At 39.7% G+C, this 288,358-nt stretch overlaps 1 protein-coding gene and 3 long non-coding RNA genes across 30 annotated transcripts; 1 reads left to right on the top strand and 3 right to left on the bottom strand.

Moving 5' to 3' along the window:
* Positions 1 to 8,753: 8,753 nt before the first annotated feature.
* Positions 8,754 to 59,856, bottom strand: LOC306654368. Of its 4 annotated transcripts, none has more exons than XR_013761947.1 (4): positions 58,532 to 59,856; positions 22,055 to 22,460; positions 15,383 to 15,540; positions 8,754 to 14,328 (listed from the first exon to the last, which is right to left on the bottom strand). It is a non-coding gene; the product is annotated as an uncharacterized lncRNA (long non-coding RNA). The 4 variants fall into 4 exon arrangements; XR_013761948.1 differs by having other exon boundaries at positions 8,754 to 11,490; positions 13,635 to 15,540; XR_013761949.1 differs by having other exon boundaries at positions 8,754 to 10,949; positions 11,359 to 15,540.
* A 15,182-nt stretch (positions 59,857 to 75,038) lies between these two features.
* NR2F2 (nuclear receptor subfamily 2 group F member 2) lies at positions 75,039 to 87,510 on the bottom strand. 5 transcript variants are annotated; one of them, XM_079128814.1, is made up of 4 exons: positions 87,308 to 87,510; positions 86,556 to 86,754; positions 78,283 to 78,810; positions 75,039 to 75,547 (listed from the first exon to the last, which is right to left on the bottom strand). In XM_079128814.1, the coding sequence occupies exons 2-4, from the start codon at positions 86,596 to 86,598 to the stop codon at positions 75,273 to 75,275; spliced, it is 846 nt and encodes a 281-aa protein (XP_078984940.1). In that variant the 5' UTR covers positions 86,599 to 86,754; positions 87,308 to 87,510; the 3' UTR covers positions 75,039 to 75,272. The 5 variants fall into 5 exon arrangements, with proteins under 5 accessions (XP_078984940.1, XP_078984939.1, XP_078984937.1 ...); XM_079128813.1 differs by lacking the exon at positions 87,308 to 87,510 and having other exon boundaries at positions 86,556 to 87,281; XM_079128811.1 differs by lacking the exons at positions 86,556 to 86,754; positions 87,308 to 87,510 and adding an exon at positions 80,359 to 81,181.
* LOC306654856 lies at positions 85,703 to 201,806 on the top strand. Of its 20 annotated transcripts, XR_013762079.1 has the most exons (17): positions 85,703 to 85,949; positions 95,539 to 95,619; positions 107,105 to 107,256; positions 109,526 to 109,590; positions 136,804 to 136,908; positions 137,027 to 137,117; positions 139,372 to 139,497; positions 141,424 to 141,537; positions 141,832 to 142,497; positions 142,895 to 142,991; positions 145,590 to 145,698; positions 147,577 to 147,708; positions 187,098 to 187,195; positions 187,543 to 195,028; positions 195,380 to 195,568; positions 197,942 to 198,162; positions 201,095 to 201,806. It is a non-coding gene; the product is annotated as an uncharacterized lncRNA (long non-coding RNA). The 20 variants fall into 20 exon arrangements; XR_013762080.1 differs by lacking the exons at positions 197,942 to 198,162; positions 201,095 to 201,806 and adding an exon at positions 197,606 to 197,913 and having other exon boundaries at positions 195,380 to 197,178; XR_013762081.1 differs by lacking the exons at positions 197,942 to 198,162; positions 201,095 to 201,806 and adding an exon at positions 197,032 to 197,912.
* A 139-nt stretch (positions 201,807 to 201,945) lies between these two features.
* On the bottom strand, positions 201,946 to 233,608 carry LOC306654859. The gene is made up of 3 exons (XR_013762106.1): positions 233,010 to 233,608; positions 227,664 to 227,757; positions 201,946 to 203,047 (listed from the first exon to the last, which is right to left on the bottom strand). It is a non-coding gene; the product is annotated as an uncharacterized lncRNA (long non-coding RNA).
* Between the last annotated feature and the right edge of the window lie 54,750 nt (positions 233,609 to 288,358).

Here is a 288,358-nt window from a genome sequence, read left to right on the forward strand (position 1 = left end):
ACATGGTTTCTCAGAACTTCTTTAGCTTGTGTGGTTAAAATGTGCAGAATTTGTTTCCCATGAACAAATTGTTCTATCTTTCACCTTGTTTGGTCTGTCTTTATGCCCCTGGCTGCCATGAGGTCATGGGTAAATATGTCCTTTGCCAGCCTGCCCTTTCTCTTTTTCTCTGGACACTGTGTCTGTACTTACTTCCTTTAATAGCTGGTTTTTCAGCAAAAAGATGCATCTCCTGGAGTTTTGAAATATTCTTCTTTTTCTCATTGAACATCATCTAAAGATAAATAGCAACATCTAGGGATAAAAAGAGTTGCTGAACATGATATTATCAGCAAAGAAGGAATGCCATTGGGATCTCCCATACCTGCCCCAAATATAAGACAATAAAAGAAAGACTTCAGTACTTTTGCAAATAAGGGACATTTAATAAGAACTATACTAAGTGGAATGAGGAAAGTGTATCACACTTGACTGATATCTTTATCATCATTTAAAGGTACATAATCAAATCAAAAGTAACACTTTGGGGAATAATACACAGAATGAGAAAGAAAATTTTAATGTTCAATGTTGCCATTATCTGCCATCACTAGGTATATTAAAAAAAAAAAAAGTGACTTTTCCCCCAATATTAACCCAAGAATTGAAGGAGGAAAACTGTTTTAGACAAATTGACTCAGGTGGGCAATTACGCACTAAACCTTTTTTAATGCTATGAAGTCTCACCCTTGACTGCAGCATTTTATACCCATGCAAGTAACCAATTTGGTATGATCTCCTTATCTGACTTAAAACAACAGAATAAAACTTTGATGGGCAAAGAGATTTATACTGGTGCTAAGATGGCCTTTTCAGGTTTCAGGGATCTCTAAAAGCAAAAGCAAAAACACCAAGCACAATAAACAGCATTTCTTTCCAAGGAAATCAGCATATGTTTAGAATTTGCTTTTGTACACATGTCATACACACACACACACACACACACACACACATACACACAATTACCAGCCAGAATAAGAGTAATCCAAGAAAATGCACAGAAAAATGTGTCCCGCTTTTATCATGACAAAACAATCATTGAATAAATGCACATTAGTTAGTATATACATACACATGCACACACACACCCATGCACACACATACATATGTTCTATTGGTGTTAGGAAAAAAATTGTCAAAAAAACCTCCTTCTGAGCTGGAGCTATAGCCCAGTGGTAGACTCATTGCCTCTCATGCCTGAAGCTCCATGTATGATCCTAGCACCATCAAAAAAAAAAAAAAAAAAGGAAAGACGGAAGGAAGAGAGAGGTGGGGTGGGGAGAAAAGAGAAACTTTTTTAAGAAATATAATATAAAATAATTATTGACTGGCAAGGTACTAGGTAATGCTATTTTCAGGTCACAACTTTTACAATCACTGAAGTGTGCCCAGACCGTTGAGATTATTTACTTGAAAATACATAAATATTGTGAATGTTTACTCTGCACACTAAACAGTTTGTCACCTGTAAAAATAAAAATCATTCTTCACCCTTGAAGGTAAGTAGTGGAAATAAAAATTCAGTTTGCTACCTAAAGACTTTTTGAACTAAGTCCACAAAACACACTCAGAAGAATATCACAAAAGAGTAGCATTTTGTCTGCCTTTCTACTGCTTCCACACCTCAAGCCTGTTACTGAGAGTGGAAGATAGAAGCCCACATTTTTTGACATTGTCGTCAACATTTCTCCACCTCCATGCCACCCCCCAACTAAGAAAATGTTGATCCAGTCACAGATTAAAAATGAATCATCTAATCACTTTGCTGGAAATTAAGGTGAATAAAGTTTTACATGCCCTGTAATCATTAATTATAAAAACTGAACACTTTCCAGAGGCATTTAAACTATTTGGGGGTTGCAGGTAGAGAAACGTTTGTTGGCGCTAGTTGTTCATTGAAATCTCTTACAGGATTTTTTTTTTTTTTTTTTAACCTAGTCTGTGATGCAGAACCCGCTGTGCTAAATTATGAACCAAAGGCTTTGGGGTGGGAACAATCAATCAAAATACCTGGGGTAGTGTGTAATGTGCATGCTCTTGTCAGCATGAACAGGCTGCCCCTGAACACAGTCCCCCAGCAGGTTAAATAAATATGATACTATAGACAAACCGACAGGATCACAGGGCTGCATCAATCAGTTGTTGATAAAATACAATCTTCCTTTAATACACGCTGAGAAAGTTATTTAACACTTACAAAACCTATATCCATTTCTTGTCCTCCCCCCCCCCCCCCCTTAGTCTTCTAGGAAAGTGTAACTCTTTTAAAGGGCAAGGTGAAGAAGTTGCAACATCCTGGGGGGAAAGAAGTGGATTTAATGGCGCCAAAGAAACAGTGAGGCACAACTATTAAACTGGTGGGTGTACAAATGAAAGCCGTTAGGGGTGAAGGAACTGGCCAGACCATCGGAGAGAATGCAAATCACACCTAAACATTTCAACGGATCTGGAAAACGTGAATACCTTGTTGAAACAATTCCTGCCGCGAAACCCCTGGTGCATTTCAATTCCGTTTTTATTTCAGTTTATTTCGGCTCTGCTGTTTGCGTGCAGTGTAGCAAATGAGGGAACTACTGTACTCTGGATTAATTTGGAGGAAAAAAATAACTGGGCAGGAAATAATTTAAAGGGGAGCTCCCTGTGATTTAAGAGAAAAGTGACCCGGTGGAGTTAGTGGTTAAATGAAAATGGTAGATGACTTCACACCAGTGAAACTTGGGTAGAGACTTGCCCTGATGTTAGCGTCTGTGTGCCCTGTGACTTAAGGAAAGCTCTTCTCCATGATTAAAAACTCCACTCTTCCCACTTGCAAACAGGCAAAAAAAATGAAAGGGGTTGGTGCCAAGATCACCTTGAGTGCGGGCCCAGGCTGAGAACTTATTTAAGTCGATTTTGACTTTAACCTCCGTTCGCGACAGGCGTCTCCAACTCGCTCACCTTGCTCACCCAGGGCTCCCCGCCTCTGCCACACGCGGACCTGCGACACCCAGCGCCCTGACCAGGTGGGGAGCGGCCGAGCGCCAGGGAGGACCTGAGACGTCCAGAGTGGGAAAGCCCCCAAATGTTGACAGCCTATCTCTTAACAAGTGAAAATTAACGTCCCATCTAAAACTAAGTTCTCATAAGTGCCGTCAGTACAACATAAATACTGGGAGTGAGGAAAGGCGTCGCCTGCCACTCAAATACCGATCTTTCCCAGCCTGTTAAAATAACTCATCAGGGCAGCTCGAAGTGTTGACGGCCACGTTTGTCAGCGCGTCTTGCCTCCCAGGACCTTCCTTGGCGGCGACCTAGGCTCAGAACTCACCCAGTCTGGGCGCCCGGGCCCCAGGTAGCCCTGCTCCTCCCAGAGTCTACTGCACACCCTCCCCTCGGGGTCCCAGAAGATTCATTCCAGGGAAGAGGCTGAGTTGGCGGTCCCAGGGCCTAGGTTCCGAATGTCTACAGATCACTACAAATAAGCTGTCCCCGCGTCTCAAGCTTTCCCGGGAGGCCGGTGCCTGCGGGAGCAGTTTGCAACCCAGCACAGCACCGGGGCGGGGGGAAGGAAGGTGGTGGCAGATGGCGCCAAATCTCTGTCCAGACTGCCCGCAGCTCCCCTCCACATGCCCTACCCAACCCTACGCCCAATTCCGAGGCGGATCCTTTGGGCAGAAGGTGGGGAGGGATCGAGGTGAGGGTGGGAGGTTAGAATCTGACTTTCCTAATAACGCTTTCAAGCCCAGAAATTCGCCTAGGGTTGATTGACACACGCGTTTAGGGTTCTTCCCTCCTCCACCCCGGTACGACCCACCCCTCTCCTACTGTAGCGGGGGTCCAGGCTGCGGAGACTTGGGGGAGGCACTTGGAACCCTTGGAACCTTTATGGAGACTTTGCCCTTTCAAGAGCTCTTTACCTGAAACTGACACCCGCAAGCACTCTCCGGGGGCCTGTTGGGCAGATGGAGTGGCAGGGCCAGGCGGGGCCTGTTGGCGAGACACGGGGACATTTGTCATGGGTGACCCGGCGCCTCGGCTTCAGAGCCCACGCCGGTGCGGGGAGGCCCGTGCTAATGTAATAAAGCAAGAGCGACAAGAGGAAAGGCCTCTCTCGCCCCGGGGCCGCCACATGCTCACTCCGTTTTACTGTCAGGGCTGGTCGAGGCTGTGGCTTCATTTCATATTCCATTAATATTTACAGCAGCTATTGAATTTCCCATTACAAAGTTCACCATACACACTGCTAATATGAAATTTTAATAGTATTGTGCACATTATGAAAAGTCCCACCATTAAAATGGGAGGAGGGAGGATCCTAGGGAGAAGTTGCCCTGGGAAGTTACTTGCCACTGAACATTTGAAAGGCCCCTAAGTCGAAAAATGTATTCATTTGCAACTATTATCATAAAGATGTGGAACGGTGGGCATTTTATCAATATCGAAATCAAAACAGAGGGAAGAAATGGAGTGGTTAAAAGGAGGCTTTCTAAATGAGTTTTTCAAGTTGTGTATGCGATGCCTTCCCCTCACAGAAATGTTTCTATTCCTCTACTTTGCTGATGTGAGGAATAAGGATCCAGAAGGGGAAAAAAAAAAAAAAAAAAAAAAAAAAAAATCCAGGTTATATTGGGTTCTGGCTGCCAACAGTTATGGGTGGAGGCTTCTGGAGCTACAAGAGGGCAGGCAGGTTTGTGGCAAAGGAGAAAGCCCCTTCTTTCTGGCCAGTGGTTCCCTCCAACCAGCTCTCCACTCACTTCCAGCATCATACCCCAAAAGTTCCCTAAGCTGAAAACGTAAAGGCAAGGGAATGAACTTGATCAAGAACTATGAAAATCACCTATTTTCTCTCTCCTCTCCTCTCTCTCTCTCTCTCTCTCTCTCTCCTCTCTCTCTCTCTCTCTCTCTCTCGTTCAAATTTTCAGAATTGGCACATTATGGGTCAAGAGGTTTGCCTAGGGGAAAGGTTATCCTGGGGAATGTGGTTCCTATTTTGTGTGATGTACAACCCAGTAGAGAAGTACAAATGCTAACCTGGAGTGAAAAGGGAAAGGAGAGAGAGAGAAAGAATTTGGCCAGGACATTTGGAAGTACTCCTGCCCAAAGCCCGGCCCCAAAAGTGCTCCAGAAGGTGACAAGCTCAGTAGCATGGGGTAGGGTCATTCTGAGAGATTGGATCTGGTTTCTCTCATCAAATCTCTCAAGGCTACTTTGTGGAGCCCAGGGGTTAGGTGTATGGCACGTCCAGCTCCAGTTCCAAGCTCACCTTCCAACATTAATGCACAGCCTAGGGCCTGTAGGCAAAATGTAACTTCATTTCATATTGAAATGCACACCCATCTTCTTGTCTTGTCTGAGGCTGATCAGAGACCCTTCCACAGCAGGTGCCCAAGTGCCACTAGTTCAACCAAGTGTGTTTGGCCTTCCCATTTTAACTATGAGACATTCAGTTTCATGGGAGAACCAGTGTTCCCAGGCTTCTCTGTTTTTGCACTTAACCTTGTCCTACAGTGGGTAGAGAAGATACTTTATTTCGTTTGGGGAACAGGATATACTGTGATTTGTGTAGTCTGTACCAAGCTTCCTCACCCCTTCCCACCCGCCCTCACACCATCCCCTCCTCACACTCTTCAGGGTGTAAATTAATGACCATACTTTGAGCACCACTGCGGTATCTTAATAAGCTTCTACTTCCGCAATGAGAGGGCAATTTCTGAATCTTTAGGTTACTTTTCAGCTAAAGGAAAATGACAGTGCCAGAAGGTAAAGATGGGTGACATTTCCACAGGAAGATCTGGTGTTGATTTTTTCCCCTGAGTTTTAAAAATTATTACTATTATTACTACCCCCCCCCCATTTTCTTTGTGTGGTATTTTTTTTTTTTCGTTAAAGCTCCTAAATGTGTCATGCTTTGTCACATCCTCTGTGTGTGTTTTTAGAGAACATTTGAATAAAAGGCTCGATGCCAGGTATTGGTGACACAGGGGGTGGAATTTTCAGCCGTTCCACAAAGAGTTGGCCGCCTCTATTTGCATAAGGTCAGAGTAGTGCTTCTGATAGAACTTTACCAGCATCTCTGTCTCTTAGCAACACTCTTGCACTCTTGGTCTCTGCATTAAATTGACTGGTCCCTTCCTTTTCTTCCTTTCATTGGGAGGCTTACAATAAAATGTCACCCTTCCAACCTGTGCCTGTCACCCAGTAGGTCATCTGTATCTCCCCCTCCTCCCTCCCCTTCCTCTCTCCACCTCCTCCCCTTTCTCTCCAGCTCCAATTAGACGATGAGATTATTCACTTGGTGGATTCCCAAAACTGTTTCATTTTATGGTGTTAATTAATATTAATACCATTTCTCCCTTTGTTATTAATAAAAAGCCCTCGTAAACAGAGGCAAGATAAGGAGCAAATTGCCAGCACCTGCCAAACAATGGGCCTGGAGAGGGGAAATAAGGCGAGTGGAGATAGAGGGGGCAGGGTTTAGGTCAGTCTCTCCACCCATTTAGTTGCTGTGGGGTTGAGCACAGCATGGAAGCCCTCGAAGTGCTTAGAATATGCCAGGCAGCCCTCTTGGCTCTGGGATGGGAACTGGTGACAGGATCCAGATGCTGATAGGTAGTGTTAATGGAGGGTCACGTTTGGACAATAGTATCCATCACTTGCCTCCTGGCTCTTCTGTCAGATGGAGTCATTTCTGACTACTCCATCACTCAGATTAAGGATAGATTCAATTATTACCTTCACCTTGGCAACAGGATATACAAATCTGCACCCAAGGGACTAAACAATAATAATAGTTCTTACTATTATTTTATTGTGCCTTTCTTTCTTGTTCATTTTAAAAGAAGAAACCCCTAAGCTTTCAATGCATTCCTTCCTATTTTATTCTATCAACAGCTGCCCAGTTACTCAACCCCATCAAACCCACTGGATAATGGCTGCTTAATTAGCACCAAAAAACTTTTGTCTAAATGTCTGAATGATTATTGCTGATTTTCATAATCTCATCAGTTGTGCAAATTAAATCATCTTTGGATATTCTCTAAAGTTTTGCAAAAGTCTAACTTAAGAAGTGTCTGTGAACTTGCTTTCAGAGTATACATAGAATGTTTCTGCCCTTTTGAGAAGTGTTTGCAACTGAGCAAAAGCAGGAGTTGTATCAAAAAGGAAAGGGGGTAGGAGAAGAATCCTTTATATGATTCTTGTTAATAGAGTTAAGAAATAATTTAAGTCATAATAAAGAAATTTAAAGTCTAACCAGTTCTGCCTGAAAGAAGTGGGAATAAGGGGTAGTGATGAATGTGCTTTTAATCTGTTTCTTCTTTCTTCTTGGACAGAGAAACTGACTCCCTTCTTGAAGGAGTGGTTTGTTAAACATATTACTCAGTCCCTAGAGTGTCACAGACTGTAAGGTAAAGCACCCTGATTTTCCCTGATATTTTTCACGAACTCCTAACTCTGTGTTCTCCTCTTTTCTTCCTAGCTTACACACCCTGTAATTCTTGCAATGTATTGTCAGATGAATTTGCAGGTAATGGGGTCTGAGAAAAGCAACCAGGGTTAAAAGTCAACTAGCTCCTCTTTAATAATTCACGTGTCATATTTCTTCCACTATGTCAAGTTTGCTAAAGAAGATGGACAGGGGCTGACAGGCAGCCACTTGAGTTTATTATTCCAAGCTTCAGAGTGGAGGAAAACCGTAAAAAGGGATGCCCCCTACTCTTCTCTCAAAGGGGCTACAGCAGCCCATACCTTCCTCAGAATGCCTAGTTCCCCCTGTCTTACATTGTCTTCTAGCCCATCTCCAAGCTGTCTAGAAAATTTGCAGATTGGGGAGCAAAAAAGAAAAATTTCTAGGGACTTTGCCTATTTTCATTTGCCCCTCCTTACAAATTTGTCTACTTTCCCCTCTACTCATTATCTTTCTTCTTATACACTTCCAAGTGGCGATTCTGTTCATTTTTTTGTCACAATACAGAACACTTCAGCCAGAGCAATTTCACTCAGAGGAGATTGTTCTTATTTTAACTTTCTTGTAGATGACCTTTCTTCTTTGTGCAACTGTTTTTCAATGGCACAGCTGTTGACAGTTTCGCATATCTTCAACATAAATCTGGTCTTTCTTTTTTGGAAGGGTGTGGGGGAATGTTTGAGATGTGTGATTTTATTTTAATTTTTTTCAATAATTTGCTGTTTCTGGAAAGAGATAGAGACACTGTGTAGACAGGATAAAACCTTTTAAAAAATCAAGGAAATTTTAAGCATATTTGAGTTTGATTCTCGAGTATAAATTGATATATTGCCAGATTCCAAAGAGGTAGAGAAAAGAAAAAGAAAAATAGAGTTTTACCTGTTAAGACTTTGTGCAAATGCAGAAATGAGTATTATTCTTTAACTGGTTAACATTTTTCTATTGCTTGTGTCACCACTCAGATTTTTAAGGCTCCCAGTTTACATGGACCAAGCCCAGGGAGTAATTTCGTTTACAAATTCATTCTCCAACTCTTTCCAAGAGCAAATTGTTAAAGGATGGTTTTCTGTCGTGAAGGTTAATTTTTCCATGTGCTACTTACTTAATGAAAAATAATCTATAGTTTAGCAAACTTTTTTCTTAATTAGTGGCAAGTGGAGAGTTGTTTGAAGAACATCTACTTTGCATTTTTTAAATTCTGGAATAGTTTAAGCAAAAAACACACACATACAAATAAGTTGATCTTTTAAGAAACTGTTTTTATCTTCAAGGTACAGTTCTCACTAGTAGCACATCACGACAGATAAAAAAAGCATCTCCCATCCCATTCATTTTGTAACTTCAATGCTATAGATTTCTTTTTTTCTCTTTTCTGGGGATCTTTTCCACTCACTTAGTTTTAAGGCTTTTTAATTTTAAGTTTTTGAAGCAGTTGCTCTGCATACAACGAGTACTCGGCATGTTTTTCAGACTAAGTTGTTGTAATACGAACTTTCTTCAACTTCCGTCACAAATTTGAGATGGAGGTCTGTTTATAGTTCTGACTTAAACTGTTGTGAGAAGATGTAACTGAGATTTCCAGAAAGGAGAACAAATGATTTTGGTTTATAAAGATCAGGCACACTGACAGGAGAAGAACAAATACTTGAGAAAAATTATAATTAAAAATTAGGTCAGGTTGAGAAAACAAAGTAGTGGCAACAGTTGGTTAAGATGATGAGGGGAGGGCATATAGTGTGTCCAAGATTCTCACTTCAAGAAATAGCCTATTTGAAACCAGTGTTTTAAATGTTTTTAAGTTGTTGAATTTAACTCATTTTGACCAGCACATAGAGCTTGAGCAACTTTTTAAATACCTGTGTGAACTCAGCCCTCCCTCAGTGAATGAGAAACCAGTTATAGACAACAACACTGCTCACATGTTATTTGCATCGATTTTTTTAAGGGAACCGGGAGAAGAATCTGGAGTTTATTTTTCAGCATTTGCAAAGTGCTGGCAGAAAAGTTTACAGTGTCTGGCTTGGATTGAGCTAAAAACTTTCAAGAAAACGAAGTTTGTAGGGAGGCCTGCTTGGGCAGCTGTTTTCTCATGTTTGGTGTTATGGGAATGGTCAATAAACATATCCCACCTTTTACAATAAAAAGTTGCTCCACATTCTTTCCACTAGCATTTCTCCAGATGACTGCCCTCTCCAACTAAGCTGGCCAACCCAATCAAAGAAGTTCCACTTCTGGTTGGGATGCTGATTTTGTGTCCTGTACAGTATCCTCCACCCCACTCTGTTAAGGGCAGGACAAGGTTCTGCAGATCTGGGCATTCCGGTACCCAGAGCTGTTCTGCACTCGTGATAGGTGATGAAAAGCATTTGAAAAATGACCAGAGGAAAAGGAGGACATATTCCCCACCTAAAATCAGCTGGTCAGTGCCACAGCTAAGACTGTAGTGCTAACTTAGCAGACCATGCAAAAAGAACCTTACTAAAATATGTTTCCGGAGTAATTTCATTTTCTCCTGTCTTAAGTAGATGAGAGGGAACCCCAGAGGAAAAGAAGCAAAACTATTCGTCTATTGGAAGTCTGTATGGGGCAGGACGTTGAGCGCAGTACACTATGTACGCTGAAATTCTTACAGAGGACCTCAAAGAAACAGAGCCTGGGAGATACAAGTGTAGATTTCCTGCCGATTTATAACCTAGAACACAATGTAGCAAATTTGAGCAGACGCGTAGGCCAGAATTTTCTGGGATGATCAGTTGCAGTAGTGGCTTCTGAAGAGGCGGAGGGGTCCTCCAGAGTTAGCTGCAGGCCGCGCTTGGATGATGGGCACAGCTCCCCGCCCCGCGGCCCTCTCCCTCCGGCCGCGCGCGACGCCGCGCGGCTCCCACCCGGCCCTAGCCCGCAGATTGTATCTCGAGTCCTGCTAACACCTATCATTTGAAGCCATCTTCGGTCTGTCTTCCAAACATCTCGAGCATTTTTTATTCCACTCGCCGCTCCTTCTTATTGAGTTCTCCGTGTCTCTCTGCAACTTGTCATAACCTGTAATAAAATGCCCTTTCTGTCGGGAGTTAAAGTCCAGAGGGCAGCGGTTCTATTTTCAACTGACAGCGGAGAAAAGGAGCCACAGCGGCCTCTCTTTTGTCTGCCTCGGGTTTAACTCCTGCGGGGCCGACTGGGGAGATCGTGTCCTGCGCGGGTCACCTCAATCCGCACGCTCCGAAGTCGCAGGTGCCGGGAGCCCACCACCCCAAAATCACCCGCAGCGGAGCCGCAATCGCTGCTCCCAGGGCCCCGCCGAGATCGCTGCCAGGGGAGCTGAGGCTGTAGGAGAAAGTTCTGGGTCTCTGAAGCTGCAAACACACGTGCTGCTAAAGCGCGGTCCTCAAAATGAGAGAAGCCCTTTCCAAATTTACTTTTGGCGGCGAGTGTGCGGGCGGGGTGGGGTGGAGGCTGAGCAGGGGAAGGTCTTGACCAAGAACAGAACCGGGTGGGGAAAAGGGTCACTTCGGTCAACACCCGGGAGCATTTTGCAGGGTTAGTTATTAAACTGTTTCAAACTGTTTCCTTAATTAGTCAAACCCATCCTGTAATTCTTTCCATAAGCCTGGAATCACACCAGGAAGATTTATTTGCTATTTTCTGTCCAACACATTTACTACTGATGCTAATGATGCTCTCATCTCACCTAGGTGGGGAGGGAGAAACTGTTGGGTTAGGTATCCCCAGAAAGGAGCCATGAGTTGGGGTGTCCCGCAAGTCTTCTGGACCAGGTGTCCTCCTAAGCTTGACCTCTGGCTTCACATCCCCCTCCCCCGTTAATATTATGTATTTAGAAGAAGGACCCCCCCCCACACACACCTCCACTTTCTTCTTACCTGATCACCCCCACTCAGACAAGTCACTTTAGAATGCCCTAAGTTTGTAGGTGGGTGACAGCGAATCTCCCATTTTTTCACGTGTTTTTCACGTGTTGTGACAGAAAGGAAAAGTCATGGTTGTGATGTCACCTGATGGAGAAGAAGAATTAGGAAGACAGGTTAGGGAGGGCAGGAGCAGGGAAAGGAGAAACACTGCCCTTGCCTTCCAGCATCCTTTTATGTCCTGCGAGGTTTGTTTTAGAAAGGAGGTGGGGCAGCCCTTTGTGGAGTAGCTGTCAAGATGTCTGCTCCCTGACCCCTAAGTCTCCAAATCTAAACCCAGAACTCTTCTTCCTGGTTCCCAAAATGCAAAAGGGGGCTATGAGATTGTTCTCATCTGGATATGGAAACAGAAGCAGCCTTTCCTTACTCCCTGACCTGCCTCTCTGCCTTCTCAGGAGTGGACCCAGGAGATGCATATTGTCCTTGGACAGAGTTCCTGATTCCTTCCTCCTGAGCCTTCACCCATTCACCCACCATTGCTCGGTTCTCTCAATTCACACACTCTGCTAATTTCTTTCTGCGCTGAGAAGCTAGTGAAAACTTAATACTTTCAAAACCTAAGCCATGTTCTATTCTCTAAAGGAAACCTGAAGAAATTGCCCAGATGAACTCTGCAGATGATTTCCTTCTGCGTGGTGGGAAAACACTGTCATAAACTGTGATAAGAAAGGGAAAGTAGAAAGAGGCAATTTGAGAATAGGGCTTATTTGATATTCTTCTGCACAGAAGGATGCTGTGTTCAGGTATTTTTTAAAGGCATTTGTGTCTTCTGCATAAAAAAAAAAACTCTAGTGGGATGCTGTTGGGAAATATTTAATATCTAGGAAAACTTATGGAACAGAGACTTTTTTATCCCCCAAAGGGGGGGAAAAAAAACAAGGAGGAAATTAGAAGATATATAGACAAATAAACTTGCATTGTTCATTGCTGCCCTATTTCTCTTTTTACTTTATTTTTCAAGGTTGATCAGTGGGTCTGAAGCAAGGTTGTTGATGTGAAAAAAAGGTGTTTGCCATCAGTTCTTTGGGTACTGCTGACTTTATGAAGGTGATTATTTCTGTTCCCTTTAATCTCTGAAAAAGGCCAGAGTCTTTTTCCCCTGTGAGTCCTACTTTCGTAGAAACCATGTTCATTTAAAAAACTGGTCAGAAATAGTCAGGACATATTTGAGGATACTGATGATGATAGTCTCATTCTCCCCAGTTGGCTCACAGATTCTATTCAAAATGAAGCTATTTGGAGACATGTAAAAGCCAGTAAATTTCCTGGTGCACAAAAGAAAATGGTGCATTATGCCCACTGCCTATTTCCACTCAAAAGTGAATAATGCCCCAGTTACCACCAGGCCTGACTTGATTTATCTTGGTTAATAGGATTAACATGTCAGCCTCTCTCAAGAATTTCCAAATGCATATCCGGAGTGTCACTGACTCTCTGGTGTCTTTTTTCCTCTCTGATGGGCATAATGACGCACCTACAAGCAGAGGGCCTTTGTCCAGTGGGAGCAGGCAGATTATCTGTCTCCAGTGAAATAAGGCGTGTTGCAGCCACCTTTGCCAAGATTCAAAGCCAGAACCCAGTCACTATAAAATAATCGTGTCACTACCTCACCAGTACACTGTCCATGTTTCATTTATATTTTGACTGTAATTGAATGGTTGAAAAGCAAAAATGTAGACAAATTCCAGCTGTATTGAGATCTGTTTCTTCCTCCACTACCTCGGCCCATCATTAGATACTTTCCCTCTCTGTGCAGGAGGTCAGAGTGTATAAATATAAATTGCATTTTGCATTACTTCTAGATGAGTGAAGCTGTCAAAGCAATAATATGAGCTTTCAGTTCCACATTCTACCACTTCTTTCCCATTTTTTGGCCAGGAGGTCATGTGCAAATTGAACATGACAACCCAGAAGACATGTCCAACAGACTCGTATTGTTACTCAGCTCAGCTGCCTGGCTCATAACAACATTAAACCCACATTAGTCCCCAGCCTCCGCCAGGCAGGAGCTCCTAAACACAGACCCAGGCTTCTCAGAAAGTTCACTTCAATGATAGCATTTCATCTGGAAGTAGTAGGCAGCACTGACCTAGAATATTTTTCACCCAAGATTCATGAGGATATCATATCATAAAGACCAGGGCAGTATGTGAAAAGACAAAAAACAAGGAACAAGACAAGGTGTCAAAGAGTCTTCTAAAACACATACATGCTAGGTAGGGTGTACTTACTTCTGTGTGAAATTGTGCACATTTTCCAGAATCTAACAGTGATATGGTTGGAAATAATTTTCATTGTTATTCCAACAATGAAGATGTCATTCAGGAAGACACCTGAAAATATGGGTTGACCTTCTTCTCTTACTAGCATGTTCTTCATAGCATTGTTTTGGAATTCCAATTACATAACAAAAACAAAGTTTATTATCACCATAATTGAATTGTGACCTTCATCAAACTACATTGTGGTGAAAAGATCAGAAACTTTCATCAATTTTAAGGAAGCCGAATGACTTGGAGGAGTGGTAATTGTCCGTGTGACCATTCATGTCTTGCCCAGATTGCAGTTAACAGAGACCTGTTGTTTGCTGACAGGGTGTTTGATGGTTTCTAGGAATTGAGAGGCTGTTTTCATTCCTGTTCCAAATGGACAGGTGTCTACATCAGAATTGGCAACCTGGTTGGCAGACTCAGAGTAGCCAACCAGCAAATTGTTTATGGAGAGTAAACTTGCCTCCCTCCCCTGATGACTGTGCACAAGTGTGAGGGCTGGCAGTGGGGAGGGAGGAGGAATGAAGATGCTGGAGGCACAGAGATTGAAACAGGTCCATGAAGCATAAAGGGGCTGGAGCCCTTTGGTTCCAAATGGCGCCATATGCAACTCTGCCTCTCCTGGAGCTCATCTTGTGTTTAACTACCTTGTGTTCTAAGTGCACAAATAAAAGTCCATGAAAGTTACTTAATCTTTGTTAAGATGTCCATACCAATCTTAACAAATAAAATGAATTGAGTCAAAAGCTTTTACATTTTGTTAAATTAGCAATATTTCCATACATCTTTACTTTCTCAAAAAATGTGTCCTAATTTTCATCCCCTTGAGTGATCTGAATGAGCTTAAATAGTGGATGTGAAGAAATGGCAACTGCAGGAATCACACCTAGGAATACCTAATTCAAAGTAGGAAGTACACCTCTTGTCCTCAGTGGCTAATGTCACATTTTAACACATAACACCTAAAAGTAACCATCAGATATATAAAAGTTTTGATGTCTCCTTTCACTTTTATATATAATCTTTGCAATTCAATTATTCATGCTGATTTTTACTTCCTGGATGTCATTATGAATGAATGTATATACATATGCTTAAGAAAAAAATAACTGTTTTAAAAGGATCTGATGTCCTTTTATTGTCTAACCTTTGCTTTTCATAAGGATTAAAGATGTTTTAAGTTTTGAAAAAATGATAATAATGACAATGAGATTTAAGCAGTCACTGCTATGAACATTGGAACAGCTTACACTTAATTTTAGACAAATTTATTTGGATGTCTGTAGTTGTTAAGAATTTTTAGGTGATGTGCATGTTTGAACATATCACAATGAATTCCACCTTTATGTTTAGCTATAATGCCCCAATTTAAATAAATAAATACATTTTTTAAAATAGTCAAAAAGGGTAAAGAATGTTTAGTCTTCCAAAGTTTTAAATTTTCAAGCTTCCAGTCACAGGAAATTTTTTCTTTTCTTTGTCTTTCTTGTCTCATCTTAATAAAATAATTTGTGCACACCTGACACTTTTTAGTTTACTTTTACTCCACTCCATTGCTCCATTACAAGAAATTGTAACAATGAAGATCAGAGGCTTTAGAGCCAAACTAACTGTTACACCTCTGCATGATGCATTTAGACCTTGGAGAGATAATTTAACTCTAGGCCTCAGTTTCTTCATCTGTGGGATGGAATATTAATAGACCTTACTTTAAAGACTTGTTTAAGGATTCTTGAAATAGTGTAGTCTCCATGTTCCAGGAACTGGGTACCTTCTCAATCAGAGTTAAGAACCATTAATGCTGTTGCTGTTGATGATGACAATGATGATGATGGTGTATCTTCTGTGTTACTGTCTTCATCTTCATCTGTTAAACAGAAAAACAATACCCAATGGGTTGTAGAAAATGTTGAAGTTAGGAAAAGTGTATAAAGCATTTGGCATAGTAGCTGAACCAGGAAAGCCTTCAGTAAATGGGAAGTGGTTTTGTGGAAAGGAGTGTGGTATTCACTTTGGGAAGGAAATTTATTCTTCAAAGTGTCCAATGTGGTAGTTCTTCATGTTTGGATCTAGAGGTCTGGTTGATAGAGGATGGCATGATTGAAGCCAAAGTTGAAAATGATGCCCAGTTAGCTTCCTTAGAACTGAGATCACAACTCATTCCTCACCTGATCATGAATTCACACCACTGCGTGTTGGTGAGAAATCTTAAGAAAAGCGAGTGGGGGTGAGTAGATCAAATTCACCACTACCCTTGAAGAAAATATATGAAATAGAATTCAATATTTGCATTACACTGGTTAAAAGATGTGCCATGGAATCCTAAGAAGATACTTGGAAGTATACTGTATCAGAATTAGGGAGTTGGAGTATATTGTTTATTCCTGACATTATTAATTTTCTTCTAGAAATGGGATCAAAACTTTCTGGAGCCTACATTTAAGGGTATACCATGGCACAATTTAAAGATTCATCCTGAAGGATTCCTGAAACCAGGAGTCTCCCACCTGCAGAGAGATCTATACAGCTATGAAAGCTTACTCTGCCTGGGAAGGGACCAACAGTCAAGTTTCCCTGGGAACTTTATATTGAGCCAATAAGTCAATTTTACTGAGGTCTTTAGGGGTTATCCACATATTCTAAATACAATTTTAAGTTGAGAATTGAGTGGTAAATTGCCTTGTGTATCAGAATTCATAGTTATAATCTTCTATAGTTTAGATAAGTGTACTTCAAAGGCCTATATGCTAAAGACTTGCTTACTAATCTGTGGTGCTCTAAGAATGTGGTGGAACCTTTAAAAGTGGAACCTAATGGAAGGAAATAATGTCACTGGGACACATCCTTGAAGACTGTATTACGATCTCAGTCCCCTTCCTGCCCCCTCCTTCCTGGCTATCATGAGGTGTATCGGACTCCTCCACGACACTCTCACCATGATATGCTGCCTCTTCACAGCCCCTAAGTAACAGGGCAAAGTGACCATGAACTGAAATCTCTGAAACCATGAGCCAAAATAAATCTTTCCTCTTTTTAAGTTGATTTTCTTGGGTATTCATTTTAGCAGCAGAAAGCTAACTAATATATAAACTCCATCTTGGGAAAGAAAAAAGACCTTGGGTAACAAACTAAGATTCTTGCCCTGGCTGATTCTTTGATTCTGTATTTTAAAAATCAAACATTTGGGCTGGGGATATAGCTCAGTTGGTAGAGTGCCTGCCTCGCATGCACAAGGCCCTGGGTTCAATCCCCAGCACCAAAAAAAAAAAAAAAAAAAAAAAAAAATCATTAACTGATTAAATAGGAAAACAAGTTGATTAGATAGCTCCCTATTACTTCAAATTTAGTGCATGTGTGTTTCAACTGAATCAACACTGCCCAGTAATATTTAAAATCTCTAATGTCTTCCATTCTGCTAGAAAGCCAAAAGGAATTGAGTTTGCTCCATTCTTTCTAAACCTAACTATCTCATTCTGTAAGAGTAAATTGAATTATGTGAAAATTAAAATGTAGGCAAAGAGAAGAAACTCCTCTACCCAGTCACCATTGAAGAGCCACACAGCCAAGTGCTTGGCATTTGCCTGTCATCTGCTTTTCTGACCATAGGGAGCAACCCAAATGACAGGCACACAGATGGACGCCTTGTATGATTAATGGTGTCTACCAGCCCTGGTGGTGAGGATGCAGGAAGTGGTGACAGATATGGGCTAGACACTTTTTGGCTTAGTGTTCCTTCCAAGGTTTGAAGTGGAAAAGAATCAGAGAAAAATCCAGTCCCATTCTTTGCTAGAAAATCTGAACTTATCCTTTTTTCTTTTTTGAGACTTCCTTGCCAAGACCAAGCCTTTAACAGGAAGCCATACAAGCCTCCTAAGTGGCCCATCAAAATTACATTTGCTCTCTCTCCCTCCCTCCTCCTCTTCCTTTCTTTCTTTGTTCTTTCCTCTCTCCCTTTCTTTGTAATTTTATGGGTCCTTATCTTCTTTATTCCTCTTCTCCCAACACTGTCTTTCCTTGATGACCTCAGAATACAAACTGGACCACCAGAACGAGCACTCTGCAGAGTCTCTGAGCACAGCAAATTAAAGTACATGATGCTGAGAAGGGCAGAGCAGGCAGCAGGGAGACCTGTAAGAAACCCAACTCTTTGAGTATGTCTGGCCTCTTCCTAACCAAGGGAGTCATTCTCGAGCATGGTGCTCTTAGTGTGTCAAGGACATGGGAGAACAAGATTTCATCATTAAAAATGGGTCAAACATGAGATCATAGCCTCAGAATCATATCCAAAGTTGACCTTTCTTTCTTTTTTGACTTCTTGTTTTGTTTTGGTGCTGGGAATGGAACCCAATGTCTCACAACAACTGAACAAGTGTTCCACTATTGAGCTACAACCCCACACTGATGGCTTCTAAATTTTTAATCAATTTTGCTATGTAATATAGATATTCAAATGTGTTTTTAAGTTAATTTGTTTCTAATAGGTAGTAGAAACATGTAAAACAGAAAGAAGTAAAAAGCATTTTTCTCAGACTAACTCCTAGGAGCCCTTCCCACCTAAGTTCACCCTTTTTAGAAAATTTGTTAGGGCTGGGGATACAGCTTAGTGGTAGAACATATATTTAGCATGTGTAAAGTATAAGAGTTCAATCCTCAGTACAGTAATAAATAATTTTAAAATTAATTAATATTCTCTGAGCAGTTTCAGGTTGATAGAAGTTGATAGAAAATTTGAGTGGAAATTACAAGGTTCCTATCTAGTCCCTCAATAGTTTTTCCTACTATGAACATTTTACACTACCTATGATATACTTGTTACAATATTGATACATTATTATTAATGAAAGTGTATAGTTCACATTAACATTTTGACGATGGTATAATGATATATATCCACCACTACACATAGAGAATACTTTTACCTTGCTAAAAATTCTCTGTGCTCTCCCATTTATTTATTCTTGTCTCCTTCAAAACAATGGAAAATATTGTCTTTTTGCCATCCCTATAGTTTTGCCTTTTTGAAAATGTCATCACTGGAATACAGTAAGTAGTATTTTTAGAGTAACTTCTTTCACTTAGCAGTATGTGTTTAAAACTCTTTTTATTTGTGAATAATACTGTATTGTCTCAACATCCTACAATTTGTTTATCAATTCACCCACTGAAGAATGTCTTGATTACTTCCAAATTTGGGAAGTTCAGAATAAAATTACTAAAAACATTCACATACAGGTTTTTTGTGGACATAAGTTTTCACCTCATTCAACCAAAGAGCATAATTGCTGGATCATACAGCTAGAGTATGTTTAGTTTTATTTTTGAAACTGCCAAACTGTCTTCCTACCCCCTTTTTTGTGGTTTTAATGAATGTATTAGCACAATAGGTACTTAACAAAGTTGGAGACCCAAGCCTGCCAATGGCTCCTGGTGAACAACAAGACAATAGCAACATCCATTTGGAATACCACGAAGTCACTTAAGAGGTTTAGACCTGATCAGGCTGCACGGGTTCTTTCCTAGCCTTGCAGTTGACTTGCTTTGTGACCTCTGGCAAATTACTCAACCTCTCTATGCTTCAGTTTCCTTAACTACAATTAAGTTTGGTAATATCCAGACATGAGAGTTCCAAGAATTAACTGATGTATCCCACACACATCTTGACAGAACTCTTGGTACAAGTAAGTCCTCAACAAATGTTAGCCATTTTTTATATCTTATTGCACAAACTAGCATCTTTTTCCACAAATAGCCAATACATTCTTTAAGAATGAATTGGTATTACAGTGCATTCAGAAGCACCAAAGACAATAATAATTTTATACACTGTGAAATCCGTTGAGAAAAAAAATGCCTATCAGCTAAGATAAGAGTAAAGGAGAACTAGGAAAGAAACCTTAAAAAATAGAATTGCTTCCTTCTCTGAGGTCTTGGTCCATGAAATAAAGTTCCTCCCTCTACTTTCAGCCCTGGCCCTGGGTTCTTATTAATGCCTTGCTGGCTCAGAATCTTCTGGAGTAAGTCCTGAATTATGAAATACCCTCTCTCTGGTGGCCTGCCAAAGCCTGCTCCGCAAGCACCCAGGCTAACTGGCATTCTCACATGTGAGTAGACTCCTCACCCGAGGCCTGACTAATGCTTATGTTTTGTCCTTTTCTCAGACAACTCCACAGGCAGGTGGGAGGAGGGTCATGTTGAGCAATCCATGTAGTAATATTTTTTAAATTTCCTTGGGCAGTTCTTACATGATGACATAATGATATGTGCTAACAATGAAAAAGAAATGCACTGTAGCTAAACCTTCTTTGTTTTGGGTTTATTTTGGAAATGAATAAACAACAACAAAATTCTCTCCTGTGAATTCTTAATTAATGATCTATGGCTCCTCACAACAACAACATACCAGTGGGGATGGAAACACTTGAGTATTTCTAACAGCTGATTTGCCTTCGTGATATCGGATAACGAGTTTTCCTGTTTTAACTACATGAGCAGGGTTTAAGTGTCATGAGGTCAGAGCATATGGAATTTTTTTTAAACTAAGAGTAAACAATGAAACCCAATAAGTTATGCAGGGCAAATGGCTGCAAGGCAGGCACTCACTAATATGAGTTGTACCCACATTAATAAAGCATGACACTAAAGGCATATTTAGATATAAAATATTTCTGAATAATTGGAAATCTAAGATAGGCAGGTTGGGGATGTAGCTCAGTGGTAGAATGTTTGCCTAGCATTTGTAAGATCCTGGTTTGATGCCTAGCACCACAAAAATATTTAAAAATTTAAAAAATAGCTGGGTATTGTAGTGCATGTCTGTATTCCCAGCAATTTGGGAGATTGAGGCAGAAGGTTTGCAAGTTTGAGCAAACTAGTGAGACTCTATCTTAAATAAAAAATAAAAAGAACTTGGGATATAGTTCAGTCATAAAGTATCCCTGCGTTTGATCCCCAGCACCAAAATAATAATAATAATTTTAAAATATTGCTGCAGAGATTGGAATCCTGCCTGGGAATTACAGACAAGGTAGGTTTAAAATTTTGAACCAGAGGGAATGTGTTTCTGCTGGATTCGCCCAAATGGATAGCTAAAGCCAAGTTTTAGGCAGAGGGCAGGGGATCAGAGTGAGCAGTCTGTCTTATGTATCCCCTTCACAATATCCACAGTAGTTCCTGATACAGCTTAGTAGAGAGTTATGTGGGAAAATAATAGGAAGAACAAAGAAGACAAGGAAAGAATGGATCCGAGTATCTTCCACTCTAAATTTGCTTTGCATGCTATAGGGCCCAGGGAAGTCTCCCTGCTTTTTTATAACTTTTTGTGCTATACTGTCCAGCCTCGTGAATGTAATGATTAAAAGCACAGATCCAAAAATCAGATATTTAATTTGGAGTCCTGGCTCTATAACTCTGAGCAGTTCTTTCCTAAACTTCAGTTTCTTAAGTTTAAAATAGAAATAATGATAAAAACATATCTCCTTGACCTACTATAAAGTTTACATAAAATAATAGTGCTTAGCACAGTCCCTGATACACAGTGGCTTCTCAGTCTAGTTCTTTATTGCATTATTCTTGTCATCATTGCTATTCTGAGTGGACTACTCCCATAATGGAATATTTTTCTATCTGAAATGGGAAAGGGTTAATAGCAGGGTTCAGGCATAGACACTGGAGGTGGGTATTTCAGCATCCTTTGATGACACCAGCTGTGCTGGGTCAGCCATTTAATTCAGTTCTGAGGAACTTCTCTGCAGGAGACTCAGTGGTGAGTTCTGGGGAGTGTGTAAGAATAGAGGGGAGCACGATGTTACCCCTGCCTGACAAGCACCTTCCCTGCACAGGAAGATTTCACAAACTGTCCAGTTAGAATTGCTATCACATAAAGTGCCTTCAAATTAAATATCACCTCAAAATAAAAATTGGCCTTTTTAATCTGAATGAACACACATATTATTTGAACCTTTGACCTCTTCAATACATAGTAGTTTAATAAAAATAATTTCAGTTTAAAATTTTAAAAAATATTATCTGAAAGCTACTTTAAAATATGCCTAAGTGGAAGTGTTTTTGTCCTACATACACCTTGAAGAAGACTACTCCAAATATGTAAGCCTCAAGGATGAGACATGAGAGTTTGTCCCTCTCCATCCAAAATATTTGCGAACCACCACATAGACATGATTGACATGACTATTTAATAACTTGGCATACATCCGCTTCAATATTTTTCTTTCTTTCATTTCTTCCTTCCTTCCTTCCTACATTCATTCATTCATTCATTCATTCATTCATTCATTCCTTCCCTCCTTCCTTCCTTTCTTTCTTTTTTGTTAATAAAAAGGTGTTGAAGGTTTAGGGATATAACCCAGAGGTAGAATACTTACCTAACATATGTGAGGACCTGGAATTGATGCACAGCACCACAAAACAAATTAAAAAGCATTAAGGTAAAAAATTGGGGGATAGTCTGTGACTACAGTGACTTCCCCAACCAAGCTTCAGAATATATTCTTGCATTTACAAAAGAGAATCCATATCTTCAATGTCTCTATTATAGAGGCTCAGCAGAGAGGCCAAATTAAATTAGACAAATCTATAAATAGTTAAATGTTCTAAATCAGAAAGTTGAATGAATTCAACAAGACTTAGACAGATTTGAGAGATGGGTGTGGGCCCAAACTGCTTTCTTGGACAGTCAGGCACAGCTATGCCCAGTTCTGCAGAGTCCTTTTCCAGCAAATTTTCTTTTTTCCTTCTTGAAGTCAAATGTCCTGTGGTCTGCTTTCAGCCCTGGAAATATAGTGAAGGATGAGTGGGAGCATCAAAGCTTTTATTTCCAGGTACAATATGAGCCATACAATTATCTTTCTGCACCAATGGGATATGTACAGAAGGAATATAACCCCAACCTTTAATTTCCTCTCATTGTTAACAGTGACTGTTCCCCTGGGTGGGAAATCCAAAACTGCCTGATTTTTATGATTTTTATGGATTTAACTACAAAAGAAAACAGAAAGAAAAAAAGAAAGAAAGAAAGCTAGTTTAATTTGACAGCTAGTACTAAAGGAATTAAGTATCTGAAAAGGTATTTTCAGTGGTATCTCTAAGTTAATATTCAATGCTGAGAGAAGGACCCTTAAAGAGAAATCTCTGTGCACCTATGGTAAGACTTTTTGCCAATTTACAAACACACTAGCCTCCATGGCACCCAGCTAACCTTCCTGAAATGACTATGTCATGAATTCAGATCCCTGATTAGGAAAGAGGAGATAGGGATGCCCATATTTCATATATTCTTTTTTGTTGTTGTTTGTGTGTTTTGTTTTTTGGTTTTTTTTTTTTTTTTTTTTTTTTTTTTGCTGGTGGAAAATGATGAACAATTATCTGTTTTAAAGAAACTTATTTTAAATACACAAAGCATTCCTTTTTAAAAATTATTTACTATTTTTTTATTTTTTACAGACTGCATTTTGACTCATTGTACACAAGTGGGGTACATCATTTTGTTTCTATGGTTGTGCACGATGTAGATTCATACCATTCGTGTAATCAAAATGTACCTTGTACATGCTAGACAAGTACTGAACCACTGAGCTACACCCCCAGCCCACCCAAACTGCAAACTATTCCCATTGGTTTTATTTTTAAAGGAAAAAAATTGAATATTCCAAGTCATGGTGGCCTTGCAAGAGGGATTTCTACCTAGATCAATGCCTCCAGCACTAGTGGACTTCTTTCAGCTCCTCCTCTATGAGATCCTAATTTCCCTGGCCCACTTACAAACATCCTTTTTGTATGAGTTTCAATATCATCTGTCCCCCTCAACTAAGATGAGTGCTCCCTATCTGTGCTCCCAGGTTCCTCTAGGATGACTCCTGGTACAATTGCTTTTCATCTGCCTGACCCTGCAGTGTGAGTTTAAGACAAGATCTGCCTTTGTCATTGCATTTGGTGCCTTGTGTGAGACATACATATGGTAGGTGCTTAGTAATATTTGATGAAAATAGAAGAGAAGGCAGAGAGGAAAGGAGATAAGAAGGCAGAAGGCAGAAAGTGAAGAGAAAAGGAAGGGAAGGAAGAAGGTAGTGAGTAAGGGCAGAAAGAGAGATCACTGTGGAGCCACGGCCTGTTTGTCTCAACCCTGCTCATGGTCTCACCCTTGATCTTCTTCCTCCTTCCCCATTTTTCACAGAAACTTCAAAATTAAAATGAAATTAAAACCATCCCTACTTCAGTATATACTTTCAATTTCATCTGCCTTTCTTTAAATTTTGGTTTGTTGTTTGGTGTGTGCGTGTAGGTGTGTGTTGTGTGTGTGTGATTCTTCACCCTCACTCCACAAATTCAAATATATTTCAAACCCCAATTTACTCAACAAACATGAAATACCAGGTCTCTCTCATACATATCTCAATAAATAAATGGCAAAATGTTTTACTAAAGTACAATTTTTTATTTGTTTTGAAAATCTTACAAAAGTTTTTGTAAGTCATCAGATAAGTTAATCTAAACACTGACATTGTAAAACTAACAAAAAGAAGACACTAGAAATGAGATTATCTGGGTGTAAAACAAGAAGAGGCACATTTGGGGAAAATCTAAGGAAAATGTGATCTCTGGATGACTATTATTTTTATTTTTGTTTAATTAACAACTAATGCTTGATTTAATAAAATGAATATATATTCTGCTTACTTTTTAAAAAAGAGCTTTATTCCCCTCCCCACAGAATGTAGAAATCAGAGCAAAGACATGCCAAAGCTCCTTTAGGGCTTTTGTTATTAAATGAAAACTATCCTAAGTAGGGGTGGAGGGTGAGAGCATGACCACTAGGCATGTACAAAGTCCTGGGTTTGATCCCCAGCAGCAGCAGCAGCAACAACAACAACACACACACACACACACACACACACACACACACACACACATATGCATACATACACAAAAATAAAATCCTAAGGTATGTAATACTGTAAAAGGGTAATATTGTACCGTATATGAGGAAGAACTAGATTAAAAATCTTTCAAAGGAAATTTTTATCATATTAAATGAATTTCCCATTTTGGTACAGAGAAATCAAAAAGATAAAAAAGTAAGAGAAACCTTAATACAATATAGCATTATGGGTAGATATAAGGTCATTTAGATTATTATATTCATCATTCACTTCCTCACCTTAAGAAATTTAGTGCAGGGATGGCTGAGTTCCAGAGTATGGAAAAAAGTGAGTCCCATCTAGATTTGTTCATGATGGGACATTTCAAAAGTTAGAATTACTAACTCTAGGCTGCAAAATAAGAGAGATTTACTTAGACATTAAAGATAGGTACTAGGCAGTAAAACTGATAGATCCTTATTCCATTGTCCATAAGAGGCTGGGCCACTCAGAGAAGTTAATGCTAAGGAAATTTAAAGCAAGTTATAGAAAATACTTCTTCACCTGCTAGAATTCATGCTGAGGAATTTGCTGCCACAGGCAGTCATAAAATCAATCACTGAGTTGGATTTTTCCAAGGGGCAGGATAATGTATGACCCACTCTTCTGACTAGTTGGGGAGGAGAGAGGCAATCAATTCGAATGCGTCTAGGAGATCACAATTGATTACAAGTGGGGTCAGCAAAAGGATGTCCCCCACACTTGATCAGGATAATTAAAAAGTGTTTGGCAGTGCTCACAGGTCCAAGAAGGACAGTGAAAATAGGCTATGAAGATAAAATGACTTGATCCAATGTAACAAATTTTCATTTGATAGGAACAAAAAATTAAACAACACAAAAAGTCAATACAAGGAACAAACATATGATGCACCTTAAATACTTTTATAGGGAGAAATTCTCCTTTTCAATATGAATACAACACAATGTTTTTCATTTTTAATCTAATTCTCTGATCAGTATTCTTGGAGTTTGTCTGACAATTCTGAAAACAGTTAACATGCATGGCAGCTTTTTTCCTAAAGGAGAGTAGAGTTAGTTGAAAAGGTGTGAGTACATTGCAAACATTAATAAAGCAGTGTTAAGTTTGAGGTTGTCGTGTTGAATGTCAGTAATAAAGTCCTTTGATACAGTCATCACAGTTTAAATTATTTTAAAGCTATTATCTCCCCCTGCCTCTTTAATTTTTCTTTCTTTCTTGAAAATGTGATGTAGTTTCCAAGACTTCACTTTATGCTACTTCAGATACATCAAAAGCAATATTACATCTTTGGCACTCTAACTTATGAACTTCTGAAACAGAGACCAAAAAATAAAAAATAAAAAAGGGGGAAAGTCAGACACAGTTGCAGCATGCATTTTTATTTGGAAACAGAAGAATGTCACATGATTTACTAAAAACAGAAGTTTTACTTTAAAAACTTATGGGACAAAACTAAATCCCAAGTAAGTCATGATAAAACCTTGTCTTTGAATTAAAAAAAAAAAAAAACTACATCTTACAAAAAAGGTAAAGAAAATGCACTGTTGTCACCTCTGAAGAAAAAGAAATATTACTAACTTTAAGAGACAATAACCTAATTTCATTATCCATGTTAAGAGAAAGTAAAAGTAAAAATATAAATTGTCTGAATGCTCCTTTGTGGCTAATCACCAAAACTTGCAACAGTCATTGTAACTTTGGAGCTAAACAACGTCTTTATTTTAATATGCATGTTTTATTTAAACATCACCCTGACCTTCCCCTAAAAAATAAATAAGCTGATGCCTTAAGTCTAATGTCAAGGGGTCTTCTAGAGTTGATGCTGACAGCTCTGTAAGGCTTTGCACAATCAGCTCATACCTGCTACAAACTGAGGTGGACATGCAACCTCTGGAGCCAGTCCTGGCTCTGCCCCTCATCAGCCGGGTTTCCTGGTGAACTCATCTCACTTCTTGTAAAGAAAGTTGTGAGTGTATTGCAAATATCAATATAGCAGTGTTAATTTTTGAGGTTGTCTCATTGAGTATCAGTAATAAAGTCCTTTGATAAAGTTGTCATGATTTAAATTCAGACATTTTAAAGCTATTTTCTTATTGCCCATACGATGTGATGGGTTCAAGTTTAAATCAACATAAAATAAGTTTAAAAACAACAACACTGTGCCTGGAACATCATTAGTGCTCAGTCATTGCTTTTTTTTTTTTTTTTTACCTTCAGTCTCCAAAAAGCCTTGGTGTTAGTGAGTACACTTATCCCCCAGAAGGAGATCACTTCTGCTTTCACGGATTTGAGGGCAGGACTGGGGAAAGTTTTCATTGTTACACCTTCTCCTTATTCTGGCCCCTACCCTTTCTTCAGTCTCTTTCTTACAGGATTTCTCTCTGACCTCTGCACTCCACTAAGTCAGCTAACCATGCTTCCCGAAGCAGAATTTTGATTTCCTCTTCCTTAGACCTCAAATAATTGCCTCTTCCCTTTTCCCACCAAACCCTCACTTAACTAAACTCACACTGATGGGTTGGTCCTTGGCTTAGATGTGACCATCTCTTAGAAGAACTACCAAAGTCTGAGTTAGGTGCTCCTTGTACGGAGCCCCACTGTACTTTCATCACCCTCTTTCATTGTTGACTTGCCTGTATCCACCAGTAGACTGCAAGCTGTGCATGGCAAAAATTTGGTCTTGCTCTTTCAAAGAGCACAATTCCTGATTCACTCACTTTTCAATGTCATGAATAGATTAAAAAACAACCATCACCACCAAAATCACCAAGAAAGTCTGCTCCTGCTCAAAACAGGCCTTTTGTTTTCATTCACCCTTACTCTACAAAACCACCTCCTAATCAGGGTCCGCCCAACTGAAAGTGATGTTTCCCTATTATATTCAAAGCCAGTGTTACAGAAGAACTTGTTTTGGAATTGTGGGAAAGCAACTAGTTAATCTTTCATGAAGCTAATACTGGGAAAAGCTATAATATGTTATAAATTGGGGAAAGTTGAAAAAAAAAAAGAGGGGGGGAATAATTTCCTTGGGCTTATTTAGCTTACAATGGAAGATTCAGATGAATTATGTGGTTTTTTTTTACATAAGTCTAAATTTAATTGTTTAACCAAATTGCAGAATTTACACATATCTCGGAATATGCAAAATGGTCTTAATCTTACAATCATGTCAGTACACATAGCGTGTACTTGGTTTGGTGGTGGATCGTCAGAACGGGGGTAAAAAGTAATTGGGAAGCCAGCATAGTGAGTTAAACAGCCGGCTGAGGCAATTTGCCCTCCTCCCATTTTACTCAAGCTCAAAAGATACAGTTCGTAGAGGCAGAAACATGTTATGATCCATATGAATGATTCGCCTCTTCATTTCTCTTTGGAAATGCAGGTTGAATTGGCGTTTGGAGATATCTGATGACAACAATAACAATAACTGGCATATTTAAGCAAGAGCAAGATTCAGAGCCCCTGCTAAGGGCTGTCCAGGCATTATTTCATTAAATCATTACAAGAACCCTATGAGGTGTGGAATTATTTAACAAGACAGAAGAGTAATACTTGAGGCTAAGTGATTAAGAAATTTGCTCAGGGTCACACAACTAACAATCAGCAGAGCTAGGCTTCAAGCCCTTGGTCATTCGATTCCAGAGTTTTTCCTGTTAGCTTCTAGCTAACACTGCTGCCCTCACCCAAACTCAGATAATGAGATGTAGTGAGAAAAACCTGAGGTCTAGATCTGAAGCTTGGCATTAATTACTGCTCATATCAGCTTGAGCAGGTCACCCCCATCTCTCCAGTTCTCTATTTCATCATCTATGCTATGAGAATAATAATATTATTTTATGCCCTTCCTGCCTTCCAAAGCTCCCGTGATAATCAAGTGAGATAGTTGACATGTAAGAAGTTAGGAAACAGGAATGTGCTACACAAATATCAGCTGATAAAGTTTATTTAAAAACAGTACCTTTGTGAAATTATATGAATTTGGTTGTTATTTAGGGAGCATTTTATGTGTGACAGTTGTAAATTAGTTCTATCCAAGCCAGATAACATACATAGTTTTAAATGACATTTTGCCCACATATTCAAATGGGTGTGGTTGGAGGAGGAAATGACTGTTCCTTAACCATGCATTCCAGGCTTGAGGAAACAATAATTGACACCTACAGAAAAAGAGGACATGAAGATAAGGCTTTCATTCTGAACATACTTGTCTTATAACCATCACTGCTTGCAGATTAGGCAAAGATGAGTAATAAGGATTTCCTGGGAATTAAAAAGTGGCTTTCTTGAAAGGTGCAGTGAGGCATGCCTCTAATCCCAGTAGCTTTGGAGGCTGAGGCAAGAAGATCACGAGTTCAAAGTCAGCCTTAGCAACTTAATAAGACCCTGTCTCAAAATAAAACAAGGGAAAAAAAGGGTAGGGATGTGACTCAGTGGTTAAGTGCCCCTGAGTTCAATCCCCAGTATCAAAAAAAATTAATACATAAAAAATAAAAGATTGGTTTTCTCCAAAGAGTAGGCCAGAATCTTCATATTTACTTATTTAGAGAGGATTGATCACTTACGAGATTATAAAATTTTGTTTTAGCTGGATGCACACCTGTAATCCCAGTGGCTCTGAAGGCTGAGGCAGGAGGATCACAAGTTCAAAGCCAGTCTTAGCAACAGTGAGGCACTAAGCAAATCAGTGAGACCCTGTCTCTAAATAAGATACAAAATAGGGCTTGGGATGTAACTCAGTGGTTGAGTACCCCTGAGTTCAATCCCCAGTACCCACAAAAATAAATAAATAAATAAAATAAAATTTTGTTTTATAGCCTACATATCTCCTCCTAAACTACTTTTCTATTAAGAATAAAATATGTAAAAGATATTATCTACTTCTATTATATGTGCAAGTCTCTGGGAAAATGTAATATTAAACAGAAGGTAAGTTGAACAAATTAGAACTATTAGATTTTTCTACCTGTCCTTGCTTTTAGTAAAAAATAACATTGTTGACTAAAATACTTTCTTTTTTCTCCTGCATTTGTTTTGTTCCTAAGCATATAGTTGAATACTAGAATACATACATGAAATGGAATACATCCATTACCCCTTTGAATAGTGCCTTAATTTTCTTTGAAGAACCATTCTCTTTTTTTTTAACTCGGTCTTTAAGAATTAAATGGGGCTAATTCTATTCATTGCCTGCAGTAGTTTGCAGGTGACATAAGTCTGGCCTCAAAATGACAAATGGTTTTCTCAGGTTTAGGCATGTCACCCAAACAACAACTGTGGGAGATCATCCTGGCCTGTTTGGTGCATTATAGAGAAAGAAACTAAACAAGTAAGATATGTGTTATGGTTTGGATGTGAGATTTCCCTCAAAAGTTCACATGTGAGACAATGCAGGAATGTTCAGAGAAGAAATGATTGGGTTGTAAGAGTCTTAACCCAATCAGTGAATTAATCCCTGTTGGGATTAATTAAAGTGGTAGGGTGTAGCTGGAGGAGATTGGAATTGGGGTGTGGCTTTGGGTTATATATTTTTTATTTGGAGACTGGAGTCTCTCTCTTTCTGCTTCCTGATGGTGTAAGCTGCTTCCCTCTGCCAAGCTTTTCCCTCATGATGTTCTGCCTCACCTTGAGCCCCAAGGAATGGAGCCGACCTTCTATGAACAAAGATCTCTGAAACTGTGAGCCTTCAAATAAATCTTTCTTCCTCTATAATTGTGCTGGTTGACAACGTTAAACAGTAAAACAATAGTTTCCTAATGGCTTCATTTGAACACTTATCTCTTCCTCTGGTTATGTTAGCTAATACAACCTCTTTTTAATTTTTTTATTATTTTTTTATTCATTATACACAAATGGGGTGCAATTTTCATTTCTCTGATTGTACATGAAGTAGAGTCACACTGTTTGTGTAATCATACATGTACATAGGATAATGATATTTGTCTCATTCTATTATCTTTCCTTCCCTCCACCCCCACCCCACCCCTCATTTCCCTTGACACAATCCATCCTTCCTCCATTCTTCCCTTACCCCTTCCCCCCATTATGTATCATCATCCACTTATCATAGAAATCATTTGACATTTGGTGTTTTGGGATTGGCTTATTTCACTTAGCATGATATTCTCTAACTCCATTCATTTAACTGCAAATGCCGTAATTTTATTCTTCTTTGTGGTTCAATAATATTCCATTATACCAATCTCTAGTGAGCTTCTGTCAAGTTTAAACTGAAGTCAAGTTTAGCAATCCAAGGAGATTTGGTTGTTGTGCAAAGTTTCTATGGATTACATATGTTATCAGTCAGGGGCTACTGCAGCTTTTGGAGAATAGGAAATAGATAGAAAATCTAAAGAGCTGAATTTATTCCTTTTCATTTTCCTTTTCTGTTCATTATTCAAGAAATGTTAAGTACTAGTAACAGCAAATATACATAGAGTGGCTGTAATCTTATAGTTACTCTTCTAATCCCACATTTTTGGTAAAAATTATTAATACCAGGTAAGGACATCAATAGGACAGAATTTTTTGTAGTGTTTCAGAAGATATCCCAACACAGGAGATAAAAGTCGAGCCTCAATGTAATGCCTTCCAGATGTCAACATGTATTGTTATCAACATAAGAATCTATAAAAATCTGGGTACTGTGACTCATACCTTTAATCCCAGCAATTCAGGAAGATTGCAAGTTCTAGGCCAGTCTCAGCAATATAGCAAGACTCTCAGCAACTTAGCAAGACTCTGTCTTAAAATATAAAATAAAAAGAGCTTGGGATGAATCCCCAATTAAAAAAAAAATCTAGAAAACAAGTATCTTAGATTAGGACTCAAATTATGTTCCTTATCCTTCCACTAAAAACCTGTTGAAGTTTGAAGAAAGCCATAAATTATTCCTTTCCCATAGAAAATCTGCAATCCCAGGAAAGAGGGAAGAACAAATTATTGGTTTGTGCTCTAACATTGTTGTTCAAAATCAAGCTTGAATTTTAATTCCAATGTCATCCTTAACTGACTTTGTGAGCATGGGTATTTCATAACATTGCCCTGTGTGTCCATAAAATTGTCAGTGACAATAAATCTGCTTATTTTACCTAACTTATGTATGGAGCAAATGAGAAAATATATTTGGAAAAGTCTTGAGAAGTTCAAGGTTGTAGGTATATGCAAGATATTGTTATTACTAGTAGTAGTAGAAGTGTCAAATATTCACATTTGTCTGATTAAGAGAGAAGACTTCCCTTTTCATTATATCAGAGGAAATCACATGACCTGAAAATCACAGGTCATAATTCCCAATTTATGCTTAATGCTTTATGCCACATATTCTATAGCTATGCAACATTTTTGTGTCATCAACTCCCATGTAGGAAAGAGCAACAGAAATAATAATTGGCATCAAAAAAGCTGAGTCCCAGACCTAACTCGGGCCACTAGCTTACTTTATGACCTAGGACACCACTTCCTTTAGCCCTCAGTTTTCTTCTCTGCAAAATGAAGGGATTAAATTATGTAATGTGGTGGCCATCCCTGGCACTCAGGTATACCTAGCTCTCCTCTCCCTTCTAGGCACACAGAAGACTATATATTTCAAATCACTCATATTTATTCTTGACCAGGTAACTAATTCCAGACATAAGGATATAAACAGAAAAGACATGTATCACTTCTGGATATTTCTTTGCCCAAAGGAGATTCTCAGTGTTCTTTTTCACAGTTGGAACCACAGAGGACACTGCTAATATAAGATGGTCCATATTCTTACTAATAATGGAGGGAGTTACTACAGTGGATGAAAGTAGAAGAATATGGCAGTGAGGAAGGTAAATTTAAAGAAGGAAAGAAAGAAAGAAGTCCAGTTTGACTCATGCAGCTTCAAATATGGTTAAGGTCCCTGTTGAAGCAGCTCAGTAATGAACAAGAAAATCACTTCTTCATTTGACCATTTCTCTAGAAAGCTCTCCAGTGTTTTGGCTGAATTATTTCTGCAATGGCCCATGTAGCTCAAACCTTAGAAGTACAGCTGAGAGATACATAGAGATACTTAGGTTCTTTCAAGGCAAGAGGAGTCTGAAATGGTATCTCAAGAGAGAGCAATCAATAAACAGAGGCACAGATGGAAAGACCAGTGAATCATGAACATTCAGCATCTTCTCAGGAGAACAGCCCTAATGAGTGTCATTGTTTACATGTTACACTTATTACCCATCACTGTTCTTTTCATGGGGAAGATGGGAAGTCTAAGAACATTCTAATCATCTTCTTGTCTCTAGATTTGCAGAAAATCCCACCATCCTGCACATGATTAAAGGAGAAGTGCGTGTGAGCAGGAGAGAGGTCTAACTGTGGTATGCATGAAAGCTCATCATAAAAAAGGAGCTAATATGGAGATTCTTCACAAAACTTGGAATGGAACCACCATTTGACCCAGTTATCCCACTCTTTGGTTTATGCCTAAAGGACTTTCTAAAATCAGCATACTACAGTGACGTGGCCATATCAATGTTTATAGCAGCTTAATTCACAATAGTTAAACCATGGAACCAACCTAGGTACCCTTCAACAGATGAATAGATAAAGAAAATGTGGTACATATACACAATGGAATATTACTCAGTCTTAAAGAAGGATGAAATTATGGCATTTGCCAGTAAATGGATGGAGTTGGAGAATATCATGCTAGGCAAAATAAGCAAATCCCCAAAACCAAAGGCCAAATGCTTTCTCTGATATGTGGATGCTAATTCAAAGTAGTGGCAGGGTGGGGGGTGTGAGTAGGGAAGAATAAAGTTACTTTAGATTACATAGAGGAGAGTGATAGGAGGGGTGGGGACATGGGGATAGGAAGGATAATAGAATGAAACAGATATTATTACCTTATGTATGTATATGACTGCATGAATGATGTGATTCTACAACATGTACAATCAGAAAAAGGAGAAATTTTACCCCATTTATGTATGATATATCAAAGTATATAAATGCACTCTACTGTCATGTGTAACTAAAACAAAAAAGATTTTTAAAAAATGAGTTAACAACTGTTAAAGTGTTTACTGCATGCCAACCAATAACCTGAACCTTTTACATACCTGTCCTTATTTAAAATCTCTAGATTTATATTTATTTGCTTAATGTACAGATGGAGAAAATGAGACTCAAAAGGATTAATCGAATGTTTTAAGGTCCACAGTTGGTAAATGGAAGAGGTTGGACTTTAACACAGATTCACCTGACCCCAAAATCCAACTTCAAACACATTGCACATCACAGAAAGTATGCATGAGCTACGCTTGTCCCAAATTGTTCCTGTGACTATTGAATACCTTGAGTTATTTATACACCTTAGGTCAATGGTTGGTCTCATTCTCACCTTTGAATATCTTCAGTATGTCAATAATAATAGTGACTTTTCTCTTCTCATTTATACTTTATCTTTCTTGGTCATCTGCATCTATCTAACCCAATATATAGATTTTCCCCATTATGGGCATAGAGTTCTGCAGTGATTCAATAGATATTTTGTAAAACCTTGGCGGATGCTCAACTGAAGAGAATGAGAGGTACACTGACAAGTAGCAGCAACAATAAGTGTTTGTTGAATGATTGAACTTTTAATAATTAAAGAGATCTATCCCATAAAACTCTTATACTTTAAAAGAGGCTACATGAATAGAGAAAGGTATGGAAGGACATAAATCAAACTTTTCATTTGCGCATCTTAATTCATGAATTCAACAAATATTTATTAAGTGCCTTTTGTAGTCAATACTGGACACTGTATTAGTTCATCCAAAGTGTTGTACTGGTAATCTATTGCTGTATAAAAAAAGTAACCAAAAAATGGCACATTAAAACAAGGGACATTTATTATGTCACAGTTTCTGAAAGTCAGAAATGTGAAAACAACTATCCTGGGTGGTTTCAGATATGGTCTGTCATGAAGTTGCAGAAAGATGTTGGGTGGAGCTGAAATCGTCTTAAGACTTGAACAGGGCTAAGGGTTCCAGCACCCAGGTCACTGTTACAGTTGGTAGGCCTCCCTCATCTCCTCACTGGACTTCAGGTTCTGGCCATATGGACCTTCCTATAAAACTTCCCAGAGTCCATGATTCAAGTGAGAGAGGCCCAAAAACACGCCCCAAGTCAGAGGACATAAGTATCATGTGTCCTTTTACTCCAAAGTATCACAGTGTCACCTCCAAGAATTTGACTTCACTTCTTGAGGAGAGGACTATTAAAGAATTCTTGAATATTGTTTAAAAAGCATGAAAGGGGATGATTAGAAAGAATAATTGTTAAGTTTCCTTCATCTACATTTTTATATTCTGACTTATTACTATTGACACATGTTATTCTGTCATTTAATTTTCTATTAATAGACTATATATATATATATATATATATATATATATATGTAGTCATATGTTGGGAATAAGAAGACAGACAGATGAACTGGAATCAGAGGTAATCCTCTTCCTTTCTCAGCCTTCTCATGAGACAGTAAGAAGACATTAATCTTCCATGAAGATATTTGGTATCTTTAGATAATAACAAATATTTCCAGTCACATGCCAAGGTATTGCATAAACAAAAAGTTCTAGTCAGACTGGGTACCTTGTAGCTCAGAGAGAGTGGAAGAAACTTGAGATGACACAGAAACTTAAGGTCATCAGGGAACTTAGGAACTGACACACAAATGTGTTTCCCAATGAATTGTAATGTTCCAATTTATTTGACTTTTAATGGTCTGACTGTATTTTGACCTGTCGAACTGTTTAGCAGATTCAAATTTTCACCATTGTGCTTCACATCATATAATGAATTCTGAAGCAGAATTTCCATCTGTCAGTTTAGAGAATGCAGCATCTCATCTCTGCATTGAAATCAAGTTCCCCTCACCTTTCAACAGCCCAAGTACCACTTCATCATCAGCAATGTGGAAAGCCACAAATCAATTAAACTTACCTTGCATTTATGAGTACCCATGAATTGCACTTACAATGGTTTTACAAAAAGGGATGGCAGTGCAGGGTTCTCAACAAAGACATGCAAGTCAGGTAATAGCACATTTGGGGTTGTGACACTTTTCCTCTGTGTCCTGTCTATGACTTATGCAGAGTTCTTCATTTCCCACCCCCCTCAGGCTCACTGCCACATCAACATCACTATATTCCTTGTTGCTTTATTTAAATCTAAGAAGAAAACCACATGCAGGTTTCTGAAGAGCTGCATGTGACTAAGACAGCCTCAGGTTGGAATGCAGCCCTGTAATCCCCTCACAGGGGTGGAGAGGGAACAACTCCAGAGAGGTTCCAAATGCACACCAATGCCCCTTCAAGCTAAATTTTGCATTTCGTTTTCTACTTTAAAATCTCTATTGGCTGCACATCTGAGAAGGCTTAAGAACATAATTTATTCCACATAAGGTTTCCAGTAATTTATGCTCACTAAATTGGCAACATAGGAAGAATTTTTTCATTGACTACCATAGAAGATTATTAAAGGCCATCTTGCACCAGTAAAGACTACTCAAGAAGTCCCACTATATACAGGAGGAAATTTCCTAGCATCCTGGGTTTAAAAAAAAAGTTCCTCTTTCGAATTTGTACATTTATAAAATCAGTTTTTAGATAATTGTCCCTGCACACAAAATCCTTCTCTAGATAGTCTAACTCAGAGATAGACTTCATCTTTTTCAGTCCCTCTCTCCCAAACTAAGTAAATACAAGGAAATCTTATTTCTATAACTCACATTACTTCTGTATTTTTCCCCAATTTCAGATTTATGCCAAGATAATACCTGACTGCCCTGCAATGCTTGCTTTCTTGACAGGTAAATATTAACTATTTGTTTTCAGCTTTAGCTTTCTCACCAAGAGACAGAATTAGAACCAGTCCCTCCAGTGTTTTGTCTTTGGCTGTAAAAGACAGGATATATGCACAAGGCCAAAACTATGGTTACAAAGTAGAAACTGTGTTCCATTATTTAGATAGAAAGTCTGAAACATCTAGATATTTATAGTTTCTACTCAATTATTAATCAATTTTTCATTTTCTTCCCAGTTTGTTTTTGCATCCAGTAAATGTAATCATGGGTTCAAGCATATTGTTTGTAATTATTCCATAATGAAATCATAGATCTTCCTTCCTTATTATTTTTTAAGAATGTTTGTACTGAAAATATTAATCTTAAACATTTGTTATGATAACTATTTATATATTTCTAGGTTTAACCATTTGTGAATGAACATAATTCCCTGAGGTGGTAGAGGGAATTATATTGGTTTCTGTATTCAGTCACTTTTTGTCACTACAACAAATACCTGAGATAAAAGGGAAGTTTTATGTTAGCTGGCAATTTTGGAGGCTCCAGTTCATGATCAGTTGACCCTGTTGCTTTGAGCCTGGATGGAGGCAGCAAGCACATCAAGGCAGGAGTGCATGGGAGAGCAAAACCTCAAGATAGGGAAGCAAAAGGGAGCCAGAAGGGGCTGAGGGTTGACACTCCACTTCAAGGGCACACCCTGAATGACCTAAAGACTAGGCCCTACCTCTTAAAGGGGTCAGCCCAAGAGAGAGTAGCTAAAACATTAAGGTATAATTCTGAAGGAGCTTATCATGTTTTAATTTCATTTAGTCCCATAACATGTGGGTGTTTGGGGGACATTCAAGATACAAACTATAGAAGGGTCACATCAGAATCACTAAGGTCAGTCTACATTTTATAGTCTACACAGTACTAGCAAAATGCCAAAAAGTGGGGAGTTGACCTAACGCTGGATTTTCTTTTTCATTTGTGTCATCCAGTCCCATTTGAATCTCTTGTAAATGGGCTCTCTGGAATCACATTATAATATTGATAACAATAATTTGATTCTGTCCTTATCAATGGAGGCCCACAGTCTTCAAAAATTTGCCTGTCTTTGAGTCTTGTGTTGGTGGTTAGATATTTAACCAATAATTCAACTGCCTGGATTCCAAGACACAGGCTGGTGTTTCCAACATGATTATCAGGGCTAACATGGCCTTTTCAACTCAAAGCAAACAAAAGCTATACACTTCTTTACTGAAAATGCTGAATGCTCCCTAAAGCTGTGAACACCAGTAAACATGTTCAAAAAATGTATTCTATTTCACCTTTGAAGTCCTTTGCAATATGAATTCTTAAAAGAGAATACACAAGAGAGTTAAGGTGGTAGGAGGAATTTTTTTAAAGGAAGAATATATTTAGAAAAGAAGAATGAGAAGATGTCTTGCTACTAAGCCAGTGGGAATTTGAAATTTCTCCAAGCCAGAGAGCCAGTAGAGTAGCTAAAACATAAGGTATAATTCAGGGGGAGCTGATCATGTTTTGATTTCATTTAATGCTTTTCTTCATGCTTGTTTCCAAGATCTAATTGGTGCCTATGTTGGAAAATGTTAACACAAAGCAGCATTATAACAAGGGCATCACAACATCTGAGGTGAACCCCTCCTCCTGTATGAATCTCACCCTCTCCCTGGGAAAATGATTGTTAAGACCCTAGCTTTTAAGAATCCAGGTTATTACTATTACCCAAGATATTCAACAATTGTATAAAGCTATGGGCCAAAGAAGATATTATCTTCATAATGCACCCTTTAGTCCAACTAAGAAAGTATCTTGGCAAATGCTCAGGCTGTACCTAAATGACTAATATACAAAACAACAAAAAATTGCTGGGCATGGTGGTACATGCCTGTAATGCTAGCAGCTCAGGGGGCTGAGACAGGAGGATCACAAGTTCAATGCCAGTCTCAGCAATTAAGCAAGGCCATAAGCAACATGATGAGACCCTGTCTCAAAATAAAATATAAAAAGGGGCTGGGAATGTGACTCAGTGGTTAAGCATCCCTGGGTTCATTCCCTGGTACAAAAAACAAATGTAGGCACAAAGTTAAGTTTTAGCCCTGTGAGATTTTATCATGGCTCTGAATGGTTGAAAAGCCAATATAAAGAATTTGTTGAGCCATGCTGAGGAGACAAGAAGTGACTAAGCAAAAAAACTAGCAGTATTGACTTGAAGCCTATTAGACAGTGTTTTTCACAGTTGGCACTTTTGAATTTCTTGGAAGTGACTGTCTAAAGTCTGCGATGAGCCCACAGTTTAATAACTTGTGTTTGGGTCTTTGTTTGTACCAGGTAGGTCCCAACATAAATAAGGACTATTTGACAATGACTACACAATCATAATTAAAAACCCCAAATGATATTTAGATGCTCTAACAATCATTAATACAAATTTAAAAATCTGTATCTTTTATTATAACTATTAACACATATTAATTATATAAATTAATGGGTTTCACTGTGGTGTTTTCATTATATGCATAAAACCTGTATTCTTAAACTTGCATCATTCATTCATTCATTCGAAATGCACTGAGCTTTAATTATGAGCCTGGCACAGGGCCAGAGGCTGGGAACATAAGTGAATCTGTCAGAGTCCCAGCCTCTGAGGATCTTCCAGCCCTGAGGGAGAGACAGACCCATAGAGAACTAACCAAAACAGTGTGTTTCATCTGTTCTGGTAGAGGCACAAGCACTGAAGAGGAAGCCAAAGGTACAGATACTTTTTGGCATACGTGCATAGTTAACAATTCATTCTGGCATGAGTACTTTTTGGCCACTGTTCTCCATGTACTAATCTCTTCTGATAGTTCCACAATCTTCTCTACTTTTCTGTGTTTGTCTCTACCTCAAACCTTCAGGTAAATTCCCAGAACATGATGAGCTGAATTTATCCACCTTAGAAGGAAGTGTAAATATGACTAAAAAAAATACCAACTCTATCTTCTTGGAAACCATTACAAAACCACTTTTCTCCCCAACCTCCAACCCCTGAAAATGAAAGGGAAGAAGAGACACACTCTAATGAAGAACTGTGTGGGGCTCTACAACTTCTATACACAAATCCCAGCAATCCAGTGAAAAATGACCTTGATTGTCTCCCAGAGGAAAAAAGGACATAGTCTGACCTCCTCTACCTTTGCTCTGTGCTTCCCACCAAATTCTTCTTCTCTCTCTCTCTCTCTCTCTCTCTCTCTCTCTCTCTATATATATATATATATATATATATATATATATATATCTCCTACACCCTTGTTCCTGACCTTTTTCTGCCTACCTCTATTCCACAACTTCTGAGTCCCAAAACAGAATCACCTCTTCTATGAAGTTTTTCCCAGCAGTTTTTCATGGCAGAAGGAACCATTCTCTCTTTCAAGTTTCCAAAGCTCTTGGTATCAGGGATCAGAGAGTATTATATTGCCATGTTTTCTTACCTCTCCCTTACTAACCTAAAAACCTTTCAAGGGCAGAGACTATGACATTAATCTTTGTATTCACAGGTGCCTTGTACTATGCTGGACACCTCCTACCTATTCAATAAGTACATGTGAAATAAATGCACAAATGAGAATTTTCCATGGGAAACAAGAAAGTAATTGTTCTTACTCTCCTATAAGATTTCTGCATTCTCCTTGTTACACACTCAGACCCACAATTCCAATCACATTCCCACTCCTCCAAATACCCATGACTCGTTTACCAGGTGGAGAAACTCTAAATTTAGAATAGGCCTAAAGTATAGTCAGGTAGGCACACTTGACCTTGACTTTTAATATTCCTGTAGGACAGGCTGGTCTAGGCTGACCATATTCAGAAAAACGTGTAATACACATGGGTGGCTCCACCCCACAAGTTAAAGATTTAAATACTATCTCTCATTTTGTTGTTTTGAATCAAATAAAATAATGACGAGGTACACTGATTTTTCTCTCACAATGGCCTTAGAAATGCTAGCTTAGCTTCATGGAGAGATAACTTTAGCTTGTATTCAGTCAAAAAATTTAATCCTGAATCACAGTTTACTTTGCTGTAGATTCTCCATTGTGTTTAGTTGAACATGTACTTTCAGTTTGCTGACAGTGATCCCACTGACCAGCTAAAGAGCACAAGCAGAGATAGGTGGAGCTGTCCTAATGTGGTGAACCAAGATGCAAAATCTTGGTCTGAATTCATGGGCCCTGGTAGAACCAGCCTGAGCTGGATTCTCAGAGGTTGACGTCCTGGCATGTGTTTATCAAGGATTCTTTCCCAGCATGGTCTGTATGTGCAATTGCACCCTGCCCACGAAGAATAGTCAAAGACCTCTCTCACAGAAGAGAAAATGAGCCCAAGCAGGTGGCAAAAACAGGAAATAATCCCAGGCACCCTGAGACTGGGGACACACACCTGTAATCCCAGAGGCTCCAGAGGCTGAAGCAGGAGAATTGTGTGTTCACAGCCAGTCTCAGCAACAGTGAAGCACTAAGCAATTCAGACCTTGTCTCTAAATAAAATATAAAATAGGGCTGGGGATGTAGCTCAGTGGTTGAGTGCCCCTGAGTTCAATCGCTGTTACCTCCCCCCCAAAAAAAATAATTAAATAAACTCAGGCGCCCTTCCAAATATTTGTGCAGACTCACACTGTGGTTGTGGTTATAGCCAAGGTAAGAAAAACATTTGAATCTCCTAAGAAAGTGGCAATTTTGGAGACAAATTTACAAAAATGGGAAATCGATATAATTGACTGGGAGTGGAAGTACAGCTATCTTTACATTCCTCACCCTTCCAGTCACGTATCTACACACACACACACACACTATATATATATATATATATGTATAATATATATATGTATATTTTAAACAAGAAATGTCTTTGTATATAGTCTTCCAAAAGTCTAACAAAAATGGCACATTTTGTGATAGTGATTTTATGATTCGTGTGGTCAGATGACATTGGTTTAAACCTTGCCTCTGACACAGACCAGCTGTATTTGACCTCAGGCTTCAGTGCCTGCATCAATAAAATGGGAATAATACTATTAATTATGCCATGTACTATTGCAAGAGTTAAGTTAAAATGACAATTACATGAAGTAGGAACATGCCTGAATCACATAGCTAAGAGGTTGTTCAGATAAAAGATAATGAGTTATAGTATGTTATAGTTATAGTATCTTAATCTTAGAAATGATGAGATAAAGACAAAATTATTCTAGTCTCCACTTTCTTCCTATTGCTTTTCCTGGGTGTACACAACCCCCACAGGCTATCTATGTTCATTATTTGATTTATATCTATTGAAGGAGGTTTTTTTTTTTTTTTAAGTTCATGAGCATGGACCTGCATAGGTTAAGAAACCATGAAAAAGTTGAAAAAATATAAACAAAAGAAAGGGAAAGAAAAAATTTAGGTGAAACATTCCTCACACCAATTTGGTGGAAAAATTAATGGTTTTCTATCATTGCTACTTACGTATTCTGCATATTCTGTTGCAGCTACCTTCAACTTATTATCTGCTTTCATAGCTTAAAAAAAAAGTCAGTTTAAAATTCTTTAACTCCTCCTTGAAACGACTGTGAAAAGAAAGTGAATGTAGATTAAAAGGGAAAATTGGGAAGATGCCCCCTGTGTCATTTGTCCCTCCATTAATATTTGCAGAGAAACCCCTCTGATAACATAAATGAACAGCTCTGTGTCCCAACCTGAGAACATTTTTCTGGGGGCCCCATGCAGAGATTGGGATTATTAGGACAAGGGAAATTCAAGTGTCTCTCTCCATAACTGGGAGCATGTTGGGGTGCTTGAAATGTGACCATTTGTTTTGATGTTACGAATTGAACTGTTTACTGTCCCCTAATCTGCATCCATCTCCCAGGAATAATACACCCCAGAGTTGCCCTATATTGTAAGTGCTTTCCTTTCTTTTTCCTTCTTCTCCTCTTACAAATACAAGGGCTCTCTTACTAGGTTCTCAAAACAAAAAGGAATAATTATCTTGCCTTTTTTTTTTTTTTTTTAGCAAAGATACAGAGCACAATAAACACCCCTAGTTCATCTCTAAAATATGGAAAGAACAGGTTCACACTGACCCAGCTCTGAAAGCAGCAGGCTGTGCCACGGAAGGGGATTCCTTGCCCTCCTGCCCGCTGCCTCTGAGCGGAGCAGTCAAGACGCTGGAGACAGCCAGGAATCCCCTGGCTGGCTCCCTACAGGCTAGGAAAGCTCCCGAGGGTTTGAAAAGCTAACCGATTTCTCTCCTGAGTCTAGTCTGGGACGGGAGCTGGCTGCCAAAGGAGGCAGCCTGATTTCTTCTAGGCCTGGCTCGGTCCTAGGTGTTAGGCTTGGGGGAGATCTCTTCGCCTCCCTGAGCTGTTTACCCAGCAGCAAAAAGGAGACAAGAGTAGTACTTATGTTGTCCGGTGTTGTGAGGCTGTAAAGAGATAACGCAGGTATGAGGCCTGGCTGCGTGCAGGTCTCTTGGCGCATGTCTGTTTTCCTTGTTTCTGTTTTTCTCTTATTTCTTCTTCAAAAGAATGTTTGTACATTGGCAATCGACTTTGTTAACGCAGGTTAATACGTGGCGAAAATCGCCGCAGAGCCGAATCTAGAAATGAAAAAGTCACAAATGCAAGGGCACAGATTCCGTTTGGAATCCTGGGGGCCGGGGAGGGTAGCAAAAACAGAGCGGCTCAGTGAGGCGAGACCAGAGCTGGGAAACTCAAGTCCAGCCTTGGCTGCGGTTTCGGGTGCGGGAGATGTGGGGGAGGGGGTCGTGTGACAGATTAACAAGACTCGCCACTGTCTTGCTGTTGACCCCGGACGCAGAGAATGAGGCTTTGCACTGGACTCCATCACTAACTCTGAATCCCATTCTACCTCGGGTGCCTCCTTGCACTCGCTAAAATATCAAGAGAGGCAAGCACGGGCCTGTCCCGTCTGGGGATACCGAGGTGCAAATAGAAGTTTCTGGGGTTCCCCGCAGAGAAAATTGGGTCCAGATGCTTTCGAGAGGGACCTACTTTTCTCCGGTCCTCAGCAGAACCTTGAAGCAATCTACGCCCACCACCGCTTTTTGTCAAGACTGACCGGTTTTCCCAGTACTGCAGTTATTGTGGTCTTCTCCAACTCCACCTCCAATTGGTTCTCTGCCACAGGAAGCTTCTGGGGGACTAGGAGGGAATCCTTCCTCACTCCATTTCCCGCGCACTTAAGAAAGAAATCAAACTTTATTTCGCAAAAATCCTGCGGGAGGATGCAGCAGGACTCACTCGCGTCGTCAGATGTCTCCAAGATAAACGGGCTTTTCGTTTCTAAGACTTTACACCTAGTAAGCACCTAAGGAAGCTGAAGTTCTCCCAGGAAAAGAGAAGTTCAAATGGAGTCACGTTGGAGTGTTGTGGGTGCCAAAAACCACCTCCCTGCCTAAATTCCTATTCTTCTTTTCATCCGCTCCCGTGGGGATACACACACACACACACACACACACACACACACACACACACACACACACACGTTTGGTGAACTCCAAGTGACAGTCATAAAGTTTCCGGACCTGACAGCGAAAGACCAAACCTCACACTGGTTTCTTCTCCCCAAAACGTCTTGCTTCTCCCCTGTTCTCCCCTTGAATATCAGTCCCAAAAACTTAGGGGACTACTTTCCAGCCACCTTTATTCCTGCCGCACCTCTGGGGGTCGTTAGTGAGGTGAAAGTCTCAAGTTCTCTCGTTAACCTCCGGGAGCAACTGAAAATGCCCAAGACAGTGTGTATCCACCAAGATCAGACAGCTCTTCACAGCCAGGGGTAGTGAAGCGCACTCGAGCCTCAACTAATTACTTTTCCTTGGAGTCTCTTTAAATTAGCTAAAGGAACCCGATTTGGGGAACTGAGGTGGAGAGATCACCCCTTCCTTTTGACACCCGGACACTTCTTTTAATGTACTGAGCTTCTGGTGACTGTGCCAGAGACAGCGCTGACAGGCGGGAGACCGTGACTGCCCTGAAGATCATCTGAGTCTACGGTTTGCTCTCTACGTCTAGAAAACTCTGGAAACTTCACAAGAGGGACCAATAAGGAATAAGAAAAGGCATAGAAAAGGCAAGGCGTCAAACTATGGGGACCTCTGGGGGATAACAGAGACCCAAGGAAGGCTGCAAAAGTTGAGCAAGTATTGGAGAGGCCCCTAATGGAGACCAGAAGTTGTGACTGGGAAACTGAGGCGGTATATCCTATTGGCTTCCATGTTCTTCCTCCGCCGGCAAAATGAAAACCCCAGTCTAGGGAGGTGGATAGGAGTAGTGTGGGGAGCGAGAGCGCGCGCGTGAAGTCATCTCAGCAGTGCGCCCCAACCTCTGGTTCCTAAAGTTTTAGGGCAGGAAATTTTCTCACTTCCTCAGGTGAATACATTTCCTAAGGGGCGCCAAGGCGGGTGAAAGGAGGCGGATAGGGTGGTGCTGTACAACCACGATGGCAGGAGCAACTCCAGAAATAAAATGGAAAAGCGAAGGCAAAGGCACTGGTGGCCGGGATTTACTTCCTGGCAAAATGTTGATTTACCCTATCTCTGCAATTCCGGGCCCTACCCCCATCTCTCATTCAGGTTCATTCACTTGGTGTTCTGACTCCTATGAGGTTCCCAGCATCCCCAGAGTATCAGCAAAACCAGAGACATTCACTTCCCAACATGAATTCACCTGGGACCAGGTTTCTCGGGCTCCACCCGGGGCCTACCGAGCCGTGTGCTTATCCCCTTGGGGCAGCTCTGCCTGGCGGAGGCCGGTGACGCCAGGAGGAGCACAAGCATGCACAACTTTTTTGAAACGAACGCATTGCTGTCCCCCTGAAAGGTGTTATAACAGCAATTCAATTACAGTAAATGGCTCGCAACGTCTTCGCAGCTGGAAAGTCGGTAACTAGCTGTGACGAACCGATGTAAAGGAATCCGGCTAGACTCGCATTAATTTTATTTTCCTCTCTCCATCTGATTCCTTTTCTGTTTTTTCTTCTCTCTGTATTAATTGTAGATGGACTACGGGTTAATTAACTACAAAGAGCTTAGTCTATCTAGACAGAAACACACTGAGAAATTGGCAAGAGATCCTAAAAATTGGACATGGCGTCAAAAAGATCGCCCGAAGTTTCTCACATTCCCTTCCTTGCCTCCAAGGAACAGAGGCAAAGTTGTGCTAGGTGGTCATCTGGCTGTGCTCATGGCCAACTGCCCATTTCTGCACTTAAGATTTTGGAGCCTCGTATCAGGAGATGGTGCCCACTAGATCCCACGTGGCCTGGTCTGCAGGCATCCAGGGAAAGATCATATGGTTCTGACATTCTTCCACTCCGAGGTCATTGGAGGTACCTGACACATTTGACGCTTGAGTCCTGACTCCTACATGTCATGCTAAACTTTAAATAGCTTCCACAAAATTAACATCAACAAAAAACTAAGCAGTAGGAGGAGAGGAGCTGCTTACTTTTCAGAGCACTTGATAGGTTAAAATCGACAGGGAGGGCTGAAGAAGTGGAGATCCGCTCCCGCTTTGGTAATCATTTAAATAAAGGTAAAATTAACATTCGTTCCTTTGAAGTTAAAGTGATGATGGCTTGAAAGGGGATTTTATTTAGTGGGTGTCATATCAAAAGAAGTAGAAGAAAGGCGTTGCCTCGCCTGGAGTTTTTCATTTCATGATATTTTTTAATACATAATTTTAGAAAAGGCCAAATGGCCAGACGGTGTCCTAGCATGTTTTCGCCTCTCTGCAGGACAGACCACTTTCTAAGGTGGCAGGAGGTTTCCAAACGCTGGAAATGTTCAATTTTCTGCTATGGGGGTAATGGAGCTGGAAGATGCTTTGGGAGTTTCCTTTCTTATCCGGCATTCAACTAGGCCCCTGGATGTTTTTGGTGGTTGACCCCGGCAGAGGGCAGCGGTTGGGATGGGGCCTGGCCCAGGCTGCCCAGCCTCCAGCCGGGCTAGTTCCCCACCTGAGCTCAAAGTAATCCCGGCTACCGGTTGTGCCCTGCCCCCGCAGCCAGCTTGTGAGGGGCGGTGAGCAGATACTACAGGAGTGTTCTCCGGGTTTCCTGATTTCCGACCACCATACAAAAGAGTGAGGAAGCCAGGTTGGAATTTGGCCCCTGATAGGAAGGGAGCATGCTGCTTTGTTAAGCGCGCTCTCTGCCTCAAACGCACGGAGGGAGCTCTAGCTCTTGCCCGACCAGAGGCGTTTGGGTTCTTTTCAGCTTTGTTTGCTTTAAAATCTAGAAATTTAGAAGTGCCCGTTTCATCTCAAGCTCTGAGAAAACCCTGACCTCCTGTTTGCAATCCTTCGCTGAATCCTGACCGCCCCCGCCCCCCGCGCGCCTGCCCTTAGAAAGGAGACACGAGAGAAATGTAACTCGTATGTCTTCCTAAGGCTGACCACGGTTAGGAGAGGAAAACCTGTAACTATCACCGGAGGTCTCCTGCAGCCTGAGATGTAGGGTTGCTGCCCTTTTCCCCGCCCCTGGAGTTCCTTAAGAATTTGAGCGGACATCCTTCCAAGTTGCGTAGGTCTCACCTCCCTGGCCCGAGAAAACTCCTGTTTTATGGACAAAGTATGCAACCCTCAAAACCGTTTCATGAGGTGGGTTTTGTTGTTGTTGTTTGTTTGTTTTAATTAAGGCTCCTGCCAGCTCTGCATTCTGCAAAGGGAATTATCCTTAGACCTCCTTCATTTCATCAGAGGATACTTGACTCTCTCTGGCCTGAGATCTGGTGCACTCGGCCAGCCCACTGTAAAGTGGATCTCAGCGCAAAGCAAGCTGGCTGTTCAGTCTCCCCGCTGGGGTTAGGTCGCTTCTCGGTCTCAGAGGCGACACAGTTCCCATTCGGCCAAAGAGCCTCACTATCTTTACCCACTCACTTGCTTTTACGCGCCAGTGCTTTTTCTCTCCCAGCGCTTGTCCTGGATGCCAGGTCCAGCCCCATCATATTCACTGCATAAAACCTCGCTTTTAAAGCGCAGTTGGGGGTCTCCTCCTTCTTAGACTACTAAGAAAGAGCAAGATTGAGAACCCTGTAGGTGGCCCTTCTACAAAGTCTCCATTTGTTTCTCTACTCGAGTATTTTAAAGTTATACCGTGGATTGCTCTCTATTCCTTTACTGTGGATATGGAAAAAAAAATGGAGAAGCTCAATCAAAGGGCAGCTACAGCCCTGAAACCATCTAAACCCTGAAACCATCAAAACTTCCAGGGGGAGATGTTCCCTGGCTAGAATTGGTAACTTGGTTGTCCAAGAAGGTTCTGGATGTGGGAATTGAGGGGCACTCACACTCTACTTCTCTCCTCCTTTACTATTCATCAAAACCAGGGCGCCAGGGGCTCAGTTCTCTTCTGCCTAGCAGCAGTATCTGGGGCCTGTCCAGCCTGCCAGGTTGCCTATGGTTTGCCTCTGCACCCCAAGCTGGGGTGGTCCCAGAGCCTGCCCAGGGAAGGAGAAACCACAGTCAATAAAGATTTGGACTTAGAAAATTAGTCCAACCAATTCTTATACTTTTTTATTTCTGCCCACCTGTGAAGCAATGCACATTAATAATGAGTTAAGTCAATTAAAAAGGAGAAAATTTTTGTACAGGTCTTCTCTTTGTCCTCTGTGAGGTTCCTCTTAGAGATCTCTGAATATATCCACTTAAGGGAAGTCCTTAGGAATTCTACTTCTGCTCATTTTGGCTTTAGAGCTAATGAAACTAAATTATAATTCAGATTATTTCCAAATATATCTTATTCCTTTGTTTAAAGTAGCAAAAATATAAAACTGGAAGAGTGATGCTAAATTAGTTCTTTCCTCCTGCTCTTCCTAAAGTTTCTTGAACCAAATGCAATTAATTTTAAATGAGTATTGATTTAGCATATTTGCCATTACTTCTGGGTGTTCCCAAGATTGTCTGTTTTATCCCTCTGGCTGTCAAGCCAGCTTCTTTGCATCTTCTCAGTCTGGCCCCATTTCAGAGTTCCTTAGTTTGATCTATTCTCACAGAAACCCTCTCCTAAGGTCCTTTAATTCTCCCCCATGGTTCAATCAAAGAACTTATTTTTCTGTCTTTTGTTTGAACCAGAAAGTGGCGACTTGTTGGACGAGGGAATCAAAATTTAAGTGAGAATTTACGCCCACGGAATGAGTCAGTTTTAGGGATTAAAGAGGTCATGTGCACAGCATATACATGTTCATGTAACCATTTTTATACATCTAAATATGCATACAATTGACAGTAGCAAGAAATTGGGATGAATTTTCAATGTAATACTAAATTATAAGCTGAATGAAAAATCATCTTAAGCTGCATAAATGAAGAAGAGAGCCAAACCTAACTGTCTAGGAGTAGATTATTAACTATGAAATCCAAAAACTCTTTGAGCTTCCTATACTTGCTAGAAATGAATTGTCTCCTCCCCTCCCCCTGCCTTTTTTTTTGGGGGGGGGGGATAAGATCCTAAATTCCTTTTGGCTGAAAGGAAGTTATAAGACAAGATGCAATTTTCTCTTTCTTTTCTGAAAACTCTGTCATCCAAAGGATCACAGCCATGTCAGGGTATCCGTCTTAGAGAGAGAGAGAGAGAGAGGGAGAGAGAGAGAGAGAGAGAGAGAGAGAGAGAGAGAGAGGGAGAGAAGAGACAGAGAACATTAGTGAGAGAAGCCCTGCAGCCTGTGGCCATCTTTGCATCAAAATTTTCCAGACCTCTATTTTTGATTGTGATCCCACTGATCTGAGTTTGAAATGCGAGCGCAGTGAAGCCCCTAAGCCTTCAATCGTGTGAAATTTTCAAAAGATCTCTAGAAGCAATCTCAGGCTGCCTGACCCCTGACAGGCACCGATCTCTTTATTCCTCTCTCTGCCAGCACTTCATTTGTTGGAATATCTTTCAGATTTGCACCTCCGGATGACAAACCCGAGTGTTTATTATGTGTACATGAATCGGAAATCTTCAAGTCCGCACAAAAGCACCATCTTAAACATAATATTTAATTTCCCAGCCTAAGTGCCTGCTTCTTTATTTGCTTTTCATTAGCTTAAATATTTTTTCCAGGTCTCCCCTGTGTCACTTTGATATTTAGATGATTCTCTCTTTTAATCATCATTTCCCCCTTGAAAAATCCCCTGTTGCCATCGTCTGCGGGGCTCGCACAGCAACGTCACTGCGCTGCGGTCAGTGAGGACTCATAACCCAACACATAGCAGCTCAGTCTGTGGGGGGCATGTCTCCGGGAGTGGTGGGGACCAGTGGGGTGCCAGAAAACACTCGCTTTCTAGCTAGCGGCCAGTGCTGAGTGCGGACCAGTGACGACCCTCCTATCTCATTCCACCTTTTTCCTCCAGGCATTTTTAATTCTTTTTATTATTTGTTAAAAACAAAACCAAATCTCAGGTGTCTTGCGAAGGTGCTTCTGTAGCTTTGGCTGCTTGGAGTATGCTCCTCCCACCGCTGTCGTCTCTGAGCGTGAGCGTCGGGTTTAGCCTTTCCACTCAAATCAGTTCCTTACTCCTCCCTGTCCCAGGATTCCTGGGAACTTGAGGGCACTAGAGGGAAAGGGAATGGGGGCATTTCTTGAGAGAGGGCCCCTTCATTAAAATTCCCTCTACTAAGTAATTCTTTCAAGAATTAAAGCATTGCCCAAGTCCTTCCAAACTCACCCCCTCACAGGAGACTTTAGCGCTCAATGGGACACCCAGGTGGACTGAGTTGAGACAGAGACACCCTACTCCTCCCCTGAAAATCCCAGAGGTGAATTGTTATTCTCAGGCACAGTCCCAGGTCGGGAGGTGGTACACTGAAGCCTGAACCCCACCCCCACAGTGTTTGGTAGGGCTGTGTTGCTATGATTAACTTATTAAACCCCCTCGTAATTATTTTAATTTGACTGGAAAAATACTTTGGGTGGCGTTGGGATGTGTTTGTATTTATCCCCCCCCCCCCATAAAACCTGTGTTAAAACAAATGTTACTTTTCTCTCTCTGTACATAGACCCTCCCTTTTTGAAATAGACCGCAGGGACTGCCATTAGATCGAATGGCAAGTCTTTATGGAAAGTGTTTTGCATAATTACATACCAAAGCCAGAACAGTCACCTCCACATTTTATGGGTCACAAACCATCAACAATTGCCACATTATTGTCCACGAAACCTTAGTCCCTTCATTGATGGAGCGGACTCCACTGCCTAGTCTAGAACGGGAGAGGATGGAAATTTCTTCTAATAAGAACCCGAGAAGATTATGTCCCCACTGACAACGTGTTTACATATAGTTATAAAGTTCAGAGGACCGACAGCGAGAGGAAAGGAAATCGGACTAGGCCTGATTAAGCGCGTTCATCGGTCTAATATAGATAGTGCATCAAAAGGAGCTGGCTGAATACCTCTCCCCTTTTCAGATTCGACCCCTTTTCTACCTTTGTGATGCAGTAATTAAGATATTCTTATTTAGACAGACAGCTCCTCTGGTAACTGAATAATATTAGCTCCTTTGATGTCAAACTTTTGACAGTTATCACACCAGCACTGGGCAATTTAGCACAAATTCCTTAAAAGAGAGAGAGAGAGAGAGAGAGAGAGAGAGAGAGAGAGAGAGAGAGAGAGAGAGAGAGAGAGAGAACCCCATCGGCTTTGAAGAAATCTAATAAGTGTGATCCTTATCACCAAATGATCTAAATTGCCGCGGACAGGCCGCCCAGCTATAAATTACATTCCGTTGTACATAATGAAGCCAAATTTGGGTTTTAGTTCATTGAGGCAATACTGGTGGAAAATAGGGTGGAAACCCCAGAATTGTAGTTTCCCCATTCTGGACCCCAGCGTAGCTACACAGAGCGGGAGAAAATCTGCGTGGTCAGGGCAGGGATCTGGCAGAGGTGGGGGCAGTGAGGGCAGAATCCATCGCCTTTGCCCTAGCTCGGGGGAATAGAGCAGGACCGGCCACCTATTCCCGGGATGAGATGTCGTCGCTGTTGCTTTCCGAGCTTGGTCGCCAAATTTGGGATTTGCCAGATGGCAGGATTATCTTCGCGTCTGTTATATTATGTGTTTGTGATGGGTGGGGTGGGAGAATAGAGAGCAAAGACAAGGAAGTCCAGAGAGCTCTAGTTCCTTTAAAATGCACGCATGTTCACTCTTTGCCCACTGCCGGGCTGTCGCCGCCTGGACCCTCACCAGAGCCTTTGGCATCTCGGAGCGCCTTCGCGGCAGGCAGTAGACGGAGTCCCAGCCACCCCTGCCCCTTGGTGCCAGCCCCCTGTCAGTATCTTTAGACCTGAGGCCCAGTGCCCAGATGCGTGAAGCTACAACGGGGATAGGGGGAAGGGTGAGAGAGCTTCTCCCAGGGGTAGGAGAGTTGGAACGGAAGGGGGCCAAGAGGGCGAGTTAGGAGGGATGGGACTGTGACGGTGACACCTGGAAGGCATTGTGCTTGCGAGCGACACCTGTCAATCTTAGCTGAGATCCAGGGGCCAGGGGCCGGGAGGCCGCGGGTCTCCGCGGTGATGTCATCTCAGAGTCTCTTCCCGGAGGGTGGGAAGGGGTGGGAGGGGTACAGAGCCCACAGGCTAAGAGAAGGGTGGGGGAGGAAAAGAGAAAATAAACAGAAGTCGCTTTCGCTCGCAGCATCTTTTGCTAGCAATTTTCATGGAAATCAATAATCCAACTTTAATGTTATTTCTAAGTTGATTGACCGCCTTGCCTTTTCACTGAGGGAGGAGGGATAGGGTTATAGCATCCCATCTCACACCCCACACTATCATTAGGGAATTCCTGTTATCCCAAAGCCCGGCGGTGACCGACCGTTCTTCCAGACCCAACTCCGCTCTTTTTTTAGCGGTTATTTCAAGCACAGACTTTAGGCTTAAGGAGGAAAACACTTGGGGATGAGTTTTGAAAGTGTTCCGATATTGCAAGGGGAAAGGGGGAGTTAATTAATGCTGGGCTTGCTCAACTAGTGGGAGAGCTGGCCTCCGCGTGGGTGGGCGGGCCGGGTCGAGCGTGGGGATACGCGCAGTGCGGGAGGTGTGTGATCTAGACGACCCTGCTAGGAGGCCAGGGCTGGGAGGAGGTGAACTGCAGTATCTTGGGCGGTTGTTGCTGAAGTGCCCCAAGGAGTCTCCGGATGGTCCTAGGGAAATTCTGATCTCCCACCTACTGAGCCCCCACCCCCACCCCACCGTGCGCTATGGAGCTCTCATTCTTTTCGGCCCGAGCTAATTAGCAGCCTGCCAGCGGCCTGATTTATGGAAACGCTCGGGCGGGCGGAGACGCACAGCTAACCGAGACCCGGCTGCCTCGGGGCGGAGTGGAGGAGGAGTCTCCACTGGCCACCTCCGAAGAGTTTCCCTCCTCCCGGCAAGAAAATGGAAGTTGCTGGTCTCCTACCACCACCACACTGGCCGATTCAGATCCCCGGCTGCCTCAGCTGGCACGCGGGGTACCCCAGCTGCTGTCGGGGAGGGCAGGGGTCAGTGGCCAAGCGGTAGCCTATTGTCCACCGCTAAGACCCACAGGTTCCGGCTCCTGTTGACTCCGAAGGCGGGCCAGACTCGGACAGAGCTGGAGCCTCAAATTCCCGGGGCTGGGCTTCTCCTTTCCGGCACCCGGATCCCCAAAGAAGGGAACTCGGACCTGAAGTGGTGTGCTGCCATAGGTCTGTTAGCAGACCCCCTGGCTTCCGGGAGGCATCACAGGCTAGGGTGCAGCCGAACGGAATCAAAAGCTCAGCATGCCAGGGAGAAGTGGGCTAACGTCTCCGGAAAGGGCGTGGTCCTCTCCACTTTTTTCCCCTGGGTCTCATCCCCAAAGGGATCCTCTCTGTCCGAGCTTTCAGCCGTCTGGGAAATTTGGGCTAGGGGAGTGTGGGCCATCTCTTCAGTCACCCTGCATTTGCCCAAGGACAGCTATGGGTCGCCAAGGGAGAGGGGGGAAGAGGAGTACCCCTTTTCCCAGTTAACCCCAGAAGTGAGGATGGAGAAGGAAGGAGGAGAGGACTCTGCAGACGCTGCTCAGCAAAACCTGTTGCTGGTACTCAAGCTGCCTCGTTCCACTCGGGGAGAATGTTGGTAGCCAGCGTTTCTCCAAGACGCAAGAGAGGCACGTGAGATGAACATCCGGGGAAGTGTTAAAACTAGCAGACACAGAAGAACATAGCCGGGGGTGTAATGGATGGGTGGGTGGGATAGAAGTCATTGGAAACCGGACTTTTCCCCACCACAAACCTTATTATGACTGAAATAGTCATGGACAACAGCAGACCTGGAAATAAGCTTACCTCTTATACCTATTTTAAGCAGTGGCAAACCCCTGAGATATCCAGGAATATGCGTAAAGTTTACTATAAAACAACACATCAGACAGCCTTTTTCAAAAGTGATTTTTTTGGTCCCCTGTCTGGGACAGATGCAGAATCTAGACCCTTCTCCAAGACCCGCATATACCTGCCCAATTTCTCTGCAGCCACCGCCCCCACCCCCAAGCCTTCCTTGCAGTTTTCTCCTGGAAGATGGAAGCCATTCAATGTCACCTAAAACCCCATACCCACTCCCAGAGCCTGGAGAAATTTGGTCTTCTCCCCACCCCCATCCCTAGCAATACTGCTACCACCAAGTCCAAAGAGTTAGTAAGATAATTCAGGGAGTCATGCAGGCACTGACCCTTCATCAAGGACTGCAGAGTTAGGCTGAGCTCCCAGCTATTATAGTGTGAGTTCAGTCTCAATTCCCAGCTGTGATCAGGGTTGAGGTCACCTGCCCAGACACACTGCAGTGGCCCCAACCAGTGGCTGACATCTAAACAGACATGGAAGCACACACACCAAAATGTCACCTTTTGGTAGCAGAGTCCCAGGCCTACTGGTCACTGGAGGGCCATGCTCTAGAGATTCAAGCCACCCCAGTGGTGCTTTTAAGCCAATTCAAAGGCCAGTGGCCCACACAGCAGCAAATGCTGGCAGTTAGGTACCAAAATAACATTCTTCATTCATCTTTTTCAAAGCTGATTTATAGCAATCGACAGGTTAAATTCTCATCTGAGTTCATTACTTTTAAAAGCTGTCTATTTCACAACTGTCACTTTTCATCACTTAGTTCAAATAAATACTTGAAGAAATGAATAGAAAGAGACTTTTAGATCATATTTATAATTATTGGTCACCACATTAATATTCCTAATGACCTGACCCTCTGAGTTTCTGTAGTCTCCTATATTGGGCTGAAAATTCCTCCAGTTAGGCTATAAAACTTCCGGGAAGGTGAGGTGGCCGGAAATATTGGCTAAAAGACCTGCAGCTGTCTACAAACCTGAGACCTAAGACCTGTGTGGGTCAAGCAAAACTTCCGTGCAACTGGAAGGGCCCATACTTTATACCCAAGGCCACTGGGAGGGGGACAGCTCAGGGATCTGGGGATTCTTATGGAACAGATACTGAAAGCAGGATCCCAAAGTAACAACCCAGCCACCTGCATTGCTACTGTTCTGACAAGCCTTGCTGCAAAACCAGGAAGAAATTCAGGATGATGGAGATAATGTTCATTACAACTGTTACTATTATCATTACTATTATTAATTCTCTTTGTTTCAAAAATGGATTTAAAGGATCCCCACAACCACAGATTAGTAGTGCAAAGTGAGAGGCATTTTCTCCAGGTCATCTTTGATTTAGAAGCTGTGAGACAGACACCAGGAAAGGCAGAAGTTATGTAGAAACAAAATCCCATGGATTGGAGTCCATTCAATAAATCAAAGTAGTTTCGTCGTCAATTTTACTGCCATTTACTCAATGCTGACTTTTCTAAGACTGAGAATTCTCTCTCTCTCTCTCTCTCTCTCTCTCTCTCTCTCTCTCTCTCTCTCTCGCACACACACACAAATCCGACTTTCACAAATGAAAGGAGAACAGAAAAAAATTACGAAAGAAAAGAGAAAAGGAAGGAAAATTACAGAAAAGGAAAGAAAAAGGAAGGAAGAGGAAATGGAAGAAAACAAAGGGAAAGGAGAATAGGCAGGAGAGCTGCTTATTTTGGGAGACAGACATCGTGCGCACAAGATTTTCTTTCTTTATTTTTCCATTAAAGAAAAAAAAAAAAAAAAAGGAAAGAAAAGAAAAGAAAAAAAAGTTGAAGTTCCCTGAGGCAGACTGGATGGATGATGCGCGACATTATCCTCGTGTTTCAGATCGGCATCCCGGGGTTGGGCGGAGGCTGACTCCGGCCCTTAGGGGCCGCAGCCATAGTCGCAAACGCAGCCGCTGCGGTGCTGTCGGCGGGGCTTGGGTACTAACGGATGATCGAACTTTGCAGATTCCTCCAGAGCAGCGGTGCCCAGAGGATGCAGCGTCCTCTGTCCCGCCGTGTTCCCCTCTGCCATCAGCCTCTTTTGGTAGTAACCTCGGGTCTTCTACTCTGAGGGTCTCTCGGCCTAAGCGGGTCTGAGTACTCCCGATCTCTACCACGAGGCTTCAGAACCCCTGCGTTAAAGTTGCTCGGTGGCGGCCGCTTTACTGCGGGAAAATTGCAGAGTCGCTCGGCAGAGGAAACCCGAGCGCGCTGCAGTACCCTGGAGCGCCACCTCGCTTCGGAAACTGGAATTACGCGGCCAAGCCTTCCTAACCTCCCGCAGCCCAACTTGAACGTCACTCAGACTTTTTTCCGTAATTAAAACCCTAAGAGAATCCAAAATCCACAGGTCTTCTATCCACTGGTTAGAAACCATTATCTGTGAGCGATATGCATATAGTGACTGCATTGGAATGAAATAAAATAACCGAAGAAGAAAAAATATACAAATACAATCTCATCAAATCCAAGGTGGTCACCAAACAGTGAAGCTGCTGTGGTAGAAAGAAAAAATAAGCGATACGTGTTCTCTAGGAGGCCACCAGTTCGACTGTCGTGTACGGAGTCATTTAGTTGTGGCCAATGCAAATATTTCCCATGAGACAAGTGCCTATGAAGTCATCCCCTCCCAATTATGATTTCCATGGAAATCCATTCATTCATTCTGGTGAGTTGGGCATCAGTGGAGCTTTGCCATACCAGTCGCCAGCCCATTGAAATCTTATTTTTCTCACTTTTGTACTTTGCTTATAAAATAACCACAAAATGCAGTCCTCAATATGTCCACCTATCAACCAGTGAAAGTAGCAATGGCAAGAATTACAAATTACACAGCATTTCTCCTCAAGATGACACTGGACATTTGGCTCTATTTTTTCCCCTTAGTAACTTAAGATGTTTGCCCCACTCTCAAACTCTTCCACAGGATTATAAAATACAGAAATTTTAATTTACTTACATGGTTTCATAAGTCTTTGTTTCAATTTACTTTCAAAAGTGTACCATCCCAGAGATAGGGGTAATAATAAAAATACATTTCACGTACCAAATACAGTTTTTAAAGCAGAGCATCTCTCTTATGATCCAGTGAGAACTGATGGAGGTACTTTGTTTTGGAAAGGTATAGAAACTTATCTGTTAAAATATCAATTACAAGTTTAATATATTTTTAAAAGGAGCTTAAGGGACTCTATACATAAAATGCTAAGTACACTGGAAAATATGGTATGGAGGTAGTGTGTATGTATTGTTGCACAAGTCCCTTTATTTCCCTGCTTGAGCAAACTTAAGGTGGAGACACTTTCTTGAGACTTTACACCCCTGAGTTGGCAGGGTATGCCCCCAAGGGCAAGGCAGGGGATGGAGCGAGTGCCCTTTATCCCTGTAAGCAGCCAGCGCTCCTCATTGCAGATTAGAGGGCTCTCAGAGCTCCCGCTCAGAAATTACAGTGCTGCAACCAGGAAAATAGCCAGGTTAGCTTTCTGGCTGGCTTGTCCCTTTTCCATCAAGCCAGGAAAGATTCCTGAGAGACCACACAAGAGAGGCCCCAATTTCCTAGCAGGACTTGAAGGCACATCCCTCATGCCAGCGCACTGAGAAAGGGGTGACTAGAGCCCTGAAAGTTCTGCAGCTTTCTGGGAGAGTGTGCTAACTTGGGGAAAATTAACTGTTGAGAGATCTGGGAGCGAAGAGACAATTCCAGAGAGGATCCAGAGGCCCACTGAGGGATGAGAGTGAAGGGAAGGGATAAAAGCATTGGAGAGGAGATTGTAGAAAATGATATGCTTGAATCTACATGCTCACAGTTTGGAGAAGAGTTTTCTAAACTGAAAGATGTTTAACTCCCCTCCCCCACTCTCATTTTTCTTTTACCTCTTCCTTTTTTCACATTCAGGTCTTCTGTGCTGCCTCCCCCACCCCCCAGATTGAATAATGCCTGGAGATGAAAATGATTTTTATTGCTATTACACTTCCTACCACAAGATGCAGCGCAAGACGGCAGAGTTTGTATTACAACTATGTCACAATGTTTCACTGATGCAAAACATGTAGCCAGAGGGTGTTGCTAATGACTCCTGGATTAGAGTGAGACTGAGACCCGGAGAAGGAGAAAGAAAGAATGGGAGACAGAGGAAGGGAGGAGAGAGAATTTCATTAGAGGACGAGGAAATCGCCACATAATTGGATCTTATATTCTAATCAAGATATATCCAGATTTCAAAGTTCTCTCCATGCTTGAGAGTAACCTAGAGAGAAACCATTATCCTTTTAAACACTAAAAAGGGTTTTTTTTTGGTTTTTTTTTTTTTTTTTTTTTTTTTTTTTTTTTGCATGTTAGTAACTAATAATTATTTTTACAACCAGTTAAGTGAGGAACTCTCCTTTGGAAAGAAGCAAACTTTGGAAAACGCTTAATATTAGGTTAAAGGCTTTTCCAGGAGCCAAGGCCTTTTGCAGGCAGGTGGGGGACGGGTAATCACCAAAGGGTGTACCGAGTGCAGGGTGGCCAGCAGAAGCTCAAAGCTAGCGCCCACAGAAGTGCACACAAATGTACCAATGCCTGTGGTTACTTGGTGGGGGCTCAAGGGGCCCCATAGGGACCACGGTGGAGCCCCGAAGCGTAGCCAGACGCGAGGTTCGGACTCTGCCCGATTTGGGTGAAAATGCCCCTCCGGGCTCGGAACTCCCCAGTGCCCTCCCCAGGGACCAGCTACTCAGGGAAGAGTGAGGTTTTGCGGGTCCTACCGTGACCTAGGCGGGTCCCACCGCCCTGCAGTCCGCTTCTGCACCCCGGGACACAACGAAGAGGGCATTCCCTCGGGGCTGCGGCCCTTTGAACCCGGCGAGCCCTTGGCTCCCTCCCGGTCGCGCGGAGCTCACTCGGGGCCCGGCCGCAGAGCCGAGTGCGGGTGGCGGGTGGGGTTGAAGGGGAATGGGGGAGGGGGAGGAGTGGAGGGGCGGGGGCGGGAGCCCGGCGTTAAGCCTGGAAGCCTGGCTGTTTACCCAAACGATTTTCCTTTCAGGTCCGAGACGCCAATGAGACAAGATCAAACTCCCCTCCTAACAGTGTGTGCGTGTGTGTATGTGTGTGTGTGTGAATGTGTCCTCTTCGAAAAGCGGGGCTTTGTGAATGCGGGCACCAGGCGCCGCCTGGGAGGGACCAGAGGCCGACCCGGGCACCAGCGCCTCCTCCCGGGGCCTGGGAGAAGCCAGGCGGAGGGCGCGGGGTCTGAGCGCATTGAGAAAAGGAGCCCCAGGCGCTCAATGGTCTGGACACAGAAGCAAACCACAGGGACACAGGCTGCGGAGAGCTAAGGGCCGCGTCCCCAAAGACCGAGTTGAGGAGACACATGATCGTGTGTGGGAGGGGGAGAATAATATGAATCGCATCCTTCTTCCAGGCTTTTAATTTCCGATCCTTCCAAAGCTTAAATCTAGCTCCTTGGGCCACTGATTTCTTCCTGACTCCCTCGCTCCAGATCTATTAACTGCAAATTAGGCCAACGTTTTGGCGATTACGGTACAATGCAGGCTGTGCTGTTAGACCTGCGTCAGGGTCCTTCGCACCGCAAAATGGTTAGAAATAAAGAGGGGATGGATAGTCTTTATTAATTAGATATTTGTCGTTTTTAAACAGGCTCAGACCCAAGAATATCCGTCAGATTGAAGGAGAGTAGTGGAGAGGGAAGTGGAGAGTAGGGTAAAGTCTGAGCAGCACAAAGCAGGTGACTGTCGTCCTGGCAGTGGCTCCTGTAGCTGCTCCAGGGGCTGAAATGTCGTTTACAAAATAATAACAACATTACTACTAGTATTATTGATAATAAAACAATCGGAAGGTAGAGTTAAATTTATTTACTACGGCCAAAAAATCTGGTAATATTGCTGCTATAACTATATTTGCTATCTCCCTCAACCCCCCATCCAGGCCAATTAAAGGCTTACCTAAAGAAATGCTCCTGGAAGGAAAGAGAGTCATACCAATGCTTCTGACTCAGTCTCTATTGCTCCTCCTGCCTCAGCCTGCTCTTGAGTGTCCCCATCTTTCCTGAACATACATATATCTCACTGAAGGATTCTTCCCTTTAAAAAAAAAAAAAAAAAAAAAAGACTAATGGACCATCATCCCTCTTCCCAGGCTTTTCTTTATTAAAAGGTCCCTCATCTGATGCTGACCTGGACAGGGCACATTACAGATCTCTGAGTCTTCTGCTCTGGTGGCCCAGGTCTGGACAAACACCTGAGGGAGGAACTGTAGAGGCTGAGGTTTTCTCCCATCATGTCAAGGATGGGGCACTGTTGGATCAAGGGCTCAGAGGGGGAAGAGGCAGCTGATGGGCCCCTGGTACTAGTTTGAGGGCTGTTCCAGGATCTTAGTTAGGCAGTGGTTGGTCTGGGACAGATGATCCTGGGGTTGGGGAGGGCACTCTTAGAGGAAAAAGATGTGCCTAATAATGGTAAAAACAACAGCTAATGTTTATTGAGTGCTTACTACATGCCAGTCACTGTGTCCATATTCCTCAGAGTATCCAAACCTAAGGACAAACAATTGTGGGCCAAAGCTTGGGTGACCAGACCAGGGTAAGCAAGCAGCCAGGTAAGTGGAGTTGCATGGCTGGAGGTCAAGGTTTCTGCTCCTCAGTGCACTCCAGGGCCCAGGGCAGTAGGGTGGTGTAGTCATCCATCAGCCATGCAGAAAGGACCTCCCCACTTGACCTCGGTGCCTCCTGACAGCCTCTGGTCTGGAAAAGGGAAGCCAACGAGTTCTATTCATGTTCGTTCTTCTTCGCGCTGGAATCCTGAGAAGAAAGTGGATTGGGCCGTGAGGGCCGCGGAGGCCAGACCTGGGCAGGTGCGGAGCCTCCTGCTTGACTAGCAGAGGTCAGGACCACAGGCAGACCCAGGGCTCAGCGTCCTACTCCTCCTCCCGCCCAGGTCGCGGCGACACGGTTTCAAAGAGGTTCGCCTCCCTCGGGTGCCAGGGGGCGCTTCTCTGACTCAGGCCCCTCACTAGCCATGGACGGAATCTCAGGCGTTCGGCGCCTGGTGCAAGTCTAGGGCACTGGCAGGACGCGGCCCAGACCCTCTATGGCCCCACTTAGGTCGCACTCGACGCCCCACCCTGTCGGGTATTCCAGCATTCCCAAGCGGATAGAACCGGAGTTTTGCTCTGTTCTCTGCCTGACTTTCCCATTCCCCTAGATCAGGGGTCTGAGACTCGGTGATAACTGAGTGCGGTGCCGGCGAGAGTGGGAAAAGCAGGTGCTGCGCCCCGAAGAAAAAGGCCTCCGCTCTGGGGATCCTTTGGGCCTAGCCGCTGCGCCTTTCGCACTCGCCTCCACCTATGCAGAAGAGGCACCAGTAGGTGGAAGCGTAGATGTAGGGAGACTGAAGCAGCGAACTTCTATTGATCGCCGAAAATAGGGCATAGGCACAACCGGGTATCTGTTCCAGAAATATAAAATCCGGCCCCCAGCACTCTTCGCCAGAATCCAGCCATCCATCCGCCCATAAAGGACACATTGTTTCTGAGTTTATTCTTTCTCATCTCATTGCAAATCACCTGGCAGTTAGGAAACGCTGGCCCCTGATACCGACCTGCAGACGTTCCTCCTTTTCTTAAAAACGTTCCTGTCTTTCCTTCTTCCGCTAGACCCCAGGGAGAATTCACTGGTTTTAACATTAAAAAAAGAAAAGGAAAAAAAAAAAAAAAAAAAAAAAACACAAACTTTAAACTCTCTCTAGGTGTGAAATGCAATAGAAACTTGCGGAGGCTCTCAGCTTTTTACACTCACTCTTGCTGCACCTGGAAAGTCAGTTCTGCGAAGAAATGGTCTTTTTCTGCAGTGTAAGATTTACCTATCACAAGTAACAACAGTGGTGGGAGAAATAACCCCAGCTTGAGAATATTGATAGATGATAGGAGCGATATTCACAATCGATCCTTTAATAGGCAGACGTCATAAATCATGTTCAACGTCCTGGCAGCACAGTACTTCACTTAATAATATAATTAAGATTAAAACTCCAGGGATATTGGAGGCAGCGGGTATTGATAGCTTCAAAAATTGCATTCTGGATATGATGGTGGAAAGCGGCAGGAATACCCCCTTCCCAAAAGATGAGGTCTTCCTGATGTCTCTCTCTAACCCCTTTGGCCCTGCTCTCCCCCCACCACACACACCTTTTTTTCCTCACAAGTAATACTGACTTTGGATGAGTAGGTCAGCTTCCTCTCCCCACCCCAAAATAGAGGTTAAAAAGAAACAGGGTTTGAGTATGATATGGTTCTTGGACTTGGGACTCCTTTAAAATCTTATCCCTTCAGTCATGAATATGGAGTTTTAAAAAATGTTCATGAGCCCTAACAAATGTTTGTTCCTTCAGTACACTTAGACTGCTCAATGAAGTTTTCAAAATTACATATAAATCACTGAACACAGGAAGCTGTGCCAGTCCCCTGTAACCCTGGAACTGGGAACAGCCCGAGTCGGTCTCCCACTTCCCTGTCAAAGTCATGAACCTCAGGATAGAAACCAAAATTTTACTTGAAGAGTAAAACCCGGGAACAGGATTCCACTCAGGGTGAAAGCCTGCTCTTGGTATCTGGAGTAGAGCTGATTGTAAGTGCAGCTGAAATTATTTCAAAGACTGGAATATTAATCAAATTAATCAGAGCTGACAAATGAGAAATATCTGAAAGTCAGTGGTAATTTACAACTTTGTTATTAGTTAAGAATTGTCTGCCTTGTAACAGTAATTAATAATGCTTAGAGAGGAACCATTTGGAAATCCCCCTCCTATTCTTTTCATTTTCCTCTGTCTCTTAAGGAAGGAAAGAGAGAAAGGAAGCAAATGAGTGATCAGTAGAAACAGGAAAAACACTGAGTTGTTTGTAGGGAGAACAAAACTAGAAAATATAAAAGAAAGGGGAAAAAAAGATTAACCCCATGGAAGGCCACAAGGAAATAAAGAAAATGCAGGAGGAGGGGTAGTAAATCAGAAAATGAATTCTGTAACCATACGCCATGAGCAAGCTGGCTAAAGGTTGAATTTCAAATGGCCCAGAAACCCCATCAAAATGAACAGTGCTGCTAAAATATCTCAAGAGTAGCTCAGCTCTGAATCCAGGCAGAGCTCAGGGCATTGTCTGTTTTGTTGTTGTTAACAATGTATTTCTTTAGAGCCCAGGAGCAGACGTGTGCAGGCTCTTTCCCAAATTCCATCCCTGGAGACCAGACTGGCTTTCATGTTTCTGGTGTCAACTCCCTTGGTTATAGACAATCCCCCAACCACACACCCATCTTACATTGATTATTAGATTGTTTCAGCCCCACCTAAACTGCATCCAAAATAATGACTTGTTGAAAAACTATAAATCATTTCAGTATCTAAGTTTGGAAAACAATTTCATTCAAATGGCTTGCTGTGGGGGAAAAAAAAAAAAAAAAAAACTCCCAACATTCTGCTTGCTGAACTACTTCACAGAACTTTTATCAGATGAGAAAAAAATTTCAGGTTGTTTAAAAAAAATAAGATGAAGGAGGGGGCAAAAACTAACTTTGGTAAACTTTATCTGGTCATTATTATAAGCCCCAGTTTTGTCTCATTGAGCCCAGACTGGGTTGACAAAAGGTAGCTAGAGATTGAGATTTATTGGTCTCTAAATGAAAAGATTCATTTGATATAAGAGGTTAACTCAAAGTTCCTACACCGTGACTAGCTTTGGTAAATGCCTCTGTGGAGTCAGCACAAAAGCAATTTCAAAGAAATCTTTAAAATGTGCAGATATAGACACACAAACACACTTGCTCACTTAAGCCACAAATGAAATTCTCCTTTATCATTTCTTTGGTCATTACAAACCTCCAGCATCTTTCTGGGTGGCTGGGATTTTATGTTCCCTATCCCTCAGACTTTTCCATTTTGTACCTTGGCTTTTACTGCCTCCATTGAAAGAACAGGGCTAAGAGGAAGCAAGCAAAAAGGGAGAAGTGAACTAATTCAGATAAAGCAGAATACATTTGTAAATGAAGCACACGAAAGGGGAGAAAGAGATATGGATGGGAGAAAGGGCTCTAAAATAAAAATAAGCAAATTGGTAAGAAATTGATGAAATGGTTTTCAGTGATGAGAGCCTCTGGATCCAATAGGAATCTGACAGAATGGAAGGTTTTGATGAGGGGATGGGAGTGTGTAGGTGGTGGGGGAGAATATGCCAGGGACAGTGAGAGGGGCATTGGGAGAAAACAACAGCCAGGACCAGAGATCCTGTGCAAGGAGCAGACCATGGAGATGCTAATGAGGGAAAATTAACCTTCGGGTTGGGTCTGTGACATGGGCTCTCCACTGAATGTCTGACCCAGGGGCTGCCAGCAGCTTCCCTCTGCACCAGAGAAATGAGATAATCGCCTTGAAACTCACTAGCCTTGATACAAACAAGCTCCAAACCACGGTTGTGGTGCGTAGACAGCAGATCCTTCCAAAGAAAAGAGAAACAAAAAGCAACCAGAGCCACAAACAGGTACAGAGAAAACCTGTACATTTCGGGACATTTGTTCTAACCCAGAGACAGACTCCAACTGGCTCATTAAAGGGAGGGAGGTGCAGGATCTGGGAAATAAGAAATATCTTCATCTCTCCTGCTCCAGTCTGTCACCAAAGGCTAGGATAACTGGGATTTGGTGAGGCCACACAAGGGATAAATGGATTTTATCTCCAGGAACATGGCCACAGGGCCAGAAGAATATTGCTTAGCTATAGAAAATAGAGTGGGTATGTGGAGTGGGGTGGAGCAGAGACCAGAAGAGTACACACAAAAACACTAGCAAAAAAATACATTCAAAGGGACATTCTTTAAAGTGGTTCCCTGTACAGTACACACACACACACACAGTTTAATAAACAAGCAAGCCAACAACCAAACACACATCAAAAACACATTTGCCATTCTTCTTGTCCTACGGAAAGGGGGTTTGGAATGATTGTAGGGTCGTGGTAGGGACCCATCTCTGTCAGCATTTTGAGGAAACCTTGAAGTCCGGGATGGAGAAAGGGCCGGGAAGCTGCGAAGCAGGAGAGGGCTCTCTGCAGAAAGCTAAGGGGTCGTGTTTCCAAGTAGAGACATCAGCAAACCGCAATCTTAGTGACAATGACAGCACAAAATTATGTTTAATGTTGGAAGAAGGAAAGGGGAAATATAAAATTAGCGCAGAGAAAATGTTTCCCAGACCTTCCTCACAATTAGAGCAGCAGCATATGGATAGGCACAACTGCGGGGGTCCATGGCGGGGAGGCTGTGACTGACCCCGGGCACCACACTGGGTGAGGTAAAGGCCCCTCCCTCCCCAGGAGCCCTCTCTCTCTCTCTTGGAGAACAGGAAAGCTTCTTGAGGAAAATTAATGGCACTCAAACCAATCACTTCACTTGGTTAGGCTCCTTTTTGGGAGAAGGGTTGTTCTAGTCTTCCCATTCTGGTGGAGATGACAGTTCAACCACCGACCTGCTTAGTCCCAAAGCCACAGGGCTTTTTAATTAGTGATGAGGCTGACCGAGTCTGGCTGACAGAGAAGAAAATGGGGGTTGGGGTGTTTGAAAGAGCAGACCCAAACCCCTCCCCTCTTCTTTCAAGAGCCTCGGGAGCTGTAGGCAGAAGATGCTGAGGGGAAATAAGAATAAATTAGCTGCCCCTCTTTGGAACTTGCTATATCAGTCCTGCCTCCTCAGTCACACAGTTGGGCAGCACCCGACAGCCTTCCCAAGAGGCACTCACGTATTGATATGTTCACTTCAGTACCAGACCTGGGCCAAAGGCATGCAAACAGTGGTCAGTCAAGGGGACTGACCCAGAGAGGGACAGGGAGGTGGGAATAGTAGAATTTTCAATTTTCTCTGGTGGAAGAAGCAATTTTTGTTCAATTCGGGAGATTATTCCCTAAACTGCTTATTTATAAACAGAGGAGGGTGGGGGAAGGGAAGGATTGCCTTTTTGTTGTGGTTATAAAGAATATAATTTTGCCTTTTTCTGGAAATCACTATTATGGTTTCTCATAGTGTCAAGCAAGGGGATGGGGGATAGAGTGGTGAATGAAAATTCATTTTAATGAATTTAATACAAAATTTAAAATAAATTCATTTAAAAAACTAAATCAGGTATGTAAAAGTGGATGAGAAACTGCAGTAAAAGAGAAAGAAAAAATATCCGATATTTAAAGGTGAATTTGTAGAGAAGAATCAGGGAGGGAAAACTGGGGGTGGGAGACAACTGCCATTAGCTACGTGGAGGCTACACAACCTTAGGGAAAAAATGGGGGGAACAGTTATACCCAGGGGTTGTAGTTTTACTCTTCGATTTTAGCAACAAGTATCAAAAGATCTAAACTAATTGATTGCCAAGTTCCTTGGCCCTTCTCCAAAGAGCAATATAGATTTAATTGTATGTTGCTTAAAACTCCATTTCTCCAACAGTGTGAAGCATGTAATAAAAGTCATAAACCGTATCGGAGGTTTTTTTTCCCCCCACAAGCATAAATACTCAACTGACACTTGGAAATCTTAGCTAATACTCCTAATGGGTTAAAAAAAAAAAAAAAAAAAAAAAGGCATCTGAGAGGGGTAGCCACATAATAAAATCTAAACTGTTAATCCATTTTAACTCATTCAAAAGAACCTGTGGTTGCGGGTGGGTGTTTAGAAGAGGAGGGGTCGTGGTGAGAAGACCCCACATCAGACACCTGACTTGTTCAAATGCGGTCCATCTAAACCACATTTCCCTTAAGGAAAGAAATTCTGTCCTTCAAAAAGACACCAGAAATGCCTCCACCAGAGAGAACGGATCTGAAAGTTGCAGTCGAATTGCCTGGCTAAGCTCTCTCCCGCCAAGAGACTGCGAAGCAACTCCGCGGCCCGTCACTCTCTGCCCGCCTCAACCCAGCTTCCCCCAGGGAGAGAGGGGGCTGGAGACGCGGCAAGAGCACTACTAGCAGCACCGCGAAATACGTCCTCTGCCCCTCCCAGTCAGCTCCCTCCACCCCCCACACACATTGTCCTCGGTTATCCCTGAGCACCAGCGGCTGTTCGCCTTTCCAAAATCAGCCGCGGCACCCCCTCCGCCAAAGAAATCGCCGAGAAGGGAAGAGTCCTCGTCACGCCTGTGATTTGGTTCGGGATCAACCGCTACAGCCAAGTTCGCGGTCGCCATCAAGCTGGCGGTTGCGCGCGTCGCGGGCCGTGCCCTGTCGTGGCCACGCCGGCCGGCTGCAGGCGGAGATCTGTAAAAATCCACGTGAGCTGCCCCCTCCTCCTTCTGCCCGCGGCCCCTGACATTGCAGCATTGAAGCCGGCCCGGAGGTCCCCGAGGTCTCTGAGTGTGACAGTACTCAACATAGCGGGTAGATGGCACAATTTTCTAACATTTAGAGAGAGGAACCCACGCTGGGAGCAATAAGTCCATTTAAAAGCCCTTTATTTAAGAGGAACAAAGATAACTGACAAGCGAAGTACAGAGACATCTCAATGAAATTTTCAAAGAAGAAAGAGAAATCAGAGGCCAAAGCAAATGCGAACTGGGCTTGATGGAACAGGCCAGCACTTTACTCCTCCACGGGAAAAAAGAGAGAGAGAGAGAGAGAGAAAGATAAAAGACAAAAAGAAAGGGATGGTGGTCAATGGGTTGTGCGTGTTAACGATCACAGTCCAAAACTAAATTCTGAAAAATCCACAGCCAGAGTAACTTTAAAATGACCGGGTGGGCTCGGGCAGGGGTAGTTGGGGGAGAAGCCAACTCAGTTGGGTGGAAAAGATTTGAAAGTTTTGCTCCCATCTTGGAGGTTGCTCCCCAATCTTTGATAAAAGCCGCCTCTGCTTTGGCTTGGTGAAATGCAGGGAACAGAGAAGGATGGGCACGCAAGGCACCGACTCTAGGCACACCCAGGTTCTCGGAGGTAAAGGAAATAAGACGCCCCTGTCCTAGAGGTGTCTTCCTTAGAATAATGCGCAGGGCTGGCCGCAGCCTATTGGGGAATCCAGGCCTTAAGATTTGGTAAAAGCCAGGACTTAAATGCCCGCTTGAAGACTCAGTAACAATCAATAACTCTTCAAAATCAAGAAGGGCGTGATGCCCACCAGTTATGTCTCCGGGTAAAGCCACGGCAGTCTATACTGAACCATGTCTCTGGCACCACAACCACCGGCTCCCTAACTCCAAACCAAATGGTAGGACCCTCACAACCTCCGGAGTGATAAAAATCACAGGCCGAGAGAAGGAGGCAAAGGTTGGGGGAGAGGCCAAGAGATGGAGGAGACCTCCCCTTTGGTCCTCCCGGCCAGGCCAGCCGTTGGCCCAACTTCGGAAAGGGACGAGGAGGCTAGCGCCTGCAGGAGGTCAAATGATTGTATTTGGGTGGGTGCTCGCCGACATATTTGCTGAGTAAACCTCCCTCGCTGTGCTGAAGGCGAATCCCCGTTGATAAATCCATCATTACCGTTCGGATTCAGGGAGGCAGCCGCGCCACTAAATTCATCTTACATTTGTAGCGCTTTAATAGACATTTATTAAATGCTTTTAGAGAGAGGCATGGGGCGCGTGATTACATCCTAGTTATAGACAGAACATAAAGACCCACGTTAACACCCATTTGTACGAAGGAAAGAAGAGATGGGGAGGAGGTGGTAAGGCAGAGGGATGAAACAAGGAAAGATAGGGCGGACTGGGGCACAGAGCCTGGGCGTTATTAGCAAGGGCTGCCTGGTGGGGAGCAAGGCGAGAGCCGCGGGAAGTCTCAGGCTATGGAGAAAAGTACCCGTTCCCCTCTCAGTTCTAGGGTTTATCTTCCTTTGCCCACCTCAACTCAGCGGGGGAGGGGGCTTGTATTCTTTCTGCCAGAGCACAAGGCACGCTGGCTCTGCCTCCGCTGTCCCTTTCTGTCCCAATCCCTACTTCTCCTGTACTTCAGGTCTTTCCAACTGAGAATTTTTGGAGACAACTAGGGAAAAAAACAGAAGGGAGCCCCCGCACTTCCTTCGAGATCCCAAGAACCCATTTAAAGCATCATCTCCACGCCACTCTCCAAATGGATAGCTACAGAGCTAGGCCAGGCATTCTGCAGCATAAGGCACAAGCTCAGGCCATGGGGCAGAGAAGCCCCGCTCGCTCTGAAGGGTCATTGGCCTGGCAAGCTCTGCCAGAGGATCCATCCTCTGCGTGGCGCAAGGGCAGAACCAGGTCATCTTTCCTACTATCTGCCTTGGGAACTTTCCCTGTACTTGTCCGTGCCCCTGCATCTCATGCTTTGGAAGCTAGGCCTGAGGGCTCACTGGGCCTCCAAAGAGCATACCGCCTTCCTGAGAGCCCCAAGGGCCTCACTTACAGGCCCAATCCCCTCCTGGCTCTGCCAGCTCGGTGCGTCCTCTCCGCTCGCCCTATCTCCCTATCTCCCCTGGTACTCAGCCACCCACCCGGGCCCGGACAGAGGCCGGCTGGACTCCGGGCCCTAGCTGGCTCTTGGTGAGGAACACTTCCGCTATCTCAAAGTTGCCATAAGAAAATAAATACAAGTGACATTGTACTGGGCCAAAGCTCATTAGTTCGTTGTCCAGGCCTAATAAAGGAACAGAAGCGCAAATTATAGAGTTCAGCTTCAACACACGCTCTGTCACCCGAGATCAGCGTACCGCGAGCCTGATTCCAATTGCTCCGAACTTGCTGCGCAGTTCGCCCCCACCCCCTCCTCGCTAGCAGGAGGTTGGGTGGAAAAATATAGTTCCAAAGGGGGCAATGATCAAGCTTTTCCTCTCGGAAGCCTGCGCCACCTCATTTCCCATCAGTAATCCCAATAAAATTAACGTAGTGGCTGCAATTGAAAAGAGGAGGGCCCGCGACACTCCTGAAATAACACACTCTCCCCCAGCAAAAGGTAAAAAGCAAAACGGCCCTTTGTTCAGCTAATTAACGAAGGCCCAACTCCGAAAGCAGATGTGTTTGCTTAGCTAATCACAAGCATGTTTCTTTCAAGGAACGTCATTTCAAGGGGGCCACTGGGGGTATTGAAGAGGGTGAACACCGCCCCCTTAGGCCCTATCTGCCTGGGGGTCTCTGGCCCCAGTCTAAGATCCAGAGGCTAAACTAAGCAGCTCATCTCTCACACCTTTCTTCCTATCGTCCCTACCCTAGAGGCCCAACAGGGAGGAACCTCGGCCCTAGCCTGAAGGCCAGACCTGCAAGACGCCAAGGAGAGAGGGGAAAAAAAAAAAAAAAAAAGTTTTAATGACACAGATGCCATATGAAATGAGGCAGTTTTACAATTCACTTGGAATAGGACGCTAACTTATTACAAGGGTGTTATCAGAAGGACGATAAGATTTATAACTCCACGAATCAGCTTTGCACCTTAATGACAATGGATGTTAAGGAGAGGAAATCTCTTCTCTATTAGAGATGAGTCTCTTCCTCGATTTCGGGCATTTACAGATGCATCCAGGAGGACATATACCAAGCCCTTTGTGTCACCATATCAAGGATTCTCCCTTTCCTCTTTGATCAGGTCTCCTTGTTGGGTGAGCACCTCGACCATTTTTTAATGTGAGCGTGGCAGAGTAAAAAGAGGAGGCAAAGGAGATATAATAGGAGGTGGAGATGGAGGTGGGGCGATGAACGGTTCTCAATCCTCCAGTTAATGCAGCAAAACTATTTCCCCATCTTTCTTTACTATACAAAAGAGCTTTCCCCTAAACCAACACAGTAAGCAAACTTTAAAAAACTGGGGTCCTATTACAAACCAACGCCCAGCACTAACTGCTTTAAAATTACTGCATAATTAGATTTAGTTGAATTTCACCATTAATTAGGCAGCCGCGCTGCAGGGAGCCTTTGAAATCTGAGAAAATGGTAAAAAATCATCTGAAGCACGTTTTTTAAACCCAACTTCAATAAATCTTGACGAGGCCTGAAATTCAGAGAGTACCTCGCTCCCCTCCCAGGCGGCTGAGAGATAGGGTCCTTTCAGACCCGGGTAGGGCTGGAATTGATCGTTTAAGGGGCAATTCCCTCTTTGGCCGAGAGCGGGGCTCGGTCCCAATCTACTACCTCTGAAGAGGTCCTTGGAAGACTGTCTCTGGGAGGTCAGGTCCTGTCCCACTGACGCCCTTGAACGCTCACAAACCTATTTGAGAAAGAGGATTCTCCGCTACAGACGCGCTCCTGCCAGAGGCGCAGTCCATGCGGGCTCATGCATTTCTTGGGCCTGAGACCACCCTCCCGGAACCAGCCCCTGATTTCTGTTAGCTATCACTCTCCAGTTAAACCTCCTCCTGGAAAGCTACCTTCCCTATAACTTTGACATGCAAGCAGCAAGTTCTGCCCATGTCCGGCGGGGTTCGCAGCCCACCCCCGCCCCCTAGCTGGGCTCCGGCCCGCGCAAACCCAGGCGCAGACCTTGCATTAATGAGCGCGAGAACTGACGGAGGTCTGTAAATACTGGCTTCTCCCCCTCCCCCTATACCATTCAAATATTTAAGATCATTTGTAGATACAGAGTTTATTTTTCTAGTTTGGTTCTTGAAGAAAGAGGAGACATGAAATCAAATCTCCTGAATACAAGGCATGGGGGAGGCAAAAAAGAGAGGGAGGGTTCTCCTTTACCAATATTTTCCCTAGGAATTCTGTTGCTTTAATTACAGAATAATCGAGGACCTCAGTCGCTTGCCAGCAAGACTTTAAAAGAGGATTTTCTGCCTGCAGAAGGAATGGCCTTTACCGCCCCCCCCCCTTTTTTTTTCTTTCTTTTTGGTAACCAATGTGTTTTCTATTACCCGGCCCTGCCGTGCCTGGCAGCCCGGCGCTCGCGGTGCAATGGGAGACGCCATGTTGGCTCAGCTCATAGGACCAAGTCAAAAGCGAGCTTCAAGGCAGAGTTTCACACGCTCCAGCTCTCCCTGACCGCCCCCGCCCCCGCCCCCTGCCTGTCGCAGCTTAATGCACATCCCAGGAGTGCAGCTCCGCGCGCCCGGCACCCCGGACTTTCCCCGGGCGCTGACGGAATTCTGCCGCACGTAAGTGGGGGCGGGGGCGGGGGCTGGGGGGCCGGCACTTTCCCGCAGCTGCTGCCAACTCCAGGCCCCCGGCCCTGCAGCCGGCCGGATGCTAACCCAGCCGTCTCTGCGGAACCAGCCCCGGACGTTGCTTGCTAACTTTCAACCCCAGCCCCTGGCGACCCACGGAAGGCGAATCGTGAAAGGCCAAGGCAGGGCGACCGCGAGCCGAGCGAACAGGCTAGAATGCCCCCCTGCTCAGTCTTTCCCCAGGTTTGTTTGAAAGTGGCAACAAGCAGCGATCGCCCCTCTCTCTCCTCGGACTATTGTTGCATTTCGCGTCTAACTGGGTTCTCTCACACCCCCGAGCGCCAAGAGGAGGAGGGGGAGCGGGATTGGAGAAAGAAATAAAGCGAGCTCAGATCAGATGAAGGAAGAAAAAAAAAAAAAAAAAAAAAAAAAAAAAAAAAAAAAAAAAAAAAAAAAAACCAGCAAGGAAAAAGAGACACTTAAAGGGAAAGAGTCGCCATGTTTAGCAGCTTTTTTTAAAGATCTCGTCAATTTCACACAGAACGCACTCGCTGGGTCCCAGCCCTCGTCTTTTGTCCAATTCAGTCGCAGCAAAGATCTTTTGTTCTAACTCAGCGTGAAAAGAAAAACTTTCTTTAAATGCAATAAACTTAAACCGAACTCAAGACTCTAAACAGATCCTCCTCCAGCCACTCTAAACATATACAAGGGGTTTTGTTTTAACCGGTTGAAAAATTTTGAGTCCTGTTTTTCTGCCTCGCAGACTCCAAGCTTATTGCTGAAACTTAATTTCAACATCTAGAACACATGCTTAAAGCATAATAAAACAGGGACTGTCTTTTGCTTTGAAAATCATAAATTATAATTTAATGCCAATAATAATTTACAACAAATGGCTGTTTACAATAAACTAACACAAAACAAACAAGGAAAAGGGCCTGCGTTTTACTTATTAGAGAAACTTCGCACACTCACATGGATAGCACTTGCAAGAGGAGAAAATAAACAACAACCGACAAAACCTCCATCTAAAAGTCAGAGATACTGTGCCTTAAGAACATACTCATTTATATATGTATATATCTACAGAAAGAAGCTGAGGGTCTGATGGAGAAATCTGCTCAAATGCACAAATCAGACAGATTTTTCTGGTCTGCAAGTATTGACTAGAACTGAGTATTAGAGTTTAATAGACTTTACAAAATGATCTCTTTTCTTTAACCTCCTTTACCAGTCCCCAACCCCAATTTTAAAATTAAACCACAACATGGTAAAGGATATTGAAGGAGGACAATTTGGAAAGTCTCAATAAGAACAAATTGCAAGCTCCCAGCACTAAGCTTTTTCCAAACCAGGAAAAGAGAAAGGGGGTGGGGGGGGGGGGGCTGAAACAAATAGTTACTACTTCCAAATCAGCACACCCTGTAAAGTTTTCTTCCTTCCTTCTTTCTTTCTCTTCTTTTTCTTAATTTGGCTTCTAAGGACAAAGGATTCCAAGAGCAATACAGATTTGTGTCTATACAATCTGAAATGTCCAAATGTCGATATGTACATAACCCACTGGAAAAGATTCCCTTGACCTGTGGTCATGCTCTCACAGACTGAAGGTAAAGGGGGAGGGGAGAGGTAGCCCAACTGCAAGTTATCATATGTACATTAAAAACAGACCCTTCAGTACTATAAGCTATACCACTGAATTTGAAATCCTCTCAACAACCACACTAGATGAGAACCACAGAATATTTTTAAGAATCACACCTACTTAAGGAAAAACTCATTGCAAACAACTGCCCTCTATTTACAATGCTGTGATTAGGTTGCTTGAACGATCTTTTGCATAACTGTCAGAAATGTACAAAAGAGTATTTTTTTCTGATCATAAAATAGATACTGATCTCAAGATTTCTAATACTTTTCACAATACCTTCCCTAAGCAGGCACTTAAGTGTGACAAATATAAGGGCCTTTTTTTTTTTCCTGGAAAATCCATTTTTAATTAAAAGGAGGATTAGGTGAATGAAGGTGGCTTACTATATCAGTGTGGCACTTCCTAAACCATAGATAAACCATTAACTTTAGCTCCCCCCCAACACCCAAATTAAACAGGCAAATACACTAGTCCACCTTTGAATAAACTGAGGGGAGTAAATAAATGAAGCCCCCCAGCCGGCTCAGCAAAAGCTCACAGGGGCTCTGCTCGATGGAAAGACAGTGAGTGGGGACAGCCAAACAGGTTTCAGATATCAAATAATATTTTAATTTCTGAATACTTTCAATTTTCCTTGGAATATAACACACAAAGACTCGACCAAACAGTTCAGTTATTATAACTTTTACAGTATACAGAAATGTTGCACTTAAAAAAAAAACCTTCAGTTTTTTTAAAACACAAACTGTAAACTCTAAGATACTGAATCAATCACGTTACCTATAAGTGCCAACAGTGTTATTTTGTCATGCTGATTTCAATGGTATTTTTTAAAAAGGGAAAATATCAACAATTATAATACAAAGGGCTTGCAAATATACAAACAGATATAGGATTTTCATAACAATTCAAGAACTAAGCGGGGACCCAATTCAAATTACAAAAGTTCACTTTTTATTCAAAACCTCAGTACGTGTCTTGGACACATTCCTTGGCTGCCAATAAATTCCACAGTTCATTCTCTTTCTTAAAATATTCTTAAAAAGCTAGGTTTGTCTTGGTGTCTTTTTTGGGGGGGAAGGGTAGGGGAAGTTAAGTGTTGTATGTGGTTCCTCCAGTTCTCTAATTAGAGTGCTCAACTTCACCTAAAATTTTTGGTCACCACTTGTAAGTGCGTTTCCATCATCTTTAAGTTGCCTTTTAAAGTTTTATGTCTTCCTATGATATTTTCATGGACTCAGTTTTAATTCTTGCAGAACATATATTTTAATGATACACAGTTTTTAAGAAGCCAAGATTATATCAAAACTTATTATAGAACCACAGAATAAACTGGTTTGGAACCAGAAAAGTACAAAAAAGAACAGCTAGAGGTACATAGACACAGGACAATTAATAATTTGGAAAAAAAAAAAAAAAAGACTTACTTTCTCCATTCTGCTAATTTTCTCCCAATCTCCTTAAATGCACTTTTAGCAATATTTTTCAAAATTTTACCAAAAAAAGAAAAAGACTAATTTCCTTTTTATACAAAAATGATAAGTAGCAAGTTGTTCTGACCAACACAGGAGTTTTTTAATGCATTCTGTAAAAGTTCATTTGACAGTCTTTTTTTTTTTTTTTTTGAAATTCACAGTCCATTAAATTCTTCCCCTCTCTTCTTTTAGCAAACTTGTAACATCCTTTTATATCCTTTCTTAACAGAAGGAAATTTTAAGCAAACAAACCAGTCTTTTGCCTTTTCTTTCACTGTTTCACTCCCCCTTCTTATTTGATTTATTTATTTATTGAATTGCCATATACGGCCAGTTAAAACTGCTGCCGGACAGTAACATATCCCGGATGAGGGTTTCGATGGGGGTTTTACCTACCAAACGGACGAAAAACAATTGCTCTATGACTGAGGAGGAGACCGTGCGGAGGGAAGGGAGGCGAAGCAAAAGCTTTCCGAATCGCGTTGGCTGGTTGGGGTACTGGCTCCTAACATATTCTTCCAAAGCACACTGGGACTTTTCCTGCAAACTTTCCACATGGGCTACATCAGAGAGACCACAGGCATCTGGAAGAAAGTTTAAAAAAAAGAAGAAGAAGAAGAAAAAGAAGAAGAATTCAGTCATCAGATGAAGAGGTTTGAAATGGGTCACATGAGGTGTGTGTACAGTGTTCTGTCAAGCTGCCCCTACAGGAGTTGTAGCAAATGCCTATACACTGAAAACTGGGGAGGTGGGGGAATATATATGTATGTATGTGTGTGGGGGGGGGGAGAAAGCATGAGATGGTCTCAAAGTGTTTGCTTTAAAATAAAACACACCTCAGTGTGCTATATAGTCTTTCACTGCCTCAGACCTCAGGCTGGGTCACTGGGAGGCCCAAGTAAAACATATTGGGTATGTGTGGCCCCAGTCAGTACACAGACAAACAGACAAAACCAAAACTGCCAGCACTCCTCCCCCTCCTCCTCTGTAAATAATAGTTTGGCTTATAATTATATAGTGGGGGTGGGCAACAACCCGGCCCAGCCTCAAGTAATGGCGGCCACGACCCAGCCTCAGATTCTCCCCAAAGAGGGCGACTCATTTTTCTCCAGTCTTTGAAACTGATTTAAGTGGCCCTTTAAAACTGATCTTGTCAGTTTAGCCTATTGAAGGGCAGCCATGCAAACTGTGATCTCTCTGTTCATTTGAGCTGTTTCTTTTCCCCCCTTTTCTTCTCTCTCCTTTTTTCCCCCACCCCCCTTTATTTTTTAAAAATCCAGGTCCCTCCAAGAAGCACCCCCTCCCTGTTATCTTCAGGAAAACACTTTTCTTTTTCTGATACGTGAAAATACAATAAGTGCCTTTGAAATGAGAGGCTTCTTGGTGAAGGCAGTTCAGGTTGTGACCTGACCTTTTGGGGCTCCCCAGACAAGACTGGGGTTAACACATGCATATTGTGAATCATTAAAACAGATATTGGAAAACAGCCGCCACCACCTCCACCACTAGAACCAGAACATATGCAACCTCTTCAAATATGTGTGTAGGACTCTGTATGTCCACAGAATGCCTAGGTGTCTGTGGTCAGGAATTAAAAGCTGTTTGTCTAGGACTCCTTCTCTCTGCATCACATCAGTACTGTGTGTCTCCCTCTGAATCAGATAACAGGAACCTTTATCTCTTTGTGAGGCAATTTGCATTCTCCACACAGGCCTCCACATTTTGCAAATAGTAATAAATTAAACTGTTACAACAGTATCAGGCATTTCTTCCCCTGAAAGACCAAGGGTTAGGGGAAGAACTAACAATGGTACCAAGAAATTAACAACAACTCCCACCTTCTGAGAACATGGGATGGGTGTCAGGGTGTAGGAAGTGGGTGAAGGTGGCCCTGGGGTAGGGGACTATCATGCCTGGTCATTTGCATCAGGTAAATGTTCTAGATCTGACAGGCTCCTGAGAAAAATTAATCCAGATCCTAACCTCTATATTCAGCTCTTCCCTGCCCAGATGCTGCCCTCTAATTGAACAACTAAGGACTTCCAAAGGCAGGATCTGGGGTGGCTGTGGGGGAGACTTCATGTGAAAGACAGCAATGTATAAAAGACAGTTGAGACTGGAGAACTTTCAACAGATTCTGCTAATGACTTAGTTCCCCAGACTTTTGAACAATAAGGATCTCCTTTTTGTTTGCCACACAAACTGCACATCTTTTCTAGTTCCCAAATTACAAGCTTAAAAAACTGTAGTGGGTGATGAAGTTCCAAGCCCTGCAATGTCCAGGTTTTCTTATTCTTAGTCGGGAACCCCTTTCCCCTCTCATTCATGACAAAGGGATCAGCTGACAACTTAGTACAAGAATGTGAAGGGAAGGGGTAATTTCCACCCACCTGGGTATGATGAACTCAGCCTGGAGGCAGCCAAAAGGCTCAGGTGTGGCCCGAAATGGAAAGCCAGACACTTTCAAAAATCATTTGGCCTCAAGAGTTAATTAATATCAGATCTATTACTCACACAGGTTAAACTACATGCAAACTAATTAGATTTCATAATGCAGTCAATGATGGTTTTATATCATCAGTAACATTCATATCCAGCTCAAGTTGGCATATACTTGGGGTTGTTTGAAATTGCCTTAAGTGTTTGCTTGGGCTGGGGAAACAAGTGGCCAGATACTTCAACCCCCTGCAGACTTTATGGAGTTATGATGGTCCCTTTCCTTCTCTTACCCTTTACTGACAGCTCTTTCATCTTCTTCTGGCAGTCTGCATTATTTTAATGAAAATGATTTTTGAAAATTGCTGCCCTCAGGTTGAATTTGCCTGAAGCTCAAACTCCTACTGAGTTAGCAGGCAAACTTTTCCCCTGCAGGGGAAAACTTTCCCCTGCAGGATGATGCCATCTCTGCTCCAGTGCCCAGGGGCATCTCCTAGAGGTCCAGCTAGGGTGCTAGAGAAAGCCAGGGGCTTAAGGAGATTCCCTGAGGGTGAAATAGCCCAGAAAGCCTAAGCTCAGGGAGGAAAGGGAGGGAGTGCATTCTAGTTTGGTCACCGCAGGAGGGGAATAGGCCTGAGAGGGTACCCTGTAGCCCATTTGGGGACACTATCTGAAGCATCCTGTGTGCAACCCAACCTTCTCCCCTGGCCAAACCAGGCCTTGTGATGCCCCAAAGTTACACAAAGTTCCCACTTCAAGTTGCAGTCCACAGTTTGGTCTTTCAAGGGGGGAGGATGTGCCTGCCCTGGTAACTCCCAACTTCTCTAGGCCCTAATTCTGCACTGGAACTTTCTAGGCATGAGAGGACAGGGCTCCTTCCTACCTGAGGTGAACAGGACTATGGCCTTGAGGCAGCTGTACTCGGCGGAATCAACATGCAGCGCCTTGAGCTTCTCCACTTGCTCTTGGAAGATCCGTATGTGGTCCATAAAGGCGACCACCCGGTCGGCGGACATGGGCGAAGCGTGGAGGCCAGCAGCGGCCAGAAGTGGGGCTACGTGGAGGGGCATGGAGCACTGCGCCGCATTCAACACGAACAGCTCGCTCCAGGTGAGGCGAAGCAGGGCCACCTGGTCCGTGATCTGCAGGTCAGGGAAGAAGGGGATGTTCCGGGCCCACTCGACGGCGCTGAAGAGCATCCGAGCGGCCAGTTCGCAAATGTTCTCGATGCCCATGATGTTGTTAGGTTGCATGCACTGGCTGCCGAAGCGCGACGTGGGATAGGGTTCGGCGCGCAGCAGCAGAGAAATATATCCGGACAGGTAGGAGTGGCAGTTGAGGGGGTCCCCGTTGGTCAGTGCGAACTGCCCGTGGGTCGGCTGGGTGGGCGGCATCCTGCCCCTCTGCACCGCTGCGGGGAGGAAAGGAGACACTCCGCAGTTAATTACCAGCCTGGGTACCCGGGCAGGATCTGCCCCAACCCAACCCCCAAGTACCCCAGACCCCTAGTAGCGCAAGAACCAGGAAGGCCTCCCATAATCCTGGGAGTCGCCGGGGCTCCCGGCAACAGTCCTCTCAAATCATCACCCAGGCAAGTCCTGAAGGTCAGAGCTTCACACTTGCATCCGAGGCCCGCTCGGGCTGATCTGCCTAGCACCCGGAATTGGTCACTTTGCCTGGGGTCCCTGGCGCTGTGGGCGGGATGTAGCATTCTGGGGGCATCTTTCTTCTTTACTGCTAAACAGCTGATATTTCTTATTGATTGGAGGAGAGGGAGCGGGAGGGGCGAGTCTAGGGGGAGGGTGAGACGCTTTTCAAAAGGCACAAGGGTTTTTACCCCAGACGGCCTGTTGCCACCTCGGATCCACTCTCCCCAAACCTTGCAGCCCCAGCCCCAGCCCCAGCCCCAGCCCCAGCCCGGCGGGGAAACCCGGTAACAGACAAGCAGAGTGTGGAGGTCTGGCGTTCGTCTAATCAGTATACTCGAGAAAGAGACCGAGGGAGAGGGCGGAGAGAGAGGCCGACTAAGGCAAGAGGAAGCCCGGGAGAGTCAGGGAGCTGGCTGCGGGCGCCGGCGGAACCCAGGCAGGGCCCATGAGGGCCTGGGAAAGGCGGCGAGGCTCGGGCTCGGGCTGTTATCTGACTCCGGACCGGGAGAGTCGCTCTCGCAGAAACACAAAGAAACCCCGGCGCTGGCTCGTCCCAACCCAGAGCCCGCGCCCCGCACAGAGCGCGCCATTGGCAGAGCACTGCTCGCGGCGCTTGGCGAATTTTATATCACAAAGACCCAACTCGCGCAGAGCGAAAGCAGCCGCCTAAGGCCCCTCGACCACCCCTTCCTACTCCCTACAGCGTTCTCCGCATTTCAAAAGTGAAAGGAAAAAAGAAAATAGCTATATCCTTTTTTTTTTCTTTTAGCAGAATGTTAATTCACGGAGGGTCACATGAGCGCTGCCCGGGCAGCAGCGTTAATACGGCGAAGTGCATAAAATTGCCATTTGTAATTTGAACCTCCTGTACAAAAGTACAATCTCAGGGTTTTTTTTTTTTTTTTTTTGAGAGGGTGGGGGCTAGGGAGAGGGGTGGGGAGGAGGGACATATGTTGAACATGCAGGAAAACAAGAGGACTCAGATAGAGGGAAAGAGGGAGAGATCAGGCTTTAAAACAACAAACAACACCCCCATCCCTTTTAGAAGGGTGAACTCGAATGAACTCTCAATCAATGCATAGGAAATGAAAACAGCGCGAAGAGAAAGAAGGAAATCAGTCTGCCAAAGCATGCGGATTTAGGGGTCTGGGTTCCAGTGCAGAACTCGCTTCTAGTATATAAAACCCCTTTCGACTGCAATACGAAGAGAAGAGCTTGGGGCTTCTGTGTCCTTACCCAGAGCAGGCTAGTCAAACGCACCCAAGGCCCCGGGACCCCGGGTGAAGGAGGGAGAAATGAGAGGCCGATACCTTCCCGTCTCATGCCCACTTTGAGGCACTTTTTGAGGCGGCAGTACTGGCACTGGTTGCGGTGGTGCTGGTCGATGGGACAGTTCCGGTTGGCGCGGCACGTGTAGCTCAGGTTCCTCCGCACGCTGCGCTTGAAGAAGCTCTTGCAGCCCTCGCACGTGAACTGGCCGTAGTGCTTGCCGCTCGACTTGTCCCCGCACACCACGCACTCAATGTGCTGCTGCTGTTGCTGTTTGTCGCCGCCCGGGCCACCAGGGCCGCCCTGGCCCCCAGCCGCTGTCTGAGCCGGTGTACTGGCCGGGCCCCCTTGGCCAGGCGTCTGTGGCGTGTGCGGGGCGCCAGGCGGCGGGCCGGGCACGGGCGGCGCCTGCGAGGCCTGGCTGCCCTGGGAGCCGGGCACCTCGTCCTGGGGGTCGCGCCACGTGCTGACTACCATTGCCATATCTATGGGGGCCGAGTCCGGACTTCCTGCTCCCCTGGCTGCGGGCGGCGGCGGGGCGGCGGCGGCTCCCGGGTCTCGGGCTCCGGCGCGCCGCCTTTTGTGTGTGCGAGGGTGCGAGAGGGCGCGGGAGGGCGCCCCGGGTGGCTCAGGGCTAGTTGATTGAGGTTGGTTAGTTTTTCCTTTTTTGTTTTTGCTTTTGCAAAGTTTTGTCGATTGCTTGTCTGGCCCGGTGTGTTTGTTTTGTTTGTTTCCCTCGGCTCAGCTTTGTTGGTTTCGGGGGTTTCCGTCGGGAGGGGAGGGGAAGGGGACAGGGGAGAGCGAGTGGGAGCAGAACGTGGAGAGAGAGGGAGGGGAGGGAGAGCTGCAAGTCGATTGTCTGGCTTCAAGACAGAAGTAGGAGGCAAAAAAAAAAAAAAAAAAAAAAAAATCTCTCCAAAGATCTCGCTCTCTCTCACTCTCTCCCTCCCTCTCTCGTTCACTCTCTCGTTCTCAGATCTGGTGTGCAGCCGAGGAGTTGGAGGAGGAGGAGGAGGAGGAGGAGGAGGAGGAGGAGGAGGAGGAGGAGGAGAAGGAGGAGGAGGAGGAAAAGGAGGAGGAGGAGGAGAGGCGACTGTCCGGGGGCCAAGTCCAGGGCAGCCCACAGTCAGCCATTCAGGAAAGCCATCGAAATCTGGAGGACTAGGAGAGCGGAGGCGCCGGGCGCGGGCGCGCCCAGGGAGCCAGGCAGGCCGGGGCGGAGGCCGGCGGCCCGCAGAGTGGCCAGAGCACTGCCCGGGTCCGGGGGAATCAGCATGAAAGTGGTCCGCGTCGGGCGCTGAGCGGCGTGGTCCTGGCGCTGGGCCGCCGCGGCCGCCTGCCCTGGGCGCCCGGCGCGCGCCTCGCTTGCTCCGGTGGCCGCTGCTCGCAGTCGCTTGGTGGAGGCCGCTCTCCGCTCCCTGAGGGCCGCCCGGGCCGCTGCCGCCGCCGGAGCCGCCGCCGAAGCCTCCGGGTCGGGCCCGGAGCCGCCGCGTCTAGCGCCGCCGCCGCCGGTGAAGTCGCTGCTGCCGCTGCTGCCGCCGCCGGAGCCGCTGCTGCTGCTGCTGCTGCTGCTGCCGCCGCCGCCTCACACACATAGGGAAAGAGTCAACTCGCCGGCGGCAGGGGAGAAATGATAAAAGAGAGAAAGGAGGGCAGATCACCACCTAGAAGCACATCCTTCGTGCGCAGAGGGGGGAGAAAAAGACGGAGAGAAAGAATGAAAGAGGGGAAAAAAGGCAGTACGGCAACCGGAGAAAGGAGGCAACTCGGGGAAAGGAGGAGGAGGAGAAGAAAACACACGCGCGCACGCACACACACACCGCGGAGAGAAAAGAACAGAGAATCAAAGTGATCAAATATGCTAAAAAGGGGGGCGCGGGAGGGAATGCGATTTATAGGCGCCGGGGCTGGCAGAAGTGGCTTCTCCGCGATCAGCTCACTGAGCTCTCTATATAGTGAACTTTGACACGACTGCTGCAACTTAGCGCACGTTGCCATGGCGACGGCGCGCCTTATAAGGCAGCAGCCGGGGTTGGCCTGGCCAGGCGCGCGCGCGCCGCCCCCTTGCCGTCATTGGCCGGAGCGCAGCGGCCCCGCCATGGCGGCCGTGGGCGCAGCCCGGTCCTAGCGCGAGCGGCGTCGCGATCGCTGCGCTAGGCGCGCGGGCGATGAAGGGGGGCGGGGACCGGGTGGCCGCGCCGCCCCTGCAGCCGAGCGGGGGATGGGACCGCGCCGGCCCTGGGAGCTCGGCCCCCCGCTCTCCCCGCACCTCGCACCCTAGGTTTCCGCCCCGGCGAGGAGACGAACGCGGCGCGCACACACAACGCCTCTTAAAGGCTCCGCGAGAGGCTTTGGATGGAATCGAGGACTTGCCTCTATCAACTTGGCGATGCCACGAAATCCGCCGCTTGCGCACCGCTCGGAACTCCTTGCGCATCTTGGTGCCCACAATGCCAAAGAAAAGGGAAAAGTTCCCGGGTTTCATTGCAGAGGGGAAGGGTGTGGAAGTGGGAAGGTGCCACAAACTGAGCTTGCAGTCATATTTCAAACGAAATATTTTGCCAAATCCGGGTGATGGTAACCCCTTCTCTTAATCAACTCTGGTCATTTTCTAGGTTTAGTAGCTCATTTTTGTTTGTTGGGGGTGGGGGCATTCAATGTCCGTCTTTTCTTTCTAGGGTTAACATTTCATAGGTTTGTGGCCTGACATTTTAATTGCTCAAATAAAGCATCTCTGATGCTAAGAAGCAGAAGTCGACTTCATCTCATTGTCATGACGCAACTAAAATAAATTTTCCTCAACTTTATTTTTTCTCGTTGATTTTAGCTAACTCACAAGCCAACATCCTGCCACACGCCCAGGCTTGGTAAGAGGGAAAAGACCATTCTGCCCGCTGATGGACAGGCAGAGGCATCCGCTCAACCTTCCCTGTGCACACCCTCTCTACACACATGTAAGCGCACATGTATCAGATGCACATTTGTCAATGTACACAGACAAAGACTTCCGCGACTATGCTTCTAGGTTATAGAACAGTTGAGAACGGACTTCATTGTTCTTCAAGTTCCTTTTAGTCATTCTTAAGGTCATTAAAACACACCCAGAAATTCTGCCCCAAATTGGAAATACCAGTAGAACTCACAAGAACCACACACAAGCCTTATTCTACTTCAAGAGAATCACTGCCAAAGAGAACAACTTCATAGCTTATGCCTTCCTACCCAATGTTGCTAAAATAATTGACACGGTTGTGCCTTTGAATTCCAGGGTGTTTGGTTTTAAACATCACACATGTAGAATCACCACCTCAGACCACATACTACATTGCTGTTTGAATATGACCAGTCAGTGAATTGTGATTAGTTCATATTTATACAAGAGAATTGTATTTCCATCAGAGACACTTTGCACAAAGAAAAACTGTAAACCTGTAAGCCAAACGGGTTTAGGAACAATTACAATATTTTACACAAAAGATGCTAAGCTCCAGGGGGAAAATGAATGCCATAAGAGAAAACTGATGACTTACAAAAACCATCCTTGATAGCTCAAAAAACCGAGAGATAAAATATTTTTTAAAATAAACCATACATGTAATTGACTTATCTAGATTGCACTTTGTGTCAGTTTCTTTTATACATATTGACAAAATTCGAGGCAAGGACTAAGTGCAGATGTGAACAGAAAGGGACTGGTTTTCAGGGAATGAAAAATTCTCTTTAACCTACAACCTTGAAAACCTTTTAGCCTTGTCTTTCTTCGCTGAAATCACATATTTCACTAAAGTTTCAGGTGCTGGCATTAATTAAATATTTAAGAAATAACAACTTATAATGGTCACTAAACTATCATAAATGTGGTATGTAAAAGACTGACACAGAGTAAAACCAGACTCAGAATATCAGGCTGATTAGAGACACAATATAACTTTCTCCTAAAGAGCATAAGAAAGATGAAAAAGAAATTATTTCAGAGGGAAAGATTTGGGGATTTCTTTCCCTTTTCAACTTCTATGATTTGAGAAATTGCCTATTGCTCTAAGTGTCAGAAGTTTAGGGGGCAAGCTTAGCCATAATACAGTGGGGCTGGGGTTGAGATGGGAAAGCTAATGTCTATTCCCATCTCAATTTAATAGAAGGTAAAAATAATTGATTATAGGGAAATTTTAATCTTGTCTCTTGAGTATGGACACTTCCATAGCAAGATCAGTTTTACACACATGAAATGGTGATTTTGAGGAGGAAGAGCTTCATTTAGAGATTTTTTGGGGGGAATTTGGAGACTCTGATGGCCTTATATTAAAAATGAAGAATTTCCCAACTATCTCTCCTACAGAATTGGAGCCTGTTACACATATGAACACAGGGCTACCATGAAGTCAAAGGAGTTTCACTGTATATTTAAGACTCATTTAGTTATAGAAATGCTGTTTAGAAGGGGGGAAATTGTATGAATTGTAGTTAATTTCATTGCATGGAAGAAGAGATAGCCGGCTAAAGGGAAAAAGGATGTGGAAATTTTAAAATCCCTTCTTCAGAGATGCTCATTTGCTTGAACTCTAAGATCAAAAAGTTCTCAGATTAAAAGATAATATCAATATACTATTATCATATTTTTAAAATCCAGAGTAGTCTTTTATTGCAAATGTAAATTTATTTTAATGAGAGGAATGGCAGGCTTTAATTTGACTGGTGAAAGTTTGTCTTAATCTAAAAAAAAAAAAAAAAAAAAAAAAAACCCAAACATCCAGGAATATGATTTTCTTGTAGAAAATGACCGCATGGTCTGTAATTCTTTACAGATTAAATCACAATATGAATACAGACCCCAGCACATGCGGAGTTTAACTCTGAACTCAGTAGAAACCAGTTTCGTCCACCAGGATTCATTGAATTTCTCCTTTCCCTCAATCTAGTCCGTGTGTGTTTTTCTCTTCCACCACACTGGAGCTCCATGAATAGGGAAAGGGGCTTCCATTGTGTCCCTCTGAACTTCCAAGTCAATGCAATTTTTAACCACTGGCTTGTGGTACTTTGAAAATCACCAGGGGCTGTCAGAGTTGGGTCCTCTGAAAAATTTACAGTGCTAAATCAGAGCATATGCTGGGAGGGAAAAAATTGCTTAAGATTGGAGCAAGTACAGTATCTGTCTGCCCCCTAGTGTAAGAGTCCTCTCTGCCTAAAATTCAACTTTAAAAGAAAAGGAGCTCTTAAAGGGAAACGACTTGGGGCTCACGTAGACATAGGAGAATGAAACTTCTGTACATTTTAATCTGAATAATTCTTCAGGATTTAAAATTAATTGGCTCTGGCTTGGTTGGACTGTACTCGGATCTCGCCGCCTCTGCATTTCCCGAGTCACTGGTGAAGAGGTGATGATTTTTTTTTTTTTTTAAACTGGGTTTATGTGCGTCCCCCTCACCCCCTCCTCTTTTTTTTTTTTTTTTTTTTTTTCTTTCTCTGTCTCTGTCGTCTCTCTCGCTGGCTTTTTAAAAATGAGGAACCATTCCCCGAACGTTTTGGACAGAGCACAGAATTGCTTCTTAAGTCAGCCCAGCGCGGTTGCAATAGACAGCAAAAAGGTAAACGTTTGCCTGAAATCCGCACGCCAGCTCCACCACCCCGCCCGATGGTGAGTACCCTTCTCCTTGCGATTCTCCTCCTAGCTTAACCGAGCGCTCTCCTTCCCGAACCGCGGGCCGAGGGCCACCGGCAGGGCTTTCCATCCTCCCTCCCTGCCTGCCTGGCTGTCAGTAGCACAAGGTTGCAAAATGAAGTGCAGAAGCAAATCGAACAGTAAATTCTGATACTTAGTGCGAGCCTAGCAGCTCCTTTGATAGAAAACCGAGTCGTCTGCTGTTTGGAAAACCAGGCTCCTAGGACTGGTTTTCAGTTTGCTCTATAGAAGGAAATGAGTTTGAGGAGACAGGAGGAGATGGAAGGCACCGCAGTCTTTATGCTTTGGTATAGTCATATTTTGGCAGCTTTGCAATTGTATTTTCCCCCTCTCCCCCTTCCATCACTTCTTTTACCACACACATGTAATAAAATATGGCAATGCACTGAATTGACTCTGTTCCCCCTTCCCCAAACCCCTTTAACCACAGTCCTAGGCATTTCACACACATTAGCAAACGATTTTCTGAAAAGCCCCAAGTCATCCCCAACCCCACACAGCACAGGAGAAAAGTGAGAAAGGAGAGAAAGAGGAAAAAAAAAATACTGTAAGTAAACATACCAAAACCATATTTGCCTTGTTCAAGGTCCCAAACCGCTTGCATCTTCCTTCTAAACTGGAATAACTCTCCTTTAGTTTGGCGGGTGAAATAAACGCTTTGTTGGCCCCCTGAAAAGATGTGTCTTTGATAATTAAAGAGAATCTCCTCCTCGGTGTTTATCTAAGCGATTGTGCAAACTGATAAAAAGTAGGCACTAGCCTGCAGGGAAAAAGAGGAAAGGTGAAGGGAGAGATCTTCCACCTCAAGGAAGTGCTTCCCCATGTATTAGGCGCTCTCAGCCTTGGAAAACCCTGCACACTAACTTTAGAGAGACAAGGTTTCAGGGAGCTTTGTACATAACTGCTGAGGAATGCAAGCCTCGCCTTTAAGAAAAAAAACCCCAAACCGTAGGTAGGAGATGTCTGGAGTGATCCTTGTCTCTCATCTCATTCCTTAGAAGGAAGAGTGCGTTGTTACACCTTGTTTGGGGCTGGAAAGACGAGACTTTAAAAACACCCGTCCAATTGAAAAAAATCTCCCAACTTAATGAGTTTAGTCGGAGGCTGGAGCAAACGGTTCAGTCTTAGCAGAAAACCGCCAACAACTATAGGCGATATTGCAAAGCAAGACGACCGGAGGCACAGCCAAATTCCACTGTTTGGGGTCGAGAGGGATGGAGGCTAATCCTAAAGCAAGTTGGGAAAAAAATAGAGGTGGGAGAGGAGGGGGAAAAAGCAGCAGCCTCGGAGACTGGCAGGCAGGCTTCTCTCACCCTGGATCAAAGATAGAACTTGAAACAGGAGGGCAACATTTTCCTAGGAATCTGCTGGAATCCTCATTTTCTACTTTTAACTCAAGTCCCCCCAAGTGATTTTTCCCTCTCCCCTGTGGATCAGTGCCTCCCTCCCCTTTCTGGTGCCCATTCTAGAACTTTCCTGAAGAGGAAATTATTTCTTTTGGGGGGAGGGGTTCCCCATTTCATGCCTTCATATAATGAATGCTTAATTCACCCCTCCCTTTATCACTCCCCAAGATGAATAAAGGAAGTAGGAATACAATAACTAGCAAAAATTTAGGATAAACTAGGCTGCCTCTTGCGGTTTAATACAGTTTTAACTAATGGATTTTTGGTTTGTTTTGTTTTGTTTTAAGAGAAGAATAATGGGGAAACACAGATATTTTATTTTAGGAAACTGTTATGGTAAGATGTATGTCAGACTTGACAAATGGAACTAACGCTCTTGGGCTGCTTCTTGTCCTTGTCTTAAACAGGAATTAAGTTAAACACAGTGCTGAATGTTAATTACATGTTTACTGGCTAATGAAAATTACAAATGGTTTTGCCACCTCAAACAATGATGAAAACTCTGAAGACACTGTAATTATATACTTTGAGGGAAATAACTCAGAATATTGATCATAAGAAGTGTAAATCTTTTTTAAACTATTCATTAATACCATAAATATGGGCTACAGAAGTTTTTCCTTGCGGTTTGTCTCATCAGTTATACTGAGTGGATGGATGGTGAAGCTCCTCTGGGGAGGTGGTGAACTCATTCTCTTACTAGAAGGAGGCCACTTGTGTAACTCAGGGGTGCCCCCTCCCTTTCGTTCTGCCCCCTTCAACCCTAGCTGAAGGTCGAAGGATCGTTGAACCTGGAGGTCCGGCCGAGGGCAGGTGAAGGTGATCACAGTCGGGCCTCTTTCCTCCCTTTCCCTACACTACTCTTTTCTCCTCTTCTCCCCCCTCCTTTTTTTTTTTTTTTTTTTTTTTTTTTTTTTTTTGCCAGGTCTGATCGATGGCTGCCTTCCCCAGCCTGGGTGCCTGTGGGATAATCTGGCATTCCAGTTTCCTAATGGAGGACCAATTAGACTGGGCAACTCACCGCAACCTAGAGATGCAGCCCTGACAACTTAAGTTCCTCCTTCAGATGTGGCTAGGGCAGGTCATTGCAAATGAAGAAAAAGGGAAAAAATTGGAGATGGAGGTGGCTATTGGGTATGGTGGGTCATGCGACTGAAGCAGAACTTGTTTCCCTGGGTTTAGGAGTAATATTTTTTGTTGTTGTTTTCTTTTAACTTTGGCCAGAGTTGTAGCACCCTAGTCTTGGGTGGGGGGGGGGGGGGAGGTCAAAGGTGAGGGCTGTGCTAACCCTAAAAGCCTGGCCCGCTGGTCAGAAGGCCAAGTCGGTAGGGGAATCAAGATTGTTAGCCTGACTGACTCTTCAGAGGGGGCATCTGTGAAACCAGCATGCAGGGGACACAGCACTGAGTCCAGATTTAAAGTGAAATATTGAAGAATTTTTAAAAAGTGCCCTAGGCTTGTGGGACTGGAGTCCTCTTTTCCCCTGAGAATTCCCAAGGCGCTGGTCTTTGTCTTAGAAGGAATGGAGTTTCTGAATGGTGTGAAAGGGACAGAGAGGGTCGCTTCAAATCGATTTTACTTGTCCTTTCTGTCTTTTCGGATCAACGCCCTTCAATGGACACAGAGGTGCTCTTTCAACCAAAAACTTGTGCTACATTTTCTGCCTGTATTGGTGCTAAATACAATAAGCATTGGGCAGATTTTTTTTTTCCTCGCTCTCCAAAGCAGGAAAGCACCCTAATTAAATTGTTTTATATAGACAGTCAAGACGGACCAATTAAGTATGCATTAGTATGAAGATATAGTCTACAGATAAGGCGGTTTAGAAAACCATGTGTAGGACAAGGGCACCAGTGCTTGGGAGGGGTGTGTGGACACAGCAAGGTCGAGCACCTTCCTTTTGGGCCTCAAGGGAGTTGCAAAGGTCCAGGTTCCAGGTGAGCGGGCAGGCCGGCTAACAGGTGGGCACCAGCGTTAGAGACTTTCAGGCCTGTGCCTCCAGTCCAAGAATTGTGGAGCCCGAGGGGTTGGTCTTCTTCACCTACTACTTGGGCAAGGTAGTAGTTCGAGGTGGAAGTGGTCGGTCTCCATGGACACGGTGAGACCTTGGCGGTGCTCCACTCCAGGTCGGGCCCATTTTCTGGTGTCCTAGGTCCAGGGTGTGGCTTTGGAATAATGAACTGGGCCAAGGGAACACTGACACTGCCATAGTCGTGTAGCAACTCTAGTAGCCAAGATCGGGGCAAGAGGTACCCTCCCAATATCTCCCAGTGAGAGCTTCTTCGCTTCTAAGGAAAGAGAATTATCTCGGAGAGGAAAGTAAAGTTCCCATCCGACGCCACACGGCTCGAGGGGCGTCGAGGACCAGACTATGGAGTGGACGAAAGGCCGCGAAAGGATAGCGAAGAAAGGGACTCCTGTTCAGAAAATGTTGCTCTGGGTTTCTCCACATGCTCTCAGCTCTTGGAGGTGTGGGCGGGCCGAGAGCATCTTGCCCAAAGGAGCCGACCCTCGTACCAGAGGCTGGGCCTCCCTGCTTCGCAGGGCAGGACTGTGATAGGTGGTCTCCGAACCTCAGGGGCGCGAGCGCAGCGCACTGCTTCAAGAAAGGTCCGCGGGGCTCACAGCGCCCTTGGTAGCCGGGAGAGAAGGGAGGGGGCGAGAATTAGAGTCTGGGGAAGTGGCTGAATGTCAAAAGTAAAAAGGTTGAAAAGCCAATTTTCCAGGCGCGCTTTGGCCCCCCCTGTGCGGGTTGGATAGGCCGTAAATCAGCGGCCGGTAGAGAGGGCGGGAGGAGCCCCATCCGCGGGCTTGGTGCTGCCCCGCCCGGACCGTGCACACCTCCCGGTGGGCCCGGAATCGATCCAAAGCCTAGCTGAGGATGTCACCGCACTAAATATTTACTGATCACACACAAATAGCCGGGGCTCGAACGATTTTCCTCTGTGAGGAGAGCGCGGAGAGAAGGGTAAATCATTTTATTAGTGTGGATAAAGCCCAGAGCACACTCCGGGCTGGAGTGTTTTAAGATGTGTCTTCAACGGGATGAAAAGAGTTAGGGAAATCGATACGGAGTGATTAGAAGCCCCCGGGGTGACGAAGGGGGACGAGGCTTTCAGGGATTTGGCGGGGCTGGGAGCGGGGTTGCAAGTCTCCAGGGGGGCGGCCCGACCACCGCCAGGGAGCTCCTGGGCTCAGGCCTCGGTCCTTCTCTCGACGGGAGATGCTAGGGCGCAGCAAGCGACGGGAACCTGCAGCCACCGGGCTTCGAAGGGCAGGCACCGTGGGAGGGCTGCTGGGCCGCCGCGGGGTCGAGTGCTTGGGAGCCTCGGACTCCACGCCGCCAGTGGCTGTGGCCAGGTGGAAGCAAGCGAGGCAGGGACGCGGGCACATTTCGCCACACGCAGTGTCTCCATGCAGCTTCGGGTTGCAAAGGTGTAGCCTAAAAGAGTTGCTTTCTCCCCCTGGCATTTTGGGAGCTCCCCCCAGCTGCGACCTGAGACTTCCCGAACTTTCTCTTTGATAAATCTCTGCCCCTTTGGTATTTCTAAAGAGGGTTCAGTGGCTCAGCCTCTAAAACTGCTTTTCCACCCACCCACCCGGAGAGTACCCGCCGGATGGCGGAACCCGCTGGGGACTGCAGAGCGAGTGGATTCCAGGTTCGTTGGCCATGGGCAGGTGGGACGAAGTCTGAGGCCGGGGAAGAAATCAGGAGGCAGGGTGACATACATCATGAAGCCCCAGGACGGCTCCTTTCTCTCTTGAGCAGGAAACTAGCTTTTGAGGGTGCAAGGCCACACCCCAGGGGATGGGAATCGATCTTGGACACCGACGCTGGGTGCAGCTAGCAAAGTGGCGGGTGTGTAAAGACTTACAGAACTTGCTAGAGTTCGCAAGGCTTTGGCGGTGGGGGCGAGATTTGCTGGAAAGGAGAAAAAAACCTTCCTTCCCAAACTCAAGCAGCAGAGTCCTGGCTCGAAAATGACTTTTCACTTCTTGAAGTGCGAGTCTCTCTCGCTACTGTGAACAAATCTTGAGGTTCGAGAAACAGCTGCAAATAATCAAGAAGGCACTAATTTCTGGGGGAAAGAAGGGGCGGAAGGCGGGGAAAGAGGAGAATCATTTTCGTTTCTTCTTTTCCCGCTCTTAATCTTTTCTCCAAAATCCACCCTTCCTGAAGAAACTGATAGCTACCTGTATGTGTGTACGTGTGAATGTATTGAGAAACGTTCATTCCCCACCCCATTGCTTTATTTTCTTGGCAGCTTGAAGGAGTCAGTTCAGGCTGCCCTGCTTGGCTCTTGGGTGCAACAGGAAATAGAGCTGCAGATCCAATTAACCGTTTTCCAGAAAGGATGTGTGTGTGTGTGTGTGTGTGTGTGTGTGTGTGTGTGTGTGTGTGTGTGTGAATCTTAATGGATTGGAGTGTTGTGTTCAGGTGTGAGGCGCTTAGTTCCTCGAATTCCTTCCTCAGTAATCCTCTGATTTCTGTGTTGGAAGCTCGCAAGTACCGCTGACCTGTAGTGGTGTCAGAAGCCGGGTCTCCATTAACCCTTGTTGGTCTTGGCGGGAGCGAAGGTTAACTACACTAAGCAACCAAAAGGGGTTGTAGAAAAAGGAAGCAAGCAAGTTAGTAAGGGAAGGAGGAAGGGAGAAAAATAAGGAATGATGGACGGAGGGAAAGAAGGAAGGATAAATACACATGTTACAATGATTTCAGAGCTCTAGTACTTCTCTGATCCTACCCCACCTCCACCCTTCTAAGCCAACAGAGTTCCCACTCAAAAGAGACAATAGTCTCATCCATCAACACAGTACATTCCAAGAAAATGAACTTCAGGGAGTAAGAAAATAGAATGTAGTGAAAATTTCTTCTACTTAACTGAGTATCCAGTTCACTTTACAATTTGACTGATAAGTATATAACTGATTATTGTGTGAGGGAATTTAAAAAAACAAAAACCCCAAAACCCCAACATAAAGTTTACTTTCTTTCATCAAAGTAAAAGCTAATTTATAATCTTGTCAGTAGCCAAATTAGAGTAATAAAATCTAGATGAGATTAGAAATATGAATTCTGCTGGCTTCAAACCTGGTGGCATTTTAATGGGTTGTAATATGATAGTCATGTGCATGAGGTGTGTACACTTAAGTGTATATATATTCTTGTGGTATTAGAAGTTACTTGATGGATTAAAGGTTCATATATTCAAATACTAGATAGAGGCTCTCACTGGTGTACATTCTGGATGTCTGGCAGAAGGCAGTGCAAGAGTTTTGAATGAGCTCCTTGGAATCACTATTGTTGAAGCAGAAGGTGAAGGAACTTGTAATGGTAAAACTATTGTGGCTTGCAAAGCCATAGAAAGACACTTAAAAAGCAAAAACATCAGATTTACAGTTTGGCAGATTTGGCAGGGTGTTTAAACAAAAGTTCAGCATCTTTTACCTAACATATTGATTTTTAAAATCAGGTGTATGCTATTCTTTTTTTTTTTTTTTTTAACTTTTCAATGGACTGAAGAACTAAAGGAGAATAGGTTAGAGATGGTGGCATCTGGGGGGCTTTGCCCATTTAAGCACATCTGATATGGGTTATACATACTTTTAATATTAATGTTAATATTATATTCTAAGATAAACCTTGCTGAGAAAGTTCAGAAGACATTTAAAGCCATGTGGACATCAGTGTGTATTTAAAAGTGGACAAAGTAAGGAACAATGATCTGATTCTATATTTTTCACTTTCTCAAGAGTCTAGTAATGAAATATTTAAAATGACAGTTAATTTTTGGCATGTCAAAAAAAAAAAAAAAGCATTAGTCAAATGGTATCAAGTGCCAGTCACTTAAATGTGAAGGTGTTAGGTGCATATCCAGATAAATTAATATTGTTAATTAGCTGCATCAGTGTTCTTCAAGAAAATACAAGCAGAACAACAAATGGGGATTTATTTGATTGACTTTCCTTTAACCACAAACTCAAGGTGAATTTCAAAAGGAGAAATATGATTTAAGGAGTAATTTCTATTCAGTTGAGTTTTAGGTTTCATTTAAAATAAAAAAGCCAGTTTCAATATAAAGCATATAACTTGAAAATAAGTAGATGACCAGAGACAGACACACATATCATAGGTACCACCACTTAATAAAGAAACATTATGCATGAATTTATAATCTCATTTCTCTTCTTAGAAAGGTTGATTTCTTGAAATGCTAAAAGTACATCTTAAAAATAAAGAACTGTGCAAATTAAGTGGAAGTTGTTTAACATCATGTTCAGTTTCTTGACCATAGGAAATATTAACTTGAGAGTTTACAAAGTTTATTGTTTGAAGAAAATTTACATTATACTTTTAATTTTGAATATAGGGTATTATCTATTATAATTTATTATAAATTAATCAATCTTTTTCAAGAGTTTTCTGTGTACCCAACTATTGCAAATTGATTGAGATGATGCCACTTTAAGTAGTTAAAGCAAAAGTGAAATCATTAAAGGAGGGTAATATTGACTTCAGTGACAAATATCACATAGGGTATTTCTTGACAGGATCACAGGACATCACATCTCAAAGAGAAGTTAAAATATTAGGGAACCCTATTTCTTTGCAGAATGTATGCTAATAACTTATTTACTTATTCCCAGTGATATGTTGCAGTTTTCCATTTTGCATACACGTTGTTGCCATGTGACTAACCAATTAAAAGTATTGTGAAATATAAAGCAGTAAGGGGTTTTAAAAAGTAGTTTTTCTTCCTGACCTCCTGAATGATGAAGACTTAACTAATTTACACATTGATTTTCTTTCTTGTGATTTTGGTTAATTTAATGACTCTTAAAGTCATGTACGATGTTGCAGAAGTCTGCGTTGTATATACATTGAAAATAACTTTGAAGGCATCAGATCTGTTTAAGGAAGTGCAGTTGAATGTTCAGTTACTGAAGAGATACTATTTCAATCCCAGGTTCTATTAAAAACAAACATCTAAACCTGTTCTTCTTTCCTAACAAGACTTAAATTTGCAACTGGCATGACTTTAGATGAATAGTTAATATAAGAGCCTTTAACTCTCTTTTCCTATTTACCCTGGAAATGTCTTTAATTCGTTTTTCTAAGCTTATGTACTTTAAAAAGTATTAGTCAGTGTACGAGAATTATCCGCCCCCTTTTAAAAGCCAGTGAATAAAAATTCTAATTATAGAAAAAAGGTGTGATGTTTATTCTGAAGTTTCAGTAACATACAAAGTTTTCTTAGTAAATTAGAAAACAACTATCCCAGACAAATTAAAATAGGGCAGCTGTTAGGTATGGTTTTTTATTCATATCCTTCTGCCCTGTTGCCATTGGTACTAAAGTATTTGAATTTGTCTTAATACACTATTTTTAACAGCAAATTTTTGAAATATACCAAAAAAACCCAAATTGTATTGCCTGTATAGCTGAATACATTATTAAATTGAAAAGTAATATTCACTTTTGTGTTCAAATTTGTGTGTCCAGGCAATAATGAGGTGATTTTGTGCAAAGTGAATCACCCTTAACAAACAAAAACAAAACCATTACATCTATTAGTTAAAGAGAAAAAAAGTTCTCTGGATAAGTATGTTGAAGAAATAGGCACATTGTTTTTGCACTTGAACTCTGGATAAGGTTTTATTACATCTCTGCTATCTACCAAGATGGAACACTTCTTTATATATATATAATTTTTGAATTTTTAAATCAAGTCCTATCAAAACATTATTGTAGGTTTTTTGAAGTAAAGGGAGATTTGAAAAATAAACCTTCAAAATAAAAGACAGAGATAAGTGGCAGGGCATGATGGCTTACCTTAGTTTTTAGAGATGTTACAAAAGTCATCTTTTTAAAATAACAATGTCATGTTTTTTCTTCAAGAATAAAATGAGATGATAATGGGAGGGAAAAAAAAAAAAAAAAAACTTCCCTCTCACTCTTTCCCACTCAAACAACAGCAAACAAAACAAAATAAAACCCAACTCCCAATTCCAATTCCCCAGAAGAAGAAGCCCCTTACCACTTTGGAAAAGTTTCTGTTTAAGTGTGGGTCCTGCCTAGGCTCCCAGTTGGTCAAATTTTTTTTTTTTTTTTTTTTTTTTTTTTTTTCACTCAACAGGCAATGGATAGACTGTAGTTAGCAGCCAAGAGAAAGAGGCCTGACATTGGGAGCTCAACTCCAGAGACCTGCCACTTAGAGGTAAATTTGGGAAAGCAACTGTTGAATGTTAACCTTTCTTTTCCGAAGAGGGTTTGCAGAGACAGGACACTGAGAGCTGATATAGTCAATTTTTTCCTTTCTAAGGCATTTCTAACTTTTATGATTTCCCCCCACTCCTTCTTTTACTATCTGTCTTTGTGCCTCCAGGGCCAGTGAAAGAGCAGGGCAGATTCTAGATTGCTTTCAGAGTTTGCCTTCTCTGATGATGGATTACCATGTCAATTTAAACGGCATAGGATTAATTTGTTTCAATGATTTCTCTTTAGGCTGAATGCCAGCCGTTTTTCTATCTCTCCCCTTGCTCTTCAGAACACAACAACAACCAAAAAAAAAAAAAAAAAAAAAAAAAAAAGCTGCTTTCCATATTCTAAGTTGAGAGAGGAAGAGTAATAGAAATAAACACGTTAGGTGTAACGTTGCAACAGAGTTATAGGTTTGAGTGTTTTTATCTCTGCCTAAGAAGCTGAAACATACAGCCAGTCACATTAAAATGAAATTGGACTCAACATTTATTCAATAAATACTTGTGTTGTAGATAATCCAGTGCTGACTGCTTTTGACATATAAGAACTTAATTTGTCTTGGATAACAAGTTATTAATATGGTATATTTAAGCTTGCCACCTACAATAAGGTTATTGAGATCTGTAACAAACCCAAATGATCATTGTGAAAAATAGTTTGGGTGAGGGAGAAGGTATTTTTTAAGACTGCACAGCTTTATCTCATATATATATCATCCACACACATACTATCATCACACAGAGGCACACGTGCATGTATGGGGTTGGCCCCCACTCCAGATCACATATGACAAAAAATTCAGTGATGCAGATGTATCTAACCTTCCTAAAATGAGAATGTGTCAGAGAGTTTTCTCTTTTGAATTATTTCTGATATGCACAGGAAAAATTCTGTTCTACTGTTATGCATGTTCTACTGTTATGCTGAATCTACTTTCTTTACAAGACCAACCCCATTTTGAGGTTGAAAATAGCACCAAAATGCATGGAGGTGCAATCTGAAATCAAATGCCCCTCCATATTTTTCACCTAAAGTTGCAGCCAGCCAGTTCATGTTGCTGATAGAATAAAGGCAATTTACGTGAAATAATTTATCTCTAAAGTAATTGCTTTATTTTCTTCTTTAAAGGGAGGTCATCCAGTGAATACCAAAAGATAGAAGAGGGATTTCATCCTATGGACCAAATATGATGGGCAAAAGCAGTTATTTGAACACTGGGCTTCTTTTCTACCACCCTCTTCTAATTGCTTCTCTCTGCTCCAACATTCTCCTACACTAAAATTAAGCATTATAGTTCATAATAACAAATTGCATTTGTTATTATGAATACAAATAGATTTTGTACCTTTCCCCTCTTTCTTAGTCCTCTCAATGCATAGGCAGGCTTTATTTGTGTAATTTTACTTTCTAAGAACATACACAATGAGAAGCCAATCAATGACTGTCAGAACCCGAATCTATGCAATTTTAATTTGTGAAAAAGTTGTTGGTTGCTAACCTTAGAGAGATTGTGCATCTCTAAGAAACTAAATCTTTGAGAGCTCTCCCTGGGAAATGATGTTACACATGAGCAGAAAATCCAGGCAAGAAAGGCTAATTGAATGAAGAGAGAGAATTAGGTTAAAAAATAGAGTACAATCTAGTATCACATTTTCACTAGTGTAACTTGAAATGAAGGTGTCTTCAAGTCACCAGTGATGCCAGAGTGTTTAGATGTTGGCCACAGATGGGAACACCTATTGAAATGTGTCTGAAGAAGATTAATAGGGCTTGTCACTGTTGGGAAAGCACTGCTTTGCTGTAAATTTCTACCAGCACAAGATGAATTACCGATGAATGCTCACTTATCAACCCCATCACTATCGTTCGACACTAAATCAAATTGAGAAGTTATCTGCAATCAGAAAATTTCTTTTTAAAATAGACATACACCTTTAGGCCCCAACTCTTTAATAATCCCATGCACAAAACAATTCCTCATCCCACAATACTTCTTTAGCTTAATTGGAATTATTCTCAATAATGAATATAGTATTAAGTTCATAAATGGACAGCTGAGCAAAAAGCAGAGTTTGGCAGTATTTTAACCAGAGTATGAAGATTTCTTGGGGGTCATCATTTAATACTTCATGAATCATGTTCTTTTACTTTTAGATTTTTCTTTCCCTTATTGGGAAGGCAAAATAAGAAAAAAAGGGGGGGGGGTGCTATTTAAAATCCTGAAACCTAATAGCTGGTTTGATGTTCTCTGTTAAAATTATAAGAATAGCAAGTTTTATATAGAGAACAGTAGAATAGGATTAAATGGATGACAGTGACAATGAAGAACATGCACTTTAAAAAAAATGTTATAAGGGAGTGTCAGGGATTGACACCAGCACCTCCAGTATAGTAGGCATGCAGTCTGTGACTGAACTTGATCTCAACCCCCTTTGTACCTCATTTTTAAGTTGACTTACTTAAGAAGCAAAACACAGTCATCTTTTTTTATTTTCTGCTAACCAACTGTAAGCATCCAACCCAGGGATAATCACATTTTAATAAAATCATCAACTCTTACATTTTTAAGTGCTCTGCTTCTTTAAAAAGTGTCTCATGCCAGACTCATTTGATTTCTATTGAAGTCCCATTCAGGTAGATATTCTGAATTCCTATGTTGCTGCTGAGTAAACTGAGGCTCAGAGTTATTTGAAGTCAGAAAACTAACAGAAGCACAATTTGAAACTCTGTCTTCTGAGTTCCTTTTAGGATTTTTTTTTTTGGCTCCAAGTCATTATGTAAATATAAATATGTATATGAAGAAGGAAATGATGAAGATGATGCTTACTGCAGCAGCTAACACTTAGTATATGTCAGAATTATGGTCAGCATTTACATGTTGTTTTATTTCATCTCTATACCAGTAATTTTAGATAGATAATGCTATTATTTCTTTCATCTAAGGGAAAAAAAATGAAAACAAAACAAAATGATGCTTACAGAGATTGAAGACTTGCCTAAAATTCTTATTGCTAGGAAGTTGGGATGTATTATTTAAATCCAGGAAGTCTGAATGCAAAGGCACTGCTCTATCCTATGTTCCTGTTTTCAATTTGAAGGAACATTGAACTATACTGAATGATTGCAAGAAGTCTCACTTATTTTTCAGAATATAAATATTTCTCAGATTCTGAGGCAGTGTGTTATCACCATAACTGGACCCTGATTTGGAAATAAAGAGAGCTGAGTATATTCTTTCTTTTTAAATTAATTAATTAATTAATTAATTAATTAATTGTCATTGTTGCAGTGCTGGGTGTGGAGCCCAAGTCCTTAGGCATACTACTGAAGTGCTCCACCACTGAACTACAACCTAGTCCTGCAACCTGGCTTTAAATTCTGGCTTAGTTCCTAAGTAGGTGACCTCACCCTCATTGGTGGTCTTTCCCCTCATCACTAAATTGGGGTGATTGGACCTAATGAATCTTTGTACATTGTTTTTGGGTGCTTCTCTCCCTCATGATCTCTAAGAGGAAAGAAAGGAAGAACAGAAAGAAGTAACTATCTCTGAAGTGTTTGGAGACATTAACATTCAGATCTTGGAGAGAGTGTGCCTCCCATTCCTCAGAGACCAGCACTGAGGACCTCAGCATTAAAATAAGTCTCTTATTTTCTTTTTCTTGCCTCCAGAGAGCACTGAATACAGTCACCCCTTCATATCAGATGGAGATCAGTTCCAGGACCCCTATTAAATATCTATCAGAGGATGCTCAAGTCCATTATATACAAAGGTATCATATTTATATATAACCTAGTATATTCTCCTGTTTAGTTTAAATTATCTCTAGACTATTCAATGTACTTAATACTATGTAAATAACTGTTGAACTTTATTGTCTAGAGAACAATTACAATGGAAAAAGTTTGTTTGTGTTCAGTATGAACACAATTTTTTTTTTTTTTTTTTTGCCCTCATTGATACAGAAGCTGACTGTACCTGAAACAATGGAGGTTCTCTAGAAAACCATACAGTTTAAGACTTGATTTTCCAAACAAAAGCAAGAAGATAAACCTGAGGTCTGTGGAGGTTAGGGGACTTACTCAGGGTCATCCAACTAATTGGTGATACGATTGAAATTTAATGCTATTCTCTTGGTCCCCAAATGAGGAATTGCCACCCCTGCAAAGCAAAAACAAAAACAAAAAACCCTCTCCTCTACATATACTCCTTGTTCAGCAAAAACATACTTTCCATCAGCTGGTCATGTCCCTGTTATAACTATTTCTCTATTTTATGATGTGATTCTTTGTGTGGGTTATTATTAGCTATAATATGAAATTTTTCTGTCTCACAATCATTTTTCATAAAACCTATTAAGCTAACCAGCCAAACAGTGGAAACTGCAATGAAGAATCACACTATAATAAGAATATTCTATAATCTCCATTAGGTCACAATAATACTCCAATCTGTATTTATTACAATCCTCCTCTGATACTTCCATAACCCAAATTGCTAGATTTATATTCTCTAATGGTTCCCCAATGGGAAAAACTGTTTTTTATCTTCCTTTTCCTGTCCCAAATCATCCTTCCAGATACATTGCCTGCTTTGGGAACCCCCGTCTGGGTTTAATCAGAAGTTGCAAGACAAAATGTGCATTATTAAGAAATATAAATATTTTCAGAAGCAATCAAAGGGATGAAAGATTGATTCAGCATGTAGATTGGACCTAATTTGAAGCAGCTTTGTTCTAATGAGAGCTACTGGGACACAAAGTTAGGAGCTGTCATGGCCACCAGTTGGAATTTTCAATACTTTGGAATAACCTGTCAAGATTCCTTTGGCTAGATATGCCGAAACTTTTTGCAAGGTACAGTTTCTAGTCTCTGGCCTAATCCGCCTTCCTTGCCATGCTTAGGGACTTGTAATAGTCAGCTTTGAGAAATTATGACTAATTCCTTCTCTTTGGAGTTTAGATCATTGAGTACCTCCCTTTTCACAACTCGGAAGTTGGCTTAGCATTAACTTTCATAAGAACATTTTGGCCTGGAGGCATCTGTATTACAATTTCTTTCTTGGCTTAATAAAAGGTATCACATTATCTACCTGGTCAATCTCTATTGGCTTTCAAAATAGAGACATGGAAAAACCTAATAAGCCTCATTAGTATATCTGCTTTAAAAACAACAGGCTGCCTCATTTAGCATATTGCTTTGAAATGTCCCAGCAGAGCTGGGTGGTCATTGCTTGAATACAGGTATTGCTAATTTGGGATCTTTGTTAGTCTGGTAGCTCTGGAAAAAAAAAAAAAAAAAAAAGCCTAATGTGTAGGTGGAATTTTAATACACAAAGGATTAAACCCTGATTGTTGTATTTTGTTTTTGTTTTCTTTCTTTCTTTCCTTTAATCCCACTTTTTGTCCGCATGGCCATGTGTGAGAGATGGCTTGATTTTCTTGATATGGTTCACCCATCCACAGCTGGAATTCCAAAGAGGACTGAAAATGTCTTTAAAATCAACACAACTCAGGGAGCCTGAGAGAACAAGTTTTCCTTTGTTGTATGGTATAGTATTATTTGCTGTAGGTTTTTTGATATACATTCTAAATTAGGCCTGCAAAGGCATGCTTCATCTTTAATTCATCACTCTCAGCTGAAAGAGATTAGCAATGTCTAGCACGCACCCCTCGTATGGTGCTGACCTCATCAAGTATGGCCTGAAATTAATTAGCCTCATTCATTCCAAATGGAAAAGGATAATGGAGCAGCATTTTAGAGATGACCATCACAAATTGTATGCAGCATATTTAAAAGGCCCCTATTTTCAAACCATGTAGATTAAAATTCTTTCCAGGGCTTACAATATGCCTGAGTTATCAAGGACCCAGACCAGAGCCCAGTCAGGTTTCATGCGTGTGTGTATGCTTGCGTGCATATGCATGCAGAGTTGTATGTTGCATGAGTATCAGGGGCTGGGTATAGATATGTCCATTATTTAGCTGGCTGGTTTTCTAGGATGGTACCTGGAATATTTGACCAACAAAAATCTGTTGTTTGATATTGTTTTAAATGATTCTGTAGTGGAATACATTAAGGGGACTTTTTTATTTTTTGCAGTTAAATGGAAAATGCCAGCACAAACTTCACTATTTTTCAGTAATATGCTATTCAGTCACTAATTTAGAAACAGAAAAGCTTCTTAAAGAAATACTCAACTTTCTATTTTGAGTTATTTTTGAAACTTTTTATGTCTTTTTCTCATTCCCTACTGTTTGATCATAAGTTAGATTACAGAATCCCTTAAATTTACCATCTTGCTAAGATTGCTGGTTTTTCTCTTTTGGGAATTGAGTAAGGGAGGTCAAAATTTTGAATATCAAAACTGCTTTCTTTTCGAGCCAACAAAATCTTGACTGGGGTTCTTTAGGATTCTCAAAGATGTTGTAAAGTTTATTTTTATGAGCAGCAGTTTGGGGACTACAAATGGAAGAAGAAGAAAAAAACATGACTTATTTTGTGTGTGTTTTCAGCTTTTAATTTTTTTCATCAGTATGAAAAGTACCCAATGAATGAAAAGGTATCAGTAATATTTGGGGGGAATTTTATATTGTGCACATTTTTCTTTTTTCTTTTTCAGTAATGGGGATTGAACTCAGGGGCACTCGAGCTCTGAGTTACTAAAAGGGGCTAAGGATGCTTTTTTATTTATGTAATTTTATTTTAAGATAGGATCTCACTGATTTTGCACAGGCTGGTCTTGAACTTGTAATCCTCCTGTCTCAGACTCTCAAGTGGCTGGGTTTACAGGAGTGGGCCACCACACGTGGCTTATAGGTACTTTTCTTAAGAAAAAAAAAATCTCAGAATAACTTTGTTTCATTAAATTAAAAGTGGATATTCTGAGTAATTTAACTGCAAAGCTTTCATTTAACTTTTGAAGGGAAAAATGCATTTTAGGCAAATAATCTTTTCAGAGTTCATTTATATAAGTTTCGTAAGTGTTATTTATGATTATTTTATCTTATAATAACATAGAGACTGCAAGTAAATTTCTCATATATCTGCAAACATTAATATTTAGAAATTCCTCTACGCTCGCTTTTGCCTGATCGTCTCATCCCAGAAGGCCCTTTTATCTAATGGGCAGTTATCAGTTATATGTACAAGATCATCAATCATGAACTGTGAACCTATCATTTTGATATAAAAGATCCATCCTTAAATCTTCCCAAACCTCTAGCATATAATTTGAGGAAATTAGGTAGCTTAAAGTCTGGACTTCTGACTTCTGGGGGATAAAATGCAAAACTGGGGAAAGCTTATATTATGTACATTTGATTTTAAAGTCACAGTATAACTGAGACTTTAAAGTACATGTCACCAAAGACATGATATTCTTCTAATAATAAATATGAAATTATATTTATTATTGAGACAAAGGAATATATGCATTCTATAACACTGCAATTTGTTTAGAGACCGAACAGCCTGTCTCAATTTTTGCTTAATATTTCTTGTCAACTGAAGTAAAAATAGCAGAAAAACTGTAAATATAAGGATTAAGTTGTATAAAATTTGAGTTCATTCACATGAAAAACTTAGAGTAAAACTCAGACGAACTTACCCAATTTCATTTGGTATCCACCTGAAGCTATAAATCTTTGTTGGCATTTGAAAGTAGAAAAGGTTCACTAAAATTCAAACCAGGTTTTCCTAAAGCCTAAACTACACTCACTAACTTTGGGATAAACTATAGTTCCATTTTAGGTTCATAATAAAACATTAATCCTATTTTAGCTAATGATGAATGGATGATGGGTTAGGGGAGAGGGTACTAGAAGATATTTTTAGAATTCTTTTGTAATATTTTATTTCATATTTCCTGTCATATTCTGTAGTAGGGAAGACAGTACAATGAAACATTTTCAGTGATGTGTGTGGAAGGATGACAACATACAAGAGACTCAGAGTGGGGAAACTGATAGTCTTTGAATTGCCAAATATGCATAATTTCTTTTAAAGAAGAACATGATGAAGCATGATGAACTAACATTTATAAGATGTTTAGTATTCTTGGGCACTCTTCTAAGTGCTTTACATGTATTGACTTAGTTTCCTGCAGCAGTACCAGGCAAACACTATTATTTCTATTCTGCGGATGAGGAACACCAAGCAGAGGTAAATTGCATAACTTGCCCAAAGTTACACTGCTTGTAGAGTGATTTGACTCCCAGTACAACTGGTTTTGGAGTCTCCACCGTTACGTCCACTGTTATATTGCTTCTCAAGGGAAAATAACAGTTACTGTGTTCTTTGGAAAATGAACTGCTGCAAACTATGAATGGCAGGGATGTCTTCCCTTTTTTGATTTTTGAGGGCAGTGGTAAATTTATGGGGGAAAGCCAATCTTCTTATCTTAGAAGTAGGAAGGGAGTTGGTTTCCTAAACCTCCACTTAGAAAACTACATTATAAGTAAAATGCCTTAGTGTGTAAGACAGAGAAACTAAGTGAAATTTAAAGAAAATACAGAAATGACAGGGTGAGAAATTGACTTGGAAGGAAAGACTGAAAGAATTAAATAGGTAGAATGTGGCTAAGCAGTAGTTACTAGAGAACTAGACTGCATGCTAGAAATATTTAGAAGAAAAATGAGGGCCTACAAATGTCAGTAGGGAGGTTAGAAAGAAGCAAAAAAGAAAAGTCTAAGAGCAAATTAAATTTGAAGAGTCTGTCATTGTCTTGAGAGACCCACAAAAAAGTCATATTTTATTTGAATAGTGAAAAGCCATATCCAGAAATTTTATGGGAAAAGAAAATTTCATTCCCTGTCTTGTGTAGGTTGAGGCAGAAATATGTTAAAAATATGTTTTAGGACTGTGGGTGTAGTTCAGTGGTAGAGCATTCAACTAGAGTGCATGAGGCCTTGGGTTTCATTCCCAGTACCATTAAAAAAAAAAAAAAAAAAAAAAAAGGGTTTAAAACTGCTTTGCATAGATGGACATGGTTTGGATGTGCCTGTAATTCTAGTAATTCGGGAGACTGAGACAGGAAAATAGCAAGTTCACGGCCAGCCTCAGCAACTTAGCAAGGCCCTAAGCAACTTAGTGAGACCGGTCCCAAAAGAAAATAAAAGAAAGAGAGCTGGGGTTGTGGCTCAGTGGTCAGTCCCTCTGGGTTCAATCCCTAGTACAAAAAAAAAAAAAAAAAAAAAAAAAAACTTTGCATAATAATACATGGAATACCCCATATTCTTTATGTTTATTATCTCATTTAATCCTCATGATACATTTGTAAGGCATATATATTATTATCTCTTCCTTACAGATATGGAAACAAGAATCAGAGACAGTATATTACCTGACCAGGGTTAGAAAGTCAGAATCCCTTGAAGTCCTCCCCAAGCCTGGTCACCTCCCAGAACAGCACTCTGTTCACTCCCACACAACATCCCCACAATTGTGCTCAGAAGGTGATGTTGCAAAACATCTGGTTTTAGTCCAAATTCATTATGATGCATTACCTTGAAGGAATGTACTGATAAGAACACATTATGCTAGAACGAGACATAGCCCTGCTTCTGAAATCTGGTTGACATCCTCTCGGAGGTGACCCAGTCTGCTCAGCTTGTTCAGAAACTGCATGTTGATTAAACACATGGCAGTTGGCTTGGATGTGGGACCAAATGAGAGATTGGATACACATAAGAAAATGAAGAGGAACTCTCAAAGGAGGCCTTGAGCGTCTTGTGTCTACAGGCCCCCAAATGAAATCACCTGGCTGTTTATAGGAATCCTAGTGCTGATGAAAAGACTGAATTAACACTGCAAACTGTTCCCTGCCAATAAAGAAAAGTTCCAGATTCTTTAAAAAAGTATGTAAAGCATCGATCTGTAAAGTGGCAACAGCATTTGGGACCAATTACCCAGATTAGGAGGCAACAATGGTCTGTTTACACTTTGTAGCCCAGAGCCCTTTGGCTGTGGTCCACAAGCTGGGGATTGTAAATTACAGGAATTTCAGCCCAACATTGACTTCTCTTTTGACCTGTGTGTCTGAGTACAGAGAAAAGCAGGTGAAAAAGTCCTGTTGTGACTTGCCTGAGAAATGTCAATGAATAGGGAACTGAACATTGTCTTCCAGGTAAAACACTTAACACATAGACCCTCTGTAAAGGAGGCCTGGGTTTTATCACTCAGAGAGGAGTCTGGCTGACTACAAAATGTGTCAGGAATAGTCTTTCAGGTTGCTGTTTCTCAAAAATGATTTTTGCAAGAAAAGTTAGGAAATGAAGGCTGCCTGTCATCTTTTGCTTACGTACCATGCCCCTTCAATTTAACTCCCTTTTCCAACACATTGTGTTTTTGTCAGTAACAAATGGTAATGACATTATTATCATGTGAACTGTTTTGGTGAGAATGAGTAACTTAGGTGTGGTAAATACAGATATTGTGAGCAAAAAGGGGCATCTAGAACATTTGGACAGAACTCACAAGTTTGAATTGTTTGAAACCGAGATATAGATTTCTCCCTCTTCTTAGGAGGAACAGCCTTCATTTTTCATAACTCTGGTAATTCTAGAACTTTTTGAAAGTACTCCTCTTTCTTTAATGTAATCCTGATGTGAAGAAGGCTTTGACCTTGCAGGAGTTGCGGGGGGAGGGGTGAATATCCACAGAGATCAAGAAGCAAGAAGAAATGGGAAAAGTAGTCATTCTTGAAGAGTAAGCTGCCAAACGCAGCAGTGTGGAAAAGACAGGTTATCATTTTACCTGTGGCCATAATGGCATGTGTTCAGAGTTTAAAAATTCAGCCACACCAAATACAACCATTAGACCATCAAATTGGAAATAACAACAGTCAGGGACTGAATTCCTGCTTTTCAAGCTTTGTCACTTGGACAGTCATTTAGATGAGAACAGGATCGAGGCTGTGATAGTGTAGTAATGTGGGAATCGCAGAGCAGGAAAGCATTTCAGTTTTCAGCAAATCATCCTGGATGTACTTAGTCTTCTAAGGCAACTCCTAGATAATACCATTCCAGATCCTTCATGTCGACATATCTTACTGGTAAAAACTGGTCAGAAAGCCAACTGTGTTCAACTTTGGATTTTTCTGACTCCAGTTCATCTGAAAATTTTACCATTTTCTGCAATGTCAGAGCTTCCTGACATTTACAATTAAGTCACAAATTAACTTAGAAATGATAGTAAGCTCTCAGCTAAATGATATAGTGGCCACAGGGGACCAGACCAATTTTCTAGAATAAGGTTAGGACTGAGTTGCTCTGTAACAATACTAAGGTTGGTTAGCAGAAGCAGTCATTCAAAGATGAGCAGAAATCTAGGTGTGAGAGGATAGACATTGTCTCAGGGGCTGGCTGGGTACTTGGCACTCTGACATTTCTTCACCTAATAAAACAGAGATAATCCTTTTACATTTTTTTATTTTTAAATTCAAGGCTCCATTGCGAAATCAAGAAGACATGGAATCCTACCTCTGGAAGGAGATTTGAGCATTGATCCAACTTCTAGCTGAACTGGGGGCTCTGGAGATGGACAGATGACTGTAGATGAAGACTGAGAAATTTCAGGAGTTGCATATTTAAGGCAGGTAACATGTGTGACTATCTGGGCAAAACCCACCAGTTTGCCCAGGGTCATCTAGAGAAATGGAAGAGAAGGGCTCAGTCTCCCCAAGCTGCTGGTGTAGGAGAGCTTTGTTTACAGATAGCTTTGTTCCTCAAATGGAAGCCAAAATCCACATCTCTGGAACATCAATCCATCAGATCAAATTCTATTCTTAGAGGCCATACGATTGAATCTTGTCCCTTTATCTTGTGATAGACCTCCAAATACTCAAATAGTCATACTCCTCAATCCACTGCTGCTGTTTTACTGGTGAGATTTCCAGTTCCCCATATAACTCAGCAAGTTTTGCTTTCCTGAGTTAGCCTTGGCTTTCCAGAATCTTTTAAGAACCCTCTTGAAATAAATAAAATACACAGAATTTCTGTGAGCAGCATGGACAGTATCTGTCTGCTATGTCCTGTTACTGGTCTTAAAGAGAGCCCTCCATCAGTGAAGAGTTCTGTACCCTGGAGTCAGACCTCAATCATCTGGGGCTTTTACAGCGGATTTAATGCATTTAAGAATGTCTCATGTTTATCCCCATTAAATTTCATTTTGCTTTGGCTTTTGGTAGCTTTTAGAATCTCTCTCATGTTTTGTTGTTTTACAAATTGGCCAGCTTTTTTGAAAGTAGTTTTTCACAATTGTTGAACTAAATTTTGCAGATGTTGGGTTTCTAGAGTTTCTGGGATCTTCCATGTCACCAGTGTTATGTTGAAAATAGTTGCATATTTATTTCTTCAATCAGCTCATAAAAAATGGTTAATGGAGGGGTCTCTGGAATGGGATTTGCTTGGGTTTAAATGCTGCGCTTGACAATGTACAAGTTACATGACCTAGAACTTGTTTATTTATCTGTGCCTCAGTTTCTTCATCTGTAAAATGGAGATAATGTAATTACTACATGTAATTGTTTTAGTGGCTAAATGATGTAACATTTTTGTGGGGTGGGCGAGTACCAGTGATTGAACCCAGAGGCACATAACCACTGAGCCACAACCGCAGACCCTTTTATTTTTTTATTTTGAGACAGGGTTTCACTAGGTTGCTGAGGCAGAGTTTGAACTTCTGATCCTCCTCCCTCAGCCTCCTGAGCTGCTGGGATTATAGGTGTGCATCACCATGCCTGGATGATTTAATATTTTTAAAGCACTTAAACTATTTTCTGGCATATGACATGCATTATTTACTATAGAGATTAAATAAATTGAGGCAAGAGTCTTAAGGAAGGGGACAATGTTGTTCATATTTGTATCTCTAGAGAGATACAGGGGCATTTGGTGCTAATATATTGAGAATATAGGTGGATGAGCTTCAACAGTGTTCTAAACACTGGATGTAAGCAGACAATATAATTAATACTATAGTTTCTAATGCTGACAGATTTTCAATATTATTATAACAGAGAAATCTTGAAGCCAGGCTCATGCCTGTAATCCCAGCAGTTCAGGAGGCTGAGTCAGGAAGATCACAAGAGGAGGTCAGCCTAGGAAACTTATTGAGACCCTGTATCAAAATTTAAAAACAGGGCTGGGGACATAGCTTAGTGGTAGAGCACCCCTGAATTTAATCCCCAGTACTGAAAAACGAAAAAAGAGAGAGAAATCGACCATAAAAAGAAGTCACGTAGATTCAACGTCTCTCTGGTGGTTATTTTCCTGCTAACCTTTCTGTGTACAATAACATCAACAGTATCTTTATTGAGGCAACTCTACCATGCCTTCATTTAGCAGGGAAGACCAGAAAAATCATACACCCAAGTCCAATCTAAACTCAGAAGGGGAGAATCATGTTGATTAGTTCGTATTTGTTCCAGACTGAGAGGAGATGACATGTATTTTTATCATGAAAAGGAGCTGTTCAGGAATGCTAGTGTTTCTGAGATATTAATTTCATGTAAAACTTTTGTAGATCTCCAGGTCAGAGGCAGACTCATTCAAGGAGATACTTTAAAACTTCATCCATTATGTGGAAGTTAATAGGAGCCATGAAGCTGCTGACGTCAGAGTGGGTCTTGATTTATGTGCATAGCAACCTAAAGGCTCCCCTTGGTTCAGCTTCAGTGTGTCAAATCAAGTTCTTATCAGGTTGAAAGTTTAAATCTTTCAGAGATACCTTTCTACAGGCAAACTCTTCGAACCCCAGTCCATGCTAATTTAAACACGTTGGGCATTTTCTTCCTTCTGAATTAGTACAGTCAAGCTTGAAGAATAAAATTCAACACTATTTTCTCCTTTGTGTGTGTTCAATAGGTACCCCAAGCGATTACCTACTGTGAGACGTGGGAGGAACCATTCTACAGGAGCATGGGCCACTGGTAACATGATATGTGGTTGTTGTGTGTGTAATGTGCTAATACTTTTGACAGCAACCATCTGAAAGGGGTGTAGCAAGTCATTTGAAATTTGTACACAAACTGCCCTATCCATTACACATTGCCCATATCATACCAATAATCTCCCAAGGCAGAGATGCTGTTACACTCGTTGGGCCACGGGCTGCCGTGTGGGTATGCACACAACTCCCACTGACTGTGCCACCGTGACACTTCAATGGGAGTTGTCAGCAGCATAAATTTAGCCCTGTACAGTCGCAACCACAGCAGGCTCAGCTAAACAGAGACCTGGCTGTGTGTTAAAAAGACTAAGGAAGAACAAAAAAGCTGCCAGTTTTCATAAGAAATCTTATCCCCAGAGGATTAAGAACTGTAGCCTGATACTCACCACATTCTTTATCCTTGTCCCACAACCTGCGGATCCCAGACTGGGACTTGGAAGGAGCGAACAGAGTGGGCATTAAAAAGAAAGATCTGCTACGGGGCATCAAACTGTGCTTTGCATACAACCTTATTATGTGAGGGGGAAAATTCCCCATAGAGGATCTTTAGAACATTTATTTATCAAAATTTAAAGGAACACCTTGGAACTGAACCCTTTTTTTGAATATAGAAAATTTAAAACACATAAAACAGGGGCACAAAGGTGCTCAGCTTTTCAAAGTCACTCATCTATTCAATTTGAATCCCACAGTGTTATGGGTGTTCTAATATATAATACATATGTTGTCATGCTAACACGATCATGGTTATGATAGACCTTTTTTAGTGTTTTTCAGCATGTTTTCTAATGTAACTTTGGAAGTCCTTTTTGGGCCACTGGAACATCCCCAAATAATATCTTCTAAGTGACCAGATGTCACTAGCCTCAATCCCTGGTTTCAGTAAACCTCAGGAGTTAATCCTTTGTACTCTGGGTCCCAGCCCTTGCTGTTATAAACAGTGAATTCCATTTATTCATAATCAGTGGCAGTAGTAGTTTGGCAAGCAGAACCTGGGTTTGAATCTCTACTTTGTGCTACGATAACTGTGTGTCTTGGGAGTGTTGTGTAACATCTGTAAACCCCGTTGTCCCCATCAGTATCTTGAAGTTGACAAAAACTTCTTCATAGTGATGTTGTGAGGACAACATCAGAAGCAAATTGTGGAAGCATTTAGCATAACATATACACTTCAACAAATGACTGCATGCCACTCCTACGATGTGTGGTACTTAGGAGGCACTCAATAAAAGCTTCCTTATTTTTTTCTTCCCTACCGTTAACTAGCAAGTTAATGCTCATGCAAACCTATGTATGTAAAGAAAAACACTGCTCTTAAAAGTAACTTAATGAAATATTATCTCATGAATAAGAGATGACCACACATTTAACAGAACACATTTAAAGCTATACTCTTCCTTTGATTTTTGGTACAGAACAAATAGGTATTATCTATTCAAAAGGAAAAGGACAAAGTAAAGAGTAAGCAGGGAACCAAATTAGTTATATTCAATCAGGTCTGATTAATGGCTAGTCCCAGTGGCCATTTTAGCTGAGTTTAGAATCCCTGCCTTTCTGACTGTTGTGGGCAGTGGTTTTGGTGTCCATGAAGAAATTGAATGCAGGACTGAGGATGTAGCTCAATGGTACAGCACTTGCCTTAGTATGTGTGAGACCCTGACTTCTATACCCACAACCAAAAGAAAAAATAAAGTTGAATGTAAAATTAATTCAAAGTTCACATAGACTTTCTCAGTTTGGCAAAGACCAAAAGTTAGGTGCAATTCTTTAAATGCTATGAAACTAGCAAATTTCATGATGATGAATTTACATATACATAATTATCTTAATTCATACTTGTAATTTCATTATTTTTTTTCAACAGTGCACAATATGAGAACCCCAGTTTGAAGTCAGATTAATCATGAATTAAAAAATTGTATTACTACAAAAGATTTCCACTCATTCTAAAAAAGGTAGTCTAGGTCACATTCAAAAACTAATGTGTTCTTGAATATGAAAGTGTAATAGGTTAATTTGAAAGGTATGAATAATTCAACATGCAATCATGTGTTACTTTCTACATATTTTCCCACATTAAAATGTTGCTTTATCATTGTTGAGTAAATGCTCATTGGTACATATAACTGAGTCACATATTTGGAACTCTTTTGGAGATCCAATTTTTTTTTTTTTTTTTTTTAGAAGAAAGAACTAAAGTTTAATAAAATTGAAAGAGCACATGCAGTTTGTGTGTGTGTGTGTATGTATGTTTGCCAGGAGTGGACTATTTTCAGGTCACAAAGTAATCTTCCTTGGTTTGAAGTTGCAGTTAAAAAATGTTGGAAGTAAAAATGACAACAACAAAAAATTGAACAGAATTCGTACAAAATGCAGGGACTTTGAAGATTGCATCTGAGCATTTGGTGATGGCAATGTAACCACTTCTGTATGTGTAATAAAATAAACAATAGAACAAGGCTTACTCCGAATACAACTTCAGGTGGTAAATCAAGTTCTAAATGGAAAATAAAATTGATGTGCATATATCAAATTATATGTGTATCCAGGTAACTCTTATACATGTATGCAGGTATAAGACTCTGCATGTGATGAACTCTTTAAGTTCTTTTTGTTTTATCAAAGATAATATAAAAATAGTAAAATTAAAATCTGTCTTCTGCCTTCTAACCTCATGTCTTTCTGTGTAGACCTGGCCTCTCATGTTCTGCTAAATTTGTGGTCAGTGAATCTTGTCTAATCTAACTGAAATTCTTTTTAAAAACAAGGTACCCCCCTGCCCATCCACATTTTGCCTCAATTTTGCTTATCCCTCCAGTCTCCCATGCCTGTCAGATCATAGCATCGCCTCAGCTGCATCGAATTGATTTAGGACACTAAACATTTCCTCAAAAATTAAATTCCCCATGAAAACTTAGCAGGACCATAATGGCATCAAAAAAGAGTTATGGGAAAAGTGCCAAAAGTTGTGTTAAAATGAAGGCTGATTCCTTTATATCAGGGAGGAGGGGAAAAGGGTCAGACAGAGAGAGAAGTGAAAGGAAAAGCAGGGCAGGAGGAGAGGCATGAAGGAGAGGAGGGACCGAAATTAGAACAAGAGGCTATGTTTATTAATAACCTTACTGACCCACAGGCCCCTGACACAAAATACATTAAGGATTCTTGGGACACTCTGGTCTGTCACTCACAGGAGGAGCAAATAAAATGGTGTTGGAAGCTGCAAACTTTCCGAGAACAGATGAAAAAGGAGAGGGGAAAAAAAAATGCCAGAATAAGGTGAAGGTTTAGACTCACAAGCTGAAGAGGTCTGGTGGCCTGGGCTCTCCTTTTGTCCCTTACAGCATCCTTTCCAGGCAGTTTGTCTTCCATTGACACACTTTTAACAAACTAGGATTTAAAAAGCACAGGAGAATATTTTTATTTTCTTGGTTGTGAAAGGATATACATCCATGGCAGAACATTAGGAAATTATGGCAAAACATGATGACGTGAATAGAAATCGCCTCTGAGCCTTACTGGTGGAGTGTTGTTGTTGCTCATACTTTGAAATACATTTTAAAATCTTTTTCCTCTACTTTTTTTTAATACGCATATATTTGTTTGTTTGAAAAGGAGGAGTAGGTTTCTGATGTGTGGTCCACTGTTTTGAAAACTACTTTTCCCATTTGACAAGACAGAATTGATGATCTGCTCAAATTCTTAAAACTAATCTAAAACATGATTTTTATGTCACCAGTGATTCATTTGACCTCTTGTTAGATCACTATGTCTTTTGTAAAACCTTTGTGTGCATTTTGATTTCCTCTGGCTAAAATTATAAGTGAAAATCCTGGATCAAAACCTTTTTAATTTATCAATTTATTTATTTTTGGATACCTTTTGTAGGGTTGCCCTCTCAAGTATTGATGCCAATTTACATTGCTATTTGCACTGAATGAGAATGCTGATTTCAGGAAATATTAACTTTTTCCAAAATAAGGAATAAACCTTAGTGGCCTACTGACTGTGATTTTTTTTTTTTTTTTTTTTTGGTTATTTGTGACATTCCCTTCATGTTTTATATTGGTCTTGTTTTGTGTGTATGTAGTGTATGTGCTTGTTTTTACTTTTATTTACTTAAGTTTGCCTCATGGTTCTATGGGGGTATTACCTGTTTTTCCACTAAATTATAAAAGTTTTCATTAACTTAATTTTATTAACCCTTTCACCATGATATGCTGCATTTTATGTTTCATCATTTGTCATTTGGTTTTTAGTTGTTAATGCATTAAAATATGTTTACAAATTTAAGTACGAGATATTTTCTTTTTTTATTTGTACAAATCATATTAATATTTTAATAGACATTTTATCAAAAACTTTTTATTAATTTACAATAGAATGATATCTTTACAACACTGGGTTCTCCCATCCTGGAACATCAAATCTCAAGTCACTTAAGATTTTTTTTTTCCAGTAAATATATGCTTTATTTTTTATATTTATTTTTTTAATTATTTATTTATTTTAATAAAAATCATAAATTTACATAGAGCAATATTGTTTGATTCATTCTGTTATTTTTTCCCTTCCCCCCACCCCTCCCATCCCTCTTTTCCCTCTATACAGTCCTTCCTTCCTCCATTCTTACCACCCTCCTTATCCCTAAACCTAAACCTAACCCTAACCCTAACGCTAACCCCTCCATTATATGTCCTCATCCACTTATCAGCGAGATCATTTGTCCTTCAGTTTTTTGAGATTGGCTTATCTCACTTAGCATGATATCCTCCAATTTCATCCATTTGCCTGCAAATGCCATAATTTTATCATTCTTCATGGCCGAGTAATATTCCATTGCATATATATGCCACAGTTTCTTTACCCATTCATCAACTGAAGGGCATCTAGGTTGGTTCCACAATCTGGCTATGGTGAATTGAGCAGCTATGAACATTGATGTGGCTGTATCTCTGTAGTATGCTGATTTTAAGTCCTTTGGGTATAGGCCAAGGAGTGGGATAGCTGGGTCAAATGGTGGTTCCATTCCAAGCTTTCTGAGGAATCTCCATACTGCTTTCCAGAGTGGCTGCACTAATTTGCAACCCCACCAGCAATGTATGAGTGTACCTTTTTCCCCACATCCTCGCCAACACCTATTGTTGCTTGCGTTCTTGATAATCGCCATTCTAATTGGGGTGAAATGAAATCTTAGGGTAGTTTTTATTTGCATTTCTCTTGTTACTAGAGATGTTGAACATTTTTTTCATATATCTGTTGATTGCTTGTATATCTTCTTCTGTGAAGTGTCTGTTCATTTCCATAGCCCATTTGTTGATTGGATTATTTGCATTCTTGGTGTAGAGTTTTTTGAGTTCTTTATAGATTCTGGAAATTAGCGCTCCATCTGAAGTATGAGTGGCAAAGATATTCTCCCACTCAGTAGGCTCTCTCTTCACATTACTGATGGTTTCCTTTGCTGAGAGAAAGCTTTTTAGTTTGAATCTATCCCAGTTGTTGATTCTAGCTTTTATTTCTTGTGCTATGGGAGTCCTGTTAAGGAAGTCTGATCCTAAGCTAACAAGTTGAAGGTTTGGACCTACTTTTATTCTATAAGATGCAGGGTCTCTGGTCTGATTCCTTGACCCATTTTGAGTTGAGTTTTGTGCAGGGTGAGAGATAGGGATTTAGTTTCATTCTGTTGCATATGGATTTCCCATTTTCCCAGCACCATTTGTTGAAGAGGCTATCTTTTCTCCATTGCATATTTTTGGCACCTTTGTCTAGCATGAGAAAATTGTATTTATTTGGGTTTGTGTCCATGTCCTCTATTCTGTACCATTGATCTACCTGTCTAGTTTGGTACCAATACCATGCCGTTTTTGTTACTATTAACAACTATTATAGAGTTGAAGATCTGGTATTGCGATACCCCCTGCTTTGCTCTTTCTACTGAGGATTGCTTTAGCTATTCTGGGTTTCTTATTCTTCCAGATGAATTTCATAATTGCTTGCTCTATTTCTGTAAGGTACGTCATTGGGATTTTAATTGGAATTGCATTGAATCTGTATAGCACTTTAGGTAGTATGGCCATTTTGACAATATTAAATCTGCCTATCCAAGAACATGGGAGATCTTTCCATCTTCTAAGGTTTTCTTTAATTTCTTTTTTTTTTTTTTTTTTTTTTTTTTTTTATTTACTTTTTTGATTTTTTTTTTTTTTTTTTTTATTGTAAACAAATGGGATACATGTTGTTTCTCTGTTTGTACATGGCGTAAAGGCATACCATTTGTGTAATCATAAATTTACATAGAGCAATGTTGTTTGATTCATTGTGTTATTTTTTTCCCTTCCCCCCACCCCTCCCACCCCTCTTTACCCTCTATATAGTAGTTCCTTCCTCTATACTTGCCCCCCTCCCTAACCCTAACTCTAACCCTTCCCTCCCCCCCATTATGTGTCAACCTCCACTTATTAGCGATATCATTCGTCCTTTGGCTTTTTGAGATTGGCTTATCTCACTTAGCATGATATTCTCCAATTTCATCCATTTGCCTGCAAATGTCATAATTTTATCATTCTTTATGGCTGAGTAATATTCCATAGTATATATATACCACAGTTTCTTTATCCACTCATCAATTGAAGGGCATCTAGGTTGGTTCCACAGTCTGGCTATTGTGAATTGAGCAGCTATGAACATTGATGTGGCTGTATTTCTGTAGTATGCAGATTTTAAGTCCTTTGGGTATAGGCCAAGGAGTGGGATAGCTGGGTCAAATGGTGGTTCCATTCCAAGTTTTCTAAGGAATCTCCACACTGCTTTCCATAGCGGCTGCACTAATTTGCAGCCCCACCAGCAGTGTATGAGTGTACCTTTCTCCCCACATCCTCGCCAACACCTGTTGTTGCTCGTATTCTTGATAATCGCCATTCTAATTGGGGTGAGATGGAACCTTAGGGTGGTTTTGATTTGCATTTCTCTTATTACTAGAGATGTTGAACATTTTTCCATATGTTTGTTGATTGCTTGTAGATCTTCTTCTGTGAAGTGTCTATTCATTTCCTTAGCCCATTTGTTGACTGGACTGTTTGAATTCTTGGAATAGAGTTTTTGAGTTCTTTATAGATTCTGGAGATTAGTGCTCTATCTGAAGTATGATTGGCAAAGATATTCTCCCACTCTGTAGGCTCTTTCTTCGCATTGCTGATAGTTTCCTTTGCTGAGAGAAAGCTTTTTAGTTTGAATCTATCCCAGTGGTTGATTCTAGCTTTTATTTCTTGTGCTATGGGAGTCCTGTTAAGGAAGTCTGGTCCTAGACCAACAAGATGAAGATTTGGACCTACTTTTTCTTCTATAATCTGCAGGGTCTCTGGTCTGATTCCGAGGTCCTTAATCCATTTTGAGTTTAGTTTCGTGCATGGTGAGAGATATGGGTTTAGTTTCATTCTGTTGCATATGGATTTCCAATTCTCCCAGCACCATTTGTTGAAGAGGCTATCTTTTCTCCATTGCATATTTTTGGCCCCTTTGTCTAGTATGAGAAAATTGTATTTATTTGGGTTTGTGTCCGTGTCCTCTATTCTGTACCATTGATCTACCTTTCTATTTTGGTACCAATACCATGCCGTTTTTGTTACTATTGCTTTGTAGTAGAGTTGAAGATCTGGTATTGCAATACCCCCTGTTTCACTCTTCCTGCTAAGGATTGCTTTAGCTATTCTGGGTTTCTTATTCTTCCAGATGAATTTCATAATTGCCTGCTCTATTTCTGTAAGGTACGTCATTGGGATTTTAATTGGAATTGCATTGAATTTGTATAGCACTTTAGGTAGTATGGCCATTTTGACAATATTAATTCTTCCTATCCAAGAACATGGAAGATCTTTCCATCTTCTAAGGTGTTCTTTAATTTCTTTCTTTAGTGTTGTATAGTTCTCATTGTAGAGGTCTTTCACCTCTTTTGTGAGATTGATTGCCAAGTATTTTATTTTTTCGAGGCTATTGTGAATGGGGTAGTTTTCCTAATTTCTCTTTCTGAAGATTCATCACTTATGTATAAAAATGCATTGGATTTATGGGCATTGATCTTGTAACCTGCTACTTTACTGAAATCACTTATGAGTTCTAAGAGTTTTCTGGTGGAATTTCCAGGTTCCTCTAAATATATAATCATGTCATCAGCGAACAGGGATAGTTTGAGTTCTTCTTTTCCAATTCGTATCCCTTTAATTTCTTTGGTTTGTCTAATTGCTCTGGCCAGAGTCTCAAGAACGATGTTGAATAGAAGTGGTGAAAGAGGGCATCCCTGCCTTGTTCCAGTTTTTAGGGGGAATGCTTTCAGCTTTTCACCATTTAGAATGATATTAGCCATGGGCTTAGCATAAATGGCCTTTACAATATTAAGGAATGTTCCCACTATCCCTATTTGTTCTAGTGTTTTGAGCATGAAGGGGTGCTGTATTTTATCAAATGCTTTTTCTGCGTCTATTGAAATAATCATGTGATTCTTGACTTTAAGTCTATTAATATGGTGAATTACGTTTATTGATTTCCTGATGTTGAACCAACCTTGCATCCCTGGGATGAAACCCACTTGATCATGGTGCACTATCTTTTTAATATGTTTTTGTATGCGATTTGCTAAAATTTTGTTGAGAATTTTTGCGTCGATGTTCATTAAGGATATTGGTCTGAAATTTTCTTTCCTTGATGAGTCTCTGTCTGGTTTAGGTATCAGTGTGATATTGGCTTCATAGAATGAGTTTGGGAGGGTTCCCTCTTCTTCTATTTTATGGAATACTTTGAGAAGTATTGGAATGAGCTCTTCCTTAAAGGTTTTGTAGAACTCGGCTGAGAACCCATCTGGTCCCGGACTTTTCTTTGTTGGTAGGCTTTTGATGACTTCTTCTATTTCAGTACTTGAAATTGGTCTATTTAAATTGTTTATGTCCTCCTCATTCAGTTTAGGCAATTCATATGTCTCTAGAAACCTGTTGATGTCTTCGAAATTTTCTATTTTGTTGGAGTATAGATTTTCAAAATAGCTTCTAATTATGTTTTGTATTTCCATCCTGTCTGTAGTGATATTTCCTTGTTCATTCCGAATTTTAGTGATTTGGGTTTTCTCTCGTCTTCTCTTTGTTAGTGTGGCTAAAGGTTTATCAATTTTGTTTATTTTTTCGAAGAACCAACTATTTATTTTGTCAATTTTTTGTATTGTTTCTTTTGTTTCAATTTCATTGATTTCAGCTCTGAGTTTAACAATTTCCTGTCTTCTACTACTTTTGGTGCTGTTCTGTTCTTCTTTTTCTAAGGCTTTGAGCTGTAGTGTTAGGTTGTTTATTTGTTGAGTTTTACTTCTTTTATTAAATGCGCTCCATGAAATAAATTTCCCTCTAAGTACTGCTTTCATAGTGTCCCAGAGGTTTTGATATGATGTTTCTTTGTTCTCATTTACCTCTAAGAATTTTTTAATTTCCTTCTTAATATCTTCTGTTATCCATTCATCATATAATAGCATATTGTTTAACCTCCAAATGTTGGAATAGTTTCTGTGTTTTACTCTTTCATTTATTTCTAACTTCAATCCATTATGATCTGATAGAATACATGCTAGTGTCTCTATCTTCTTGTATTTGCTAACATTAGCTTTGTGGCATAATATATGGTCTATTTTAGAGAAGGATCCATGTGCTGCTGAGAAGAAGGTGTATTCACTCTTGGTTGGATGGAATATTCTATAAATGTCCGTTAAGTCTAAATTATTGATTGTGTTGTTGAGATCTATGGTTTCTTTGCTCAATTTTTGTCTGGAAGATCTGTCCAGTGGTGAGAGCGGCGTGTTAAAATCACCTAGTATTATTGTGTTGTGGTCTATTTGGTTTCTGAAATTGAGAAGGATTTGTTTGACATACATAGATGAGCCACTGTTTGGGGCATAGATGTTTATGATTGTTATATCTTGCTGATTTATGCTTCCCTTAAGCAGTATGAAATAACCTTCTTTATCCCTTCTGACTAACTTTGGCTTGAAGTCCACATTATCGGAAATGAGGATGGATACTCCAGCTTTTTTGCTGAGTCCATGTGCATGGTATGTTTTTCCCCATCCTTTCACCTTTAATCTATGGGTATCTTTTTCTATGAGGTGAGTCTCTTGCAGGCAACATATTTGTTGGATCTTTCTTTTTAATCCAGTCTGCCAGTCTATGTCTTTTGATTGATGAATTCAGGCCATTAACGTTCAGGGTTATTATAGAGAAATGATTTGGTTTCCCGGTCATTTGGTTCATTTTTAAAATTTTGTTTATTTATTTGTTTGACACAACTTGTTTCCTCCTTTATTTGACAATTCCTTTAGGATAATTCCTCCCTTTGCTGATTTGCTTCTTTGTTTTTCATCTCTTCCTCATGGAATATTTTGTTGAGAATGTTCTGTAATGCTGGCTTTCTTTTTGTAAATTCTTTTAGCTTTTGTTTATCATGGAAGGATTTTATTTCATCGTCAAATTTGAAGGTAAGTTTTGCTGGGTATAAGATTCTTGGTTGGCATCCATTTTCTTTCAGGGCTTGAAAAATGTTGTTCCAGGACCTTCTAGCTTTTAGGGTCTGGATTGAAAAATCTGCTGATATGCGTATTGGTTTCCCCCTGAATGTAATTTGGTTCTTTTCTCTCACAGCCTTTAAAATTCTGTCTTTATTTTGTATGTTAGGTATTTTCATTATAATGTGCCTTGGTGTGGGTCTGTTGTAATTTTGTGTATTTGGAGTCCTGTAAGCCTCTTGAACTTGATTTTCCATTTCATTCTTCAGATTTGGGAAATTTTCTGATATTATTTCATTGAATAGGTTGTTCATTCCTTTGGCATGTTTCTCTAGGCCTTCCTCAATCCCAATAATTCTTAAATTTGGCCTTTTCATGATATCCCATAGTTCTTGTAGATTCTGCTCATGATTTCTTACCATCTTCTCTGTTTGTTCAACTTTGTTTTCAAGGTTAAATATTTTGTCTTCAATGTCTGAGGTTCTGTCTTCCAGGTGTTCTATCCTATTGGATATGCTTTCTATGGAGTTCTTGATTTGGTTTATTGTTTCCTTCATGTCAAGGATTTCTGTTTGGTTTTTTTTTCAATATCTCTAACTCTTTATTGAAATGATCTTTTGCTTCCTGTATTTGCTCTTTTAACTGTCGATTGGTGCGATCAATCAATGCTTGCATTTGCTCTTTCATCTCATCATTCAATGCTTGCATTTGCTCTTTCATCTCCTCGTTTGCTTCTCTGATCATTTTAATTATGTACATTCTGAACTCCTTTTCTGTCATTTCTTCTGCCATGCTGTCATTGGGTTTTATTGATGTAACATCTAGATTTGTTTGCAGCATTTTCTTTCCTTGTTTTCTCATGTTGTTCAGATATCAGTGGACCGCTGAGATATTGCAGATTTCCTCTGTTGATTTACAATGACCCTGAAGATTTCTATATATATCCCCTCTTAGCCTTCAGTAGGCTGAAGTCTTGGAGGAGGTTGATAATGCGGTGCTCCACAAGGAAGCTGCCTCTCTAGGAGTGGTGGCCTTCAGGTGGGGTATATTCCCTGCTAGTGGGCAGAGGTGCCTCCACTTGTTGACCAACGGTCATCCAAAGGGGACCTAGGCTGTGGGCTGAGGCAAGGCCTGTTTGGGCCTGAGCCTCTGGTTTTACCGTCCTTGTGGGAAACCTCACCCAGCAGGGAAGACTCACCCGGTGGGGAGGTCTCGCTGGTCAGTTTCCTCCTAGAGGTTCCCCTCAATTTACATCTACTGCCTGGGCTGGGCTGCCTTCCTCTGCAAAGTTTCCAGGGGCCCGGCCCTACCTCCTGGGCCTGGGAGCCTCACCCTTCGCAGATGAATCTCCTTAGGCTGCCCCTCCTCAGAGAATTTGTCCATAGGCCTGGAACCTTCGCTCCGCCCTAAGCCTGTCTCTGTGCGGCTCTTCCACCCAGAAGCCTCCTAGATCCTGGGACCCTGTTCTGCACCTAATCGCCTGGCTGCGTGGCCCCTCCTCTGAGCAGCCACCTGTGGCCCCGAACAATCGCTCTGAGTCCCAGAGACCCGCCACAGGCCTCTTCCTCCAGACAGCTGCCCAGTATGCCGGTGCGGTCACTAGGAGTCCAAGAAACTCACTTCGTGCCTCCTCCTCCCACCAACCACCCGTAGCCCGGGGCAATCAATCACTCCGAGTCGAAGTGACCCTGCCCGTTCCTCCTCCTTCTCCAGATAACCCCCCGGGTGTTCAGGAGCAGTCCCTCTGAGTGGCTCTGAATCCACGTGACCCGCTGCACGGGTCCTCTGGGCCACCGCCCGGAGCTCTGGTGTGGTCCCTCAAGACCAAGCGTCCCACCACGCTTCTCCTCCAGGCAGCCCCCCTGTGTTCAGAAGCTGTCACTTTAAGACCAAATAACTCACCACTCGCCTTCTCCTCTGAGCAGCCGCCTGGAGCGCTAATGCAGTCACTGCTAGTCCAAAGGACCCGCCGCGCTCCTTCTCCTCCTTCTACTCCTCCGGGCAGGCCCCGGGGTTCAGAAGTGGTCAGGGTCCAAACAGCTCGCCACGCAGCCCCTTCTCTGGCAACCGCCTGTAGTTCCCGTATAGTCGCCCGAATCCAAGCGGCTGCTCCTCTTCCTCCTCGTCCTCAGGGCAGGCCCCGGGGTTCAGAAGCGTCGTTCTGATTCCAAACAGCTCGCCGCGCGGCTTCTCCTCTGGCAACCGCCTGCAGCTCTGGCGCAGTCTCTCGGAATCCAAGTGGCCACGCTCCTCTCCTCCTCCTCAGGGCAGGCCCCGGTGTCCTGAGTCCACACAGTTCTCCCCGCCTCTCCTCCCCCGGGCAGCCGCCGGAGCCCCAGTGGCTGCTCCGAGAGTCCCAGCGCTGTGCCGACCGGCCTCCTCTATGGCGCTCCAGCGGGGGGAGGGGCGTCTCGCCGGCAGTTCTACTTCACAAAGTTTCCTGCGTTCCGGGACCCCCGTCCCATCCGGGATGCCCCCCCAGGGGGTGAGAGTCACCCGGCTACTTTGAGTTGGTCCCAAGCGTCTCAATATCTCCTCTCTTGAATCCTGAGTTCTGGAGCAACACGTAATGCAGCCACCCTCTAGGCCGCCATCTTGAAAACCTAATTTCTTTCTTTAGTGTTCTGTAGTTCTCATTGTAGAGGTCTTTCACCTCTTTTGTGAGATTGATTCCCAAGTATTTTATTTTCTTCGATGCTATTGTGAATGGGGTAGTTTTCTTAATTTCTCTTTCTGAAGATTCATCACTTATGTATAAAAAGGCATTGGATTTATGAGCATTGATCTTGTAACCTGCTACTTTACTGAATTCACTTATGAATTCTAAGAGTTTTCTGGTGGAATTTCCAGGTTCCTCTAAATATATAATCATGTCATCAACGAACAGGGATAGTTTGAGTTCCTCTTTTCCAATTTGTATCCCTTTAATTTCTTTGGTTTGTCTAATTGCTCTGGCTAGAGTCTCAAGAACGATATTGAATAGAAGTGGTGAAAGAGGGCATCTCTGCCTTGTTCCAGTTTGTAGGGGGAACGCTTTCAGTTTTTCACCATTTAGAATGATATTGGCCATGGGCTTAGCGTAGATGGCCTTTACAATGTTAAGGAATGTTCCCACTACCCCAATTTTCTCTAGTGTTTGGAGCATGAAGGGATGCTGTATTTTATTGAATGCTTTTTCTGCATCTATTCAAATAATCATGTGATTCTTAACTTTTAGTCTGTTGATATGGTGAATGACATTTATTGATTTCTGGATGTTGAACCAACCTTGCATCCCTGGGATAAAACCCACTTGATCGTGGTGCACTATCTTTTTAATATATTTTTGTATGCGATTTGCTAAAATTTTGTTGAGAATTTTTGCATCGATGTTCATTAAGGATATTGGTCTGAAATTTTCTTTCCTTGATGTGTCTCTGTCTGGTTTAGGTATCAGGGTGATATTGGCTTCATAGAATCAGTTTGGGAGTGTTCCCTCCTCTTCTATTTTATGAAATACTTTGAGAAGTATTGGAATGAGCTCTTCTTTAAAGGTTTTGTAGAACTCGGCTGAGAACCCATCTGGTCCCGGACTTTTCTTTGTTGGTAGGCTTTTGATGACCTCTTCTATTTCATTGCTTGAAATTGATTTATTTAAGTTGTGTATGTCCTCCTGGTTCAGTTTAGGTAATTCATATGTCTCTAGAAACTTGCTGATGTCTTTGAGGTTTTCTGTTTTGTTGGAGTATAGATTTTCAAAATAGCTTCTAATTATGTTTTGTATTTCACTCGTGTCTGTTGTGATATTTCCTTGTTCATTCTGAATTTTAGTAATTTGAGTTTTCTCTCTCTTTCTCTTTGTTAGTGTGGCTAAGGGTTTATCAATTTTGTTTATTTTTTCAAAGAACCAACTATTTATTTTGTTAATTTTTCCAATTGTTACTTTTGTTTCAATTTCGTTGATTTCGGCTCTGATTTTAACTATTTCCTGTCTGCTAGTACTTTTGGTGTTGGTCTGCTCTTCTTTTTCTAGGGCTTTGAGCTGTAGTATTAAGTCGTTTATTTGTTGATTTCTACTTCTTTTGTTGAATTCACCCCATGAAATAAATCTTCCTCTAAGTACTGCTTTCATAGTGTCCTAGAGATTTTGATATGATGTGTCTTTGTTCTAGTTTACTTCTAAAATTTTTTTTTATTTCCCTCCTGATGTCTTCTGTTACCCATTCATCATATAATAGTGTATTATTTAGTCTCCAGGTATTGGAGAAGTTTCTGTTTTTTATTCTGTCATTTATTTCTAATTTCAATCCATTATGATCTGATAGAGTACAAGGTAGTATCTCTATCTTCTTGTATTTGCTAACAGTAGCTTTGTGGCATAAGACATGGTCTATTTTAGAGAAGGATCCATGTGCTGCTGAGAAGAAAGTGTATTCTTTCTTTGTTGGATGGTATATTCTATATAAGTCGGTTAAGTCTAAATTGTTGATTGTGTTATTGAGATCTATGGTTTCTTTATTCAATTTTTGTTTGGACGATCTATCCAGCAGTGAGAGAGGTGTGTTAAAATCGCCTAGTATTATTGTGTTGTGGTCTATTTGATTTCTGGAATTGAGAAGGATTTGTTTGACGGACATGGATGAGCCAATGTTCGGGACACAGATATTTATGATTGTTATGTCTTGCTGATTTATGCTTCCCGTAAGCAGTATGTAATGTCCTTCTTTATCCCTTCTGACTAGTTTTGGCTTAAAGTCCACATTATCTGAAATGAGGATGGATACTCCAGCTTTTTTGTGGTGTCCGTGTGCATGGTATGTTTTTTCCCATCCTTTCACCTTTAGTCTATGGGTATCTCTTTCTATGAGATGAGTCTCTAGCAGGCAGCAAATTGTTGGATTTTTCTTCTTAATCCAATCTGCCAGTCTATGTCTTTTGATTGATGAGTTCAGGCCATTAACATTCAGGGTTATTATTGTGATATGATTTGTAATCCCAGTCATTTGACTCATTTTTGTTTTTTGACATGATTTGGTTTCCCCTTTATTTGGCTATTCCTTTAGGCTAGTTCCTCCCGTTGCTGATTTGTATCATTGTTTTTCATCTCTTCCTCATGGAACATTTTACTGAGAATGTTCTGCAATGCTGGCTTTCTTTTTGTAAATTCCTTTAGCTTTTGTTTATCGTGGAAGGATGTTATTTTGTTGTCAAATCTGAAAGTGAGTTTTGCTGGGTATAAGATTCTTGGTTGGCATCCATTTTATTTCAGGGATTGGTAAATGTTGTTCCAGGCCCTTCTAGCTTTTAGGGTCTGGATTGAAAAATCTGCTGATATTCTTATTGGTTTCCCCCTGAATGTAATTTGGTTCTTTTCTCTCGTGGCCTTTAAAATTCTGTCTTTATTTTGTATGTTAGGTATTTTCATAATAATGTGCCTTGGTGTGGGTTTGTTGTAATTTTGTGTATTTGGAGTCCTGTAAGCCTCTTGTATCTGGTTTTCCATTTCATTCTTCAGATTTGGGAAATTTTCTGATATTATTTCATTGAATAGATTGTTCATTCCTTTGGTTTGTTTCTCTAAGCCTTCCTCAATCCCAATAATTCTTAAATTTGGCCTTTTCATGATATCCCATAATTCTTTTAGATTCTGTTCATGATTTCTTACCATCTTCTCTGTTTGGTCAACTTTATTTTCAAGATTGAATATTTTGTCTTCAATGTCTGAGGTTCTGTCTTCTAGGTGTTCTATCCTATTGGTTATGCTTTCTATGGAGTTTTTAACTTGGTTTATTGTTTCCTTCATTTCAAGGATTTCTGTTTTTTTTTTTTTTTTTTCAATATCTCTAACTCTTTATTGAAATGATCTCTTGCTTCCCGTATTTGCTCCTTTAACTGTTGATTGGTGCAATCATTTAATGCTTGCATTTGCTCTTTCATCTCCTCCTTCAATGCCTGCATTTGCTCTTTCATCTCCTCGTTTGCTTCCCTGATTGTTTTAATTATGTACATTCTGAACTCCCTTTCTGACATTTCTTCTGCTGTGCTGTCATTGGGTTTTATTGATATAGTATCTAGGTTTGTTTGGGACATTTTCTTCCCTTGTTTTCTCATATTGGTCAGATGTCAGTGGGATTTTTTGATATTGCAGAATTCTTCTATTGGCTTATAGCGTCCCTGTAGATTTCCAGTGTATCACCTTCCTCCCTTCAGTAGCCTGAAGTCTTGGAGTAACTTGATAATGCAGTGCTTCCAAGGAAAGCTGCCCTTACCCCGCTACTGGTTCCAGGACTTGGAGCTGGCTCTGTGTGGAAAGGCTCTCACTGGGGGGCCTGCTCCGAGAAGCTAGCCTGCAAAGGCGCTGCCCACTGGAGGGGGCCGGGCTGCAGGCTGCTTGGGGAAGTCCCTGGCTGCCCTGTCCTGGGCCCTGAAGCATCCTGCGGGCAGGAACTCGCCACCCTGGTTCAGGGACTTGAAGCTTGGTTCTGTGCAGAAAGGCTCTCACTGGGGGGCCTGCTCAGAGATGCTGGAGAATCTGGCCCTGTGGGAGGAGCCCATCGCTGGAGTGTGCAGGGCTGCCTGGGGAAGACTCTAGCTGACCTACCCTACTCTAATAAGCCACCCGAATCCGGGCCTGCCGCCCTGGCAGTGCTTTACCGGGTGGAGGAGACTCACCCCATGGCCCTATTTTAGTCCGAGTCTCTCAATGCTTCCCCTTTTGAATCCTGGGTTCTGGAGCGACTGGAGATGCAGTCACCCTCTAGTCCACCATCTTGGATTGCCCCATGCAAAAAGCCTGTGGCCAGGGGGGCCGGGGGGCAGGTCCACCTAGAGAGGTCTCTGGCTGCCTTGCCCTGGTCCCAGAGGCTGCTTGCAAGTCGGAGGTCTCCGCTGGCTTGGGGATTTGTGGCTGGCTCCCGTGGCTCTGTTTTAGTCCGAGTCTTTCAATGCCTCCCCTTCTTGAATCCTGGGTTCTGGAGCAACTGGAGATGCAGTCACCCTCTAGTCTGCCATCTTGGATCACCCCGTGGAAAAAGCCAGATATTTTCTTTTATTCTTCCTACCTTTGCTTTTATGTTTAAAAAGTCTTTGCATATACCTGCATGAGATCAGTACTACAACCTATATTTTCTACTAGTGTTTTTGTGGCTCCTTTTAGTTTTAAAAGCATTTAAACCTCTCATTTCTCTGGAATTCTTTTTAGTCCATGTGGTAAAAATTTATTTAATGAAATCTCTTTTTATTGTATATTTGTATGTTATTGGATCCTTTTCGAGTTTTTATGTTTTACTTCATTACTTTTTTGTCTTCATCTCTTTTCCCCAAGACCTTCTTTTTAATTATAATTTAAGGAAATGTTTTCATAATCACTAATGCAAGTTTTTCCTCATTCACATTAGTTATCTGGGTTATGTATCCCTGTTTGTTATTTAAGAAGTCATCAAATTCTAAAATATTCATTAGTGGGTGGAGATTTGAGGTCTTTTAATATTGAATTTTCTCATGTAGAAATAAACTATGGCTTCTCATTTAATTTTTTGTATGACCTTCTGTAAAGTTAGTTTCTTCAGGTGATTTCTCACTATAGTCTTAATTTTATTCTGTGCTATTGGGTGTGCAATCTTCCTGTTACACTTTATGACAGTTTACTGACCAAATTTATTTATACATTTTTGTTTTTTACTTGCTATTTGACTGATTTCCTATTCAAACAATTTTGACAGTTTGGTTATTATTTTTACTTATAAATTTATGCATTCTTTTCAGTGGTAGGTATCAAACTCAGGGCTTTGCTCATGCTAAGTAAGTGCTCTGCCACTGAGCAATTTGATTCTAGATATAGGCAGATAAGATTTGATTTTAGATACAGGCAGATAAGATTATTATTTGCAAGTAATGATCTTTCTAGCCCCTTGCCAAAATTATATAATTTCTTTTTTTCTGTCTTATTGCAAAAGATGAGAACTTCCAAATCATGTAAGATATTCATCATTAGGAATGCTTCCTACGTTTCAGTATTAAGTATGAAGGTCTGAATACATTGTATTTTTGATGAGCTCTGACTTTCATACATGTTTCTAGATTTAACTTTCAGCCTCCTTTCCTGAATTTCTTTCTTTCTTTCTTTTTTTTTTTTTTTGCTGAGCCTGTTGTGTGTCTCTCCCATCCTTCTGCCAAATCCTGAATAAGTCTTACTGTCATTTACTCAAGAGTGTTCACTGTGCGCAGACATCCCCTGCTTATAACCACTGATTCTTCTTTCGAAGTCTAAACACCCTTCGTTTACCGATAGAACTCTCCTTTAATTCTCAAACATGTTAAAAACATGAACTGTTCTTGTTTTATTTTAATAAATCATATACAACTCATCAGACTATTTTCTGCCAACTTAAAAGTTAGTGTCTTGCCTAAGATTTTTTGTTTTCCCATTTTAAGAAAATGCTAAAGTATTTTCTCACATAAAAATTATCATTTAATTTGAATTTGCTGACTTTTTGCCAGTGAGAAGTAAAAATAACCTGGGATTTTGCATATGCCTTGCAAAAAGGATTGGTTCCTTGGGTTAAAACAATTTGTGAAAAGAGACCGAAGGGAAACAACAGCAACAGTTAGCAATAGTGCTGGGGTTGTGTAAAGGATGTAGATTGATGAGTACTTTTGGGGTAGGCCAGGCCTCATAAGGGTAAATCCTTGGAGATGTCATTGTATCACCCTGACACTCCACGTCTTCACCTCTAAATTGCAAGATAATGCAAAAATTAGAGACAACTTCTATAAAACATTTAATTAGACATCTATCACATTTAAGTCACCTGGTAGATTCTATCTATGGGAAACTATTGAATCTATTTGGTTTGAAGGTAGGTGTATGTGCCATGCTTTAGATAACAAATGAAAAGCAAAGATACGCTCTATCATGACTTTCTACATAGAGCTAATCCCAAGCATACTCAAAAAGTTGCAGATTTAGTCAAAAGCATGTGCTCTACTTGGGGTGTGGTTAAAGGGCTCCCAACTTCTGCCCAAGAGTGGGAACTCTATCTTCTTTTCTCTCCTCTGGCGTGGCCTTGTTCTTGACTGCCCAGTTTCCTTGGACCCTGCCTCCTGTCCCATGCTAAATGGAGCAAGCCATGTTAAGGTTGAGATTCTGTCTTCCTCTGAGGGAGACATTTGATAATGCAATAAATTGAATTGTTGTAGCCATGTGTAGCCTGCATTTAAGAAACTTATAGCACTCCTTAGTTTTTCCAGCTTGCTAGCCTAAGAAGCACTCCTATTACTACCAAACTTCAGTGTTAAGGAATCAGAATGAGAATTTTCTTCTATCATTCCTAAAAGGAAGATAGAGATCTGTATTTTTTTTTTTAATGTGGTGGGAGGTATCTGCTTTATTATTGTTTAAAATCAATTATCCTTTACTTCATATTTTTTTCCTGTTGTTTATTTTATCTGTCCTGCTTTCCCAGAGGGGCAGAATTAAGGCCCCCATTTGGTTTTTATTAGCGTAATCAGTTAATAGCTGTTCTATAATGCTTTACTTATTGTGTTAATTTTCTGTAGTTATGTCCAGAGGCAGCTTCCTGAAAGACCACATTAAAAAAAATAAAAAATAAAAGACCTAACTTACTTCTTTAATGGATTCAGTTACCATTTATAGTTTCAGCTAAGATTTTTGAATGCTATTGATCTATAAAGTCATGCTATTGATCTATAAAGTCATATATATGAACTATAACTAGTATTTTAAAATTCATCTGTGGTGAGTCTAAACATTTCATTAGCATCATCATGTGCTAAGCCTAGTGTCTCAGGTGACTTTAGTTTATTACACCAATTCTTTGGATTTGTCCTGAGTATGTCAGGGTTGTTAGTGTGTGCTAGCATCATGTATTCTATCCTAGTCACTTCAGTTTTTCTATATGTTTAAATTCTGAGACCTGGGGACCATTGTCCACCATGTTGGGGATTTTAATGGAAATGTATCCTATGTGGACATTGGTATTCAAAGGACTAGTTCTCAAATTAAAATGGAGCTTCCAAACAGACCGTAGCGACAAAGTAACCTATGGATAACAAAGGAGATATTTGTGATAAATGTGATAGATGAGGCCAACAAGTTAGGTTGCATTCTGAATTTGATAAATGTACTAGAATGAAAAGAACTTGACTCTTAGGTCCACATCATGAGTTCTAGACCTTCCTCTAACATGAACTGACTTTCTGGGTCTCCATTTCCTCTTCTGCAAAATGAAGAATTGAGATGAAAGTTGTTAAGTTCTTCTCAGCCTTTGCTCTCTCTGAGATGTTCAGTCTGTGATTGCTCTGTGTAATCACTCACTGAGGGAGGAGCATTAGCAGGCATTGGATCAGGATTAGAATGGGTCTCATTCATGGAGTCTCTGGAGATGAGCATGGCACTTGATACAAAGTAGGGCCTGTCAACACTGTATAGGTTGAGCATACCTTATTTGAAATGCTTAGGATGAGAATTGTTTTGGATTTCAGTTTTGTAATATTTGCATACACATAATGAAATATTTTGGGAGTGGGATCCAAATCTAAACATAAAGTTCATTTGTTTCATATGCACCTTATGCACATTATCATGTACACATTATGCACATAGCTCGAAGGTAATCTTATGCAATATATTTAGTACATATGCATTTAACTGTGACTTGTCACATGAGGTGTGGAATTTTCCCCTCACTGCATCATGTCATTGTTCGAAAAATTATGGATTTGGGAGAAATTCAGATTTGAGATTCTCAGATTAGGCATTTTAACCTGCAATAAATTGGTGTTGATGATGAAGCACAAGTAAAATTCCAGTTTGAGAACAATTATTCATAACAGCTATGAGAAAAAGTAGAGGCCTAGACTGCAAATTGTTGGGACCAGCTGTGTGGTCCTGGGAAAATTACTGCACTTCTCTCAATATTTTTTCCTTCCCTCATCACTGAATGGTCTGGGGAAGACTCCCCAAGAAGCTTCTTACTAAGAAAAGTCAATGACCCTATAAGAATTTCTGGCCATGTAAAGCAAATAAAAAAGTTCAGATGTTCTACCATCTCCAGTGCCCAGAGCAGGTAGAGCAAGTTATCAGTGATTTAATGCTCACTAGGAAGAAGTTCACAAGGTTATATGGGGATGGGCTGAAAAGACGACAGGGGAACTGTACGCTAAAGTTTGACTGGGGATTTTATGCAAAGAAGGAAATGAGGTCTTCTGAATTGCCTGTTATTAAGGAACAGAATGAATTAAATGCTGGGTTAAGCCAATTCAATGCTGAGCTCTAAGGTTCACCATCTGCTCTGGCTATTTCCATATCCTACCCACAGTGATGACGTTTGACATCTTTCCCTTCAGGTAATGCCATCAGAGGAGATAATGGGTGGCAAAAGCATATTTGAAAGGAAAAGAGAAAGAGTTCACATACAATTCAATGGAAATATTTGAAGGCATTTCAAGGAGGAATCTGAGAATTAATTACAAAGTTTGAAAAGAAAGATTTTTAACTTTGATCTGGTTTTCTTCTGTAAAGCACTTTGGTACATAATTCTTGACGTGCTAAGCCACAAATTCAATGTCTGGACCTGACTGCTTTCATTTGTGTCTTGGGGCTTCTCCTCCTCTAAAAAGAAAGTTAAAAATTTAGGATGATTTTTTTTTCCAGAGAAATTAATGCATACATCATTAGTTGGTCAGCTCCCATAAAAATTACAGCAGCATAGAATAGCTCAGATTAAGTGCTAGGTTTAAATCATGCAAAGGCCCACTTAATATCAGTACCTAATTAAGAAATCTGTAACATTGGTAGAGAAAAACTCTATGAAGGTGTGACTGGAATTTTTCCTTTCAGTTGCTATTGGGGATTTTAATGGGAATGTATCCTACATGGACTTCAATAGTCATAGGACTAGTTCTCAAATTAAAATGGAGCTTCAAATCTGAGCATGGGGACAAACTAATTTACCTGAAAGGTAATAAAGGAAATTCTTACCTAAAAATAAATGTTATAGAGTGCCTCAATCTTAGAGTACATTTCCCCTTAGTTTTTTAAACCTGAAATTTTTCATGGTTCATATGTATGAACCTTGCTCCTTGAAGGTAGATGATGGCCATTATTCTTTCTTTTGCATGTCAGTGCCTAGGTTCCCACTAAATGTTTGTGAAATAGCAGAATATAAATATTTTGTTAGTTTTTAGGAGTTATTGCTAAGCATGGTGCTCTGTCATGACACATTTTCTCTCCAATAAGTAGATGGATGGGTCACTTGTGCACCAATTAGGAAGCACTGCAAAATCAGGTTATAGGCTGAATTTGGTCAATGCTTGTCCATCCTTTAAAAATTGAGAAACTTCATTTCAATATAAATTTCTGGATTCCTTTGAAATTTCTGAAGTTGTGGCACAGTTTGATTCATGGCTCCCCATGGTAACAATTGACTGGGGTCCAAGAGTTGCTATTCCCATTAAACAAGGGCTCCTTTTCTGTCAGTCACCATTAATAAATGTGATTGGTTCCATGTTGGGTTGCATGTTGAAGTAGATGAATGGACTGAATCCCCTGCATAAGACTGCAGGCTGACTTTACTTTTTTATTTTCTAACTTTGTCTGTGGGATAGGCCCTGCTATAGTTTGTACCTGGGGTGTCCCCAAAGGTCCACTTGTTAAAGGATTTGTTGTCAACCTGTGGTGCTATTGGGAAGTGCTGGAACCTTTAAGAGGTGGGACCTAGTGGAAGGAAGTTAGGTCATTGGGGGATGCATCAAAGATGATATTGGAACCCCATCCTTTCTTTCTCTTTCCTTTGCTTCCCAGTCACCATGAACAATCCTTCTTCATGTGTTGCCACCATGATGTATGATGCTGTGCCCAAAGCAACCGGACCAAGTGACCATGGACCAAAACCTTTGAAACCATGAGCCAAAATAAATCTTTCCTCCTTAAAAGCTGATTTTCTTAGCTATTTTGTAACACTAATGCAAAACTGAGTAATATAGGTCCTCACGATTGGGTTACAGCATTTGGTTATGCATTTCTACTGCTGTTGGATTTGAATGAGTTAAAGATCTAAGGGTGAGCTTAATTGTTTTCTCCAAGACTCACAAAAAAAGAAGGCAAGACTGCAAGTACTGGACTTGGCATGAATCTAGTGTGCATATTCCTAGTACTTCAATGTGGCTCCAGTGGGAATTGAGCAGGATCCAAGCACTAAATAACCCTAATGATATCGGGTAGGAGCTCATCAGGGAGCTGTTCGAGAGTTTGTCAGAGCATATTAAAATACAATACATTCACATAATCAGAAAAGGTACATCAGTCCATCTGTCTATACATTCCTTTCTGATATTAAATTTATCCAGGGACTTTTGAAAATTATATCATCTACCCATACCCTCTTCTTTAGTGAATAAAAATGTGGACAGAATGGAAAGAAAATCAGAATAATGCACGTTGGTGTAAGTCCTGTAATTGAAATCATTATTGCTTAAAACACTGTTGCTTTAATCAGCTCTATCATAAATCAATGCTTTGCAACTAGTGAAGGTTTAAAATAAAGTGCTGTTAAACAAATTGGGCCTCTTAAAAGGCATGATGCAATTGGAGAGCCTCTGAAAATGAATAAAAAAGTGCTTTCTGAATGGATATGCTGGTTCTAGCATTTTATCTTCCACTTAATTTAAAAAAATATATTACCTGGTCCTTTCTTAGAAATTACATATTGGAGGTCTATAATGGCCAACACTTTAACCCATTAAAAAAAATTTACTCCCAGGAACAGTTAATATTTGACGTTTAATTGCTTTTTCTTGTTGGAGGAAAAAAATATGTTTCTTTCCTTCCTTTCTCAATTGACTTTCCAAAAATCACCTTCTGGGTTATAAAGATGAAGAAGAGTAATTGATTTCAAAACCTCAAGTGTACGTACGTGGGTATGCATACACATGTGTGTGTGTATGTAAATAATATCTCCAAAGTAGCAGGAGCTGATTCTTCTCTCCCAGCAATTCTGCAATGTGGATGTTACAATTGCCATTTGACAGATGAGGTGACAGAGGTCTAAAGAGGTTACAGAGGAAGTCAGGGTCGAGAGTTTATTCCATCACCAGGTTGCGTGCTTCTGGGTGTGCTTCATACCCAGGCATGGAGATGTTAATGAAACCATGACAGAACTTCATGTCTGTCGTTCCCATCTTCAGGCAGCTAACTCTTTCAGCCTGTTTAGCTATTCCCAGATTCTGGGATTTAGCCTATAATGTCATTCTACCTACAAATGTTGATGGGAAACTGTGATTTGAGCCTTTAATGTGAGTCCTTTGTTTAATGGAGCTAGAAGAAGCAGTGGAACCATTCTTTATCTGTCATATTGACTTAGAAGAGATTTCTCTTGAGAGTTTTGTATGGATGACCAAGGAGGTTAGTCCTCTTCACATTGGAACAATGCCTATATAGACTTCAGACAAAATTTCTGACTTGTTTTAAGAGAAAAAGGAGGTCAGCTGGAAATTGGTGGAAACAATGAGGAAAACCATTTGTTTGGTTGCCTGAAGTTAGAAAATTTCCATTTCAAGATTGTTGGCCTCTTCCCTTTCTAATGCAGCAAATTCACTATCAAAGGTCAAAGTGTTCTCTTGTTTTCTTTTATTTTTTTTTCTCTTCCCACAAAACCAGGTAGTATTTAGTCTCTTGAAAAGCTGTACAAACCAACTGCTCCTCTACACATTATCCCTTTCAGAGCTCAGGTGATATGCCTCATTGGGTTACACCTCCCAAGACTTGTGGTCAGATGAGGCTGTGTCATTCTGCATTATTCTATCTTGTGGGAAACTATTTATATGTTGGCTCTCCCAGGTCCCCTTCCCCCGGGAATGGTTTTGCATGCACCATCTTCACACTGGTTATTGAAGTTGAATCACTTGTCTTCATGGGACCAATGGACATCAGGCAGAAAACCAGAAAGTCAATCTTCCCCTCTGTGATTTCACTCAACTGGAAAACAAATTTGCAACCGTGGGATAACATGTTTCTGAGATGTGGAGTGCAAATACTCCGAGAAAACTCTTGAAGCTGACTGAACAGGGAATGGAAATATGCGTTATTCACAAAATCCACGCCCCCCCCCCCCCCCCCCCCCGAGTTCTAGAAAGAAAAAAGCTTAAATATGCCTTTTAAATATTTTTTCCTTTTCTTTCTTTCATCCCTTTTTTCACTCCTTTTTGTCTTTTCCACTTCTTAAAATTTGTGATTTAATAATAATTCTCATTTTTTTTACCAAGGAGTGGTGAAATGGACACACTTATACTACCATGATACGATATATTGGGAAACTATTCATAGTGCGCATCAATAGAGTCATGCAACATTCATGAGAACTGTAATGGTTCAGATGAGGTGTTCCCAAGAAGCTTATGTATAAGACAATGCAAGAAAGTTTAGAGATGAAATGATGAGTCATGAGAGCTTTAACCTAATCAGTGCATTAATCCACTAATATGGATCAACTGGGCAGTAACTATAGGTGGATGGGAAGTAGCTAGAGGAGGTGGATCACCCAAAGTGTGACTTTGGGGTTTACATTTTGTCTCTCTGCTTCTTGGTGCCATGTGTTGATCTTCTTTCCTCCATTGTACTCTTCTGCCATGATATTCTGTCTAATGTTGGGCCCAGAGCTATGAAGTCAGCTGTCTATGGACTGAAACCTCTGAAACCACAAGCACAAATAACCTTTTTCTCCTATAATTGTTCTCACTGTGTCTTTTGATCACAGTGACAAAAAGATGTCTAAAACAAGAACAATTATAAGGAAACAGGAAGTGCACCTCTGATACTTAAACAATCATAATCAAAATGTGCATCATCATCATAATAGATACCATTTGCTTCCTTAACATGTAACAGGCTCTGAGTCAATGCTTTTAGGCATTGTCTCTAGGTTTAATCTGTACATGGGTTTTGTGTTGTAAATATTATTATACTTCCATTTTACAGATGACAAAAGAGGCATGGGAGGGTTAATTGGTTTATCTGAAGTCACATTGCTAGTGTGAGACATCAACCTCATCCTGCCTATATGGTTTTAACACTTAAAATAACTTGGAATTCCTTATAATATGTGGTTAATTTGAAGGGAAAAAACATTAATAACAAAAAATTTAAGCTATACTCTATAAAAAACACATGAAAAAGTAAATAGGAAATCTTAGAACAAAAGGAAATAGGCTAATTTGTAAAAGCTTGTCTGTAACCAGGTAATAAAATGATTAGTAGCTATCTGAAGTAAATTAAATGTTTCAAATCTTTCCTCTGGATGAGAATTCTACACTATATGAATGATCTTTAGCTAAGAGAATCTAATTGCTATTTTGCCAAAAAAGGCCCAAAGAACAAATCTTACATGTAGGCCCAAATGACTGTGAGAGGATTTCATCTAGATTCATTGGGGAATTTCCTTTTGGAATAAGACCTAGACCAATGTTTCTTAACTTATTTTGTATGAAAATGTATCTGAAAATATTAATGGAATATGTGGTCTCTTTTTCAGTCCAGAAAAACATCTATATTAACATTATCCATCTTGCTGGATATATGTTGACTTTTATTCAAGGATCTTAGAAATTTTTTAGATTGATTGCTGGCTTGAGGGAGTAAATTAAAATTTCCCTTTCTGTCTTGACTTGCAGACTATTTTTTATAACAGCTTGGTGCATGTCCTTTTTCTAATAATTCAAGCATGAACACACTTTCTTAGGAATGTTGTCAATATCTGGATGACTAAAGATCATAAGGTAAGTAACTATAATGAATAATTTAGTTCAACATTTTCATTAATATGATACCATGTTATCATAGAACTTGTATCTAGATAGTTGTCTAAAAACTGCCTTTTTTTGTTTTCCTTGTTAGGGTTAAAAAAAATGTATGGCTTACATTACCAAGAATAAAAGGTTGCACCAGGCAGCATAATTGACCATGTGACAGAGAGAAGATGAGCTAGGTAAGTAGACAGAATTATGAATACCAGTTTTCTTATCACACCTATAAAGTTATATTTTTGTTAAACACATATTTATTAAATGCACAAGCATAAGGAAGAAAGTTAGATGGGCTCGAAAAATGAGTGAATGATGCTTTTGTATGATATGCTGGGATTTGGCAGTGCTCAGGCAGCCTCCACGCACCATTGGCTGTGCTACTACTAAGATTATAGCAGGAGCATGATTTCATTCCATGAAATATTTTCATCAACTAGAAAAAGGGAATTATATTTAACATTTCTCAAATTGAAGATTTCTTAGGTCCTGTTCAAGACCTGCAAGAGGGAGTGAGAAATATCATGTTTAGAGGTCACTGGGCCATCTACCCTAGCAACTTCCGTTTGGCAATGGTCTCTGCCTGTGTTACAGAAGACAGCAAAAATATAAACCATCATGCATCTGACCAATTATGCAATGCTCCATCAACAGAGGGAAATTCCTTCCTCACTTCAGCTGGTGAACAGTTATGCCCCGGAGCCCAGGACGGACATGCCTTGTAACTTTTTAACCTAGTTAGTGTAACTGCCAGTATTATTCCCATTCATATAAATGTCTAATCCTTTTTTGAATCTTGCTAGACTATTTGCCTCAATAATATCCTGCGGCAGTGAATTCCACAGGTAGATTATACGCTGCTTTAAAAAGTATTTCCTTTTCTTCATTTTAAATTTGTTGCCTTTTAACGTCACAAAATGACCCTTGCTCTTGTGTTAAGTGGCAGGAGATAAAGGCATTTCAAATTAAGCTTTAATTCTCCCAAGCATTCTCTTTGCTGTTATTAAAATCCTATCTTCCATGGATATTTTCTATTGTAGCACTTGTAGTCTTGATTAAATGAGATTTTTTGAGTTAGTGTTTTTTCACTACTTTGGATACATTGGGGATGCCAGAAAAGAACCCTCCTTAATATTCAATGTCATTTATTGGACAAATATTTACTGAGCACCTATTTTTGAAGGAATTGTTTTAATTTTGGAGAGATGGCCTTAAGTAAGATTGGGTTCTAATTTAGAAGGACCTAATTTTCTAGAGGAGACAAGCAGTAAAATATTGAATAAATATGTGAGCTGCCTGGTTTCAGATGGGATTAAGTACAATCAGCCTTCCACATTCATTGGTTTTGCATTCTCAGGACCAACCAAAATTCATTTCTTGTCATTACTATCTAAATAATACAATATAATAACTATTTATATAGCATTTACATTGTATTGGGTTTTCTAAGTGATCTAGAGGTGATTTAAAGTATCTGGGAGGAAGAGGTGTATAGCTTAGAAGAATTTTATATAAGGGACTTGCACATACTCAGATTTTGATTTCCATAGGGATCCTGGAACCAGCCCCCATGGATACTAAAGGAAAACTATACTGTGGGAAAATTTTAAAAGTTCCTGGGAAAGGATGTCAGAGGTCACTTTAGTTTACACCATCAGGAAGTGACTTTCTGAAAAAGGGACAGTTGAGACTGGCCACCAATAAGTCATCCATGTGAAATACCTATGAAGGTGAGCAATGCTCAGTAGTAGTTGAGGCTCAATCATTTGTTGAGTGCCTGAATGAGTTGAGGTTGAGAAGAAAAGTTCCAGAAACCATTCAGACAGTGACTCAACAGGTCCAGGAGTAATGTATTTTGTACTCCTGTTGTAACTCCAAAGATTATCAGAGTAGAAAAAGCAAGAGATTTAGTTAGTGAGATTCACGTTTCAAGATCTGATCATGTTCCCCAGTAACCAGCTGTTTGACCTTGGGCCAATCACCTAATTGCTCTCATGCAAAGTATTCTTCTTTACAAAAATGGGAGAGCAACTTCTTTTCCTCATGGGAATTTGGGGAGGGTAATATTATGTGGATGTTCTTTATAAGCTGCCAAATGGTGTGGAGATGTTGGTTCTTCTTGCAGGAATCAGGTGTTCTCAGAACTCTGTACTTTGGTTTCTCATTCTTTCTTTTTTCCCTTCCTTATTTTTTGAATGCCCAATTACATACCAGCCTCTGCTCAAAGTCCACCAGTGGCATCCATAGTATTTAACTTGCTGCCCCAGAGGTGGATTAAGCAGGGTAGATTTATCTTGCCTCATTCCTAAGGACTTTAAAAATGGAATCAGATGGAGAAGTTGCTTGTTGATACCGTGAACTGGATATGGATTTAAAATAATGATTGCTTTTGTTTTTGCTTTTGTGTATTTTTGTTTACTGCTTTGTCTTCTGGGCCAGGTCAACCAAACTTCTCTATATAAAGACAGAGTCCCTGCCTGAAGTTCAGAGAATCTTCCCAAAAATTCAGGACCAGTTGACATGATCTGATTCCCTGAGTTCAACTTCCCTCTGTGCTCTAGCATGGTAGGTATATACCATTTTCTCACATTGCCTCTTGAAGTTATTCCTTTTAATTGCCCCTTACTTTTTTTTTTTTTTTTTCTGTTTAGGCAATTTAAAATAGAGGCATGTGCAGCTCTGCATAATAATGTGTTATAAAGGCATTTCAAGGAATAAATTATTAGGATTGTTTACATGCATGGTTCAAATTTACTGGCAAATTGCTTAGGTCTTGGTTTTATGAGGTAGCTGCCAGTTAGGCTCCTTCTGAGTAAGGCTCTGAAATAGGAGAAGTTGCCCTTTGCTGTCCCTCACCAGTACTTCCTCTGCCTTGTTCCTGCCCTTTCAACACCTCCCTTCTTTCCCACCCCCAAATAACTCTGTGGAGCTGTCAGGCTTTTTGCACCTTAATGTGAAGACACTTTGTGGGTCCTCCCCAGACCTGTGCCCAACAAAGGTGAGGTGTGCAAAGGAATAAATCTTCAATGGTATAATTTTAGATGCTGTGGTAACTGGGAAGGGCAGCTATTTTTGGCTGTGGGGCTTTCTCCTTGACCTGAGATGATACCGCTTTGCCTGCTGCAGCGTGGTCAGCCAACCCTGCTTGTGGTCCCTTTAGTGATATGTCTACCATTCCTGGGGGTGGCTTATTTCTTTCTCCACTGAGCATTTCTCTTCTCATTTAGAGTTCTGTGTGCAAGCGAATGCATCTATTGATGTGTGCCCATTTTGGCTTGTTACTGTCTGATGACACTCCAAGGTAGTGGTCCAACATCCCTGGGAGCATATAGAGGGAACTGACTCCCTCCCACAGAGGAAGCAGACTCCCTTCCACATAGGAGGTAGAGAAAAATTGCTGGTCCAGTTTCTGTGTATCCCTCAGCCTCCATGCTTTACTAGCTGCTCAGTGACGGTTGTATGAGTCACTACTTCTCTGAGCCAGGCAGGTCTCCAGGCCACAGCGTCAGAACCTTCCCACCTAGTCTGCCTCACTGAAAGTTGTGTGTTCACAGTGGCTCTTCTGACCACCCTGCTTGTTCTCTTCCCACTCAAGCTCCTGATGCAGCCGCTGTCTGCAGATCCCCTATACTGCCTGGAAAGGGAATTTAGCACTGCTGCAGCACATGGGTGGAACTATGAGAAGATTTGAAGGGGGCCAAAACTAACAGTGCTTCCAGATGAGGGTGATATTAGAGCCAAGATCATCACTGGGGCAGGGTATCTTGTTCTTAGTTTTACAACCTAAAAAGTACACAGAAGAGTCGAGGATCATTCGGGAAGGAGGGGGAAAAAAAACAGGAAAATGGAACCAATTTGGAAAAAAAAATAAAGACTTGAGTTTCTTTATGCCCAAATACAGAAAACAGAGGATTTTTTTTTTTTTTTTTTTTTTTTTTTTTTTTTGGTGTGGAGAGAGAACAGGATCTCTGGATGATAGTTTTCTTCTCCATTTCCCATAGCTAACAATTCTAGATTTGGAGAGAGAGAGAGAGAGAGAGGAGAAAGGAGGGGGGGGGGAGAGAGAGAGAGAGAGAGAGAGAGAATATGAGAATGAGAGCAAGAAAGGGTGGGAGAGAGGGAATGAGAATGTAAGGAAAGTATGACCAAGGAACAGAATATGGGGGAGGGTATGATTAAAAGGGAGAAAATGATGGAGATAATGTTGCCTTTCCATATCTGCTACAGAAATAAATTTAGTAGAAATTTATTTGGAACCAACCATGTCTGGTTCACTTATCTTTCTGCACAACAGATCACCCTGAAATTTATTAACTGAAAACCACAGCAATCATTCTATCATTATCTGTACTGGTTCAGAGCGTTGACTGGGATCAACTGGGTGACTCTCATAGTCTATGGAGTCTGATGGTGGTTGAGGCTGGAGCCGTCTCTTAAGACTTCCTCCCTTGTGTGTCCTGTGGTTGATGCTGTTCTTTGATGTGACCTCAGGTGGACAGCTGCAGGAATCATTGCACATGGTCTGAGCTTCCTCATGGCATCTCATACTTGCTCTTCTTACATGACTGCTCAGGGGTCCAAAGATGAGTGTTCCAAGAAAACAAGGTACAAGCTGAATCTTCCTTTTCACTCATATCTTCTACTGATCCCCAGTCACTGAGGTCAGCTCACACTCCAGGTTTGGGCACCAGTCTCTGGATTTCAAAAGTGTTAAAGAACTTGTGAATGTGACTTAAAACTGCTAAAATGTCCAATCACAGTGTCAGCTGCTTCCAACATCCAACTTCCAGGCCTTTCCATCTATTTGTAGCTACAAAATTTTATCAAAGATTCAGTGGAAGGTAATGAAATATCCATTTGCCAGGGGAGTGAGATGATAGAAGTGTGCTTACCAAGCAGGGCTCAAGATGAACACTATGTGCTCAGAGATCATAGGCAGAGTGTAGGTAAGAAGACTGGTTATCACTGGAGAGTACTGAAAGCCAGCAGGATGCAGTGACACCGTGGCCAACATCTTCTAACTCTGAAGTGGGTTTGCCAGTTTTATTCAAGTCCATATGTTTGTTCTCCATAACTTACATGCACTTTTCTCTTCTGCCTCACCTGGCTCCTACCAATTGCTCTTTCTTTTGACTGCAGTATTCTACTATGGTCCAAAAGCTCTTCTCCATCCTTCATGCCCCTGGGTCATGACTTTATCCTTTGGGGCATAAAGTCTCATCTCCTTCTCTGCTTATTTTTTGCTCCATTACCATCTTTCAGGTCACTGAACTTCTCTCTGCTTTTCTTGTCCATTCCTCAGTTGATTGCTTGAGATATGCCTTTTTATTTTGTTTTCTTCTTTTATGGCCACTGTCTCCTGCCTTTTAAATCATATCCTGTATTTGATGAGTCTTGCCTTTCTTCCCAATTCTGATCTGTCTTATCCTAGGAGCCTGTTGCACAGCACAGAATGACAAGACATCAGGTCCTGGTGCACAGAATGTCTGGCACCTCTACCAGATACACATAGCCATCTTCCTGGGGTTGTGGAGAGGGGGCTTGCTCTAGGCCAAGGACTTTCAGGTGAGATTTGCTGTACCACTTCTCACCTTGCTTTGGTAAGCATTTTTTACATTCCATCATCACTAAAAATACTTTTCTCTTCATCTAGGCTTTTAGTCTCCAAATACCACCCACTGTGGAATTCACTTTTTAATCCTCATATAGGCTGGGTTTCTTTTCTTCTCCTAGTATAAAAGTGATAGGTATCCACTACAAAAAATTTAGAACCCATAGAGAAGTAAAAATTAAACAAACATTATAGATAGAAAGATTGTTAATACCTTGATGTGGGGTCTTCTTTCCTCCCCTCCCTCATTACATTTATGCTTTTTATTTTTTTGGTACTAGGGATTGAACCCAGGGGTGCTTTATCACTGAGCTACATCCTCATCCCTTTTTATTTTTTATTTTGAGACAGGATCTCACTAAATTGCTGAGTGTCTTGCTAAATTGCTGAAGCTGGGCTCTAACTTGTGATCCTCCTCCCTCAGACACCTGAGTCGCTGGGATTAAAGGCAAGCACCACTGCACCTGGTTGTATTTATGGTCTTTTAAAGACAAAAAATAGCATCCATTCAGGAGGTCAGTACTTTCCTCCAAGCAAGTTGTTGCTTTGCAGAACCAGTTCTACAGTGCTCTATTTCCTGGCAACAGCTGATTGGAATGGGGCTGGACATCTGGCCCCCAAAGGACTGGTATCTGCTCTTTCCTTGAGAGTAAATCAGATGGCACCTGGGACTAGAGCTCTATCACATGGAGATGGGATTAGTATTTATACCTAGAAACCAAAAGCTTAACTGGAGAGGATTGTTTGTAAAAGATAAGTAGAGGAGACAGAAGCAGAGGAGGAGAGGGCAGAGTTACAGGGGAAGAGACTCCTTACATGCTGGTATCATTCCTGCAGTGACTGGTGTGGGATGCCTTGTTCCTCGATTCATATCTGTCTTCAATGGGACTTTGAGATTTCCAACTAACAATGCCTGTGCAAGATGAACTATTTGTCTAAATCTGCTTTCCTCACTGAATAATGTATCATAATTTTTCTATATGTCATATATTCTGCCAGATTAGAATTTTGATGGGTGCATAGTGATTACTGTCAATATCCTGATATTTATGGGAGAATGCATTTAAGGGGTGAAACTTGGACTCTGTTAAATAGTACTAGACTCAAATGCCTTCCCTGGTCCTTGTTTGCTGTATGATTTGGACAAATGAAATACCCTCTGTCTTAGTTTCTTTGTCCATAAAATAGTATATAATGAATCTTAAAGTTCCAGCACATTATCTGTCACAAAATAAGAGTTCAGTAATGCCACCTGTCATTACTAATAATCATAAACCTGTTCTTTATTATTGCTCATATAACAACCCCACTAATTTCTACATGATTTAAATAGAACTGCAGTGAACATCCATACAGCTGAATATTTGTGTATGATTATTCCTTGAGCTAAATGCCTACAAGTTAAAATACTGGATCAAAGACTGAACATTAAAAAAAGGTTTAAAACAAGTTTTGTAATGTTATCTTTGATCTCTTCTAAATTTTCCACCATACTATCTTTTAGTATCTTCTTCTTGGACACAGATTTGAAGACAATATTTTTCCTTTTGTGTCCCAGATGTAGTCTGTGCTCACCTTCCAACAAAATTCAAACACTGTCACATCTGACCTTTGAGTTGGGACTCATTCAAATTAGACCAGTTAGCAATTCACTTACATGCCAGGTGCAGATTTTGTTTGTGTATAGACAAGTCTTATAGATTAGGTTTACATTTTGAGAACTGACACTTGTATTGAGGCTTTGCAGTCATACCAGAAAGAGTACCAAATGGTTCTAAGGAAGTCAGATATTGACTAAGACTTACAATAGTATGACATTATTTTCCTCCCTAGAAATTGGGACATCTGTAATATGAGCATTTTATTGTTCGACCTGCCAGGAATGACCTTCTACCTGTGGACCCTATCCTGGCTTCAAGGCTTGGAAAAATATATCATTATGGAATTTCATGAGATTTGTCTTTGAGCCACTTACAGTGCTGGGCACTTTGGGAAGAAAAAGATAATCCAACAGAGTCCTTGTCCTCAAAGAGTGTACTGGGAAAATAGATATGTACATAATTATATAGCAAAGAAAAATTTGCTAGAATGCAAGTATGCACCTGTAAGAAAATTTCAGAATTAATATTTCAAGAGCTGAGGTTGCACAGTTAGCCATTTGGTCCCTGGGGATTTTGTTTTATTTGGTCCAAAGTTATAGATTTAATTTTTTAAAACATTTTCAACAATGAACCACTGGCAATTTTTAGGTAAAAATTCAAAATTCTGTCTTACCATTGAAAAATGGAAGATTTGGCAATACTGAGTCCTCATTATGCCCTAGCAATAGTGAAGAAAGGCTGACCTTTTAACCAAGGAATAAGATTTCCTTTTTTTGCCACAGTCCCTACCTCTGCCTATTGTTTGGTGCTGCACTACTTCCCTTCTTTGTACTGTTTGTGTTCCATGACTTAGAGAAAGGAGGCCCTTGTTTTTCACAAGGTATCAGAGAAAGCTAAGAAAAATTGGGTAGAGGGGAGACCTGCAGGGTGAGCAGGGATTTTCTGTGTTTATAGATGGGCAGTGAAGCACATAAGGCTGATAGAAAGGCATGTGCAGAGGTGTGGGACTTGAGCACAGAATGTCCACTTGGACAGTGGCACCCACACAGGATGGCAAAAGTGTTTGGTATTTGAGGGAAGGAGTTCACAGAGAGAATTGGAGAAGTATATGCGAGTCCCAGCTCATGAGTAGCATGGCATGCCAAGATGAAATTTGGCCAGTAAGAACTAGATTGAATGATGGATAGGATGACAGCTAAAATAGTTTCTAACAGTGTCCTGCATCCATTCTGGGGCCATACAAATCACGCTGTGTGCAGGACCTCACTCAATCCTCAGTCTAAGAACATGAGACATGTACTGTCACTGATGAGAAAGTTCAGGTAGGGGGAGATGGGTTAAGTGACTTTCCCGAGGTCACAACCAGCAAATGATGAAGCTGGAAGTGGGCCCCCAGCCTCATTACAGAATTTGCAACTTCACTGTTAGTGTGCTCTCTTTCTCAGATGGATCAGTGCTACAGAATGGTACTCTGGCAGAAAAGTTGGGGCTACATTGGAAGTGAGTGCCGGAGGCTGAGAGAGCTGAACTGTTGGAGGTCACTGCCATGGTCATGTAAGAGAGCCAACAGTCCTCCACCAAGGAGGCCTTAGTACTAGCACTGAGGAGGGGTGAATGTGGGGAAAATTGAGCATGGGATTCTCCTTTTTGGAGCCTGCCAGCCATGGAATTTTTTCTTCCTCCTTTGAATTCTCAGAGCTCCCTGTCTTTTCCCCAGGTCTTGCTTGTGCTGTTTGTGTCTTATCACATCTAGTATATTTTGAGTTCCTTAAGGGCAGGAGGAATTATTCTTTATTTGCCTTAATATATATTTTTTGCATTGCTGAGCACAATGCCTTGGTAAATGAATGAATTCCAAAATTATCTTTTTCAGATCATTTCTCCTTATGTATGCATTTTTTGAAGTTAGTGGCAACTTAAATACTCTGTCGTTTAAGATAGAATAATTTCCTTACACAATCTACTTGAAACTATTTGAAAATACAAGGAAAAGAAAGACTGAGAAGTTGTTATAAACAGCAAACCCTTTAAGAGTCAATGTCACATTTATTGCTATAAAATATTTTTCTCTCTCTGTTCGACATCTGGTTCCCATTACATACAGTATTGGGTACTTGAGTTCACCAGCCATTTTGCATACCAAACAGCACACACACAAAATCCCCACCGACAGCCACCAGTACACATTTACACCATGTAATTTTTACTTTACATTTACAGACAACCCTTCTGTAACCAACTTAATGCTTACCAATACATTTTTGAAGTTATGTTTTCATATTTACCTGAAGGACTAAATTGCCTACATCTGAGAAGCAAAGAACTACAAAACCCTGAAGCCTTTGCTTTCTGTCATTGTATGGCCCAACTATCTATAATCTAGCACTGAAGTCAATGAAACATCTCAATCTTAAGTCTATATTTCCTAGTTACATTGACCCAGAAATGAGAAACACAATATGGAATGTTTGCTAATGAGTCATGAATTTCATTATAATTGCTTCCACATTCAGGATAGCTCCCTTAAACCATCTAATCTTGACATATCCTGCCTCAATCCCATGTGTTGTAAATGATTTTGTTTTATTTCTTAGGTTACTGTTAAGGGCTTATTTTCTGGTTCATTTCTTTTTCTTAAAGAAAACCACACACTTGTGTGAACTTGCACACGCACTCAGACACTGTGCACACACAGGCCACTGTGGCTTTTGCCTCAATCTGTAGTTTTTAAAAATAAAATAATTATGAAACAAAAAAAGCCCTCATCATTTGGTTTGGAAGCAAAAATAAACACTCTGAAGAGAGTCGAAATATGGTCTAGTTTAAAGTCCTCATTCAGGTCTGTGAGAATTAAAGCCAGAATTGAGCAATGGCCCAGCAAACAGCAATCTGTCCCCTCCATGGACTTCAGAATCCATAATGGAATAGACAGACACAACCAGCATTCAGTACAGTAATAATGGAAAATTAAATACGACTTTTAAAAACTGCTCACATTATAAAGTGATCTATTAGCGTTATACGACTTCAGCACTTAAAGTGACTGATTCTAATTGCAAGATTTGGCCCACAGCAAGCATTAAAGAGCTGCAAGATCTTGAAGGCATTTTATCTCTTTTGGGATATTTTAAAGTGGGTTTTCTTTGGAGTCAAGCTTTATTTCTGCTGCACAAAAGATTGTGTAGGTGAAATCTCTCAGTTCAGATAGAACCAGAGGTTAATTATAGATTTTCCTCTTTGATTCCAAACTGTTTGTCCAACATCCAAACTGTTTTACTAAAGCATTCCTGCATGTATTTCCCCTGCCTCCCCATCTTTTTCACTGTGGGGGATTGAACCCCAGTCCTCGCACATGATAGGCAATCAATCTATCACTGAGCTACATCCCCAGCTCTTCCTGTTTCTTTACTAAGTGATGCTCTGTCTTTACAGCTCATGGGTGTTGCCCTGAAGAAGTAAGGATGGATGCCCTTCCCTAGAGAGCATTTCCACTAAACAGAGAGGCACCCTTCTCCTCCACCTGTTACCACACTGTATCCTTCAGAACATCTTCTGGACACACCGGTGGGTCTCTAAGATAAAGCTGCCATGCCATAGCTTGGGCTGAACTTGTTTTACATAGGTTATCACACCACTTGGGAATCCTGAGCACATACACATCTTCAGATGTACCTACTAAAGAGTTTTCATGTTCCAGAAAAAGAAGGAAGGAACTGGAGGCATGTCATTCTTCTTTGAATTTGACTTTATGTTTATATTTACAGTTTTTTAAATTGTTTTCATCCTATTGACTATAGGAAGTTTATTAACTGGATGGTAGTTTAAATTGTAGCTCTTTATGTAAGAGAGTTCTTGTTGAATGTACATGGGCTCAAGCAGTTTTTACCTTGTTCTATAAATATATGGATATCTTGCTGTTGGTTTTTAGATCTCTCAGATAGTAGAAAAAAACTCATTGACTATGCTTTTTTTTTTTGATGTGATAATCCACATTGTTATTCATGTAACCAACAGTGGAATCTTGGACATATAATTTAAAATCTCCAGTAACACTTGTGGAGTGTGACCCTCGACACTATTTTATTTTAATTTTTTATTTTTTTGTGGTATTGAGGATCAAACCCAGGGCTTTATGCATTCTAGGCAAGCACTCTACCACTGAGTTACAGTCCTAGCCCATTTATTTATTTAAATAACTATTTATTTAAAACATCTCTTTATAAAATTGGCATTATTTTCATAAGTACAACTCTAGGTTAAAAAAGAAGTTTGAAGGCATTCTGACTTCTTATAATATTTTGCTGCCAGAGCCCTGTAGCTTGTAGTTGCTTTCTTCCAAAGTGTAGAATTTGCAGAAGAGCAGAAATGCTTGTTATTGACCAGCTAGGAAAAGAGAAGAAGAGATCATAGCTCTTGGTACATTGTTTATGGAAACAAGATTTGCAGATATGTTTGAATCAGGCAATTATAATGCATTATCTATCTATCTATCTATCTATCTATCTATCTATCTATCCATCTATCATCTATCTATCTTTTTCTCAATGCTGGAGATTGAACCAAGGGCCTCATGCATATTGGGCAAGCATTCTACCACTGAATTATATCCCCAGCCCTCCCCCACCAAACTTAATTTAATCATTTATTCATTTATTTTTGGTACCAGGGATTGAACCCATAGGCGCTGAACCACTAAGTCACATCTCTAGCACCTTTTTGTATTTTATTTTGAGATGGGGGTCTTGCTAAGTTGCTTAGGGCCTCACTAAGTGGCTGAGGCTGGCTTTGAATTTGGAATCCTCCTGACTCAGCCTCCTGATCCACTGAGGTTATAAGCATGTGCCATCATGCCTGGCTCCCACCATATTTTAGATGCCAACTCAGCCAGACAAAAGCAGTGTCTAGAATTAGGATACATAGCATTCCTATATGCAGTGTAATATGTGATTATATCATGTAATCACTACCATCTTTCTTAGATGTTCTAGGAGTATATATAAATAAAAACATAAATATAAAAATAAAAATGTGTTTGCTTAAAAAAATTACAATGTTTACTTTTAAAATAGTTTAAGACTCAGAAGAAGTTGTAAAAATAATTTGGAGAGATCTCTTTGTTTTTGCTATCTAGTTTCCCTTGAAGATGGCATCTCACTTAATCATAGTACATTGTCAAAGGTGGAAAATTGATTCAATACTGATGATTCAGTGAGACATCTTACTCAAATTTCAATTTTTACATGTACTCTTTTCTAGGTGTGTAGTAACAGGTAGAAATGCATAAAATACCAGCAATTCTTTAATTTTGAGGTGCTGGACAGAGCTTTGCACATGTTAGGTAAGAACTGTCCCACTGAACTACATCCCCATCCCTGGTATGGCAGTCTTAAAGGAGTATCCTTCAACAACAATTTTGATAGTATGCAAGATTCTTAGATGATGTGGTTTTATGCGTCTTGTGGTTGACTAATGAGGAGGTAGAGCTGGTTGCATTAATGAAGTTCCTTTATACTTAATTGCTTTCTCTTTCCATTAATGAACTAATAAACTAATCAACCCTATATCAAGTGCCAACTGTGAGTCAACCCCTTTGATAAACTCAAGATACAAATGTGGAAACATCGACTCTGCTCTCAAAGAACTCATAGGAGGAGATTGAAAAAAGTTCACAATTACAATAGAACATTGCATACCATAGCACAAATGAAACAAGCTAACACCATAAGCACCTAAATGTGCTCAGCACTGTGCCAGGCATTAGGGGCAAAGTGGTGATTGAGAAGCGTGCTTTTTTTGTCTTGTGGAGTTCACTGTAAAGTGGAGGAGGCAAGCAATGACAACAGCACACACTGACAGGGGGCTATGGTTCTGAGCGGGTGGGTCCTAATCAGATCAAGGGGTTTAGGAAAGTGACTCAACATGGTCAAGGTCAGCATCTCAAGATGTCAAGATCTAAAGATGCCATCTTTGTACCAAGTTCTCATTCCACTTCATAAGACCATATGTAGGATCTTCTAGCACCTGCATTTTAGCAGGTGGCTTCCTATCACAAGAGCAGTCATTTGATCTGATTCAAAGACCCTTGGATATCATACCTGGTAGCAGATCTTTCCCACTAAATGCTGGCAGACCTGGTGTTAGGCTCACAGAGGCCATGAGATGGAGAGGGAGTCTGCTTTCCATCAGTAAAGGAGATATGGTTCCCTTGAGTGTGGTATGCATATGTAGAGTACACCCAGGGTGTCATATTCCCTTGATTGTGGTTGGTAGCTGGTGATGGAGAAACTGCTGTATGTTTCTAGCCTAACAAATTGAGGATCTTTATACAAAACAGGATAACACCATTATTCGGTAGGTTTCTGAGATCTGATCTCATGTCTTTCCTGCTTAGAACTTTCAGTTGCTTTTCATTGGATTTAAAGTGGCTTCCAAAATTCCTACCTAAGGGTACAGACTACAAGGCCCCACCTGGTATGGCCTTGAACACTTATGTCCTTACCTCAGCTTCTTCACCTTCCATTCTATCATCAATTCCTGGTGGTTCAGTCATGCTGGCCAGTTTAAGTTTGCTTTAGCTTGCCAAACTATTTCCAGAAATACTTCACCCTTTCTCAATACCTTCATCTATAACCTCATTTGTCAGGGTTCTATTTCAAGATTTTCTGCATCGAATCACTTGCATATATCATCTCCACTATGTATCCTACTTTATCCTTAGTTATACTTTGTGCACCTATTAGAATATGCTGTTTTATATTCACTTATGTGATCATAGAATATTCATTTCCCCTATTAAACTGTAAGTTCCACGAGGGCAGGGATGATGTCTATTTTATGATTATCTTCTCAAGACTCAATAAGTATTAGCTGAATAAAGTATTGAATGAATAAGTAAGAAATGACATATACCCTTATTTTTTTTTTCTCTGTAAGTGTAGGTAATGCTACATTTGAGATTTAGAAGTATTTATATGCTGTTTTGGGCTCATTCTTTTAGACTCATTTCTGGGGTTTTCTCTTTCTCAAGTTCAGACAGTTGTAGTTTCTTATGAGAAGTCATGGTTTATATGATTTTGTCTATTCCAGTGGCTTCTGTTTTGTATGTATGATTTGTTGTAGTTTTCACCTCAAGACCACTCCAACAGGAACAAACCATGAGTTTGGTGACCACCTCTGCCTGAAATGGTGGCCATTTCAAAGAGTATCTCAAAGCTTCTTTGCTAAGAGTTCTGAGCCTATTTTTTTTTTTTTTCCCACACACAGTGGTATAGAGCTTGGAAGGCACCAGGGCAGACAGATCTGTACCTGCTGGAGAGAGTCTATATCTGCTGCATTTGAGATCCAAATTTGGTCTTCACTGGCTTCAAAAGGAGAGAGGCCATTACTAGGATGAAGGAGGCTCATTGTGGAGATAAACATCCCTGTATTTGGAGCAGGGAGAAAGGAATAAAAGTCAGGAACATGTCTGAAGAGAAGTGCTTTTGTGCTGCATCTACATTGGTGCTGAGGGTTGAATGAGATAGAATATGTAGCATGAGGTGAGGCTGGGGCTGAGGAAGTGACATAAGCAAAGACCTGTGGATTATTTGCTGAAAATACTCAACCAAATCTCTGGACATAAAAACTCATGTCTCTTAGGATATTCAATTCATGAACTATGAAAAGAGTGGCCATCTCCTGGTCCCTCAAATTCGAATGATCTAGATAATGACTTCATGGCTGAGATGTACCCAGTCTATATTGTAATCTAACAGATTATCTACCTTATTTAGGTAGGTAAGTAAAGATACAGTGTGAATACCATGACTTTCTTACTAGGTGTTTAATCAAGATGTGTGTGTGTGTGTGTGTGTGTGTGTGTGTGTGTTTGTATTTAAATAATTTTGTTGATCTTTCTCAGATGTAAATGAAGATCACAAGACTTGTTTATGTGTGGAGCCATCAGATTCTGAAGAGCTCCTACGGGTGGTGGGTGTGCAGCCAGGGAAGAGGCAGCACCACATGCCATAGAGGGCTCAGGCTTTGAAAGCAAAGTCCTGGGCACAAGGTTGAGCTCTGCATTGTGTGTGACTTTGTGTAACTCATATAGCCTCTCCAACCCTCAGTTTCTCTCCACTCACTTTGGGGTAATAATAAAATTGGTTAGCTCATTGATCTGATAGGATTATTTACCTAAGGTAATTTATATGAAAGAAATTCAAGTATCATGAAAAGGGGGCATTAAAATTATAGAATCAATATACTCTTTAAGGATTTTATTTTTAATTATTACCTAATAAGTATATATTCATAGTGATGTGCCATTTTGAAACATGAATACATTATGTAATGATCAAATCAGGGTAATTAATTTATCTATCACCTCAAGCATTTATTATTTCTTCAAGGTGAGAACATTCAAAATCCTTTTCTCTAGCCATTTTGAAATACACAATATATGATTGTTATCTATTGTCATTCTATAGAAGACTAGAACTTATTCCTTCCTGTTAACTGTACCTTTTTGCTCATTGGCTAATTTCTTCCTATACCTCCTTCCCTAGCTTCTGGAAACCATTATACTACCCTCTACTGTTTTTGTTTTTTTTTTTTTTTTCACCCCTAGGCACAGGGAATTGAACCTAGTGTCTCACGCGCGGTAGGAAAATACTCTAACAAGAAGCAACAACCCAAACTGTTTCTTTAAATTTTATTTTGAAAGAGGTTCTTGCTAAGTTGTCTAGGATGGCCTTGAACGTTCCAACTTCCTTCCTCAGTCTCCTGAGAAACCAGGACTACAGGCATCTGCCCCTGTAGCCAACTACTCTCTACTTCCATGACACTTTTTTAGGCATCATGTAGAAAAAGAACACCTTGAAAAAATGTGACGCATGATGTAAATTGAGTGGAAAAGACCTTCTCAGGGGCTGGGGAGATAGCTCAGTCAGTAGAGTGCTTGCCTTGCAAGCACCAGGCCCTGGGTTCCATCCCTAGTACCTCAAAAAAAAAAAAAAAGACCTTCTCAGCTTAATGTCATTTACAAGTTTACTATGCCATATTTCTTCTATGACAATAGAGTGAGACATTAAAAATTTCTAAGAGCAATGATAACTTACTTTACTTATTGTGTTGCAGGTTTATACTACAGAATGTAGTTTAAAGCTATAGAGTTTAAAACTAAGCCTCCAAGATGAATATTGATAGAAAGTTTGAATTTTTGGTAAGGAAGATATAAAGTGAAGGTATAAACTATTTTCTGGTAGTTCCTTTTGGATTATATTTGTAAATTAGTTAGCATTAGAATCTCTTTCCAGAATATAGTAACAAACTTGCCTTAAAATATTTTATTTAATGTGACAATACCTTGAGTACCTGTGGGAAATGAGGGCTCATTTACATATAACCAAAGACTCTTAAAAATTAATATGAAGGGCTGGGGATATAGCTAAGTTGGTAGAGTGCTTGCCTTACATGCACAAGGCCCTGGGTTCAATCACCAGTACCACAAAAAACAAAGCAACAACAAAAAAAACCCAAATTAATATGAAAATATGACAAATCAAAAAATGTACATGATCTGGGTGCAGTGATGTATACCTGTAATCCCAGTGACTCCAAAGGCTACGGCAGCAAATTCAAGGCCAGCCTTGGCAACTTGGGGAGAGCTTATCTTAAAATAAAATACAAGAAAAAACTGAGGTGTGACTCAGTGATGGAGTGCCCCTGGGTTCAATACCCAGTACCTGAAAAAATGTGCATCAAAGTCAGTATTAAAAATTATTAAGATCTTTTTGCATAAAAACAATTTTCTAAAAACTCAAATAGGATTTTTTCAGGTAACACAAATTTAGAAAGCATTTGGTGGGTAAAACAAACTGGACTATTCATGACAGGCAGGGAATTGAAATGTAGAATCAAAATAGTAATTAACATCTTCATAAGTAACGCACCATAAACCAATTTAGTCCAAGTTAGATTTTAATAATAATTTTTTCCTTCTTTTTCTATTTTTTTCTACCTTGTCATTTGGGGCACATTTTTTTCTCTAATTTCAAGATACTCATGCACAAAAAGGAAACAAATATTTAGGTATTACATATGAAGAACATAGATGGCTTTGGTAATGTACCAACTATAAGATTTAAAATCATTAGCTCTCCGGTCAAAACTTCAGTCAGTAGATACATATAGGATTCTAAAGAACATTTTCTTGCCATGAGAAACTTATGAGATCAAGTTCTTTGAGGTGGGAGGAATGATCTACTAAAAGATGAACAAATAACCATTGTGCAGGAAAAGATTCATCCACCGAAAGGAGAGGCTGAGTAGGTAATCCACAAACTAATTGGGGAGATGAAATACACAACATAGCTTGCTGGGCACAAAGTCACAACAGGACACTTTTCCAAAGAGCCCTGGTGCCCAAATGCTGGCAATTGTACTTTGTACCTCATCCATTCAGGGCAGCCCTCTTGACCAGATACCTCTTGAATATCAGAGTACTGCTCTTACCACTACCTGGGAAATTCATTTCCCTCTTCTTGAGTAGAGTCTTTTGCATGAAGGTTAGCCCACAGTTGGGGTTGCTTAACTCAAACTCAGAAAGCACATACTGCATCTTTAAGAAATAGTTTACTTGTGAATCAGTAAATGTACTAGACAAAGCAGCTATTACTTATGCATTCCTGCATACCCGGCAAGGTGAGAATAATAGAATAAACATCATATACTTCATTATGATATCGGTTTACACTTCCAGGGTACACAAAAAGAGGCCATTTCATCAAGCTAATTGCCTGAAAGTAAAAGAGAGAGAACTTTAGCTATTAGTCTATTATGGGGCTTTTTTCTTAATCACAAATAGGGGCCGTGTGTCCCTGGGGGGATGTGTATTCTAATTTACAATTGAACTACAGATCAGAGCAATCAATCTTGGGCAGCACTTTTACAGTGTAATTGCTGCAACATAACAAATAAAAAAAAAAAAAAAAAAAGAAAAAAAAAAGAAAAGAAAAGAGGAAGAAGAAGAAGGCCTAAGCTGAGCTTCAGCTTGAGGTAGAAATATTTCCAGGCACTAGCTCAGGGTGGGAGGGAGAGAAGAACCACCGCGAACATGAATATGCAATGAGGGCTCATTAGCGGCCTAGTGTTGCCATGACGAATGGCATTATCCCCGGCCTGGTGCTGCCTAAACATGAATTTTATAACGACCCATTTATCATGACTTGTCATGGGCTTCTGTACTGTGCTTTCTTCCAGCTCACACACCTTTCCCTATTATGGTGGTAGAAATCTTTCCTTTTATTATTATTGTTTCCTTTTGTATTGATTTCTGGCTCTTTGAAGCAAGTGTTCAAATAGGAGCAACATGCTAATGAGTGATTTGTGACTTTCAAAGTTGAAGAACTGAAACTTGATTATTCATTCCATCTTCATTATAGGCATATCATGGGGGGAGGTGGAGTTAGGCTAAACTTTGAGAAGAGTTTCCCCATGGTGAGCTTTGAACTGTAGCATTTTTACACTACAATTAAAAAAAAAATTGTAATGAACTAAATTATCTTCCCTTGGTTTGTTTATTCCCCTTTTCTAGACTTCACAAATCTTTCCATAACTTCAATGTGCAACTCAAAAAGTTTTGATGTCTTTTCCAAAAATCTTAGAACTGTTACAAAAAAGTATTAGATTACAATATCCAAAAGATTTTTAGTGGTTAGTATTTTCTAAGCACATGGGTTGATTTCTCACTTAGAAACCTCGATATATTGTGGGGAGGAGGGTTGCTCAAAAGCTTGGTCTTTGGTGACACCTTACCCATAGTCAAAAAACTGAAGGCAGTCTCCCATGACAGATACCATGAGGCCTATAGGGCTGCCACACAAGTACTATTTGCAAAGCAAATGTCTCTGACATTGACCAGGAGGGAAGATATTGTTGAGTCCAGGAAAGTCAAGTCCACCAGTCAGTCAAGAATAGGCTCTTAGATTGGCAGAAGCACTCTATTGCAATCAGAGGAAAATCTGGGGCTTGATGATTATTCTATTTCCTTATAATAAAAAGAGCAGTGCTCAAACTGGTTCTTGGATTCAAATAGGCAAAGCACTGAAGCACAAGTAAGTTAGAATCTGGTATTGTTTTGCCTCACCAGGGATAAGTCATTCCTTCATATAATTTATAAACAGTAAATAGCTTTCCAAGTCTCTTCAGTGTGGCTTTCTCTCTTGTGAGCCCTTGGATTCCATATTCCTAACAAGGACACTTTTACATAGAGATACTATTTTGTAACAATGTTTTATAAAATTAATGATAAAATGTTTTATATATTAATAATAACTTTATTTTCATAAAGCATTTTGACTGTGCAGAGTTCTTTCATCAGATCCTTAGGTTATTATTTCTTTTTTTTCTTTATCCACTTCTAGGGATCAAACCCAGGGCTGTGTGAATGCTATCTAAGAGCTCTACCACTAAGCTACACCCCTGGCCCTATGTACATTTTAAAGAAGAGTAAATGGAGGCTCAGAGGTAAAGTGATTGGCTTAAGGCACACAGAAAATGAAAGTGCTGGGGCTCACCATTAAGCCTCTAGATCCCTAGGTCTGTACTTTAATGGACCCAAAATCACAAAGCAGAAATTGTTCTTAAAATTTCAAGTTTAGTCATCTCTCAGGATCTACAGGGTCTTGATTCCAGAACCCCTAAGGATATCAAAACTTGTGGATGCCCAAGTCACTTGTATAAAAGAGTGTAGGATTTTCATATAACCTACATATTTCCTCCTGTATATCTTAAATCATCTCACTGGGTGTGGTGGCACACATCTATAATCCCAATCACTTGGGTGACTGAGGCAGGAGGATCACCAGTTGATCAGCCTCCGCAACTTAGGGAGACCCTGTCTCAAAGCAAAAAAATGAAAAGGGCTGGGAATGTGGCTCAATGGTTAAGAACATAAAAATGCAGATATGAACCCTGGGTTCGATCCTCCCCAACCCCCCAAAAAAATCTCTGGAAGACTTATAATACCTAATACAATGTAAATATTAGGTAAATAATTATTATACTGTACTGTTTAGAGAATAATAACAAGAAAAAGTCTGTACATGTTCCGTACATACACATTTTTTCCTGAATACTTTTGATCCATTGTTGATTGAATCTGCAGATGCAGAGCCCATGGATATGAAGGAACAACTGTAGTCTATTTTAGGATTTAGTAATGAGTGAATAGGTTGGGAAAGAAGCCTACTGAAAAGATGGTTGTCATTTACCCCTGAGAGCCTGTGACTCTGACGTGGCTTACTAGAATTGAAATTAGCACATGCATGTCAATTAAAAGTAAGTTGCCAATTCCTGTCATTTAAGTTGGAATTTTCCTTCATCATTTAAAAATGCAGATATGAAATGTTTTGATAAAGACTTGGGTACAGTTCTGGGTAGTATTCTTGTATTATAAGTCTCTTTGGCATTACTTAAGTTCCTGAAGAATATATATCCTTGTTTTCTCTGTGAATGAATTAAATAGGATTTTTAGAAATGATTCTGTGAAAAAAAAGAGTTCAGATATTAGCAAATGATATTTTAAAACACTCTGATGACTGAACAGATAAAGGCTGTGTCTATATGACACCAAATATCTGGATGAAAAAGGAAAAATAGTAGTAAAAAATCTCAATGTTTTGTTTACTTGACACCCATCTGGAACTTTAAAAACATCTGGGTTTTTAACTCATCCTCCCCTGCCCCGCCCCAGGTTTCATCTGGATGTACAGAAATTTGAGAAAGGAAACTCAGCATCATTATTAGGGAACTAGATAAAATTATTGCATTCAATTAATCTGAAAACACTAATTATTCTATTTAACATAATATATAATGAACAGAATTCCCCACCAGGCAAGTAGATAAAAAAAGATGCAATTAGATGATTTAAGAAAAAAAAAAAAACTTGACTTAAAGCATATGTAAATCTTGGTCATAGTTTATGGACATTTATTTTTTTGAGCAAAAATCTGTTTTAGGTCTTCAGACAACCATCTTCTCTTTTTGGGAATAGTTTCTCCATGTATTATGAGGCTCTGTGTTTTGACAATAGTAAAATTTAGTAAACACTTAGTAACATATGAGTTACATCTAGTAATAGACATTCCCTTTGCCAAATGAGTTATCCAAACTGATAAAATCAGTGTAAACCCACTCTTGGCAGCCTTCTGACATGCCCAGGAATGAACCCCAAAGAGAAATCAAGAGAAACTGAACTTCAAAGACTTTGAGCAGTGAAAAGCACCTTATGTGATTGACATTTTGTGTGTGTGTGTGTGTGTGTGTGTGTGTGTGTGTGTGTGTGAGAGAGAGAGAGAGAGAGAGAGAGATCTCATCTAAAAAGTTATCATAATTATTGAACATTTCCTCTGTAGCCTATTCTCAATCCAATCAGTTATAATGAAAATAGTCTGCTTGCTTTTTATAGTCTCAAGTTTTCAAAATGATTAGTGCTTCCTTGAGATATCCCATTAATTGGACACACAACCCAGATGAAAAGGCTGAAGCCCAAGAGTATATGAAAAAACATAAGGTTGTTGCAATTTAAGTGCCTTCAAAAGATCTAATTTGATTTTTAAAAGCAATTCTGCAGATGTGAAAATTAAAGGCACGCAGAAACAAGATATGGTTTAATGACTGTGTAGGTTAAGAAACATTTAGAGGTTTAGTAGCCTTATACCAAAAAAAAAAAATTTTTTTATTTAGCTGTTAGCTTGAAATGATTGGGTCCACAACACAATAGAAATTGCTGGATTTTATGGGCCACTATTTCCTTTATCGAATACCCCATTCTCCCGTAACGTGTTTCTGAAGCAAGTTGGCATTTCTGTCTGCAGGTTTTCAATCCCAGTGCCCGTCAATCAGATTTCAAATTCTAATAAAGTAAGTCTCTCCACTGGCTTGTCTTAGCTGTTTCATCTTTGAGCCCATCCCCCACCACCCCCTCACAAATTTTACATTTATTCCCACTTAAAAAAAAGAGAAAATTTTTAAAAAGCCCTTTCCATTGGCTCTAATGACATATTCAGTCATTAATGAGTTAATAAAAATCTCAAAATCATCTGGGTTAGATAAGGAGGAAGAAAGAAAAGTATTGTACTATAATGACAGGCTTTCGACTGCCCTCTGAGATGTCATGGGTCAGTCATGTTAAGAATGTGTGTGTCCAATCATCTGCTGATTTTTATCAGCAAGCCCTCCAGCAGGAGCCGACAAGAGCCAGTTTGGGAGTCACAATGAATAAACAATGGCTTTTTGGATTGTTGGGGGCTGTGTAATAGAGTGAGGGGTTTATATATACTAAAACATGATGACATTAGCAATCAATATACCGATTACTGGACAAGTTATTGCATGAGGCATTCACGTGCCTTTAGCCATCTAGCAGGGAAAGTCCTGGTGCGTAGAGGTAGAGGTAAGATCTGAGGTCCTGATCTAAAAGCCAAGCCCAGTTTCTCTGGCTGAAGGACTTTAGACCTGGATGATCTGAATCACTTGAGGAATTTATTAAAAACACAGGTTCCTCTCCTTCCTAGTGATTCCATCTCAGGAGTCTGGGAGCAGGGCTGCTGGGGCTTGGTGATTTTAATAAAGGCTCCAGGTAATGTTGATCAGGCAGGTGGGGGAAGTGCTATACAGTTGTGATTGACAGCCCAGTAGCCTCAGTATCAGCTGGGAGCTTGTGAGAAATGCAAATGCTCAGGCCCTTCCCCAACCTGTGTGAAGCAATCTGCAGGTGGTTCTGATGCACTTTGCAGTTTGACACTCAGGGTGGTAGAGTTTGACACTCAAGATTCTCACCATCTTTCTAACCCTTCATGGATAATTGTTACTCTGGCTAGTTAGCACCCTAAAGTTTGCAAATGATGTATTTAAAAAATTAAATTAGGATAGATCCAAGATTATCTTCATAATCGTGTAATTTTCATTCATTTGTACACTGCTGGGTTTTCTTGAATGATCTTGATTACAAAAATGGAAGAATAAACATAGACTTTGTCTATTCTTTAAAACAGAAAAGAAGGGTAGATTTGAAAGTAATTTTTAAAGAAAAAAAGAGGAATCCATAAGAAAAACCAAGCATTTATTTTGTGTGTGACTAATATTTGTCTGGGCATTCAATGCCATTTGGGAAGCCCATGGGCCTCCATATACTTGAGTAAGGTCAACTGTTTTTATTTTAAATTAGTCGTCTGCTCTAATCAGGAAAAGAGAATGACATGGTCCTCGGTTGACATAGAGGAGAAGGCACACAGCATCGACTTCCTTGTAGCAGGGCTAGGGACTTCTTTTATTTTGGCCAAGAATCTTCCTGAAGGGAAGTTTGCTAATCTTTCACAAGAGGTGGACTAGTTTGCCAGATAAGCCCTATTTAAGTCCACATTTCACAGGGTATGTTTCAAAGAACAACCGGATGATTCTAAGCATTAATACAAAAACAACACAAAACAAAAGGTCCAGTGTCAAGTGAGAAACAGTAGGCTAACGTGAGTTAGATAGAACTGTGTCCGGTGGGGTTACCCATGCGCTGTGCATCTCCAGGAGAAGTCACTCAAGGAATTTGATCATCAAAACCTTTTTATAAAGGGTAATTTATAGAATTTGTGTCTCAGGATCAATTTTGAGGACTCATGTGTTCAAATATTTAAGATAGCCAATATCTATGTGTAGAAGTAAGTTCTATGTGTTTTATAGTAAAGAACCTTTGTATTATAATTCATTAAACCCTCTGTATCTGGCGTCAGGATTACTTATGTAGTGACTTGATGCCATTAAGAAGGTTCATGTAACCATCACCAAAGAGTTAAATAAGTTGTCTAGCTGTTGATGGTCTGTTAAATTATCCCTGAGTTGTTGGCATATCTCCCAGAATAGGTACTCACTTAAAAAGAAGGGGGAAAAAAAAAGAAAGAAAAAACTTGGGTTTTACCGGTGAGATTACATTGTATTTTCATATATGAAGGATAATTTCTTCATGATTCCTTACAAGTACCCAGAAACTACATGCAAAACCAGATGTGCCTCAGACTGGGCCTGATGTTAGAAAGTACTTTTGCCCTGCTTCATGGACAATATTGTTCTTGTCCTTTCTACCTCACTGGGTTCCAGGTGGCCATGGCTGTGGTAGTCATCTTTGTCCCTGTGCTGGCTATTTTTGAAGGTGATGGAGGTTGGGGGTGTATACTTGGGAAATCAGGTCAGTGGGGATTTTAAGCACATCACTCGTTGTAAATTTTTTTTCTCTTGAAGTTACTGCCAGAACTGTGCATTAATGCCAAATGTTAATTCTTGCTGAAGATGTGGTGTCTTATAAATGTTATGAAAGAATATCATTTTTCGTTGTAGAAGTGAAGGTATTTTTAAGGCCATGTTAAAAAAGGGGCAGGTTTCCCAAGTTACATCTGCAGGTCACCTGCTTGCCTATAAATTGCTTCTAGGCTCACTGCACCCCTTCCCCCATCGTTACACAATAGTTAGGAGGAATTCTCACATGGGAGACAGAATGGAATATAACTGACATTTGAAAGACTTGTAAACATTAAAATCAAAACAAAACAAAATCCTAAAATAAAAATAAAATCCCACCCACCCCTGCTAATATTTGTCATCTTTCTACAAGTCCTAGGGGCCTATACAAGATGCAGAACTCATTAGGATGTGTCCTTAACTAAAAATAATAGAGCAGACTCAACTTTGGGAGGTCTAACCGGCTTTTTTCATCTCCTTTGTAAATATATCCCTGTTGACACCACATGTGCTTCCCAGCTTTCCAGGCACAAGGCATTTGCATGAGGGGATTCGCTCTGCACCCTGTCAAAAAGGAGCACGGGTTCAGCAGAGTGAACCGAGGTCTACCCAGCTCGTCTGGTTTGTTATGTAGTTGAATATTTCTCCCCTGTATATTCTTTGAAATGTTTTGAATTAAAATAGCTTACTCAAGGTCACTGAAGGCATATGGTCCTGCTCAAAACTTTAAACAAAACATTAGTTTTTACAACCTTTTGTAATTTGGTATTGTATACAACATGGTTATATGCAGAGTTTCTGTAATCTTTTCAGTGGGTGACAGAAATATGAGAAGCAAATTTATAAGCCATTTAGTGAAGCATTTAATCAATTTCATGCATAGGAAATAACTCCGATTGCTTGGCTTTATCAATCTTTCTCTCCAGTGGTACTGGAGTCAATGCGATCACCAAACACAGCCTGAGTGGGGGAGGAGGAGGAGGTGGGGAATGGGGAGGAGGTGGGGAAGGGGCAGGAACCTTCTCCTGCATGCACATGGAAATGTCAGGGACTTCTGAAGTCTGCCTGACACTGTTACCAGTGTCTATGAGCCTTCTGGAGGCTGTTAATGTATTTTAGAAAGAGAACATGGTCTAATGTTTAGGGGAAGTTTTCAAGGCCTTTTACTGTAAAGTTATTCATTAAACACCCTTTTCCCAGAGTGACTCTCACGTGCTCAGCCATGCAGATTATGTTCAACTTTAGGCTTCAAGAAGTAGTTTTTTAAAAATCTGTTTTAGTGCTTATTACTTTCAAACACATGAAAAAAGAAAATAATATGACTTCCATTAAAATACAACTGATGATTTAAGTAGTTGAAGCAATGACCAAAATAACTGAAGTACTTCAAAATGCCATGATACAAATAGAGGCTTTTTCAGAATATTTGAACTTTTAGGACTCATGTTTTGATTCCCTTTTGAATTGCTTGAAAGATTAATCCACCTCATGGCAACAGAGTGGGTTAATATTTTCTTTGCTGTTGTGTGCTAAAATTCCTCCTATGACACTTTACCCCAAACACCATCAAGTTCTTAAGTGAATCAAGTCCTGAGGGAGCAAAAGCTGATCTTGCTGATAATCATTATCTGCTAAACTATATTAAAATTGCATTAGCTCTACCTTGTCCTCTAAAATTGGAACTGTTATAAAGGTACTGTAGACATAGCTTCTAATTTAGAAAATAATTTGCTTCCACCGATTTCCGAGCCCAGAAAAATATTTCACTGAATAAATTCCCATTCAGATTAGTTAGTACTGATTTTAAATCAGTTCCATTCATGGATCTCACCTCAGCCTGCTGATGTTTCACACTCTCTTTTAGAAATGACACATGCAAGGATTTTCCTGTGTTGGCAATTCAGTGGCATGCCATTTGATATTTATTTTGCCACACTACTTAAGTTGTGGAGCCCCATGATTATACTGAACTAAGTTGCCTTGGTAATCCTGCATAAAATTGGCAGCTCTCAAGAAGACTGGCAGAAGGAAGTAGGGTGTTCAGTCAATCTGTCTCTATTTCCCTACCTGTTACTCAACCATTTACTTCTCTGTTAGACCAGTGACTCAGTGACTTTTTTGTAAGCAATCATTTTGGAGGACAGATGTTTTTGTATAAGATCTGATAAGTCAGAAAATTCACTCCTCAGAATTAAGGAACTAAAAATTCTCAAAATTTGCAACACACAATCACCACATAGTATTCTCATGATGTAATAATAATAGAGGATGACAGTAGGGTCCTCCTTGCCACTACTTCCAATTCCAGTTGCTTTCTCCTCTTTCCTGATGTCAAAAGTGTGCACTTGCCAGTCAGTTTCCCATCTGAACAAATCTCTAAAACAAATATCATAATGCACATATCATAGTGCACCTGCTATTTTCATTCAGCAATGTCTTGGAAATTTTACCTTGTTAGCAGAAACAGGCATAATTCATTCTTTCTAAGTGCTTTAAGAATTTTCTATGGAATGTTTAGATCAGTACTCCCCGAGTTATTTCAATATAATGTGCTCCTAGGGTTTTTACATCTTTTAGCTATTTGTAAATAGCATTGTAGTGAATACTTTTTTTTTTTTTTTTTTTTTTACATTCTTTAGTAATTCTCAAAGGCTCTTAGGTATAACACAAATAGTACTCGTAAGTATTTCTCTAGCATGAGTACTTAAAGTGAAATTGCAGATCATAAATATACATATTTTATGTTTTATTAATTACTTCCAAATAATGCAGAAGTTTTCATTTTAAGTGGGAGCCATGCCATAATTTCTGACACAAGTTTCCAACTCTTCTTAAATCTATACTTCAGTCTATCTACTCTCATTCTCTGTTAATAACTGCCTCTGCTTCTCCAAGAAGATGGAGGCCATCCTTGTGTATCCTTTCCCCTAGAGAAAGCTGGGTCAGGCAGCCTAACCACTGGGGCCTAGCCAGACATTTAGAAACTAGGCTGCTCAGAACCATCAAGGTGACCACATTCAGAGACTGGGGAGCGTAAGGTCAAAAAAATAGAACAGAACAAAACAAAACTTATTCATCCTTTGAGCATGCCTCAATATACTGATGACACACATCCTTTGCAATCATAATATGAGAGTCTAAATTCAAATAATAGTTCCAGTCAGATTTATTTATTTTTATTATGTTCTTTTCTTAGGCTAGCTCTAATTGATATGATTGGACCAAGTATAATTAAAGTTTAAGCAGATTCTAGGTACAGGATATGATTTTGATTATAGTCTAAAACAATGTGACAATGTAGTCAAATTGCAGTTCTATCAAAACATTATGCTACAGCTAAATCTTCTGCTCTAGTGCAGCCATCTAGTCATGGGGTGACCATGGAAGCCATGGCTTGTGGTAACTCAGGACTTTCAAGTGCTAGAGGCCCCATATCCAGACTAATAACATACTTGGACTATGTTCTGTGTACTAATTCAGATATACAAATATTTTTTGAGTATATTAGAACCTGTACCTTCAGCTATTTTTTTTTTTTTTCAGTAGTGGACCTTGAACACAAAGGTCTTTCCCACTGAGCTACACTCCCTTAATATTTATTTATTTATTTTTTGAAACAGAGTCTCACTAAGTTAACCAGGCTGGTCTCAAACTTGTGGTCCAATTGCCTCAGCATTCTGAGTAGCCAGATTCTAGGCAGGCACCACCATACCAGACTTGTCAGCTAATTTTTATTATAAAAATTATTGGTTTATACAGTTTATTTATACTTTCCTATCTGTCCCCCTTGTGACTCATGGTATAGACTTACAAATAGCTTAATGGAAGTTGGCAATGTAATGTGGCCATGGACCAAAATTCCTTTCTTTAAGGGTAACTGTCAAATATGTGGGATTTAATCTCTAGAATCTCTAAAATTACTTTTAAAATTTATCTCTAATAATGAAAAATTAGAAGCCAACTACATATCCAAGAGTTGTAGATTGATTACAAACATATAAACTATTAATATTGAAATATGTGGTTATTAAAATGCTATGAAATCTGTAACAATATTGAAGAAAGTTTTTGATGTAATCTTAAGGAATGTTAAAAGGCAAACTTGTATGAAAATAAATTCTATGTGTAGGTAGTATGAGCCTGACAGGGTGGCTGGTTTGGGAGTAATTTTCTTTAACTTTTATTTTATTGAGATAATAATGAGTAGATACTGAAATCGTGCGTTACACTTGCTATATTGCTCCTGGATGCACAGTGAGACTTAGAAGAACTCCTTCTTTCCTAGTCTCAGAAAGGTAGCTGGAGGGTTCTCTTGAATTAGGACAGAACATACACTATTCTTGCAAACAATGTCCCCCAAATGGGCAAACTTAAAAACAGCCCAATTGCAAGTAAACGAACTTGTAAGAGGACCTGAGGCCTCAGCAAAAGGCAGAGCTCACTGAAGCTTCCCCCACTAGTGGTCAGGTGTCCTGAGCATGGTAGACTGATGATGTTACAAGGGAGCCCAGAAAATTAGCAGATGGGATTACCAGGTGCTTCACCTATCTTAGGCTGAATTTAGGGATATGGAAGTGGTGTTTCACTTACAAAGATATTTTTGAAAGTGAATTTTGGTAACATTTGAAATACCTGATGGCCCATGAATTAGATGTTGAGCCTCAACAGAACTGAGGAGACATTTACAATTGAATAGCTTGTCATATTTTATCAGGGGATGTGGAAATCTAGAACATTGAATGAGGAAGGAAGTTGGAGATGGAAAGAGGGCTCTTCGATTCCTCATTGGTACACCAAGAGTGGCTCCTGTTACACTACTTTCTTTCTAAGATGAATGAACGTATGGTAGGAGAGGGATGCTATAAATCAATCCTCTTTTATCTGTAAGGTATAAAGGAAATCATGTGGGGCTCTTATTGAAATGCAGTTTCTGATTTAGTAGGTCTGGAGTTTATTGAGTCTGAGACTACATTCCTGGAAGGTTCCCAGGTGATGCAGATGCTTCTGGGCCATGGGCTATACTTTGGGTAGCAAGGTTTTATACTTGGGCACAAATACAGCTTATTAAAAATCAGATTTCAGTGCTCTATGTCCAAAGTTTCTGATTGAATGAACGTAAGACTTTTTTTTTTTTTTTTTTTAAAGCATCCAGGGTAATTTTATTGCACAATCCCGTAAGAAATCACAGAAATGAAAATTGCACAACTGGTTATGATATCAATTTTACACTTAATTTATAGAGTTAGTTACATTTGTCACTGATTGGATCTTTCCTCAGTCTTAGATAAAATTAATTAGTTCTACTTCTGTACTTCTTTGTCTTGTACACTTGCATCTTTCATTTTCTATCATTACATACCTTAATTCCTTGTACCAAGTCCACTCCCTCATCAATACACCTTTAGTGAACTTTGTGGTCTTGGCTATTTTTTTTAAATGGGATTAAGCGTTGACTTGTTCTGTATTTCTGACTTCAGGTTAATAGACATGGAAGTCCTTTGTGTACTTTGGTGAAGATCAAATAGGAAATGACTTGTTAATCAGTCTCTTTAAGTTCTAGGCTATTCTTTGCCAAATTTGATGTAACCTTAGACAAGTCATCTGAAGTCTCTTGTTCTCTCTTACACTAATAGCAAAGGAGTTTTAAAAAGTATGACGTGCTAAAAAATACTTGGAAGAATTTTATTATTAGCAGTAGGAAAACACATTCTGTTTTTTCAATTAAAATCTTTTTTATTTTTACAGACTGCATTTTGATTCATTGTACACAAATGGGGTATAACTTTTCATTTCTGTGGTTGTACATGATGTAGATTCACACCATTCATGTAATCATACATATACATAGGGTAATACTGTCTGTTTAATTCTACTATCTTTCTGTCCCCCACCCTCTCTCACCCCATTTTCCTCTACACCATACAAAGTTCCTTCATTCTTCTCTCCCCCCCCCAAGCCTCCCCACCCTCATTATATATTGTTATGCACTTATCAGAGAAAACATTCGGCCTTTGATATTTTTGGGCTTGGCCTATTTCACTTAGCATATTTTCCAACATCCATTCACCAGCAAATGCCATAATTTTATTCTTCTTTATGACTGAGTAATATTCCATTGTGTATATATCCCACAGTTTCTTTATCCATTTGTCCATTGAAGGGCATCTAGGTTGGTTTCATAATCTAGCTATTGTGAATTGAGCTGCTATAAACAATGTTGTAGCTGCATCACGGTAGTATGCTGATTAAAACTCAACTCAAAATGAATCGCGGATCTAAGAATTAGGCCGAGACCCTTCACCAAATAGAAGAAAAAGTAGGCCCGAATCTCCATCACCTTGGCTTAGGACCAGACTTCCTTAACAAGATCCCCATGGTGCAAGAAATAAAAGCAAGAATCAATAAATGGGATAGATTCAAACTAAAAAGTTTATTCTCAGCACAGGAAACAATTAATAATGTGAAAAGAGATTCTACAGAGTGGGAGAAAATCTTTTCCACACACACTTCAGACAGAGCACTAATCTCCAAAGTTTATAAAGAACTTGAAAAACTTTACACCAAAAATACAAGGAACCCAATCAAGAAATGGGCTTAGGAAATGGGCAGACACTTCACAGAAAAAAATATATGGGCAATCAACAAATATATGAAAAAGTGCTCATCATCCCTAGTAATTAGAGAAATGCAAATTAAAACACCCTAACATTTCATCTAACTCCAATTAGAATGGCTATCATTAAGAATACAAGCAATAATAGGTGTTGGCGAGGATGTGGGGAAAAAGGTATTCATACATTACTGGTGGAGTTGCAAATTGGTGCAGCCACTCTGGAAAGTAGTATGGAGATTCCTCAGAAAACTTGGAATGGACCCACCATTTGACCCAGCTATCCCACTCCTTGGCCTATACCCAAAGGACTTAAAATCAGCATACTACAGTGATGCAAACACATTCTTTTTTAGTGAAAATAATATTCAAAATTAAATGAACATTAATTAGTTAATTCATATTATTAATTTTTGTATGGATTCTCCCATTAGCAATGTATCTTATAACTGTCTGCTAGAGGGCTCTGTTATGTAAGCATTGTTCACTGGTCAATTATTTTCCACCTAATCCATATGCTAAATTTTTATTCTCCTGTATGATTCTAGTTGGAGATTGATCATACTTTTCCAGCCTTAGTTGCCCCTGAGGATGTGGGAATTTCTAGCTTCTAGCTTGTACAAGGCCATTGTGAAAGCAGAGTCCCATTAGCACTCTTTCTTTATTTGTGCCTTGTTAACACTACAGTGTTTCATACTTGTTTGGTTTTGTCTGGAGAAAGAAGCCAAAAGATTGCATGTTGACATTGCCTGTTACTTCTACAGTCACTTCATCCCATAGAGCTGTGAAATCAGCTTTCATATCATTCTTCTCCATTTGTGTATTCTTTGGATATTCTTTTCTATAATAAACTTCAGAGAGAGAAAATATAGATAGCTTTTTTTTTTTTTTTTTTAAACTTAGTCTCTCTAAATAAAGACCTCTGCTGGAAAAGTCCAACTGGTAGCATTTAAATGTAAACCCTGAAGGTCCCAGATTAATGGACACTTGAACCAGAAAAACAACTGGAAATGGTGAAGGCAACTGAGGTGTGGAGAGTTAGAAACGTGGGAAATGGAGTCAATGGCCTGGGCTCTTACTCTGGCTCTCTTGTCTTCTATCTGGGGACTTATGTAAGTTAGCTACTTCTCAAGCCTCAGCTTCCTTATTTTTGCAAAGCGGGATAAAGGAGTCAGTCAGTTTTGCCAGAGTCTATACTTGGCAGGAGCAAAGACTTTTGTTCTTCTCACCAAAGTACTACAAATGCCTACAAATGCCTGTGTTCCTGGCACACAGTAGGTGCTCAGTTGGTATTTGTTGAATGAGTAGAATGACTGAAAATATGTAAGTATTTCTCTACGCCCCTTAAATATTTCTTTACCTGCTTTCTATGGAAGTGCTATTTCAAAGGAATGTTCTTTTTGTTCTTTAATAGTAAGTAGCCCCAAAATTTTGTTTACCAAGTTAGGGAAAAAAAAAATAACAACTAATGGCACTGTTAAAAATCTAAATACTTCTGTGGACTGCCACATCATCTCAAATGTTTATTGACTTGAATTGAAGTAGATGCAACAATTCAAAGCTTTAACCAAATTTAGCCTTATTTTTTCCTTTTACTGTTTGCAAAACAAGATATTTTATGGATGTAATTTATACACTGAATAGAAAAGGACTATTCCCAATATTATCTTTATCTTCTCAACATAAATAACAAACAACTCCAGTAATCAAAATTTACTACAATTGTTAATAGATTTTGGCAGAGTTTATATATTGTATGTGATGCTAACATAATGCTGACTTCCAGGGATAGGGGCCAGGATTTCAAGTTTGGCTTTGTTAAGCAGGGAAAAAAATCCACTACTGTATTTGTAGTTTTTACTACATTCAAGAGATTAATTCCCATAAATAAAATTGTTTATACCAGATTCTAATCAGAAAGTTGAAATTATCTGTGGCAATGTAACCACTAAAAACTTGTATACTATGAAAATATTTCAATAATTAATGCATGCTCCATCTAGAGTAATTGATAGTGAGGTCATAAATGTAATGGGCCATCTGTGTTTGATTTGTACATGAAAATGCTTAAAGGGATAGGCAGGTAATTTAAGCCTCACAGGCAAGGAAGATTTGTTCCAACTTCTCCAAGTAGCAGAGACGTTTATTAGATTTTTCCTTCTTTTTTTCTTAAAGTCTTTTCCAGATCTTTTCTTGAGCTCTGTACTTATTGTTTCTTATTGTAATGCAATAATCCCTTTTAGAGTTTCAACATACACATTGCTTGTAGTTATCCTCAAACAATAATATCTGGTTCTCTTAATATTTTCAATGGTAACTTGAAAGCCAGATGTCAAATTAAAAAATATTAGAGGCTCACTTAATGCTATAATTTTATTTATTCTACTCAGTCCAATCACTTCAAAAATTAAGTTATTTATTTATTTTGCTTTCTTTTGATAATTAACCCACTCTGCTTGTATCTTTAATGAAGAGTAACAGTAGCAACACAAATCTTAGTAAGAGTTTTGTTACTTAACCCATTGAGTGTGGACTAGAATCTTCTTATTACTGGATATAATATGGTAGTGGTAGACATCCAAGAAAGTTCTAGAATTTTCTATGTAAGAAAACCAGAGATATCTGAATGATTCCCTGAAACACTGTCTCATAAGCAGACCCATAAACTTGGGTAAGAACACATACTCATCTGGAATTTACTGAGTATTTATCATCTTCTAGGCTCTATACAAGGCACTGAGGATGTAATGAATTAAACCAATAGGGTCCTTGTCCTCTTTGACCCTATGTTCTGGTAAATGCAGTTTCCTCCCTGTATATCTCATAGGTAGCATAATCTCTACAACTGGGAAATTAAATGAACTATGTTCCCTGACATATCTCCCTCTAGACCTGGATCCCTTCCTGCTTTATTTGTTTAGGGAAAATGTGCCACCATCCTTCTATCCAGTTTCCCAGGGCAAGGATCCGAGTTACCTTACTTTGTCCCCTTCCTCTTTCCCCTTCATCAAAGTGATTCACAAGTTGTCAGGGCTAACTGCTCATTATTGCCCCTGTCTACATCCTTCTCTGTATCCCTCTGGTCTCAGCCTTTAGGCCTAGTAAATTTATCCCCTGTTACACTGCAACAGCATCCAGTATCACTGACTTACCAATCTATTCCCCATACTTTGCCTGAGTGATATTTTAAACATTAAAATGCTGACAGGATTATGTCATTTCTCTGCAAAAAGTTCTTATTATAAGAATTCTACAATTGCCTTGGAACTAAAACCTAAACTTAACATGGCGTGTACATGAAAGACCTTTGATAACAGATCCTGGGCCTGACTTTACAATACCAATTCTTGCCACATACCCTACTCTCTAGTTGTAAGGATATAAAAAAAAATGATATGGTGTTTGATACATACCTTATAACTAGCCTTTTCCACTGAACATATTATTAAATATATCCTTATCACTGGACCTATTTAGGTTTACAAGCTTGAATAAGAAACTATTTTTTTTGTCAAAAAGTCATGTTGCATATTACAAATTTGCTCATATACTGCTTTTAAAAATTCAAACATATAGACAACTGACAATAATGTATAAATGCATAGAGTTAGCAAACTCTTTTCTTAAAAAATTAGTTGTGTGTCTTGTAAACAGGTCAATTCAGTATTTAAGAGAAATAGGTAAAACAAAGTTTGAAAAGTGAGATGATGAAGATTTTAAAAGGATTTGGTATAATAGAATGAGACTGTACTTTGGAGACTAATTGCTAGACATTTGAGTCCCAGCCTTCTGCTGGAGATGGTCATAATTCCCCAAGCTCTAGACTGCAGGTGAGGACCTAGTGCTAAGCTTTGGCTCATTGAGTACAGTTGATACCCAATACATTAGCTGAAAGAGGAAGCAGCTCAGAACATAAGGATGGTAAATGTGGGTAATGTTGGGGAGTGGAAAATGTAATGAAACATAAACTTTCATACCTGCTACCACTGTTGAGTTTCCCCATGGTCCAAACCAAACACCTGGCTTGCACAAGCTAATAACTTGATCTTGCAAAGAAGACCACAGCTCCCTTAATGGGATTGTGTTAGGGGAGAGAAATCCAAAAGGCTAGTACAAATGACTCATGATTGAGGTAGACCAAAGAGAGAGATGGAAAGATGAACCTAAAAATAATGAGCTTTCTCAAAGATGTATCATTGAGGTACTATGAAGAAATCTGGGCCCTAAAGTCATGATTTCTGAATTAAAATATCCATTAGATTAATAAAGCAATCTGTGTAATTCATGCTGATAATTGAATTAGAGATCTGGAAAATTAAATAAATGGAAGCACAACATGCCATAAAGACAAAAAAACAAAAGTAAAAATAGAAACACATGAGTGCAAAGAAATGAGATGAAGAGCACACATTTAGAAAACTTAATAGGCAAAAACTGAGTCCACCAGAATAAAAGAAGAAAAAGATGGAGACATGGTCATCAAATGCAAAGTGAAAGAACATTTCCCTGAACTGAAGATGTTAGTTTTGTGATCTCAAGAACTGAGTCTAAGAGAATTAAGACAAAAGAAAACAAATAAGCAAATTTAAGCAAAAGCATACAACTCCACGTCCTCATTACATTCCTGAATATTTAGCATAGGTGACCCAGTGGAGTTCTTCCTGGATGCCCATTAAGGACTGGGGCACTGTAATCCCTCACCTTGTGTCTCTCCAATGACTCATTGTTGTGGGTATGCCATGGACTAATCCTTTTATTTCAATTTGTGAATTCAGCCCCAGCTCCCACAAAATCAGCTACTTCCCAGCTCAGCTCCTTTTTTTGGCCAGTCCTGCTTCTTCACTCCTCATAGGCATTATTTCCAAGAGCGCTCCTCTGTATAATGCCTGCCCACAGATCCCCATCCCAGGGAACCTGATCAATGGCTCTAAATACCCAACCAAGAAAAATAAAAGGAATAAAAAATTCCACAATCCAAAAACTAGACCAAAGTACAAAACTTCCTCCCTAAACCTCTAAAGCTCACAATATTTTCTGATTCAGGTATTATGCTTGTCTATAATTGAAAGCTACAAGGTAGTGAAATTATGTGCATGGAGAAATTTCTACTGAAAGCGAAAGATGGTGAAATAAAATCTGTGAGAAAAGAGATCAAAGAAGCATCTGGTCAGTAAAATATTATATATTTGGTTCAAAAAAAGACTATTTTGATGAGAACTCACAGTGTATACTTTTCATATTGTGTTCCTGCTGGAAATGCTAGGTAAAGTGTATAATTGGATTTTTTTTTTTTTAACCTATGCTGATATTTAACAGGGAGTTATACATTCATGTGTCTTGAAATATTCCATCTATTAAATGCTTCCATCTTTTAGTTAATTTCTATTTTTTACATTTTGCTATTGCTATTCTTTCTCTTTCTTTCTTTTTTCTTTCCTGATCTAGTTACTTTTCTCTTCAGTCTTTTATTCTTTCTTATAATCTGAGAAGTTTTTTTTTATTTGCCCTCCCTAACTGTTCAAGTTATGGATACTTTACTCATCTTGCCAGTAGCATTATTAATTAATGCTTTCCTCCTATTGTGATGTCTGGTTTCCCTACTCCCTACATTTCTTACAACCCTCACAGCTCTTAATTCTGATAATGAAACTAAATAAAATGGATCTCTCAAGACCTAAAGAAATGGAATAAGGGGTCATGATAATGATGTAAGTGGGAATTTGTAATATTGCAGGGAATATGGATTATTAGTGAAACAGAAAGGATAATATATTGGAGTTAAGTTTTATAGTTTGCATTTCTGATCATAACTCAGTAAAACTAGGGCTTGACATAAGAAATTGACAAGGGATTTTTTAAAATTAAGAAAAACTTTCTAAAACAATCCCCAGATCAAATAGGAAAACCAAGTTACAAACAACCTAGACTATTAAAAATAAGAACGCTTCATATTATGTAAGAAATCCAAGCAGACTTTTTACACAGACAAAAATTACGTCCTTAAATTATCTTTATAGTTGAAAAAAAAAAAAAAGATTTGAAAATGTTTTAAAATTCTCAAATCCAAAAGCAGCAAAATAATATAGGAAGGTAGATGGAGGAAATTAATAAAGACAAAAGCTAAAACTAGGAAGCAAACATAAAAAGAAGTAGATAAAATCAGAATTAGTTTCTTTGAAAATTTTGATGAGCCAGATACAACTCTGTCAAGCCTGATTAGGGAGAGAGACAGTAAAATAAGTGCAGCATTAAAAATAAATATAACCATAGATATAGAGAAAATAGGAAAGCTTACGGTTGGATATTACAGGCAACTATATAGAATTAAGTGTGAAATCCTACAACAATGGATGATTTCGTACTACAAATACAAACTCTTAAAATTAGCTCAAGAATAAAGAAAAACATGGATAGGAAACATGAATAGATCAAGCACTGTAGAAGAGACTGGGAAGCAAAAGAACTCTCACTGAAAAGAGTCCTAGGTCAAGGTGGTTTTACAGATGACATAGTTTAAAAAAAATCAACTCCAATGTTATATAAATTCTACTTGAACACAAAAAGGGAAGATATTATAGTTACTTGGTGAATACAGTTTCTAAGGGCAGTACAGAATTTGAATATCAGTTTCAATAAATACAAACAGAATGCAGTTATGCCCTGCTTAATGACACCTTGTTGGTGATGGGCTGCACATATGATGGTGTTCCCATGAAAGGATAATGGAGCTGATGAATCCTATGTCCCTGTGATACAGCTGTTCTTATGCTGTAGGGCAATGCACTACTCACATGTTTGTGGTCATGCTGATATAAATAAAACTTTCCTGCTAATAGTTTAAAAGCGTCGGACATACTATTATGCACAGGACATAATGCTTGATATTGAAACTAAATGACTATGTTATTGGTTCATGTTTTACTAGACAATACTTTTTGTCATTATTTTAGAGTGTACTACTACTATTTATAAAAATGTACTATATCCCTTGATTGTATCGAAGGCCATTTCACCTGATTGACCTGGACCATCTAGGTCTGTGTAAGTACAGTCTCTGATGTTCACAGGACAGAATCACCTAGCAATGCATTTCTCAGAATATACCCTGTCCTTAAGCAATGAAACACTGTATTTGGGGATTAAACTCATCAGTGTATCAAAAGCATAGGGCATAGCTACTAGATAGGGTCTCTTACCAGAATGCAAGAATGTATCTCAATCACTATGAATTTATACAAACTAGCGAATATACGTAACTAATTGGGAAGTCTTTCAATTGGTTAGAATGGCATGATGGCAGTCAATTGATTCTTTGACTCTCATTGCTAGTAGCTAGTAAATTGTAGGTGAGGCAAAAGTAGAGGGTAGACATTGGGGTCAAAAGAGACTGAGTCCTTCAGCCTTAGGCAAATGCATTGGTTATTTGTGCTTATTTATTTAATTTGTAGGATGCATGTTGAAGAGAGACAAATAAATAATTGTGACAAATAATTAAAGAGTGATAAATAAAGAATCTGTGATGAGTGCCTACTATGCTCAACACTCTTGACTAGGTGTCCTGAATCCAATGGTTTAATCAGAGCTGGGTGAATATGTGGAGCACTCATATGCACGCTCATGTCAATAGAATGCCTTCTAGCAACATTCATTGATTAAGGAACAAAAACCAACACATCATTTTTAAAGGAACTTATGTAGGCATATGCATCAAACATGATTACTGAAATTGATTGCAAATGAACACTTCAAATACTGACAGAGTTCATTCATGAGACAAGAGGTAAAGCAATTTGGACTGATACATGAATTCAGTGATCTTGACATTGCTTTATAAGCACACTAGAATGATTTTGCAGGTTGTAACTGAAGAGGCACTGACATCCACTCTCACCTGAATTTCTGAGGCTGCCCGAAGAGGGTACAAGTCTGCTGGTTATGCCATCTCTGAGCAGAGGATCTTACAAGCTCACAGTACCAGAGCAGATACTTCCTTTCTTAGCCAGCACAGCTCTATCTGGACTTCCTTGGGATCTTGGGGAGATGAGCAGTTTTCAAGAGGTAAGAGGAGACTTTTGGACCTCATTGTATCACAAGCAGCCTCCATCTTCCTCTGAGGATACTCTGGTTCATTTTTCTTTGGTATAGCCTGGGAGTTGTTTTCAAGTTTTCTTCCTTCTGTTTGCTTAGGGAAGGGAGATTCTCTGGTACAGTTATGGGGCCTTGAAAATTGAAGAAATGGAGCAGAGTAGATCTGTGGCTAAAAGATGTTGCTAAGAAATTTAAACAAAGCAAACTGTGGACACCTCAGATGCAAGACTTTGTTATTTAACAAGTTAGAGTAATAGCTATAAGGTCAGTGACTGTAAGTCTATCCTATAAACAAGGATTATAAGATTTAAACAGGGGCTTTGCCTCACAACAGTGATGTCAGCAGCCAATGGCAACAGCTACCTTGACTTTCTGTTTCATCCTTAAAGTGACAGTACCCAGCTTTCCACTCTGCATCTATCATAAAGACACATTGATTTCCTTTCTGGAGAAACACATATTTCTTTTCTCCTGCTAAAAAGATAAATCTGACAGATTTTAATCAAATGTAGTTGTTCACAACTACAGAAATGCCTAGAGCCCAGCATATAAAAATAAAAACAAAAATGCGACGTCTTCTAAAGAGGGAGTTTTTGTGGCCAGGTTTATTTGTAGACAACATGTGTATTTGTGCATGTGTGAACCTAGAAACACACTCATGCACACACACACACTCAAGCTACAGCGAGGCCTAAGACTTGGTTATTGTAATATTCTCCATGATACTGTACTTGCATTCAGTGACAGCAGCAAATATGGCTTAATTAAAATTTCTGCTAAAACTGGATGCTCTGCATTCTTTGTTTAACCTGAGATTCTGTAATACTGGGGCTTGGTCTTTAACATTAATTCTTTCCCAAGATGAAACTTGGCTTTCAGAGGAAGCATCATGTGGGATGTAACATCAAACATGAAGAATCATCAAGTCTCTTATCCAACAGGCTCTCATAACTGTGTTTTTGTTCCATACTTGGCTGTGATTTGGCCAAGGGTGTTAGGAAGCACTTGCATTTATTTGATGTAGTGATTCTGAGTAGCGCTTGTTATTTTTTTCAACATGTCTAAGGAGAGCCAAGATGTTTTTCTTCTGAATTTAGATAGACATTTAAACTGATTTTTCTTAAGATGATATTAAAAATCTGTGGCAGAGAGACTTAAAATCAACAAGACTTGAGGCTTTTTTACATCTCATTCATTGATGAGTTTGGTTCCTCTCATTTTAGGTTGTGCATGAGCTGATTTTTGATGGGACTTTGTGAAATATTCAATCCCTTTGCATGTTTTGTCTCCTCTTCTAGGTATAGGTATGACCAACTGCATTTTCATTAGAGTGGAGGATTGGATGCCTCTTGTACACACCTCATGTACAATTTCCTGCCCAGATAGCTCAGCACAAAATACCTTATTTCAGCTAATTTTTTGAGGTGAAAAAATAATTCTCATCATGATGGTAGTATTGCTATACTGTTTTAACTGAACTTCAATACAATCCTTCCTTCAGTAGTTCATCTTTTCAAAATAGAGAATTTTTTTCATTTTATCCTCATGATTTTGAATATTATGTTAAGATATATAATTCAAGAAGAATCCTATGTTAGAAAAGTATTGTGAAGAAAGTTATCTTAATACATGGGTAGTGACTTAATACACATATGCATATATATAATTCATTTCAACAGGCAAGAACAGAGAATTCTTTTTTAAAAAATATGAGCCTAAAAAGTACAAACATTTTTTATGTGATTATATACCCTCTATATGAATTGTTCTGCAGTGCATTATTGAGTTAATTTTGATAAAAATTTGGTGTAAGAATGAACTCGCAACTGTAATATTTGTCCTCAGTATTCCATTTGGAGATATTTATTCTGAGAAGCACAGGGTAGGATATGGGAAAGAGAACATAGTGTGGCCAAATCAGAAGTTACCTCCTCAAAACAGCATTAGAAGAGGTTTGTGTTTAAATTGTAAGAGGAATAAATTAACCTCTTCAAGTAAAAAGTAAGCAAAGGAAGCCAACATGAGTGGGTGAGCTCATTCCCTTGAATATTATGGTATTCTTGTTTAATCCCAACCATGAAATTAGTGGTTAAAAAGTTATCTCAATTTTCATCTTTTTCTGGTGTTATTTGACAATTTAACCCAAAACCCAAGATGAGACAGATTGAGGAAATATATGATGCTTTCCTGAAAGAATATCTGTGGTGCTCCAAACTACAGCCACTAGAAGACATGAAGGAAAGCACAGAATATTACCTGGATCATGACTTACACATGTGGAACAGACAATAAAACCACCACACTCCTTTGCTCCCACAGAAAGTGCTCCCAGCTAGCTGTAACTTTAGCAAGTATTTTGAAGCAATAGTTCCCAAAGTTACAGAGTTTTTCCTTATTTACAAAAGAAGCAATTCATTTTGTAGGACATTTTGAGCTGGCAAATGGCCAACAACAATTTTGACCAAAGCTGGGTGCAAAAGGTATTGCAAAACACAAAGCAAGAGAATATTTTGGAAAGATGGGAACAAAAAGAAAGATTATTCATCCTTCCATATGGCTTTTTAAAGCTATTTACAATTATGTACCGTTTATGGTAGTTTCTATAAAATTTTCTCCATTGAGAAGGCAGAAGACTGAATAAGTTTGTGAATGCATCACAAAGAAAGAGAAGGGATTCAGAGCCACAATGGAATTTAGCTGATTGTTTGAGAATTCGCAGTGTGATAATGACACTGTTAACCAGGAGAATGGAGAATGTGATCTCATTTGCTTTTACAGAAAGGGATTTTTAAGAACTTAACTGAAAATTAAAGTTGCTAGTGACAGTGTGAAAAGTAAACAATAACAATCCTACCACAATTATGCATCTGATTGAAACAGGTACAATGTATCAGAAGTCTAAAACCCAGGGTTTCCTTCACCCTTTCATTCATGGAAATGTGTTGGACAGAAAGGAAAAAGTATGGCATTTTGCAAGATGTATTTCCATAACTTTATGTAATGCAAAATTTAGATCATGCATCATGCCACTGATTCTTATCCTGTACATCTTATCACTAAACTCTAAAAAGATTGCTACTCATTTGGAGGCTAAACATGATCCTTGGAGATTTCATAGTTCATCTCAGAGCAGACCAGTAAGGACTTTCTTACACAATTCCAACTAGGTTATGAGACATTTTTATTCATTGAATTATTTATAGACATTCACTGGCCATCTCATTCCTCCAACACTATCACCACTTGACAAAGTCCCATCTTCTGTCTTAAAGAAGATGAAATTTTCCTAACTTCCATTTTGGTGTTGGCTTTCCATTTGCTTTGGAAATAATCCTTGGGGCTCTTTCAAAATTCTTCATAGATTCCTAAAATTGGGAAGACAAATCAAGGCATTTCCTAACTTTGGGCATAGAACAACTCTCAGTTTGGGCAATTAGCAGGTATTCAACCTCAGAGAGGTTACAAACACTTTTGGGACTTCATTTTCTCACATGGAAAATGGAAGAACAATGCCTAGCTCACAGAGATACATTAAAGCACCACTGTAGAAAAGACTACTGAATGGTAGTGAGCTAAAAATGTGGAAAGAAGCAGGAGAAATGACTTCACGTGGCCTTTTGACTCCTCTCTGTATCATTCTTAACCTTTGCTTTCTGCTGATCTTATCCACAAGTCCTACGGACATGAATGCTTGCCAGATTCTTGTGATTGCTTCTCATTTTTTTCTGACACACTCCCTGCTCATCTTGTTACTGATCATTCTGAGTTTGGAATCTTGGAACTTTAAGAAATTAAATCTTCTCCTAAGAAGAGTGACATCTATGATACAAGAAGACATTCAGTATTTTAGTTTTATTTACTACAATACTGTCCCAAGGATCGGAAATAGCGCATCCTCTGGCCACAGCACCTAGGCTGCCTCAGGATTAGTCACTTGTCTGACTCACTATGTAGCTAGTAATTCAGAGATAATCATGTTACCAAGATGCCATTTAATCTGTATTTGGCAAATCTCAAGTTTTCATCTTCATTAATTGAGCCATCAAAGTTTCTTTGGGCCTGACTGGTATTGGGCATATCAGTGAGTCACCCTGGGGAGGGGAGGGTTTGCAGTTTGCATGGGAGTCTTTCATTGCCAGATGGCAGCTGTTAATCTTCTGGCTTCAGGGGTGTGAGGGGACTAAGCTTGCTTGGCTCCCAGCCATTGAGCCAATGGGGCTCACTGTCCCCTCTGATTATACAATGGTCTTGTAGCATGATCTGCTTTCTTCTGCCAGCAGATGTGAAGGCATGGGGTTTGGGGGGATGGATGCCTGTTGAAAGGAAGGAAAAGTTTTCTGGCTTTCTTACAAGAAGGATTCCTCACTGTGTGCCCTTGCACCCTCTAGTTCAGGTCATTGAATCATAAGGTTCCCATGAATGGTAATGTGGTATAGCACAGGGATGTGAGCCAAAGAGTTAGAGAAATATGTCCTTGTATCCTGACTCAAGCTCTTAACTAGTATTTTAATCATTTTCTGTTGCTATCACAAAATACCTGAGGTTGGGCACTGATCAAGAAAAGAGGTTTATTTAGTTCACAGTTTGGGAGGTTGAAAGTCTGAACAGCATACTGCCAGCTCTAGTGAAAGTCTTCTGGTTGCATCACCTCATGGCAGCTGGCATCATGGTAGTGTGATAGCTTTGTGGTACAGACCACATTGCCAGGCATGTATACCGGAGCAGGGCCAGTCTCAACCTCCCACTGTTTTTTTTGAATATTTTTTTAGATGTTGATAGACATTTACTTTTATGTGGTGCTGAGAATGGAACCCAGTGCCTCACACATGCTAGGCAAGCACTCTACCACTGATCCACAACCCCAACCCACATCAACCTCCTACTCTTAAGAGTCCACTACCTCCCAACATTGCCTCACTGAGGACCAACCTCCCAACACTTCATTGTTCTTGAAAGTGTAATATTTCATTCAAACCTTGGTTGACACACTCCAAACACATCCAAACCATAGGGATTAACTATGAGAAATAAAGCATATCATTTAACCTCTCCCAGCCTCCGTTTCTCCCATTCACATGATATGAACTTGATCTTGTCACCATGGTGTGTGCACCAAACAGGGATGCCAAAGGAAGATCAACTAAAGTCCAACATTTGACTCTGCCGTTAGTGGGAGGAGAGCCCTGAGAAGCTTTCAGACAGAGTCCCCAAGGGGCTGGATGGAGATATTTACCCCACTGTCAGTGTGGTCTTGGGGATTGTAGTGACAGAGCTACTCGATCACAGCGCTATTGCTTATGGTTGTAGGAGGGAAATGGAAGTGGGGGGGCCACAAAGGGTAATAATGAAATGAAGGTCCTGGACAGACACATGATAAGATAGCATGCAGAGTTGACTCACTGAGTTTGACTTCTTCAATGTTCTAAAAGAAAAAGTTCAAGAAAGCAGTACAGGAAAGGGGGAGAATCTAAATTATAGTAGTGCCATGGGGGCTTCAGCATCAGGGCAGGAGGACAGGCACCTGTGTGATCTGGATTGTGCTTGTGCTCTCTCTCTCTCTCTCTAGGTGGGAAGAAATCTTAGGAAAAATGTGAGACTGGAATGAAGCAGAATGACCTGAGATATTCATTTGATCCTATCTGAACTCTCCATCTTTCAGGCTCCAGTCGCCTGAAGACACTTCCCTAATTTTCCCCAGTTCTCATTGTAGACCCAATTTTTGTGACTTGCTCACTGTGGAACTTTGAGAAGGTGTGGTGCTCATTCCTGTTAGACCAGTTGAGAATTTCCTGGATTCCCAACCCTTTGGTCCTGCATACAAGTGCAGCCACTCTTGCAATCAATGAGACCTTCGTATATAGCAGGGCAGGACATTCTTGTGTGAGAAAGGACCACAGGGGGACTCCTGAAGTTTTCTAGAGTCTGAGAACAAAATGACAAGTATGGAATGGGGCACACTTTACAGTACCTTTTAATTTATGATTTTAGCTCTGAGCATGGATTTATTGGGATGATGGGATCATCACCACTGATCATAAATTACCACCAAGTACAATGAAGCAGAAAAAGAAATAATTTCCCTCTTGAATGACATCATTCATATGAGTCTTGCCTTATTCAAATCTGGGTGTCCATTTCCTTTAAAGACAATGAATTAGGCAGGCAAAAATAAAGAACAATCTGAAGAGGAAGATGAAATTGCCTATTATTTGCTTCTGTTTTTTGGAAGTTAAATTCTTGAGATTACATTGAAGATGAAAGTCAGTTGGACATCTCTGGGACAAGAGAGGCTATAATCATATTTCCACTTATCACCATCTTCTTCTTCCATGTATTTTCTTCCATTCTACCTTTTCCTACTTATTGGTTGGTTTATCAAATGCCTAATTCATCAGAAGACTGTGATGGTTTCAGAGATGTGTACATGATCCAGGCTATGACAATCGAAGGCTTCTAGAAGATGCTGGTTGGGGATAGAAAGAAAAAAATTGCTCTCATTTTTAGAATAGTCACATATAAACCAATGGCTTCAGGTGAAGGGAGCCTGAAAAAGCAGGAAGTAATTGAAGAGGAAAAGCAGAGGAGCAGGGAGCAGGAACAATATAGTGAGCTAGACAAGAAGACCACCCAACTGCTTGTATCCAGCCATGCCTGAAACCCAAACTCTCTAGACTCTTTTCTTAAGGGAGCTAATCTATTTTTCCTTTTGGTGTTAGCAAGAGTGAGTTGCCTTTTTGGCACTCACAAACCAAAGATTTCTTAGTAATGTGCAAAACAAAGATGCCAAATATTGCCACACTGGGGAACATGCACTCATTTATCAAATATTTAGTACCAGCTTACTTTCTGGCAGAATGAGCTCTTGTCTAGCAAAATCTTATGACTCATTTGAACTATTTCAAATGAAGAGATCAATTCTATGTGTTAGTTCAAGGATACTTGCTATATCATTGGGTATCTGAATAAGTTTGTATGAGAGTATGTGTGTGTACACGTGTGTGTGTACATGTGCTTTCACTTCAATAACTAAATAGTAACTTGACCATATGTTGAAGCATCTGGATCATATGCTGCAATGAGAAGGAAATTCATGAATTCTATGCCAACACTTTCATTTGTGAGTACATTTGCATGAGGGTATAAAGAACTTTAATCACTTGGGCTAAAACTGGGGATGTGGCTCAGTGGTATAGTGCTTCCTTTACACTCATGAGGCACTGGGTTCAATCCCCAGTACTGCCAAAAAGAAAAAAAAATTAATGGCACTGTCTTATGTTCTGTGTGACTTGGGGAAATTTGCATAGTTTTTCTGTGCTTTTGGCTTTTATCTGTAAAGTAGACATAATAGTATCTATTTTGATCTGTTGGAAGTAATAAGCAAATATACATGTAAGGTGCCTAGAATAGTGGCTGGCAGACAATAAAATTGCTCAGTAAATAAGAGCTGTTGCTATTATTCGTGCTGGTATTATTGCCATTATTATCATTATCATGAAGGAAACTTCACCGGTAGTTTGAATAACTTGCATGCACATGGTGCTTTATTTACCATTTACATAGTACTTTTATATTTACATGCATCATCCAATTAGTGATTCTACCATGCCACACGATGCTCACTTCACATTTTAGCTACTTGAAAGTTAACAAGAGCAGTTATTTTTCCAAAGGCTTACATGATATTGGACAACATCTGCTGAATCCAGCCAGTATCACATCTGAGTGACTGGGAAACAGCCACATTTGTTTCTGTAGAAGAGTTAAAACAAAACAAAACAAAACAAAACAAAACAACAACAACAAAATATATATATATATATATATATATATATATATATATATATATATATATGGGATAATGGGGATTGAACTCAAGGGCACTTAATCTTAACTCTTTTAATCTTAATTCTTAATTCTTTAAACATTTTTTTAAATTTTAAGACAGGGTCTCATTAAGTTGCTGACGCTAGCCTCAAACTTGCAATCCTTCTACCTTAGTCTCCCAAGTTGCTGGGATTACAGGCATGTGCCACCATGTTTGACTGAAAAATATTTTTTCAGTCAAGTGTGGTCTGCTCTTGAATGTCTTTAATCAAGATTGGGGGTATAAATACTTAAAACTTCGGTTACAGCTGCTATAGTTGTGAACAGACCTGATCATGGGAGATGAAATGTTATTTTGACAAGAATTTCTTTCTCTTCCATAACTTATCACTAGATATCAAAAAGAAAAGTCTGAAGCAAATTAATTTTTTATGTCATTGGTCATTAGAACACTTTTAAAGTTGGACCTCCTGGAAGACTTTGTATGTTTCATGTTACTAACATGAACAGATTGTTGAACTGGACACATCTAAAGATTTTCTTCATGGATTTTTTTTTTTGCAAAGGCATACTTTCATGATGCTAAAATATGCACCCAAAGTAAGATTTTCTTTCTTTCTTTCCTTTTATCCCACATGAGAAAATACTTTTGAATTAACAATTAAGATCATCAGTAGTTTTAAGGGGAGGCTACACCTTTTTTCTTGCATAAATTTTAAAAATAAGGCGAATACTGGATTTACTAATTTAAAAAAGTTTGCTGGCAATGTATCCTTTAATTTTGGATCTGGATGTCATTTTATACAACACATGAAAATATACCTTCTTTATTAATGGGTAATGGAACAAGGATGATGAGAGAGGAAACCCAAATTTAATTTTGCAGGTGTAAATTTTAATAATTTCTTGCATAACAAAACAAAAACAAACTAAAAGCATATTTAGATTATTTCTTCTTTGTCAGATCTACTGATAGAAGTTGGAAGAAATATTTCCAAAATTTTCTCTTTTCTTTAGGTTCCTATTCCTAAGTGACTTCTGGTTGCAACTTAAAAAAAAAAAAAAAAAAAAAAAACCAAGAAGTGTTTCTCATCTTGTATAATTGATTGACTGATCTATTTCTCTCCTAGATCCTTTGATTTATGAAGTGTGCTTAGTTTTATGTTCTTTAAGGCAAATGACAAATTCTAGACTTATATATCGACTTCTAATTAAGGACATTGACATCAATCATTATACAAAGATGAACCACAATTTTTTGGTTTTATGAATATTGAATGCATTTAAAAAAGTGAAACCAAATTCTCCTAATGCTTAAACAATTGCACTAAACAAATGAATGCCCTTAGAAGTTGCATTAAAATACATTACGGAATGGTAGTGGGCAGAAGAGGAGTGTTAGTTTTGGTGGCGAATCTCTTCAAAGAAAGGAGGCACAGGGAAAGTGAGCATCACATTATCAAGTGGACATTTCAGGTGTCTAACTGCCAGCATTCCAGAAGTGATGCTCAAATTAAATTCAGACACCAAACATTATCCATAGATTCAGGTGGTTGCTACATATTCAGTCCAATACTCTATACAGAGAAAGCTTCTTGATATTCCTAAGTCTCACTTTGCTGTGGGACACCTGAAATCAAATTAGCATAAACAAGTCTGAAGAGTCTCCTGTGGACAGCAGCAGGTTCTCCAGTGCTTGCTCTGGTCCCTGCCATTGCTCTGTGTGGGCTCCACTGTTCTCCACCATTGTTCCCATGTGAGGTCTGTGGTGGAGTGTGTGGGGCAGGTCCCTCTGTCTCTGTGTACCACTTCATCACTTCTGCCTATAGCTGCTCAAATGTGGACTCAAGGCTCACAATGGCTTTTATCCAAACAGCCTCCAGGAGGAACATCCTGCAGTTACTATCTTCATAGAGCTTCAGACTGATTTTTTGGCACTGCTGAGGAAAACCACAGCACCCTCTGCCATCCACCTGGCCGCACGTGTTCATGGAAGCCTGTGCTGCTCCACAGTCCTTCTTCAGGCCAAACCCACGACAATGTTGACATAAACTCTTGCAAATAAATGTTTTGAGGGTAGCAGGGTAGCAGGGCATGGTTTGTAACCCCTAAGTCTGAGCACATTGCTTCATAACTCGTCCTATATTTCATTTTAATGGATCACTTTGGATGGTGACTTAAGCTTACAGTGATGTTTGGGTCTCAATAGGTTAAATAGATCCAGAAGTTTTCATGTAAGCTTTTTTGTGTTTCTGACTGTATGGAATTCTTAAGAAATTTATTACCTATACGTGATGTGTAGATAGAGAAACCATCACACAAAGTGAAGAGGAATTTAAGAAAGTCTGTGAAAGACCAACATAAGCTTGCCATGATGGTTTTGGGGAATGGTTCTGATATTGAGAAGCGTGGGAGAATTCAGTAGTCAGTGACTTCTGCTTGATATTTGCATGCAGAGAACTTTAAAAAGGTTACGCTTCTTTTCTATGTTCATATTTACTTTGTGTTAAGGTTATAGGATCTCTTTGGCGATGTGGCCGATGCTATTTTTGCAAACTCAAAATCAGCATTCAAGTGGAATAGGATGGAAATTTTGAGCTCCAGCAACAATAAATATATTTTATGTCCCTATAACATTCAAGATCCACTATGTCTAAGAGTCAGCGAAAGTAGTTTTTACCTTGAACTCTGAAGTAAGAAAGATACTTTTGTTTAAAAATTTCAGAGATTTTGTCTTTGCACTTACTCCAAAGTCAAATGTAGATATAATCCACTTTAAGTGTTTTTGGCGAAATACCAAGTATGCCTGTTTTTTGATAAGGGGAAAAAAGCACAAAACTTTTTGTGAACACACATTTTACCTGTGTTAGAGATACGAACCTGCTGTCCATCCATCCTTTGATCCTGTGGACCTCTTAAATACAGTCCTGTACAGGAAGTAGGTGGTGTGTATGAAACCCAAGACATCTTTCTGATTCATGTTAATAATGTCTGATTCTGAGTTTATAGAGTATCACATAAAAGGACCCTGTTTATATATTCTTTATTCCTGTCTTCTCAAGATGTAGAACTTTATACAATGTTTTGAATAATATGGTCTGAGGGTATTCAAGATCGATCAAACAAAAATCATTTATTAGGTGTTTTACTGTGTTCTCTATAGGATTCCTTTACAAAGATGTTTGGCAATGGGACAACTGTGTGTGTGTCTCTCTTTTTTATCCATTTATCCATCCATCTATCTAGTCACGCAACATGAAGGTATGTACTTTCCATGTGACTGTTTATGTTTTCCACTCACTATGGTTTGACGTGCTTAAAGACTGTAAGCTCCTTGAAGGGCAGGGCTAAGTGGCACTGCTGTTTTTGCCAACCCTGTAACACCTAGAGGAAGGTTGTCAAGAAAGAAAGCACCAGCTTATAATCACATCAGCCTTAGATTCCTGAAATGTCTGTCAGAGACCCACAGTCTGTATAATTAACTGCTTGGGTGGATTGGGTAGGTTTTAGTCGTTGTCGTACAGATGCTGAATCTGAGCCTCAAAGAGAATGAGCGATTTACAATTCCCTCTTCATCTTTCACCCCATCCGTTTCCTGCATCCCACAGCTGGACACTTTATGTTGAGAGGAAGCAGCGTCGTCACCCTGTAAGTCTGGCAGGGTGAAGTGCTGCTGACAGACGGTATGTTTGAATTCATGGGTCAGGTAAGTGACACTGGATAGAAGTCTTCCCACAGAGCACAGGACTTCTCCATCACCGTGGGTACCTTGCCTCTGGGACCAGAGGGTGTATCAAACTTCACTGGAGACAACAGAGAGCAAACCTCAGTGGGACTGACAATGAGGTTTCCAGATGGACAGCAGTGGATGTCAGGGTGCCTACAGCATGTTTCAGTTTTTACTCTGGTTCAGCCCTAAAGTTGGTGGACCATCTTTGCCTAACTTTGACCTGATCCTGGGCATTGTAGACAGAATTCTCTCTCTGATAGGTGGGAAGTTGTATTGAAAAGGGACTAGCTATAACAAACTTGACTCACTGGACACATGCTATCTTTGTCTGACAACTCATAACAAAACTTTCCTGTCTCCAGGAGTCACAGTGGGAAACTTAACATTCACCTCAAGTCTTATACATATTCTGGGATGGACACTGTAATGGTTTGGCTTGTCCTTGGCATTGTGCTGTGTACTGATACCCTCTCATCTGATTCAAGAAGCATTTTGTTGTGCACATACTACATGCCAAGTGATTGTGCAGACACTGGGCAGAGGGTGGAAACTGAGACAGGCACAATCCCAGCCCTTGAGGAATGAGGGCAGTTCAGAAGGAGAGGAATGACCATGGCATTAGTGTGTTGAAAGAATGGTCCTGTGGAACAAAAATGCCTTTTCCAGAGTGTTAAACCTTCTGGAACTTTCTGGTTACCTTAGATTGCTCAAACTTCTTTGTGCTTTTACGGAGAGATTCTGGACTTGGTAGTTCTGAAATATTGTGAAAGCAACCTTGAAGAGGGGTGTAGTGGGTACTGTGATGAAATCTAGATACCCACCAAAGGAAGGTCTTACACTGGTACCTTCCTTAATTCAGATATTTTGTATCCTTTTTGGGGACATAACTTGCATCGAATATATGATCATCTATATTATATTAGTATAATACTAGTATGTGAACTTTTTGATCATGTTTAAAAGTTATCCCGCTTCTTGGGATGCCAGGGCCAGAGGATGGCAAGTTCAAAGCCAGCCTGGGTAACTTAGTGAGAACCTGTCTCATAAAGAAAAATAAAAGGAGTTCAGAAGGTAGAGCACCCTTGGGTTCAATCTCCACTACTACAAAAAAAGAAGGGAAAAAAGGGATTTGTTTTATGCTTCAAATAGTTTTTTTATTATTATTTTTATTTAGCTTTTAAATTTTTACAGACTGCATTTTGATCCATTGTACACAAATGGGGTACATAATTTCGTTTCTATTGTGCACAATGTAGATTCATACCATTCGTGTAATCATACATGTACGTAGGATAATGATGTCTGTCTCATTCCACCATTTTTCACACCCTCCCCATTTCCTTCTACATATTCTAAAGTTCCCCCATTATTCTCTCATTCCCCACTCCCCACCCCCATCATATATCATTCTCCACTTATCAGGGAAACCATTTGGCCTTTTTTGGGCTTGGCTTAGTTTTTCAAAGTCTAAAATACATCCATGAGAGAAAAAACAAAACAAAACAAAATAAAAACAAAAAACAGCTTTTAAAGCAAAATGGAGTCCAATTTGGCATAGTCATTTACTTAAAGATGAGGGGGTACATTTTAAATGCCCCATACCTGGTTGTCTCCATCAAGTATCTCCTTTTGTATAGCTATTTAACTCTTGGAATTCCTTTGCACCATTTTCAAACGTTCTCAAACTTAATTGCTATGCAATATTATTAGGCAGACTTAGTGTTCAGCTACCTGCCAGGGATTAGTCCACATTCCTTTCAATAATGTGAGAGTAGGAAAATGAGCAACACCCTTGCAATTGACTCAAAAGAACATGCTGGGAGAAAGAGATGGAATGTTCCATGTCCCACTAGTCTGGCAGCTTAGTTAGTGGTGATGAGACTGATACTGCAGAAGATAACCATTGCAAAGGAGGTGGAGATGACAGCACTGGTTAGTGGGTATTGAGTGTGTCAGGAAAATGGAAACCTGGTTTATATAACTTAATCAAAAGACCACCCACTGAAGCAGATGCTAACATACCCATTTTACTGGGGCAAAGCTGAGTCTTAGCATTCATGCCCAGCTTGCTGTAGATCACAGAGTTAGTACTAGACAAGCTGGGGTTTATACACAGATTAAGCTAATTCTGTACTCAGGTGGTTAGATTCTGCATGGGACTCTTTCAGACCTTCTTGCCAGAATTCCTTTGTAAGGGACAAGGTAAGTGTGATCAACTCTCTCCAATTCTATAATGATATACACAGAGCTATTATCACTTTAACATTATCCATTAATGCACTGGAAACTTTCCTGGAGTGTCAAACAATTGCAAAAAGCACAATGTTGCATAAATGTCACAAACATCCGGCAATGGATGATGTGGTCCATATTTGGGCAGGTGGCAGGATGCAGAGGGAAGAGCATGGGTGTGGGGCTGATCTGACCTTCGCTGGAGATGTGGTCCCACACTAGCAGCTGAGTGAGCATGACCCATTTCTTTCTCTCCCCAGCTCCAGTTTCCTTACCTACAAACTGGGACTGTACCTATCTACCTTGAAGGAATGTTAGAATGATTGGATATCTCAAATCACTAAAGTTTGTGTAGTGTAATAAAATTGCTAATTGCCTCCTACTCAATAAATGGTTGGAAATCTCCTTAGTAGTAACAGTGCTTTCACTTTCCTTCTTATGAACCACCTGCCTGTGCCTACCATGCTTGTGGGATGAAACTAGCCCAGAGGCCCTGCCTGAACTGATCTCCCCACATCACCAGCCCCATCTCAACCCCTTTCTCTTTCATTCTTCACACAGGCCAAATGTCACCCTTCAGCCCCAGGGCCTTTGAACATGTTTCTTTGGCTCAAAAATACCATTTCACCCTTGTATTGATTCTCTAATCTATGTCATCTCCACATAAATTTCAGTGCCCCAGGGAGTCATCTTTGTAATCCCCAAATGTCAGACCTCCATCTTACATTTTCCCAGAGTGCCTTCCCATTCAGGAAACTCCTCCCAGTGGTAATTATGTATTTACTTCACATTAATTGTTTAACATCTGTCTCTATCACCAGCATGTAACCTCAAGAAGGACAGGGACTGTGTCTGCCATAGCCATATCCCATCCACAGTTTTCTGACTTGCGGCATAAATAACTGGCACTCTAAATAAACACTGAACAAACAAACTAAGAAACAAGTTGATGAATAAAGGATTGCCTTATTTCAAAGAGTCCCCATTATATTTCCTTATGTTAGTTTGTTAAAAGAAGATCATGTGATGGGGTACAAGAAGGCATTTACCAAAGTCACAGGATTCTGTCCAAAGGCATGCCCCTTTCACTCCGATGAGAACAAAACTTCCCTGGGGCCATTTGTCACCTGTGGCACAGCAGCCTTGTGTACCACATCAGCCACGTCCACTCTGACCAAAATGGTACACTGGATGAGAAAAAGATATCACCTCCCTGAAACAGATGCTTCATTTTATGATGGAAACTGAGAAGCCGGAGTCTGCAGGTGCCGGGCTGACACGTGCTCTGTGGAGAATCATTAGAGTCTCTTTAGAGAACCGGGTTTACTCTATGTTTAATCAGCCCCAGGCAGAAGAAATGGCTTCATTTCAGCTGACGAGAGCCAGATCACAAAAGCAAGATAGATGGCCAATAGGGCTCATCACTGTAAGCATATTGTCTTGATTTGAAGGAAACCCGCGCTAATCAAGAGGGAAAGTGCGACTCGGCTAGCATTGACGATCAGTCAGTTTAACTCACCAAATGCCTGTTAAGGAAAAACTCCTGTTCGTTTCCTTAATTAATATTTTAAGGAAAGTGAGAACCATAAAACCCATTTGTCAATCACTTAAGAAGTTCTTCAGCGTGGAATTCAAACCACTTAAGGCAGGACTTTTTACACTTGAAGTCTGAATCTCCACCCATAAAAAGAATTGCAGCCAAGGAAGACAGTAGCTCAGGAAGGGCCATCCATTCACTCTTGCTGCTTTTAATACATGTCCTGTTTGCTAGCTGATCTGGAAATAGCTAAAGATAGAGGATGTCATGTCTTGTGTGGGTCCTTGCTGAGCCTTTAGAGGTTCTCATTCTCAGTAGCTTAGTCCTCTACTTGGGTTCTCCTGCACCCCACCAGCTCATTTTGTTGAGGTGTATTATCAGCCTCCAAAACTTATTGATCATGTGTAACTGAAAATCTGTGCACTTTGGCTGATACCTCTCAGTGTCCCCTTCTCTCCAGCCCCTGGACCCTCCACTCTACTCCCTGCCCTTCTGCTTGCTTTTGGTCTTTCTGAACTGTCCTATGGAACATTGAAGAATGGATATTCAGTTATCTTCCCAATTGCCAAAAATTGCCAGGAAAAAAAAAAAATTAGAAGCCTATGTGAGAGCAATAACATACCTGAACCCAGCATCCCTGCCAAACCTCTCTTATTTGAAGTAAAAGCAGATAATGAGTAGTTTGGGTACTTACAAACAAGTGGATGCTTTAAAGTCATTTGGTATGTGTCACAGCCATGTTTTCATTACATCCCCTGAGCATTAGCACAAAGAGCTTTAACAGCCCTCCCCATCCCAATGACTCTTTTCCAGATGTTCTGAAACAACATCAAGTGACCCAGTTTACCCCTGAGAGGTTTATAAAGGTGCATTTATGGAGCAACTGGCTGAGTGAGGCTGAGATATTTCCTTGGCAGCTTAGTTTCTAGATAATCTCCCTGAACACGGTATCGAATCTTACTTTACCTAAGGCACATTGAAGATGGTTCCCAGAAAACGATATGCTAAATGCTCCTAAAGTGAAGAAGAAACTTAAGAAGCTTAACCATGGATGTAGAAATATTATCATCAGCTATCGGAGTAATAGTATCCAGTCATTCCCCACCTACAGGCACAGGATGAAGTCTTAAGCAGATGAAGAAACCCTGTGGAAGTGTGGGGACTTAGAGTATTTAAATATCAGCAAGTCAAGGGGAAAGACTTTGTTAGCATTAAACCTGAACACGTGTCATTCCCTCTTTGTGCTGAATAGGATGAAACAGAGTGAAACAGCAAAACCGAATATGCCCCAGAGGCATGCCAAAGTTTCACAAACTGCCTTTGGGAAGCAAAACCAAGGAAGCAAGAGAAGTCACCATTTGTGGATAGGGGATTGTTTTGCTCCTTTGCATGGGGTAGCAAATACCAGATTGATTCCTAGGATCAGAACTTAGTTCTTTGCTTGTGCAGTGGAGGTGAGCCATATCTCAAGAGGAAACAATACGTTATCTCATATCCAGTCAGATGAGAGGAATGACACATTCCCACCAAATGTGGGCATCAGGAACATGTCAAAATCTGGCAGGAAGGTGGGAAAAATCTTCCACAGCACATCAGCTATGTGTAGATGATGTTCAGTGGAAGAAGTGCCCCCTGCCTAGTTCCCAAAGTAAGCAACATGCCAGAGCCTTGATGTGAAAAGTGCTTAATGCTCTACAGTATGTCAATCACCTAATGGCTTCTAGTGTAAAATGAACAACCCTCCTGGCATGACTTCCATTATGACTGGCACAGAACTCAAAGTGGTCATCCTGTTGAGGTACTTTACACATGAAAGGGAAAGGGAGCCCATCTGAAGCAGCTTCTGCAGAGCTCAGATCACCTGCTGGTGACCTGAGGTGTAGAGACGTTTAAGTGGGAGACGCCATTGTGCTGCCACACATCACCAACTAATGGATGACAGTCCTTTAAGTGAATTCTGAAATAGATGGGTTTTCTTCTCTTAGAAGACTGGGAAGACTTGGCTAGAACAGCTGTGTGTGTCTAGCTCAAACTTTAGTAAAGAAGCACAACTCCAACTTCATGGTGACATAGATGCCCACTTGAGAGAAGAACAACTACTCTTCACTTTGGAAGTTCATGGTCTGGAACATTCAAGATTGAACATTTCAAGCTGATTGTCACTGCTGGTGCTTTTTTGATTACCACCACTGATCTGCTCATAGTTAGAAACATGAGTTAAATTATCCTTATCTTAACATCCTTAACCAGCAATGTTGTTATTGGTCATGAAATTAGCCGCTTCCTCTCATTTCGAATCCACTGACAGTTTTGGGTGGTTTGAGTTGAGTGGGTTGGACAAGAGGAAATAGGTGATTTCCTCTGCCTCTCATGGAGTTAATCTCTCATCCAGATACTGCTAAAGCATCTCTTTCAACAGCTGTCTTATTCCCAGTTCAACAGCATAACTGCAAAGAATAAGTTTCTCCTTTAGAATGTTGCAACTCAAAATCCAAATGATAGACGATTTCCCAGTCCTGAATAACACACTTAAACACTGATATTTCTTTCAACGATTTATCCTGGTTTGAACAAAGACAGTTCATTTCTCATTTAAGCATGAAGCCAGCATGTTATGTATAGGCAAACAAAAATATCTGGCACCCACTCTCATTTGGGGTGAAAAGAAAAATCTCGAAAGAATTTTATAACTAGAAATATTATTTTCTAGTGACTGCCATTTGACCTTGGGGGCCTTCTACCCTGTCTGCACAAATCTGTGTTCTTAAAAGTCCAGTTTAGGAAACTACATTCTCAGGTCGGCTGTTTCTTACCAATGATCTCTGGGTATTCTTGATTTGCTCTGGTAATCCCAATAAAGGGTGCCTCTGGTCCTTACTCTTTGTATCTCCTTGTTATGCATGTGTGTCTCTTGAATCAGACCTCACCAAATAGCTCCTTGGACTGCTCTTGTGGACAGACTGACCCTGAATCTGGAAAATATTCCCAGCTTCATCTGTCCAAAGTAAAGTTTTTCTTTTGCCTAAGTAAAACGTTTTTTTAGCTAGTGTGTTTTGCTTAGCATGTTACATCTTAACTGCTAATATGTCACTTCTATAGAAATATTTTCAAACATCTTCAGAAAGAAGTCCTTATAATTTATCCCAACAAAAATATACCTAAGCCAGCATATGTGTTTCAAAAACTCTTTTCTTTATAAAAGTTAGCCCATTTCTTCAGATCAATAAAAAGAGTTAGCTTTATAAAACTTTGTTCTCTATACAAGGACGAAGCATTGTATAGTTTGTCACACGTACTTGAACCACAGAGACCCAAGGGACCACAACACCTTTAAGTACAGAAGTTATTTTTAGTAATCTTGCTACAAGTCTTCCAATTGGCAATTTTTGGAGAAATGACCTCTGCTTCTCCTGGGGATGCCTCTCAAGATAGCAGCAAGAATAAGAAGTGCTTGGTGCTTCTCTCCCAGACCTGGAGCCTGGACGGAGGGCACAGGTGCTCAGGAATCCTCCCCTGTGTGGAGCCGGCTGAGTTGAGAGAGGAGTCGCTGCTGTGCAGAGGATGTCTATCAACCCCTCTCCTCTGCTGTGTGAAGGTAAGACTCATCTTAGTACAGTGTTATGAGAAAATTCATGCCTCATCACAAAGAAACAGCTGTGTATTGCTACAGTTATTAACTTTGGAAAGATGTTAAAGGAAGGTATTTGCTTGATACAAGTCAGTTCAGCTAGAGTACCCTCCCCCTTCGGCTTTAACATTGTGGTGTCTCTTCCTTGTCGTCTAAGTGTTACCCTGTTTCTCTGATAAGACCAGGGACACCAGGGCTGGTAATTTATGGCTCCCATTAAGAGGTTTGGCTAGATGTGTGGACAATATGTCAATAATTATTTCTGGTGGGGCCCTAACAGCATAGGAAGTGTCTCTGAAGAATGGCTTATTTTAACAGAAGACAGATCCGCCTGACCTGCGTTTTATGACAGATGTCAAATACATCGAAGTGTGTTGTGAAGCAGATCACCCTATTGGCAAAGAAATGAAAGACCACCAGGAAGATGGATGGGAAGCTTTCCTCCAAGGATTTCTCGTCTCTTCATGTAGGTCTGGCAGTGAACCCTGAAGAAGGACTGGTGTGCAGGTGAGAGTGGGCACTTTGGAGGGAAGTCTGAACTCTTGCTTATTCATGAGACTTGGAAGCAGAAGCCTCTGACCCCCAGAGGCTGGTGGGAAAATTAAGGAGAGGGAGCACAGGGGGAACCAGGGCAAGAGAGCAGCATGGGAACCAGGGCAAAGCCAGCAAGGCCACCCTGAAAGACAGCGCTCCTCCTGCAGAATTCCACTAGGCAACTCTTGGAGTTCTCAGGGTGTGTTTGTTTTCCAACCTTCCTTCCTGACTTCAGCTCAACAAATATCTCTTGAGGGTACACCATGGGCCAAGCACTGTACTAGGCACTGGAGAATACCACAGGGCTCCTGCTCTAGCTCTTTTTTTTTTTTTTTTTTTTTTTTTAAAGTTTTTTCCTCTTGCTAATTTCTCTTCACTGGAGGACATAAGATGTTGGGGTCAGTTTTTTGCTGCTGGATAGTTTACAATTGGATGTGGTCACTTCTCTGAGCCTCATTTTCCTTCACTGGAAAAAGGGGCTTAGTACTCCTACCTTGTAGGGCGGAGGGTGCTGAACACGACAGTGTTTTAACACATGGCTCATAGTAGGCATGAGAAGGGAAGGAACAGGAACCTATTTGCTCTGAGGGTGTCACCCACACAGCATTTCCAATGGCTCCTTCAGTATTGTTTACCTCCTGTAACAACTGTGGGAGCCAAGCACAAGTATGCAATGCATAATATATGGGTCCGTCATGGGCTGTATGTGAAACAGTGGTTTCAGGAATTTATGAAGGAGCTGAAAGATTTCTATGGCCTAATGATGTGATAGTCATAGTAATGTCATAGGACAACACATGATTCACATGGTGGTGCTGCTGGTGTAAGTTAACTTTCTGCATTTCTTCATATGAAAAGTTACTGCATACAATTAAGTATACTACATAATACTTGATATTGACAGGAAATTGTTATGTTCCTGGTTTATGCACTGACTGTACTATACTTTTTATTATTATTTTAGAGTGTACTCTTACTTAGTGAAAAAAAATGTTTACCATAAGCAGTCTTCTGTGTTAGGCAGAAATAGCCTCAGTCCTCTCATGTTTACCTCATCTCTTTTTTAAAAATTTTAAAAATTTTATTTATTCTTGACAGTAGAATGTATTTTGGCTAATTATTCACCTCTACTCTTGACTGCATCAAGAAGCCACCTGCAGTGATCAACATAGATCATCTAGGTTTGTTTGAGTGCCTGCCATGGTGTTCACATAACACAACCCCTAACAATGCAGTTCTCAGAATCCCCGTCATTTAACTATTGTGCAACTATGATGATATACTTGTTGAAATCAAGGAGGCAGAAATGGAGATGGTAGATAAAAGAATTGTCCTCTTTAGAAAGAAGCTACCCCAAAGTTGACTAGATACAGAAACTATAAAGGGTGATGTGATGACCACCTGTTTGCCTTTTCTCTGAAAACAGTGCTTTTCAGGTTGTTTACAACATCCTTCATTAAATTGATATTCCATTGCATTATAATCTCTGCAAGTCCCTGTGCCCTCAGACTCCTGTCAAATGTGATTAGCAGGAAGTTGCTACCTGGGACAGATGGATTATAAAAAGGCTATCTTTCCTTCAGGTGGGTGGAGCCAACACCAGGGTGTGACTTGGTGGGTGTTGTGCAGCTGTTCTTCAGCTGGGCCCTGGGTGCTGGGCGTGATCTAGACACTGGTTTGTGGTGATCTCACTATGCTGGCATGTAACACAGAGCATGGCTCAATGTCCACTCTCAGTAGTGTTTTCAGACTGTAACTTATTACAGTCACTCTTGTGCCACACGTGATGGCATTCTAATTTCAAAGAAGTCACTTTACTCATTGGAAACATAGTGGACAATCTGCATGGAATATCCCCACACTGTATTTTTGGCCTTCTTAAAAACTTTCTTCCTTTGAGTCAATCACAAATAAAAAAAGAATATAGCATTTCATTCTTTGTGTGTTGGATATAAACTACTAAGGGATTTTCATTTGATTTGGTTATTCTATTTTATTTGTGTGTGAAAGAGGAGACACCAGTCGGCCTTTGCACTATGGTTGGGAGAAAACATGGAGAAACGAAGGTAGCACAAACAACTAGAGGACTTCTATTCTTTATATCATGTGGGATTCCTCCAAATTAGGTAAGAGAGAGGAAACAGTGAAACTGAAAAGAGTAATAGGGAAAGTAGTTATGGTATAGAATATGGTTGATTTAACTATTTTTCTTTCTGCCTATTCTTTTTTTTAATTTATTTGTTCATTTTAGTTATATGTGACGGTAGAATGTATTTTGACATCTTATACATACGTGGAGTGTAACTTCTTTCTGCTTATTCTTTAAATTTTTTTTTTTTTTACCAGAGGAAAGTAAAATCCTTAATATATGAAGGAGTCATACAATCTCCTGTGTTGGGCTTTTGTTCTGTGGTAGAATCTTGAAGAGAAATCCGTAAAATGCAGATTCATTGCTTGACTTTCCCCCTCTTCATGGACTGGGCATTTGACCATGACAGCCCAGGGGAAAGGGGGATGGGATGCAAACTGTCCCAAGATCTGTTCCTCCAAACCAACTGCCAAAGTGGGTAAGTCTTTTTTCTAGGAAGCAGGGAGTACAGGTGTCCCTAGATGGAGAATGCAGGATCTGTTTGTGTGTTAAAAAAAAAAAAAAAGAAGAAGAAGAAGAAGAAGGGAAAAAAAGGCTAAAGTGTGAACTAGGAGGAGAAATTGCAGCTGCCTTTAGTGGGAGCCTAGATTAGCTTTGTTCCTTCAACAGAGGGAGGTGACTTGCTGCGGCATCTGTCTCTTGGGCTGGCTTGAAGTATCAAAGGAGAAATGATGTTCAGTTTGAATCTAGAAAATATAGAATCCATCACTGAGCAGAAGGAGGAGCACAGAGCTTTGAAACCACAAGTGTATTCTACAAATTCCTGTTTCTCTGCTTCATCCTGATTTTTTTGTCTCCCTTGTTCTTTTTATTCCCTCTTGAATTTGCAATAAATTCATTATCGACTCTTAAAGGAGAGAAGTTCTCAAGGGTTTAATTGAGATGTAATACACTACAAATAAAAAATGTTGGAGGGAGGGAGGAATTCACCACTGCTTTATTGAACTAAACGATATCTCAAATGTTTTTATCCTTTTTGAAGAAAAATATGCCCCCCTCCTTCGGGAAGTTTGATGTCTCAGAGGCCTTTATTAACTTGATCTTTGGGAATAGTGTTTTAATTTTTTCCATAATCGTCATGCAAATGGATCATGACAATCTCTGGAAGGGCAAAGAAGTGAACCAATGGCCTCATTAACTCCAATGCTAGAGGGAATCGTGTGTGTACAAGCTGGTGCCCTTCCCCACGGTGGCCCAGGCCTTCTTTGTGTAGGACTTGGTCCAGTTCCCAGAGGGAGATGTGGATCATTCCCTGCCTGACCTGTTTAAATTGCCTCTTGCATTTTTCTTCCTTACAAAATAAGGGAGGATATTTTGAAAGGTCCCAACCTTAGGACAGAAACGCCTGCATTCTGCTAGACTACATGGCATCTCTAACTCTCCTATGATGGAACTGTGCACTGGGTGCATGTGTCCTATCCAGATCTCACCATAATGATATTGAGGTCTCAAATTGCTAAACTTTGGGCAGTAAATCGAGTCAGTCAGCATTAAAATGTATGACTCATTTGCATAATTCTGAATGCTATTCTGCTGAATGAGGAGAGGTTTTTTTAAAGCGGGCGTTTTAATTTTAATTTAGTGCAGAGAATGGCAGAGACAAATAGATCTGTCCAAAATATACTTAGTAACAGATTTTTGAGTTGGTTATTAGTTTTATGTAAGTGGTGCCTCTTTTTATTTTTATAAACTGTGAAATTCGGGAGGAAGCAGAATCACATGCAATATCCTTTTATTGATTGCCTGTCATGTGCCAAGCAAGGTGTTAAATGTTTTCAAATGCTGCCTCATCTATCCTCATCCTACAGACAAGGAAAAGGAGGTGTGAAGAGGTGAAATATCTTGCCCAGCTGGAAAATGGCAGAGCCATTTACAGTTCTGCCTTACTGTTAAAAATATTTCATGCAACTCTTGGAAAATTAACTTCTTTGGAGGTTTGTGTAGTTAAAGACTGTATCTCGGTGGATCAGGTTCTACCATTCCATAGTAAGGAAGTTCCTACACCTCTTGGGACCATCGTTAAGTTTCTGAGAAAAGACGGCCGTTGCATGGTGTCCAGAACCCTGCCTGGCACGCACAAGTGCTTTCCACTGATAATGGACCAAAAAGTCTCTTATTTTGGGAAGGAAGACCATCTTCTCCTAGTGAGATAGATTCTTGAGGGTGCACAAGAAGCTGTGGATGAGGAGGAATATCAAAACAGTCAGATGAACACAGTCTCTTGAAATACAGTAGGGACACATGTATGTCTCTGCTATGGTTTGCATATGGTTTCAGTGTTTCCCAGGATTTCATGTACTAAAATAATCCACTCCCCATTGTGAGGAATTAAGAGGGTGTTGTTTAGAGGTGGAACTTTTGGAACTCAATTGGGATTAGATAAAGTCACTAGGGTGGAACCCTCATGCTTCAGTCCTGGTGGTTTTATAGGAAGAGGGAGAGAGACCAGAAAGACACACAGAACAAACATGTTCCTTGGGATGCCCTGCACTACCTCAGGACTCTGCCAGCAAGAAGGCCATCATCAGAAGAGGCCCCTTGACCTTGCACCTGCAAACCATGAACCAAAATAAACTTATCTTCTTTATAAACTAGGCTGCATCAGGTATTTTGGTATGGTAATGAAAAACAGGCTCATTCAATCTGTGTTTGGAAATCTTTTTTTTTTTTTTTTTCCAGTTACAGTGAGGGAGCAGGTTGTGTGTGTGTGTGTGTGTGTGTGTGTGTGTGTGTGTGTGTGTGTTCAAATCATTTCTACCTCTCTGGAGAAATATTATAAACATATGCATTAACAACAACTGCTTCTGGGGTTTTCAATTAGAGCACAGTGAAGTAACCCTCTATCAATATTTATTGCGTGCTTCTACCTGCACCTGCTGCATATTGTGCTAGGTGCTCCAGACACAATGATGAGAGGGCACAATGGTCTTGTAGGAAAGGTTGGTGGAGGAACAAACGCCTTCAAAATCAGAAAGAGTCTCAAGGAGTGACTTGATGGAAGCTTTGGATAGCTTTGGAGTTGAGTCTTAAGGATTTTCATAGGAATTCTTCAGATTGAGAAATTGGGGAAAATGCACTATTTTGAAGAAACTGAATGTCTAACTTGATAAAATAAGAGCACATCATTGCCTTGGAACTAGCAATAAACATGGTACGATTGGTTTAGTAAGGTATTGCTCAATGGAGAAGGTTTTGAAGCTAAATAAAATGTGGGGAACACTGGAATAGGCCAGTTATAATGAATCTTTCCTATAGGCCTCCTCAGAACCTTTCATATACTATTCTGCATTGTAAATTTCCAAAAGTTTGCCCTAAACCTATTTGTCTTTCCCTTTTCACTGTGCACACAGAGTTCCATGAATCTCATGATGGAAAGTGCTGCATTAGGGTGGAGGCTTCTTTAAGAACATGAATGATTTCAGTTTCAGAAAGGTAACTTTGAGCACCTGGAGGAAGACTGCCAATGGTGACAGATGAGACCAAAGGCAACCTGTAACGAGGACATTGAAATCTTCTGGGGAAGAGAAAGCAAGAGTTAGAATTAAGGCAGTGAAGATGGGAAGAAAGGATGGACTGGACAGAGTTGAGTGGTAGAATGGACCCTCTACAATCCCAAGGAAGTTGAATGGTTAAAAAAGATTTAAAAGGGACTCTGAAGTTTCTAGTTAGGAAGCTTGGACAGTGAAGAGAAATGTTCGGTAGATGAGAAATTTAATTTCATTTGGGATATGTTATAATTGAGCTGTCTATAAGACATATAGTCAGAGCTGGTCAACTCCCATTCAACAACTGAAGATACTAATCTATAGGGCAGGGTATACACGAACATAACTTTATTTTTCTATGATGCTTCAGGTGACACTTTATCATCTTGCCAATTCTCAGAGGTCATCATAATGAATATCAAGTGTTGCTTGACCATAAAAGTATAAAAGTGCAGATTGCAGAGAGCTGTGTTTAATAGAAAATGAATATAAATGATTTATTAACTTACTCATTGAGCTATTAACATGTGCCTACCACAGCAATGGTACATGAGGAAAAGAGAAACACACACAAACATAAAAAGGCAAAAATCCTTGCTCAATTTGCTTATTATTTTAAATTTATAGAAGATATTGCAAATGGTCAGAATACCTGTGTTACAATTCAACCTTTTCCTTGCTATGTGACCTAAGGCAAATGACTGAACTTTTTAAAGCTTCAGTTTCTCATGTGCAAAATATTGTTTGTGGAATAGTATTTATAAACGATTGGTATCTTTGTTATCAGGGAGTGGTGAGGATTAGCTAGGGTTAAGACAAAAAATTACTGCATTTTGAATGTATAAAATAAACTTCTTTGGGAAATAATGAATGCATTGTGATCTATTTAATAAATTTTACCATTACTTTATTTGATTTCCAGTTAAGCCAAATAATAATCTGCCAATTTGAATTGCAAAAATCAAGCTGGTTTGAATTAAAGAAGTGTGAAAAACTCTTCAGTTGGGAAAATACATAACTCTTCCATCAATTAAAAATAGGTAAAATGTGTTAAAAATAATGAAAAGTTCATGTGTAATTGAACTGGCTTTTTTTCATGAGCCTATATTTTTATCAAGTTTCATGAAACAAAAATTGAATTGGTGCCCAATATGAAATCTGCGTTAATTGTTATTATTCCCATAAAGTTCACATGATAAAAAAAGTTCTGCAGTTGTGCCAACTCTAAATGCACAGTACCTGCCTTTCATTTTCTCTGGATTTATTTTTGGTATTAAAGACCAATATTCACTTTGGCAAACAGAGCATTTGCTAAATTGAAAACTTCCTTAAAACACACTTGAAACTTTTGATATAGATTGCCAAAATCCCATGGTATTTTTGTTAATCTCACAAAACTTTCTTTGTTCTTTATGGCTTCGTCAAGAGTAAGACAGTTTTTCGACTTACCTCCAATCCCATCGAAATCTTAAATATCATTGTGCTAGAAGGCACTGCAATATTAATTAAAAATACAGTCTAATTATTTACCCTAGTTGGTTCATACAAACCTCTATAGTATAATCAGTGGACTCCCTTAAGGGGTTTCACAGTATTTCAGAGTGAAGTGGGAACGTTTGCTACTGACTTACTCTTGGCTGGCGAGTGTAATTAAGTGTAACCTACAATTCACCTTTAGGTCACTAGATCAAATGGAACTTACCTGGGCAATGTCCAAAGGTATGTGCTGATATTGACTGAGTGCTGGTGGGTGGCAGACGTAAATGAGAAGAACTTTTCATTTACCTCCAGGAGTCTCGGAGAACTTTCCATGTGTTTCTGAGAGACAGAGGGAAAGCAGAGGGCAGCCAAATAGGTCATTCATTTTAGACAGACTCCAAGACAAGGCACCCTAAGCCAAGCTTTAGAACAGCTCAGATGGCTGAAGGTGTTTGGTGACAATCTCTTCTCATGTCTGGCCTTAGCACTGACCTAGTATTGCTGGGCATGCCTGGGGCCGAATCTTCAGGGGTGGCTGCTCTCTGGAAGCAAAGCAGAGATGAGCTTCCTGGTCCAGCATAGTGCTCAGGTTCTTTAAAATTCATGGGGTCAGCTGTGTAGCTCAGTGATCGCACAATTTCCTAGCATGTGCAAAGGCTGGGTTCCATCCCCAGCAATGCAAACAAAACAACACAGAACCTTATGTCTTTGGATAGTTGGTATAATGAGGGAGAAATTTCTTTCTGAAGGAGACTCAAAAGGTCCATAGGTGTCCCCCACAAACATGTTTTGAACAAAGATTGACAAGAACAAAACTGGCTTAAAGGCAGTTTTAGGACCTGACCCTGCCTTAAAATATAAGCCTGTGTCTGAAAGTCCCCTTTAATGTGCATCATGGGATTTACTGGCCTGAGAAGAAGTAAGTTCCACACAAACAACCCCATAAGAGAGAGTTTGAGCAATGGCAAACAGCGGTGAAAATAAAATTCCATGTGATTTTTAAATATTTAAATGTACTAGAACTCAGAGTGGCTGAACTGTATGCTTACTGAGGGACATTGTGGGCTTTGTGGAGAAAAAGGTAATTTGGGCTAGATCTTTGGATACCTTGAGTGTTCTTTTGAAAAGCAGAAAGCCCACGGCACAGTTTTACCTGCAAAGCCAATTCCATAGCTGGCTGTCCCTCACTCCTCCACACTTCGTTTCTGTTCCACTCTCCCCACTACTGGCATTCCTAGTGGTTACAGCAAGTTTCTCCCTTCTTGGATACCTCATTGGACTGTAAGCTCCCTGGGTCCAGGGCATATCTGGTTTTGCTGACCTAGTCAATGAAATTGGCTTCTACAGGACTTTGTCCAGCCTCCTCATAGGCTTTCTGGATGCCTGGTTTCTTCCTACTGCCCATGTATATGGGATTTCTAACAACCTTGGAAAATTGACTAGGGCACAAGAATTGCTGTGAAGATCAACCGGAGGAATGGAAACAGATCAAGAGATGATATTTTTCAGTTGAGTAGAATCTTACAGTTCTACAACTGAATTGTCTATTATCTGTTCTTGAGCTCCTTTGCAGAGTAACATAGTCCTCTCCACAGACTGGTCCCTGTTAGTCTACTCTGTTAATGCCCATAAGTTTTGCACAGCATAATTTCCAAAACCAGTGGCACTGAATACCAGTTTAAAGAGATTTTAGGTGCCAGAAAAAAAGTAAAGGGGAGATAGAAGGAAGGCCCACTAGTCAAATAAATTTGTGAAACATATAATAACCTTGCTCTCATTGAGATTCATAGTGCAGCTAACCCCACCGAAAGTTCTGGAAGTCCTGCAAGAATTTGTTTAAATTTTCAAGCGTGATAAATGCCACTCCCTCTTCTGTACATAATCCTGGTTGTCTTGTTAAACAGTTGGGGAAATCCTGCACAATCTAAACCCAAAACATTTGCAGGTTTGATCTATTTAACCACAAATGTACCTTTTGAATTTCTGTCCTGGCTCTCTCTCTGCTGTTTCTCCCTTCAGGACAAATGATAATTAGTTTCTCTATCCTTCCAAGTTCTTCCAGCTCACATGACACCTCCTTCATGAAGTCCACTCTGACTATTCCAACTTAGATTGGTGATCCTTTTTTTCCCTAACTTTTAAGGCAATTTTTAGCTAGTTATTTGGGTATTTATTTAGTACTTTGTTGTTGTTTAGTTTAGTATTTATTTACAACTGTATTGCTATTGTTTTACCATTTATGTTTACAATGTTACAGTGACGAAATGAGCTTTTAAGTTTCTCAGAGGGATTGAGGATTCTAACTTTCACCTTAGAAGACAGAATCATGAAAGAACACAGATTTAAAATAGAACAAATGGTTATTCAACTGCACTTCAGCCAAATAGCTGTATAACTTGGATTAAGTTACTCAACCTCACTAAGCCTCAGTTTTATCATCTGTTAAAAAGGGATAACAAGTTATCCACTTGATAAAGGTGTTGTGAAGATTAAATGAGTCTATACACAGTGTCTGAAATATTTAAACAATATGTGTATTTCAGCAGCTATTGTTATTATCATTATCACTCTACTAATATTACTATAAAATCTTTTTGTTATGGTGATTATACATGCTTAATATTTAGGGTATCAAACTTCTGAGGATTCTGATCTTTTAGTATCTAAAGAAGCTGCCTTTCTTTCTGCAAAGGCAGAGAGAGATATCAGATGTATCACTTCCTGGAAAGGAATGGTCAACTTTTCATACCAAGGGCCATGGCTATGCCAGTCACCCTCCCTGGACTTCCTGCTTCATCCAGATTGTGATAGTAAAAGCCAAGAGTAAACCAGGAATTAGTCCAAATGCATCCTGACCTCTGGATGTGGTGACTTGCGTGGAAGGGGCATGATACCCATGGGGGCTGACTTGTCTGCCTGCTGCGTATAACCTGGATGTCAGGAGAAATGCAGCCACAAACTGGAGAGAGCCAGATTTTTAGTTGCTTTAGGTTAGTTCTCCCTCTTGAATCCATGTGATTGTCTATGATATGACAGTTCAGCAAAATATAAATTTTATATTTTATATAAGAAATATACATGTGAATCAAGAGAAAGATTATTGTTCATTCACTAAATGTTCATTGAGAGCCTAGAATGTGCTAGGCACAGTTACAATTGTTATATAATAGTAAACAAAAGACAGACCTACCTGTTACAATGAAATTTAATTTTAATGGGAAAAGACAGAAAACAACCAAGGAATCAAATAAATACATAAAGTGGTGGTAAGTGCTAGGAGAAAATTAAAGTAGGGTATGGCCAATAAAGAGTTGGGAAGGTCAGGGAAGGTCTCTTGGATAAGATAACATTTAAGTAAAGGGGCAAAGGGAATGTGGGAAGAATGTGGGGTATGGGTCACCTAATAGGCAAGAGAAGAAAACCAAGATAAAGGGAAAGAGTGACTTGATGCTCACTGAAGAAACATGCCAGATATTCCAGCCAATTCAGCATATTTTGTCTGTAAAAGAATTGGGAAGCCATTAGTGAGAGGCACCATATTTATGGTTTCAAAAGATCATTCTTTCAGTGTAGAGTGGGTTAACAGAATAAAGTAGGGGTGGAGAGATGGGTTGGGAGATATGGCAATTGCTTATGTAAGAGATGATACTAGCTTTGATTATAACAGGGTGATTCTTTGTTAGATTAGCTGAATAATTCTTATTGTGGAACTTTCTGTACACTGTAGGATGGTTAGGATCATCTCTGGACTCTCTCAAGGAGATGCCAGCAGCATCCTCTGTCTCCAGTTGTGACATTTCTAGATCAATGAGTATTACTGACCTATATTGTTGGCAGAGATGGACATAAGAGGTCATATTTGAACAATTAGGAAGTAGAAACAATGAGAGGTGGTGGGTTAATGTGACAGAGGAGCCCAGGTGACTGCCTGGTTTTCTGTAGGAAAACCAAATCAGTGGTTCTGGAGGAGGAGCAGCCTTTCTGGGGAAGATGCTCATGTAGATCAGTCCTAGAAGTACATTTTTTGGTTAGCCCATGAGATCCAGTGGAGATTGAAGCAATGAGTTGAATTTTTAGTTCTAGAGTACAGAAGAAAGACTGCATGGGGAGACTGAATTTAAAGTTAATGGCCCATGGAGGGTGACTGGGGCCATGGAAACTAATGGGATTGATTAAGGAGCTCCTTAACAGTGAGAAAAGACAGAAGACTGAGCATAGTGCCGTAACGAACCTGAAGATTCAAGACCTGAAGGAAGAGCTAGCAAGGAGTCCAGAAGACACTCCGGAGCCCACGATAGCCTGGAAGTCAGAGAGCATGGTGACCAAATATAGGGGATCTAGAGTCCAGTGTCTTGGCTTTGAATCCTGATTCTACCACTGAAACTTATATGACTTTGACCACTTTTCTTAGCCTTTCTAAGCATTGCATTGTTGTTGGGAGGGATCTGATGCAATGCTGCGTTTAAAATCTTAAGCGCAGTGCCTATGTTGTGGTTGGTGCTATATAAAATGGCAAATGTAGGAAGAGATATGGAGAGGCACATAGCTGTAGAGGTAAACAGAGATGGAGATATTCTGTAAACACGCTCAACTGGAAGCACTTGGCAGTGTTAACAGAAGGAGCAGAAGAATCTCATCTAGCATGCCTGAATAGGATCTGCTGTAACTCTACACAGCTCAAAGCCTGTCCTGCCCTTGGGTAATGTAATGAAAGGTGTGTTCCTCTCTTCAGGACAGGTGCTCGATTGATACAATTTAGAGGCTCAAATTCCAGAGCTTAATAGTTTGTTCTACATACAAGTTAGCCCAGCTCAGAACACCTGTGGACTAAGTTCTTTTGATGCACCAAAGCCTGTCTTTTATTAAGCTCTTTGCAAGCAGTCAAAATAAGACCGAACTTCCATGTGTTACTGCTGATCCACATGGACATGAGCCATGTGGGGACTGCACAGTAAGTGCTTAAAATAGCAAGTGAATCCTTGGGCTCTGGAAAATATGGTTATGTGATTAATGTAACCGGAGTTAGATATGAAATAAAATTAAATATTTTATATATATAGAAACTTGCCTACACACACATAAAATTCTCTATTAGTTGTACTTGAGGTTTAGCCATGTTGAATCGATAAAAAATGATTTAGAACGGATGGTCCTCAACAGCTGGTTGCGCTTTCAGTCTTCCATAAAGAAGTTAAAATTAATTTTAATATGTTGATGGTGCTTATTGATGATAATATTCATAATAAATATCCATTGGAAAAATTCTCTGGCACATCCATGTGACAGAGAGGTCAAGAATGTTAATGACGATCACCAGTACAAAACGCAATTCAGTCAATTACTTTAATTAAATCTAAAGCTACTTTATGTCTTCTCATTTATATAGTAAACTGATAGTGGGGAGAAGGGCATCATCTTCCTCTGGCTCATTCCAGAGTCTGAAGATGTGGTCTGTGATTATGTTTTAACATTTGTAGCTCTTACATCCTTGAAGAATATTTAAAGTAATTGTGGGTCTTACAAGTAACAAATGCTCCTTCTTTTATAAGGGAAAGAAGAAGCAGAGATTTCCCTTTAAATGTGCTTTTTTGGAACGAGAACTTTCCCTCCACAGACGCTAATCTTGTATTTGCAGACTGGGTTATATTGGCTAGAGCCAACATTCCAGTGCAAATGGTAGAAATGTCTACATTTTAGTGAATTCTTTTTCATTCCATTGTTTGGGATCAGGAGGAAAAGAAGACAGCTATTTGAATTTCTCAGTACTATATAGGTACAAGTGTTTATAACTCAGTCATTATCACCATATAAAATGCTCTTTTGTTCATTGTACTGTCATATAAAACTTTATATGCTTTATGTATTTATGTTGTTAAACTTGGAGAACATAAAGGTGGGCATTTTAGAAAATAAATCTATCAATTAATTTAAGATTAATTCACTTTTTCAATAAATGGCTACTTAGTGCCTGTTATATACCATATGTATATTGAGGGGACTTATATTCTAGTTTGAAGGAACTGAGGAAACAAATAAAAAAGTCAACTAAATAATAAGAGATAGTGGTAAAAACTATGATTAAAAAAAAAAAAAAACAGAATGATAGTAGATGTCCAGACTGTTCTGATTTTAGAATATACAATCTTACAATCTAGTCCCTGACATTGGGACAATTTGCTACCCAAATATAGGTTGATATTTCTCTTCTGAAAATTTGAAATCTAGAATGTTCCAAAAATGGAAACTCTTTGAACACTAACGTGATACCAAAAGTGGAAATTTTCACATTTTATCCCATGTAATAGGTTACAGCAAAAATGCAGGCAAGCTAAAAATATTGCATAAAATTACCTCTGTCTATGTGGATAAGGTTGACCTAAAACAAATAAATTTTGTCTTTAGAATTTGGTTCCATCCCCAAGATATACCATTAAGCATATGCAAATATTAGCAAATATGAAAAGAAAAATCTGAAATCTGAAACACTTCTCCTCCCAAGCACTTGCATAAGGAACACTCATATGTAATGGGAAAAAGAAAAACTGAGAACAGGGGTTCCTTTGGTGGTCAAAGACAGTCCTTCTAGGAAGGTGATATTTGAGTTAAGAGTGATGCAAAAGAGTTGCCTTCACTTATTCACATAACCATCAGAATGAGGCACATGTCCTACTGGAAATGTTTCCAAAAAAGAAATTCATGTTTTGAGAAGAATAAAAATATATAGACTATTTTCTATGAGTCATAAAATGTAAATATGTTATTTCATTTAATTCCTATAACCTCTTATGGTAGACATTATTATTCCCACTTTACATGTCAGACTTAAACTGATGAATATCTTCCAAAGAGACTAATAGAGAATGAGGGTAAGACACTGACATCCTAAATTCAAAGCTCACACCAGAAATATAGTGTGAATTTAAAGTATGTCCAGAAAGAAGACTCACTCCATCAAAGTCAAACTATTGAAAGACAAAGAGAATCTTGAAAGCAGCATGGAAATTATAGTATCCTCAGTAAGATTAACAACTAACTTCTTATTAGAAACCATGAAGGTCAAAAGCCATTGGTTCACATATTCAAAAGGATGAATGACACAGAATTCTACATCCTATGAAAATATCCTCCAAAAATAAAAATTAAAAAATCACCTTCACACATATACATACACATACTGATTCTGACTCCAGACCTGTCCTCTAAGAAGTACATAAGGGAGCCCTTCATGCTGAAATGAAAGGACCCAAGATGGTACCTGGGAAATGTAATCATATAAAAGCTAGTTTAAATGGATTTTTTCTTGTAAATATTTTCCTTTCTTGTCTTATTTAACAAACAATTGAGTAAAGCAGAATTATAAAGCTGTGTCAATGGACTTATATTGTATAAATATATAGGTTATATAGAGATGATTTTACAAAGGATGGAGAGGAAATGAAGCTATATTGGAGAGAAGTTTTGGCATACTATTGAAACTAAGTTAGTATTAATCCAAACTAGATAGCTATAATGTTAGGATATTGATTATAACACCCAGGGCAGCCACTGAGAAAATAACAACAACAACAACAAAATAGTAAAACAAACAGCAAAGTCATTAAAATAGTGTACTGCAAAATTTTTATTTACCACAAAAGAAAGAGTAATGGATAAGTAGAGAAACAGAAAAAGACATATAATATATAGAAAGCAAAGGAGCATATATAGACCTGACTTTATCAGTAAGTACTCAATATAAATGTATTCATCACTTCAGTCAAAAGGTAGACACTGGCAAAGTGGATTAGCAAAAACATGATTCAACTCTATACAAAAGACAAACTTTAGATTCAAAGACAAAAACATGTTGAAAGTAGAAAGAGAAAAATGTACTAGGTAAGTAGTATGAAAAGAATAAAAGTGACTCTATTTATTCAGATAAAATAGACTTTAAGACAAAAATGCTGCTAGAGATAATGAGGGAAATTTTATAATAAAGGGTCAACCCATCAGGAAGACACTATAGCTATACATGTAGATGTAGCTAGACTGGAAAAGAAGAATTAAAAAAAACTCTATTTGTAGATGACATGATTTCATTCATAGAAAATCCCAAGGAATCCATTAAGAATTTATTAGAGCTAATTGGTATGTAAGTTTAGCAAGGTTGCAGAATGGAAGGTCAATGTACAAAAAATCAGTTCTATTTTTATATAACAGCAATGAACAAGGAACTAAAAATGAAATTAAGAAACCAATTCCATTTTTCTGGGCATGGTGGCACACAGGCTTATAATCCCAGCTACTCAGGAGACTGAGGCAGGAGGATCACAAGTTCAAGGCTACTCTTGGTAATTTAGTGAGTCCCTCAGCAACTTTGTAAGATCCTGTCTCAAAATAAAAAATAAAAAGGGCTGAAGATGTGACTCAGTGATAAAGTACCCCTGAGTTCAATCCAATCCCCAGTAACCACCACTCCTCAAAAAAAAAAAAAAAAAAAAAAAAAAAAAGAAAAGAAAAGAAAAAGAATATTCCATTTTAACAGCATCAAAAAGAATAAAATTTTATTATTTAGGAATAAATAAATTTAACAAGATAAGTGTAAGACTTATACATGAAAATCTATGTCAATATCACCAAAAGACCTAAAAAATTGAAAAGACATGTCTTATTTATTCATTGGATAACTTAGAAACATTCAGATACCAATGCTTGGCAAAATGATCTACTGATTCAATACAATTCCTTTCAAAATCTCTGCTGTTATTTTACTTGCATTAATCAAAAACCTAGTTCTAAAAATTAAATGATAATACAAGAGACCAAGGATAGCCAAAACAAAGCAATCTTGAAAAAGAGTATTTCCCAATTTGAAAACTATAAAGGTATAGTAATCAGGACAATATGGTTTTGGAATAAAGATAAATATTTAGATCAATAGAATAGAATTGAGAATTCAGAAATAAACCCTCACATGTACAAGCGATTTTTGTTTTTGTTTTTGTGGTGCTGGGAATTGCATAGTCAATTGATTTTTGACAAGGCTGCCAAGGTGAGTCAGTGGAGGAAAGGCATCATCTCAAAAAAGAAGGCTTGGGCATTAGATATCTGCTTGCAAAAGAATAGACCACCCCCAATCTCACACCACATCCTAAAAATCACCTCAAATGCTACTATATATAAGGGTAAAACCATAAAACTGAATTAGACAATTGTTCCCTAGCTATAACACCAAAAGCAAGAGCACCAAAATAAATAAAAAAATAAATTTGACTTTATTAAACTAGTTAAAGCTTTTATGTTTCAAAAACACCATCAAGAAAGTAAAACCACAACTTGCAGAATGGAAGGAATTATTTTCAAATCACATATTCAATGAGGAACTTGTATCTGGAGTATAAAAATCATTCTTAAAATTGAATGATAAGAGAACAAATTTTTCAATTAAGAATGAGCAAAGAATTTGAGTAAACATTTCTTTTTCCTGAAGAAAATACACAAAAGGCCTGTAAGTACATGAAAAGATGCTTGATATCATTAGTCTTTAGGAAAATGCAAAACGAAACCACAGATTCCATTGCACACACTCATTAGGGCACCTAAAATAAAAATTAAAAAAAAGACTGACAATAACAAGTGCTGGTGAATATGTAGAAAAATTTGAACTCTCAGACATTGGGTTGATGGAATAGTAAAACACCACTTTAGAAGGCACTTTAGTAGGCTGGGGTTGTGACTCGGTGGTACAGCACTTACCTAGCACACAAGGGGCACTGGGTTTGATCCCCAGCACCACATAAAAAACCTAAATAAACAAAATAAAGGCATTTGTCCATCTACAAATAAATATGTTTTGAAAAAAGAAAACAGTTTGGCAATTTCTCAAAATGTTAGACATAGCACTTCCATACTTGGGTACATACCCAGCAGAATGGAAACATGTTCACATAAAAACTTTTAGGAATATTCTTAGTCACTTTATTCACATAGCCAAAAAGTGAAGCAATTCGAACATCCATCAACTGGTAACTGGATAAATAAAATGAAATACATACATTGTATGGATACCATTTGGCTTTAAAAGGAATGAAATACTGGTAGATGATATAAGACAGATGAACCTTTAAAACATTGCAATAAGCAAAAGACACCAGACACCTAAGACCATATATTGTATAATTCCATTTTTATGAAATGTCCAGAACAAACAAATTCATAGGGATACAAATTATATTTGTTCTTTTCATGAGTTGGGAGTAGAGAATAAGGAGTGACTGCTAATGGGCAAAGGATTTCTTTTTGGGGCGATGAAATTGCTCTGAATGTAGATAATGGTGATGGTCATGCAGTTCTGACTCTATTAAAGCCACTGAATTGTACATTTAAAAGGGTATATTTTATGTATGTAAATTGTATCTCAATAATGCTGCCATAAAAGTACTAAAACACTTTGCAGGAAAAAGTCTGGCTAATTTTCAAAAGATAAAATTACCATGGCAGAGAATCAGAATTGCCTTCTCATACGATGTTTTCTCCTTCCTGTTTTAGGTGGTCAGAAGACCATTTCACTATCCTATATTTCCCAGTCATCTATCCTTGCAGAGAGTTGTAGCCATTTGACTTAATTATGGCCTATAGTTTAAGAATTGAACTGTTATGTGAAGTTGCTCTTTTGTGGCCTTAAAGGAAAGTTTCTGGCTTCCTTTCTCTTCCTTGCCATTTTATGCAGGCTGAAACACACCCATGGGGTAATCAGTCATCTTTGAACAGGCTGTCCAGAGCAACACCCTAGGAGCTGGGTTGCTGGGCCATCTTGAGGAGCAGAGTCTTTCGAATCCGTCAAATTCAGAGAGAAATCAGCTGTACCATATATTGGTCATTTTTGTTTTGGCCACTTTTAAAGCAGTCCAACCAATCTTTTAATTTATAGAGTAACATCTTTGAACTCATGGTAAATTTTTTTAAAGAATTTTTTCTTTTTTTCCACAATCCATGCTCATATGGTTTCAAATGAACTACTCTGAACTACTGTACCAGAATTAAATAAACACAGTCCTTATCTCCTGGAACTTGAAAGTATAGCGAGGTATTTGTCATATGCATAAACAGCTAATAGAAAATTCAAATAGCACTTTGTAAAAATATATTTGAAGTTATAGAGAGCAAAAGAGGGTTGGAAGGAGACTTGGAGAATGGGGGTGTGTCAGGAACCCCTACCTCCATCTGAAGGGTAGTAGAGAGCTTCAGCAGGCAGGTGGGATATGAATTGGGGCGGGGGGGGGGGGGGCAGGTTTGAATGCAATAGCCATTAGCCAAAGTTGGAATTTTGCAGAGTAAATAAAGAGAAAAATGTTTTGAGATTACACTAAGCTCTTTGGGTTGACTGGTACTGCAGATGTTTAGATTGATGCTCAAGAAAGAAGTGCAACTCAGAAATGTGAATTTGGAAATCATTTGCAGAAAGATGGTAATTGAAGGACTAGAAGAGGATAAAACTTCAAAATCACATAGAATTAGTTTCCTACTTAATTCCTTATGTACTTTTTACCTTTTTTTTTAAAAAAAGTTACTCATTTTATAAAATAAAATGATTTAAAATTATTTAAAATGTTAACAATTTTATAAATAAGAAAACAGTGGTAAAGAGTTCACTTCATATATGTATTAGAAAACAATTCTATTTTATCAGGAGACAAAAACAGTATAAAATAAGAGCATGTAAAATGGAGTGAGAAATTGTTACCTTCACCCTTGCAAATGTTTTTTCTAACTAGTTGACAACTAATTACTGAAAAAAAAATCATACTCTTTTCTCCAGTAATATTAACTTAGAATCATCTAAATGCCAACTTGGCACAATTTATAATTTTTAAAGTAAATTAGTTATTTTCGAAAGTTTGTTATTTCAAAATAATTTTAGGGTTACAAAAAATTCAAAATAGTACAAAGAATTCCTATACACTCTTCACCAGGCTAGGTCTGTTAGCCTCTTGTACAACCATGATACTAAGAAATTAATTACCATTAAGTGTAATGCTATTAAATAAACTCCAGACTTTACTAGACTTCACCAGTTTTTTTCCTTTTTTTTTGTCTTTCAATTCCAGGATCTAATCCATGATCTAAAATTGCCTTTGATGTTTTAAAATTCTACTTTTTCAGATTTAGAAAATCTAGTAGTACAGAATGCCTTTCTAGTTCATCTGAAGTCAAGAAGACTGGAAGAGTAGTTGCAAAGTGCTCATTTGAGACTAGGGTTAGTCATTTATGAAAACTTAGGCTTATCAAGTGGATGGTCATGAGGATCAAACACAGAAGTGCTTGGAAAATTATTAGTACTGTACTCTAGTAAGATCACTTATTCATTCATCAGTCATTCTTAAAACATTTGTTATCACTGGCTGTATCTGAGATACTGCGTTAGGCACAGGGGCCATACAACAGTCTCCAGTCCTTGCTTGCTGGCTGTTCTAGCCCTATAAGGCTTATCATTAAGTATTTATTGAATGCCTATCATTGACCTTATGATACCAATTATCGTCTTTCCATTAAAGTGAGCTCAGTGAATATTCCATTACAGACCTGAAAGAGTTAATGTGTTGCAACTGTCTCCCCCATGCCTGAGGAATTCTGCACCAAATCTGCCCAGACTGCCCATGCATTAGGCTCCAAGTATGTGTTTTCTTTTCCCCTCTGTTTATGTCTCTGTTTTCTGTAACGTCTTCTAAACTACAGCAGTATCTTCCAAGTTTTCTGACAATGTTATAAATTTCATTAAGAAGATGAAGCCTTATGGGGCAATTAACTCCAAAAGTGGTACAAAGCAATAGCAAGGAGATACTGGCCTGCAGTACTTAGCACTTAGCTCTGAAATTGAGATAAGCCCTATCAACTCAGGGTTGTGTTTAATGTTCACTGCCGCTTCCATACCACAGCTACAACCCAGCGGTCACCGTGTTAACACTCCCCAATATCTATTACAATTAGTTTTTGATTAAGAGGCCTAACATGGCTTTTGAAGCTTTTTATGTTGTGTCAAATGGCTAGTGATGGAGTGAGGTGCCCAGACACCTCCCTGTAACAAAGCATATTGTAAAAGGTTTCAAGTGAACTATTTTATCATCCTAATGGAAACCAGATGACTCTAACTCCCCCCTTAATTTCAACTATTTACTGAAGAGTCCTTGTTTTGAATTACTGAAAGATTTATTCTTAAATAACTACCTCATGCATTAAGAATTGCTAATAAGAGAGCCATTGGAAATTTAGGAAAGCTTTTAAAGATGACTGAAGCAATTTTTCACAGGGGGGAGGTTTTATTTTATTCTTTCTTTAGATTTTTTTTAAAAAGCACGTCTTTGCCCTTTTCTGGTCTTTAATTATTATTTTAATTATTGTTTATAGATCCTTTCTCTGTGGAGTTCTGCTTTTCTCTACTAAGGATTTGGTCAATAGTCTTGGCTGATTATTTGAGAGAGGGGTCATTGGTATTTTTTGTGAGGAAAGAGAAACCTCAGTTACATAAGATATTATCCTATGTGAATTAAAAATACATGTTATTCTTATAAAGGTTTAGATAAAACAAAATGTAATCATTTAAAAAATTATGCATTATAAAATATACTTATAAATTTAATGAAAAAGGTATATAAAATATGTTGTAACTTGTGAATGTGAAACACTAAGAGTCTCTTTAAAGATATTTTAAGCATTTTAACTGATACATAATTGCATGTATTCATGTGTTATGGTGTAATATTTTGATACATGTATACAATGTACCATGATTAATCATAGTAATCGGTATATACATCACCTAAAGCATTTATCATTTCTTTGTGTTGAGAGCACTCAAAATCATACTAGCTATATTGAAATATACAATTAATTATTGCCAACCACAGTGCTATAGTTTGGATATTGAATGTTCCCAAAGGCCCATACGTTAAAGGCTTTGTTTTCAGGGTGGTACTATTGGGAGGGTCTGGAGCCTTTAGGAGGTGGGGCCTAGTGGGAGGTCCTTAGGTCACTGGAGGCATGTCTTTGAAGGAATTGTGGCACTCTGCTCTCTTCCTCTTCCTTGTTTGCTTCCTGGCCCTGAAGTAAGCAGTTTGCTCTTTATAAGTTAATTATATGAGATATTTCATTATAGTGATGGAAAACTGCCTAAAACATAGTTGTGCAACTGTGCTCTACAATGTTGCAAGTTATTTCTCTTATCTCCCTCACCCTTGTACCCATTAGCCATCCTCTCTCCATCTACTCCAGTTTCCTCCTTCCCAGCCTATGGTAACTAATATTCTTCTCTCTACTTCTATGAGATAAACCATTTCAGATTCCACATGAATGATATCACATATATTTGTCTTTCTGTGCCTACTTATTTCAGTCTTCTAGTTCCATCCACGTTGTACAAATGACAAGATTTCATCCATTTGCCTGTTATGGACACCTTGGTTGATTCCTTATCTTGGTTATCATGAATAGTAAGTAAGCCTTTTTTCCCTACCTCCCTTTTGTGTAAACTTACTTTTAAAAATAACTTTCTCTGTCCTTGGTTATCAGAGAGTTGGACTAGATACACTGAGTTGGTTCAACTCTAGAAGTCTTTGACTCTGAGATGTCAGATGTACTGGGGATTTATTAGCTTCCTGAGCACAGGGTCTTGTCATGGCGAGGCTGTGCAGTATGCTGGGTCAGAGAGTTGCCTCTGCCCATGATTAACTGTGTGTCTGTTGGCATCATACCTGATTTGTGAAACTCAGATTCTTTCTATAGAAACTAAGGACAATGATAGCTACTTCATATATCTACAGGAAATCACTTATAAAATAAACAAAACCAGGCATATAGAGTACAGAGTAAGTGAGAGCCTCTTAATAGTTTCTCTCTCCTTCTTTTCCTCCATATTCTGTCTCATTTAGTGATGCCTAGCTTAAGTGGCATGAATGAAAATACCATGATGTTTATCTTGTCCACTGTAATAGTATAAACATTTAGTGAGCATTGCTATGTGGTGGCTATTGTGCTAGGTCTGAGAGTCCTGAGACTAGAGTCAGAGTCCCTGCTCACACACAAACTTAGTCAAAGACATTAAATGGAAAAATTTTATCAATTCTGACAATCAGACATGAGCAGAGGAGGCATTATTGAGGGGGGTTTGCTACTCTCTCCAGACTCCAGTTGGAGCTTTACCCTCTACAGGTGACTCTTCTCATATAGGATCACATGCATCATTTCAAGTAGTCTTCCCAGCAGTCTCATGTCTAGCAAGGTAAGTGTCATCATCCCTCATTTATAGGTGAGGAAGCTGAAGAATGGATTCATTACTATTTTTATTACTATTATTAAGAAGACCTGTTTGATATAAAGCTTGCTTTTAGAAATGTAGTCATAGTGAGCATGTGCAAAAGTTCAGAAGAAAGAAAAGCTGGATAGATTCATACCCTAATATTGTACTTAATTAGTTGCTTTTCTAAGCATTATTGCTTGGAGTCTCATTCGTGGTATTCAATTAGGCCTCCATTAACGGGCTGTTTTCTAAGCACAGAGTGCTATGGGTTGAAAATGGTTTGTCCCTTTCAAAACTCATGTGGAGGTTGGTACCCCTGGTAGAGAATGGGACCTGGTGGGAAGTGATCAGGTCATGGAGTGGGAGCCCTCATGAACGCTTTAACACTTCTCTCTCAGTTTTGAGTTAGCCATCATTGGAGTTCATTCCCATTCTCTCCTCTGTATGTGCCCACTTGCCCTTCTGTTTTCTGCCATGAATTGAAGCAGCACAGGTCCTTACCAGATGCACCTCCTGATCTTGGGTTTCCCAGCCTCCAGAAACCTGGGCCAAAATAAACCTGTGTTTTTATAAATCACTCAGTCTCAGAATTCTGTTATAGCAAGAGAAGAAGGACTAAGACATACGGGTCAAAGAGGAAACTAGTAGCCTCTGCCTTCAAAAAGGAATTCCAAGTCCTGTGGGGAAATGACATGTACATCATGATTGTGGTTCAGAGGGGCATATGAGCCCAGAGATTGGCAGAGGGGCCTGAGGAAACAAGAGGCAGCCTCCCCACTTGGACACTTGGAGAGAGCAGAGGTGAGGGAGTCCAGAAGAGGAAACGTGTACTCAGCTGAAGTTTATAGGAGCAATAAGGAGGGAGTTGCCTAGTCAAAATCGAGGGTGAGGGACTAGGGGTGTAGCTCAGTCATAGAGCATGTTATTCAGCATGCTAGAGGCCAGGGTCTACTCCTCAGCACACCCTGCCCTTGCCAAGAATGAATGAAGGTGATGTGGAGAAGGCATTAGGTGAAGAAATGTGAGGACAGATGAAAAAGCTGTCTTGTTGGACCTGCTGTCCATCATGAGAAACAGCCACGTGGTGGAGAAGCAGCTATGGAGAAACAGGGAAGGACCAAAGCCTGTCATTCAGTAACAGTTCAGAAACAATGCCCATTCACCCTCCACCATTTGTGTATGTTAAATTGTGCCCCACGTTTAGCTAGTAAACAAGCCTCGTGTCTTATTTCTTCCTAACCCCTCTCAAGCTCATCTCATTTGCTGCCTCTGGCTAGTCTGGTTTTATAGTCCACCTTAGCAGATGGTTAGAGGCTGTTATTAGTATAACCAACCTTAAATAATTTGATTTTCAGGTTGGGTACGTCACAATGTCTCCTGTGGGCTGGATAGTCAAACTACACATTTATTGTAAAAATTGGTTTCTTCACATTATATTTGAAAGCAGCGCTACTCACTCATCTGTAAGCCATTAGGCCACACATATAAAAGTGTCCCATCTAAGTTTTATTCACACAGTTCTGAGGTTCAGTTTTAGGTCCTTGCAGATATTCCAGTTCTCTCTTAATTCTTTTGTCTTATTTCGATAGTTTTCTTTCTAAAACATCCCAGTAGAAGACTATAGGAATGTATTTAAAGGAGAAGAGAAACTGTATAAGAAATTTTAAAGATACACTCAGACTCTCCTTTTCCTTGGCAATTTTTCAAGGCTTGTGTTTTGGTTTTGTTTATTTTTAATTCAAGAAAGAGATTTAAATTGACTTGATGTGGCCTACGTTAGATGCATATTATTTGGTTCAAGCAGGATTTCAATAGGTTGTGAACATCTGAAAGTCTAGAAAGTAGAGATTTCATGTTAAGATCCAGCTTCCTTAAAAACATCAAAAGGTATGATGCCCCAGCTCCCAGGGTGACACTGTGTGGGGCTCAGGGACATTTATTCCCAGGTTCCCATAGTCCCTGGGGTACCCATTTTCCTCACCAAGTTTCCCTGGCTGGCCCTATGCCTTTGCCTTCATGTCTACAAATCTGAGTTTGACTTTTCCCAATAAAAAAACCTGGGGTGAATGCCAATCAGAATGGGCAAAATGTAATCGTCTCAGCTCAGCAGTATAGGGATCATGATGAAATGAGAAGCTAATATTTTTAGAGAGACTGTGTAGGTTAGTGATCAATTATCTGAGCAATTCTTACAGAATTGCTTCATATTAGGACAAGTGTAATTGCTCAAAGTAATAGTTATCCAGAGGTTTTTCCTCCAATGTCCCACTTATTTATTTATTTATTTTTGTCATGACTATCTTAAAACTGTTTTTGTTTGGTTTGGTTTAGTAAGAATATGAGAAATGTAAATATGGAAAAGTCAGTTCTCTACTCTCCAGTTACCAGAAATCACTTCTGAGTTTTTCTAGTTCCTCTCTGGGGTTTTCTTGGGAGCACCCACTTTCCTGAGCTTGGTTAAAAGTGCTGGTTTTCCCTGGTGTTAATTATTAATGTGACCTGTTTATGTGCCAGTTATCCGGCTAACCATTAATATCTGTTTACTCATTGATGACCTCTGCATTGTGTACCCAGCTCCTGGCTGTAAATGTCACCTTTCATTTATTTATTTTTTTTCATATGCTCAGGAATTTCCTCCTGTCTACTCGGTACCCAAAACAACTCCTTAAGAAGGTGAAATAATATCAAACAATACAAATGTAACCTTTATGTATGCAGAAAGAGAGACAAGCACTGTTGTTTTCAAAGGATTAATGCAAAACTTTCCTTTCTGTAATGAGCAAAAGATGTACACAAATGGCAAATGCAAAGGATTCCTGGGGAGCAAGATTTAAAAAAAATTTACAAGAATAAAAATCCTTTTGCTCCTGGGTTTAGGTGGGGGAAAACAAGGAAGGTAGAATTAGTCCTGGGGACTGGAACCCAGTTTTCTGTTTTCAGAATGTCAGTGTTAAGCACTTGCCCATTCAAGCAAGCCTGCAGGATTTATCTCTAGTTACCCAGTCAGTCTACATTAACCCCAACACTAGCAAGACATTTCCATTCCACACAGTTGTAATGGCTAAAACCGAGATTAAGCAGTGCAGCTGGATTAGGGCTGCAACTGGTGACCTTAATTTTACCCATCATTGGAGCCTGTGTATATTTGACTCTTCTTAATTGCATTTGCCTAATTTAAACAGACAATAACAGCCCAAGACATTTTTTTCACCCCCCTTCCCTAAATAATAAAAAAGGAAGAAGAGCTCTTTCTTAGAAATGAACCACAGGACAGTTTGCTGTGGCTGCTGCTTGGGTAGCAAAAGCAGTGTTTTTATTTTATTATTTTTCTTGCCCCATTAACATACCGACACAGGAAGGACCCATTGAAATATTATTATCTTTGCATAACAATACAATTTTAAAGTCTCACAGCGCTTCTTTAGTGAAATCTTTTAAAATATTAATATTATCCCGGCCATAAATAACCATTATGGCTTTCATAGAGATTAAAGTTTTGAGATATGCCCTAGGTGTACATTCACATTTTCTCGTTCATTGAGTTCTAACTTCAGTAAAATTAGTTTTTTTAGATAGAGCTCTGAACACTTGCTGTGACTGTCACTTCGTGTTGAATTTATCATATAGAATTTAAGGCGGAAGACTGGGGAGCAATCTGTCACAAACGATTGTATTCGTAATCTTTGAGGGTTGGGATGGGGTTGGGGAGTAGATAAGCATTCTAGAACTGCACTTGCCGCCTGTACCATTCATTCAGCCCCAGTCACCTCTGTGGTGAGGGGATTTGCGTAGGCCGGGTGTGTAATGTGTTTCCTTCAAGCCTGCCTCCATGGCTATGGCTGTGTTGCACTTCATGCACATAAATGCCTCTCAGGTTTTCTCCGCTAAATGATAACTCAGCTTGTCTTTCTCAGTGAATGCAGTAATAAATAAATATATGGGCTAGACGTGGGTTGTTCTGACTTAGGTAGATACTCTCATGTCCTAGAATAGACAAGTGGACTCAATCATAGTGCTAGCAAGAAAATACACACTTTCCAAGGAAACACAGGGACTGGGGTTTTATGCTAAGTTTATCATGAGATGAACTGAAAAGCAATCCAGAGTCAAGGTTGGCATTGCAAGCTTATTCAGTCTAGTGCATCTCAGGGGGGAAAAAGTCAAATTGCACATAATTTTCCTTAAAAAAAAAAAAAATGAACATCTATTAGGGGAATTTGGAATGATGGGGAAGTAGAACAGTCAAGTTGCTTCTCAGTCTCATTGAGTGTGGTATATTTTGCTTTAGGGACTAAATATTTCCCAATACTGCTATTCTATGCTGTATTTTTTCCCCCTCTGATGTGCCAAACAGGCATTTCTTTTCAACCTCTGGATTTTGGAAGTCAAGTACATATGTTTAATAGCTTGCAGATCTCTATCTGCATATCAGAATCAGAGGTTTTTGAACTTTGCCAATCAGAATCCCACATTTACATTTCCTTTTTATGTCACATGGTCAATGAGCTTAATTGACACATGAAAAATTTCCTTTACACATTTCATTCAAGGCAACACTGGAAATTTGGGTTTGTGGAATGCACTAACAGCCCTGAGCTCTCTTGGCTTCTCTTCTGCTGGCTTGGTGCAGGGCCCGGAATGATGCAAGTTATGTGTAGCTCAGAATTCTCAAATTGACTGCCAGGGCAGTGTTTAGAGAGTGCTTGGGTCTAGCAGTCATTCCCATGGGGTGGAAAGGGAAGAGGGGAGGCCCTAGCTCTTGCCCCATGGTGAAGCAGAGGTTACTGCTGTTTTCAAAGGCTTGGACCATTAACTTCTGCAGGAAAACTGCCCTCATTCCCACCCTGCAGTATAGTTAGGGGGCCTTGCTCTGGGACCCTGTGGGATACTGCATTATTCCATTTGTAGCACTTACGCTATAGCACTGAGACATCCCTTCCTGTAGCTCTCATCCAACTAGACTCTGAATGGCTGGTCAGCTTAACTCCAGTGTCTGATATACAAAGATACACAATAATTTGCATTTCTCTAATTACTAGAGATGTTGAACACTTTTTCATATATTTATTAATTGCCTGTATGTCTTCTGTAAAGTGTCTGTCCAGTTCCTTGGCCCATTTATTGATTGGGTTCTTTGTATTTTTGGTGTAAAGTTTTGTAAGTTCTTTATAAATTTTGGAGATTAGTGCTCTGTCTGAACTGCATGTGGAAAAGATTTTCTCCCACTGATGATATATAATGGGGCAGGGTGCAGGTGAGGGAAGAATGGAGGAACTTTAGATTTCATAGAGGGAAATGAAGGAGGGACACGAAAAATGGTGGAAAGAGACAGACATCATTACCCTATGTAGATGTATGATTACACAAATGGTTTGACTCTATATCGTGCACAACCATAGAAATGAAAAGATGCACCCCATTTGTGTACAATGAATCAAAATGAAGTCTGTAAAAATTCAAAAACAATTAAAAAAAAAAAAAGATACTCAATAAAGCAGCCAGGGAAGCTGGGCAGGTTGTAGGACCAAGCACAGGATGACAATAATCATAATTGTACCTCCTAATGATCACCCGGTCATTGAATGATTCTAACTGCTGTATTAGGTGATTCCTTTATCTCCATTTTAAAGATGAGTAAAGAAAGATTTAGCAGATCAGACGATGTTCACAGGGCAAGTTAAGAAGCCAGGGACTGAAGTAGAACTGGAATTCCAGGCCACCTCTGCTGGATTCTTTTTGTCCTCAACATACGCACTTCTGTTTCACAATATTTCCCTTCTCAAAGCACACTTGAGTTGCAGTTACACACTTGAGTTGCAGTCTAGAAGGACTCCAGGCCTGGCTGCAGGGGTGCTCACTGTGGTTTTTATTTTCATTTTCAGTGTTTTTATTTTATTTTATGCCCATGCTCATTCTTAACTTTTACAGTAAATTGATGCCTTCTTTCAGTCTGTCTGACTTCACCATGTTCTCACTGTGTGATCTTGGACAAGGTACTTCTGTGGAACTTTGTGTACACAGGATCTGGGCTGTCTTGAGGAGTTGCTCTTCTTATCCTTGCAGGGACCCTAGAACAGTGTTTGGCACATCCTGAGCAGGCAGCAGATGTTACTGTTATAATTTGCAATTTTACTCTTTCCTGTCTTCTGCTTTCCACTGTCCTGTCTGTATGAGCATCCCTATTCCCTGGCTCTGCTGCCCACATATGCTGGGTCCTAGGAAAGTTTGGTGGAATGTTTGTTGAGTCTGGATGCCTGGGTTCAGGGCCAGTGGTCTGTACTCCCCTAAAAGTCTTCCCTGGGGGAAATAAGTCCCTGATAGTGGTCTGGCCCTCTGGCTGCCACTCCTTTACCATCTATCTAAACCTGTTCCCATTCTCCCTCCCTCTCTGTTCCTGCTTTCAAGGTCCATGAGTTTCTTTCCCCATGTTGGCCTTCTCTACCCCCAGGGCCTAGGCTTTGGGGAAACAAAAGCCAGGTGTCTTGGTTCTTTGGTCTCTTAAAACAAACCTTTCCTGAGGCAGGGGCACAGAAAGGCCTGGCTTCCTTTGTAGAGCTGAGAGCCAGCAAACACTGAGATAAAAAACACAAATTAATATATCAGTAAATTATCCTGCCACATTGACATGCCCTCTAATCAGGAAGACAGTGAAGACATGGGAGCATGCCAGAGAAAAATCTGGAGGAGGAAGGAGGAGCCCCAGAGGCAGAGGCCGAGGGAGGGGCAGTCCTCGGATGCTTCAGAGGCTGAACTTTTCCCCTGAGGTTTTTCTGGGTGTGTGGGAAGCCAGAGCTCCTATCACTACTGGGGAGACAGGAGGAGAGAGATGATGGCAAGAGATGGAGAATGGAGGTGTCAAAGAAAAAGAAGGAGGCAGAAGCAGAAAGGCAGATAGGGTCCTCTTGTTCTAAGGCTGCACACCTTTGCCTCTCCTATACTCACTGCAACCTCCTTTGGTAGTGGTTGTGCTTACTCTTGTCCCCATTTTAAACATGAGGAAACTGAGGAAATAAATGTTAAGTGGACTTCCCCAATTCCCTACACCTAGTAGATGATGGAGCCGTGTTTTCAGCCTTACTGTTGGAGGCTCCTGTGAGGATCCCTACTGGCAAACCCACATTCTGATGAATATGGGGAGCCTGGTAGAAGTGGGTGGAGAAGCACCAAATGCCTATTAGGACCAGAGATTAAGCATATAAAAGAGAATGAAGCTCTCCTCACAGAACTTCAATATGAACAAAGTTTTCTAATGAAGGAATGAAGCTGTCACATCCTAAAAATGATGACGAGCTGGCACAAACATGGCTTCAGTGGCTCCAGCCAACCCCACAAGATGGGTCAGGCTGAGAGTATGAGATGTGGAAACAGAAGTTCAGGAAAATGAAGCAACTCACTGAATAAGAGGTGGGGCTCAAGATTGAATGTAGTTCTACTGGCTGGAAACCAATAGTGATAAGATGGTGGACATTCTCTGTCAAGAGGGCCCATAGCTTCAAGGGTTGGCCAGAGAAGGCAACTAAAGTGATCTTCCTTCACCCCATGCAGGCTTGTGGGTTCACTCCGGAAAAATGCATGTTGAAGATAAAGTGGCAGAGAGTGCATGGATTGGGAGACAATGGGGATTTTCAGGTGGCTTTCAGCATAAGCACTAGATTTGGCAGAACAAGAGAGGTAACTGGGATTCAAGATATGAAGTAAACATGCTGGAGGGAAATAAGAGCAGCAGAAATTGCAAAGCTGTGAGATGAAGAGGAAACGCAGGAAGGATTTAAAAGTGTAATCCAGACAAAGAATGGTTGGCATTCAACTTGGAGAGGAAAGATATGGGAAGAGAAAGTTGGAAGTGAAAATTGAGGGGAAGAGAACACATGGATGATTGGGACATTGTCCTCAGAAACTAGAAATATTGCCTGGAATTTGGACAAAACAAAGAGAATGTAAAGTTTGGGACAGGAAACATCTGTCTAAAAGAGGGTGTGGGAGAATGCAGAGAACCACATCTGCACCAGAAGATTCAGGAAGATTGATGAATATCATTATAATGGGAATAGTCAACAGTCTCTATAAGTTTAAGTTAGAATAAAATAAAAGAGTGGAATGGGAAAAGAAAGACCAAGAAAACCAATGTTCTAGAATTTACTAGAATCACAATAAGAATGTCAAAGCATTACCAGACCAATATTTTGATCTGAAAATAGATCCTCCTCTTCTTTACTTTTAAGGACCATCTTTAGTATCTTGAGGAACTATAATTTTAGGAACAGTGTGTGCAAAATGCTATTGTGGTGGCTGTGTCAGTAGGCTTTCCATCACTGTGGCAAAATATTTGAGAAAATCAACTTAAAAGGAGTAGAGGATTATTTTGGGTCTTGGTTTCAGTATAGGCTTACTTCGTTGAATGGCTCTGGGCCTGAGACAGTGTGCACATAATGGCAGCAGGATTGTGTAGCAAAGAAAGATGATTTATCTTGTAGAGGCTGGGAAGCGAAGAGAAAGAGACACAAATGGGGCTGGGGTTCCAATATCGCCTTCTAGAGCATGCCTCCAATGACCTAACTTCCTCCCAGTAGGCCCCGCCTCCTACAATTCTTACCACCTTCCAATAGCACTGCAAGCCGGTAGCCACACCTTCAACACATGGGCTCTTGCAGGGCATTTAAGGCCCACACTGTAACAGTGGAATTAAGGTGGTACTTTTTTTACTCTTACATTCTATCCTCCCAAATTATAGTATAGTTGGGGTTTGGAATAATGGCTACTAATTCTTTAACTTGCTATTTTCACCATGTCTGTCTATACGCAATCTAATCTCTCTTAGGGTATAAACTGGAGAACCTGGCTTGTTAGAACTTTGCCTAATTAAGTGTGATAGGATTTTAAGTGTCGGCTTTAGATGCTCTTCCATGAGTAAATGCAGAAGTGTTGCACCCTGATGCTTTCACAGCTATTTCCACTGCTCTTGGGATTTTTCTTGCTTCCTTCCTTGATTCTTAGCTTCTATTCAGAAAACTGAACTTTCCAGCTAATTGAACTCCAAATAGTTGAAGCATGATTCTGTTATTGCTACTAATAATATTGGCATTGCATAAAAGCAACAGAATCAGCCTGCAGATTATACATTGCAGAGACCCTTTAAAGAAACAGTTAATCCACAGATTAGGCTGCATATTTTGAGGACTTCTTCAAATTTTTATCATGCGTGCACACTCATCTGATATTTGTAACAGTGGCAGGCAGGTTGTGTGTCAAATGATAGCAAACCTTAGCATGAGAAATACATGACAAGCTCTGGTGAGGTTAAAAAGGCCTGGGATTCAGCTGTGATCAAACACATTCCTCGTCCTTCTACACATTCATGAGACAAGAGTGCAAACTCACTTTGTGGAATTTTATTGTTTTCCACAAGTGGATTTGGTGGAGGCATCTCAGCAGGGATGTTTCTGTGTCTTTCATCTTCTGCACTCTCTTATGATAAAATTTAAAATGGAGAGACAAAAGTTGTTTTTTTGCCATGGAGTTAGATTCTATGATAGAATATACTCCTATCTCTAGTCTCAGCAGTTACACCCAAGATATCCTTTTGGATAAGTCTAAGGTAGAATGTCTCAGGATCTAATCAGTCACATTAAAAGAAAAGAAAAACTGACATGAAAACGGACAAGGGAATGGTCATAATTAACTCACTTTGTGCTGCATTTGGAGTAGTTTGCTTCATCCCCATCTCTTCTACTTCATTATGAAGGTTCTTTTTGGAAGCAGCACCATTAGTTGAGAATCTCTACAATAATAGTGTAATATGTTATGAGCCCAGTTTTAAAAACAGTTTGAAGCATAATTGACATGTACAAACTACACATATTTAAAGCATGCAATTAAATAAGTTTTGACATAGGTATATACCTGTGAAAATATTGCCAGTTTCAAGATGGTAAAGATAGAAGATTTATTTTGACAAATTTTACTATGACAAAATTTAAACATAGAAGTTGAAAGAATTAGACAGTGAACTCATGTACCCCCACCTACTTTCCATAGTGAACATTTCACTCTTCTTACTTTATCACGAACTTGCTGTCAATTGCTGTCCAGTCATTCAACCATCTTGATTTTTATCTGAAGCATTTCAATGTAAGTCACAGGCATTGATACTACTGAACATTTCAGCATGCTGATCATTAGCTAGATTATTTATTACTATTTATAGTTATTTATTTATGAATTTTTTTGAGACAGAGATAGTATGATATGTAAACCCTATGTGTCAACTTTGATGAATTTTGGCAAGTATATACAATATGTCACCTGAACAATGATCAAAATCTGAGGTGTTTCTATAATTTCAGGCGATTTCTTCATGCTCATCCCAGCCAACCATTCTTCCATTTTCTCAAAGATAACCATTATTCTGATATTTTTTTCACCATAGATTTTTCTTATATGTTTTACAATTTTGTAAAATAGAATCACGCAGCAAGGATACACTGTGCTAGGCTTTCTTGCTCAGCATATGGTTTGGAGATTCATTTTGTTGTTGTGAATCTATACTGTAGTTTCCTTTTTATTGCTCAGCAATATTCCACAGCATGAATGTAGCACTGAGTATTATTTTAAGAGGATAGAAGATAGAATATGTGTCATCAAAGAAGTACCAGGTAAGTTTATAGGTTGATGAGATGATGACAGGATGGGAAGAATGAGATATTTTACCACAAAAAGGAGCACATTTAGAAAAGGACCTGAGAACTACTTTCAACTACTTAAGGAAGGGGTTAGTAAATATTTTCCGTAATGAGTTAGAGAGTAAATGTTCAGATTTTGCTGTGCTACATAATCTTGGTTGTAATCACTGAAGTCTGATCTTGAAGTAAAGTGAAAGCAGCCATAAATAATATATAAATGAAGTATGAATGTGTTCCAATGAAACTTCATTTATGGACACTGAGATTTGAATTTCATATGATTCTCATGTGTCACAAATATTCTCTTCTTTGGATTTTTTTCTCCCAACCATTTGAAAACTTGATATCCATTCTTAGCTCACTGTCCATACAAAAACAGATGGTGGACCAGATTTGGCCTATAAGCCATAGCTTGCCAATCTCTGATATAAAGGACTAGCAAAATGAAGAAGGAATAATTAATATTCTCTTTAAGGATAGTGGGCAACATGAAGACTCAAGGAGGCAGCTTTTGCTCAGCAAACTGAAGATCTTTCAATTAATTAGGGTAGTGTTCAAATGAACTTTATTTCCTTATCCCTGTACCAGTATTGATAGCACAAGGTTAAAGGGGTAGGTTCCGGGTCTGGTCTGAATAGTTCAATTCTCCAGCTTCTGTCTGTCTAGTGTGATATTGTGCATCCAATTTAACTCCTTTGTGTTTCTATTGATTCATCTTTAAAATAAGAGTATAATCAAACCTACTTCCTAGAGGCATTTTCAAGATTCTCTAAGTTAGTGCATATAAAATCTTAGGAACAGAGCTGATTCCACAACCCATACTTAGTATGGTGTCTGACACGTGGTAAATGTAAAAGACATATTTATATCATTATCATCTTCATTGATGTTATTGTTCTTATCACTGAGAGGCTGAACAGAAATGTATGTTAGCTTTCATCACTGTGACAAAATACCTTAGAACATCAACTTTTTAGGAGGAAAGATTTATTTTGTCTCAAGGTTTCAGAAGTTTTCATTCATGATCACTTGGTCCTGTTGTCTTTAGTTTTATGGTAACATAAGTACATCATGGTGGGGAGCCCATGGTGGAGCTAGAGAAAGAGAGATGAAGGGGCTGAGGTTCCAAAATCACCTTCAAAGGCACATCTCCAATGACTTGAAGACTTCCCCACTAGGCCAGACCTCTTAAAGGTTGTACAACCTCCCATAGCACCAGGGGCTGGGGACTAAACCTTCAACCCAGGGACCTTTGAGGAACACTTCAAATCCAAACTATAGCAGTATGTGTGAGAATTTGGTTGAAAGAATTCCTCTTCTCATGGACTGGAATAATAGCTGTACTTCGATGCTTTGTTATACCATCAGCATTATCTCTAAGTTATTGTCCAATGTTTCAAACTGATGACTGAACTGTTCATGAAATCTGAGAAGAAATATACTGTATTTCTACTCATTAACATTAGCACAGCCTACATCATAAGGTAAAGTATTCTGTTTCCACTTGATCTCTCTCGATCCCAGATCTTGGACTGACCTCTGGGGTATCTTGGTAACTATTACGCCTTATGTAGATGCTGCTAATTGTAATGCTGTTTCTTTCCTCCATATGAGAAAGTGAGAGGAGTTGGAATCTTTGATTTCAAAAGGGAAATGTGTCAGATTAAAAGCATTGAGCTGGGCATGGTTATACCCATGGGCTGCATTCACCTACTAGGTGAATAACTGGATACCTTTGGGAGTGTTAGGCTATTATATCCAAGTGTCATGTGATGATGTGTGACTGGTGGTCCAAGCCTATGGTAATTGCCAGTGTGCATCATAAAGGAAGGAATTAAGGTAAAACTTGGGAAGATCTCCACTGTGCCTCCTCATCTCTCACTTATAACACTATATTGTTGGCTTAGTCTCTGGCATTTGTTTGCCTGAGCCAGTTCATCTTTACTGGTGTTTTTAATCATGTCATCTTTTTCTCTGCTAGCTGACTAGAATGACAGTCATGGTATCTAGGCATGGTAAGCACAATATGAAGTCACAAAATAGCACTAGACCTGTGGGACTATTTATGGGGATATTTTCATTTTCCACAGGAGAAGCCAAGGCAAAGATATGATGGAACCTCATGCTTTTAGTCCAGTGCTCTTTTTATTACACCACATTAGTCTTTGTCTATAAACAGGATCTGATGTGAGTGTGTGTTGCAGAGGGTGACGAGAGGGCCAGGTGGATCTAAGCCCTGCCTTCATGACTAAAAGGTAGAGTTTTGACATTATTTCCAAATAGAAATGTACAACTGGAATAAAACTCTCTATTCTGTTGCATATTTTCTGATAAAATTAGTAAATATCAGGTATTAAATGTGAGTCATTTTTAAACTGTACTTGGCGATGTCTTTATGTTTTAATATTGCAATCTCAAAATGTGGCATTGGGAAGGAGGAAATACTGGGGAGTGATATTGGGCAAATTTTATTGTTATAGTGCATGCATGTATGAATGTATAACAATGAATCCCACCACTATGTATAATTATAATGCACCAGTAAAAGTGGAAAGAAAAAGAATGTGTCATTGGCTTCAGCTTTTCTAAAATTCCCAAATGTCCTGTTGATAAGGAAGTGAAACCACAGTATGTAAGTGGATATTTAAACTCCCAGATATCCATGTGAACAGAGAATTCCAAGAAGTGCTGGTAGGAACACAGAGCAATATCAAGATAGATTTTGACTGACCTTTTATTGGACGTTAAAAATTGTGTCAACATAGAGACATAGAAGGAATAAGAGAAAGAGATGTTAGCTAGGAGGGAAGGAAGGAGATGGTAGAACTCTGCAATTCTGTGTTAATTCTTAGGAAGTTAAGGTGGAGGGGGAAGTGCACAGCTGTTTGGTGAAGGCGAGGCTCTTTGCCTTTGGACAATAGAAATGAGAGTGTTCCTGTTCCCCCATCACTTAAGAAAGACTTTTCAAATGTCTCATGTGTTTTGAACCAAGATATGAATTGATTCTTACCATTTTTCAGTTTGACCCAAAGTTTGACTTTGCAAACTTGCCTTTAAGTTATGTCATGGCAGTTATTAATTTGTAGAATAAAGGGGATCACTTCCTAAATGACTTTCAGAACATTTTGGATTTCCTAAATATTGTTTTGAATGCAAATATGTGCTCTACATATTTAAAAAATGCTTTCTGAGAGCATAATGTAAAACAACACACTGACATGAGCTAAATCCACAATTGACCCAAATTCTTTAAAAAATATTCCATCTATAAAATTGGAAAACTATTTCACCTCTTTGTATAATGACTATGCTAATGCCTTACTCACTCGTTTAAAAAAAATCCTTGAATAAATCTGCTGCAAAAACAAGTTGAAGGTTTGAAACTTTTTTATTGCAGTGAAGGTTCCAAGATCACACATGTTCATTAGAGGTGTTCAGTGCAGGGTCACAGAAGGGTCTTAGATGTCTGTTTTTCCTTTCAAAGTCCTCTTTCCTTCATCCTCTTCAAAACACCCTTACGTAGACATAAATATTATGAGGTTTAAAAAAAGGAAAGGGGAAATAACTAAGAACAATGAGAGCTTTCTTTTATTATCCAGTAGTCATATGCATCTTAAATACCCATCATAATTAAGAGAAAAATGGAGCCAAATGTCTGATAAGAAGATGGACCACAAGGTAGAATAATATTCCATTTTGTCAAGACATAGGCAGGGAAAGGCAAGGGAGTGAAATAGCTGGTTTCCCACTGTGGAAGAAAGATGGCTTCAAAGTTACAGCCACGGTATTTGTTTAGAGTGGGGAGGATCAAGACTTTCTGGTATTTACAGCGAACAACAACAACCACCCAGCCTATCTTTTAGGAAAGGAATGCATGGTTAAATTGGCTCGGCTCGTCCTTAGCAACCTGAACTCAGAGGCCACATTTTTTCCTCTCTAAGAAGCAAGTGGGAACTTGAAAAGTATGTAGCATGTCGTGAAAAGGGAGCAGTGAACTTTGCCCAGGTCTGCAGCCAACTCTGAAATCTGAACCTTCAGAAGTTCCAGGACTGGTGCTTTCCCTCCCCCTCCTTCCTTTTTAATCCTGTGCATCTAGTGGTTTAGCAAACTCCTGGGCCTGCAAGCAGAGTCGTCTCACTACTTAGAGAAAACCTGTTCTCTGATGTCATTAAAAGGAAGTACTAAACACAAAAGCAAAACATTAAACCCAACTTTATGATTATTATATTCAGTCTAGTTTTATACAACTGAGGGACATGCCGAAAGATATAGATATATTTTTGCATTGGTTTTAAAGTTAGCTTTCAAAGTTTTAAGGTACAGCTATCAGTGGTGGCAAGATTTCCCTTACCTTTACGGGGAGGGAGGAGAAATTACTAAAAGCCCAGCGCTGAGGCTGCTTTCAGCATGAATCTTTCCACAGCAGTTACTTGGTAACTGGAGCTGTGCTCGGTCCTGAGATTCTTTCGCATAATTGAAGATTAATTTGATTCTCCAGATTGTTGAGGGTGGTTGACAGTGGGGGGCTGGGGTGGGTGGAAATAGATTATTCAAATCACAAAGAAGTAGGTGTGCCCTAAGTGACTGCTCCATTACTGCTCATAAATGTTTGCCTTCCCAAGTATTCATCAAACGCGGTGCTGCCAGATCATGTGGGGCGGGAGGAGACTGCCCTGCCAACATTCAGATAGCAGGTGAACCTTAGAGAAACTTAAATATTTTGTAAAGAGAGTTATATGTAGTAATGGCTACTCCAGAGTCCATTAACGCTGAAACAAGCCGACTCAAGGGCTCTGGCTTTCTCAAGTGTCTAATGTAAACAATATGAAAGTCAATAGTGGGGGACATTCCAAGATAGTATTAACACGATTGATTTATTGATGGTTACACAATGGGAGGTTATCTTTTGTTAATTGACTCAGTAAATAAGCTCACAGGCGTCAGTGCTGGTGGAGGGAAAGGTGAGGCACCTGGATTACAATTTCTTTCAAATTCAGCCCATCTTGGTATATTCCAGACCACTTCTTCTGCCAAGCTCAAACACAGTTTAGCAATGTTAATTCTGCCCAGAACTTACCATTTGTCCTCTATAAAGGGAAGGCTCAGAGTTTCTGTATTGTCAAACACTATATATGTGAGTTTTTAAACTTGGGGAGGAGGCGGGGAAATCCACCAATTTGGTCAATTTACAAATATAGAAATAGTGGGGAAGGTGCATGCTCAGCCTGGGTGACTCTGAGCAGCGAGTGATTGAAACACATGGAAAATGCACTGTTGGCTGTGGACAGCACTTCTCCACACAGGCTACTATAATTTGGTAGTTCCTACTGGGAGTACCGAGGGAGAGAAAAGGAGAGAAAAATAAAACAACCTTTATAAATTCTGGATGATCCTTAGCATGACATCAAATGAAGTGGAACCTTCTGGATAGACATGCATTATTACGAGCTTCTCTAGAAAGATTGTTTTCTGGAAAGAAGACTTTTCCACCTTCATCAGGGAGAGTTTAAAAATTAAAAATTCTCACTGTTCATCCCTTTGTGTCTACCAGAATATTTAAGAAACGTCAACTTCTCTTTTCAAGCTGGCCTCCTCTGACCTCTTACGGCTCTTCTCATTTGACCTCAGCATTCTCCATGCTCTGATCTTCCCTTTTCTCTTTCCTCTGCCAACTCTCCTAGACCTTTTCCAGCTCTGTAGGAGAGTGTCAACGCCTTTGCCAATTCCGGTTCCCTCTCCACCTGTGAACTTGCAGTTGGCCATCACTTCAGCCTGTCCCTTCCTGATTTCTCTCTGTGCATAATGTCCCTTCGCACCCCATTCTCCGCTTGTTTTGTCCCCAACCTTGGAGTCCACTTTACTTCTTCACTTCCTCTTTTTATGCATCCTATAAGTTTCCAAGCCCTACAGATTCTACTTCTTTTATTTATAGTTCATAGGCTCTGTGCTGTGCTTCCCAACTAAAATAAACAGGCCCACAGATTGGCACACTCTAAGTATGCAGTCAACATCTGTTGAATGAAGGAGTAGCCTCACCTTTAATCAGGTTGCTGCTCCAAAAATAATCCTATCTCTCTTCATTCACTACTGTGTTCTTCTTCATGATACTCATTTCTGGTCACATCATTTCAAGGCTCTGAAATTTTCAGTAACGACTCTACTCCTGAATCCAGTGTAAATGGCTCTTTTATCCAATACAACCACAATTTATTTTTCTTGTGCTCTCTTCCACCAAAGGTCTAAATATCCTATGCTCCATAAGAAGTACAGACAACCTCTGACCGAGGATGGTTTGACTTCTGATTTTTTTCAACTTCATGATGATGCCAAAGGGATCTTTCAGTAGAAAGTGTACTTGGAGTTTTGAAGTTTACTCTTCCCAGGCTAGCAGCATGTGGTGCGTGCTCTCTCATGGTGCCGAACGGTAGCAAGTCACAACTCTGTGGGCCATATAATCGGGAGGGGAAAGGAAACTCTACAGGAGTTATGGTGTCAGTGGTTTTTGTTGTTGTTGTTTGTTTGTTTTGATATATGTATTCAATAAATTACTTGAGAGGTTAACATTTTATTATAAAATAGGCTTTGTATTAGATGATTTTGCTTAACTATAGATTAAATCAATTTCTGAGTATGTATAAGGTAGGTGAGGCTAAGTGTTGAGTGTTAGGCTGAGTGTTAAGGTGAGGCTAAGTGTAGATTAGGTGTATTAAATGCATTTGCATTATTTTATTTTTGATTTACCTTGGGCTGATTGGATGTAAACCCAGGAGCACCACCGAATTCTTTCTGTCTTCTGCTTCCATATCTTTGCTTATCATCATTTCTTCAACCAGAAATCTTATTCGACTATCTTTTAAATTTGATTTTGTACTGGCCTTTTAAGGTCCATTTCAAATCCTGCCCTATCCATGGAACTATTTTTGGTTCCATAGTTTTCTCCGCTAAGCTAGATGTTTTCTTATTCGTGGGGCATTTATTATATTCAGTCTGTTCTATAGCTATTTCTATCGTTGGTTTATTCTTTCCTGGAAGGAGATAAATACTTAGGAGACAGAAGCTAAATTGTTTTTTTTTCTGTGCTCATTTTTATTTCTTTCTCATCATTACAAGATTTTTACTTTCTCTTTTATTGCATATTGATGTTCGGCGTTGTATATGTGTGGTTCCCTATTCGCAAGCCCACTTAGCTCCTTTGGTCTTGAAGTACACATTTATTAATCTTTATTTTAAAATAATCTCCAGGATGAACCAAAGGATGGAAGGAAAATTCCTTCAGTTTGGATCCATGTAACTCACTGAATTTACCCAACTTTGTGTCCCCCTTCCCCGCTCCCTTTGATATCTAGGAATTAGTTACACTACAGTTCCACTGCACACAGACTTGTTTGCAACTCGAGATGCAAACTACAACACTGTGGACCACTTTTTAAAAGCATGTGATCATCCGGGGAACAAGGGCATTCCTGTTTCCTCTTCTCAATAACAATTAAGACATCAGATTAATAGAATCTTTACATTTTTGAATGATGCTTGCAGAATAGTTTTTGTTTGCTTTAACACAAAGGAATACTGTCTGAACTGAACCCTAAAGGTCACCCAAGAAATAAGAAAGAGAAAGCTTATGAATCTGTGTGTGCTGGTAGATTTTTGGAGAATGGCAGTGTGTTCTGGCTTTGGAGCTATTTGGTATGGGAGTACTCTGTGATTTACTCTCCAGAGGCATTTCCTGGTCAAGGAGTCTCCTGTCTTGAATGGGCATGCCATTAGGAGAGGAAAGGAAATTGGGGGTGGAGCAGGGGAGAAAGGCTTCTCAGTTCACATTCTAGCATTCACTTAATAAGTGTAATGTTCTTGCTAATGGGATTTAACCACAATACCTGTCCCTAACCTTGTCACCAAAAAGGTAGTCTACATGCCCCTTTTTTCAATACAGTCTGCCTGGTGTCTGTTCTCCCAATTTTTGAAGTGGTAATCCTAGAATTATCTTGGCTCAGAAATAAATGAAGAACTCGTGTACAGGACTCAAATTTCCCTACTGGGGTTGTAACTGAAACAAGGATTAAGTGCCAGTATACAAAACCTCTCAAGCAATGGACAACATGTCAATTGCTGAACATTCTACCATAGAAGGCCCTCAGTTCTCTTGTATAAAGCTGGAGATCAAGTTTTGGTGGGGAGCAAAATGAAAGGCAATTTAGCTCCTTTAAAGCATTGCTAGTTGGGAAGGACAGAGCTATATTTAGCTTCATGCTTGTCTCTCCAGGAAGCTAGAACAAGTAGGCAATTAAATGGTGAATGGTGTGTGTGTAAGGTGGTGTTCAGAGGAGGCCGGTAGGGAGGAGACAATCAGGCCTTAGAAAAGAGTCTGTTCAGGACAAAAATTTTTGAAACACTTGCATGCAAGTAAAACTGCCTATTGACTGACTGACCAATCTGTTGCATATATTCATTTTGATGTGACACAGAGTCCCGATGACTTTAAATTAGTTAATCACTTACCCCCAGGCCTCTGTTTAGATGGTAGTAATAAACTATTGTCATTTTTATCGAATATAAGTTATAGTTTCACTTCCATTATGTCATTTGATTTTGATAACTGTGTTCTGAGAAGCAGATAACAAGAGGATTTTGCCTAAGATTACATACCTGCTAAGTGACTGAAATAGATTTGAGTCTAGTTTCTGACATTTTTTTAGTTACTTCTGTACTCTGCCTCTCTACTACTCCTGGCTGCCCTGAAATTGTATGATTTTACATTCATGCACTATGACCTTCTAGAGAAAGGCTTGAAATTCACACACACACAAACACACACACACATGCATTCACTACATACATACACATAAACATACATAAGTGTACATCAATCTACATTTAAGTCTACTTTTTAAGTGGAGTAGTATCCCTAAAAAAAGGAAATAATGAAGCTGGGTGTACTGGTGTATATCTGTATTCTCAGTTACTCGGTAGATTCAGGCAGGGGGATCATAAGTTCAAAGTCAGACTTGGCAACTTAGAAGACTCTGTCTCAAAAATCAAGAACAATAAATAAACAAATAAAAAAGGGTTAAGTTTGTAACTCAGTGGTGGAGTGTCCTTGGTTTAACCTTTAGTACTGTGAGGAAAAAAAGAAAAAAGAAAGAAAGAAAAAAGAAAAGAAATAAGGGACTCTTATTCACATTTTAATTTTTATTCAGATTTCCTGGAACTATAACTTGTGCTTGTCTATTTAAAAAAATTCCCTTTCCCTTCTTTTATACATTATGATCCCTGGAAATTGTTCTGTGCTTAGGTCCAAGATGTGGGATCATGGGGGAGGGCAGAGATCAGCAAGATAGAAAAGTACCATAAAAAAGAAAGCAAATAGTTCTTGTTTTCATTTTTCTTTAATTTTGTTTGTCAAAACTAAGGGGTGTTCAAGTTGGCATTTTTGCATTTAAACCCTGGGCACACTAGGTATGTGGCAGCCAATGACTCTAGATAGAAACTGCAAATTTGTAGGAAGGCAAAGGATTTGAACTAATCTAAACATAAAATTCTTCTTCTAAGAATGGAGGTTGAAATCTCTGGACATTTCAGGGCAAAGTGATTTTCCCTTTACATACTTATCCTCTTATTGAGATAAGTGGGAATCAAAGATTGCATTTTTTGAAAGAGTAATTAACATTCTTTCTGAGAAATAAAAAACTATATAATTAAGTACATTTTCTTAAATAATTGTTATGGTTTGGATGTGAGGTGTCCCCCCCAAAGTTCACATGTGAGACAATGTAAGAAGATTTGGAGGAGAAATGATTGGGTTAGTGCCTTAACCTAATCAGTGAATTAATCCCTGATGGGATTAACTGAGTGGCAAATGGAGACAGGTGGGGTGTGGCTGGAGGAAGTAGTTCATTGTGGGCGTGGCTATGGGGTACATATTTTGTATATGGTGAGTGGAGTCTCTCACTTCTCTCTCCCTCCTCTCTCCCTCTCCCTCCCTCTCCCTCCCTCTCCCTCCCTCCCTCTCCCTCCCTCCCTCTTCCTCCCTTCCTCTCCCTCTCTTTCCACTTCTTGATCATCCTGTGAACTGCTTCCCTTTCCACCATGATGTCCTGCCTCACCTTGAACCCTGAGGAATGGAGCCTGCTGCCTATGGATTAAGACCTCTGAAAACGTGAGCCATTAAATAAACTTTTCCTCAGGTCTTTTAGTCACGGTAGTGAAAAAGCTGACTAGAACAGATATAATCATTTATTTAATGCCTTATAAGAAGCAAGGATTCTATAATTGTTTGAAAAATCAAATTTAGAAATAAACATTCATAGATGGAGGACCTGTCAAGGCTTTTCTCAAATTAGACAAAGAGATACTTCCAATCTTATTGAACCTCTTTGGACAAGATCATCCTCTCAGGGCCTGCTGAGCTCTGATAGACTACGAATCAAGAACAGGCAAATTTCCTTTCATTTTTAAGCCCATTCCTTGAGGGATAAGAACAAAATGGTCAAAGATACAAAAATCAGCTGTTGAGCCCAGATGTAATTGTAGATATAAAACAGAATCTCCTCCTTCCAGATCAAAGAGAGTGAGTTCTTAGATCTGCTCAAGTTTGAAGCAGGTGAAGAGGAGGATGAATACACAGCATCAGAAATCATGGTGAATATAAAAAGCTAGGCTTATTACCGAGACCGGGAAGCAATTCTCAAGGTCTGGTCCTGCTGCCAGTTACCTGAGATTATTTAATTACAGGCAACTCATGATTACCTGTGGAGATAGATGGAGTGGAAAACTCAAGCAATGGGTGTTGCAAAATCATAACAATTGACTTGGGGATATTCTGTATGCTTTCCCCCCTTAGAAATTTGCCTTCCTAATTATGTTTTCCTTAGTCCAATATTAAAAATTAGTTGGTTTCCCCAGAGCAGTTCTGAAGTTAAACTGTGGAGGGAGTTGGTTCTGGAGCATGCCAATTGGAATATGGAGGATAAAACGTTTTCCAGCACTAAGGTGGCAAAAAAAAAAAAAAAAAAAAAAAACCCCACAAAGTTATTTTAGTCTTAAAGGAAAGCATAATCTTGAGTGCTTTACCAGCCTTCCCATACTGCCTGAAAGGCTGTAAACATTTGTAATGATTACGCAAATGAGACTATTTTTACTTAGATGTGTGTGTTTTCACCTGAGATGGTTGTGTTCTCAGCCTCACCCCTCTTGGCAGCTGTAGCAAATAATAAACGAAATCTCTCATATTTAAGCACAGTACCCAGAAGATTATGGGGTCAGAAATTCTTTTTGAGTAAATAAAAAGTAATATTGCTTAGGAAAGATCTCAGATAGTAGCATGGAAGCAATAGATTAGGCTAGATTTAAAATTGTTAGAGCTAGTCCTGGAATCTTGGGTTCTAAAGTTATAAAGTTGTTGTCATGGAGGTTCTTGGCTGAGCTTGTCCTTCCTCCCTCCCTCCCTCCCTTTCCTCCTTCCTTCTTCCTTTCCCTCCTTCCTCTCTGTCTCCCTCCTTCACTCCCTTTTCACATCTTTTCCTTTTTCTAAATTTAAATTATTTTATATGATGTTCCTTCAGTATATACAAACTCAAAAGGAAGTCTATACTCCTTAAGCTATGGCTCTTATATAACTATAAATCCAAAACAAATTTACAGACTGAGTTCAAACAAAGTGACAAACTTAACATTCAAATTGACAACATTGACTGATTGTGATGCATGATGGTTCGCTAGCATCAAATTGCTACTGGTGGCACAAAAGTACTGTCCTGACTGGTAGGCTGAGGATGCTTTGATTTTAGCATGCCTATCCATCCCTGTGATGTTAAGACAATTCTAACACAGGACTGCAAAGCGTTGGTCCACATAGTGTACTGGGACATCATTTGACCTTCACTTAGTGTGAATTCATAATTCATTTACTATGGTGGGCTCAGGTTTTGTGAGATTTGATGAGTATATAATTTTGAGGACTATTTTTAATTAAAACATTAAAGATTGTGAAAACAGAATTGGTAGAGACCTTCTGGGGACATAGGGAGGAATCTGTAGACAGAAGTACTGAAGAACAGGCTTCCTTAGCTTCCTAATAAATTTATCTGGTTCATGGATCAAGCTCTTCTCCACTTTTTTCTTATTATAATAAAAATGTATGACCCAGCAACAATGAGTAGTAGCATTTTTTTTCATTTTAGGGACATAACTTCAAATTATTTATTAGTACTTTTATAAAGATGATTTTTCAAAGAAAACAGGAAACTAAATATTTTCATGAACACATATTATTGAGAAACAGTTTTATATCAATATCTTTTTCTTTTTTTTTTCATGATAGATTCCTAGGAGGAGATCTGGGAAAAAAAATTTAGGGCTCTTGTCATATACTTTGCTACATTGGATTTACAGGGGTCAAAATCTGGAGTGGGAATAGAGAGGTTAGCAACTCATTGACATCTTTCCCCAGCCTGTCTAATGTCTTATTGTTTGATCCTGGCCACAGTTGCTGGGAATACACAGTCCCTGGATTGGGATCTTGCCTGGCTCCTGGCCTAATGACGAAGTTGTAAGGACCTGTGGCTAGGTAGGGCCAAAGTGAACCTCAGGCCAATATTTCTCTAAGAGCCAGAGGGACAAACAGAATGCAGAGGTCAGAATCTGCCTGGAGGACAACATCTCAGAGTCCAGTGCTCACAATCAGGTGTGTTGTAAGTCAGAGCTGGGAGGCAAACAGCAGGCACAGGGGATATTGAAGGTCAGACAGGCAACAGAAACCAGGGTCAGGAAGCATTCAGAGCTATGATATCAGTTGGCAGGGCAGGGCAGATATAAATATCACCATCAAGCAAGATGCATTCTTTGGGACCCAAGGTCTTTCTGCCTCCCTTTACTGGTAGGGATCACATCTACAGGACTATTCTTGGGCTCACTGATACTGGTTCTGAAACCATGTATGAAGACAGGAAATAGGTGTTGCTCTCCCAAGTAAAGGAGAGTCTGAAGTTATTTTTATCAAAGTCCATTGAGAATAAAGTAGGATAATCAAAATCTAACCTGCTCTCGGGTTGTTTTCCATCTGAGACAGGAGCATTCTTCCAAGAGTGTCTCTGAGGTGTAGGTTTCAAGATACAGATTCTGATTGGAGCCTAGTTCTCAGAAAATGTTTATCTTGGAACAGTTTGAGGCTTGCCATCAAAGATACCTAACTTTCTAAATCCCTACCTTATGGGGTTATTGTGAATTTCAAGTAAGATTATACATTATGTTCAATCATGTATGTAGATATATGCTTTTTAAACGGTGAAGAACCACCTTATACCAGGTTATTAGAGTCCCACCCTTTCCATTGGAGATGCTGATTTTCATCCTGCCTGAAAATTTTTGTCAACTGAAATTTTCTCTCACCTGATAAACACCTTTATTTTTTCCTCTGTTTTGTTGCAACAAATGATTCTGTTGGAAATTTTATATGAGAAGAAATGTTTTCAGGCAAGGGAGAGTTACTCTAATTTAAGAGATTTTTTTTCTCTAAAACCCAGAGTTGTTAAAGCTACTAGGGAAACCTCTTTGTCTAATCAATCAGGTCTTTAATATAATACACTCAAACGATGCTTGGGTAGAATACAAATTCCCAGTCACATGAAGTCTTATCGTTTAAAATACTAGAACAGAATTAGCCATTCTGTTTTGGTAAGATGATAGTTGTGGACTCATTCATTTTTCTAGAAATATTTGGAGGATTTGAAAGCTTAAGAAGTAAACAGGTTGTTTTGTTCAGGGAAACCTTCTCTGAAAGAGTTAGCAGGGTTCATCTGATGACATTAGCTTTGCCAGTAATTTCCATGATGTCAAGGGCACACTGGAGATTAAAGGGGGATTAAGACCTACTTGCACAGTCAAAGCATCAGAGTAAATTGACTTGACTTGGCAGGCGGCACCTCAGGTTGGCACCTTTTCACCACCTAATCATATACAATCCAGGTTTGTGGTGTTAGTGGGGCTATTTTCACAGAGGCCAAGAAATGCTAAGTGGGCAAGGTGGGAGGTGGAAGAGGCTGTGAGGGAGGGGTAGGCTCCCAGGAGAATATTCCAGACCCACCTGCCCAGGAGGATCACGACATTAAGGAAAAACAAGTTTTCCATTCTGTTTTTTTTTTTTTTTTTTTTCATAATGTTTTTATTAAAATGAGTTTAATTTTCTGTTTACATCCCTTTCCACACCCAGGTTTTCCAGATATGCCTTTCTCTTAAAACCTTTTAAATCCCTCATGTTATCAACTCTTCAGCAAAAGGAGTCCACTTTGCCCAGGAACTTCACTGAATAAAGATGAGTTTACATTTTAAAACGGAAACAGCTGGATGGCCCAAGTCAGGCAGGGAGGCAGCTCTTGTTTCATTAGCCAAGGGAAACTCTAGGGCCCAGAGAGAACAGCTGGGCTGGCGGCCATGGCGGGGAGAAGAAAAGGAAACACACCATCATAAAGAACTAATCATGAAAAATGGAAAGTGAGAAAGAGCCAAGAACAACAAGCAATAAATAGATTTGGAAGGGGGAAAAGGACCAAGAGGAATGTGAAGCTGTGCTCGGGAAAGGGGCAGAAAGATCATGTGTGTTTCATTGGGAAAAAAATCAATAATTCTGAAAATTATTAAAAAGTCCTACAGAAATGTTTCAAGATTACTCTTCAGACCCAGGTTTCAAGTCTTTGTCATTTCAGAGTCTGTTTCAGTGAATGGAAAAAAACAAAACAAAACAAACAAACAAACCAAAAAACCTAAATGGAACTAGGAGGAGAAATTTAATGTAAAATGTGCCAGAGTGGTTGGTTTCATTCTCTTTGCTTTTTAAAAACATTTAATTTCAGGCTGATGATGGGGAAAGTTTGGCTCTAGAGGTTCAAAGACTACATCCCAATGGATAGATCAGGGTTTTCTAAGAGCAATTTGTATAATTATACCTTTAATTAGAAATGTTGTCTACATTTTTAGCAGTGCAGTAATTATCTAATGTCCAGTGTGTTTGTTCCATTTGTGGTGAGGAGGTGATGGTTCAGGACTACCAAGTATACATCTAAATATTTTCACATGAAATTAGCATGGATTTAAGGAGGACCTAAGAAGAAAACCAGATCCTAGTCTGTCATTCATCTTGAAGTCTATTCAACATAATAAGATTTATGAATAACACCAATAGTCCAGGTCATCCTAGAAAGAAGGGCTTTTAAAAAATTACTCTAAGTTTTATATCAGTTTAGATAATACCTTACCAATGAGATGGTGCTGACCTTTCATTGAGGAGGGAATGCTTTTTAGCTTTTTTTTTTTTAATTAGTTTTTAATAGCAGCATTTGTTTAAGGAGGGAAAAAAATGCTTGGTGATGCCTTCTGGAATGTACATTAATCTTGTTAATGACAACACAGTTCATGGTTGGCAGAACAAGACTTTCAAATGAACTTTTTTTTTTTGGTAGTTATGCTTGAGAAATAAAGCCAGCATACTAAAGATACATGAAAAGTACATGAAGACAGGATACAGGATTTCCTATGATTTTATGTTGTTCTTAATTAGGAAGCATATTGGCAACAAAAGCTAACATGTGTTAGGATGTTTAGTTGTAGCCAAATAAATGTTTTCTATTACAACTCCGAATTCCATGCCTAGTCGGAAACCATGCTGTTCTGCTCATGGCTTATAGAATCCCTGTACAAGTCATCTCAAGGGCCAATTTTCTGTTGGCTCACAAAGCAAAACTACTTTTCCCACATGTTTTCCTGAAGGGTCATCAACAACTCCAGGTGGAAGTCAAAGATTGGAAGAGGATGACCTCTGATCTTGGAACTTCAGTGCTTGGTGATAATGAGTGGTCCTTAAATCGGCACACTCAATTTGAACCTGGAGTAGGAAGTGCGAGTCAACAAGCCAAGGCAGCATCCTCTCTGCTGTGTTTATTTTTGTCTTGGTGGAGGAGAAGTCAAGGGAAGAAGAGAGAAAAATCTAGCCAAAAAAATTATGAGGTAAGCTGAGAAATAGATACTAATGTACACAAGTCACCATGTACAAATATATTCATTTACAGCATTATTTGCAGGAGTGAAAGATGGAAATGAGCTAAATATTCACCACAAGGAATGAATAAACATATTGCAACATGGGAGACTCAAGAACATTGAAAAGGAAGGAGTGGGACTGTTTGTAATATTGTTTGTAACATTGTTAAAGACTATTTGTATCAATGCTAGCTTTTAATAATGTTGCCCAAGGAAAAGTAATCATATTTCAAAAAACATGATGCATTATGATGTCACTATGTCATTTGATTAGAAAAAAACCCAATAAAACAAGGGTATATATTTTCTAGAGTGTATGTAAGAATTTCCCATAAATTCTGGAAAGCAACGTATCTAAAATTATTTCATCTCTGAGGAGGTAGAGAGGGATCCAAGATGGATGTTAAGGCCAAAGAGAATCTTATATCTTTAAAAGTACATGCTTTTAAAGAGAAAACATATATTTTCTACTTCTAAAGTTAAAATTAATTAAAGAAAAACAAAGTGAATGGTGCCCGGTGCAGTAGTGCACACCTGCAACCCTAGCTGCCAGGAAGACTAAGACAGGAGGATCCTGAGTACAAAGCAGCCTCAGCAGCAGTGAGGTGCTCAGAAACTTGGTGAGACCCTGTCTTTAAATAAAATACAAAATAGGGCCTGGGATGTGGCTCAGTGGTTGAGTGCCCCTGAGTTCAATTCCCGGTACAACAACAACAACAACAACAACAACAAAAAAAGAAGAATGAAAAAAAAAAAATGTGAATGGTGATAAAGTTGTTGCCTGGAATTCAATACCAAAGTACCGTCTCTGTTCTTGGACTCACACTGCAAGCTGACTCTATCATATCTGCCATGCATTTAAGGATATTGGTGCATAGATCATTCTATCTGTGTCTTAGAAATCTTAAAGAAAAAAGACTTTCTATCCATGTCTTTTTCACAGCTGGGTCACAGAAATTGTGCACAGTCTTGTATGCACAGCTGCAACAACACAGGAGCTCCTCTTGACTGGAAACCACTCTCATCTTTTAAGACCAGTAAATTGATAAAATTTAGGTTTTAATGCAACGTTGGAGAATGGGTTGTGCATTCTCCATGCCGTTAACGACATTGCTCTTCAACTCTTTCTCTCTTTAGAGTCTATATATTCCCTTACCTCAGTCAGATTTTTGCTCCAATGTTCCCTTTCAGCTTTCCCTCATCTCTCTATTACTCACTTTCCTCTACTCATATTCATTCATTCATTTCCCCTTCTTTCAAGACATACATTTCTAGAGGAAGGGATTTTCCCCCTATTCCTGTGCCTCAGTACCTAGGACTGTGCAAGGAACACATAGGGTGCTCAATAAGTAATTAATTCACTAAGTTATCAGCCTCAGGTGTTATTTCTTACACATCCATCTGAAATATTCTCAAAGTCTTGGGTGATTTAATAATTTCTCTGCATTTTATATGTAAAATGCCTGTTATTCTTAATAAGATGCACCCATACATCTCAATGGCCTTTTCCTTTGCTTTATCCCACTCAGCATATGGGTCCCCCCCAAAATTTAATAAAGTGAGAATGTGCAATGGCATTTGATTATCAAAAGGTGATTTTTTTCTATATTCTTAGATGAAGTGTTTTTTTTTTTTTTTTCCTTTTAACCTATATGTCAGATCTTTTGTAGGCCATGAAATGAAATGAGTGGCTATCAAAACTAACTTTGAAAAGAAAAACTGTCATCTCCAAAGCATTAAAATCTCTATAAAATTGTGTAAACTAATTATGGGGTTAAGTAAAATCACTGGACTACATTAGGACCATCTTACGTGAAGATGGGAAGACATATGATAATTCTCTAAGACTCACTCTTGGAAGATTCCATAATGGGCAGGATGAAGTCATTGTAATAGTCTTACTTAGTTTTGGTCCTGAGACTTACAAAGAGAATATTGGTGGCAGATCACAGCACAAAAGAGATGCCTGTTAATTTCACATGATAGGCCTTTCTAGGTCTTGAGCTCAGAGCAATGAAGATGGAGATTGTACACTCATGTATTCTGCTCAGATGATGGATACAAACTTAAAACCTACTCAAACATTTCTCCTCACTTCTTTCCATCAAAGGAAGTAGAAAATATTTTGCTTGTAGTATTTTTTATTTTAGGTTCTTTAGATGTTTTTGTGTCAAAAGACTTTATATTCCCTTGGATTACTAAAAAGCACTGAATTATAAGATGGCATGTTGATAATCCAGGGTAATACACAGCAATTTGGTCAACTCAGTGGAATATAACTTCACTAGAGATAGAAATTGATTTCCTCATACTCTGTTATGGTTATTTCCACCCTGGCTCAGGACTGTGATTTATGAAGAGTGGTGAGTTCTAGGTCCCAACCTCAAGGTTAGTCCACAAGGAGTAAAATTGAGAGGTCACATTAGCATATATTTGTCCAAATGCATTAAAAACTGAGGTCATCCCCTGCTCCAATTAATGTGGAGGGAAATTTCTGAGCTGGTTCCATTCTTTCTTCTGTCTGAGTCTACCATTGCCTGGTTGGCCTGTGTGTCCCTTTGGAATTGATAATGAGGTTCAGGAGTGAGGTACAGCCCTCACAAAGCATGTCACCCCTATTTAGCACCTTTATCAGGATGGCAGCCACTATTGTTTTATTATGTCCCTGATCAGCTGTCACTATTCATAAAGTAATCACTGCCATTAACACATTGCGCCTCAAGCCATCTGCTGCAGCATGGCACACACCAAGCTGTTGGTTGCAAGCAAAGCAGGTGTCACCTAAGAATGGCAGTACCCTGTAAAGGTGGGAGGTCACCATGGTGAAAGAGGATATGTCTTGTCAAATAATTCTATTTTTGAGGTTTTATAGTACAATAGGCAATGGTATTTCTTGCCCAACTTGAAGAAAGCTAAAATGAAAGATTCTTATTTCAGATATTTTATTTTCAATATTGGTCAGTTATGGAGACAAAAATGTCATCTTTATTGTGAAGGGACTGGACAATTACATTAAATTTGCTGTAAAGTTTAAAGCATTCTTTCAAAAACCTGATCCGTTGAATCGTCAGCTGGCAAACCTTTATTGAGCATGTACTTAGTCTCACTGCCATCTGGCTTTACCTGTCAAAATGTAAAATTGCTACTTAAAAATCATCAAGTAATGCACAGGGTGGAGACTCTCAATACCCACTACATTGCTGACCATTGTTCTGTCCCAAACATCACACTCAATCTTGGACAATTTTAACGTTACTATTGCTTTCCAAGTTGATTGGACTTTATGTTGAAAATGAATTTGAATTGGAAAATATGATTTAATACCATTTATTAAGATTGTATATGTCACATTGGATAATCAGTGATTCCTACCATCTTCATTATGAAGGGGATTTATAGTTATACAACTGAGGGAGGAGTCAGAAATTTAAATGAGGATTTGAAGTGTTGTCAGAAAGTGAAATACGTGATCACGCTTGGATCCAAGTAGTCTTCCAGCCCCTTTTCCTCCTGAACATACAGAACTGCATTTCTAGTTAACTTTGGAAAATTGACCAATTTGAGAATGCCCTCACCCCATCCTTAAAGCAAAAGAGAGAAATATAAAAATGTAACTAGTGTAGCTAATTCTGCCGTCCTCCACATTCCATGAGTTTCACTTTTTTCCTGGGAGTGAGAAGAATTGGATGAAGGTTTGGATCTGCCAGGCACTCAGTTCTTAGCAATACTCCCACCCTTCTGCTCCTGGGGCGAGTAGACAGATGTGTGAGTTGTGGCTCTCTGCACCAAAATGCACATCCCATGTGCTGGTTGTGTTAGGGGTCTTTAAGGGCAAAGTTGACTTTACATTTTAGAATCTAAGCTCTACAGCGCTATGTGAATTAATTAAAAACCAAATTACAGAAGGTTACACAATTCCCAAATCTATATCCATCTTCTATATCAGTATTTATCATTTGCTTTTGAATCTGGCATCCTTTGAAAGACATGTGAAGTCTCAAGCTCACTTCCCAAACTTGAAGTTTTGTAGAACTATCTGTTGTAACCAAAATGATACGATCAGGATTTATTTTTGTAGTTTAAGAAACATACTGTTTTATTTTGAAATCTATAAATTCTCTCTCTCCCTCTCTCTCTACACACACACACACACACACACCCACAGTATGTGCTTTTTGAAAGGGGTCCTCCTTTCTTTTGGAGATAATGATACCCTTTAAGCTCTTCGGTCTTCCCCAGCCCCCTGAGAATCTTGGATGTAAGTTTCAAACGGGAAATAGAAAAGTTTTACATAGAACAGGCACTCTATTAATCAAAAACAACCTTAGGGCCATTTTAAATTTAAGAATGAAATTTAAGAATCTGAAATTTGTGATTCTGAGATACAAGGGAGGAATCAGGATGAATAGGAGTATTATTTCTGATGCTTGATGCCCCTTTCTAAGGAGATGAAGTGTGGTACATCTGTGATTATTGTCTATTTTGATAACTTCATATCTTATTATCAAATAATGAGTTTTAAAGTTTTGCTCATCTAAAATCATCTTCTGTGTCCTCCCCTTATTAATTTAAATTTTTCCACTTTTTTATTGGTACAGATTACAGATGTACATAATGATGGGATTTGTTGTTACATATTCATACATGTACACAATATAACTATAATTTGGCCAGTATCACTCCCCAGCACATCTCACCTGCTTGTCCCTGTCCTCAATTCTACTGATTTCCTGTTGATTTTCATGAGACACCACCACTCCACACACACCTTTTTTTTTTTTTTTTTTTTTTCCTTTTTCCTCTCTAACTTCTACATATGTAAGAAAACATATGACCTGGACTTTCTGAGTTTGGGTTATTTTGCTTAACATAATGGTCTCAAGTTTCATCCATTTTTCTGCAAAAGACAATTTCATTTTTCTTTATGACTGAATAAAACTCCTTTGTGTATATACACCACATTTTCTTTATCCATTCATCCACTGATGGACACCTAAGTTGGTTCCTTAGTTTAATTCTTTCTTTTTTTTTAAACTCAACTTTTTTATTTTTTATTTTTTGTAGTTGTAGACTAACAGCATGCCTTTGTTTATTTTTATGTGGTGCTAGGGATCAAACCCAGTGCCTCACACATGCTAGGCAAGCACTCTGCCATGGAGCTACAGTCCCCAGCCCCATTAATTCTTTAGGATAAATACTGAGTAGTGGTATAGTCAGCCATATAGTGGTTCCATACCTAGTCTTTTGAGGAACCTTCACACTGAGTTCCATGGTGTTTTCTAGTTTATAATCACACCAACAATGTGAGTGTTCCATTTTTCTCTACATCCTCTCTAGCATATATTAGTTGTATTCTTGATGAGTTCCATTCTGACTGGTATGAGATGAAATTTCAGTGTAGTTTTGATTTATATTTCTCTAATTACTAATGATGCTGAACATTTTTTCATTTATTTGTTGGCTATTTGTATTTATTCTTATGTGAAGTGTTTATTAATTCATTTGCCCACTTATTAATTGGGCTATTTTTTTGTGTGTGTATTGAGTTTTCTAGATATTAATTCTCTGTCAGAAGAGTAGCTAGTGAAGATTTTCTCCCATTCTCTGGGTTCTCTATTCACATTCTTCATTGCTTTTGTTGGCTGTGCAGAAGCTTCCTAATTTGATGCCATCCCATTTATTAACTCTTGGCATTATTTTCTGAGTTTAGGAGTCCTATTGAGAAAATCATTGCCTGGGTCTATATGCTGAAACATTAACCTTACTTTTTCTTCTAGGAGTTGCATTGTTTCTTGGCCTCCCCTTACTCTCGACCCATCTTTTTTTTTCCCTTCAGTTCTGGGAATTGAATCCAGGGCTGCTCTACTGCTGAGCTAAATCCCCATCCCTTTTTGATTCTTATTTTGAGCAGGGTCTTGCTAAGTTGCCCAGGCTGGCCAGAAACTTGCAATCCTCCGACCTCAGTCTCCCAAGTCTCTGGGATATTGGGTGTGTATCATTGGACCCAGCTAATGACTTATTTATATTTATTTATTTTCTTTCTTTCTTTCTTTCTAACTTAAGGGGCATGGGAAATGGAGAGAAGAAAGGGAGGAAAGGGAGAGGAAGCATACAAATAGAAAATATTGTATAGAACTGCTGGGCTTTTTTTTTTTTATGAAAAAATGAAATTTGAGACCTCAGAGTCTAAAATTAATTTACAAGAGACATATCACTTTATTAGAAAAAGAACCAGAGTATACCTGCTTTTCTGTCAGAGACTTAGTAAACATCCATTGGTTTGGCTTGTCATTCATTTTTATATTTAGGAGGGATTCCCAAATTTCCCTTTGGGGAGCCATCCCCGCTTGGTCTTAGTCTACTCCCCAACCCCTTTTAGTCCCATCCCAGTCAGTGGATAAAGTCTAAGCTCAGCCTCTCAGTGTCTCTCTCTTGGGAAGCTGAATTTTGAGTGTAAAGACACAAAAACGGGAATGTCTGGAACTAATTGTTCTCATGACAGCACCTGAGGAGGTTGCTTATTAATTCCTACTACCTGGACCCTGAAGCTCTTTGGTTCTCACCTCTGTCCTACTATCACTTGAGTGCCCAGATTTTTTTGGTTCTATGAGCTACTCTGTAGCCTCCAGTAATTTTATTTTTCTTTGCTTAATTTAGTCAGAGTCTAACTGATAGACAAAGGGGCCAATAAAAAATGCAAACACAGGATGGATATCAATAGATGGCTGAGCTTAGATTCCTACAGAACATTTTCTCATTGAACACGTATTTTGCAAGCAAAATGCTAGGCACCAGACACTGTTTTGGGAGCCAGATTTGGCAACAAACAAAAGCAAATATTGAGAATAATAGTGGTTCCACTATGACCAAAACACCAGATAAGAACAACATAGAGGAAGAAAAGTTTATTTGGGTATCACAGTTTGAGAGGTCTTAGTCCATAGATAGCCAATTCCACTCCTTTGGGCTTAGGGTGAGGCAGAACCTCATGGGGGAAGGGCATGGTGGAGGAAAGCAGCTGGAGACATGGCACCAGGAAGAGGAGGGAGAGGGAGGAAGGGAGGGAAGAGGGTAGAGGAAGAGAGGGAGAAAGGGAGAGCTACCCTGCTCAAAAAGGATACAATATAACCCCCAAAGGCATGCTCCCATTGACCCACCTCCTCCAGCCACATCATACCTGCCTACAGTTACCACTCAGTTAATCCCTATCAGGGGATTAATTTACTGATTGGTTTAAGGATCTCACAACCCAATTATTTCACCTCTAAGCCTTCTTGCATTTGTCTCATACATGAGCTTTTGGGGAACATCTAATATATAAACTATAACAAATGCTTAAGATAATTTTTCATATGATCCTCTGTAATAATTTCTAATAGATATTTTACAAAAATAATAAGAACCTTAACAATAATGTGGGTGTACCTTTTAGAAAAGAGTTTTTTTTTTTTTTTTTCCCGTGAAAAGCAAGTAGAGTGTTGATTTAAATTTCTCAATGATCAGAGTGTTAAAGTAATATGTTTTGAAAAGAGCCATCTATAAAACATATCCATATAAACAACAAAACTTGTAAATGTGTAATGGGCAAAAAAATAAAACTATTGAAATAATGCATTTTCTTCATACCAACTCTATCCATTAATTTTTTACAGTTTTCTAGCATGTAACATTACCCTTCATAAAAATGATATTTTAAAATGAGATGGAGTTGGTAAAAGAAACAACGGGTAGTTAATGGAAGGAGGATTGCAAAGCCGTGCTCTGCTGGAAGAGGGAGAAGGGAAAATAGAATTCATCTGGGATTTCTCTGAGCCACACAGTCCATGGTCCATAACCTTTAAAGGGGTGAGCAATGCTCAGAGCCAAGGATTTTTATATCTTTATTTTGGTTATTTGTTTCTTTTCTCTAAAGAAATCAAGCACAAGCTATTTGAAATAATGAAACTCACTTCAATATAATAACTTCATAAGCAGAGTTGTGAATCTTGCATGTATTAAACATTTTAAAATTCTTCATAGGTTCTCGGATGTTTATATTCTCTCTAAATACAATACTGTGGTGTTTTTGCATGATGAATCTTGATGCAGTCAGGAGAACATGAATTTCCACTCCTTGGATCAGAGCTTTAGCCCTGATTCTGCTACATTCCTGCAGTCATGTGATCTTTGGCAATTGTGTGACTGATATTTGACTACAGAGAGGTTACAGTTCCTAGCAAGTAGTAGGTACTTATTCTCTTCCCCCACCTCCATTCTTGATTCTGGTAATCCTTCCAATTAAGAAAGAACAACTTACTTATAATTAGTAGTAGTTGTAGAATTATTAAAAGTCCCACCTAATATAAGGGAGAGCATTAGAAGGAAGGGGATAGGAAAAGAGAGTGAGGGTCAGGAAGGGTAGATATGATCCAGTTATGTTATATGCATGTACACATGTGCCACAATGAAAGCCATCATTCTGTATAATTAATATATACTAATGAAAAAAATTGCACTTGGAATTCACTGATATTACATTAAAACTAAGGGGAAACAGACATGGTTTCAAGTCCTAAGATAACAATTTAAATTTTTATACCTGTGTTAAAATGTGAATCCATGCTATAGCATAACTTTAGAAAAGGGCATCATTTGGGATATCAATGTTTTATTTTTCCATTTATTCAATTAACATGGAGTACCTATTCAATGTGTGGGTCTGTGCTAGGCATTTGATTGCAAATGTAATTCTGATCCTGAACTTCAAGGAGCTGGAGTCCAGGGTGAAGCTCACACGCACAGCATCATATGCAGAAATAGCACAGAGTAGGGGAATCTCCTTGAGGAGAGCATGGTGGAAAGTGACAGAGGATGCTTTCTAGGGGAGGAGGTGGTAGTCAGAGTTGATACTATCTATGCAGACTAGAAGGGGAGACTGGAGTGAGTAATATGACATTTCAGTCAGAGAGGGGCAAGAATATCATAGGCAAGAGAGGTGAACCCACATGTTGTGTGGATGAGGGTGTGTGTGTGTGTTTAAGGGACTACTAGCAATTAGTGCCATGGTGCACACAGCTAGAAGGTAGGTATAATGAGAGTGATGCTATTGGAATGGCAAATGTACACCCGATCTTGACCAAGTTGGTTAAGGTTTATGTAGGAGAACCAAAGGAGGCATGGGCTGAGTAGAAGTAACTTTGCTGAACCCTGTGAGAATAGCAGATAGGGTGGTGAAGCCCATGCTGTGGTCTGTGGCACACGGATAGACTTTAAATGTTTGAACAAGGTCAACTGCAATGGCACAAAGAACAGTGGGAAGTACTGGGTGCTTGGTCCCCAGTACTATTGGTGCCCAATACTTGGTCCCCATGATTCTATTGATTCTCTTCAGGAGGTAGGACATAGGGGAAGGAAGTTAGGTCTTTGGGGGTGTGCACTTGAAGGGGATACTGTGACCCTGGCCCCCTTCTTTCTCACTCTTTATTTCCTGGCTTTCCTGAAGTGAGCTGCCTTCTGTGCCACACACTCCTGCCAGAGTGTACTGTGCCTCCACAACCCCACAGCTACAGGGAGAAGCAACCGTGGACAGAAATAAGAGCCAATATGAGTCATTTCTCCTCATAAGTTGATTATCTCAGCTATTTTGTCACAGTAACAAAATCTGCCTAATATCACAGCCCTGAGATTGTGGACTAGTAAATTTTAGTTGTGCAGACTTCCTTTTTTCTCATGGAGATAATAAGTAGATTTGACAAATAATCTTTAAGTTAAAAAAATTAATTCATTATAGATCACTAAAAATCTTTCTCCTTCCCCACTTATATGTTTACTTTGACAAAATGTTTCCCACACTGTATCTAAATTTTACCTTCCTTTATATTTGAGGCTTTTGTATTTGATACTACAGAGGGTTTTCCTCTTACAAATATTCTTAGCTCTTTCTTGTCAGTTATGCTTGCAACTCTTTGATTTAGTGAATAATCTTAAAAACATTTATTTTTCCAATATTAAAATGCACCCTTTGGAAACAAATATCAGCTTTTAACCAGAGCTTCCCTAGGAGCAGTATAAACTCACAAATCTTCACCTCCCTTCCCTCCTGGGTAAACTGCTTAATCCAAACAGCAAGCCACTTGTAGAGCAGAAAGTTATGATATGAAAGAATGTGCTAAAAGTACAACAATGTGTTTTTCAAAGTAGCACACATACCAAAAAATGTATTGACTTAGTACACTTAATGGCTTTCAAAGAGCAATTAGACTCAACTGGGTGAATATTATGTGCATTATAATACACACAATGTATGCCAAAATGGGCATTTGATCTGTAAATATAATGGGACACACTAATTTATCTTTGAATTCTTCACTCCTTTTTGCGAAGTTACTTTCTTAGCTCCTTTTAAAGCAAAGACTCGCGTTTTCCCAAGGTTGAGGTGTTTGCCCTCTTTCAAAGTTCAAGGAATAACCGAGTGCATTTATCTGTTGTTGAGTGGTCCAAGTGAGGGCCATTCTACCAAGCTGAGACTTGCTAGAGTTTCCTTATTGACAAAGTATAAAAAACCTAAGGAAATTAATGTAAAGTGTCTACAGGTCAGAATAGTTGCTTGAAGAGACAAAACAATAAAATCTCCTCCATCAATTATGGTTTGAGGAACTGTAATTCGACAAACTCAATGTTTAGATGGGAAGTCTGTCCAGTTGCTCTCTGTTACCAGAGGAATCAGAAGTGAAGGGATTAATAATTACATTTTTTTTTCAACAAGCAGTTTTATTGCAGAAATGGGAGTTGAACTGGAACACTCACAATCAGAATGAAAGGGCAGGCAGGCAGGTCTGGAAAACTCACTATTGTATGTGAAAAGAGAAAGTTTTCATGGATTTTAGAAAGGCCAAAGAAAAGGGCTTATTTTATCTTTGAGAATGTAGTTTAATTTAGATTTTTAAGGACAAGTTACAAAACATTCAAAATCCACATGTAATTCTCTGGAGAAATGGAACAATGCCTCCATTTGATAATGGAAAGGAAAGCTTTATCTTTGACAATACCTTATGCAGTATTTATAAGACATAGGTCTCTAGCTGATTTTGCAAGAAGTCACTGTGCAGTTTAATGTGTCTAAAGAATTGTGTTGTTTACCTGACTCTCTTAGAAGCTATTATAGTACCTTGAACAATGACAGTGAAAGGGTACCAATCAACCTGTGTGCCCCTTCTGAAAATTTCCAGATCATACCTGGAGACTCCCACTAACACAGCATCATTCATGGGTGGCATGCTGTAGTAGAAAGTTCACTGGACTTGGGAATGAGAAAATCGAGTTCTAAGTCACAGCTCTTCCACTTATTAAAAAAAATAAATTAAAAAAAAAAAAAGCCCTGGGGAAATATCTCATTCACAAACATAACTTAAAACAAAATCATCTGATGAGCTCTATGTACACACATATACCTGGATCATACTCCTGAGATTCTGGTTCAATAGGTTAGTGGTTAGTTCTTATTGTTTAAAGAAGTTGGGGTCCATAACCACTGATGAATCCATCAAATTCTAATGTCCTCATTTGTGAACTAGGAATCGCATTCCCTATCCATCATGCAGGATTATTATGAAGATTAAATACAATGATGAACTCATGGTACATGCTCAATACACAAAGGAGGTTCCCTTGTTTTTTCTCCTAGTTGGACCTGGTTGTTCTAGGTCAGGACTCTCCAAAGTGGATTCTAAGGAACAGTAGCCCCATGGAATGCTCTATGGAAAAGATGCACACTGATCAATCATACTAGGCACACTATATATTATGCTCCTTTCCAGACTGTAAATGGGGCCATTAGAACCTTAAAGTTTCTGAAAATGCTAGAAGATAATGACCTGGCTACATCTGTAGCAGCAGTGTTTGTTGTTAACTTTTTTTTTTTTTTTTTTTTTTTTTTTTTACAATTGGTAAATACTAATTAATGTTCAATGGAACATGCATTAAGGAACACTTTTTTTCTATGACATCGAATGATCTGCCTTTTTATAATCTCTCTCAGGGAATTTACTGCTTATTTTGGTCTGATCAAGACCCAGCCTTTGTGATCATCCTAAACCATACCTGCTCTTTTTCTGAACTGCTAGTTTAAATGGACTCTCATTTTAGAAATGATTCTATTTAACTATCATAGTTTTTACTTTAACTGCCTGAGCTTATGATGATAGAACACAAATGATCTAGAAAGGAATTAAACCATAAATTTAGAAATAAAATTAATAACTAAACAGTACAAATTCACAAGTCCATGGTTGTTAAAATAAAGGAAAGACAATTACATTTTGAGAGATCATACCTTAGCCTTGAAACCAGTAGATTAGGTAAAATTAGAAATGCAAGTTATGCTTAGAGCTAAATTAATCCAATAGTCAAAACTAAACTTGGAGGAAATTTATAAAGATGCATTAAAAGTAAATAAAATGGGTGTTGGAGAATTGCCCTGTTGCCTTTAAATCAATAATTTAAAAACTTTTGGCAAACAGAATATGATTGTGTAAGTTTTTGTCTAACATCATTTACCTGGTCTGTACTCTTAGACTAAGTAGAATATTTACATTCTAATACATATTCCTGGGAATGGCAAAGTGTATCTCTGACTGAGTTGTATTTGTAAAAGAATCACCTACTCATTCAATGCAGGATACACCTGCATGAACTCATGGTCTTTGGAAGGACGAGTGGACAACATGAGGATGGATGGATGCAAGGTGTAAAGTTTGAAGTCAGGTCAGGCAGGGTTTGCAGTAAGAATTTGCTCCAGATAACTACTCAAAAAATATGCATTTTTTTTTATAAGCATCTTGCTTTTGCAGGTTTGGTATGAAAATCTCAGAAGAACAGCTTTGCCTGTGAGCTTTCCGATATTTCCACTCTGATCCTGGCCAGAAACACTGTGAGAACACCCTTTCATTTGGTATTTGAGCCCTTATGCCTCTGTTCCTGGCTGCAGACCAAAGGGAACAAACGCAACTGAATATTTCAGAACCTCGAAATAGTAAACCAAAAATGGTTTGCTCTGCTTTTGGTTCTAAAAATGATTGACCTGAGTGCCTTGTTCCAAATGATCTGCGTGATCCATCTCTAGTGTAGATTACTGGATTTTAGAAACCTTTGGAGAACATTTTTAAAAATAGATAACTGAAAGCAAAGAAAATAATCAAAATTATTATGATTCAGTTATTCATCACTACTGCAGAGACTAGATTTTATGAGCATGCTTTATGTTCCTGTGTAAAGTGCTTTGAGGAAGAAAGGGATTAGAATTTAGAATGGGATATTTGGGCTTGAATGTGGACTTGGTCTAATACTGACTGACTAGGGAATATTTCTGAGGTTCAGTCTCCCATGGATAGTATTAATAAGAAAAATAAAAAGTAAACAAGCCCATTTTAATTGGGTCACCCTGAAGAGCAAGGCATTTTAAAGAATACTTTTTAAATTATTATGCCCAGGATAATATGAGTACAATGAATTATAGTAACTGAAGTTTGTTGCTATTAAATCTATCTTGACTCAAATCTGTGCTCCTCTGCTTTTTAACTCTGTGACTTGTGCCTATCACTAAAAATATTGACAATTTTCTTACCTGTGGAATGGGAATAAGGTTGGGAGACATAAAATAATGTATGAAAAATATTTGGCACAAAGTTAATGATGGAAAAATTGCTGACTATTAGTAAGTGCATAAAATGATGATAATGAGTACTTTATCATATACTAATAATTCCAGATGCCAGTTAAAATACAGAAAAAGCATCCAAGAACCCTCTGAACCCTTCTTCCATAAAGTTGCATACTCTTCAGAATCTTATTGGGTGAATTGACACAGGAGCAGTATCAGCATCAGTCCAGGGCAGCTTAATTGATCAGATCCAATACATGAGTTGGACTCAACATAAGTTTCTATAGATGAATAAGTGGAAAAGTTTTGCTTGACTAATACCAAGCATGAAGCAATTCTGATTTCGGCAATATTTAGCATCAAATTTCATCACTGAGGAGAGAAAGGTGAAAAGGTATAAGCACATGCAAAGGCCATAATCAAATTGTTATGGAATTAGAACATTAAACCCATGGTCTCTTAATTCCAATATAATAGTATATTGTTTTTAAGAATACTCAATTAAAGATAGGATATTACTTCTCTCAAAAACAAATATTCACTGTGAAATATGTGACTGGCCCAAAATATGACTGGCAGATTATGTTATATTCCCTACACATATTAAATACTGGAGTTTAGTAGATATTAGAGTTTATTAAATATTAAAATGTCATATTCTTCATCCAATGAACAATTTTTAAATCTGTACTACAGAAATGACTAACCTGCTGCCCCTGTAAGGTATTAGTTATGTGGTATTGCCTCTTCTTCCCTTCATAGTTCAATTTCTTGAGAGAATATTCTTTTTTTCATTTTCTGTTTGTTCTATTTAGTTATACATGACAGCAGAATGCATTTGAATTCATTGTAAACAAATGAAGTACAACTTTTCATTTATCTGGTTGTACACGATATAGAGTCACACTGCTCGTGTAATCATACATGTACGTAGGGTAATGATTCTCTTTGACAACTCTTCTTTATAGATTTTTGAATCCGTAGTTTGCTTCACCCCTGGGACTAAGGCTGTGATCTTCATGGACACATCTGACTTCCCAAAGGCCATATCCAAATGACAGTTTGTGAATGAATCCTGCTCCTTTGCCATTTTCCATCATTGACTATCTTGAAATCCCCTTACTTTCCTTCTGAGGCACTTTTCTTATTTTCTTCCCAATGTTGGTGAATCTTTTTTCTATTGTCTTAAGGTGTTGCTCAGAATTCTGTCCTTTGTCATTTTCTCTTTGCCTGATACTTTATCTTTAAGCAGGCCCATCCATTCTTGCTACTCCAGTTATCTTCTCTGCTCACAGGTCTGGGCCACCATAATGTTTCTCCTGAGTTTCTTATCTCCACCTGGATGTCCTCAAGCTCAGTACATAAAGCAGAAGCTCATCAATTGTCTCTGTAAGTCAACTCTTCATTCCTTCCCCTTTGTTTCAGCCATTTTATTTGTATATGGGAATAAACTCTTCCTGGTGCTAATACCTCACAACTCCAGCATTATCTTGGTCTCAATGCTCTTGTTTGCCCTCCAGGAAACTCCCAAGTCTAGTTGTAAGCCTTGTCAATTTTATCTTACCATGTCTGCCACCACTTACACACTAGATAGGCTGATGGGAGGGTTTGACAGACTCTCAGTGATGCTCATTCTTAAGATAGTTGCTGGAACTCCAATCACTGCTTCTGCACTTCAGACAGAAAGGAGGGAGATCACAGGAACAAAGGGCATCTGCCACCATTCAAGGGGAGCTTTCCTGAACCTGCCACCCTAAAATCTTTGCTTATAACGTTGAATTGTGTTGCACCTTATCAACCAGGGAGGCAGAGAAACGAACTTTGAAAACTCTGGACACAGTGCTGCTCCAATAAATTAGAGTTCTATTGATAAGGAAGAATGGGAAAAATGATACAAGGTAGCTAATCAACAGTGTCTACAAATCTGTTCTTACTTCCCTATGTTTCCTTAAAGTAAACTCCCACTGAGTTTTGTAGGATGAAAGAGATTTCCAGTCTTCTTTCCCACCATCATCATCTTATGTCATAGTCTCACCCTCCTTTTGATTAGATCGTAGCAGAACCATAGGTGTGTCCCTCTTGATCAATCTATTCATTCAACAATAAAGTATTTATCATGGGCACTGTGCTGCTTACTACGGATGTCAAAACCATGACCTTTGCTCTGATTTGACATTGCATGTTATATACATGTCTCAAATTATTACACAGTACCTGGCAAACATGTACAATTATTATGTATCAATTCAAAATAAATAAATAAAAAGCTCTGACCTTTTTCTTCAGGGGCTTACAGTTCCATTGGAGAGAACAAGGTGGCATCCCCTGATTCTAGTGTTACTTAAAAGGTGACATAATAGAGATGGGTGAAAGGAATTGTAGAAGCAGAGAGAAAATCCTGAGTAACTCAATGGGGAATGGCTGAGAAGACTTTTTGGAGGAGCTGATGTTGTCAGCAGTTTTGTGCATTACTAGGAGTTTCTTAGGCTACCTCAGAGAGAAATAATAAATTTTCTGTGTTTGTAAGCTGCTACCAGTGAAAAACAAAGTGGTTATATACTTGACCTCACTCTGAATTTAATTTTTTAAGAAAGTAATCATAAGCAAAGGCAATTTAAAATATAACATTATAGGGCTCAGTATTGATAAATGAGGGGAAAACGGGTTCTTAAAGAGTGTACCACTCACTTACCATGCCCTGAAATTAACTGAAAACTCATTTGTCAAAGGTGTACTTACCCTACAGAGAATTCTTCCAATTAACATCAAAAGCGATCATTCTTAACCTCTCATGCATTAAGAAAATCTTGTCTGCACCCAATGTTCTGTTCATAATCAATGAAGCCCTTTATGTATGGTATTTCAAATTTATCACTTTGTATATACTAAAATGAATGAATTAATAAGTGAATCTGTTGTAGGTCCCATAGCCAGATTTATGTGTTGTCTCCTGGTTCTCCTGGGATTTTCCTTTGGTCTTTGAGACATTTCACTCTGCAGTTTCTCATAGTTTGGGATATTTATTGATAGCTACTGACAGTATGTGTTGGTACTCATAGAACAACAATGGCTATATCAGAAAAGTGCTTTTTTGGGGGGATTAGCTATGTTCTGAAAATGTCAGTCATATCACTATCAAGTTATGCTAAGCAGGTAATACAAGGATTGTGTTACATCAGTTTTAACAATAATGCACTGTTATAAGAAGCATGCATCAAGGTGCATTAAGTAATACTTCATGCTGTTGAGTTTATGGGAAGATTTATATTTGTAAACTTTTGAAGTAAAATAGTGCAACATTCTTGGTGGCCATTATCCTGATAAGCTATTAGTACAGATTAGGATATGTCTATAAAATATGATGTCTTATTTCACTCAAGAATCTACCTATAGATATGATTAAAAATTTAGAATTGTAAGTAACACTTGAGGTAGAAGGAGGGCCATCAGAACATCAAATAAATTCCAGAATACCCAGGAGCTAGAATGTTATGTAGTCAACCAAATTTCTGTCTTGAAATAATTTTTGATTCCATGGAAAAGACAGTTGAAGTAAGGCCTCAGCCCTAGATATGGGGATACATATCATAAATGCATATACACATATCTTTCAAATGATTTGTATCAGAACATTAACAATGCTCTAAGTTTATTATTTTTAGAATTCTCTACATTGAGAATTGTGAGTTTCATAATCAGGAATAAAAAAGGAAATCTTCAAAGAAAAATTAAACAAGGGTCATGTAGTAGAAGATGGACTATTATTATTCTTCATGCAGTAGAAGTAGGATTATTTATTGACCTTTTTCATATGTATGTGGCCTACACCGAAAATTCTCAGACTCACATCTAGTGTGAGGTCAACTTTACTAAGAGGCTCAATAGAGATTCCAGTGGGGGTGGGTGCTTCAGTCTCTGAGCATGACTCCCTGCCACCCCTCAGCACCCTGTCCTCTACACTGCTAAAAATATTTCTTTTCAAGTCCAGGTATTGTGATGTTATTCCCTCTCTTGAAGCATCATTAAACCTTCTTGATGGTTCACAGACTAGACTCACTAGGCCTCTGCTTGCTCCAGCTCTTGGTCTTCAGTCTGATTCCCCTCAGGTCTTCTCATCTTCCTACACTCCAACCCAACAGGCAGCTGGTTACCTTAATAATCCTTCAGCTTGCCCACCCCACCACTTTATCCTCATTTTCTGCTTTGTCCTACTTATTCTTCAAAGTTCTGCTCACATTTCCAGAATATTCATTCTGAGTTAATATTTTCCCCATTATTCTCTTTGTACTTTATTAATCTTTTTTTTTTTTCATACATTTATCAGGATTTTACTTGTGTAATGGTTACTTCTATCTTTCTGTTCTTGTATTGATTTTTAATATCCCAAATAATCTCATCTTTGGTGATCTTTCCAGGTGGTTCTCAATTGTTAGGATACATGACAATCATCCAAGGGTTTGATAAAATGGAAGTTTTGGACTCCATAATTAATGTGTCTGGTGCAGTGCACCTGGGGTAGGCATGTTGGTACCAGGGATTGAACCCAGGGGTACTTAACCACTGAGCCATATCTCCAGCCTTTTAAATATTTTAATATTTTTTATTTAGAGACAGATAGCACTAAGTTTCTTAGGGCCTCTCTAAGTTGCTTAGGGCCTTGCTAAGTTGCTGAGTCTGGCTTTGAACTTGTGATCATCCTGCCTCAGCCTCCCAAGTCACTGGGATTACAGGCATGCACCACTGTGCCGCATGAGAATGTGCATTTCTGACAAGTTTCCAGGTAATGCTGTGTCTGGCATGTGGACCAAACTTTAAAAATCACTGCTTTTCCAAAAATGAGGAGAAATGAACAAGTACAAAAGAGTGTCCACCTTGCTGTGGTAGATACAACCCAAAAGGTAAAAAGCATAAGATTTAGTTAAATACCTGGGTTTAGATTCCAATTCTGCAACTTGACACTCAAACAAATTACTTAACCCTTCTGAATCTCCATTTTCTTGCCAGACATTGGGACATTATTAACTTTAAGGTCTATCCTCAAAGTTATATGAGATCATGTGTGTAAAGTGACAGATAAGTGGTGGCTACTCTAATAAGAGTACATGAATACACAATACATGAATACACAATAACTTTATACAATAGATTTTTGCCCCATTGACATCACCATATATCAGAATGTCTTTAAAGAAGATTTCCATTGTGGTGGGTACAAGAATAATTTCTATTTTATTTTAAGAGGCTGTAAGAATTAAGATATCAGGCACATCAAAGTAATGATTAAAGAAGGTGCTAGCATCTTAAAAAAAATTCAACTTATATAAAGTTGCTGAAGCAAAATGTCATCTTACAATGCTTTGCTACTTCATGGCTTTAGTAGTTTCAGGAGCATTATAAAACGTAGTTCAATTTTCTTTATTGTTGCTTTTCTTGGGGGGGTAGAAGTATTTTTTATTATAGATTTTATGATAAATAACTTGGCTTCAACAGCACTTTTGAATTTTCTAGACATTAAAACAATAGAGAAAGACCATTTTATAAATTGAAAATTCACATGTGTGAACACTAAATGCTGGGATTTGATTTCTTTGTTTCTATAGAAACAAAAGAAAATTGAGATTAAAATAAGCTAAAATGGAATTATGTTTTATGAAACAGATAAAGGAGCTTATTTTACTTGTTTCCAGTGTAGTGTGGTAAAATAAAATTTTTATTTAAAACCCAAGCTGTCTGTGGGCACTTCTGCCTTCTAAGGAAAAGTTCCCATGGAGCAGGGGGAGGGGGTGGCTGGCATTGTGGTGCTTGGCAAGGTTCATATCAATAGAAAATCCGATCTCTTTGCTTTTTCCTTACAATTAAAGAAATTGCTGGTGATGATTTGGAGGGATGGGGAAAAGATGAAGAGTCTCTTAAATGCAAAATCCTATGCTATCCTCTCTGTGTTGTTCCAATAGTGAGATAGTTTAGCAGAGATGTTAATGTGAATCTGTGTTTGGTAGTTAAAGATAGGCTAACAGCAGAATAGGTCAAAGAACCAACATTTTCTGTGACAATGTGAGGGATGGTGAAGCATGAGATGATCCCTAGGGAAAGAGGAGGCAAACTCTTTTAAGAGGACTAGCCCAAGGAAAGGGGCTGCAGAGGAGAATTATGGGGGCTAAAGACCTAACAAAGCAGATGTCTCACACACATTGTTGACTTGTGTTGCTTCCAGGTAAGACTGAGATATTTAATGCAATTTGACACATTCCAATATCTGTGTGACTAGTTTTATGGGAATCAAGGAAAAGGGGCCAAATTTCAATACAGGGTTGGTGTAGTTCAAATGAAAAATGTGATGTTTATAGTGCATCAAAGGTAGGTGTTTGAGAACTATAGGGTGGAGAAAAAGACACTCAGAGATAAAAAGTCACCAGGAGTCTCTAAGTCCATAGGAATTTACACAAATGTTGAGAAAGGCTGTGTTAGTCAGCTTTCTATCACTGTAACAAACTACCTGAGATAATTAACTTAAAAAAAGAAAAGTTTTACTTTGACTCAACTGGGCACCAGATGTCCAACACTATACTGATGAGAGGTGAGGCTTCCGTAGGAAGACAAAATCACCTAAAAGAGGAATATCAAGTGGAAGTGAAACCATTTTTGACAGAAACATGTCTAACTGAATACTTGAAGTTGATAAAAATATGTTTGGCAGTCAAAGGAAATGCTGATACAAAAGGCTTCAATAATTGGGAAGTTTATTATCTAATACAAGAAAATGTCAGGAGGTAGGGTGAGAGCTCTGAACCTGGTTTCTTCAGCAATTCCATGGCATCATCAAAAATCCAAGACTTTCCACATTTCTGTTCCACCATTCTGAGTGTGATGGTCTTGGCTCCCCTTTCACCCCATCCCTGCTTGCTGTTGAAGGGCTGCTGCAGTCCCAAGCCTTACTAGTCCACTTATCTGTGTTAAGCAAGACAGGGGCAGAGATAACATGACTTTGTCCAGAGGGACTTGATTTCCCTTGCCGTAAAATCTGTTGACTAGGGAGTAGAACTTCTGGGATGGATTTACCCCCAGATCTGAGGGATCCAGCCTCCCCTAAAAGATTTAGGTACCCAATACCTGAAGACAATTAAAGTTTTGTAGGCAAAGAAAAGGGGAGGATGGCAGGAGAAGGAAAACCTCTGACAGTAGCAAGATCTGATAAGACATTTGAGTTTTATGAAATTTTAAAATGATCTCACACTATGGAATATATAGTTTCCCTAATTTGGGATGCCTGATTATTGAAATATGGCCTTTCTTATAATGATATTTTCTTACATCTAAGCTATATCAAAGAAATCAAATAAAGTTCCCAGATTTTAACACAGAGGAAATAGAAATTCTAAATAGTAACATTCCTCTTGGAATCCACTTAACCTCCTGGGTTTTATATTATTGCATTTGGTTCAGTCACAGGGTCTGGTATGAGATTGTTTTATTTGGCTTGGCTATGTCCACTGCATGGTTCCACTCATTTGGTCTGTTCTTTATTTGTTTGATTTTCTAATCTGTAAATTTATATCCTGAATATTGACCTTTTCCCATTTAGTAAATGAATAAACTTATTTTGAAATTATATTACACAATTTTGAAACTTCCAAAAAAATTTAAACTGCATTTACTATCTTTGGAGATATAATTCAAATCAGAAAATACTTTATTTAAGATGAATTCACCTTAAATATTTTTGGTAATGCTCCATAAAGGAAACATAAGATTGTACTGGTTAGAGGGCTCTTCACAGGAAATGGAAAGATAAGCAGCTTTGTTTGTGACATTTTAAAGACATGGTGTAAGTAAATCTGGTCAAGATAGATTTAGGTTAAAATCATGGATTAAGTATCAGGCATTTCACTCATATTATCAGGTCGATGAAATGCCCATATCACACTTTGGGTATTTCCACTCATATTATCTATTAAGAGTTTCATGGTCTTATGGAGGTTATAAATGTTTCAGAAGCTAAGTTCTAACACAGAAATGATAAATTCTTATAAGCAAATGATGATATTTAAAGATTTTCTACCATCCTGCATGCATTGCTAGGGATTGGATAACTGCTTTGACGATCTTGACAACTGCTTTATAGACTTTTTTTTTAGTCCTTTGGTATTCTTTGGTACTCTTGTGTAAGCATAAATAAAAATTACCAATAAAAATTCTATGACAAACCGTGTTTGTTGTTGTTTAGGAATAATTTAAAGTATCTTTAAAAAGCATTATTTTTAGGGCTGGGGATATAGCTCAGTTGGTAGAATGCTTGCCTTGTAAGCACAAGGCCCTAGGTTCAATCCCCTGCACCCCCAAAAAAGAAAATAAAGCATTATTTTAATGTTTCCAGACCCAATTATAATTAAAGTAGAGAGTGATATCTTCCCCTCTGTACCCCCATTTAACTTTGGCATCTTTCTAACTTTTAGTATAAGAGTTTGGACTTATAATGTGAGCTTTATAAATATTTGCTAAGTGAATAAATGAACAAACAAAAATTAATTATTTTTGTTATCATAGTATCCGGGCAAGGAAGGAACCTCACCCCCAAGTATTTTGAACATGAATTAGGCTTATCCTGCAAGGAAGTAGATATTTTATCTTTTTTTTTTTTTTTTTCCTCTCTCCTCTGAGGGCCCAGGGATTCAAACAGGGGTCCTTGCGCATGCTAGGCAGGTGCTTTCCTACATGAGCCATTTCTTCAACTCCCGAAGTAGATATTTTAACAGTAAATTTTTTAAGGGTATCAATATGGAGCTCTTCTTAATTACAAGGAAGCCCTCTGAAAGATGTGCTTGCAGTGGTAACTACCTGTTGGCATCCAACAAGCCAGCAATATCAAATGTTTTCTTCCTGCTCACTGCATGGAATACAAAATATTTAAGTTCTTTTGTTTTGCATTAAAAAATGGAAATAAACAATGACCCTTCTTTATAGAAAAGACATTTTCCAGTACATCAATTACAAGGTCAAAGGCCCATGCTGCTGACTTTTGATCATTCCACTCTTCCTGGCATCTTCATCATGGATGGAGGTGGGTGCTGGAGCCAGCCAGTCTGTTTCCTTCTGGTGGAAGTTCTCCTGGGTTGAGATGTTGGTGTATGGCAAGGGACAGGAATGTAGCTGGAAGAGACTGGCTGGGATCTGATTGGGACAACTGTGTCTTGGGCTCTGTAAATATGCATTAGTGAGTATAAAAGACATGGGAGGGGAAGGTTTCTGAGGCTATGCATTCTTAACAAGTGCCAAAGGCCTCTGGTGTGGGTGGTCCAGAGTTTCCACAGAAACTTCAGTGGAGATAGTTCAAGGTGACACTGATGCAAATGAAGCTCAGGTCTTCGGGCATTGCAGTTGGATGATACCACCTCCTGCATGTTTGCTGAGCTGGTATAGTGGTTAAATGTCAGAGTACTTACCAGTCTGTGCTCCCAGGAAAGTTACTTTAATTCTTTTTGCCCTGGACTTCCCAACTGTTAAGTAGGAATGATAACAGTTGCTACTTTTCATGATCTTGACAGAAATACACATGAAGAGTGTCTGGCGCTTCACAACTATCACTTGTTAGCTCTGACTCCATTAATTCCAGGTGGTCAAAGTCAGCTTCCTCCTCTGTTAAAGTCATTCCACATTTTGTAGGATTGTTTCTTATGGAATAAAATATTCATATCTGTTTAGGAGAATGGATGAGAGTATATAAAGAGTTTTTATCTATCATGGAAATCTCTCCAGATAAAGAGAAAAAGATTGTATTATGAATTTATTAATTCATGTCAAGTAAAGACAGAGGGGGAAATGGTTTCTAAAGCATATATTATCAGAATCTAGGATATAGATGTAAAATTTATGTGATTCTGCACAGTTTTAAATTTAGAGTTGTTTAACTCCAAAGATTAAGAGAAGAGCAAGAAAAAATTTTGGTATTGGATAATTATATTAATATAAGGAATCTTCCCTATTTTCAAAACTTAATTGTGGGTAACTATTGGATTATTCACTGAATCTTTTATTTCTCTTAACCCATTTTCTTTTACCCCTAACTACTCTCTTTTAATGATTATTTTTAAAAATCTGCTTTGAGATAATTTGTTTTTTTTTAAAGGTTGAAGAGAAGAATTGGAGTGGGAGAAAAATCAAAGTTGTCATGGGAACCAGAGCCTGCAATCAGAGGAACAGTGTGTGGGGTAGGGGAACCCACAGGTGCCAGGTGTCCCTGGAACCTCAGGGACAACCACCACAGTCCTCATCCTTTATTGTGACTGTCTTCTTGAGGTGCACTAGACACTAGCAGCTCTTCCTCCTCTTCCTCCTTCTCCTCCTTCTTCTCCCCCTCCTCCTCCTCTTCTTCCTCCTCCTCCTCCTCTTCTTCTTCTTCTTCCTCCTCCTCCTCCTCTTCCTTATCAAATGGGAAGATATATGAATGGAAATCCCACAGCTGTTGTTCATGAGGTCATAGTAGATAAGAAAGTCTAAGTTAAATGAGAAACTTCTTCACTGGAGGCTGTATTTTATATCATTTTTTTTTCTTGCTGTGGCTTCAGTTTCACCAAGGAAATGCACAGAATGTTTAACAATAGCAGGTTAAATAAACAGCTACACATGATCTGTTCAGTAGAATAGAAGCAACATGATCAGGGTTTGGTGGTACTAAGTTAACTCATTTAAAAAGAAGATTTATTTGGTTATGAATTTCCTTACTTTTGATGGTGTGCTAGTAAATGTTTAACAACTGTCTCTTTAGGAAAAAAACCCTGATTTATGGTGTTGACTGATTCTCCCATCATACCCAATATTGAACCACCATCATTATCCCAGTGAACACATAGAGTTGAGAAGTGGGGTGGACAGTGGGAGCCTGCGAGCCTGTTTAAGCCAGCAATAGCACAATGCTGCTTGCATCCCAGAAAATATGAGAAAGAGGCCAACAGAAAGGACTGTGCTGAGAACTGGCACAGTGAGGATAGCTCCACAGCTTTCATAGACGAAGATGAGGCACCTTCTTCACACAGGCAAATGGGATCAACGTGGAGTGGCTGTATACCATTGAAAAATCCACCCAGTATTCCTCGTTATTATTAGTTTCCTGAATTAACTGAATTTGGCAAATGTTTAGTTATTCTTATAGGTATCAATTTGATGATGTTTTAAAAACTCTAAAAAACTGTGCTTCCTGTGTCTTACGGAATATAGCAATGATCATAATTGAAATCATCAGATTATGAGTTGCAACCTAATCAGTGAACGAGTCTGTTTTTTGGATTAATGATTTGACTGGATTTTTGGGTATAACTGTAGGCAGGTAGGGCATGGCTGGAGGAAGTAGTTCACTGGAGGCCTGTCCCTTGTGATTATATATCTTGTCCTTGGTTCCTTGTGTTTTCTCTATGTTTCCCAGCTGCCATGATGGGAACATTTCACTTCCGCCATGTTCTTCTGCCATGATGTTCTACTTCACTTTGGGCCCAGAGCACTGGAGCCCTCTGATCATGGACTGAACATCTAAATCCATGAGCCAAAATAAACTTTTCTTCCTCCATTTTGCATTTGTCAGGTATTTTGGTCACAGTGAGGAAAGGCTACAAATATACTATAGTATATTCCTATTTCTCTTTCCTTCTCTAAAAGTTTCTTACTATCTCACTTTATTTCATTTCACCTTGGAGTTCAAAATTCTTATATTTCTTATGCTTTTGAGGGATGCACTATATATTTACTTCCCCCTGCTGTCTGTCTCTAAGGGATGAAGTAAAGTCCCAGAGCACAATATCTTTCCATCACTCTCCTGATCCAGGTATACATAGATCTAGCACACAGAAATGTAAGCACATATATATGAAAATTGTTAAAAGGGAAAAATAGTGCTACAAAGAATGTACAGGTGGTTCTGATAGGGGACACAGGGAGAGGCCAGTGGACGGAGATGTTTGCCCAGAGTGAGTGGTCGTTGTGTTGAGATTTGAAGGGTGAGCCAGGTCTATGTATGAACTGAGGGATGAGGTGGGTCAATATATTGGGCACAGGGAGGACCTCATACTGTGCTCTTGGTTATAGGAAATATAGCACATTCAAGCTGCTGCAGAAGTGTCAGGTTGGACTCCAGGAGCTGAGGGGAGCCTCCTGCAGGATGGGATGGGCATAGGTATGCAAGAGGGTGGATTTCACAACTGAGATTTTGTGCTTGGATTTTTGGCCTGGGAATAGGGATCAGCTGGATAAATGGTTAGATAAGGTGTCATCACGAAGGGAGAGAGAGATACTCGGGATGATTTAATGGGGAATTTTGTTAAATTGAGTAAATAATGTTGCTCTGGGACATGATTGACTTGGAATCAAGAAAAGAGACTTTCCCCACTTCTGGGCATTCTAAAAGGAACCAACAACCATATAATCATGACTAAAGAAACTATGATATATCTCAAGGGTTTGACAGGTTTGAAATCCAAGGAGGGGAACCCCCAGAGAGGGAGAGTCCTGCATTCCAAGGCAGGGGTGGTGGCCACAACTTGGAGAAGCATGTCCTGTAAGTGATTGGAGCAGCAGGCTGAGAGGCATGGTTTTGTAATTTGCAAAGTTGGCACAGGTAATAAACAGGGAGTAGGTGTAGGAGTCTGGTAGGGGAACTTTCATCCAGCACTCTCTTAGTGCTCCCTGTCTGTGGGGCAAGGGACCTGAGGTGGGGCTTCCTTGATATTCTCACTAAGGTTTTAGGCTAGTGAAATGCTGCCTTGAAATACCTTGAGGAGAGAGATTTTTCTGGGGATAGTGGGAGGTTCCTCCAGTTTCATGTCAGCTAGGAAGAGTTTTGAACATGAAAAAAGTAAGTTCATTTATTTCACTTGTATCTACAGATTGGTTGGGCAGGAAATGATTGTATACTGTATGGTTGTGTATGTACATCTGCACACATATATGAATATGTATATATCTTCATAAATGTACATGCATATTAAGGTGGTGATGATATGTCTTAAATATATTCACGTTCTTTGTTTTCCCCCTTCCCTGGTGCATAATTTCCTGCTTACCCCCCTACAACTACCACCACTCACTTTCCCAAAGTATTCTCTTGCCCCAAGAAGGATGAACTACTTCTAGTGGGATTACAAAAAGAAAAAAAGACATTGTTATGATTTAGATATGAAGTGTCTTCCAAAAACTCATGTGTAAGAAAATGAAAAAAAGTTTAGAAGTGAAATGATGGGATTGTGAGAGCTTTAACCTAATTAGTGCATTAATTTACTGATAAGAATTAACTGTGCTGTAACTGTAGGAAGGTGGATAATGGGTCACTGGGATGTGCCTTTGAGGTGTATATTTTGTCCCTGTGGGGGAGCTCTCTCCACTTTCCATTGCCATGTCCCAAGCTGCTGTCCTCTGCCATGCACTTCCACCATGATGTTCTGCCTCATCTTGGGGACAGAGCTATGGAGATGGCTGTCTGTGATTTGAGATCTCTGAAATTGTGAGTGCCAAATAAATTTTTCCTTCTGTAAAATTGTGTTGGATCTTTTGCTCACAATGATAAAAAAGCTGACTAAAATAGACACAATATTCAGTTTATAACATTAGATATAGGATTTTGTTGAGTCTGCAGCAAGTTAACCTTTATTGGAAAATAAATTACTAAATTCCTTTAGTTCTGGTTAATTCATTAGGTGTCAGGCCTGGAGGACAAAATCATATATGACTTTTTTGGTGCTCATTAGTTATAGAGAAGAGTGGGTTTAATTGTGATATATTCATACATGTATATGACATATCTTGATCAATTGCACTCCCCAATACCTCACCTTATCATCTGTTATGATTTGGATGTGAGGTGTCCCTCAAAAGCTCATGTGTGAGACAGTGCAAGAAGGTTCAGAGGAGAAATGATTGGGTTGTGAGAATCTTAACTAATCAGTGAATTACACCCTGATGGGATTAACTGAGTGGTAACTGGAGGCAGGTGGGGTGTGGCTGGAGGAAGTGGTTAATTGGGGTGTGGCTACAGGGTATATCTTTTGTATCTGGACAGTGGAATATCTCTCCCTGCTTTCTGATCTCCATGTGAGCTGCTTCCCTCTGCCACATGTTTCTGCCATACTGTCGTGCCTCACCTTGAACCCCAAGGAATAGAGCCTGCTGTCCATGGATGGAGACCTCTGAAACCGTTAAGCCTCCAAACAAATTTTTCCCCCTACAATTGTTCTGGCTGAGTCCTTTTAGTCACAGTAGTGAAAAGGCTGACTAAAACACCCTTGCTTCCCTCCTCCCTGATCCCCTTCCTCTACATTAATGGTTTTTCCTTCTATGACATCATATGTCTTTGAGAGAAGAGCTCCCACCTCTTGATCAGGTTGAGTCATGAACTTTAGGGTTCCTAAAGCAGGGAATGTCTCTAGAAGTCAGAAAGATGAAGAGGAAATTGCTTTTCAACTCAGATAAAGCTGGTGAGGGGAGGGAGACAGGAGATGTGGCAGGATCAGACTACATGCTGAGTGACAGGAAATCTAAGCAGTGATTGAAACAAGGTAGAAACTAGAAACGTGCTTCTCCCCCATGTGATTGTGTACAGAAGGCAATTTAAGGTGGGATGGCACTCACAATAAAGGACTCCTGAGATCCACCCATCTTTCTACTTTCTCACAATCCATTTTCCCAGGCTTCCTCATGGTCCAAGATAGTTGCTCTAGCTCTGCATCCTCATCTGCACACCAGTCATTAGAGAGAAAAGGGGATCAAGAAGTCCCTCCTCCCAAATATGACCCCTTAACTGATATTCCATTAGTCAGCACTTGATCACTTGACACCTTAGATACAAGCAAAGGTGGGAAAGGTGATTGTTTGGGGGGAAACTAAGTGGAGAGCCAAAATTTTGGTGTCTTTCTAGTGAAAATAAAAAAGAGAATCAATATTGGAGGGGAACAGTGGTGAGTAGATGAATCAGATCTGGAAACAACCAGATGTTTTTAAGGGTGTCAAGGGTAGAAACCCTTGCCCACACCTGTGGCACAGTGTGGGGAGCCACCATGAAAGCCACTACTCTGGGTGCAGGAACTACAGGATGGCATCTAGGCTTGACGGAGATGAACCTGAGGTTGTACTGCTTCTGTGCACAGCATGTGGCCTGTTGGGGCTCACAAGTTCCCATCTCCAGGAGATGCAGGTGTGTTGGGTTGAGCTGTGTGGTAGCAGAGATCTGGAGCTAAAGTACATGGACCCTTTGAGATTAGAGATCAGGCATATTTCATAGTGAGAGAGGACATCCTGCCTGTCACAGAATAAGGCCAGAGCAGCCTGGCTTCCTCAGACACCATATGTACCCAGAGTCACCACCTCTTCCTGCTCCCCTGAAGACACAGGAAGCTCTCTCATAACCAGATACCACCTCAGACAGGAGCAGGGGGAGGGCAGGAAACTCAGGAGGACTGCACATTCATCTGAAAGAAGTTTCATTACCAGAAAATGATGATGCCCATTGGAGATATTTCTCATTTTGAAATTTGGCAAGGTAACATTTTTCCCATATGACCCATTGGGCCATGTAGGGGTAGGAAGGAAGGCTCCCGAGAACACTTAGCTGAGTTATGCAAATAAAGAAGCCAATTTTTTCATTAAGTATCTGAGTATCATGTGAATGAATTTGCTATCCTGCATGTTACATAAAATAAGACTTGTAATGCCAAATCGTTTGCTCTTGAGTTCACCCTCATAAGAGTGAAAAAATGAACTCAAATAAAATTCAAATTAGAAAGTTTAGATTTAGGGTAGAAATGTCAAATTTAGGGGTATGTCAGGCTAATGACATTAGAGATATGCCCCTTATACAAAAGATCTTGGTAGCAAGTGATACGTTTTTAAAATTGAAACTAGGAAAGAGAAAGTTGAATGGATCAGAGAATTTACCTTCCACAAATCAGGTGTCTTTCAATTATTCAGGTGTGCAACATCTATGCAAATGCTTTTAGTTTCCCTTATGAAGTACCAGATAAAAAGTATGGCTATAGGACCTTAGACATTTCAGTTTCATAAAGATCCCTTTTTATCAGCCAGAATATTCAAATGTACTTCAGATATGGTAATTTCTAAAGTGACCAAAAGAACTTGTTTTCTCCTAACATTAAGTTAAAGCCAGACTTACTGACTCCAGACAGAGAGCAATTATATGGGGATATTGTATTGCTATTGCCTGCAATTTAGATAAAACAAGGGCATGCATGGTACACACACACACGTGAATTCCTATATGAATGCATGCAGACTCCACAAACTAGAAAGCTTTTCTAGTGGAAGCTTTTCACTAAAATGAAGTGATAGTCTTTACTTCTAAAATACTATGACTAAAATAAATTAGTTTGTTGATTTAGCAAATTGTTGGGACCAACTTTTCCAGGGACTCATGGAGTTTGAGTTGTGCAGCTGACACCTCTGTAGTACTTTAAATATTTAAAGCACTTGTTGCCCAACTTCTGATACCATGTACAGGGAAAAACTGATTTTCTCTGTTTTGTTTGTTCCTTTTAACTTAAAAAATATTTTAAAATTGATATGATCTTTAATCAGGTAAGGATTTATCTCCATTGCTTTTCTTCTTGTGCCCAACCCCACTTGCTGGACTGGTTGCCCTGCATCACCTGGTGTTGACACAGATTGGCAGCATGAACCTTAAACTGTTGTAAACACCTATAAAATATGACCTTACTCACATGGTCAGTGATGAGACCTTGACAGCATGACACTCCTCATCTCATAAGCTGGGGTCAGTCGTCACTTGACTGCTCTGTCTTTTCTTTGGATATCAAAAAGTCAAAAACTTTTAATGTTTTAATAAGTAAATTACCCAAACATGTACAATCTTGTTGCATATATTAACGGAGGCCAAAGTGAACCTGGGAGGGCCCCTGGAAAAGTCAGGTGTGGTTCACCTGATGTTGTAACAGGAAGACCAGGTTTGGGTGAGAATCTAAGACTGATTCTGAAGAGTGTGTGTTCCATGATGGTAGCATGATCCAGCAAGGAACAAGAGGGCCCAATTTTACACAAATAGCAGGAGATGTCTTTTCAAATGCTGACAATGACTGTCCTCAGGGGAGAAACTTATCAGTAGGGCTTAGATGAAGAAAAGAGTATTTTTTCTTGAAGTCAAATAAAGTTTTAATGATAGAAGTAGCTTTGTAGTTTACCATCTTATGTGTAGGTATATATACAAATGAATATTATGACATATAGAGGATATTTGATGCATATGTTACACGCATACACACGCACAAAGCCTGTTTTATAATATCTTGGGGATGATTGAGGTGACCAGATGTTCTTCATGCCACTGTTCAGAAATCAGTGAGACCAGGTGGCTAGGCAAAAGAACAATAAATTACAACAAGCATGCTCTGTAGCCACCATGTGGAAGATGTCTTGTTCAATGAGTCAGCAAGTCATGGATAGAAATGCTTTGGTTAAAGGTAATTGTAATTGACACTAATAAATGTATTCTCCTCCAGGTCTCTTCTATACCACTGAGTCTGGGATGCAGAATGTTGTGTGAAACAAAGATTCCACTACATAGGCTTAAGCCCTGTGGGAACACAGAGGGAGGGTTGGCCCTTGGATATAGGAGATTCTCCTATGTCCTCTTCCTCACATTTCAATCAATGCATGTGAGTAAGTGAGAAGCATCAGCAGGACATTTTTAGGACTTTTGGAAATAGCTGTCTATTTCAAACCTTAAGATTCTGCATTTATGTAGGTCACTTAAATATGTACTCCTCAAAGATTTTGGACCAAATCATTGCACTTTTGATAGCAATTCTGTCTCTGATCTGATCATATTCTTAATTCCAAATTTTGTATTGCAGGTGGTCATAATGATAGTGAGGACTCAGTTCTAGGTTGAGACTTACAGATCTTACAGATATTTCACACACACACACACACACACACACACACACACACACACACACACACACACCAGTGGAAAAGCAAGAGAAAATTTTGAATAATAGCCAACCCAAGGAAGCATAGTCTGTAGGAGGCAAGTAATTCCAAATGAACCAAAAATTTGTCTCATTCTTTTTCATTCACATTGACTCTATTAGAGACCAAAACAATTTGTGACTAAGATCAGGCAAACAAATAGTTGATTTTTAATTTATCTAATATTTCAAGGTTGTCTTATTAACCAGAGGAGATGTGAGTTTTTATCTTTAACACTCTTCCTAATACTAGCGAATGGCATGATCCAATTTCTGACTCTGATTTCCTGTTCAAACTTTGTTTTCCTTCATTATTTATGAAATTCTCTTTCATCCTAATCACAACCCCAACCAACCAAGATTTTTTCTTACTTCAAAGCCACCTTCCAATAGATGTAAAAATGAGTTTGACAATAAGATCCCCTCAGTATACATTGTGTAAAATGGGTACTGTCTCCATATTTCATGGTACATTCTTATTTCTGGGTCATCCCATTATAATTGAACATAATTCAGACATTCGCTTCCATGATTTATAATGTAACCATCTAAAGGTATAGATTCATGGAACCTGGAGATAATTGTGAGGTAGTACAACAAATCTGGGATTTGATTTGGACCCCAATGCCATATATGATCTCCCAAGGTTGATCTGGCATACATCATACTGTAAAGGTATGTTTCTCAACTGATTTTATATTTGATGAGATTTACTCATCAAATTTATTTTCCCCACAGCAATATCCAGTATCATCTAAGTGGATAATTAATATTCAAGGTGCTAAGACCATGTCCATATGATGAAAAGTGTTTTGGAAATGAATAAATGAGTATATCATAATGGAAGACTCTTTTTCCTTGCAAAAAGTCACTGAATTATGCCATCTAGACAGCCCATTGTCCAGTAATGAATTGATAAATGGAAGAATAGAAAATCACATTAAGAATATGAGATCATTTGCAATTCTCAAAGTTGGTATTCAGACTCAACAAGCAATGAACTTTCTCTCAAAATTAGAGGTAAGAACCCACCCAAACAGGTGGCAGGCAATGTGCTCATTTGGAGATAGAAAAAAGAGAAAAATAACTTACTCTCTGTCTACTAGTGCAGGGGAAATATTTTTCAACCTATGTTGACTGAGACCCCCATTAAGAAATATACTTTACCTTTAAATACCAATACAATGTAATGTACACCTGATACAGAAGTTTCCAAGTAATGCTTATTTTACTTTCAAAATGTACACTGATATTTGTGATCATATTCTATTTCACTTTAAAAATAAGTACTAGTTGCAAACCATGAAATTGATATCCCTAAAAGGGACCATGACCCACAGTTTGCAAAACAAAGATTTAGTTATAATTAGTATTAATTTGTTACGAATGTGATGAATGGACCAAGAAGCTTTCATGAAAAATGTGTATTCATAAGCAGGTGGCCAAAAATTCACCTTAAGTATACAGAGTGACAAATGATAGGGGTTCAATAAAAATTTGATGAACTAGTTAATGGAATACTATAGAAAAAAATAAACTCCCATGTGTAAACCATAGTAGACGAGCAGATAAATCATTTGAATAAATCTTAAGCAATTAGAGAAGGGCAAAGATTTTTGACTGATTATAAAGAAATATGCAAGTGGTGTGGCTATGTTAAATATTTTTGTAAAATAGTACTGTTTGGGAAAGTTTAAAACCTTTTGTGCAAATGGATGTAGATTTGACTCCCAGATTTTCCACTTACCAATTTTGTACACATGGGCATGTTCTCTGACAGATTGGAGCCCTAGTTTTGTGGTTAACATTAAATGTTGGGGTGATGATATTTGACTGTCTAGGCTATGATAAAAATTTCTAATAATAATGTATATAAACAACATTATAGGACCTAATAGGAATATTATTTTGCAAGCTAGATAAGGGTTAAGTTTATAGACCAGTAGTTTTCTTTTGCCAAACATCTGGCTTTACATTTTATCAAACTAAACAGAGCCTTCAAAGTGGTTCATTAGGCAAGGTCAGATCTCTGACCAGTTTGTTAACTAGCAGGTAACCATAATGACTCCATCTTCATTTCTGACTGAGGAACGTCCTGAGTCCAGTGGGAATGGTTAAAGGGACAATGAAGACAGCACACATTGGACCCAGCTCTTATAGATATGACTGGGAGAAGATAAACTTGATCAACTTAAAGCTCTTGGTTATCATTAGCACTTTTACAACACGTTTTGGGAGCAGTGGGTTCAGGGAAACAGAAGAAAACAATTGAGACTACTGCAGGTGACAAGTTTGGAACTGCATGCAAGTGATTGATGTCAGGTTTTCATGAGTCCAGTGGGGAATTTAGAAACAGGAAATTCTGGACAGCTGGGGCTTGGGTACTTTTAGTAGTGCTTGTTTATCAGGATCTAACTGGATACTCTCCACTAGCTTTATGTCTTTCTTCTCTCTGTTTTTCAGTTATCTCCTGTTTTTCAAGAGAATATTTGAAGTTAGAAAATATACATCTTCAAGTATAAACAAGTATACTCTACTCAGCTATATTTTACTTTTTGCCTCAGCTATATTGAGGTATAACTTATAAATAAAATTAAGGCATACAACATGGTGTTTCAATATGTGCATACATTGTGAAATGATTACCACCCACCACCAAGCTAATTAACATATCCATCAATATTACTTATTTTTGCCTGGGGAGAAAACACAAAGATCAACTCTCTTAGAAATTTTTTAACGAAAACGTTTCTAGTCCTGGAGATTGAACCCTGGGCCTCACACATGCTAAGCACACTCTCTACCACTGAGCTATACCTCTAACCCCAGCAACTTTCAATTGAAATATTATTAAGTATAGTCACCATGCTGTGAATTAGGTCTCCAGAACTTATTCATCTCATAAAAGCAACTATCTATTCTTTGCCCCAAATCTCCCCATTCCCCCACTCATCACCCCCTGGTAACTGCCAGTCTACTCTCTGTTTAAGAGTTTAGTTTCTATGAATTATACTTTATAAATGAAATCATGTAGTATTTTTTGTGTGTCTGTGTTTCATTTAACATAATCTCCTCCAGTTCATCCTTGTTGTGGCAAATGGAAGGATTTCCTTCTTTTTAAAGATGAAATAGTATTCCATTATTCCAATATCAGCTTATGAAACATATAACATAATAAATGTATATAATCTTATTAATAACTTTAATAAGATTGTTCTATATATTAATTATACATGATATGCTATATTACGTTGACACTTGTTAAGTTTTAAATCCCATTGCATAATGTTGATGATATTGATATGCCCAAGGATTTTGTTTTTTAATTTAACTTGTGAGAATACAATGATATATAGAAATTCACCTAGATTGGAACAGGAGTATTTAACATATTCTTACCAATAGATTTCTATATATTTGCAATTCCTCATAATAAAAATTGTAAAGAATAAAGAAGTTTCATTACAAATTTCCAAAGAACATGTCTTTGCTACAGTTAGAATTTAAAAAAATAAAGTGTCTAGAATAGTTTCCAGAATAGTCAATACAATTTCACACTTAATGTAAATAAGACAAGCCTAAACAATAAATAATAGAGAATAAGGTGTCATCATTTGACAATGATGGTAAGTATGCTGTTTCTCAATTTTTGGCGTATGTTACATTTACTCAGGGTACTTGTTAGGGACATGGATTTGGGGTACCTCCTTCAGAAAGATTTTGACTCTGAAGGTGTGAAATGAGGCCCAGGTATTGTTTATGAGCACTGCAGTCCATTCTTTACTTTGAGAAGCTGGTCTAGGATGATTCAGATCAATTTTTAAAAATCTTTTCATACTTTAGATGCAACCAAGGTGGTACACATTCTTCTAGTGTGCAATAGTTACTCTAAGCACAGAGACATAGAAATTTGAGGAAACTTTCTAGTCTGCTACTTCAACCTCACTTTCCATTTTTATTTTGTACATCTTTAACAAACACCCTAGTTGCCTTTATCCAGCCTCCTGGAGCACCTCTGCATTCCTTGTGTGCCCATGAGTTCATGTCCCTTCCTATGTGCTCATAATTGTTTGGAGCTCCACTTACAGTAGATGTTAAACAACCCTGATTTTTTAAATGCTGGGAGACTTACTGGCTTACATGAGAAGATCCAATTTATAGTTGCAGTCAACACACTTCCAACATTAGTAATGTTAGACTAGCACTTTGGACACACCAGCGAATCTACAATCAGTCATTAAATAGTGATAGGATCTATGCAATGAGGAAATATTGTTAGTCACCCCAAGGAGACGTTTATAATGGTCCTTCCATTAGACTTGTGCTTGTGAAAATTCTGTCCATGGGAAGAAAGAGACTTCACTAGAACTGTTCCCTGTCTTCTCTCTCCTTCCTCTCTTACCCCCAGTACTAATAGCATCATCCAAACATTCTTGGTTTCTTTTTTTTCTCTTCGTTCCTACACCAGCCTGTTCTGCAGAGTCCATGTCCTTGGAGAAAATGCCAAAAGAAGTCTGAATATGGTTTATCTTGGATATGGATCATTGAAGACACAAAAGACTGCATGCAGTAAGATTTACCTTTCACACACCTGTGATGTTGTCACTCCTAAAACTGACAAAGAACAGAAAGCTTACATAACTTCTGTGCCTAAGATAAGTGAGTTTTTGTCTATAAAATGCTATGCAACCTTTAGAACTATAAGTAAGTATAATGAGGCATTATTGCTGTTTTTGATACTCTTATTCTGTTTTGTGTGCATTGTTAATTCTAGGAAAGTCTGAAGACTGAGTGCTACATTCATGCTGGGAGACCAAGAGAAAGGTGGCAGAGGGCTACAGTGCATTTCACCGTGGGCCTCAGGAAGCCAAGACTTCAAGTCACTTTGCTGTAGAGGGACTAAGTTAGGAAGCAGAGACCTAACTTTTGGTCAGGCATCAAAATGGGTCCTGGTGGTCTAGTTTGGAGAGCTCAGGGCCCTTGAGGCCTTCCCTTTTGCTTAGGGTGATCAACCCCAGGACACTCTCCCTAAATGAAGTTCCCTTCTTCTCACTCCTTCCCCAGTCCACACCCAGCACTATTGGGTGATGCAGGGAGTCAGGGACTAGGAGGTCACTCTCCCAAGTGTTAATTAGAAAGAAGAAAGAAATTAGGGGAGGAAATAGAAGAGAAGACCCTCATTTCTGGCTACTTAGTACAGTCTCCTGAATACCTGTAATGTGTGCTAAGTTTCAATTTGAAGAATCATAGTCTCCAAGCTGTTTGTGGATCATGGAGCTTGGCACCCCACAATTATGAGTATTCTTTTTTTTTTTTTTTTAAGTGGGAAAACACATTCTGAGATTAAAGTCAACAACTTAATTACAAATGTTTAGGACTTTATCCTGTTGAGGACTATATTTCTCTTGGATAGTACTATAATCTCATGGGCAGTAATTCTGTCATCCCATTGAAGAAGAGCAGGAAGCAATGAGGAAAACAGCCTGAAACTACAGGAATAATTTTAATGCCAAGACAGAGAAGCAACAAACATTGTAAGGATAAAATTTAGCAAACTGCCAAATATGTAGGGAATGTCTCACATGTGACACTTGACTCCTGAGAAAATACAAACCCTTTTAATGAACACTCTTAGGGATGGCTTCTTTGACTTTGACAAATTTTTTAATCATCATGTCCTAAGAAATGTACCTCATTAAAAATATCAAGTTAATCTGTATTATCTTTTTCTCATTACTTAGTCATACATAACCAGTAAACAAATATTAGAAAAATGAAATGAATAAAAAGAAAATATGATAAACTAAAGATCCCCTCTGACATTTTGGGAAACAAGTCTAAACGTGCCACACATATATTTCAAAGGCATGTTGAGTCATATTGAAACGTGGCAATATAATGTGCTTTTTAACTTAAATATATTGCAAATATCTTTCCTTGTCATCTTTGCTATAATAATTAGAGTTAATATATTTAGTATTTTATTTTATTTCATGGCTGATTATATTTTATTTAACTAATCCCCTATTTTGACATTTAGATTATTGTAACATTTTCTCAACTCCATAATTTAATTGTTTTACTACATCTCTTGTAGATGTGAAGTTTATCAGCTATTTAAATTGCTTGAATAAGGCTTGTGAGGTTTGTTTTCTAGGTCTGCTTGTTCTATCACGTTGCCTAGACAATTTAGACAATACAATTCTGGAACACCTGATTATTTCTGTCAATTGGAAGAAACAACTGGCCAATCCAGGGCATGATGCTATCTTTTTTCCTCTTCTGACATGGGAAGACACATCAAATTCTTAGGATAATTTACAATATCACACTGCCTTATATGATACAGAAAGTGTTAGCTGACAGAAGACTATGGTCAACAGCAGGTTTTTGTTTCTCAAATTCCATATGAGAAAGATTTCCTTGTATTCCTTTTCTTTGTCCACAGTTTTCCATAATTCATCAATTCAGTCCAATTAAGAACTAAACTAATTGGCATGTCTATTATCTCCATTGATAAATCATTAGGTACAACATTAGCAGAGACAGAAACCTATATGATATTACCTATACCAGATGAGCAATGAAAATTTGGTGAATGGCCTCAGAAACAAAATTGGATTTCAGTACTTTTATGGAATCATTCCTCAGCAAGAGCAAACTAATAGAACTACTGGTCAGAATTAATTCACCTAAATTAGCTTCCAAACATGCTGAATTTTTTGACTCTTCAGCTGCCTATGCCACCATTTTAAAGATGGATTTACGTGATGAAAAATAATGAATGGGAATTAGGAAAGGTGAAGTGAAGAGTTATTCAAATCCAGGATTGTAAATGAATGTTTATAAATGCTCAGAAGGACAGCTTTCCATAGGCCTCATCTGATTAGATGTGAATCTATAGATATAGCATGAATCTGTTTGTATTCACATTAAGGGGGGAAGAAAAGCAGGCACAGCACCAGCTGTTTAATTTGTAGCCATCATTATTTTCCCATTAGCACCTGTTGAATTAGAGATATTAGCACCAGTTGATTTTTGCCTGTCATTTAGTGATGTATTCTTAAATGTGCACACTCTAGGGTAATGTGCCATATTAATGAATCATGATGAATATAAAATAAGTGGTCCTTACTAGAGGTTTTTGATATGGAACAGAACAATTGTAGAACCTCAGGACAGCCTTAGAATGAAGGCTTCAAGATGAATAATTTCAGGATGAAACCTAATGAGAACAAGTAGTGTTCACTCACCATTGTGTCTTGTGAATCCTGGGCTTGTAACCAGCATGGCTGATCCTGGGCATTGGTCCTGAGGCAACTTCATGGCTACAGGGACTACCACAAGAGAAAGCATTTTTGGACAATTAATATGTCCTAATAATTAAATTAAAAACATATGTAAAAATAAAACCTTGAGGATATTACAAAATTAATTTTTTTGTTTGCTCTTTTTTAGATATACATGACAATAGCACATATTTTGATGTATTATACATACATACTTATTCTAATTAGGATCCCATTCTGTGGTTGAACATGATGTGAAGTCACACTGGTCATGCATTCACATGTGAACATTCGAAAGTTGTGCCCAATTCATTTTACTGTCTTTCCTGTTCCCATTCCCCCTTCTCTTCCTTCATCTTTGTCTTATCCAATAAACTTCTACTCTTCCTTCCTTATTGGAAAATTAGCTTTTTTTTTTTAAATTTGAAAATGTCTTTTATCATATTCTTATATTTAAAGCACAAAATTTCCAGAGAATTATCTTGATTTTTGACTTTGATGGAGGACTGTGGGTGTTGTTGGTTATTGAAATTTGTATCTACAAACTTAAAACAAGTTCTGTTTTTTAAGTGTTCCCACAGCCAGCAAGTTTATTATGTTGGATGATTATTTACAATGTTTATGAAATAATAAATAGAAGTACCATCAACTGCAAGTAACTTTGAATAAAGAACTTGAAAAATAATAAAGTTTATGTCTTTTCTAAGTCATTTCCCTTACTTTTTGTTTCCTCATTAATAATATGACAACTTTAGATCAAAATGCTTTTGATCAGCTCTGATTTGGGTATTAAGGAAAGATGCAAAAGAGAAATTTCCTTTCAAATAGTTTCTTTTTCCTTCCCTCTCAGGCACTATCAGAGTTTTCGATGCCACATCAACTTCAGGAAACAGAAAATAGAAACTCAACACTCTCTTGATAATCCTAAGCATTTATTTATGGTGGTGTGTGAATTATTTCCAAAGAATCATGAAAAAACATTCCTTGTGACAGGATGAAAAAGTAAACTTTTTGTTCTATCCACCTTGGGATGGTTGGCTTCACACTAAATTTGAGGGTGGTGCCTGCCCTAGCTTCTTCTTTTCCAGATACATTTCATCAGCATTACAAAGCTTCGTATTAGTAGTGGAACAGAAATAAATACTTGGTGTCTCTAAAACACAGGTGGCACCACATGCTCTGGCTCATATGGAAGCTGAAAAGACTGACCTCAATGAAGAGAGTAGAATAGTGCTTACTGAAGGCTAGGGCAGGGAGTGGGGAGAAGGGACGGAGGCAGGTTGAATGCACAGGCACCAAATACAGTTAGGGAGGAGGAATAGGTTCTAGTGTTCTATAGCTCAGTCGGATGACTATGGTTCACAGCAAACTATTATGTGTTTTATGAAGAACGAGAATAGAGGAGGCCAAAGGCCCCAAAGATAAAGACATGATAAGAAAGTGGAAATACCAATTATTCTGCTTTGGTCATTACATATTGTATACTTGTATTGAATTATCACACTGTGTCCTATAAAAATGTACAATTATTATGTGTGAATGGAAATTTAAATTAAAAGTTTTAAAATAAAACAAGTGTTGCTGGGCCAGCCTCAGAATCCCTGATTTAGCAGGTTTTGGGGGGACCCAAGAATCTGCATTTTTAATAAATGTTCAGGTGATGCTGATGTTGCTGGTCCTGGAACCACATGTTGAAGATACTGCTATAAAGAGTCAGTTTTATTATATTTTCCCCTTACATGCTTTATTCCATTCCAACCCAGGTGCAGGTACCTTATAGTTTTAAGATTAAGCTCATAGAGCAGAAGGAAGAAATGACGGCTGCTCACCAAGGTGCTCATTTTTTCAGCAAAGTTACAAATTCCTGACTTGTGTCACTTCTGAAACTAAACTGATTGATATCCAGTCATTTCTTTGAATGCGTATGTGGGAAAGTTATGTGTGATGGTAAAGCATCATCAAACAGTGAGGGGAAGTTTTGCTTAAGATTTTGTGGAGAGATACTTAACAAGAGCCTCATAATTTGTTGAATGCATACAGAAAGAGTCAAATATATCCACTCAAGTTCTTGTAGGATAGCTACTTAACCACTACTCCTATTCTTTTCATCACTATCTTCATTTTTGGAAGAAAATTGTGGAAAGCTCATGCTCTTCACAGCATCCTCCCCCTTACCCATCACAATAAAACTAAGATCTTGATGGGTCCTCTTATTGTCGAGAAATTTTTGAGTTAAGGAAGAACAGAAATCACTTTCCCCATTGGATAGATAAAGGAGCCAGAGAAGAGGTTTTCCTAAGGCCAGTAAGTGATGGAGAGGGACTGAAGCAAGGCCCTCCACTCCTAGGTCTTATGGGGTCCTCACTGAATGATGCTTTCACACTGAGAGCTAAAACATTACATGAAAGAAGCAGCTGTCTCCTTTTTAGTGATCTGACCCAATCTGAGCAGAAATCAGATCTCAGGGCTGTGAGAAATCCCCAAGAACTCAGCTGTCCATTGAAACTACAATCAATAATTTTTTTTAAAACCAGAGTTTGTACTCAGGGACTCTTAACCATGCAGCCACATACCCAGCCCCTTTTTAAATTTTTTATTTTGAGATAGGGCCTCGTTAAGTTGTTGAGGCTGGCTTTGAACTTGCAATTCTCCTGCTTCGGCCTCTTGAGCCACTGGGATTATAGGCATGTACTACCACACCCAGCACAGAATCTTAAACACCTGTGGAGCCCAATCTTACTCAGTAGCACCTGTTGGTCACTCTATTGGCACACTCAGATCCAGGCACAAAACCAGAGAAGAGAACAGGGAGAAACTTAGGGGTTTGCCACTAAGTGCCCATGCCTCATTTCTTCCTTCCTCACTGTGTGGCTACCTTTCTTGTCTGTGATCTGATGGTTCCCTCCTCTCTCTTGCCTGTGCCTGAAAGCTGAGCCTACTACCTTGAAGCCTGGACCATTCAATCTACAACAAAAGTTTGGAGACAGTCTGGTCAGCCTCATTAGAATTCACAATGGATCTGTTATGTAGAAGGCAACTTAACAAATATTTATAGAAGGAATAATGGCCAGAAGACAAAACTAGTTCATTGATTATTTGACATCTGATATTCAAAAATTATTTTGTGTGCCTACTATTTGGTGGGTGGTATGTTTCTATGTATTGGGGAAATGTTGATAAAGGGAATGATCTAATTCCTTCCTGCATTTTAGCAAAGAATGTAGACTATTAAACAAGTGATTGCTGTGCATGCAATGGCATGAGATCCAACAGATGAGAAGCTCTTAGTGCCTCCAGGCTCTGTCTAATACAGAGTCACAGAAGTCCTCCTCTCTAACTCATTTTGCAGTCTGGACTTTTGTCTTCATTGTCTTGTGTTAACTAAGAATTGACTGCTCTTCCCACTTCTTGCTCTATCTAGCTTTCTCCCTGGTCCTGGGTATAGAGTTCTCTTGCCTCTTGGCATATTGCAATCCTTTGGTAGTGACACCAGCATTGCTGGGTGTCTGTTGCAGAAATCTAGACCTAAACTAAATTTAAAAATAAAAATAAAAGTCTAAATTAAAACTACGGTTCTAAACAAAAACCTGAGATGCAGCAGTGGATTTTCCATTTCAGACACCTACCAGCCAAACTTGTGAAGAAATCTGGATCTGGAGCAAGAGGTGGGAGAGAGAAGGAGTGGCCTAAGGTTCAGTTAAATTGTCCATATGTGAAAGGGAGAATTTGAAAGGGCATAGTTGTTGAGTGCAAAGGAATTGCAGGCTCTGGACACTCAAGCAACTGTTCCTTTTCTCAATTTTCAAAAGAAATTTGTCAATCTAAAAAGAGCAGTGGTGAAGAACATGCTAATTAACCTAGTCATGTTTGGTTAAGGCAAAATGTTAGAGAACATTTATTTTTCCCTGAGTAAAATCACACTCTGGAAATGGCTGAGTCACAGAAGCATCTGGGGGCACTTTTTGGCATTAATAAGAAGTTTGGCCCTTAATGCAAGGTTAATTTACTTGGGATGAAACCATAGCTGGTTCAGCTTCGCACCACGCTCCTCAGAAAGCCCTGCAGCCTGGGGTCCTCCAGGCAAAGCTCATTTACATTTTTTATCTCCCTCTAGTCAGTCCTGAAATTTCAGTGGTCATGTTCAGACATAACTTACCAGAGGAGTCATTTCATTCAGAAACATCTTAATTTTCAATGACATTTTGAGTCTCTGAATCTGGGCTATGGAGATTTCTCTATTTTGACATGTTCATTCTGGTTGAGTAAATTTCAAGTTTAGGAAGCCAATTTGAAAGTTAAAAACTATGAATTTTTTTTCCCATAGAGTTCCTCTGTCTAGGCAAGGAGGGTTCCTTCTCTCATTATTCTTTTGGATTGTATAGACTTTTTCCATTTCGAGTGCTTGCAAATTGTAAATGGAAAATGGGTCTTCTGCTGATCCGAGTGGGAAAAGAAGTTTTTGTGAAGTTTGGGAACAATGGTAAAGATTCCATCAAGGTGCACAACAATTGGGAATATTGGCTTGTTGGTGGTAAGCCATATGCTGGGAAGAGCCCCAATTGGAAAGCTGGCAGACTGGTGTTTAGAGTCCAGCTCTGCTACTTATTCATTGAGTGATTAGCCTTTCCACTGAGAGGGGATTATATGGTCTTCCTGCTTGCTCTGTGAAGATTAGAGTCCGTGAAGGGTTTAGGACAGTGCTTGGCCCATTGTAAAAGCTGGACAAATGGAAATGATTATTGTCACCACTCTCTGTGGGCAAACCCATATG

This window comes from Sciurus vulgaris, assembly GCF_902686455.1.
Source record: "Sciurus vulgaris genome assembly, chromosome: 2".
NCBI classification, from domain to species: domain Eukaryota; kingdom Metazoa; phylum Chordata; class Mammalia; order Rodentia; family Sciuridae; genus Sciurus; species Sciurus vulgaris.

Excerpts from the sequence above, each read along its gene's own strand:
- NR2F2 (XM_079128811.1), bottom strand. The coding sequence starts at position 80,800 with ATGGCAATGGTAGTCAGCACGTGGCGCGACCCCCAGGACGAGGTGCCC. Across the intron at positions 78,811-80,358 it reads AGTGGGCATGAGACGGGAAG|CGGTGCAGAGGGGCAGGATG; the intron begins GTATCGGCCTCT and ends TCCTCCCCGCAG. Across the intron at positions 75,548-78,282 it reads CATAGTCCTGTTCACCTCAG|ATGCCTGTGGTCTCTCTGAT; the intron begins GTAGGAAGGAGC and ends ACTTTCTTCCAG.